General features: G+C 45.5%; 1 protein-coding gene across 4 annotated transcripts; it reads right to left on the bottom strand.

Moving 5' to 3' along the window:
• Positions 1–123,778: 123,778 nt before the first annotated feature.
• LOC143764883 (uncharacterized) lies at positions 123,779–261,852 on the bottom strand. 4 transcript variants are annotated; one of them, XM_077250953.1, is made up of 6 exons: positions 261,507–261,852; positions 238,071–238,184; positions 214,573–214,629; positions 169,010–169,123; positions 129,843–129,965; positions 123,779–124,509 (listed from the first exon to the last, which is right to left on the bottom strand). In XM_077250953.1, the coding sequence occupies exons 1-6, from the start codon at positions 261,633–261,635 to the stop codon at positions 124,309–124,311; spliced, it is 738 nt and encodes a 245-aa protein (XP_077107068.1). In that variant the 5' UTR covers positions 261,636–261,852; the 3' UTR covers positions 123,779–124,308. The 4 variants fall into 4 exon arrangements, with proteins under 4 accessions (XP_077107068.1, XP_077107070.1, XP_077107071.1 ...); XM_077250955.1 differs by having other exon boundaries at positions 129,916–129,965; positions 261,507–261,840; XM_077250956.1 differs by lacking the exon at positions 169,010–169,123 and having other exon boundaries at positions 261,507–261,840.
• Positions 261,853–288,358: the final 26,506 nt, after the last annotated feature.

Here is a 288,358-nt window from a genome sequence, read left to right as displayed (position 1 = left end):
GAAACAGATACAAGAGTTGTGAGGATTATCCCGTGGTGCTCAGCAGGGAGGTACTACAACACACAGGTGCTGGTAGGAAGGCTACTGATTTCCACCTGAGAAGGGAACTCTGGATGTGTCTTTGGACCGGCCGGTCTCAGCCAGACCTGTTAGCAGTGCTCTGGATTGTGGATGCTGAAGTCTACAGTAAAAGGTAAAGAGACTGCAACCCTGTGTCTTCGTTATTCATCGCGCCTTGCACCACTCACCATCACCTTTAATTGGATGCCCCTTAGCAGGGCCACGGACCGGGTCTAGCCACTGTGACATCCCCAGGACCGAGACAGAGAGACCCGGCACCGGGTACCCCATTGCCCTGCATCTGGGGGCGCCCCAAATTTGGCGTCACGAACAGGATCTACTTAAGCCTGAGAATCAGGTCATGTGTGCCTTGGAACTGTGTCTGAATTGTGCTTGAACTGTGTATTGCCATTGCCGCCAAAATCCGCCATTGCCGCGCTGTGCAGAGCGTGAGGGGAGGAGTCATAGCTTCGTGGGTGGAGCCGGCCGAAAAGAGCGCGAAGCGGGAAGGCGGGTGCTGTCCTGCTGCCTGGGAAGCCGGAAGTGGAGACGCGGTGAAGTGCTGACCCCGAGGGGACCCCCGACTTCCACCAGGTTAGCGGAAGGAAGTTGCGACCATGTCTGACCTGGGAGGGGAGGTAGCGGTGGTCACAGCCGCGGATGCAGAAGCCCCTCTGGGCCCCGCAGGCGGTGCCGCCGCGGGCCTGCTACCGCTACCGGATCCTGCGGAGCTTGTCGCTCAGCCAGCCGGACACTGCCGCAGCTACGGCGGCCATAATGCCCTTTTCCATGCCGTACATACCTGGAGCAGCCTGGCTCCTGCGATACTCTGGAGAATCGCATACATTAACTGACTTTAGAGAGGGGATCTGCAGCCTGCTTGAGTTCTATCCCCTGACAGAGCCTCAGAAAGTTCATATGGTAACAGGCCAACTATTTGGAGTAGGTTTCTGCAAAGCTTAAAACAACTTTTGAAACCCGCACCGCCACCGAGATTAAATTGACGTTCTATGGGTGCAAACAGAGGCCACAGGATAGCTTGCAGAACTATGCCCTTAACCTCCAGGAGGCATTACGGGCCATTACGCAGAATGACCCAAACAGCATGCAAGAAGAGGATAGACTCTTAAAGGAGCGGTTCATCGAGGGGCTCCTGTGCAGTCACCAAAGGGCCCAATTGCACCTCATGGCCATGCAGAATCCTGACCTGACCTTCGCGCAATTTAAAGACAAGGCCATCCAGATGCTCCAGGAGCGACAGCCCAGCCGTGCAGTACTTCCCAGGCATCAGGCTCTCACGTACCACCAGGAGGTGGTGCCAGACGCTCCAGTTTCTGCCGAGGCCGATGCCCAGATCCTAGAAGACGATTCCCCTGCAGGACTACGCCTCCAGATGCAGGAGCTGACCAAGAACGTGGCTGCCTTAGCCCAGACTGTCCAGTCCCTACAGGAGGCCCCCAAGGAGAAGATCCAGCTGGCTTCCGGACCGGGAGATGTTCCCTGGCGACGACAGAGGAAGATTCCGCCGACCAGAGGAGATCGCTTTCACCAGGACGGACGACCCATCTGCCGCTGCTGCAATCAGGTGGGCCATGTTGCAAGGTACTGTCATTTAAACGAGCAACCCCTGGAGCAGAGGGCCGACCCCCAGGAGTAGGACGACCTGGCCTGCAAAATTGGAGAGCAAAATACATTGGAGGGCGACCGGTCCTCCCCATTGTGATCAACGGTATCCCCATGAACGCTTTGTTGGACACCGGTTCTCAGGTGACAAATATGCCTTACATCCTTTATAAATGTTATTGGGAGGACACCGACATCACTCGTGGCCCCGATGATGATTTCACCATAATAGCCAGCAATGGTCAGCCGTTGCCACAAGTGGGGTACAAAGAGGTCACTGTCATGATCTCTGCAGGCAGAGATCATAGCAAGCCTATAGAGGGACAAGCTCTCGGAAGATGGAACTATACTGACCATGAACTAAGCCTGCCGCGCAACTAGAAATAGCCAGGTAGCATTTCCTATTTATCGCTAGATGCCCAGCTCTGGCCTAAGACCTAAATAGCTAGCAGAGGGAAATATAAGACCTGGCTCACCTCTAGAGAAATATTCCAAAGAAGACAGTAGCCCCCCACATATAATGACGGTGAGTTCAGATGAAACAACAAACGCAGCAGGAAAATAGTCTTAGCAAATTTGAGGTCCGCTTACTAGATAGCAGAAGACAGATAGTATACTTTCATGGTCAGCAGAAAAACACTAACAAAAACACCATCCAGAGATTACCTTAAACTCTGGCATTAACTCATAACGCCAGAGTAGCAATCCCTGATCAACGAGAGCTTTCCAGACACAGTAACAAAACTTCAGCTGTGAACTGGAACAGATAGGCAAAACAAAACATGGACAAAAGTCCAACTTATCTAGTAGTTGTCTAGAAGCAGGAACAAGCACTGAGAGGCATCAGATAACATTGTTGACCGGCAAGAAACCACCAGAGAAATGAGCTTAAATAGCGACACCCACTACTGATGGAAACAGGTGAAACAGGAAAGAGGATGACAAGTCCAATTCCACAAGCGGCCACCGGGGGAGCCCAGAATCCAAATTCACAACAGTACCCCCCCCTCAAGGAGGGGGCACCGAACCCTCACCAGATCCACCAGGGCGACCAGGATGAGCCCTATGGAAAGCACGAACAAGATCAGAAGCATGAACATCAGATGCATTGACCCAAGAATTATCCTCCTGGCCGTAACCCTTCCAGTTGACCAGATACTGGAGTCTCCGTCTGGAAACACGAGAGTCCAAAATTCTCTCCACAACGTACTCCAACTCACCCTCAACCAACACCGGAGCAGGAGGCTCAACTGAAGGTACAACAGGTACCTCATACCTGCGCAATAACGACCGATGAAAAACGTTATGAATGGAAAAGGACGCAGGGAGGTCCAAACGGAAAGAAACAGGATTAAGAATCTCCAATATTCTATAAGGGCCGATGAACCGAGGTTTAAACTTAGGAGAAGAGACCCTCATAGGGACAAAACGAGAAGACAACCACACCAAATCTCCAACACAAAGCCGAGAACCAACACGACGATGACGGTTGGCAAAACGCTGAGTCTTCTCCTGGGACAACTTCAAATTGTCCATAACCTGCCCCCAGATGTGATGCAATCTCTCCACCACCGCATCCACTCCAGGACAATCCGAGGATTCCACCTGACCGGAGGAAAATCGAGGGTGAAACCCCGAATTACAGAAAAACGGGGACACCAAGGTGGAAGAGCTGGCCCGATTATTGAGGGCGAACTCTGCCAATGGCAAAAAAGCAACCCAATCATCCTGGTCGGCAGAGACAAAACACCTCAGATATGTCTCCAGGGTCTGATTAGTCCGCTCGGTCTGGCCATTAGTCTGAGGGTGAAAAGCAGATGAAAAAGACAAATCTATGCCCATCCTAGCACAGAATGCCCGCCAAAATCTAGACACAAATTGGGTACCTCTGTCAGAAACGATATTCTCAGGAATACCGTGCAATCGGACAACATTCTGAAAAAACAGAGGAACCAACTCAGAAGAAGAAGGCAACTTGGGCAGAGGAACCAAATGGACCATTTTAGAGAAACGGTCACAGACCACCCAGATGACAGACATCTTCTGGGAAACAGGCAGATCTGAAATAAAATCCATCGAGATGTGTGTCCAAGGCCTCTTAGGAATAGGCAAGGGCAACAGCAGTCCGCTAGCCCGAGAACTACAAGACTTGGCCCGAGCACAAATGTCACATGACTGCACAAAGACTCGCACATCTCGTGACAGGGAAGGCCACCAGAAGGATCTTGCCACCAAATCCCTGGTACCAAAAATTCCGGGATGACCTGCCAATGCAGAAGAATGTACCTCAGAGATGACTCTACTGGTCCAATCATCCGGAACAAACAGTCTATCAGGCGGACAACGATCCGGTCTATCCACCTGAAACTCTTGCAAGGACCGCCGCAGATCAGGAGAAACGGCCGACAAAATTACTCCCTCCCTAAGGATACCTGTGGGTTCAGAATTACCAGGAGAGTCCGGGTCAAAACTCCTAGAAAGGGCATCTGCCTTAACATTCTTAGAACCCGGTAGGTATGACACCACAAAATTAAAGCGAGAAAAAAATAAAGACCAGCGCGCCTGTCTAGGATTCAGGCGCCTGGCAGTCTCAAGATAAATCAAATTTTTGTGGTCAGTCAATACCACCACCTGATGCCTAGCCCCCTCGAGCCAATGGCGCCACTCCTCAAACGCCCACTTCATGGCCAAAAGCTCCCGATTCCCAACATCATAATTCCGCTCTGCGGGCGAAAATTTGCGAGAAAAGAAGGCACAAGGCCTAATGACGGAGCAGTCGGAACCTTTCTGCGACAACACTGCCCCAGCTCCGATCTCCGAAGCGTCAACCTCAACCTGAAAAGGCAGATTCACATCAGGCTGACGCAACACAGGGGCAGAGGCAAAACGGTGCTTAAGCTCCTGAAAGGCCTCTACAGCATGAGGGGACCAATTAGCAACATCAGCGCCTTGTCTGGTCAAATCAGTCAGTGGTTTAACGACATCCGAAAAACCAGCAATAAATCGGCGGTAAAAGTTGGCAAAGCCCAAAAATCTCTGAAGACCCTTAAGAGAGGAGGGCTGAGTCCAGTCACAAATAGCTTGCACCTTGACGGGGTCCATCTCAATGGAAGAGGGGGAAAAAATATACCCCAAAAAGGAAATTTTCTGGACCCCAAAAACGCACTTAGACCCCTTCACACATAAAGAATTAGACCGCAGAACCTGAAAAACTCTCCTGACCTGCTGGACATGAGAGTCCCAGTCATCAGAAAAAATCAGAATATCATCCAGATATATTATCATAAATTTATCCAGAAAATCGCGGAAAATATCATGCATAAAAGACTGGAAAACTGAAGGGGCATTAGAAAGACCAAAAGGCATGACCAAATACTCAAAGTGGCCCTCGGGCGTATTAAATGCGGTCTTCCACTCATCCCCCTGCCTGATCCGCACCAAATTATACGCCCCACGAAGATCAATTTTAGAGAACCACTTAGCCCCCTCTATACGAGCAAACAAATCAGTAAGCAATGGCAATGGGTATTGATACTTAACAGTGATCTTATTCAGAAGCCGATAATCAATACATGGTCTCAAAGAGCCGTCTTTTTTTGAGACAAAGAAAAACCCAGCTCCCAAGGGAGAAGAAGATGGACGAATATGTCCCTTTTCCAAAGACTCCTTTATATATTCCCGCATAGCAGCATGTTCCGGCACAGACAGATTAAACAAACGACCCTTTGGATATTTACAACCCGGTATCAAGTCTATGGCACAATCGCACTCACGGTGCGGAGGTAACGACCCAAGCTTGGGTTCGTCAAAGACGTCTTGATAATCAGAGAGGAACTCAGGGACTTCAGAGGGAATGGACGAAGAAATAGAAACCAAAGGTAAGTCCCCATGAATACCCTTACATCCCCAGCTCAACACAGACATTGCTCTCCAGTCCAAGACTGGATTGTGAGACTGCAACCATGGCAATCCCAGTACCAAATCGTCATGTAAATTATACAGCACCAGGAAACGAATAATCTCCTGGTGATCCGGATTGATACGCATGGTTACTTGTGTCCAGTATTGTGGTTTATTATTAGCCAATGGGGTGGAGTCAATCCCCTTCAGAGGAATAAGAGTCTCCAAAGGCTCTAAATCAAAACCACAACGATTGGCAAAGGACCAATCCATAAGACTCAGAGCGGCGCCAGAGTCAACATAGGCGTCCGTGGCAATGGATGACAAAGAGCAAATCAGGGTTACAGACAAAATAAACTTAGACTGAATGGTGCCAATGGAAACAGACTTATCAAGCTTCTTTGTACGCCTAGAGCATGCTGATATAACATGAGTAGAATCCCCACAATAGAAACACAATCCATTCTTCCGTCTAAAATTCTGTCGCTCGCTCCTGGACAGAATTCTATCACACTGCATACTTTCTGGCGTCTTTTCCATAGACACCGCCAGATGGTGCACCGGTTTGCGCTCCCGCAGACGCCTATCAATCTGAATAGCCATTGTCATGGACTCATTCAGACCTGCAGGCACAGGGAACCCCACCATAACATCCTTAACGGCATCAGAGAGACCTTCTCTGAAAGTTGCCGCCAAGGCGCACTCATTCCACTGAGTAAGCACAGACCATTTACGGAATTTTTGGCAGTAAACTTCAGCTTCGTCTTGCCCCTGAGATAGTGCCATCAAAGTTTTTTCTGCCTGAAGTTCCAAATGAGGTTCCTCATAAAGCAAGCCCAAGGCCAGAAAAAACGCATCCACATCGCGCAACGCAGGATCCCCTGCTGGCAATGAGAAGGCCCAATCTTGAGGGTCACCCCTGAGCAAGGAAATCACAATCCTAACCTGCAGAGCAGGGTCTCCAGCTGAACGAGACTTCAGGGACAAATAAAGCTTACAATTATTTCGGAAATTCTGGAAGCTAGCTCTATTCCCTGTGAAGAACTCCGGCAAAGGAATTCTCGGCTCAGATACCGGAGCATGTACCACAAAATCTTGTAAATTTTGTACTTTCGTGATGAGATTATTCAAACCCGCAGTTACACTCTGAAGATCCATTATTGTCAGGTGCACACAGAGCCATACAGAGATTAGGAGGAGAGAGAGAAAAAAGACTGCAGCAAGGCAGACTGGAGGAAAAAAAAAAAAAAAAAATTCCAGCAGACTTCTTATAACTCTCCTCTCTCAACCTGGGTCTTAACACTTTAATGGCCGGTCAAACTGTCATGATCTCTGCAGGCAGAGATCATAGCAAGCCTATAGAGGGACAAGCTCTCGGAAGATGGAACTATACTGACCATGAACTAAGCCTGCCGCGCAACTAGAAATAGCCAGGTAGCATTTCCTATTTATCGCTAGATGCCCAGCTCTGGCCTAAGACCTAAATAGCTAGCAGAGGGAAATATAAGACCTGGCTCACCTCTAGAGAAATATTCCAAAGAAGACAGTAGCCCCCCACATATAATGACGGTGAGTTCAGATGAAACAACAAACGCAGCAGGAAAATAGTCTTAGCAAATTTGAGGTCCGCTTACTAGATAGCAGAAGACAGATAGTATACTTTCATGGTCAGCAGAAAAACACTAACAAAAACACCATCCAGAGATTACCTTAAACTCTGGCATTAACTCATAACGCCAGAGTAGCAATCCCTGATCAACGAGAGCTTTCCAGACACAGTAACAAAACTTCGGCTGTGAACTGGAACAGATAGGCAAAACAAAACATGGACAAAAGTCCAACTTATCTAGTAGTTGTCTAGAAGCAGGAACAAGCACTGAGAGGCATCAGATAACATTGTTGACCGGCAAGAAACCACCAGAGAAATGAGCTTAAATAGCGACACCCACTACTGATGGAAACAGGTGAAACAGGAAAGAGGATGACAAGTCCAATTCCACAAGCGGCCACCGGGGGAGCCCAGAATCCAAATTCACAACAGGTCACCATTAAAGTGGGGCGGGTAGAATTGGAGGCCCAAGGAATTGTAATTGTTGATATTGACCGGCGTGAATGTAACCCCATGATGACCATTGGTACTAATGTCATAGAAAATTGTCTTGCAGAGGTTATTGTCTTGTTACAGCAGGTAGCAGAAACGGCTGGTTACAGTGAGCAACGTGCCCTCCAGAAGGAGATCCGGGCTCTGATGCAGAGACAACAGGTAGAGCTGACTGGTGGCAGAATTGGTCGTGTCACTGTGAGTGATTCCACCCCTATCGCGATACCCCCCAGGAGCGAAATGTTAATATGGTGTCGAGCAGCAATAGGCCTCCGGGGTAAAGACTACCAGGCTCTGGTAGAACCTGTGTATTCAGATAGTAGGCCTACCTGTTATGATCCTTAGTGGCTGAGGATCACAGAACGAACGAGCTAAGTTACTGAACATAGAACAAGCTCTAGGGAGGTGGTAACTCCTGATCCTAACCAAACACACTGAAGAGCTACCAGCAAGCTAGGAAATCACATATTAGCAAGCTGGACAAGGACAAATAAATAACCAAGGAACATATTAAACACTGATGAGCAAAAAATAACAAAACAGAAAACTTAGCTTCTCTTGAAGAGACTGATAGTGAAGGAATTCAGGAGATATCAAAATAGCACTGAATACATCGACAGCAGGCAACAACTGATAGCCCAGGTGAGCTAAATAGGAAACCAGCTAACAGATAACGAGACAGCTGATCCGGCCTCAGACCTGCAGAAAGACACAAAGAGCCACCAGAGGGAGCCCAAAGACAGCACTCACACAGTACCACTTGTGACCACAAGAGTGAGCCCAAAAACAGAGTTCACAACAGTACCCCCCCCTTGAGGAGGGGTCACCGAACCCTCATCAAAACCCCCAGGGCAATCAGGGTGAGCAACATGGAAGGCATGAACCAAATCGGCCGCATGAACATCAGAGGCGACAACCCAGGAATTATCCTCCTGACCATAGCCCTTCCACTTAACCAAATACTGAAGCCTCCGTCTAGAAATACGAGAATCCAAGATCTTCTCCACCACGTACTCCAATTCGCCCTCAACCAGCACCGGGGCAGGGGGCTCAACAGAAGGAACCACAGGCACCACATACCTCCGCAACAAAGACCTATGGAACACGTTATGAATGGCAAACGACACTGGGAGGTCCAGACGAAATGACACCGGGTTAAGGATTTCCAAAATCTTATAAGGACCGATAAAGCGAGGCTTGAATTTAGGAGAGGAGACCTTCATAGGAACATACCGAGAAGACAGCCATACCAAATCCCCAACATGAAGTCGGGGACCCACACCGCGACGGCGGTTGGCAAAGCGCTGAGCCTTCTCCTGTGACAACTTCAAATTGTCCACCCCATGGTTCCAAATCTGCTGCAACCTATCCACCACAGAATCCACCCCAGGACAGTCAGAAGGCTCAACCTGACCCGAGGAAAAACGAGGATGAAAACCAGAATTGCAGAAAAAAGGCGAAACCAAAGAAGCAGAACTAGCCCGATTATTAAGGGCAAACTCGGCCAATGGCAAAAAAGTCACCCAATCATCCTGATCAGCAGAAACAAAACATCTATCTCCAGAAAACATCTCAGGAATAGGTACTTTTGTCTCAGACATAGGACTGTGAACAACAAAATCCTGAATGCTTTGCACCCTTGCAGCAAGTTGATCCACACTAGAAGTCAGACTCTGAACATCCATGTCTGCAGCTGAACTCAAAGCCACCCAGAGATTAAGGGGATGAGAGAAGCTGGACAGACTGCAGCAAAGGGAGAGGAAAAAAAAAATTGTACTCAGGGCTTCTCTTATCCCACTTCTGCGATGCATTAAACACTTTTTGGCCTGCTGTACTGTTATGATCCTTAGTGGCTGAGGATCACAGAACGAATGAGCTAAGTTACTGAACATAGAACAAGCTCTAGGGAGGTGGTAACTGGACTGACCGCAAAACCTGATCCTAACCAAACACACTGAAGGTAGCCGGTGAACGTGCCTAAATTCCTGGACATCTCGATGCAGCCTGAGAAACTTGCTACCCCTATAGAGAAAGTAAGACCTCACTTGCCTCAGAGAAATGACCCCAAAGATATAGGAAGCCCCCAACAAATAATAACGGTGAGGTAAGGGGAAAATACAAAACGTAGAAATGAAAACAGATTCAGCAAATGAGGCCCACTAATACTAGATAGCAGAAGACAGGCAGGGAACTGTGCGGTCAGTAAAAAACCCTATTCAAAATATCCACGCTGAGAATTCAAGAACCCCCACACCAACTAATGGTGTGAGGGGAGAAACTCAGCCCCCTAGAGCTACCAGCAAGCTAGGAAATCACATATTAGCAAGCTGGACAAGGACAAATAAATAACCAAGGAACATATTAAACACTGATGAGCAAAAAATAACAAAACAGAAAACTTAGCTTCTCTTGAAGAGACTGATAGCGAAGGATTTCAGGAGATATCAAAATAGCACTGAATACATCGACAGCAGGCAACAACTGATAGTCCAGGTGAGCTAAATAGGAAACCAGCTAACAGATAACGAGACAGCTGATCCGGCCTCAGACCTGCAGAAAGACACAAAGAGCCACCAGAGGGAGCCCAAAGACAGCACTCACACAGTACCACTTGTGACCACAAGAGGGAGCCCAAAAACAGAGTTCACAACACCTACCCTCCTGACCGCCAGGGGAATGGTTGAAGTCCGCAAGGGGAGGGTGCCAGTACGTGTCCTTAACTGTGGAGACGAAGAGGTCCACCTAACTAAGTATGACACACTTGCCAAACTGTTTACTGTCGGTAATAATGCGGTGCAGGCACCAGAACCCTTGGTCCCGTCCAACCAGGCAGATAACAATGGCTCTGCAGGGCAAACGGTAGATTGGTGTCGGGAGTTGCACGTGGGCACTGACTCTACCCCATCACACCAGAAACAGGGGGCCTACAGGGTGGTTCATGAGTACGAGCCGGTATTCAGCAAGCACCCCCTAGATTTTGGGTAGGTAAAGGGGATTCAACATCATATCCCCACAGGAGATCATCCACCCATAAAAGAGAGGTACCATCCTGTACCCCCAGCTCATTATCAGTGTGCTAAAGACATGTTGTGAGGGATGAAGGAGGCTGGGGTAGTGAGAGACAGTTGTAGCCCCTGGGCAGCTCCGTTAGTCCTCGTCAGGAAGAAGGATGACACAATGAGGATGTGTGTTGATTATAGTCAGCTAAATCGCGTTACACATAAAGATGCATACCCACTGCCCAGGATAGAAGAGTCCTTGGCCGCATTAAAATCTGCTAACTACTTCTCTACCTTGGATCTCACCAGTGGGTACTGGCAGGTTCCCGTGGCAGAGGCAGACAAGGAGAAGACGGCCTTCACGACGCCGATGGGTCTCTGCGAATTCAACTACATGCCCTTCGGACTGTGCAACGCCCCGGGAAAGTTCCAGAGGATGATGGAGTGCTGTCTGGGACACAAGAACTTTGAAACTGTGTATCTGGACGACGTCATTGTCTTCTCCAAGACTTATGAAGACCATTTGAAGCACCTGGCTGAGGTGTTTGAAGCCCTGTCCAACTTTGGCTTGAAGGTAAAACCGTCCAAATGCCATCTGCTAAAACCCAAAGTGCAGTACCTGGGCCATGTGGTGAGTGCTGAAGGAGTGGCCCCAGACCCCGACAAGGTCACTGTGGTCAAGGACTGGCCGAAGCCCAGCAACCTCCATGAAGTCCGGCAGTTCCTCGGGCTGGTAGGCTACTACCGGAGGTTTATCAAGGATTTCACCAAGAAAGCCGTGCCAATGCAAGACCTGTTGGTGGGCCAGTTCAAGAAAACCATGTAAGAAGACCCCATTTGACTGGAACGACGGACTGGAGGAATCCTTCACTTGTTTAAAATCGGCGCTAACGGGAGAGGAGGTACTGGCCTACCCTGAATATGACCAACCGTTTGTGCTGTATACGGATGCCAGCAATGTGGGATTGGGAGCTGTGTTGTCCCAGGTCCAGAAGGGCAAGGAGAGGGTAATTGCTTATGCCAGCAGGAAACTTCGTCCCACTGAAAGGAACCCTGACAACTATAGTTCCTTTAAGCTGGAGTTCCTTGCCATCGTATGGGCAGTGACGGAGAGGTTCAAGCACTACCTGGCCTCAGCAAAATTCACCATCTTCACGGACAATAATCCACTGACCCACCTGAACACCGCATAACTTGGCGCCTTGGATCAGCGGTGGATGGCCCGGTTGTCCAACTTTGACTTTACCATCAAGTACCGGGCAGGGCACAAGAATGCGAATGCCGATGCACTATCCAGAATGCCCAACTTGCCGGAGACGGGAGAAGACCCGGCAGCCCTCGAGGAGATAGAGTTGCCTGCTTTCCATCACCCCAAGGCCACCCAGTGTTCCTATCATGTGGAGAAAAGGCGCAGGGGCAAGCAGGACGCCACGCTGAACCCCCTGCCCCACCACGGATGGGAAGAGACCCAGGACGGTGACCCTGCGGTCTGTTGGGTGAAAGAGCTCCTGACGCAGGCAGGTTCGCATCCCAGCCCAGATGATCCACAAGAGACACAACAACTATGGAAGGGGAGAGGCAAGCTGTTTATTCACGAGGGGAAGTTGTGCCAAAGAAGCATCGACCCCCGCACTCATGAGCTGGTGTGGCAGATAGTAGTTCCCCGGGAAGATGCACCCATGGTTCTGGGAGCATACCACGATGGGGCAGGACACTTCGGATGGAGGAAGCTGGAGAGTCTACTTCGTGGGAGGTTCTACTGGATTGGCATGAAGAAAACCATCAAGAAGTGGTGTTGAGAGTGTGGCCCATGTAGCCTGTGCAGGAAGGACCGTGACAGCCAAAGGACTCCCCTGCAGCCTATCATCACCAAACGGCCGCTTGAGCTGGTCGCGCTAGATCACGTGAAGCTAACACCCAGCCGGTCAGGCTATGTCTACGCTCTTACCATCGTAGACCACTACTCTAGATTTCTGGTAGTTGTGCCGGTCAAAGGTCTGACGGCCCGAACAGCCGCCAAAGCCTTCCAGCAGTACTTCTATAGACCGCATGGGTACCCGGAGAAGGTGCTGACCAATCAAGGACCAGCATTCGAAGCAGAGGTGTTCCAGGAATTCTGCAGTTTATACGGGTGTAAGAACATCAGGATGACACAGTATCACCCACAAACTAACGGGATGTGCAAAAAGATGAACCAAGTGGTAAACGACCTACTGAAAACCTTGCCTTGCTTGGAAGAACGGAACTTGTGGCCAACCAAATTGCCTGACTTGGTAGATATGTACAATCACATCCTGGTGAATTCCACCAACTGCACTCCAGCATATCTGATGCGAGGAAGATCTAGCAAATTACCTGTTGACCTAGATATGGGGGTCCTGACCCCCGAGGACACCTCGCCAAATGCAGATTGGGACACAGAGAGGCAGCAAAGATACCGCCAAATACAGGAATGCGTGGAAAGGAGTTTAACCCAAGCCCGACAAAAACAAGAAAGGGACTACAACCAGCATGCTCCTGCAATTCCCTTGTCGCCCAGTGAGCAAGTACTCAAACGGAGGAGAAGATTACACAAGCTTGACGACCAATGGGAGGCGGAACCATATACCATCCTGCCATCTGATTTTGACAATACCAAGGTTTGTCTTATTAGCAAAGATGGGGGAGAGACTTCAACGGCGATATCCAGAGACCACCTTAAAATATGCCCTGATAAGTTGAGAGATAGGGAAACAGACCCAGGGACCTCTCCGCCCGTGGAAGAGGAGAAGATGATACACACTGTTCTTGGCGAGTTTCCCCAGTCTTGGACTCAAATAAATCAGGCCATTGTGGTGAAAGTTGTAACGTTTCGTCAGCTGAAGCCGCTGGAACCAAGTGTGATGCCAGGTCATCCGGAGCCTCGACCACAGCAGAGTCCACCAGAAGATACCACGCCAACAGTTGAACCGGTTGGTTCCCCCTCTGCTATCGGTGAACCTGCCATGCCCACACTTGGTAGCAGCAGTCATGAGAGCTCCAGCATGTCAGTGCTACCCAGACTCACTAGAAGTGTAGCTAGAAGGCAGTGCACTACACCAGCGATAGTAAGCACAGCGGGTCCTGTTAGGTCACTAGCAACCCCTGCACTGCGGAGGTCTACACGTAGCACCAAGAATCAGACCCCAATTTGCTACAAAACTTGGGAATATTAATGGGTGCTGCAAAAATGTTGTATATATGTCTTCGTTACAGATTTAAAATGGACAATGGAGTAATGGACAGTGAATTGCTCCACCCCGTTCAAAAAAGAAAGGGATCCCTTTGTTGACCCGGGATCCCTATTGTTTCAAGTTTTCTACTTTTTGTTATCAAGAGACTGCCGAATCATGGATGGTGAATGATTCATAAACTGGAGCTGTATATAGTTTGCACCCTCTTAAAGGTGCCCTTTACTGGTTGTACAAAAAGAAGAGCTTTCGCTTTAAAGTTTGATGATCAGCCTTTAGTGGGTTTAGTATATGCCCTTAAAGGAAAAGTTAAATAGAATACCTGGCTGGGTAATGAAAGTTATTTATAGTCAGTTAATTATAAATGTTATTTAAAACCTTAAGCGTGATATAAATATGTTTCTGTTTGTAACGTTCAAGTGTCCTCACCTCCCATAAAGGGAAGTACTGTTATATTTAATTGTTTACAGCATTTCCAAAGTTTTGTATGTCTTTTGCTAACATGTATTGTTGTTCTTCTTTTCCCAGTCCGGGAGTACTGGATTTAACCGGGGGGAGTGCAGCGCCCCAGAGTCCTGATTGTTGCAGTAATGTCGCTCTGCCACTAAGGGGAGTGATGTTACGTCTCATTGCATTAAAGGAGTTCACCTGACCAGGTATCACAGTCACACACTACACTTCACACTCCAGCCACCAGGGGGAGCGGTTCTATCTATTAGGCCACTCCTCACACTCTGGTAAAACTGGGGGTTGGATAGGAAGTGAGTCAGAAAGCAGCCTGGAAGAGTTCCAGGAAGGACCTGTCAGGTGTGGGATCCTGACAGTGGCCTAGCAAGAGACAGATCGTTACGGAGCTGCGCCTGCACTGCATAGCGGCAGTCTCCTAAGAAAGGACAAGAAGCGAAGTATATTGTGGAGAAGTGAGAAACGATATCACAGCACTAGGAGATAACACCAGGAGGAGTCGTGCCCTAAGATCGTGGCAACATCCTTCTGAGGCACGTAGCCGGTGGCCGGAACACCAAGGGAGTACTGACTACACGCATTGCTCCCAATCACGGCAGGGGCAGCTAATTCCAGGTTGGCTGTCCACCCTTTACACCTACGAAGACAATGGAGGCAAGTTGTGGGAGAGGGGCGTCTCTAGGGTCCCTATAAAATAGCTCCAGGCCTACCCCGTCATACGGGTGCGTCCTGTCCATATCATCTGGGGGACGGAGAGAGAGAACATCAGAAACAGATACAAGAGTTGTGAGGACTATCCCGTGGTGCTCAGCAGGGAGGTACTACAACACACAGGCGCTGGTAGGAAGGTTACTGATTTCCACCTGAGAAGGGAACTCTGGATGTGCCTTTGGACTGGCCGGTCTCAGCCAGCCCTGTTAGCAGTGCTCTTTATTGTGGATGCTGAAGTCTACAGTAAAAGGTAAAGAGACTGCAACCCTGTGTCTTCGTTATTCATCGCGGCTTGCACCACTCACCATCACCGTTAATTGGATGCCCCTTAGCAGGGCCACGGACCGGGTCTAGCCACCGTGACATCCCCAGGACCAAGACAGAGAGAACCGGCACCGGGTACCCCATTGCCCTGCATCTGGGGGCGCCCCATATTACTTGACTGTGATGCAAGTGAAGTGTTGGAAGAGCTTTGGGACATAGTTCAGTCTGATTGATTGGTACGTCCCTGCCATTGATAGACTTTATTAGATTCATAGTCTTCGATATCTCTCTGATATTTTTTCATTTTCAAAGAACTAATATCTTGCTCCCACTTTGCTATGTATTTATCAATTTTTTCTAGGTCATCAGCCAAAAAATCATGTTTCATTTGTGTATGCAAAGCATCAATTTGTAAGTCAATTTCTTGAAATGATTGAATATTTTTCTCATTAATAATCTCTATAAAATTAAGTGAACACTTAGTCGAAGCTAGGGTTGAGCGACTTTCATTTTTTTAAGATCGAGTAGGGTTTTGGGAAACCCGATTTTGTCCAGAGTCGAGTCGAGTGCAGTCGGCCGATTATCGCTAAAAGTCGGGGATCGACCGAAACACGAAACCCAATGCAAGTCAATGGGGAAGCATAGTCGGCAGTGAGTGGAGGCCAGGAAAACACCTACAGTGCCCATTTTAATGCCAAAAACATCCATTCTTGTTTCTGAAGCTTGCCAATCTTAATTAACTGTATAATAATAGTTGGGCATAGGGAATTGGGGGAAAGTTGTGGGGGGAGTAGGGCTGGCTCAAGTTTTTCGTGGGCCCAGGAAATGCGGACTACGTCACGGCGGTGTTGCAGGGAAAGGTAAGTATTTAAAAGTTGCAAGTGCTGTGATCCTGAGCAAGCAGGGGGGGGCCCACTCGTTCGCATTGCCACTGGCACAGGGCCCCTCAAAGTACGGCGGTGTGTTTGCATGGCGGGGGCGCCTCCCACCAGCAGCGACACTTTTGCGTACTCTGAGGGGCCCTGTGCCAGTGACGTCGCCAACGAGTATGCCCCCCCACCTGATGAAGGAACCTGCACTTTCATCTGCACCTTCCTCTTTGTCCCTGTGTAAGGTGGTATAACATGCGGGAAGGGGAAACTTACTTTCAGCAGGGTCAGATTCTGGCTGTGTAGAGTACAAGGGGAATGTAGTGGTCTAGGTCAATGTACCAGCAGACTCATTTAGCAGTGGCTGGGCAATGGGCAGGATGAGGAGGAAACAGATATAGGGCCAAAGAATAAAGTAGGCTACATGCAGTTCAAAATTGGTAACAGGACTAAACAGGCGGCATTGCTTTGTTCAGTGGAGTAGCAAACCCAAGAGCAGCAGACACTGTTTCAAGGGCCTAACCACACTAGTAGGCCAAATGCAGTTTAATATCTGATAGTATAGGGCGAAAGCCAGAATGTGGAAGCTCAGCTTTGTTCAGTTGAGGACAACACCAGGGAGGGGCAGACACCTTTAGTAGGCCGGAAAAGCCTACTGCATTTTTTAAAATGGTAATTTGGAGCAGAAGGTTGAAGCTCAGCTTTATTTAGTTGAGGGCAACACCAGGGAGGGGCAGAAGCCGTTAGTAGGCCCTAACCACCATTTTTTTTTTTTAAAACCACTTAATGAGAGCCGGAAGGTTGAAGCTCAGCTTTATTTAGTTGAGGACAACACCAGGCAGGGGCACACAGACAGACACCTTTAGTAGGCCGGAAAAGCCTATTGCATTTTTTAAAATGGTAATTTGGAGCAGAAGGTTGAAGCTCAGCTTTATTTAGTTGAGGACAACACCAGGCAGGGGCACACAGACAGACACCTTTAGTAGGCCGGAAAAGCCTATTGCATTTTTTAAAATGGTAATTTGGAGCAGAAGGTTGAAGCTCAGCTTTATTTAGTTGAGGACAACACCAGGCAGGGGCACACAGACAGACACCTTTAGTAGGCCGGAAAAGCCTATTGCATTTTTTAAAATGGTAATTTGGAGCAGAAGGTTGAAGCTCAGCTTTATTTAGTTGAGGACAACACCAGGCAGGGGCACACAGACAGACACCTTTAGTAGGCCGGAAAAGCCTATTGCATTTTTTAAAATGGTAATTTGGAGCAGAAGGTTGAAGCTCAGCTTTATTTAGTTGAGGGCAACACCAGGGAGGGGCAGAAGCCGTTAGTAGGCCCTAACCACCCTTTTTTTTTTTTAAAACCACTTAATGAGAGCCGGAAGGTTGAAGCTCAGCTTTATTTAGTTGAGGACAACACCAGGCAGGGGCACACAGACAGACACCTTTAGTAGGCCGGAAAAGCCTATTGCATTTTTTAAAATGGTAATTTGGAGCAGAAGGTTGAAGCTCAGCTTTATTTAGTTGAGGGCAACACCAGGGAGGGGCAGAAGCCGTTAGTAGGCCCTAACCACCCTTTTTTTTTTTTAAAACCACTTAATGAGAGCCGGAAGGTTGAAGCTCAGCTTTATTTAGTTGAGGACAACACCAGGCAGGGGCACACAGACAGACACCTTTAGTAGGCCGGAAAAGCCTATTGCATTTTTTAAAATGGTAATTTGGAGCAGAAGGTTGAAGCTCAGCTTTATTTAGTTGAGGGCAACACCAGGGAGGGGCAGAAGCCGTTAGTAGGCCCTAACCACCCTTTTTTTTTTTTAAAACCACTTAATGAGAGCCGGAAGGTTGAAGCTCAGCTTTATTTAGTTGAGGACAACACCAGGCAGGGGCACACAGACAGACACCTTTAGTAGGCCGGAAAAGCCTATTGCATTTTTTAAAATGGTAATTTGAAGCAGAAGGTTGAAGCTCAGCTTTATTTAGTTGAGGGCAACACCAGGGAGGGGCAGAAGCCGTTAGTAGGCCCTAACCACCCTTTTTTTTTTTTAAAACCACTTAATGAGAGCCGGAAGGTTGAAGCTCAGCTTTATTTAGTTGAGGACAACACCAGGCAGGGGCACACAGACAGACACCTTTAGTAGGCCGGAAAAGCCTATTGCATTTTTTAAAATGGTAATTTGGAGCAGAAGGTTGAAGCTCAGCTTTATTTAGTTGAGGACAACACCAGGCAGGGGCACACAGACAGACACCTTTAGTAGGCCGGAAAAGCCTATTGCATTTTTTAAAATGGTAATTTGGAGCAGAAGGTTGAAGCTCAGCTTTATTTAGTTGAGGACAACACCAGGCAGGGGCACACAGACAGACACCTTTAGTAGGCCGGAAAAGCCTATTGCATTTTTTAAAATGGTAATTTGGAGCAGAAGGTTGAAGCTCAGCTTTATTTAGTTGAGGACAACACCAGGCAGGGGCACACAGACAGACACCTTTAGTAGGCCGGAAAAGCCTATTGCATTTTTTAAAATGGTAATTTGGAGCAGAAGGTTGAAGCTCAGCTTTATTTAGTTGAGGGCAACACCAGGGAGGGGCAGAAGCCGTTAGTAGGCCCTAACCACCATTTTTTTTTTTAAAACCACTTAATGAGAGCCGGAAGGTTGAAGCTCAGCTTTATTTAGTTGAGGACAACACCAGGCAGGGGCACACAGACAGACACCTTTAGTAGGCCGGAAAAGCCTATTGCATTTTTTAAAATGGTAATTTGGAGCAGAAGGTTGAAGCTCAGCTTTATTTAGTTGAGGGCAACACCAGGGAGGGGCAGAAGCCGTTAGTAGGCCCTAACCACCATTTTTTTTTTTTAAAACCACTTAATGAGAGCCGGAAGGTTGAAGCTCAGCTTTATTTAGTTGAGGACAACACCAGGCAGGGGCACACAGACAGACACCTTTAGTAGGCCGGAAAAGCCTATTGCATTTTTTAAAATGGTAATTTGGAGCAGAAGGTTGAAGCTCAGCTTTATTTAGTTGAGGACAACACCAGGCAGGGGCACACAGACAGACACCTTTAGTAGGCCGGAAAAGCCTATTGCATTTTTTAAAATGGTAATTTGGAGCAGAAGGTTGAAGCTCAGCTTTATTTAGTTGAGGGCAACACCAGGGAGGGGCAGAAGCCGTTAGTAGGCCCTAACCACCCTTTTTTTTTTTAAAACCACTTAATGAGAGCCGGAAGGTTGAAGCTCAGCTTTATTTAGTTGAGGACAACACCAGGCAGGGGCACACAGACAGACACCTTTAGTAGGCCGGAAAAGCCTATTGCATTTTTTAAAATGGTAATTTGGAGCAGAAGGTTGAAGCTCAGCTTTATTTAGTTGAGGGCAACACCAGGGAGGGGCAGAAGCCGTTAGTAGGCCCTAACCACCCTTTTTTTTTTTAAAACCACTTAATGAGAGCCGGAAGGTTGAAGTTCAGCTTTATTTAGTTGAGGACAACACCAGGCAGGGGCACACAGACAGACAGCTTTAGTAGGCCGGAAAAGCCTATTGCATTTTTTAAAATGGTAATTTGGAGCAGAAGGTTGAAGCTCAGCTTTATTTAGTTGAGGACAACACCAGGCAGGGGCACACAGACAGACACCTTTAGTAGGCCGGAAAAGCCTATTGCATTTTTTAAAATGGTAATTTGGAGCAGAAGGTTGAAGCTCAGCTTTATTTAGTTGAGGGCAACACCAGGGAGGGGCAGAAGCCGTTAGTAGGCCCTAACCACCATTTTTTTTTTTTAAAACCACTTAATGAGAGCCGGAAGGTTGAAGCTCAGCTTTATTTAGTTGAGGACAACACCAGGCAGGGGCACACAGACAGACACCTTTAGTAGGCCGGAAAAGCCTATTGCATTTTTTAAAATGGTAATTTGGAGCAGAAGGTTGAAGCTCAGCTTTATTTAGTTGAGGGCAACACCAGGGAGGGGCAGAAGCCGTTAGTAGGCCCTAACCACCATTTTTTTTTTTAAAAACCACTTAATGAGAGCTGGAAGGTTGAAGCTCAGCTTTATTTAGTTGAGGACAACACCAGGCAGGGGCACACAGACAGACACCTTTAGTAGGCCGGAAAAGCCTATTGCATTTTTTAAAATGGTAATTTGGAGCAGAAGGTTGAAGCTCAGCTTTATTTAGTTGAGGGCAACACCAGGGAGGGGCAGAGGCCGTTAGTAGGCCCTAACCACCATTTTTTTTTTTTAAAACCACTTAATGAGAGCCGGAAGGTTGAAGCTCAGCTTTATTTAGTTGAGGACAACACCAGGCAGGGGCACACAGACAGACACCTTTAGTAGGCCGGAAAAGCCTATTGCATTTTTTAAAATGGTAATTTGGAGCAGAAGGTTGAAGCTCAGCTTTATTTAGTTGAGGACAACACCAGGCAGGGGCACACAGACAGACACCTTTAGTAGGCCGGAAAAGCCTATTGCATTTTTTAAAATGGTAATTTGGAGCAGAAGGTTGAAGCTCAGCTTTATTTAGTTGAGGGCAACACCAGGGAGGGGCAGAAGCCGTTAGTAGGCCCTAACCACCCTTTTTTTTTTTTAAAACCACTTAATGAGAGCCGGAAGGTTGAAGCTCAGCTTTATTTAGTTGAGGACAACACCAGGCAGGGGCACACAGACAGACACCTTTAGTAGGCCGGAAAAGCCTATTGCATTTTTTAAAATGGTAATTTGGAGCAGAAGGTTGAAGCTCAGCTTTATTTAGTTGAGGGCAACACCAGGGAGGGGCAGAAGCCGTTAGTAGGCCCTAACCACCCTTTTTTTTTTTAAAACCACTTAATGAGAGCCGGAAGGTTGAAGTTCAGCTTTATTTAGTTGAGGACAACACCAGGCAGGGGCACACAGACAGACACCTTTAGTAGGCCGGAAAAGCCTATTGCATTTTTTAAAATGGTAATTTGGAGCAGAAGGTTGAAGCTCAGCTTTATTTAGTTGAGGGCAACACCAGGGAGGGGCAGAAGCCGTTAGTAGGCCCTAACCACCATTTTTTTTTTTTAAAACCACTTAATGAGAGCCGGAAGGTTGAAGCTCAGCTTTATTTAGTTGAGGACAACACCAGGCAGGGGCACACAGACAGACACCTTTAGTAGGCCGGAAAAGCCTATTGCATTTTTTAAAATGGTAATTTGGAGCAGAAGGTTGAAGCTCAGCTTTATTTAGTTGAGGACAACACCAGGCAGGGGCACACAGACAGACACCTTTAGTAGGCCGGAAAAGCCTATTGCATTTTTTAAAATGGTAATTTGGAGCAGAAGGTTGAAGCTCAGCTTTATTTAGTTGAGGGCAACACCAGGGAGGGGCAGAAGCCGTTAGTAGGCCCTAACCACCCTTTTTTTTTTTTAAAACCACTTAATGAGAGCCGGAAGGTTGAAGCTCAGCTTTATTTAGTTGAGGACAACACCAGGCAGGGGCACACAGACAGACACCTTTAGTAGGCCGGAAAAGCCTATTGCATTTTTTAAAATGGTAATTTGGAGCAGAAGGTTGAAGCTCAGCTTTATTTAGTTGAGGGCAACACCAGGTAGGGGCAGAAGCCGTTAGTAGGCCCTAACCACCCTTTTTTTTTTTAAAACCACTTAATGAGAGCCGGAAGGTTGAAGTTCAGCTTTATTTAGTTGAGGACAACACCAGGCAGGGGCACACAGACAGACACCTTTAGTAGGCCGGAAAAGCCTATTGCATTTTTTAAAATGGTAATTTGGAGCAGAAGGTTGAAGCTCAGCTTTATTTAGTTGAGGGCAACACCAGGGAGGGGCAGAAGCCGTTAGTAGGCCCTAACCACCATTTTTTTTTTTTAAAACCACTTAATGAGAGCCGGAAGGTTGAAGCTCAGCTTTATTTAGTTGAGGACAACACCAGGCAGGGGCACACAGACAGACACCTTTAGTAGGCCGGAAAAGCCTATTGCATTTTTTAAAATGTTAATTTGGAGCAGAAGGTTGAAGCTCAGCTTTATTTAGTTGAGGACAACACCAGGCAGGGGCACACAGACAGACACCTTTAGTAGGCCGGAAAAGCCTATTGCATTTTTTAAAATGGTAATTTGGAGCAGAAGGTTGAAGCTCAGCTTTATTTAGTTGAGGACAACACCAGGCAGGGGCACACAGACAGACACCTTTAGTAGGCCGGAAAAGCCTATTGCATTTTTTAAAATGGTAATTTGGAGCAGAAGGTTGAAGCTCAGCTTTATTTAGTTGAGGACAACACCAGGCAGGGGCACACAGACAGACACCTTTAGTAGGCCGGAAAAGCCTATTGCATTTTTTAAAATGGTAATTTGGAGCAGAAGGTTGAAGCTCAGCTTTATTTAGTTGAGGGCAACACCAGGGAGGGGCAGAAGCCGTTAGTAGGCCCTAACCACCATTTTTTTTTTTTAAAACCACTTAATGAGAGCCGGAAGGTTGAAGCTCAGCTTTATTTAGTTGAGGACAACACCAGGCAGGGGCACACAGACAGACACCTTTAGTAGGCCGGAAAAGCCTATTGCATTTTTTAAAATGGTAATTTGGAGCAGAAGGTTGAAGCTCAGCTTTATTTAGTTGAGGACAACACCAGGCAGGGGCACACAGACAGACACCTTTAGTAGGCCGGAAAAGCCTATTGCATTTTTTAAAATGGTAATTTGGAGCAGAAGGTTGAAGCTCAGCTTTATTTAGTTGAGGGCAACACCAGGGAGGGGCAGAAGCCGTTAGTAGGCCCTAACCACCATTTTTTTTTTTTTAAACCACTTAATGAGAGCCGGAAGGTTGAAGCTCAGCTTTATTTAGTTGAGGACAACACCAGGCAGGGGCACACAGACAGACACCTTTAGTAGGCCGGAAAAGCCTATTGCATTTTTTAAAATGGTAATTTGGAGCAGAAGGTTGAAGCTCAGCTTTATTTAGTTGAGGGCAACACCAGGGAGGGGCAGAAGCCGTTAGTAGGCCCTAACCACCCTTTTTTTTTTTTAAAACCACTTAATGAGAGCCGGAAGGTTGAAGCTCAGCTTTATTTAGTTGAGGACAACACCAGGCAGGGGCACACAGACAGACACCTTTAGTAGGCCGGAAAAGCCTATTGCATTTTTTAAAATGGTAATTTGGAGCAGAAGGTTGAAGCTCAGCTTTATTTAGTTGAGGACAACACCAGGCAGGGGCACACAGACAGACACCTTTAGTAGGCCGGAAAAGCCTATTGCATTTTTTAAAATGGTAATTTGGAGCAGAAGGTTGAAGCTCAGCTTTATTTAGTTGAGGACAACACCAGGCAGGGGCACACAGACAGACACCTTTAGTAGGCCGGAAAAGCCTATTGCATTTTTTAAAATGGTAATTTGGAGCAGAAGGTTGAAGCTCAGCTTTATTTAGTTGAGGGCAACACCAGGGAGGGGCAGAAGCCGTTAGTAGGCCCTAACCACCCTTTTTTTGTTTTAAAACCACTTAATGAGAGCCGGAAGGTTGAAGCTCAGCTTTATTTAGTTGAGGACAACACCAGGCAGGGGCACACAGACAGACACCTTTAGTAGGCCGGAAAAGCCTATTGCATTTTTTAAAATGGTAATTTGGAGCAGAAGGTTGAAGCTCAGCTTTATTTAGTTGAGGGCAACACCAGGGAGGGGCAGAAGCCGTTAGTAGGCCCTAACCACCCTTTTTTTTTTTTTAAACCACTTAATGAGAGCCGGAAGGTTGAAGCTCAGCTTTATTTAGTTGAGGACAACACCAGGCAGGGGCACACAGACAGACACCTTTAGTAGGCCGGAAAAGCCTATTGCATTTTTTAAAATGGTAATTTGGAGCAGAAGGTTGAAGCTCAGCTTTATTTAGTTTAGGACAACACCAGGCAGGGGCACACAGACAGACACCTTTAGTAGGCCGGAAAAGCCTATTGCATTTTTTAAAATGGTAATTTGGAGCAGAAGGTTGAAGCTCAGCTTTATTTAGTTGAGGACAACACCAGGCAGGGGCACACAGACAGACACCTTTAGTAGGCCGGAAAAGCCTATTGCATTTTTTAAAATGGTAATTTGGAGCAGAAGGTTGAAGCTCAGCTTTATTTAGTTGAGGACAACACCAGGCAGGGGCACACAGACAGACACCTTTAGTAGGCCGGAAAAGCCTATTGCATTTTTTAAAATGGTAATTTGGAGCAGAAGGTTGAAGCTCAGCTTTATTTAGTTGAGGGCAACACCAGGGAGGGGCAGAAGCCGTTAGTAGGCCCTAACCACCATTTTTTTTTTTTAAAACCACTTAATGAGAGACGGAAGGTTGAAGCTCAGCTTTATTTAGTTGAGGACAACACCAGGCAGGGGCACACAGACAGACACCTTTAGTAGGCCGGAAAAGCCTATTGCATTTTTTAAAATGGTAATTTGGAGCAGAAGGTTGAAGCTCAGCTTTATTTAGTTTAGGACAACACCAGGCAGGGGCACACAGACAGACACCTTTAGTAGGCCGGAAAAGCCTATTGCATTTTTTAAAATGGTAATTTGGAGCAGAAGGTTGAAGCTCAGCTTTATTTAGTTGAGGACAACACCAGGCAGGGGCACACAGACAGACACCTTTAGTAGGCCGGAAAAGCCTATTGCATTTTTTAAAATGGTAATTTGGAGCAGAAGGTTGAAGCTCAGCTTTATTTAGTTGAGGACAACACCAGGCAGGGGCACACAGACAGACACCTTTAGTAGGCCGGAAAAGCCTATTGCATTTTTTAAAATGGTAATTTGGAGCAGAAGGTTGAAGCTCAGCTTTATTTAGTTGAGGGCAACACCAGGGAGGGGCAGAAGCCGTTACTAGGCCCTAACCACCCTTTTTTTTTTTTAAAACCACTTAATGAGAGCCGGAAGGTTGAAGCTCAGCTTTATTTAGTTGAGGACAACACCAGGCAGGGGCACACAGACAGACACCTTTAGTAGGCTGGAAAAGCCTATTGCATTTTTTAAAATGGTAATTTGGAGCAGAAGGTTGAAGCTCAGCTTTATTTAGTTGAGGGCAACACCAGGGAGGGGCAGAAGCCGTTAGTAGGCCCTAACCACCCTTTTTTTTTTTTAAAACCACTTAATGAGAGCCGGAAGGTTGAAGCTCAGCTTTATTTAGTTGAGGACAACACCAGGCAGGGGCACACAGACAGACACCTTTAGTAGGCCGGAAAAGCCTATTGCATTTTTTAAAATGGTAATTTGGAGCAGAAGGTTGAAGCTCAGCTTTATTTAGTTGAGGGCAACACCAGGGAGGGGCAGAAGCCGTTAGTAGGCCCTAACCACCATTTTTTTTTTAAAACCACTTAATGAGAGCCGGAAGGTTGAAGCTCAGCTTTATTTAGTTGAGGGCAACACCAGGGAGGGGCAGAAGCCATTAGTAGGCCCTAACCAAAGTTGAAGGCCAAATGCAGTTTAATTTCTGATACTATAGGCCGAAAGCCAGAAGGTGGAAGCTCCGATTTAGACAGTGGAGGACAATTTGAATTAGGGACTGCAGACAGACTTAGTAGGCTGTCCCCTGTGGACCATGCATCCACCACATTAACCCATTGCGCCGTAATGGACACGTAATCTTCCGTGGCCATGCCTACAGGTCCATGCATCTGTTGTCAGGTGCACCTTTGTACTCACAGATTGCCAGAGTGCATGGACAATGCGGTCTTCTACATGCTGGTGGAGGGTTGGGATGGCTTTTCTCGCAAAAGAAGTGTCGACTGGTTAGCTTGTAGCGTGGTACAGCGTAGTCCATCATGGCCTTATTAATAGTAAATAAAATATATAACTAGGCTCTATGAACTTTTAAATAGGTTCCAGGGGTACACGGGCAGCATTGGTGTGGTCAGTGGAGGAGTATTGCAAGTAGGGGCTGCAGACAGGCTATCAAAGGCCTAAAATAACAAACAGTAGGCAGTCATGGCAGTTTTACATCGGTTACATGGATACACAGGCAGGCACTCCAGGCAGCATTGTGGTCAGTGGAGGAGTATTGCAAGTAGGGGCCGCAGACAGGCTATCAAAGGCCTAAAATAACAAACAATAGGCTCATTGCAGTTTTACAGCGGTTACATGGATAGACGGGCAGGCAGCTTGGTGGTGAGTGGAGGAGTATTTAAAGTAGGGACCGCAGACAGGCTATCAAAGGCCTAACATAACAAACAATAGGCTCATGGCAGTTTTACAGCGGTTACATGGATACACGGGCAGGCAGCTTGGTGGTCAGTGGAGGAGTATTTAAAGTAGGGACCGCAGACAGGCTTCAAAGGCCTAACATAAGAAAATGGGCTGGCTGTAGGCACTTTATAATTGGTTCCAGGGGTACACGGGCAGCAGTGGTCTGGCCAGTGGAGGACTAGTGGAAGGAGGGACCGCAGACAGGCTTCAAAGGCCTAACATAAGAAAATGGGCTGGCTGTAGGCACTTTATAATTGGTTCCAGGGGTACACGGGCAGCAGTGGTCTGGTCAGTGGAGGACTAGTGGAAGGAGGGACCGCAGACAGGCTTCAAAGGCCTAACATAAAAAAATGGGCTGGCTGTAGGCACTTTATAATTGGTTCCAGGGGTACACGGGCAGCAGTGGTCTGGCCAGTGGAGGACTAGTGGAAGGAGGGACCGCAGACAGGCTTCAAAGGCCTAAAATAACAAACAATAGGCTCATGGCAGTTTTACAGCGGTTACATGGATACACGGGCAGGCAGCTTGGTGGTCAGTGGAGGAGTATTTAAAGTAGGGACCGCAGACAGGCTTCAAAGGCCTAACATAAGAAAATGGGCTGGCTGTAGGCACTTTATAATTGGTTCCAGGGGTACACGGGCAGCAGTGGTCTGGTCAGTGGAGGACTAGTGGAAGGAGGGACCGCAGACAGGCTTCAAAGGCCTAACATAAAAAAATGGGCTGGCTGTAGGCACTTTATAATTGGTTCCAGGGGTACACGGGCAGCAGTGGTCTGGTCAGTGGAGGACTAGTGGAAGGAGGGACCGCAGACAGGCTTCAAAGGCCTAAAATAACAAACAATAGGCTCATGGCAGTTTTACAGCGGTTACATGGATACACGGGCAGGCAGCTTGGTGGTCAGTGGAGGAGTATTTAAAGTAGGGACCGCAGACAGGCTTCAAAGGCCTAACATAAGAAAATGGGCTGGCTGTAGGCACTTTACAATTGGTTCCAGGGGTACACGGGCAGCAGTGGTCTGGCCAGTGGAGGACTAGTGGAAGGAGGGACCGCAGACAGGCTTCAAAGGCCTAACATAAAAAAATGGGCTGGCTGTAGGCACTTTATAATTGGTTCCAGGGGTACACGGGCAGCAGTGGTCTGGTCAGTGGAGGACTAGTGGAAGGAGGGACCGCAGACAGGCTTCAAAGGCCTAAAATAACAAACAATAGGCTCATGGCAGTTTTACAGCGGTTACATGGATACACGGGCAGGCAGCTTGGTGGTCAGTGGAGGAGTATTTAAAGTAGGGACCGCAGACAGGCTTCAAAGGCCTAACATAACAAACAATAGGCTCATGGCAGTTTTACAGCGGTTACATGGATACACGGGCAGGCAGCTTGGTGGTCAGTGGAGGAGTATTTAAAGTAGGGACCGCAGACAGGCTTCAAAGGCCTAACATAAGAAAATGGGCTGGCTGTAGGCACTTTATAATTGGTTCCAGGGGTACACGGGCAGCAGTGGTCTGGCCAGTGGAGGACTAGTGGAAGGAGGGACCGCAGACAGGCTTCAAAGGCCTAACATAAAAAAATGGGCTGGCTGTAGGCACTTTATAATTGGTTCCAGGGGTACACGGGCAGCAGTGGTCTGGTCAGTGGAGGACTAGTGGAAGGAGGGACCGCAGACAGGCTTCAAAGGCCTAAAATAACAAACAATAGGCTCATGGCAGTTTTACAGCGGTTACATGGATACACGGGCAGGCAGCTTGGTGGTCAGTGGAGGAGTATTTAAAGTAGGGACCGCAGACAGGCTTCAAAGGCCTAACATAAGAAAATGGGCTGGCTGTAGGCACTTTATAATTGGTTCCAGGGGTACACGGGCAGCAGTGGTCTGGTCAGTGGAGGACTAGTGGAAGGAGGGACCGCAGACAGGCTTCAAAGGCCTAACATAAAAAAATGGGCTGGCTGTAGGCACTTTATAATTGGTTCCAGGGGTACACGGGCAGCAGTGGTCTGGTCAGTGGAGGACTAGTGGAAGGAGGGACCGCAGACAGGCTTCAAAGGCCTAAAATAACAAACAATAGGCTCATGGCAGTTTTACAGCGGTTACATGGATACACGGGCAGGCAGCTTGGTGGTCAGTGGAGGAGTATTTAAAGTAGGGACCGCAGACAGGCTTCAAAGGCCTAACATAAGAAAATGGGCTGGCTGTAGGCACTTTATAATTGGTTCCAGGGGTACACGGGCAGCAGTGGTCTGGTCAGTGGAGGACTAGTGGAAGGAGGGACCGCAGACAGGCTTCAAAGGCCTAACATAAAAAAATGGGCTGGCTGTAGGCACTTTATAATTGGTTCCAGGGGTACACGGGCAGCAGTGGTCTGGCCAGTGGAGGACTAGTGGAAGGAGGGACCGCAGACAGGCTTCAAAGGCCTAACATAAAAAAATGGGCTGGCTGTAGGCACTTTATAATTGGTTCCAGGGGTACACGGGCAGCAGTGGTCTGGTCAGTGGAGGACTAGTGGAAGGAGGGACCGCAGACAGGCTTCAAAGGCCTAAAATAACAAACAATAGGCTCATGGCAGTTTTACAGCGGTTACATGGATACACGGGCAGCTTGGTGGTGAGTGGAGGAGTAGTGCAAGGAGTGTCTGTCCCAGTACTCCCAAAATATAAATAGATGTTAATGTCTCGCAAAACAACCAAAACAAAAAAAAAGGTGGCATACTTAGGTACAGGGGTGGGCTCATCTGCTGAGTTTCTGACATAGTAATTTGGCAGTAACTATTTAATGGTGCCAATATAGGACACAGACACAGACTACTTTAAGTTGCATCGGTGATGTCTACAAATTTGTATTGTCAGTGCCAGACATTGAATGATGTCAGCGAATAGACTAAAGATTGGTGGAGCTGTGCGACATAATTTTGCATGTGGTAGAGCACATTTTGAGCTGGGGTAGGGGGGAACTCTCTAGAGGCCGGCGGGACCGCCCCAGGGCCCCTCATGTTACAACGGTGTGTCTGACGTTGGGTGTGCACCACCACCGCCAGAGACACTACATTGTACTATGAGGGACCCAGTAGCAATGCCGTCAACCAAAAGCGAGCACACCCACCTCTTCAGACAAACAGCAGTCTCACGGGTGCTTGCGCCAAGTCGCGATACTACGGCCCCGTGTGGGGAGTTTGGCCATTTAGGGAGGTGTAAACATGTCGTATGCTGTACAATCAGCTGCAGCAAATTAGACATTAGAAAAGTAATTCACAGGCAAGAGCCTTTCATAGGAAAGCTAGGTGTCGGCCGGGCAAGGTGGGGCAAAAGATTTCGAAATGCAGTTGTGGTTCATTTTAATGAATGTTAGATCGTCAACATTTTGGGTAGCCAGACGAGTCCTTTTTTCGGTTAATATTGAACCTGCAGCACTGAATACTCTTTCTGATAGGACACTTGCTGCCGGGCAAGCAAGCTCCTGCAATGCATATTCTGCCAATTCTGGCCAGGTGTCTAATTTGGAGGCCCAGTAATCAAATGGGAATGACGGTTGAGGGAGAACATCGATAAGGGATGAAAAATAGTTAGTAACCATACTGGACAAATGTTGTCTCCTGTCACTTTCAATTGATGCAGCAGTACCTGTCCTGTCTGCGGTCATAGCAAAATCACTCCACAACCTGGTCAGAAAACCCCTCTGTCCAACGCCACTTCTGATGTGTGCACCCCTAACACTCCTAGTCTGCTGCCCCCTGGAGCTCGTGTGAGAACGATCACGTGCGCTGTGTGCTGGGAATGCCTGAAGCAAACGGTCAACAAGAGTTGATTGTTTGGTTGCTAATATTAGTTCCAAGTTCTCATGTGGCATAATATTTTGCAATTTGCCTTTATAGCGTGGATCAAGGAGGCAGGCCAACCAGTAATCGTCATCGTTCATCATTTTCGTAATGCGTGTGTCCCTTTTTAGGATACGTAAGGCATAATCCGCCATGTGGGCCAAAGTTCCAGTTGTAAAATCTCCGGTTGTGATTGGTTGAGGGGCAGTTGCAGGCAAATCTACGTCACTTGTGTCCCTCAAAAAACCAGAACCCGGCCGTGACACGCAACCAATTTCCTGTGCCCCCGGGAAAGGTTCGGCATTAAAAATATACTCATCCCCATCATCCTCCTCGTCCTCCACCTCCTCTTCGCCCGCTACCTCGTCCTGTACACTGCCCTGACCAGACAATGGCTGACTGTCATCAAGGCTTTCCTCTTCCTCTGGTGCAGACGCCTGCTCCTTTATGTGCGTCAAACTTTGCATCAGCAGACGCATTAGGGGGATGCTCATGCTTATTACGGCGTTGTCTGCACTAACCAGCCGTATGCATTCCTCAAAACACTGAAGGACTTGACACATGTCTTGTATCTTAGACCACTGCACACCTGACAACTCCATGTCTGCCATCCTACTGCCTGCCCGTGTATCCTCCCACAAATAAATAACAGCACGCCTCTGTTCGCACAGTCTCTGAAGCATGTGCAGTGTTGAGTTCCACCTTGTTGCAACGTCTATGATTAGGCGATGCTGGGGAAGGTTCAAAGACCGCTGATAGGTCTGCATACGGCTGGCGTGTACAGGCGAACGTCGGATATGTGAGCAAAGTGCACGCACTTTGAGGAGCAGGTCGGAGAACCCAGGATAAGTTTTCAATAAGCACTGCACCACCAGGTTTAAGGTGTGAGCCAGGCAAGGAATGTGTTTCAGTTGGGAAAGGGAGATGGCAGCCATGAAATTCCTTCCGTTATCACTCACTACCTTGCCTGCCTCAAGATCTACTGTGCCCAGCCACGACTGTGTTTCTTGTTGCAAGAACTCGGACAGAACTTCCGCGGTGTGTCTGTTGTCGCCCAAGCACTTCATAGCCAATACAGCCTGCTGACGCTTGGCAGTAGCTGGCCCATAATGGGACAACTGGTGTGCAACAGTGTCATCTGCCGATGGAGTGGTTGGCAGACTGCGTTCTGTGGAAGAGCTGTAGCTTCTGCAGGAGGACGAGGAGGAGGAGGAGGAGGGGGTGCGAACGCCTACAGCCAACTGTTTCCTAGACCGTGGGCTAGGCACAACTGTCCCTAAATTGATGTCGCCTGTGGACCCTGCATCCACCACATTCACCCAGTGTGCCGTGATGGACACATAACGTCCCTGGCCATGCCTACTGGTCCATGCATCTGTAGTCAGGTGCACCTTTGTACTCACAGATTGCCTGAGTGCATGGACGATGCGCTGTTTAACATGCTGGTGCAGGGCTGGGATGGCTTTTCTGGAAAAAAAGTGTCGACTGGGTAGCTCGTATCATGGTTCAGCGTACTCCATCAGGGCTTTGAAAGCTTCGCTTTCAACTAACCGGTAGGGCATCATCTCTAACGAGATTAGTCTAGCTATGTGGGCGTTAAAACACTGTGTACGCGGATGCGAGGATAAGTACTTCCTTTTTCTAACCAGAGTCTCATGTAGGGTGAGCTGGACTGGAGAGCTGGAGATCGTGGAACTTTCGGGTGTGCCGGTGTACATGGCAGACTGAGAGACGGTTGGAGACGGTATTGTTTCCGCCGGTGCCCTAGATGCAATATTTCCTCCTACAAAACTGGTGATTCCCTGACCCTGACTGCTTTTGGCTGGCAAAGAAACCTGCACAGATACTGCCGGTGGTGCGGAAAATGGTGGCCTTACAGTGACGGAAGGGATGTTGCGTTGCTGACTAGCTTCATTGGCCGAGGGTGCTACAACTTTGAGGGACGTTTGGTAGTTAGTCCAGGCTTGAAAATGCATGGTGGTTAAGTGTCTATGCATGCAACTAGTATTTAGACTTTTCAGATTCTGACCTCTGCTTAAGCTAGTTGAACATTTTTGACAGATGACTTTGCGCTGATCAGTTGGATGTTGTTTAAAAAAATGCCAGACTGCACTCTTCCTAGACTCGGATCCCTTTTCAGGGATTGCAGACTGAGCTTTAACCGGATGGCAACGCTGTGCTCCAACAGGTTTTGGCTTTGACACGCGTTTTGGGCCAGATACGGGCCCGGCAGATGGAACCTGTTGCGATGTTGATGCCTGCTGCGGCCCCTCCTCCACCTCCGCTTCTGAACTACTGCCGCCTGCACCCTGTTCCCCCAATGGCTGCCAATCGGGGTCAATAACTGGGTCATCTATTACCTCCTCTTCGAGCTCGTGTGCAACTTCGTCTGTGTCACTGTGTCGGTCGGTGGTATAGCGTTCGTGGCGGGGCAACATAGTCTCATCAGGGTCTGATTGTGGATCTGTACCCTGAGAGGGCAATGTGGTGGTCTGAGTCAAAGGAGCAGCATAGTACTCTGGCTGTGGCTGTGCATCAGTGCACTCCATGTCAGAATATACTTGTAATGGGCATGGCCTGTTAAATGTTTCACTTTCTAAGCCAGGGACGGTATGTGTAAAGAGCTCCATGGAGTGACCCGTTGTGTCGCCTGCTGCATCCTTCTCTCTTGTTGTAGTTTTTGCTGAGGAGGACAAGGAAGCGACTTGTCCCTGACCGTGAACATCCACAAGCGACGCGCTGCTTTTACATTTACCAGTTTCGGAAGAGGAGGCAAAAGAGCTAGAGGCTGAGTCTGCAATGTAAGCCAAAACTTGCTGTTGCTGCTCCGCCTTTAAAAGCGGTTTTCCTACTCCCAGAAAAGAGAGCGTTCGAGGCCTTGTGTAGCCTGACGACGAAACTGGCTCCACAGCTCCAGACTTAGGTGGAATATTTTTATCCCCACGACCACCTGATGCTCCACTACCACTACCATCATTACCAGCTGACAATGAACGCCCACGACGACCTCTTGCACCAGACTTCCTCATTGTTTTAAAATCTTAACCAAAGTAACTTTATTTGTTGCTGTCAAACAACTTACACGGTGAGCTATAACTTCAGTATGATTTCAATATCCCTTAACAGGTTGGTGAGACCACAAGGAAAATCAGGCACAATGTTACACACTCTGTTTTCTGTGGCACAAAATCACAGAGATGACACACACGCAGGACTGTCACTCAAGCACTAATGTCAATATTAATCTCCCACCTAATTTATTTATTTTTTTTTCTCAGGGAGACTTTAGAAACCAAATAATATTTAAAAAAATAAATAAATAGGCTTTCTATGGCCCACTGAATGAGAGGGAGAGAGGTGGCACACCCAGGAGTCAAGCCTGGCACACAAGCTGAAAGGGCAATATTACTCTCCCACTGTTTTTTTATGTATTTTTTGTTTTTTAAGGGAGACTTTAGAAACCCAATAATATTTAAAAAAATAAATAAATAGGCTTTCTATGGCCCACTGAATGAGAGGGAGAGAGGTGGCACACCCAGGAGTCAAGACTGGCACACAAGCTGAAAGGGCAATATTACTCTCCCACTGTTTTTTTAAGTATTTTTTGTTTTTTAAGGGAGACTTTAGAAACCCAATAATATTTAAAAAAAAAAATAAATAGGCTTTCTATGGCCCACTGAATGAGAGGGAGAGAGGTGGCACACCCAGGAGTCAAGACTGGCACACAAGCTGAAAGGGCAATATTACTCTCCCACTGTTTTTTTATGTATTTTTTTTTTTTCAGGGAGACTTTAGAAACCCAATAATATTTAAAAAAAAAAATAAATAGGCTTTCTATGGCCCACTGAATGAGAGGGAGAGAGGTGGCACACCCAGGAGTCAAGCCTGGCACACAAGCTGAAAGGGCAATATTACTCTCCCACTGTTTTTTTATGTATTTTTTGTTTTTTAAGGGAGACTTTAGAAACCCAATAATATTTTAAAAAAAAAATAAATAGGCTTTCTATGGCCCACTGAATGAGAGGGAGAGAGGTGGCACACCCAGGAGTCAAGACTGGCACACAAGCTGAAAGGGCAATATTACTCTCCCACTGTTTTTTTAGGTATTTTTTTTTTTTCAGGGAGACTTTAGAAACCAAATAATATTAAAAAAAAAAAAAAAAAAAAATAGGCTTGCTATAGCCCACTGAATGAGAGATAGGACACACAGCAGTGGCACACAAGCCCTGACTGAGGCCAATATTTTTCTCCCACTGATTGATGTAGTGTTTTTGTGTTGAGGTAGAATTTAGAACACAAATCACGGAAAAAATAAATAGGCTTTCTATGGCCCACTCAGTGAGAGATGGCACACACAGGGATGGCACTGTAGCAGAAATGCCAATCTTAATCTCCCACAAAAAAAACAAAAAAAAAACAGGGACTGTCCTACAATTACTATCTCCCTGCAGTAATGTAAGCCAGGTATGGCAGGCAGCAATAGGAGTGGACTGATGCACAAATTAAATAAAAAGTGTGGACAAACAAAAAAGATAGCTGTGCAGAAAGGAAGGAACAAGAGGATATGTGCTTTGAAAAAAGCAGTTGGTTTCCACAGTGGCGTACACACAGCAATACAGCTATCACGGAGCCTTCTAGGGCAGCCCAATGAGCTACAGCGCTGAGGGGAAAAAAAAAAAAAAATAGCTTCCACAGTCCCTGCACACCGAAGGTGGTGTTGGACAGTGGAAATCGCTGCAGCACAAGCGGTTTGGTGGTTAGTGGACCCTGCCTAACGCTCTCCCTGCTTCTGACGAAGCGGCAGCAACCTGTCCCTAAGCTCAGATCAGCAGCAGTAAGATGGCGGTCGGCGGGAACGCCCCTTTATAGCCCCTGTGACGCCGCAGACAGCAAGCCAATCACTGCAATGCCCTTCTCTAAGATGGTGGGGACCAGGATCTATGTCATCACGCTGCCCACACTCTGCGTTCACCTTCATTGGCTGAGAAATGGCGCTTTTCTCGTCATTGAAACGCGACTTTGGCGCGAAAGTCGCGTACCGCATGGCCGACAAGCACAGGGGTCGGATCGGGTTTCATGAGACGCCGACTTAGCCAAAAGTCGGCGACTTTTGAAAATGATCGACCCGTTTCGCTCAACCCTAGTCGAAGCTTCTTCCCATTTTTTAATTAATATGTCATTTTCCAGACCAAATGATGGAAATAACTGGATTCTCAGCCCCCTAGGGATAATTTGTTGTTTGTAGTAGTTATCAAGTGAGGTTTTTGTCCACCATAAATGTGTCTTCATATGGGTCAAATTAGGAAATTGTTTTGTGGTCTCTTTAAAATCATTAGGGGTATCATTAGTATTGCCAACAGCTCCGTGTTTAAAAATGTCTGAAGCTTTATTAAGCCAGGTTTGATCCCTGGTCTTAAAATCCATAGTAGAAAAACTGGAATTTGATCTGCTAACAAACAGAGATAAACAATTAATTCACAGGCTACCCATATTTATCAAAAACTAGGCAAATTCTTTAACCCCTTCACCCCGAAGCCTGTTTCACCTAAGTGACAGGGCCAATTTTTACAATTCTGACCACTGTCACTTTATGAGGTAATAACTCTGAAATGCTTCAACAGATCCTGGTGATTCTGACACTGTTTTCTCATGAAATATTGTACTTCATGATAGTGGCAAAATTTCTTTGATATTACTTGCGTTTATTTGTGAAAAAAACAGAAATTTGGTGAAAATTTTGAAAATTTAGCAATTTTCAAACTTTGAATTTTTATACCCTTGCATTAGAGACTCATATCGAACAAATTAGGTAATAAATAACATTTCCCACATGTCTACTTTACATCAGCAAAATTTTGGAACCAAATTTTTTTTTGTTAGGGAGTTATAAGGGTTAAAAGTTAAACAGCGATTTCTCATTTTTTCAACAACCTTTACAAAACCATTTTTTTTAGGGACCACATCACATTTGAAGTCACTTTGAGGAGCTTATAAGATTTGAAATACCCCAAAGTGACACCATTCTAAAAACTACACCCCTCGAGGTACTCAAAACCACATTCAAGAAGTTTATTAACCCTTCAGGTGCTTCACAGGAATTAACGTAATGTGGAAGGAAAAAATTAACAGTTAACTTTTTTTTCCACATAATGATCTTTTAGCAACAATTTTTTCATCTTCACAAGAATAAAAGGAGAAAATGGACCACTAAAGTTGTTGTGCAATTTCTCCTGAATACACCGATACCCCATATGTGGGGGAACACCACTGTTTGGGCACACGGCAGGGCTCGGAAGGAAAGGAGCGCCATTTGACTTTTTCAAACCAAAATTGGCTGGAATTGAGATCGGACACCATGTTGCGTTTGGAGAGCCCCTGATGTACCTAAACAGTGGAAAACCGCCACAAGTGACCCCATTTTGGAAACTAGACCCTTCAAGGAACTTATCTAGCTATGTGGTGAGCACTTTGAACCCCCAGGTGCTTCACAGAAGTTTAGAACATAGAGGCGTGAAAATAAAAAAATCACATTTTTTCCCCCAAAATGATCTTTTAGCAACAATTTTTTCATCTTCACAAGCATAAAAGGAGAAATTGGACCACTTCAGTTGTTGTGCAATTTATCCTGAATACACTGATACCCCATATGTGGGGGAAAACCACTGTTTGGGCGCATGGCAGGGCTCGGAAGGAAAGGAGCGCCATTTGACTTTTTGAAACCAAAATTGGCTGAAATTGAGATCGGACACCATGTTGCGTTTGGAGAGCCCCTGATGTACCTAAACAGTGGAAAACCGCCACAAGTGACCCCATTTTGGAAACTAGACCCTTCAAGGAACTTATCTAGCTATGTTGTGAGCACTTTGAACCCCCAGGTGCTTCACAGAAGTTTCGAACATAGAGGCGTGAAAATAAAAAATAATATTTTTTCCCCAAAAATGATCTTTTAGCAACAATTTTTTTATCTTCACAAGTGTAAAAGGAGAAAATGGACCACTAAAGTTGTTGTGCAATTTCTCCTGAATACATAGTTACATAGTTACATAGTTATTAAGGTTGAAGGAAGACTGTAAGTCCATCTAGTTCAACCCATAGCCTAACCTAACATGCCCTAACATGTTGATCCAGGGGAAGGCAAAAAAAACCCATGTGGCAAAGAGTAACTCCACCATGGGGAAAAAAAAAAATTCCTTCCCGACTCCACATACGGCAATCAGACTAGTTCCCTGGATCAACGCCTTATCAAGGAATCTAGTGTATATACCCTGTAACATTATACTTTTCCAGAAAGGCATCCAGTCCCCTCTTAAATTTAAGTAATGAATCACTCATTACAACATCATACGGCAGAGAGTTCCATAGTCTCACTGCTCTTACAGTAAAGAATCCGCGTCTGTTATTATGCTTAAACCTTCTTTCCTCCAGACGTAGAGGATGCCCCCTTGTCCCTGTCTCAGGTCTATGATTAAAAAGATCACCAGAAAGGTCTTTGTACTGTCCCCTCATATATTTATACATTAAAATAAGATCACCCCTTAGTCTTCGTTTTTCCAAACTAAATAGCCCCAAGTGTAATAACCTATCTTGGTATTGCAGACCCCCCAGTCCTCTAATAACCTTGGTCGCTCTTCTCTGCACCCGCTCCAGTTCAGCTATGTCTTTCTTATACACCGGAGACCAGAACTGTGCACAGTATTCTAAGTGTGGTCGAACTAGTGACTTGTATAGAGGTAAAATTATGTTCTCCTCATGAGCATCTATGCCTCTTTTAATACATCCCATTATTTTATTTGCCTTTGTAGCAGCTGCCTGACACTGGCCACTGAATATGAGTTTGTCATCCACCCATACACCCAGGTCTTTTTCATTGACGGTTTTGCCCAGAGTTTTAGAATTAAGCACATAGTTATACATCTTATTACTTCTACCCAAGTGCATGACCTTACATTTTTCCCCATTAAAGCTCATTTGCCATTTATCAGCCCAAGCTTCTAGTTTACATAAATCATCCTGTAATATAAAATTGTCCTCCCCTGTATTGATTACCCTGCAGAGTTTAGTGTCATCTGCAAATATTGAAATTCTACTCTGAATGCCCCCTACAAGGTCATTAATAAATATGTTAAAAAGAAGAGGGCCCAATACTGACCCCTGTGGTACCCCACTGCTAACCGTGACCCAGTCCGATACCCCATATGTGGGGGGAACACCACTGTTTGGGCACACGGCAGGGCTCGGAAGGAAAGGAGCGCCATTTGACTTTTTCAAACCAAAATTGGCTGGAATTGAGATCAGACACCATGTTGCGTTTGGAGAGCCCCTGATGTACCTAAACAGTGGAAAACCACCACAAGTGACCCCATTTTGGAAACTAGATCCTTCAAGGAACTTATCTAGCTATGTGGGGAGCACTTTGAACCCTCAGGTGCTTCACAGAAGTTTAGAACATAGAGGCGTGAAAATAAAAAAATCACATTTTTTCCCCCAAAATGATCTTTTAGCAACAATTTTTTCATCTTAACAAGTATAAAAGGAGAAATTGGACCACTTCAGTTGTTGTGCAATTTATCCTGAATACACTGATACCCCATATGTGGGGGAAAACCACTGTTTGGGCGCATGGCAGGGCTCGGAAGGAAAGGAGCGCCATTTGACTTTTTGAAACCAAAATTGGCTGAAATTGAGATAGGACACCATGTTGCGTTTGGAGAGCCCCTGATGTACCTAAACAGTGGAAAACCGCCACAAGTGACCCCATTTTGGAAACTAGACCCTTCAGGGAACTTATCTAGCTATGTTGTGAGCACTTTGAACCCCCAGGTGCTTCACAGAAGTTTCGAACATAGAGGCGTGAAAATAAAAAATCACATTTTTTCCCCAAAAATGATCTTTTAGCAACAATTTTTTTATCTTCACAAGTGTAAAAGGAGAAAGTGGACCACTTCAGTTGTTGTGCAATTTATCCTGAATACACTGATACCCCATATGTGGGGGAAAACCACTGTTTGGGCGCATGGCAGGGCTCGGAAGGAAAGGAGCGCCATTTGACTTATTGAAACCAAAATTGGCTGGAATTGAGATCGGACACCATGTCGCGTTTGGAGAGCCCCTGATGTACCTAAACAGTGGAAAACCGCCACAAGTGACCCCATTTTGGAAACTAGACCCTTCAAGGAACTTATCTAGCTATGTTGTGAGCACTTTGAACCCCCAGGTGCTTCACAGAAGTTTCGAACATAGAGGCGTGAAAATAAAAAATCACATTTTTTCCCCAAAAATGATCTTTTAGAACCTCCAAGTGCCTCACCAAGAATTATAACGATGAGTCGTAAAAAAAAATTAAACACATTTTTTCCACAAAAATGATCTTTTAGCTACGATTTTTTTTATTTTCCCAAAGGTTATAGGACAAAATAGACAGAAAAAGATGTTGTGCAATTTTTCATGACTACGACGATACCCCATATGTGGGGATAAACCACTGTTTGGGCACACGTCGGGGCTCGGAATGGAATAAGTGACGTTTTGGATTGCAGACTTTGATGAAATGGTCTGCGGGCGTCATGCTGTGTTTGCAGAGCCCCTAATGTGCCTCAACAGTGGAAATCTCCCACAAGTGACCCCATTTTGGAAACTGGACCTCCCAAGGAATTTATTTAGATATGTGGTGAGCACCGTAAACCTCCAAGTGCCTCACCAAAAATTATAACAATGAGTCGTGAAAAAAAAAAACAACACAATTTTTCCACAAAAATGATCTTTTAGCTACGATTTTTTTATTTTCCCAAAGGTTATAGGACAAAATAGACAGAAAAAGATGTTGTGCAATTTTTCATGAGTACGACGATACCCCATATGTGGGGAAAAACCACTGTTTGGGCACACGTCGGGGCTCGGAATGGAATAAGTGACGTTTTGGATTGCAGACTTTGATGGAATGGTCTGCGGGCGTCATGTTGTGTTTGCAGAGCCCCTGATGTGCCTAAACAGTGGAAATCCTCCACAAGTGACCCCATTTTGGAAACTACACCCCTGAAGGAATATATCTAGAGGCATAGTTTTATAGTATTGATTATAATTCTTTTGCTTTTACTGGTGTATGAATTTATAATGTGGTGTTATGTGTAAGATGTGCTCGGTACATCAGATAATAAAAGTGTGTTGTGTTAACAGGGTATAAACTAATTTTATTAATTTGTGGACATGTGGTATGCTTTGAAGCAATCCTTAATGCAAAGGCCAGGTTTCTCAGGGCAGGATTCACAATGGTAAATTGTATCCTTTTGGATTCCCCTCTTGGAACATACTCTGCACCGTTTTTGTGATCGTCCTGTCCTCGCTGTTTGGGGAACCTCTCCTGGGAAATGTTGACCTGGGACAATACGGGCACTATCAGATTCAGAAGTACTGGGACCCTCACCTCCCTGTGTGCCAAACATTAGGGCCTTGATGACTACCTCCTGAAACTGAAGGAAGGTCCCCCCCGTATTGCTTGTAGATCGGAACAGCACAAAAGCATTGTACAGTGCCATCTGTACAATGTGCACGGCCAATTTTTTGTACCATACATAAGCTTTTCGCATGGCATTGTATGGTTGGAGGACCTGATCTGAGAGATCCACACCCCCCATGAACCGATTGTAATCCAGGATACAATCTGGCTTTGGGACTTGTGTTGTGGTCCCACGAACAGTGACAAGGGTGCTGTTGTCACGGTGTATGATGGTCAGGATAAGGACATCCCTTTTGTCCTTATACTTGACCACCAGCATGTTGTCGATGCATTTGGCTCTGCTTTCCCCTTTTCTCAGCATTTGTCCAATTAGCGGCTTAGGGAGGCCTCGCTGATTTTTTCGCACGGTGCCACATGCAGCTGTACCTCTGGCAGAGAAGGCCTTGAAGAGTGGGACGCTGGTGTAAAAGTTATCAATGTAGAGGTGATAACCCTTATCCAGCAGTGGGTGCAGCAATTCCCACACAATTTTCCCACTCACCCCCAGGATGGGGGGGCATTCAGGAGGGTTAATCTGGGTGTCCTTACCCTCGTAGACCCTAAATCTGTGGGTGTACCCTGAGGTACTCTCGCACAGTTTGTACAGCTTTATTCCGTACCTGGACCTCTTACTGGGCAGGTACTGTCGGAATTTTAGCCTCCCTTTGAAATGAACCAGAGATTCATCAATAGCGATGTCCCTCTGGGGTGTGTACGCCTCAGCAAATTTTCTGCTGAAGTGTTCAATCACTGGCCGAATTTTATATAGACGATCTAAGTTTGGATCGTCTCGGGGAGGACACTGCGCATTATCACTAAAATGCAAAAATTTTTGGATCCCTTCAAATCGTGTCCTTTTCATGGCCATGCGGAATACCGGTGTACTGTAGAGAATTTCAGTACTCCAGTATTGCCGAAGCTTTGGCTTTTTGATTATGCCCATATGCAGCACAATTCCCCAAAATGTCATCATCTCTGCTGCATTTACAGGGGTCCATCTGGTGTAAGATGACGTAGGATTTTGGGTGAAAAATTGCTGGGCATAAAGGTTCGTCTGGGCCACCATAAGATTTATTTTTTCATCACTGAAAAAGAATTTGAAGAAGCCTTGTAGATTGTGAGCCTTCGCGGGCAGGGTCCTCTCCCCTACTGTACCAGTTATGACTTGTATTGATCAAGATTATTGTACTTGTTTTTATTATGTATACCCCTCCTCACTTGTAAAGCGCCATGGAATAAATGGCGCTATAACAATAAATAATAATAATAATAATAATAATAAAAAGTCAATTTCAGTGAGGCCAGTCGTGTCAAACTGGATTCCTGACCTGCTGCTGAAATCCGGAATGACGGGCTGAAAATTTTCAGGGGGTGCAATCCATACGGGATCGATTGCTGCAGGAGTTGCCTGGGTCCTTCGGCGCCTTGTTGGGGGTCCTTCCCCACCAGATGAGGAGGATGATGATGATGATGATGAGGAGGAGGAGGAATAGAGGAATGTGGGATCTTCCTCACTGGCTGTATCCGTGTCGGACGCAAGGATGGCGTAAGCCTCCTCTGGTGAATAGCGCCTTGTTGACGAATGGGCCATTTTTTTTCCCCAAACCCTGGGGATGTGTGTGTAAGTGGTGCTTTTACACGTGTAATGTGTGGGGCTTTTGTATAGGGTACTCTTTATTATATGAAGACAAAAGAAAAAATCCAGCTCACCATAGTTGTAGTCCCTGGAGGCTTGGAGCACGGAAACACTGTGTCAAGGCGTGAGGAATGCAGGAAATAGAAAAAAATCCAGCTGAACGAGGTGGTGAAAAAGCAAAGTCTTGGTACTTTATTCACTTCATATCAAAAAATAGAGGATAAAACAACAGCACAATATAATTAAAAACACTATCTACGCGTTTCTGGTGACATAGCACCATTAGTCATGATAACTTTAGTGCAGCCTGTTCTATGCTTTTATGCTAGCAACCAGTAGGCACACCGGTGCTATAACTAATTACAAAAGGTAATCTAGTCAAAATGAAAAACACATGATAGTGTGTGCAAGCTGCAATTAGTTGCACAAGACAGATAGAAAAAAAGCACAGAAAAAAACACAACAAGCAGACTACATGTATACTTTGGCTATATAAAAGAAAATACAGAATACATATATGTCATTCCATAATAATTCGTTGTTTACAAATGAAGCATGTGGAGTTATGTGACATATAATAATAAATATCCAAAAAGTTTTTGATATATCAAATTCTTTATGAAGTAGCTGGAAGAAAATGATTATGTCATAATGAAAGACCTGTTGGGTGTTTCATTTATATGTTCCAAGATAATCATTCGAAGAGAATTTTTATTCAAAGAAGATTTATACACAGGATCTTGAGCAATCTCTAAATCGGAGACCTATGAAGATATATAAATAAATAAAGAATTCTAATTATTGGCATGATGAAGGTTATAAGGATACAAAAAATGATTAAGGAGGCGGGTATTAATTTACTGGATAAGAAACCTATGGACTGCATTGGAGACATTCGGGGGCAAAAGTAAACGTGAAACAGTGGAGCAGTGGTCAGCTACACAGAGAGGGGGGGAGAACATCGCAAATCTGTAGATCTGACAGGTGAGTTTGAGCACCATAGAGGTGCTGAAGCCTGTCATTAAAAAAAAATTATATATATTTTTTGTTAGTATACATACTTAATGAAATACCTCGATTGTGTCTAAAGAATTCTAATTATTAGCATGGTGATGGTTATGAGGATACAAAAAATGATTAAAGAGGCAGGTATTAATTTACTGAATAAGAAACCTATGGACTGCATTGAAGACATTCGGGGGCAAAAGTAAACGTGAAACAATGGAGCAGCGGTCAGCTACACAGAGAGGAGGAGAACATCGCAAATCTGTAAATCTGACAGGTGAGTTCGAGCACCATAAAGGTGCTGATACCTGTCATTAAAAAAAAAATATATATATATTTTGTTAGTATACATACTTAATGAAACACCTCGATTGTATATGAAGACCTGTATCCGACAAAAGCTGCAGAAGAGAAAAATTTCATAAATAATAATATTACACACCAATAGGGAGTGATGTTGATAAGAGCATTAGCTCGAACGCCCAAACCAGGGCCGGACTGGGACTAAAATTCAGCCCTGGCATTTGAAGTTACACAGGCCCACTTGTCACATGGTGACTGTATAATATCTTTGTACACTTGTAGGCAGGGCCGGTTTTAGGCAAAGTGGGGCCCTAGGCAAAGTTTAAAATGGGTCCCCAAATGCTAACATATTGCACATCACACAGAAGCCTTTCTGTTGTATTTACGTGCGCTGAGTTCAGGCCGCTAAACGAGTTTGATCGACAATACTGAAGTTGTTCAACGCTTGTTTCCCGGCCTCTTTCCACCAGCTGAGGAATAATGATGAGACAGAACGATCACTAATAGATCACCATACAGTATCATGTTTTCAGCAGCACATCTACAGTTTACACTGGCAATGTGCTGCTGACAACAAGGCTTTTTGTTCCAGCAAAAACATTCCGAATATGCAGCATTTTACTTGTTTAGTAAAATACACCCCATAGTCCTCCATATATTATAATGTGCTCCATAGTCCTCCATATAGTATAATACACTCCCTATAGTCCTCCATATATTAAAATACACTGCTCAGTCCTCCACATAGTATAATACACTCCTCATAGTCCTCCATATAGCATAATACAATCCTCATAGTCCTCCATATAGCATAATACAATCCTCATAGTGCTCCATATAGTATAATGCACCGCCACAGTCATCCATGTAGTACAATTCACTTCCCATAGTATAATGCACCCCATAGTTCTTCATATAGTATAACGTATTCCCCATAGTCCTCGATACAGTATAATGCAGCCCACATATAGTATAATGCAGCCACCCCAGAGTATAATGCAGCCACCCCAGAGTATAATGCAGCCACCCCACAGAGTATAATGCAGCCACCCCAGAGTATGTAACCCCCATAGAATATAATACAGCCCACCTCCCCATAATATATAATGTAGCCCCCCATAGAATATAATGCAGCCCTCCATAGTATATAACGCAGCCTCCCCCATAGAATATAATATACCCCCACAATAGTATATAACACAGCCACATAGTACATAACATGGCCTCCCCCATAGAATATAATATACTCCCCATAGTATATAGCAAAGCCCGCATATTATATAGCACAAACCGCATAGTATACAGCACAGCCTGCATACTATAGCACAGCTCGCGTAGTAGATAACACAGCCCACACAGCAGTATTCAGCACAGACCACACAGTAGTATACAGCACAGACCACACATTAGTATACAGCACAGCCCACGTAGAAGTATACAGCACAGTCCACACAGTAGTATACAGCACAGCCCACAGAGTAATATATACTGCACAGCCCACAAAGTAATATATACAGCACAGCCCACAAAGTAATATATACAGCACAGCCCACAGAGAACTATATACAGCACAGCCCACAGAGAACTATATACAGCACAGCCCACAGAGAACTATATAAAGCACAGCCCAGAGTACTATATACAGCACAGCCCAGAGTACTATATAAAGCACAGCCCAGAGAGTACTATATACAGCACAGCCCAGAGTACTATATACAGCACAGCCCACAGAGTACTATATACAGCACAGCCCACAGAGTACTATACACAGCACAGCCCACAGAGTACTATATACAGCACAGCCCACAGAGTACTATATACAGCACAGCCCACAGAGTACTATATACAGCACAGCCCACAGAGTACTATATACAGCACAGCCCACAGAGAACTATATACAGCACACAGTAGTATACAGCACAGAGCACAGCCCACAGAGAACTATATACAGCCCACAGTAGTATACAGCACAGAGCACAGCCCACAGAGAACTATATACAGCACAGAGCACAGCCCACAGAGAACTATATACAGCCCACAGCATACAGCACAGAGCACAGCCCACAGATAACTATATACAGCCCACAGTAGTATACAGCACAGAGCACAGCCCACAGAGAACTATATACAGCACAGAGCACAGCCCACAGAGAACTATATACAGCCCACAGTAGCATACAGCACAGAGCACAGCCCACAGATAACTATATACAGCCCACAGTAGTATACAGCAGAGCACAGCCCACAGAGAACTATATACAGCACAGAGCACAGCCCACAGAGAACTATATACAGCCCACAGTAGCATACAGCACAGAGCACAGCCCACAGATAACTATATACAGCCCACAGTAGTATACAGCACAGAGCACAGCCCACAGAGAGCTATATACAGCCCACAGCAGTATACAGCACAGAGCACAGCCCACAGAGAACTATATACAGCCCACAGCAGTATACAGCACAGAGCACAGCCCACAGAGAACTATATACAGCCCACAGCAGTATACAGCACAGAGCACAGCCCACAGAGAACTATATACAGCCCACAGCAGTATACAGCACAGAGCACAGCCCACAGAGAACTATATACAGCCCACAGCAGTATACAGCACAGAGCACAGCCCACAGAGAACTATATACAGCCCACAGCAGTATACAGCACAGAGCACAGCCCACAGAGAACTATATACAGCCCACAGCAGTATACAGCACAGAGCACAGCCCACAGAGAGCTATATACAGCCCACAGCAGTATACAGCACAGAGCACAGCCCACAGAGAGCTATATACAGCCCACAGCAGTATACAGCACAGAGCACAGCCCACAGAGAACTATATACAGCCCACAGCAGTATACAGCACAGATCACAGCCCACAGAGAACTATATACAGCCCACAGCAGTATACAGCACAGAGCACAGCCCACAGAGAACTATATACAGCCCACAGCAGTATACAGCACAGAGCACAGCCCACAGAGAGCTATATACAGCCCACAGCAGTATACAGCACAGAGCACAGCCCACAGAGTACTATATACAGCCCACAGTAGTATACAGCACAGAGCACAGCCCACAGAGAGCTATATACAGCCCACAGCAGTATACAGCACAGAGCACAGCCCACAGAGAGCTATATACAGCCCACATCTCTTCTCTTCCTCCCCTCACCTCCTCCGAGAATGGCCCCAGTCCAGAAAAAAAAAAAACTCTCCTCACCTCTCCTCGTGCCCAGCGTTGCTTCCTGGTTCCTGCTCCTGTCTCAGCAGCTGCAGTCTGCCCGGGACACAGCAGGTGCGCGATGATATGACGTCATCGCGCACCCGCAGTGTCAGAGGCAGAGCGGGGAATGATGGGAGAGGAGCGTCTGTAGACGCTCTCTCCTCCATCATTGCATTCAACTGTACCGGCGTCTATACGCCGGTATAGTTGAATGCGACGGCGGGGGCGGCGGATTGAGCGGCCCACCACTGGCACCGGCCCTTCTGGCATTTGCCAGAAGTGCCCTATGGCCAGTCCGGCCCTGGCCCAAACCATGTCTGGAAACCGATGTCTGGCGAAAGCAGAAAAATGGAGATGGCACTACATATTGCAATTTTCCCGAACTAATCCATTATGGATGTTTGTTATATTTGCTTTACTGTTATTATGATAGGATATAAATCCCAAAGGGGAAAAAAAAAAAAAAAATTATTAAAATTAAGTTATATACGTTTTAAGGAAAATGACACTAATAGAAAAGCATGATGTCCTTTCTCTTATTGAGACCATGAGGTATTCTGGTCCCCAATTTAAAGATCCACCAAGTCTCCCTGTTTCTAAGGGTAATCTCAGTATCTCCTCCTCTAAAGGGTCTATGTGTCCTCTCAATTGCGTAAACTTTTAATGAGTTGAGGTTCGATTGATGTTGGTTAATAAAATGTTGTGACACTTGTGACATATTTCTATGGGTGTTACCATTTTCCACATCATAAATATGCTCACGGATTCTTGTTTTAAGTGGACGTATCGTGCTCCCCACATACTTAAGATGGCAAATTGTACATTCCATAATGTAAACCACGTTGGTGGTATTACAATTAAGGAATGTTTTGATTTGGTACGTTTTTTGGTTGTTTGCATCCGTGAAGTCGGAGCATTTCTGTGTAAATTTACAGATTTTACAGATTGAGGCACCACATTTGTGGAAGCCCTTAATGTTAAGCCAGTTGGAAGGCTGAGCATGGGATGTGTTTAAAGAGCTGGGTGATAAACTAAAGCCCAATGATGGTGCTTTTCTTGACACAATTCTGCATCCGTGTTTTAATATGGACGCAATATCAGGATCTTCCCGTAAGATGGTTAGGTTATTTCTCATCAGTTTACTGATAGAAGCAAATTGGTTGCTATATTGAAAGACAACGGTAATAGGGTTAGTGGAACCTGTTTTTTTATTCTGTTTTGATTTAAACCGTGGTTTTTTCTCCACTATTTTTTCCGCCCTTTGTAAATACCCTTTGCTGTAACCTCTCTGTGTGAGTCTTGCTTTGATTTCCTCAACCTCTCTAGAATAATCTTCCTGTGTGCTGCAATTTCGTTTTGCCCTAACCATTTCCCCCACAGGTATGCTTTTGATTGTATTCTTAGGATGATGACTGTTTGCCCTCAATATTGTATTCCCCGCTGTATTTTTTCTAAAAGTTGATGTCACTACAGGAATGTTGTTTACACCTTTGAGTTTTAGGTCCAGGAACTCTATGCTTGTGTGTTCCTGGCGAGCGGTGAAACTTAAATTAAACAGATTACTATTGAAGTAGTCAATTAAGTTATGTACGGTAGATACATCGGAATTCCACACCATAATGATGTCATCGATGTATCTACTGTACCAAAATATGCAGTCCTTGAATGGATTCTCTACATTGTAAATATATGACTCCTCCCACCAGCTCTGTTATGACCCCAATGGCGAGGGTCTCAGAGGAACGTGGAAGTCTGCAGAATACAAAAATCCAGCTCATAGGGCAGTGGTAACTGGGTTGACCATATATCTACTCCTAACGCCAACACTAGAAGTAGCCGGGGATCATTCCTACGTTGATTCTAGATGACACGCGCCAGCCGGAGAATCTAGCTACCCCTAGTAGAGGAAAACAAAGACCTTTCTTGCCTCCAGAGAAGGGGACCCCAAAGCTGGATAGAAGCCCCCCACAAATAATGACGGTGAGGTAAGAGGAAATGACAAACACAGAAATGAACCAGGTTTAGCACAGAGAGGCCCGCTTACTGATAGCAGAATAAAGAAAGGTAACTTATATGGTCAACAAAAACCCTATCAAAATCCACACTGGAAATTCAAGAACCCCCGAACCGTCTAACGGTCCGGGGGGAGAACACCAGTCCCCTAGAGCTTCCAGCAAAGGTCAGGATATAGATTTGCAACAAGCTGGACAAAAATACAAAACCAAAACAAATAGCAAAAAGCAAAAGGCAGACTTAGCTGATATAACTGGAACCAGGATCAGTAGACAAGAGCACAGCAGACTAGCTCTGATAACTACGTTGCCAGGCATAGAACTGAAGGTCCAGGGAGCTTATATAGCAACACCCCTAACTAACGACCCAGGTGCGGATAAAAGGAATGACAGAAAAACCAGAGTCAAAAAACTAGTAACCACTAGAGGGAGCAAAAAGCAAATTCACAACAGTACCCCCCCCCTTAGTGAGGGGTCACCGAACCCTCACCACGACCACCAGGGCGATCAGGATGAGCGGCATGAAAGGCACGAACTAAATCGGCCGCATGAACATCAGAGGCGACCACCCAGGAATTATCCTCCTGACCATAGCCCTTCCACTTGACCAGGTACTGAAGCCTCCGCCTGGAGAGGCGAGAATCCAAGATCTTCTCCACCACGTACTCCAACTCGCCCTCAACCAACACCGGAGCAGGAGGCTCAGCAGAAGGAACTACAGGCACAATGTACCGCCGCAACAAGGACCTATGAAATACATTGTGAATAGCAAACGACACAGGAAGATCCAGACGAAAAGATACAGGATTAAGGATTTCCAATATCTTGTAAGGCCCAATAAAACGAGGTTTAAATTTGGGAGAGGAGACCTTCATAGGAACAAAGCGGGAAGAAAGCCACACCAAATCCCCAACGCGTAGTCGGGGACCCACACCACGGCGGCGGTTGGCAAAGCGCTGAGCCTTCTCCTGTGACAACTTCAAGTTGTCCACCACATGATTCCAGATGTTCTGCAACCTATCCACCGCAGAATCCACCCCAGGACAGTCAGAAGGCTCCACATGACCCGAAGAAAAGCGAGGATGGAAACCAGAGTTGCAAATTACCAACGGTGACAGGACTAACAACCTTAGCTATACGTTTAGAGCATGCTGAGATAACATGTGTAGAATCACCACAGTAGTAGCACAAACCATTCCGGCGTCTATGAATTTTCCGCTCATTTCTAGTCAGGATTCTATCACATTGCATTAAATCAGGTGTCTGTTCAGACAACACCATGAGGGAATTTGCGGTTTTTCTATCACATTGCACCGAATTAGGTGTCTGTTCAGACAACACCATGAGGGAATTTGCGGTTTTGCGCTCCCGCAACCGCCGGTCAATTTGAATAGCCAGTGCCATAGTATCATTCAGACCTGTGGGAATGGGAAAACCCACCATAACATTCTTAATGGCTTCAGAAAGGCCATTTCTAAAATTAGCGGCCAGTGCACACTCGTTCCAATGTGTCAGCACGGACCATTTCCGAAATTTTTGGCAATACACTTCAGCCTCGTCCTGCCCCTGAGACATAGACAGCAAGGCCTTTTCTGCCTGAATCTCAAGATTGGGTTCCTCATAAAGTAAACCGAGCGCCAGAAAAAACGCATCAAGATCAGCCAATGCCGGATCTCCTGGCGCCAGCGAAAAAGCCCAATCCTGAGGGTCGCCCCGTAAGAACGAAATAACAATTTTTACTTGCTGAGCAGAATCTCCTGATGAACAGGGTCTCAGGGACAAAAACAATTTACAATTATTCACGAAATTCCTAAACTTAAACCTGTCTCCGGAAAACAGTTCAGGAATCGGTATTTTAGGTTCTGACCTAGGATTTCTGATAACATAGTCTTGTATGCCCTGCACACGAGTAGCCAGCTGGTCCACACTTGTAATCAAGGTCTGGACATTCATGTCTGCAGCAAGCATAGCCACTCTGAGGTAAAGGGGAAGAAGAAAAAAAAAAAAAAAACTCAGAATCTTCTTTCTTATAATCCCTCTTCTGCAATGCATTAAACATTTAATACGGGCCTGGCAAACTGTTATGACCCCAATGGCGAGGGTCTCAGAGGAACGTGGAAGTCTGCAGAATACAAAAATCCAGCTCATAGGGCAGTGGTAACTGGGTTGACCATATATCTACTCCTAACGCCAACACTAGAAGTAGCCGGGGATCATTCCTACGTTGATTCTAGATGACACGCGCCAGCCGGAGAATCTAGCTACCCCTAGTAGAGGAAAACAAAGACCTTTCTTGCCTCCAGAGAAGGGGACCCCAAAGCTGGATAGAAGCCCCCCACAAATAATGACGGTGAGGTAAGAGGAAATGACAAACACAGAAATGAACCAGGTTTAGCACAGAGAGGCCCGCTTACTGATAGCAGAATAAAGAAAGGTAACTTATATGGTCAACAAAAACCCTATCAAAATCCACACTGGAAATTCAAGAACCCCCGAACCGTCTAACGGTCCGGGGGGAGAACACCAGTCCCCTAGAGCTTCCAGCAAAGGTCAGGATATAGATTTGCAACAAGCTGGACAAAAATACAAAACCAAAACAAATAGCAAAAAGCAAAAGGCAGACTTAGCTGATATAACTGGAACCAGGATCAGTAGACAAGAGCACAGCAGACTAGCTCTGATAACTACGTTGCCAGGCATAGAACTGAAGGTCCAGGGAGCTTATATAGCAACACCCCTAACTAACGACCCAGGTGCGGATAAAAGGAATGACAGAAAAACCAGAGTCAAAAAACTAGTAACCACTAGAGGGAGCAAAAAGCAAATTCACAACACAGCTCATCACCAAATTGGCGAGAGATGGTGAGTACTTGGCCCCCATTGAGACACCGCTGATTTGCATATAATAAATTTGATTAAAGCAGAAAAAATTGGTGGTCATGAGAAAATGGGTAACCTCTATTATGTAAAATTGGAGATCCGGGGGGAAATCACTATATTTTTCCATATGAAATTTTAATGCATACAATGCTATCTCGTGTGGTATGGACGTGTACAATGAAACGACGTCCGAAGTGATCCATGAATAGTTAGGTTGCCATGTCAAGTCTTTCATGATATTAAGGACATCTGTACTGTCCCTAAGATAACCAGGTGTCCTCTGGACGAGAGGCTGGAGGAGCAGATCTAACCACTCCCCCAGTCTCTCACCCAGGGACCCAATGCCTGAGACAATTGGTCTCATAGGTGGTGGATATAAATTTTTATGAGTTTTAGGCAAGGCATACATCACAGGGGTGACAGGATTCAAGACTTTGAGATGGTCGCTTTCTTTTTTGTTAAAGAAGCCCAAGCTAAGACCCTCTTCAATGAGCCCAAAAATCTGATCTTTTATCACTGAGGTGGGATTAGTGTGTAAACGTTTGTACACAGCAGAGTCTGATAGCATTTTGTCAACCCAGGCAATATAATCATTTCTACTCATCACTACGACAGAGCCACCTTTGTCAGAATTTTTAATGACAAGGTCATCATTATCTCGTAGTTCTCGTAGTGCCTGTTGTAATTTGGGTTTGAGATTATTGTTATACAGACGTGCATCATGGACACCTTCAGAAAGGAGTCTTAGCTGCGTTTCCATGACATTTTGAAACCTATCCATCACAGGTTTACGTGCTTGTACAGGGTAAAATTGAGGATTAGGTACCTTAATGTGGCTCATGGAAGAATTTGAATTCATATCCGAACTAGATCCCTCTTCCTGCAATTCCAATAAGCATATGAGTGACAGTTGGTCAGCAAAATTAAACGATTTAAAGACATTATTATGCTCATGTATGTTACCTTCAACCTCATTCAGATCGTCCTTAAAGTGCAATTTTAGCGCAATATTTCTGATAAACCTGTTTACATCACATATAGTAGAAAAAAGATCAAAGTTACAACTGGGTACAAAATTAAGGCCATGAGATAGAAGTTCTTTTTGATCATTAGTAAGGAGAGAGGAGGAAAAATTAATTACATCAAAATGCCCTAACGTTGATGTCTGAGATGATATCTGGGAGGATTTCTGTTGGCATCGGTGTTTCCTTCCCTTTCTACGGTAAACTTTTTTTTGTTGTTGTTGAATGGAGGCTTGCTTTTCTTGAAGTAGGAGTTTTTTGATGCCTGTAAGGGTTCTGAGTCTGAATCTTCAGTAACTCCAGTGGACGTGTCCAATTCTGATGAACTAAAAGTAACCTGTCTTTGCATGCGATTTTTAGAAATGCGGCATTTCTGGGGTTTAAGGATTGACTTTTGGGATTGAGTCATTTTATCCCACCTTCCCCATTCATAAACTTGTTCATGTGCATAGTCATATAAATCGCGGTCCAATTTGCGTTTTTTCATATCCATAATGTTTTCTTCTATTTTAACAATTTTGGAGTTGCTGGTATTCATGAACTCATCAAATTGAGCAGATGTCATCCTGTCTTTAGCGTCCTTGGTTGTATCCTTATAACCATCATCATGCCAATAATTAGAATTCTTTATTTATTTATATATCTTCATAGGTCTCCGATTTAGAGATCGCTCAAGATCCTGTGTATAAATCTTCTTTGAATAAAAATTCTCTTTGAATGATTATCTTGGAACATATAAATGAAACACCCAACAGGTCTTTCATTATGACATTGCTCTAATCATTTTCTTCCAGCTACTTCATAAAGAATTTGATATATCAAAAACTTTTTGGATATTTATTATTATATGTCACATAACTCCACATGCTTCATTTGTAAACAACGAATTATTATGGAATGACATATATGTATTCTATATTTTCTTTTATATAGCCAAAGTATACATGTAGTCTGCTTGTTGTGTTTTTTTTCTGTGCTTTTTTTCTATCTGTCTTGTGCAACTAATTGCAGCTTGCACACACTATCATGTGTTTTTCATTTTGACTAGATTACCTTTTGTAATTAGTTATAGCACCGGTGTGCCTACTGGTTGCTAGCATAAAAGCAGTGAGAAAAAATGTAGAAGAAACAAGAAAAAAAAGATGAAAAGAAAAATCAGATGTAAAAAAATAAGTTTGTATAAAAAAAGTATAAATTTACCGTATGCAACTAAATCTTTTTTTTGCAAAAGAAAAAACGAACGCCACTAATAGTGTGACGTACGCTCCCCTAATGAACGCGCTAAAAATTAGACGACGCAACTAATTATTCTTTTTACAAAAGAAGAGCGAACGCCACTAACAGTGTGACGTACGCTCCCCTAATGAACGCGCTAAAAATTAGACGACGAAACTAATTATTCTTTTTACAAAAGAAAAGCGAACGCCACTAATAGTGTGACGTACGCTCCCCTAATGAACGCGCTAAAAATTAGACGACTAAACTAATTATTCTTTTTACAAAAGAAAAGCAAACACCACTAACAGTGTGACGTACGCTCCCCTAATGAACGTGCTAAAAATTAGACGACGCAACTAATTATTCTTTTTACAAAAAAATGTGAACGCCACTAACAGTGTGACGTACGCTCCCCTAATGCACTAGAGATTATCCGGCGATAGCAGATTTTTTATGCAAAAAAGACGCTACCTCCCCACCTATAAAACTACTCTGTACGATTTATTTTTCTAAAAGATGATCGGTCGTCACTAACGCTGTGACGCTGGCTACACTAACACGTTACCACTAAACTACTCTGTACAATTTTTTTTTCTAGAAGATGATCGGTCGTCACTAACGCTGTGACGCTGGCTACACTAACACGCTACCACTAAACTACTCTGTACAATTTTTTTTTTCTCTAAAAAAAAAGACCGGTCGTCACTAACTCTGTGACACCAGCTAATCTACATCTAAAACTACACTGTACTAACTACTATTATTATATTTTTGTAAAAAAAATCGGACGTCGCTTAGACTGCAACGTCCGCTACGCTAACTAGCTAAAAAAAAAAAAGTCCTGTAGCGCAGTCTCTGATCAGCAGCGATACTGATCAAAGAGCTGCGGACACAGGAAGAGCACGAAATGCTCTGCGCGGGACGCCGTGCACAGGAAAAAAAGCGCAAAAAAGTGCGCTAAAAATTGAATTGGAGGTGGGGAGGGGGGTACTGGAACAGGGATGAAGGACGTCAACAAACAGTGACGCCGGCTACGCTACCTTGTCACGTCTAAAACTACACTGTACTAACTACTATTTTTTTTCTAAAAAAAAAAAACGGACGTCGCTTAGACTGCAACGTCCGCTACGCTAACTGGCTAAAAAAGAAAAAAGTCCTGTGGCGCAGTCTCTGATCAGCAGCGATACTGATCAGAGCGCTGCGGACACAGGAAGAGCACGAATGCTCTGCGCGGGACGCCGCGCACAGGAAAAAAAGCGCAAAAAAGTGCGCAAAAAATTTAAATTGGAGGGTGGGGGAGGGAGGGGGTACTGGAACAGGGATGGGGGGATGGGAAAGGGGTGGGGGAGGTGCTGCTGCTGCTGCTGTGATCACAGGCCTCACACAGCAGCAGATGGCAGCCGAGAGCACACAGCACAGGAGCACAAGCTGGAGCAGGACGCTGAAGCAGGAGGCAGGAGATCGCCGGGATGATCGCACTGGCCACCAATGGAATCTTTTCTCAGGTACTCAGAGGGGCTTAGACCACCGCTCTGCACGCCAAATCTGAGAGAAAGATGGCGTGCAGGGCGGTGATCGGTATTTTAAATTAACCCCTTTGGTGCTGATTGGCTAGAAGCTATTGTTCAGCCAATCAGCGCCATAGGGGTTAATCAGGTGAGGTGACGTGGCGATCACCCCATCTACTGTGACGGCTGTGATTGGTGCGATGTCACACAGCATCAATCACAGCCTGTCACATGCTTTTTTTTTTTTTTAACTTTATTGTCATTTCGCTGTGATTGGCTGGTCAGAATTGACCAGCCAATCACAGGGATCGCTGATGCGGGGGGGGGGGGCGCGGTGCAACCCCCCGGAGCTACGTGCAGAGATGGCTGCTGTCAGGGACAGCAGCCATCGGAGCCCGATCACCGCGCGGTGCCACGCGGTGACCGGAAAATGGCGGCGCCGTACTAGTACTGCGGTTGGCACTAATGCAGTGCCGGCAGCGCCGTACTAGTACGGCGCATTGCACGAAGGGGTTAAATCTTCATACCAAAAAACAAAGGGTTCCACACCCAACGAGTATATTAGCCATAATTAATCTTTATTTTCAAACAAAATTTAAACAAGTTTTAATACAAAATACAGAGACTGTCTGGCAAAGGTAAAATTTCTAGAGTCTAATATCAGCAATATTGCCTTGCACAGGCATGTACTCCGGAGGACAGAGAATGAACTTCAATCCAATATTGCGGCCAGCATGCAGCCAGTGGGTAAGGAAAGGGTGAATCAAACACCCGAAAACCCCGCCCATATGACCCAAAATTGGTCCCGCCAAATTCAGGTGACAGGTTCCCTTTAAAGAGTTGATTGTGACTTGTAGAATCGCTACTTCCAACAGGTGGCGCTATAGAGTTCCAGTCCTCTTTTTCTCTGAAGAGGCAATTTGAACAAAAAAAGATAAAATTTTTCATCTGATATGCAGACCAAACTTGGCTATTCAAGTGTAACCATGAAAAAATGGATAGCACCTTTGATACCATTTTTAACTATTTAACCCCTTCACCCCCAAGGGTGGTTTGCACGTTAATGACCAGGCCAATTTTTACAATTCTGACCACTGTCACTTTATGAGGTTATAACTCTGGAACGCTTCAACGGATCTTGGCGATTCTGACATTGTTTTCTCATGACATATTGTACTTCATGATAGTGGTAAAATTTCTTCGATATAACTTGCGTTTATTTGTTAAAAAAACGGATATTTGGTGAAAATTTAGAAAATTTCGCAATTTTCCAACTTTGAATTTTTATGCCCTTCAATCACAGACATATGTCACGCAAAATACTTAATAAGTAACATTTCCCATATGTCTACTTTACATCAGCACAATTTTGGAACCAAATTTTTTTTTTTTTTATTGAGTTATAAGGGTTAAAAATTGACCAGCAATTTCTCATTTTTACAGCACCATTTTTTTTCAGGGACCACATCTCATTTGAAGTCATTTTGAGGGGTCTATATGACAGAAAATACCCAAGTGTGACACCATTCTAAAAACTGCACCCCTCAAGGTGCTCAAAACCACATTCAAGAAATTTATTAACCCTTCAGGTGTTTCACAGGAATTTTTGGAATGTTTGAAAAAAAGTTAAATATTCATTTTTATTTACACAAAATTTATTTCAGCTCCAATTTGTTTTATTTTACCAAGGGCAACAGGAGAAAATAGACCCCAAAAGTTGTTGTACAATTTGTCCTGAGTACGCTAATACCCCATATGTGGGGGTAAACCACTGTTTGGGCGCATGGCAGAGCTCGGAAGGAAAGGAGTGCCATTTGACTTTTCAATGCTTCAAATGCTTCACAGAAGTTTATAATGCAGAGCCGTAAAAATAAAAAATCACATTTTTTCACAAAAATGATCTTTTCGCCACCATTTTTTTATTTTCCCAAGGGTAAGAAAAGAAATTAGACCACAAAAGTTGTTGTGCAATTTGTCCTGAGTACGACGATACCCCATATGTGGGGGTAAACCACTGTTTGGGCGCATAGCAGAGCTCGGAAGGGAAGGAGCGCTATTTTACTTTTCAATGCAAAATGTTGCGTTTGGAGAGCCCCTGATGTGCCGAAACATTGAAACCCCCCACAAGTGACACCATTTTGGAAAGTAGACCCCTTAAGGAACTTATCTAGATGTGTGTTGAGCACTTTGACCCAACAAGTGCTTCACAGAAGTTTATAATGCAGAGCCGTAAAAATAAAAAATCATATTTGTTCACAAAAATGATCTTTTCGCCCCATTTTTTTATTTTCCCAAGGGTAAGAAAAGAAATTAGACCACAAAAGTTGTTGTGCAATTTGTCCTGAGTACAACGATACCCCATATGTGGGGGTAAACCACTGTTTGGGCGCATAGCAGAGCTCGGAAGGGAAGGAGCGCTATTTTACTTTTCAATGCAAAATTGACTGGAATTGAGATGGGACGCCATGTTGCGTTTGGAGAGCCCCTGATGTGCCTAAACATTAAAACCCCCCACAAGTGACACCATTTTGGAAAGTAGACCCCCTAAGGAACTTATCTGTGATTTGAGAGCTTTGAACCCCCAAGTGTTTCACTACAGTTTATATTGCAGAGCCGTGAAAATAAAAATTATTTTTTTTTTCACAAAAATGATTTTTTAGCCCACAGTTTTGTATTTTCACAAGGGTAACAGGATAAATTGGACCCCAAAAGTTGTCCAATTTGTCCTGTGTACGCTGATACCCCATATGTGGGGGTAAACCACTGTTTGGGCGTATGGCAGAGCTCGGAAGGGAAGGAGCGCCGTTTGGAATGCAGACTTAGATGGATTGGTCTGCAGGCGTCACGTTGCATTTGCAGAGCCCCTGATGTACCTAAACAGTAGAAACCCCCCACAAGTGACCCCATATTGGAAATTAGACCCCCCAAGAAACTTATCTAGATGTGTTGTGAAAACTTTGAACCCCCAAGTGTTTCACTACAGTTTACAACGCAGAGCCGTGAAAATAAAAAATCTTTTTTTTCCCACAAAACTTATTTTTTAGCCCCCACTTTTGTATTTTCCCAATGGTAACAGGAGAAATTGGACCCCAAAAGATGTTGTCCAATTTGTCCTGAGTACGCCGATAAACCATATGTTGGGGTAAACCCCTGTGTTGTGAATTCTGTTTGTGGGCTCCCCCGGTGGTGTTTTATGGTAGTGCCACTTATTTGCCTTCTTCTATCCTTGATCACCTGTTGACACCCATTAGGGGAGTTTCCTATTTAAGGCTGCTTGGCTGCTGGTCCGATGCCGGCCAACAATGTATCAGTAGCATTCTGTTGCATTCTCCTGCCTCAAGATCCTGTTCAGCTATGTTGAATTTTGTTTCTAGTTAATGCTATTTTTGTCCAGCTATTTGCAATGTGACTCTCTGTAGCTGGAAGCTCTCGTGGACTGAAATTGCCACTCCAGTGGCATGAGTTGTCACTGGAGTTTTAAAGTAATTTCAGGATGGTGTTTTTGAGTAGTGTTTTGAAGTTGACCGTGAAGTGACTCTTTCCTGTACTTCTGCTATCTAGTAAGCGGACCTCACTGTGCTAAATCTGCTGTTCATCCTACGTATGTCTTTTCCTCTTGACTCACCGTCAATATCTGTGGGGGGCTGCTATCTCCTTTTGGGGTTCATCTCTGGAGGTAAGGCAGGCCTGTATATTCCTCTGATAGGGGTAGTTAGATCTCCGGCTGGCGCGTGGTGTCTAGGGCATCGTAGGAAACACTCCCCGGCTACTTCCAGTGTCGTGTCAGGTTCAGGTCACGGTCACTTTAGTTCCCATCACCCGAGAGCTAGTCCGTTGTTATTTTGATTTCCCTGCCATTGGGAAAATCATAACAGTTTGGCCGGCCCTCATGTGTTAAAACTATGCACTAAAGCAGGAAAGGATATGAAAAGGTTTTTTTTTTTCCTTCTGTGTTTGGAAAGTGCACCTTAGTGCTTATTTGTACTCCTTGCTTAAACTGCAGTCTTCAGCCTTTTTTTTTTTCCTCGCCTCTTAATCTCTGAATGGCTTTGGTTACACCTGTTTGAATCATGGATCCACAGAGTTTGGTTGCAGGTTTGAATAACCTGGCTACAAAGGTCCAGAACTTACAAGATTTTGTTATACGTGCTCCAATGTCTGAACCTAAGATCCCTATGCCTGAATTTTTTACCGGAGACAGATCCCGTTTTTTGAATTTCAGAGAGAATTGTAAATTGTTTTTGTCTCTGAAATCTCACTCTGCTGGTGATCCTGCGCAACAGGTTAAAATTGTTATTTCTCTATTGCGGGGTGACCCACAAAGTTGGGCATTTGCATTGTCGCCAGGGGATCCTGCGTTATTAAATGTAGATGCGTTTTTTCTGGCTTTGGGGTTGCTTTATGAAGAACCTAATTTAGAGATTTTGGCTGAGAAAGCCTTGATAGCTCTTTCCCAAGGGCAAGATGAAGCTGAGATATACTGCCAAAAATTTCGTAAATGGTCGGTGCTTACTAAATGGAATGAGTGCGCTCTAGCAGCTAATTTCAGAGAAGGTCTCTCTGATGCCGTGAAGGATGTCATGGTGGGGTTCCCTGTGCCTACAGGTCTGAATGATGCCATGAAATTGGCTATCCAGATTGATCGGCGTTTACGGGAGCGCAAATCTGTGCACCATATGGCGGTATCTTCTGAGCAAAAATCTGTGCACCATATGGCGGTATCTTTTGAGCAAAGACCTGTGCACCATATGGCGGTATCTTCTGAGCAAAAACCTGTGCACCATATGGCGGTATCTTCTGAGCAAAAACCTGTGCATCATTTGGCGGTGACCTCTGAAAAGGCACCAGAGCATATGCAATGCGATAGTGTATTGTCTAGAGGCGAACGACAGAATTACATGCGCAAAAATGGGTTGTGCTTCTATTGTGGAGATCCAGCTCATGTTATATCAGCATGCTCTAAACGCATAAAGAAGGTTGATAAAAAGGTTGATAAATCTTTTTCTATGGGTACCTTGCAGTCTAAATTTCTTTTGTCCGTGCCATTGATTTGTACTTTATCATCTGTTACTGTGGATGCTTATGTGGATTCTGGCGCCGCTCTGAGTCTCATGGATTGGTCCTTTGCCAAGCGTTGTGGGTTTGATTTAGAGCCTCTGGAGGTTTCTATTCCCTTAAAGGGTATTGATTCTACACCTTTGGCTAGCAATAAACCACAATACTGGACACAAGTGACTATGCATCTTTCCCCAGACCATCAGGAGATTATTCGTTTCCTAGTGTTATATAATCTACATGACGTATTAGTACTTGGATTACCATGGTTACAAATTCATAATCCAGTCTTGGACTGGAGATCAATGTCTGTGCTGAGCTGGGGATGTCGGGGGATTCATGGGGATGCACCTTTGGTTCCCATTTCTTCATCTACTCCCTCTGAGATCCCAGCATTTCTGTCAGATTTTTATGATGTCTTTCAGGAGCCTAAAACTGATTCTCTCCCCCCTCACAGAGAGTGTGACTGCGCTATTGAGTTGATTCCCGGTAGTAAATTTCCTAAGGGTCGCTTGTTTAATTTGTCTGTACCTGAACATACTGCTATGCGGGAGTATATCAGAGAATCTTTGGAAAAGGGTCATATTCGCCCCTCTTTGTCTCCACTGGGGGCAGGGTTTTTCTTTGTGGGTAAAAAGGATGGTTCATTGAGACCTTGTATCGACTATCGACTTCTGAATAAGATTACAGTTAAATACCAGTACCCGTTACCTTTACTGACTGATCTTTTTGCTCGCATAAAGGGGGCGAAGTGGTTCACTAAGATCGATCTACGTGGTGCGTATAATTTGGTGCGGATTAAGCAGGGGGATGAGTGGAAGACCGCATTTAATACGCCTGAAGGCCATTTTGAGTATTTGGTAATGCCTTTCGGTCTCGCGAATGCCCCTTCCGTTTTTCAGTCCTTTATGCACGATATTTTCCGTGAATATCTGGATAAATTTATGATTGTGTATTTGGATGATATTTTTATTTTTTCGGAGGACTGGGAATCTCATGTTCAACAGGTCAGGAGAGTTTTTCAGGTTTTACGAGCTAATTCTCTATTTGTGAAGGGCTCAAAGTGTATTTTTGGGGTTCAGAGAATTTCCTTTTTGGGATATATTTTTTCCCCTTCATCTATGGAGATGGACCCTGTTAAGGTTCAGGCTATTTGTGATTGGATACAACCTACTTCTCTAAAGAGTCTTCAGAAATTCTTGGGATTTGCTAATTTCTATCGCCGATTCATAGCGGGTTTTTCTGCCATTGCTAGACCTTTGACTGATTTGACCAAGAAGGGTGCTGATGTTGCTAATTGGTCCTCTGCGGCTGTGGAGGCCTTTCGGGAGCTTAAGCGCCGCTTTTCTTCTGCTCCTGTGTTGCGCCAGCCTGATGTTTCGCTCCCGTTCCAGGTTGAAGTAGATGCTTCCGAGATCGGAGCAGGTGCAGTTTTGTCGCAGAAAGGTCCTGACTGCTCAGTGATGAGACCATGTGCGTTTTTCTCTCGAAAGTTTTCGCCCGCTGAGCGAAATTATGATGTTGGAAATCGGGAGCTCTTGGCCATGAAGTGGGCATTTGAGGAGTGGCGTCATTGGCTTGAGGGTGCTAGACACCAGGTGGTGGTCTTGACTGACCACAAAAATCTAATTTATCTTGAGTCAGCCAGGCGTCTGAATCCTAGACAGGCGCGCTGGTCGTTGTTTTTCTCTCGATTTAACTTTGTGGTTTCATATCTGCCTGGGTCTAAGAATGTGAGGGCGGATGCCCTCTCTAGGAGTTTTGAGCCTGACTCGCCTGGTGATTCCGAACCTACTGGCATCCTGAAGGATGGGGTGATATTGTCAGCTGTCTCCCCAGACCTGCGGCGCTCTTTGCAGGAGTTTCAGGTGGATAGGCCTGATCGCTGTCCGCCTGGTAGACTGTTTGTCCCTGATGACTGGACCAGTAGAGTTATTTCGGAGGTTCACTCTTCCGCGTTGGCAGGTCATCCTGGAATTTTTGGCACCAGGGATCTGGTGTCTAGGTCCTTCTGGTGGCCTTCCTTGTCTCGAGATGTACGTATTTTTGTGCAGTCTTGTGATGTTTGTGCTCGGGCTAAGCCCTGCTGTTCCCGGGCCAGCGGGTTGTTGTTGCCCTTGCCTATTCCTAAGAGGCCTTGGACGCACATCTCTATGGACTTTATTTCTGACCTTCCTGTTTCTCGTAGGATGTCCGTCATCTGGGTGGTGTGTGACCGTTTTTCCAAGATGGTTCACTTGGTACCTTTGCCCAAATTGCCCTCCTCCTCTGAGCTGGTCCCTCTATTTTTTCAGAATGTTGTGCGTTTGCATGGTATTCCTGAGAATATAGTGTCTGACAGGGGTACTCAGTTTGTGTCTAGATTTTGGCGGGCGTTCTGTGCCAGGATGGGCATCGACTTGTCTTTTTCGTCTGCATTCCATCCTCAGACTAATGGCCAGACTGAGCGTACTAATCAGACCTTGGAGACTTACTTGAGGTGTTTTGTGTCCGCTGATCAGGACGATTGGCTTGATTTTTTGCCATTGGCAGAGTTTGCCCTTAACAATCGGGCCAGTTCTGCCACTTTGGTTTCTCCATTTTTTTGTAATTCAGGGTTTCACCCTCGCTTTTCGTCCGGTCAATTGGAGTCTTCGGATTCTCCTGGAGTAGATGCTGTGGTTGATAGAATGCATCAGATTTGGGGACAGGTTGTGGACAATCTGAAGTTGTCCCAGGAGAAGACTCAACAGTTCACTAATCGTCATCGGCGTCTCGGTCCTCGTCTTTGTGTTGGGGACCTGGTTTGGTTGTCTTCTCGATTTGTTCCTATGAAGGTCTCGTCTCCTAAGTTTAAGCCTCGGTTTATCGGCCCTTATAGGATTCTGGAGGTTCTCAATCCTGTGTCCTTTCGTTTGGACCTCCCAGCATCTTTTACTATTCATAATGTTTTTCATCGGTCATTGTTGCGGAGGTATGAGGTGCCGGTTGTTCCGTCTGCTGATCCTCCTGCTCCTGTGCTGGTTGAGGGTGAGTTGGAGTATGTGGTGGAAAAGATCTTGGACTCCCGTGTTTCCAGACGGAAACTTCAGTATCTGGTTAAGTGGAAAGGCTATGGTCAGGAGGATAATTCTTGGGTGACAGCATCTGATGTTCATGCTCCTGATTTGGTTCGTGCATTTCATAGTGCTCATCCAGATCGCCCTGGTGGTTCTGGTGAGGGTTCGGTGCCCCCTCCTTAAGGGGGGGGTACTGTTGTGAATTCTGTTTGTGGGCTCCCCCGGTGGTGTTTTATGGTAGTGCCACTTATTTGCCTTCTTCTATCCTTGATCACCTGTTGACACCCATTAGGGGAGTTTCCTATTTAAGGCTGCTTGGCTGCTGGTCCGATGCCGGCCAACAATGTATCAGTAGCATTCTGTTGCATTCTCCTGCCTCAAGATCCTGTTCAGCTATGTTGAATTTTGTTTCTAGTTAATGCTATTTTTGTCCAGCTATTTGCAATGTGACTCTCTGTAGCTGGAAGCTCTCGTGGACTGAAATTGCCACTCCAGTGGCATGAGTTGTCACTGGAGTTTTAAAGTAATTTCAGGATGGTGTTTTTGAGTAGTGTTTTGAAGTTGACCGTGAAGTGACTCTTTCCTGTACTTCTGCTATCTAGTAAGCGGACCTCACTGTGCTAAATCTGCTGTTCATCCTACGTATGTCTTTTCCTCTTGACTCACCGTCAATATCTGTGGGGGGCTGCTATCTCCTTTTGGGGTTCATCTCTGGAGGTAAGGCAGGCCTGTATATTCCTCTGATAGGGGTAGTTAGATCTCCGGCTGGCGCGTGGTGTCTAGGGCATCGTAGGAAACACTCCCCGGCTACTTCCAGTGTCGTGTCAGGTTCAGGTCACGGTCACTTTAGTTCCCATCACCCGAGAGCTAGTCCGTTGTTATTTTGATTTCCCTGCCATTGGGAAAATCATAACACCCCTGTTTGGGTACACGGGAGAGCTCTGAAGGGAAGGAGCACTGTTTTACTTTTTCAACGCAGAATTGTCTGGAATTGAGATCGGATGCCATGTCCCGTTTGGAGAGCCCCTGATGTGCCTAAACAGTGGAAACCCCCCAATTATAACTGAAACCCTAATCCAAACACACCCCTTACCCTAATCAAAACGGTAACCCTAACCACACCCCTAACCCTGACACACCCCTAACCCTAATCCCAACCCTATTCCCAACCGTAAATGTAATCCAAACCCTAACCCTAACTTTAGCCCCAACCCTAACTGTAGCCTTAACCCTAGCCCTAACCCTAGCCCTAACCCTAGCACTAACCCTAGCCCTAACCCTAGCCCTAACCCTAGCAATAACCCTAGCCCTAACCCTAGCCCTAACCCTATCCCTAACCCTAGCCCTAACCCTAACCCTAACCCTAACCCTAGCCCTAACCCTAGCCCTAACCCTAGCCCTAGCCCTAACCCTAACCCTAACCCTAATGGGAAAATGGAAATAAATACATTTTTTTTATTTTTTTATTTTTCCCTAACTAAGGGGGTGATGAAGGGGGGTTTGATTTACTTTTATAGCTGGTTATTTAGCGGATTTTTATGATTGGCAGCCGTCACACACTGAAAGACGCTTTTTATTGCAAAAAATATTTTTTGCGTTACCACATTTTGAAAGCTATAATTTTTCCATATTTGAGTCCACAGAGTCATGTGAGGTCTTGTTTTTTGTGGGACGAGTTGACGTTTTTATTGGTAACATTTTCGGGCACATGACATTTTTTGATCGCTTTTTATTCCGATTTTTGTGAGGCAGAATGATCAAAAACCAGCTATTCATGAATTTCTTTTGGGGGAGGCGTTTATACCGTTCTGCGTTTGGTAAAATTGATAAAGCAGTTTTATTCTTTGGGTCAGTACGATTACAGCGATACCTCATTTATATCATTTTTTTATGTTTTGGCACTTTTATACGATAAAAGCTATTTTATAGAAAAAATAATTATTTTGGGATCGCTTTATTCTCAGGACTATAACTTTTTTATTTTTTTGCTGATGATGCTGTATGGCAGCTCGTTTTTTGCGTGACAAGATGACATTTTCAGCAGTACCATGTTTATTTATATCTGTCTTTTTGATCGCGTGTTATTCCACTTTTTGTTCGGCGGTATGGTAATAAAGCGTTGTTTTTTGCCTCGTTTTTTTTTTTTTTTTTCTCACAGTGTTTACTGAAGGGGTTAACTAGTGGGACAGTTTTATAGGTTGGGTCGTTACGGACGCGGCGATACTAAATATGTGTACTTTTATTGTTTGTTTTTTTTATTTAGATAAAGAAATGTATTTATGGGAATATTTTTTTTTTTCTTTATTTAGGAATTTAGTTTTTATTTATTTTTTTACACATGTGGAAAAATTTTTTTTTTACTTTTTTACTTTGTCCCAGGGGGGGACATTACAGATCGGTGATCTGACAGTGTGCACAGCACTCTGTCAGATCGGCGATCTGCTGTGCAGGGCTGCAGGCTTACCAGCGCCTGCTCTGAGCAGGCACTCGGTAAGCCACCTCCCTCCCTGCAGGACCCGGATGCCGCGGCCATCTTGGATCCAGAACCTGCGGCGAGGAGGGAGGTAGGAGACCCTCGGAGCAACGCGATCACATCGCGTTGCTGCGGGGGTCTCAGGGAAGCCCGCAGGGAGCCCCCTCCCTGCACGATGCTTCCCTATACTAATAATAATATTAATGTGTCGGGGGCGGTCCGTGACCGCTCCTGGCACAAGAAAAAAGCACCAAAAACGCAGTCAACACCGTCCAATTATTACAAATATAGAAAACACCTTTATTACGGGTAAAAACACAGGTATACAGCATGGCAGGAAAACATCCCCCGTACAAACCCGCACACACATGTCACAAAAGGGCCGGATTAAAGTGCAATATAAGCCACAGAAGTAGCAAAAATCCTAGTGGAAGATCTTAATCAGGGGAGGCTGCGGTTGCTGTGCGTGGGTACTGTGACTTACCACTGTGGTATGTAATTGATCGTTTGATCCCAATTTATATGGTCACAGGTCCACAGATAGATGTCTTTATATATTTAATATGATTAAGATCTTCCACTAGGATTTTTGCTACTTTTGTGGCTTATATTGCACTTTAATCCGGCCCTTTTGTGACATGTGTGTGCGGGTTTGTACGGGGGATGTTTTCCTGCCATGCTGTATACCTGTGTTTTTACCCGTAATAAAGGTGTTTTCTATATTTGTAATAATTGGACGGTGTTGACTGCGTTTTTGGTGCTTTTTTCTTGTGGTATATATATATATGCAGTTGTCCATCTATGGTTCGGGTCTGCCCTGGTCACTACACCGTGTATATTTAAATGGATATAAGAACTAGGACAGACCATGTATTCTACTGATTTGTATCCTGGCACATAGTGCCGGATGTCAGCTGCGATATGCAGCTGACACCCGGCCGCGATCGGCCGCGCTCCCCCCGTGAGCGCGGCCGATCGCGTATGATGTACTATCCCGTCGGTGGTCATACGGGCCCACCCCACCTCGACGGGATAGTACGTCAGATGTCAGAAAGGGGTTAATGGATATGAAAAGTTATGAATTTTATTTTTCTTGCAAGTGAGAAAAAATGATGCCAAATTCCGTAAAAGCCTGCCAATGATGTCCCAGATGTGCTCAATCATAAATCTGGAGACTCGGCAGGCCATGGTAATACCTTTAGGCCTCACAGGCTGCTCACAGAAGCACAAGCAACATGTGGTTATGATACAGATAATGTGGTGGGCCACTGGGGAGGCATCAGATGTTACAGAAGGGCCAGCTGGGGCATGTAGTCCCACTGGAAGCAGATAATGATGTCACGGTAGCTGAGGTGGGTCGTTGGATCCATCAAGACTTCCATCGTGTCCTCAACAATTGTCACTAGCACTTGTGGATGGTATAGGACCCCCTGGGGACACTCCTGTAGCGGTGGTGTCTGGGTGCAGGTTTTGGAGCGCCCGTGGTGTTTGTGCAATCTCAAGCAGCCAGACATGCTGGTGAACTTGTAAACATAACAATTTTACTGAAAGAGGTAACGGAGTACAGTCTCTCTCTTAAAGGCAAAGTTCACAGTTTATTGTGCATATGAATGTAATGGTTCTCTCCTCATGAGACAAGCAAGGTTATGGCCTCTCAGGGCGGCTGGAGCAGAGTTCTCTTCACTTGCTTTTAGTGGAAGTGCTATTCCCAGTCCAAGAAATATTACACTGATGGAGGGACCTTCACAGATTAGCTCTCTGTGAAAACACACTAAAGTGTGGAAGTATTCAGTTTTGAGAATACCGTTCCCTTTTGCAGGGGGTAGGATAAACAAAGTCGGTGGCGTGGCAGCCAAGTGGATCTGGTCCTGGCTAGAATCAAACAGGATAACCAGCATGCAGGAGAGCACATGTGCAGAGTTATCTCTCATATCTGGATGAGGCTTCACTACTTTGTGGAGGAGATTGTGGAGAAAGATGGCCATACCTCCCAACCATCCCTGATCCAATCGGGACAGTCCCGATTTTGAGAGTGTCCCACTGTCCCAGCTGGGATCTTACTTTTCCCGCACTGCACTGAGAATCAGCTGTCATGCCCCCCTCTCATGTACACATTTCAGAAGGGGGTGTGTACAGATCACTATACAATTCCCTCTATACAGCACAGCACACTCCTGAACAGACTGCATGACCCCTCCCCTCAAGTGACCGGTCACATGACCGTGACATTATCACAGGTCCTGTAGTCGCTCCTCTCCTGCATCTGCTTGGGTTATAGCAAAGTTTGTGCAGCCAAACAAGAGCCTTGTGCCTGGGACTCCGGTACGTACCGCCCTTCCCGTGCTGGGCACCCCATCACATGATGTGCGCCCACGGCTATGTGGATAGCCCCCTCAGTGTCAGAGATCCTGCTCTGCCCCATCCATTCCCGCTGTCACACATGGCTCCCGCTCCTTGACACATCGGTGTGAGCTGGGAACAGTGCAGTGTCATGTCTGCAGTGCAGATGTGGAGTCATCGTCCTGGAACTCCTGCCTATAAGCAGCTGCAGTGCTCGCCATACAACTCCTGAGTAATGGAGTACTGCTGCTGTACTATCCAGTCTGTGGGACCTGTACCCAGAGGTTGTCCTGCTGATCAGGACTACAACTTCCAGCATGTGGAACGCTGGGAGTAGTAGTTTTGTGGCTGATGCCCACTGCCTGTTCTATTAGGTATCACCCTGTATCTGACTGGGCACCTGTCCAGTATGGCAGGCACGGTACTAACTAAGGAATGCGCCTCTGACTGCAGAGCCGATACAAGAAAGTTAGAAGGAAACTCTGTTTAGTGTCCAATTCCCCCTCCCACTGCTCCCCAGGTGATGCAGTAATTTGGGACGCCCAGCTGACCAACGGGAAGAAAATGGAAGGGGCGTCCGGCCACACCCACAAGGGTTAAATTCAGATGCCCGGGGTCAGTGCTTTCCTCTTTCTCCCTGGCTGACCCCTGGAAGATGTTTTCCCACCCTCTCTCCCCTATACATCCATCAATGCTCCGTGCTACTATTGCTTATGTTAAAAAAAAAGGTTCGTAACTAGTGTTGAGCATTCCGATACCGCAAGTATCGGGTATCGGCCGATACTTGCGGGTATCGGAATTCCGATTCCGAGATCCGATACTTTTGTGGTATCGGGTATCGGTATCGAAACAACATTAATGTGTAAAACAAAGAATTAAAATAAAAAAATATTGCTATACTCACCTCTCCGACGCAGCCTGGACCTTACCGAGGGAACCGGGAGCGTTCTTTGATTAAAATGCGCGCTTTTACTTCCTTCCGCGACGTCACGGCTTCTGATTGGTCGCGTGCCGCCCATGTGGCCGCGACGCGACCAATCACAGCAAGCCGTGATGTAATTTTCAGGTCCTCAATGCCTAATTCTAGGCATTCAGGATTTTAAAATTACGATCCGGCTTGTGATTGGTCGCGTCGCGGTCACATGGACGACGCGACCAATCACAAGCCGTGACGTCACGGGAGGCAGGAAACGCGCGCATTTTTAAAATTACATCACGGCTTGTGATTGGTTGCGTGCCGCCCATGTGACCGCGACGCGACCAATCACAGCAAGCCGTGACGTAATTTCAGGTCCTGATGCCTATTTCTGCATTCAGGACCTGAAATTACGTCACGGCTTGCTGTGATTGGTCGCGTCGCGGTCACATGGGCGGCACGCAACCAATCACAAGCCGTGACGTAATTTTAAAAATGCGCGCGTTTCCTGCCTCCCGTGACGTCACGGCTTGTGATTGGTCGCATCGCCCATGTGACCGCGACGCGACCAATCACAAGCCGGAACGTAATTTTAAAATCCTGAATGCCTAGAATTAGGCATTGAGGACCTGAAAATTACGTCACGGCTTGCTGTGATTGGTCGCGTCGTGGCCACATGGGCGGCACGCGACCAATCAGAAGCCGTGACGTCGCGGAAGGAAGTAAAAGCGCGCATTTTAAGTAAAGAAGGCTCCCGGTTCCCTCGGTAAGGTCCAGGCTGCGTCGGAGAGGTGAGTATAGCAATATTTTTTATTTTAATTCTTTATTTTACACATTAATATGGATCCTAGGGCCTGAAGGATAGTTTCCTCTCCTTCAGACCCTGGGAACCATCAGGAATACCGTCCGATACTTGAGTCCCATTGACTTGTATTGGTATCGGGTATCGGTATCGGATTAGATCCGATACTTTGCCGGTATCGGCCGATACTTTCCGATACCGATACTTTCAAGTATCGGACGGTATCGCTCAACACTATTCGTAACTGCTCATTGGCTGCTCGCCTGTTAGTCGCAGACAGGGCCTTCGGCAGTGAGCCCGACCGACCTGTTCAACTCATCTAAGCTTGACTGTGTTGTCTTTACGGGATTGGCAGGAGGGGGAAGGCACTGTTTACACACAGGTCTCCACAATCTGCCGGCCTGGATGTTGCCCCACTCTCCAACATCCACAATACAGCTGCCAGTTGTCTGCTAGTGGCTTCCAGGGCTGTGTGCCCGCTGGTGTGCCATGGAAATAGAGTGGGTTGTATGAATGCTGAACGACATGGTGAGAGATTGTTAGGGCTAGCGGAACACACCGAGTAAATATAAATATTTTATTGAAATAGATGAGTTCCCAGCCCGGGGTCCACCGTGCAGGAGAACCTGCTGCTAGCAAACGGCGGCACTATATGGCGGTATGAACTAGCTCTGTTAGTTTCACAGAGTAGCCGTGAAAGCAAAGCTCTGTGCCCTGTTAGACTTCACAGAGGCACAGGCTAACTACCCAAATGAGAGCAGTCAGTGGTCATGCATGCACACAAAACTCCTCGCCGCAGGTGCCAGCATTCTAGGGGCTTATTTCAGCCAGGTCCCTGAATACATACAAACACAATCTCCTCGCCGGAGGTGCCAGCATTCTAGGGGCTTATTTCAGCCAGGTCCCTGAACACAAACTCACATGACCACACTGGCACAAAGCACATAACTTAGAAAGATACTAGCACATGGCCGTGCGGCCATGCGAGCCTTAAATAGTTGCAGCACATACAGGACCTTCCTAGAAGGACCAATGAGAGGCTGCTACAGAGCCTGTGCACTTACAGGACCTTCCTAGAAGGACCAATAGATTTGACTGCAGTATCTGAACATGTGACCCTCGATCTCCACTGAGAGATCTTACTCTGGGCATGCTCAGAACGAGAAAAGCAGGACTTAGTCCTACAAGCGTCTGCTCGCCTCTGCCCAACACTGACTTCAATGGCAGAAGCAGGAAAAGCAGCAGTAACTCTTTGTACAGAGTCAGCCTGAGCAAGACGCTGGGACCGATGTCTCCGCTGAGCAGGCTCCACTGCGGCAGGAGAAGAATGGGAGACCGCAGCAGAGATGGCCCAAGGTTCCCCCTGTGCAGAGGCGGAAACTTGACCCCTAACATTACCCCCCTCCTAGGGCCCCCCCTCCTTGGACCTCACTACGCTCGAAGGCAGCAATGAGCTATGGAGCCCGAATGTGCTCAGCAGGCTCCCAGGACCTGTCCTCAGGGCCATAACCCTTCCAGTCCACCAAATAAAATTTTTTGCCACGTACCACCTTGCATCCCAAAATAGCGTTCACCTCGTAATCGTCCGTACACGAACCTGATGTCCCAGCAGATGACTCGGGAAACCGGGACATGTATACGGGTTTCAAGAGGGACACATGAAAGGTGTCGGTGATATCCAGGCGTGGCGGAATAGCTAAATGATAGACCACAGGGTTAACCTGCTCGAGGACCTTGAAAGGACCCAAGTAGTGAGGTGCAAGCTTAGTGGACTCAACTCGCAGCCTGATGTTACGAGCGGAGAGCCACACCAAGTCGCCAGGAGCAAAGGTCGGAGCGGGGCGCCGATGTGCATTGGCGGAGGACCTCATTCTCTCCTTGGAAGCCCGAATGGCATCCTGAGAGCAGTCCCAAATATCCCGTGCCTCCACAGCCCAGTCTGCCACCCTGGAGTCGGCGGAAGACACGGGCGTAGGCACAGGTACCCGCGGATGCTGACCATAGTTGAGGAGGAATGGGGTTTGTCCAGTGGAGTCGGCTATGGCATTGTTCAGTGCAAACTCCGCCCACGATAGCAAGGATGCCCAGTCATCCTGCCTGACTGAGACAAAATGTCGCAAATATGTGACCAAGGTCTGGTTGGCCCTCTCTACCAACCCATTCATCTCGGCATGATATGCGGAGGAGAGATTTAACTCAATGCTGAGAAGACGACAAAGCTCTCTCCAGAACCGAGACGCAAACTGGGGACCCCGGTCACTGACAATTTTGTCCGGCATACCGTGTAGGTGGAAGATGTGTTTTATGAACAACGCTGCCAAGGCCCGTGCAGAAGGTAACCGTGGTAGTGGCACCAAATGCACCATTTTCGAGAAATGATCGATGATGACCCAAATGATGGTACAGCTGCGAGACTTGGGCAAACCCACTACAAAGTCCATCCCGACCATCTCCCAGGGCCTGTCTGCCACCGGCAAGGGATAGAGTAACCCAGCTGGCCGTTGTCGAGGAGACTTATTTTTGGCGCAGGAGACACACGCCTGAATATAGTCTCTGACATCTCGGACCATATGTGGCCACCAGTACATCCTCGCCAGCAGCTCAGATGTCCTCTTTGTCCTAAAGTGTCCACCCACCCTGGACGAATGAGCCCAAGAGAGAACCCCTGGTCGCAAATTAATGGGCACAAAAGTCTTGCCCGGAGGCACAGACTCTAGCGAATCCGGAGCTACGTTTCTCAGGCTCTACGAAGGGACAATAAGCCGAGGCTCTCCTTCCTCCTCCTCAGATGACACAACAGAGCGAGAGAGGGCGTCAGCACGAATGTTCTTCTCCCCAGCGAGATAATGGAGGGTGAAGTGGAACCGGGAGAAGAACAAGGACCATCTGGCCTGGCGAGAATTTAGCCGCTGGGCTGTTTGCAAATATAACAAGTTTTTGTGGTCCGTGAAGACTTGAAAGGGAAAATGAGCCCCCTCCAAGAGATGTCTCCACTCCGAGAAAGCCAACTTCATCGCCAGCAACTCCCTGTCCCCGATGGAATAATTCCTCTCCGCTGGTGTGAAGGTCTTGGATAAGAAGAAGCACGGATGCTTCTGACCTTGAGCATCCTTTTGGAAGAGGACTGCTCCTGCACCAACGGAAGAGGCATCCACCTCCATTATGAACGACTTATCAACATCGGGACGATGTAGGATGGGAGCGCTAGCAAAATGAGACTTAATAGAAGAAAAGGCCCTGGAGACCTCTTCAGACCACAATTTGGGATTTGCTCCCTTCTTGGTGAGGGCTACCAAGGGAGCTACCAAAGTTGAGAAGTAGTGAATGAACTGGCGATAATAATTAATGAACCGCATAAAGCGCTGCACCGCTTTAAGAGAATGGGGTTCTTGCCAGTCCATCACAGCCTGTAGTTTGGCAGGATCCATAGCCAATCCCTGAGCTGAGATGATATAGCCCAGGAAAGGTAAAGTCTCATGCTCAAACATACACTTCTCCAACTTTGCATAAAGAGAATTTGCCCGTAAGAGGTCGAATACTCTGCCAACATCTCTCTGGTGGGAGTCAATATCTGGAGAGAAGATGAGAATATCATCCAGATAGACTACTACCGAGGTGGAGAGCATATCCCGGAAGATGTTGTTGACAAAGTCTTGGAAGACGGCTGGGGCATTACAGAGCCCGAAGGGCATCACCAGATACTCATAGTGCCCATCTCTGGTGTTAAACGCCGTCTTCCATTTGTCCCCCTCACGGATGCGAATCAGGTTATAAGCACCCCGCAGATCTAATTTGGCAAACACCCTTGCTCCCCGAAGCCTATCAAAAAGCTCAGAAATCAGGGGCAGCGGGTACTTATTCTTAATGGTGATGGCGTTAAGACCCCTATAATCTATGCAAGGACGTAACTCTCCATTCTTCTTCTGTACGAAGAAGAACCCCGCCCCTGCTGGTTACACTGACTTCCTAATGAACCCTCTTGCCAAATTCTCCTGGATGTATTGGGACATAACCTCCATTTCCAGGAGAGAGAGGGGATAGACACATCCCCGAGGAGGTTCTGCTCCAGGCAAGAGATCTATAGGACAGTCATAGGGACGGTGAGGCGGAAGGGTCTCCGCAGCCTTTTTGGAGAAGACGTCTGCATAGGACCAATAGCATTTGGGAAGAGAAGAGAGATCTGGGGGTATTTCAGTGGTGGAAACCTGAACGCACTCTTTCACACATCTGCCCTTACAAGCTTCACTCCAACCCAATATCCTCCCAGAGGTCCACTCAATATGTGGGGAGTGGAAACGGAGCCAGGGTATCCCCAACAGAATCTCATCCATTCCCTCGGGAAGGACAAGAAGGGAAATAATCTCCTGGTTGGATGGGGACATGGCTAACGTGAAAGGGACAGTCTGATGTGTGATTTGTAATGGAAGTGTTGACCCATTCACCACTCTAACAGATACTGGTTTGGCAAGCATCACCAGAGGTATTGTGTGGCGCAAAGCAAAAGCAGAGGACATGAAATTTCCCTCTGCTCCTGAATCCACACAAAGCTCAACTGTATGAGTGGATGAGCCTAAGTGGATTGTCCCTTTAAAGGACAACTTGGAGGAAAATGCCGCTGAGTCTAGTGAACCCCCTCCTATGGTCACTAGACGTGATCGTTTCCCGACCGCCGTGGACATTGATTAGCGTAATGTCCCGGTTGTTGGCAATTTTTACACACCACCGGTACTCGAGCAGTCTGAGACCTAGGTCCCGCTCGAGAAACCTCCATGGCCTCATGGGAGTCGGACGCCAGAACAGGAGATTCTAGAGGTTTGGCAAAGGTGGGAGCCAGCCGAAACCTCTGCCTACACTGGGTCCGCTCCAACCTCCGCTCGATAAAACGGAGATCGATGCGGGTAGAAATGGAAATGAGCTCCTCCAGTGTGGCGGGAATCTCCCTGGTGGCTAAGGCGTCCTTTACATGATCTGCCAGTCCTTTCCAGAACACCGGAATAAGGACTTTATCTGGCCATTCTAGCTCAGAGGCTAGAGTCCGGAATTGGATGGCAAACTGGCTGACCATGGACGAACCCTGCGTAATTGCCAAAAATTGGAGCGCGGTATCGTGGGTGACATGTGGTCCCAAAAAGACCAGCCTCAGAGCATCCAAGAAGAGAGGAGCACTCTGTACCACACGATCATCACGCTCCCAAAGCGGCGTTGCCCACTCCAACGCCCTGCCCGACAAACTAGATATTATGAGTCCCACTTTCGCCCGTTCAGTAGGAAACGTGCAGCCAGGAGCTCAAGGTGTATGGAGCACTGGCTCACGAATCCCCAACATAGCTTACTACCACCAGCAAACTTGTCTGGAAGCGGGAGACGGGATATAGTCGGAGCAGGGTTGGCAGCGGACAAACTGGCTGCAGCTACACTTGCAGCCTGAACAGCGACAGCAGTGACGTCCACAGCTGAGGTTTTACGCTCTAGAGCCGCCAACCTACCCTCCAGCTGCTGGATGTACCGCTGTAGACGCTGATCATCCGCCATTTACTAGCCAGACCCTGATGCTAGTATACTGTTAGGGCTAGCGGAACGCGCCGAGTAAATATAAATGTTTTATTTAAATAGATGCGTTCGCAGCCCGGGGTCCACTGTGCAGGAGAACCTGCTGCTAGCAAACGGCGGCACTATATGGCGGTATGAACTAGCTCTGTTAGTTTCACAGAGTAGCCGTGAAAGCAAAGCTCTGTGCCCTGTTAGACTTCACAGAGGCACAGGCTAACTACCCAAATGAGAGCAGTCAGTGGTCATGCATGCACACAAAACTCCTCGCCGCAGGTGCCAGCATTCTAGGGGCTTATTTCAGCCAGGTCCCTGAATACATACAAACACAATCTCCTCGCCGGAGGTGCCAGCATTCTAGGGGCTTATTTCAGCCAGGTCCCTGAACACAAACTCACATGACCACACTGGCGCAAAGCACATAACTTAGAAAGATACTAGCGCATGGCCGTGCGGCCATGCGAGCCTTAAATAGTTGCAGCACATACAGGACCTTCCTAGAAGGACCAATGAGAGGCTGCTACAGAGCCTGCGCACCTACAGGCTCTTCCTAGAAGGACCAATAGATTTGACTGCGGTATCTGAACATGTGACCATCGATCTCCACTGAGAGATCTTACTATGGGCATGCTCAAAACGAGAAAAGCAGGACATAGTCCTAGAAGCGTCTGCTCGCCGCTGCCCAACACTGACTTCAATGGCAGAAGCAGGAAAAGCAGCAGTAACTCTTTGTACAGAGTCAGCCTGAGCGAGACGCTGGGACCGACGTCTCCGCTGAGCAGGCTCCACTGCGGCAGGAGAAGAATAGGAGACCGCAGCGGAGATGGCCCGAGGTTCCCCCTGTGCAGAGGTGGGAACTCAACCCCTAACAGGGATGACCCTTGCTTCACCTCCATGCAGTCTAATACACTTCCCATAGTCTTCAATATAGTATAATGCACCCTATAGTCCTCCATATTGTATAATGTCCCCCATATAGTCAGGGGCACACTTCTTATAATGAGGCCAGTTGAGCATTTGGCCTCAGACGGCAGGGAAACAGCAGGCGGCAGCCGCCCTGCAGTCAGATAACGTGGATCCAGCTGCGGGAGGCTCTGTGCTACAAAATGGGCCACCGGCCCTATAAATCTTCTGCACAGGCCCTGGTGCGCGCGCTTTCTTGGTGTAGGCGCTGACCCTGGTCAGTGCAGGAAAGCAGGAGAGCGAGTGTACCATGGCTTGTGCAGAAGTTTGAAAAGGCCGTGGTGCGCACAGGACACCTGAGCCTCACTCTGTCTGATGCTGGCCAGTACCAGCATCAGAGAAAAGTGCTCTCCTCACCAAACCCCGATTGGCATCCACTCCAAATCTTCAGCACCTCCGACGCTGGCTGGACAGTGGACCCACCTCATCCTTCGCCCCATCTCAGTTGAGAAACAAGATGAAAGCTTTTTTATGTACAGTATATACAGCATTTGTAGTTTGACCTGTCTAATGTGTATAGACTGCTGTATGTACAATATACAGTATATGTAATACTGCTGTATATAATCACTGTAACACCTATATAATGTATGTACAGCAGTCTATATACACTGTGTGTATATATATATATATATATATATATATATATATATACTGCTGTGTATATATACTGCGACTATAAACTGCAATCACAGTATCACCTATATATTGTATATACAGCATTTGCAGTTTGACCTGTCTCACTTATATATTGTTGTATATACAATATATAAGTAATACTGCGATTATATACAGCAGTATCACCTATATAATGTATGTACAGCAGTCTATATACATTATATAGGTGAAACTGTGACTGCTGTGTGTGTACGTAATATAGGTTATACCACTGTGTGTAATATACTGCGACTGCTGTGTATAGCCCATATAGGCCAGGCGCAGTGTGTTTGTGTATATACAGTGGGGCAAAAAAGTATTTAGTCAGTCAGCAATAGTGCAAGTTCCACCACTTAAAAAGATGAGAGGCGTCTGTAATTTACATCATAGGTAGACCTCAACTATGGGAGACAAACTGAGAAAAAAAAATCCAGAAAATCACATTGTCTGTTTTTTAATCATTTTATTTGCATATTATGGTGGAAAATAAGTATTTGGTCAGAAACAAAATTTCATCTCAATACTTTGTAATATATCCTTTGTTGGCAATGACAGAGGTCAAACGTTTTCTGTAAGTCTTCACAAGGTTGCCACACACTGTTGTTGGTATGTTGGCCCATTCCTCCATGCAGATCTCCTCTAGAGCAGTGATGTTTTTGGCTTTTCGCTTGGCAACACGGACTTTCAACTCCCTCCAAAGGTTTTCTATAGGGTTGAGATCTGGAGACTGGCTAGGCCACTCCAGGACCTTGAAATGCTTCTTACGAAGCCACTCCTTCGTTGCCCTGGCGGTGTGCTTTGGATCATTGTCATGTTGAAAGACCCAGCCACGTTTCATCTTCAATGCCCTTGCTGATGGAAGGAGGTTTGCACTCAAAATCTCACGATACATGGCCCCATTCATTCTTTCATGTACCCGGATCAGTCGTCCTGGCCCCTTTGCAGAGAAACAGCCCCAAAGCATGATGTTTCCACCACCATGCTTTACAGTAGGTATGGTGTTTGATGGATGCAACTCAGTATTCTTTTTCCTCCAAACACGACAAGTTGTGTTTCTACCAAACAGTTCCAGTTTGGTTTCATCAGACCATAGGACATTCTCCCAAAACTCCTCTGGATCATCCAAATGCTCTCTAGCAAACTTCAGACGGGCCCGGACATGTACTGGCTTAAGCAGTGGGACACGTCTGGCACTGCAGGATCTGAGTCCATGGTGGCGTAGTGTGTTATGTCATGATTCTCAATGGCGAGAGAACATAGCCCAGCATATATGAGAACTAGCTCTTGGAAGATGGAAACTATACTGACCATGAACTAAACCTGCCGCACAACTAGAAGTGGCCGGGTAGCATGCCTACGTTTTTTAACCCTAGATGCCCAGCGCCAGCCGGAGAACTACCTAATCCTAGCAGAGGAAAAGACAGTCCTGGCTCACCTCTAGAGAAATTTTCCCAAAAGGCAGACAGAGGCCCCCCACATATATTGGCGGTGATATTAGATGAAATGACAAACGTAGTATGAAAATAGGTTTAGCAAAATCGAGGTCCGCTTTCTAGATAGCAGGAAGACAGAAAGGACACTTTCATGGTCAGCAGAAAACCCTATCAAAACACCATCCAGAAATTCCTTTAAGACTCTAGCATTAACTCATAACACCAGAGTGGCAATTTCCGATCACAAGAGCTTTCCAGACACAGTAACGAAACAGCAGCTGTGAACAGGAACAAAATGCAAAAACACACAAGGACAAAAGTCCAACTTAGCTGGGAGTTGTCTAGTAGCAGGAACAAGCACAGAAGGCTTCTGATTACATTGTTGACCGGCAAGAAACTGACAGAGGAGCAAGGTTATATAGCGACTCCCACATCCTGATAGGAGCAGGTGAACAGAGGGGATGATGCACACAAGTTCAATTCCACAAGTGGCCACCGGGGGAGCCCAGAATCCAATTTCACAACAGTACCCCCCCCTCAAGGAGGGGGCACCGAACCCTCACCAGAACCACCAGGGCGATCAGGATGAGCCCTATGAAAGGCACGGACAAGATCGGAGGCATGAACATCAGAGGCAGTGACCCAAGAATTATCCTCCTGACCGTATCCCTTCCATTTGACCAGATACTGGAGTCTCCGTCTGGAAACACGAGAGTCTAAGATCTTTTCCACAACGTACTCCAACTCACCCTCAACCAACACCGGAGCAGGAGGCTCAACGGAAGGCACAACCGGTACCTCATACCTGCGCAACAATGACCGATGAAAAACATTATGAATCGAAAAGGATGCAGGGAGGTCCAAACGGAAGGACACAGGGTTAAGAATCTCCAATATCTTGTACGGGCCGATGAACCGAGGCTTAAACTTAGGAGAAGAAACCCTCATAGGGACAAAACGAGAAGACAACCACACCAAGTCCCCAACACAAAGCCGAGGACCAACACGACGACGGCGGTTGGCAAAAAGCTGAGTCTTCTCCTGGGACAACTTCAAATTGTCCACCACCTGCCCCCAAATCTGATGCAACCTCTCCACCACAGCATCCACTCCAGGACAATCCGAAGATTCCACTTGACCGGAGGAAAAGGATGAAACCCCAAATTACAGAAAAACGGGGACACCAAGGTGGCAGAGCTGGCCCGATTATTGAGGGCGAACTCCGCCAAAGGCAAAAAAGCAACCCAATCATCCTGATCCGCAGACACAAAACACCTCAAATATGTCTCCAAGGTCTGATTAGTCCACTCGGTCTGGCCATTAGTCTGAGGATGGAAAGCAGACGAAAAAGACAAATCTATGCCCATCCTAGCACAGAATGCCCGCCAAAATCTAGACACGAATTGGGTCCCTCTGTCAGAAACGATATTCTCAGGAATACCATGCAAACGAACAACATTTTGAAAAAACAGAGGAACCAACTCGGAAGAAGAAGGCAACTTAGGCAAGGGAACCAGATGGACCATCTTAGAGAAACGGTCACACACCACCCAGATGACAGACATCTTCTGAGAAACAGGCAGATCCGAAATAAAATCCATCGAGATGTGCGTCCATGGCCTCTTCGGGATAGGCAAGGGCAACAACAATCCACTAGCCCGAGAACAACAAGGCTTGGCCCGAGCACAAACGTCACAAGACTGCACAAAGCCTCGCACATCTCGTGACAGGGAAGGCCACCAGAAGGACCTTGCCACCAAATCCCTGGTACCAAAGATTCCAGGATGACCTGCCAATGCAGAAGAATGAACCTCAGAGATGACTCTACTGGTCCAATCATCAGGAACAAACAGTCTACCAGGTGGGCAACGATCAGGTCTATCCGCCTGAAACTCCTGCAAGGCCCGCCGCAGGTCTGGAGAAACGGCAGACAATATCACTCCATCTTTAAGGATACCTGTGGGCTCAGAATTACCAGGGGAGTCAGGCTCAAAACTCCTAGAAAGGGCATCCGCCTTAACATTCTTAGAACCCGGTAGGTACGACACCACAAAATTAAACCGAGAGAAAAACAACGACCAGCGCGCCTGTCTAGGATTCAGGCGCCTGGCAGACTCAAGGTAAATTAAATTTTTGTGGTCAGTCAATACCAACACCTGATGTCTGGCCCCCTCAAGCCAGTGACGCCACTCCTCAAAAGCCCACTTCATGGCCAAAAGCTCCCGATTCCCAATATCATAATTCCGCTCGGCGGGCGAAAATTTACGGGAAAAAAAAGCACAAGGTCTCATCACGGAGCAGTCGGAACTTCTCTGCGACAACACCGCCCCAGCTCCGATTTCAGAAGCGTCGACCTCAACCTGAAAAGGAAGAGCAACATCAGGCTGACGCAACACTGGGGTGGAAGAAAAGCGGCGCTTGAGCTCCCGAAAGGCCTCCACAGCATCAGGGGACCAATCAGCAACATCAGCACCCTTCTTAGTCAAATCAGTCAATGGTTTTACAACATCAGAAAAACCAGCAATAAATCGACGATAAAAGTTAGCAAAGCCCAAAAATTTCTGAAGACTCTTAAGAGAAGAGGGTTGCGTCCAATCACCAATAGCCTGAACCTTGACAGGATCCATCTCGATGGAAGAGGGGGAAAAAATGTATCCCAAGAAAGAAATCTTTTGAACCCCAAAAACACACTTAGAACCCTTCACACACAAGGAATTAGACCGCAAAACCTGAAAAACCCTCCTGACCTGCTGGACATGAGAGTCCCAGTCATCCGAAAAAATCAGAATATCATCCAGATACACAATCATAAATTTATCCAAATAATCGCGGAAAATGTCATGCATAAAGGACTGGAAGACTGAAGGGGCATTTGAAAGACCAAAAGGCATCACCAAATACTCAAAATGGCCTTCGGGCGTATTAAATGCGGTTTTCCACTCATCCCCCTGCTTGATTCGCACCAAATTATACGCCCCACGGAGATCAATCTTAGAGAACCACTTGGCCCCCTTTATACGAGCAAACAAATCAGTAAGCAGTGGTAACGGATATTGATATTTAACCGTGATTTTATTCAAAAGTCGATAATCAATACACGGCCTCAAAGAGCCGTCTTTCTTAGACACAAAGAAAAAACCGGCTCCTAAGGGAGATGACGAAGGACGAATATGTCCCTTTTCCAAGGACTCCTTTATATATTCTCGCATAGCAGCGTGTTCAGGCACAGACAGATTAAATAAACGACCCTTAGGGTATTTACTACCCGGAATCAAGTCTATGGCACAATCGCACTCCCGGTGCGGAGGTAGTGAACCAACCTTGGGTTCTTCAAAAACGTCACGAAAGTCAGACAAGAATTCAGGAATCTCAGAGGGAATAGATGATGAAATGGAAACCAAAGGTACGTCCCCATGAGTTCCTTTACATCCCCAGCTTAACACAGACATAGCTCTCCAGTCGAGGACTGGGTTATGAGATTGCAGCCATGGCAATCCCAGCACCAAAACATCATGTAGATTATACAGCACCAGAAAGCGAATAACCTCCTGGTGATCCGGATTAACACGCATAGTCACTTGTGTCCAGTATTGTGGTTTATTACTAGCCAATGGGGTGGAGTCAATCCCTTTCAGAGGTATCGGAGCCTCCAGTGGCTCCAAATCATACCCACAGCGTTTGGCAAAGGACCAATCCATAAGACTCAAAGCAGCGCCAGAGTCGACATAGGCGTCCGCGGTAATAGATGACAAAGAACAAATCAGGGTCACAGATAGAATAAACTTAGACTGTAAAGTGCTAATTGAAACAGACTTGTCAGGCTTCTTAGTACGCTTAAAGCATGCTGATATAACATGAGTTGAATCACCACAATAGAAGCACAACCCATTTTTTCGTCTAAAATTCTGCCGCTCGCTTCTGGACAGAATTCTATCACATTGCATATTTTCTGGCATTTTCTCAGTAGACACCGCCAAATGGTGCACAGGTTTGCGCTCCCGCAGACGCCTATCGATCTGAATAGCCATCGTCATGGACTCATTCAGACTCGCAGGCACAGGGAACCCCACCATAACATCCTTAATGGCATCAGAGAGACCTTCTCTGAAAATCGCCGCCAGGGCGTACTCATTCCACTGAGTAAGCACAGACCATTTGCGGAATTTTTGGCAGTATATTTCAGCTTCATCTTGCCCCTGAGACAAGGACATCAAGGCCTTTTCCGCCTGAAGCTCTAAATGAGGTTCCTCATAAAGCAACCCCAAGGCCAGAAAAAACGCATCCACATTGAGCAACGCAGGATCCCCTGGTGCCAATGCAAAAGCCCAGTCTTGAGGGTCGCCCCGGAGCAAGGAAATTACAATCCTGACCTGCTGTGCAGGGTCTCCGGCAGAGCGAGACTTCAGGGACAAAAACAATTTGCAATTATTTTTAAAATTTTGAAAGTGAGATCTATTCCCCGAGAAGAATTCAGGCAAAGGAATTCTAGGCTCAGACATAGGTGCATGAACAACAAAATCTTGCAAATTTTGTACCTTTGTGGCGAGATTATTCAAACCTGTAGCTACACTCTGAAGATCCATTTGAAACAGGTGAACACAGAGCCATTCAAGGATTAGAAGGAGAGAAAGAGAGGAAGGCTGCAGTATAGGCAGACTAGCAAGTGATTCAATTAAGAGCACACTCAGAACTAGAGGAAAAAAAAAAATAAAAAAATTGTAGCAGACTTCTTTTTTCTCTCCTTTCTCAGCCAGTAATTTAACCCTTTTTTAGGCCGGTCAAACTGTCATGATTCTCAATGGCGAGAGAACATAGCCCAGCATATATGAGAACTAGCTCTTGGAAGATGGAAACTATACTGACCATGAACTAAACCTGCCGCACAACTAGAAGTGGCCGGGTAGCATGCCTACGTTTTTTAACCCTAGATGCCCAGCGCCAGCCGGAGAACTACCTAATCCTAGCAGAGGAAAAGACAGTCCTGGCTCACCTCTAGAGAAATTTTCCCAAAAGGCAGACAGAGGCCCCCCACATATATTGGCGGTGATATTAGATGAAATGACAAACGTAGTATGAAAATAGGTTTAGCAAAATCGAGGTCCGCTTTCTAGATAGCAGGAAGACAGAAAGGACACTTTCATGGTCAGCAGAAAACCCTATCAAAACACCATCCAGAAATTCCTTTAAGACTCTAGCATTAACTCATAACACCAGAGTGGCAATTTCCGATCACAAGAGCTTTCCAGACACAGTAACGAAACAGCAGCTGTGAACAGGAACAAAATGCAAAAACACACAAGGACAAAAGTCCAACTTAGCTGGGAGTTGTCTAGTAGCAGGAACAAGCACAGAAGGCTTCTGATTACATTGTTGACCGGCAAGAAACTGACAGAGGAGCAAGGTTATATAGCGACTCCCACATCCTGATAGGAGCAGGTGAACAGAGGGGATGATGCACACAAGTTCAATTCCACAAGTGGCCACCGGGGGAGCCCAGAATCCAATTTCACAACAGTGTTACTTATGGTAGGCCTTGTTACATTGGTCCCAGCTCTCTGCAGTTCATTCACTAGGTCCCCCCGCGTGGTTCTGGGATTTTTGCTCACCGTTCTTGTGATCTTTCTGACCCCACGGGGTGGGATTTTGCGTGGAGCCCCAGATCGAGGGAGATTATCAGTGGTCTTGAATGTCTTCCATTTTCTAATTATTGCTCCCACTGTTGATTTCTTCACTCCAAGCTGGTTGGCTATTGCAGATTCAGTCTTCCCAGCCTGGTGCAGGGCTACAATTTTGTTTCTGGTGTCCTTTGACAGCTCTTTGGTCTTCACCATAGTGGAGTTTGGAGTCAGACTGTTTGAGGGTGTGCACAGGTGTCTTTTTATACTGATAACAAGTTTAAACAGGTGCCATTACTACAGGTAATGAGTGGAGGAAAGAGGAGACTCTTAAAGAAGAAGTTACAGGTCTGTGAGAGCCAGAAATCTTGATTGTTTGTTTCTGACCAAATACTTATTTTCCACCATAATATGCAAATAAAATGATAAAAAAACAGACAATGTGATTTTCTGGATTTTTTTTTCTCAGTTTGTCTCCCATAGTTGAGGTCTACCTATGATGTAAATTACAGACGCCTCTCATCTTTTTAAGTGGTGGAACTTGCACTATTGCTGACTGACTAAATACTTTTTTGCCCCACTGTATATGTATGTGTGAGTATATGTGTGTGAATGTGTATGTATATGTGTCTATGTACAGGCCCGGATTGGCAATCTGGTGGGCCGGTGGCACTGAGTTGGAAAGTGGCCGCGGGCCCTTTAAAACTGTTGAAGAAGCCACTGTTTCCCTGCGCTGTCTCGCGTGCACATGCTGACAAGGCAGTCGCGGAAGCCCTTACCATCACGCGTGAAATCGCACACCGCTGCGGCCCTTGTGATGTCGTGTGCACAGCGCCCCTTGTGATGACGCGCACACAGCAGCAGCGGCAGCTCCTGTCATGACACGTGCATGGCGGCCGCAATGGCCCTCAGCGCAGGCAATTGAGATACAGCGTGCGCACACACAGGGGCTTCATTGAAAAAAAAAACTCTGCACACCATCACAGGTAAAATTTGGGATCTGCTCCTCTGCATGTTCAACGCTGCAGCTCTTTTTTAATTTCCCCCTCATCTCAAGGATTTGGGTAAATCCCAAGATAAATGTTTCTATGTACCTGTATATACAACATATGTGATACTGCTAGTGCTGTATACTGTATATGTTATGTAGGTGATACTGTGATTATTCACAGCAGTCTATGTATATTACTGTAATTACTGTGTATAACTGCAGTATCACCTATATATTCTATATATAACAGTTGCAGTATCACCTTTATGATGTATACAGACCGCTCTATATACATTATGTTGATGATACTGCTACTGCTGTATATACAATTTATAGGTGATATTGCAATTATGCACATCAGTTGCTGTAATATAGATAGACTGCTGTATATAATTGCAGTGGCATCTACAATATATATATATACCGCAGTCACAGTATTACCTATATAATGTATATACACCAATCTATATATATTATATAGGTATACTGCTATATATACATAATATAAGTGATACTGCGACTATACACAGCAATTACAGTATCACCTATATAATGTATATACAGTAGTCTCAATTTGATATATTTATTCAGCAGTTGTGGTATCTCCTATATTACACACTGCTCAAAAAAATAAAGGGAACACTTAAACAACAGAATATAACTCCAAGTACTGTAAATCAAACTTCTGTGAAATCAAACTGTCCACTTAGGAAGCAACACTGATTGATAATCAATTTCACATGCTGTTGTGCAAATGGAATAGACAACAGATGGAAATTATTGGCAATTATCAAGACACACTCAATAAAGGAGTGTTTCTGCAGGTGGGGGCCACAGAGCACATCTCAGTGCCAATGCTTTCTGGCTGATCGTTTGGTCACTTTTGAATGTTGGTTGTGGTTTCACACTCGTGGTAACATGAAAAGGACTCTACAACCCACACAAGTGGCTCAGGTAGTGCAGCTCATCCAGGATGGCACATCAATGCGAGCTGTGGCAGGAAGGTTTGCTGTATCTGTCAGCGTAGTGTTCAGAGACTGGAGGCGCTACCAGGAGACAGGCCAGTACACCAGGAGACGTGGAGGGGACCGTAGAAGGGCAAAAACCCAGCAGCAGGACTTCAGCCTTTGTGCAAGAGGGAACAGGAGGAGCACTATCAGAGCCCTGCAAAATAACCTCCAGCAGGCCACAAATGTGCATGTGTCCCACAAACGGTTAGAAACTGACTCCACGAGGACATCCACAGATGGGCGTTGTGCTCACAGCTCAACATCGTGCAGGACACTTGCCATTTGCCACAGAACATAAGGATTGGCAAATTCGCAACTGGTGCCCTGTGCTCTTCACAGACGAAAGCAGGTTCACACTGAGCACATGTGACAGACGTGACAGAGTCCGGAGACGCCATGGAGAGTGATCTGCTGCCTGCAACATCCTTCATCATGACTAGTTTGGCAGTGGGTCAGTAATGGTGTGGGGTGGCACTTCTTTGGAGGGCCGCACAGCCCTCCACGTGCTCGCCAGAGGTAGCCTGACTGCCATTAGGTACCAAGATGATATCCTCAGAACTTTTGTGAGGCCATATGCTGATGCGGTTGGCCCTGGGTTCTTCCTAATGCAGGACAATGCCAGACCTCATGGGGCTGAAGCGTGTCAGCAGTTCCTGTAAGATGAAGGCATTAAAGCTATGGACTGGCCAGCCCGTTCCCCAGACCTGAATCCGATTGAACACATCTGGGACATCATGTCTCGCTCCATCCACCATCCACCACAGACTGTCAAGGAGTTGGCGAAAGCTTTAATCCAGGTCTGGGAGGAGATCCCTCATGAGACCATTGTAGCGAGGTCATGCAGGCCCGTGGAGGCCACACACACTACTGAGCATCATTTCCTTGTCTTGAGGCATTTCAACTGAAGTTGGATCAACCTGCAATTTGATTTTCCACTTTGATTTTGAGCATCATTCCAACTCCAGACCTCCATGGGATATTAGTTGTGATATACATTGGTCATTTTTAGGTTTTACTGTTCTAAACACATTCCACTATACAGTCATGGACAAAAATGTTGAGAATGAGACAAATATACATTTTTCCAAAGTCTACTGCTTCATTTTTTCTAATGGCAATTTGCATATACTCAGAGTGATCAGATTAACAGCAATTACTGTACTTGCAAAGTCAATATTTGCCCAGAAAATGAACTTTAACCCCCAAAACACATTTCAACATCATTGCAGTCCTGCCTTAAAAGGAGCAGCTAACATCGTTTTAGTGATTGATCCATTAACACAGGTGTGGGTGTTGATGAGGACAGGGCTGGCGATCAATCAGTCATGATTAAGTAAGAATGACATCACTGGACACTTTAAAAGGAGGCTGGTGCTTGGTATCATTGTTTCTCTTCAGTTAACCATGGTTAGCTCTAAAGAAACACGTGCAGCCATCATTGCACTGCACAAACATGGCCTAACAGGGAAGAGTATCGCAGCTACAAAGATTGCACCTCAGTCAACAATCTATCGCATCATCAAGAACTTCAAGGAGAGAGCTTCCATTGTTGTCAAAAAGGCTCCAGGGCACCCAAGAAAGACCAGCAAGTGCCAGGACCGTATCTTAAAACTGTTTCAGCTGCGGGATCGGACTCCCAGCAGTGCCGAGCTTGCTCAGGAATGGCAGCAGGCTGGTGTGAGTGCTTCTGCACGCACTGTGAGGCGGAGACACTTTGAGCAAGGCCTGGTTTCAAGGAGGGCAGCAAAGAAGCCACTTCTCTCCAGAAAAAACATCAGGGACCGACTGATATTCTGCAAAAGGTACAGGGAGTGGACTGCTGAGGCCTGGGGCAAAGTCATTTTCTCTGATGAATCCCCTTTTCGATTGTTTGGGACATCTGGAAAACAGCTTATTCGGAGAAGAAGAGGTGAGCGCTACCACCAGTCTTGTCTCATGCCAACTGTAAAGCATCCTGAAACCATTCATGTGTGGGGTTGCTTCTCAGCCAAGGGAATCGGCTCACTCACAGTCTTGCCTAAAAACACAGCCATGAATAAAGAATGGTACCAGAATGTCCTCCAAGAGCAACTTCTCCCAACCGTCCAAGAGCAGTTTGGCACCCAACAATGCCTTTTCCAGCATGATGGAGCACCTTGCCATAAAGCAAAGGTGATAACTAAATGGCTTATGGAACAAAACATAGAGATTTTGGGTCCATGGCCTGGAAACTCCCCAGATCTTAATCCCATTGAGCACTTGTGGTCAATCATCAAGAGACGGGTGGACAAACAAAAACCAACAAATTCTGGCAAAATGCAAGCATTGATTATGCAAGAATGGACTGCTATCAGTCAGGATTTGGTCCAGAAGTTGATTGAGAGCATGCCAGGGAGAATAGCAGAGGTCTTGAAGAAGAAGGGTCAACACTGCAAATATTGACTTGCTGCATTAACTAATTCTAACTGTCAATATAACCTATTGGTACTCATAATATGATTGCAATTATATTTATGTATGTAATATAAGCATCAGACAAACACTAATAAAAACCAGAGGGCAGCAGATCACGTGAAAATATAATTTGGTGTCATTCTCAAAACTTTTGGCCGTGACTGTATAATGAATAAAGAGTTTTAAAATTGGAATATTTCATACAGTGATATCTAGGATGTGGGATTTTAGTGTTCCCTTTATTTTTTGAGCAGTGTATATATATATATATGTGTCTCCTATGTGATGTATGCATCATAATATAGTATAATACTGTCTTAATTATAATGTAGAGTTGTGTGTGTATATAGTGTAGAGCTGTTCATATAGAAAATTTCTGTGTTTATAGTATAGAATCCACACTATATACCCTGGCATTTCTCTACACTATATAGTATATACACAGCTTCACTCTATATTCCTTACTACAATATATAATGTGGAGCTGTGCACATTGTGTATACCCCTCCTGTCCTGTATACATAGTGTAAATATAAGTATCTGCTGTAAGTGAGTGTGTGTATATATATGAAAATAAGAAGTATTCCGATTAATTGTGGAGAGTCGAGGACTCTTTATTAGCCCATGTGGCAACGTATCAGATCCATAACAGAACATTTCTCTGCTATGGAATTGAAATGTTGCCACATGGGCTAATAAAGAGTCCTCCACTTTACTCTTATTTAATTGGTGTGCTACTGATTATTTTCTTTTTATAAATCCCTTTGATTTATGGGTGTGTGTCCTAAAAGCATTTCACCCACTGCTTAATATTTGGTGGTGCTCAGTTATGACACATATATCAGGGCTGACATCACCACTTGGCACAACTTGGCAAGTGCCAGGATCCACAAGCCATCGGGGACATGGCATGGCATGTAAATCTTGGGGCCCCAGTGCCATCGCTGACACGGTTCAAAACAATGATGAGTGAGGGAGCCATCCACTGCTGCTCCCACTCCCATCATTCCCCCTCTGTGTCTGAGTTCTGTGACGTCTTAGCGCAGAGGGGGCAATGACATCACTACAGCACATCCTTTGTGCCAAGCAGCGCAAAGGGTCAGAATATGCTGAGGAGACCAGAGCAGCGGGCTACAGGGAGAAGTGAGTATTTGATGATTTTTTATGTATGGAGTATTATATAGGGCACATTATACTGTATGAAGTAATATTTGGGGCCCATGATACTGTATGGAGTAATATACGGGTCCATTATACTGTATTGAGCAATATATGGGACCCTTAATACTGTATGGAGCATTATGTGGGCCCATTATACTGTATGAAGGACTACGTGGTACCCATAATACTGTATGGAGCATTATGTGGGCCCATTATACTGTATGGAGGAATATGTGCTGCCCATAATACTGTATGGAGGACTATGGTGCCCATAATACTGTATGGAGGACTATGTGGTGCCTATAATACTGTATGGAGGGTTATTGGTGCCGATAACACTGTTTGGAAGACTATGCAGTGTCCATAATACTGTATGGAGGGTTATGTGGTGCCCATAATACTGTATGGAGGAATATGTGGTGCCCATAATACTGTATGGAGGACTATGTGGTCCCCATAATTCTGTATGGAGGAATATGTGGTGTCTATAATTCTGTTTAAAGGACTATGTAGTGCATACTACATACAATACTGTATGGAGGAAAATACAGTGCCTATAATTATGTATGGAGGAATATGCAGTGCCCATAATTCTGTATGGGGGAATGTGTGGTGCCCATAATACTGTATGGAGGACTACGTGGTGCCCATATTGTGTGTGGAGGAATACGTGGTGCCCATATTACTGTATGTAGGACTGTACTGTCTGCACTCACTCTGTATGTCAATCTGTGTGACTGCAGACTTTTGAATCCCCCCAGACCATGCACTGTGCGCTGCGAGGATTCGCCGGTTTCTGAGCTATTGTAGAATTTACAATAGATATCATTAATGTAATGTAAGAAGTGAAATCTTTGGCATTGTACTATACCTGATATTTCCTCGTACATCAAACATAAGCATCTGTTTTCATCCAGGAGAATGCAACAATTTTCTTCTCACTTGTTGTCCATTTGCAGCCAGTTTTTTTTCCCTCAGCAGTTATTAATCATTTAGGCAGGTTTCACATTTGCGTATATGTGCGTAGCGGATGATTGCAGATGGAGTGCGTCAAAATTACTGTCTATGGGAACACATTGGTATGCAAGGACATGTGTACGCATGCGTTTGATATGCATGTGTACTTCACACTAATCATGTCCAGGAAACTATGTTACCACCCCCAAAACCAATGATGTATAAAAGTGGGTCTGGAGACAGATAGTCCATTACTCTCAAGACACGGAAGCTGACCGCAACACTGGCTATGTAAGTATAGAACCTTTTTTAATGTTTGTCTCTCTCACTGCCGTCTGTACTTTATACAAATTTTTTTTTCTGTTCCTTGTGTGACGCCCCAGGGTCCTGGTCGTCACAGTGGCATCGCTTTTCCCACGGGGAGAGTGATGTTATGCTTGGAGGCAAGGAAGGATAGCTTTCACCAGGTAAACAGAAACATGCAACATGTTCATACTCCAGGCCACAAGGGGGAGCTTTTGATCCCATTCCCCTATATATATTGTGGGTTGAAGGGAAAGTGAGTTAGTTCCTGTCAGAGAGAGACACAGGGGAAGGAAGCAGAAGGGCCGTGCAGCCACAAGAAAGTGCTGCAGCTCCTGGACAGAGATAATACCGAAAGCAGAACAGATTGCAGCGAGCGTGTAGGAGAGTGAAGCACAGGAGAGTGACATCAGGGGAGGACAGCTGTGAATGAGGAAACCCCTTCTGAAGCACAGATAACCGGTAGCCAGAACACCGATGTTATAAGGGACTTTAAGACTTACAGCAGAAACCGGCAGGACAGCTGAACTGCAAGTTACCTGTTCGCCTCAATACCCAGGAGACACAGTGACACATAGAGCCCGAGTTGTGATAGAGACCCTGTAAAAAGGCTTGAGTCACCTGTCATACGGATTTGTGTCCTATCCTATATGGGGCACAGAGAGAAGAACTGTGAGGACCTTATCAGAAGCCATAGGCAGTAAGGGACTACAACACCAACGCGCTAGAGGAAGGCTTTTAACTCCACCTGGAAAAGGGGACTCCCAACTTGCCTCCAAGCCGGCCGGACTTTGCTTATCGTGTGATCTAGTACCCTGGACTGTGGCTGCCTGAAGTCTTCAGTAAACCAGGTAAAGAGACTGCAAACCTGTGTCCTCATTCTTCACTGCGCCATTCACCATCTTCCATCTACACACCGGGAGCCCTGGGGAAATACTTCACCTGTGGGAAGTTGTACCATCTAGCTGCCATAACATCACCCCAGAGGACCCCCTAAAGCAGCATCGGTCCCCACTGACGGAATACCACAGGTGGCGTCATGAACATAAACTTTATTCAATTTTCCTTCTACATGGGCGCCCAGGGCCACAGACCGGGGCGCCACCGTGACATCCCCCTGTGAATACTGGACTCGGTACCGGGCACCTCACGGCCCTGGCGGGCAACTCACTTGTAGACTGGTGGAATCTCCTTGTGCTGCGGTGTATTTCTCCTTGTGCTCCTGGGTCTCCTGGTGCTGCCGTCTTTCCTGGTGAGTACAACACTGTCTATGTAAGTATAGACTTTTTGAAAATGTCTGTCTGTTTCTCTAATGCTTTTTTGTTGCTTGTAGACTGGTGGAATCTCCTGATGCTGCGCTGTGTCTCCTTGTGGTGCGGGGTTGCCAGGTGCTGCCGTCTGTCCCTGGCCTGTGCTGACTGCTGTGCTATTGTACTACTGCCTGTAAGGTAAGTATTGATGTCCATAGATTTTTTTTTTTGGCTACATAGTATTTTGCTCATAACAAGTTTAATTTTTCTTCTCTGTTCTTTTCTGTAGTGCTCGGGTGCTCGTTGCTCGGGTTGAGCAGATTGGTATACTTGGCCAGAACAATGAGCCCAATGTAAGTCTATGGGAGACCCGAGTATTTTTAAATACGTCGGGTCCTAAAAACGTCTGAAAATGATGGAAACACTGCTCAAATGACACAGGGATATCATGGGATCACCCCTTGAAGCATTCTTGACTCCTAGTTCATAGCTGTAAACATTTTTTTTCGAGATTCATGCCATTTTTCCCAGTGCAACAAAAAACACACTAAAACAAAACCAAAACAGATTTTGCTGGGAAATATGTTAGTAAGTTACATCATTTGCAGGTTAATGACTTGCCTGTAAGGCCAAATAATTAACCCCAGACCGAAAATTTCCTCCCCACTTAGGCTTAGTTCAGACGCATCATTTTTTAAGCATTTTTCAACTTTAACATTGCTTTCAACAACTACAAATGCATTCACTGGGAAATGTCATTGTAACATTTAACAACCCTAGCTGGCCATGTGGTGTGTGACACATAAGCAGACCCATCTTGTTTCATTTATGAAGGAGGGGCTCTTAAAGTCACAGAGCACATTTTTACTGGTGCATCAGGCGGCATTAATCTTCTTAAAGGGCCATTATTAAACTGTGGGTCTCCTAAACTGTTGTAGCCTATGCTGTGAGTGGATGGGCTGCCAAGAATTATGACGCACCACAATACCCCTTTCATAAGATGTCCAGGAGGGCCTCCTTAAAAATGTTGCATTGAATGCAAGGCCTGCCCTGCTACCAATTCATATGCACCCCAATAAGCCTTTGAACCCACATACTGGATGGGCCCATGAAAATCCACTTCACAATATGCATTTTGTACTCCCATACTCCTTTGTTTTACACATTACCTGCTGAAACACTATTTTTCTAAACCAGATACAACAGAACTCAGCCTGACATAGCAGACTGTAATAACTTTTTTTAGGGTTTAGTATAATTTAAAAAAAAAAGAACAAGGCTAGCAGGCAGAACTATGAAACTTATCAAGCTTATAGCTGTCAAGCTATGATTTTTCAACCACAGATACAACAGGCCTCAGTCTGACATAACAGACTGTCTAAATTTTGAGGGGGGGGGGGTTGTAGAACTCTTTTAAATGCAAAATAGTGCTGTATATAAGTAGAGGAGTCACAGACAGGAAAAAAATGGACTAATGGCCTAAAATGCCCAAACTTGGAGCATGCAGATATATGAGGCCTGTCACGGAAATACCACACTGCCAAATATCTGGCCTGTATTTTTTTTAAATGCAAAATAGTGCTGTATATAAGTAGAGTCACAGACAGCAAAAACAGTGGAAAATCAGCCTAAAATGCCCAAACTTGGAGCACGCAGATTTATGAGGCCTTTTTTGGTGAATTTAAAACAAAAAAAAAAGAGTGGCACAACACTATCACACAGAGCTATGCTACTGTGGAAATTTGATTTTCAAAAACAGATACACCAGGACTCAGTCTGACTTAACAGACTGTATTAATGTATTTTTTTCTTTTTGGTGAATGTAAGCAAAAAAAAAATTACCAAGACTAGCAGACAGAACTATGCTAGGTATGCCTGCTGAAACACGATTTTTCTAAACCAGATACAACAGAAATCAGCCTGACATAACAGACTGTATTAACTTTTTTTAGGGTTTTGTATAATTAAAAAAAAAAGAAGAACAAGGCTAGCAGACAGAACTATGAAACTTATGCCTGTTAAGCTACGATTTTTCCTCCACAAATACCACAGGCCTCAATCTGACCTAACAGAATGTCTTAATTTTTTGGTGGGGTTTGTAGAATTTTTTTAAATGCAAAATAGTGCTGTATATAAGTAGAGTCACAGACAGCAAAAACAGTGGAAAACCGGCCTAAAATGCCCAAACTTGGAGCACGCAGATTTGTGAGGCCTGTCACAGAAATATCACACTGCCAAATATGTGGCCTGTATTTTTTTGGGGGTCTGCAAAATAGTGCTGTATATAAGTAGGGTCACAGACAGCAAAATCAATGGAAAACCAGCCTAAAATGCCCAAACTTGGAGCACGACGATATATGAGGCCTATTTTGTTTTTTGGCACAAGGCTACCACACAGAACTATGCTACTGAAGCGATGTCCGGGGGACCACTACGTTGCAGGAAGACTACTGTACACAAGATGAGGTGAAAGCAACAAAGGGTAGATTTATTGGAAGGCAAGGAATGAAGTGGATGAGGAAGATGCAAACAGGGGTATGCAATGGCAAAAGATAATTTGCAAGAGTAATATTCTTTAGCTTGTCCGTAAAATAGCATGGTGCTCTAACTATTACAGACTCAATATATTTCGCACAAGTAAATGCAAACAATAAACAAAGAATGATGCTACTCTACGTATAACCTCCCTGGTCTTTACTAAGCAGGCCTCACGGCTGCTGTGTTCTGACTATTGAAGCCTACACTAGGCCCTGACATGTGCACAAAACAGGAACAAACTCAAGGTGATGTTGGGGACTCAGATCCAGTCCCGGGGGCCCCCAACAGTCTAGTATGGTGGTGCGCACGGCTTTCTGTCAGCTCCATGAAATGTGGTCTTCTCCTTGCTTCTTGGTCCTGGAGGTGCTCCTGGAAACTGTAAATCCCTTTCTCAGTTTCTTCATGGCTCCTCGAACTAACACAGGACAGCCACCCTCGCTGCACCCGGAAAAGTCTGTCAAATCTCACAAGTCCACTCTGTTACAGGCTGGGGGTCCTCCCTTGCAGCTATATCAGGACACAGTTCTCCTCTCTTGCAGCTATCAGCACAAAGTTCTCTCTGCAGCAGCCTCAGCTCACACACGCTGTTCAGGCTCCACCCCTACCTGTTATGATCTGGTGACCTTGGAGCCGCATGAAACTTTCTCTGTAGTCGGTGGAACCTGTACTGACCGCAATCCTGAACTAACACCGCAACTAGAAGTAGCCGTGGGGTGTTTCTAACACTCCCTAGACACCTCGACACAGCCGGAGGACTAAATACCCCATAGATGGAAATGGAAAAGCTATCTTGCCTCAGAGCAGACCCCCAAAGGATAGGCAGCCCCCCACGAATAATAACTGTGAGTAGGAGAAGATAGACACACGCAGGTAGAAAACAGGATTTAGCAAAAGAGGCCACTCTAGCTAAATAGGAAAGGATAGGACAGATAACTAGGCGGTCTGTATTAAAACCCTTCCAAAAATATCCACAGCAGATAATACAGAAAGTTCCACAATCTAACTAAAGACATGGAATGTATATCTGCCACTCCAGAGAATCCATCAAGACTTGAGAAAATGCTGACACAATCTAAGCTGGACAAGAAAACACAAAGAATAGCACTGAATTGTGAAGCACACAACATGTGTGCCACAGGGAAAAAGAACCAGACACTTATCTTTGCTGATTTGGCAGAAAGGCAGGCGGAACCAGGCAGAGGTCCTACACCTCCCAACAACAATTGACAACTGGCAAGGACTAATGAATACTACATGCCTAAATACCCCAGTCAGATCTGCAATCAGCAGATACACCTGACCAGGACAGCAACTCAGGGGCAACTGCATTACCACCTACAACCACCAGAGGGAGCCCAAAAGCAGAGTTCACAACACCTACCATCTGCACAGTCCAGTTCATTCACACAGTCTATTGCAGGGAAGAAGCAGAACATTCTATCCTGCCAGACAAGGGGGTGCAGTCTCTTAAAGTAACAGCGTGTTCCTTACTGTCCATAACAGCACCACCCTCCTACATGCCTCCCTTCTTAATGATGGTTGTCGGGGTGACTACTGTGAACTTAGAGAAATGATCGGTCATCACCAAACAGTACTGCAGCCCCCGGGCCGAGTGTCCCACAAGGAGATAGTCGATCATCAAGACTTCTAGTGGTTCCATAGTTTGTATGGTCTGGATGGATGCCCTCTGTTCGGTACTCTTAATGAGGTCACATACTCGACATTGCCGGCAAACCTCTTCCACCACAGACTACAAGCGGGGGCAATACACATACCGCCCTAACCATTGGTAGGTCTTTGTGGGGCCAAAGTGAGCTCTAAATTTGTGGGCTTCTTTAGCTACTTCTTGAGCCATTCTTCCTGGGATGACCACCTGCCACCTTACTTCCATATCTTTTGGCTGTTGTCTCTTACGATATAGCACTGACTCTCGCACTTCCAGTCTATCCCACTGGTGTAACACACTCTTCATTTTAGAGTCCAGATAATCTCTCGCTTGTTTGCCAGGCTTCTGCTTCTGAGTTACCCACCATTTCATCTGTCTCAGCCCTTCGTCTTCATCCTGAACATGTCCCCATTCCTCATTGGTTCTCCCCAGGGACCGGGGTAATGCGCAGGCCATCCTTCTTGACTGGGCCGCAACCACTGGGGGCTTAAACTTATGAAAGTCTGGAGTTTCCTCCTCTTCAAGTTTCTCATCAAGATCCCCACTGGAGTCTCCACAGTCACTCTTGACAGCCCATCAGCATTTGCGTTTTCGGTAGCAGAGTGATAACGGATCGTAAAGTTGTTATGTTGTTAAGTTGTTACCGTTGTTCTAAGGCCCCCAATTTAGCATTCTCAAGGTGGGCCAGGGGATTATTGTCTTTTCGAACTTGAATCTTAGTACCTGCCAGGAAGCATGCAAACTTCTCTTTCATGGCCCAAACCAGGGCCAGGAGCTCTAACCGGAAGGAGCTGTAATTGTGAGGGTTTCTTTTGCTGTCTCGCAGGGGCCTGCTGGCATACCCGATGACTCTCTCATGTCCATCCTGTATCTGAGAAAGTACTGCACCGAGTCCATGAAGACTACCATCTGTGTACAACAGGAACAGTTGATCAAAATCTGCGTAGACCAAAATCGGGGCTGAGGTAAGGGCATTCTTTATAGCCTGGAAGGCCTCGTCTTGTCTCTGGGCCAAGGGATGTACTGGGTCTTCGGCACTCCAGCGGTTCCCCTCAGCAGCTCATTGAGAGGACCTGCCACCTTCGCGAAGTCTTTAACAAACCGGCGGTAGTACCCGGCGAGCCCCAGAAAGGCCTGGAGTTCTTTCACTGTTCGAACTTTGAGAAAGAACAAGCTATTGTTCGAAACACGTAACCTGTTGCTCATTATCATGTGAATTCATCCTACTGGACTTCATGTTTTATTCACAATAAATTTGGAATTTTTTTGGAAGCTGGATTATCCTTTTCTTGCTACAGTCTTCTGAGTAACTGTCCCAGCCGGGCAAGGTGTTTTTTGAATGAGGCCGAAAACACAATGATGTCATCCAGATGGATCAGGGTAGCCTCAAAATTTAAGTCTCCCAAACACTTTTCTATCAGCCATTGAAATGTGCCTGGACCATTGGAGAGCCCGAAGGGCATCCGGTTAAACTCGAACAGCCCCATAGGGAGGATGAAGGCAGTTTTCTCTTTGTCTTTCTCTGCCATGGCTACTTGCCAGTATCCACTTGCTAGGTCCAGGGTGGAGAAGTACATAAGCTTTCCCCAATGCTGTCAAGGATTCCTTGATGCGGGGCAACGGATACGAGTCTCGAGCAGTGCAGGCATTGAGTTTCCTGTAATCTACACAGAACCGGATGGTCCCATCCTTTTTCTTGATGAGCACCACCGGGGCTGCCCAAGGGCTCTGACTATTCTGCACCACTCCTGAATCCAGCATGAGCCTCAGTAATGTTTTCACCTCTTGATACATCTTGGGCGGGATCTGCCGGTATCGTTCTCAAATTGGATGAGCTTCCCCGGTCGGTATCTCATGCATGATGGCTTCAGTACAGCCGAAATCCTCGGAGTGATGGGCGAATGCGGCCTGATTTTCCCACAGCATAGTTTTTATTGCTTGCACATGCTCAGGGTCCAGAGCCTTCACATCCACATCCATTTGATCAAGAATGACCCGTCCACTCCACTCCTGTGGATGGCATCTCCTTGGCCCCTGCAGCAACTGCTAGGTTCCACCCCGCACCTTATTTCGGATATAAAGACATCTCCTTCTGACTCACTACTTCACCCTTATGTAGTTACACCAGGGCCAGATCTGCCCCTCGCGGCAAGGTGACCTCCCCAGGGCCCACATTCAAAGCTCTTATGGGGACATGTCCTCACTGGACCACAGCTATCGTACGAGCTATCATGACTTCCTGGTCCACTACTCCGCCTACCACAGGCTGAACAATCACTTCCAACCCGTCAAGGTTGAGATGAGTCCCCACTGGAAGGTATACTATAGTTTCTCGCTCGGGAGGCAGGATCACAGGTTCTTTACCAGGAGCCTTGATGACCCCTACCATCTGATAAGATGGCACACTCTTCTGCATCCCACAGATGCGGATCAGTCATTGAAGGGCTTCTTGAGTAGGCTTATGTGTAGTAGCCTTCTTCCAATATCCAGGTCCCCGTTTGGTAAACATAATCTGATCGAGTTCACGTAGGATATTCATTCCCAGTACTACAGGCACATCTTCCTTGGTAGGCTCAGGGACTAGCAGGATCCCTTTCCCCCCCACTTCTTGCCCACAGATTTGAATATTCATCCACACAACCCCTGTGACCGGGATCAGTTGTTGGTTGGCAGCAAACTGGATCAATGTCTCTTTTTCTGGCTTGGCCAGGACCTGGAAATGCTGCCTGAAATACGTTTCTAGCATTGTCGTCACTTATGACCAGGTATCTATCAGGCAATCCACTAGAACTTCCTCGAATTCAGCACGTAGGATGGGGCACCCAGCAATCAAGTGTTTGTTGTGATATGGAGTGACCTCTCTCCTCGCCTCCCCCGCAGAGTGCCGCACTACAGCGGGGGTTGGTAGTTTAACGGTGGCTTCCGCTGGCCTTGAGTGTAGTTCCGACAGTCACTGGCAAGGTGCCCCCGTCCTCCACATTCCCAGCATTGGATGCCTCCTCGAGCCTGTCCTCGTGCCTCCGATGCCTGATGGAAGGGGGCTCGCTCCCACTGATCCCATATCGGTCGGGCTGAAGAATGGTTGCATGAGTACGGTGAGTCAGACTGTTGTAGTTCCCTCACTCTTCGCTCCATCTAGGTCAGTTTCTCTTGCATGTTGACAAGGGACCGCTGCAAGTCTTGCACCACCTGGACCAGCACCTCCTGATGGTTTGGGTCCCCTCTGGTATTGGTGCCCTGGACACGCATCACTGCTATGTCAGGCTGAGGCCTGGTGTATCTGTGGTGGAAAAATCTTTTATTGGCAGGCATGTGTTGCATAGTTCTGTCTGCTAGCCTTGTTCTACTCATTTTTTATTGCTTTAAAGAAAAAACATCAAACAAAAAAATTGTACAGTCTGTTATCTTCCTTGTCCCAGCCCAGCCTTCAGTTGTCTATACCCAAGTCATTGGAATGCAAGTGGAAATACCCTGCCAATGCCCCACAGTACTTAATTCAAACATTTCTCATCTGCTTGTGCTTGAAATGTTGCTTTTTAGGCTCTTTGAGACGGAAGCTTTCTGCAACCAGATGGCGGCGGCCGTCACAAGGTACTTGGTACCCAGTTGCCACTATTTCTCCTGGTGTGCCATACCGCCATTACACCAGCATGTGTCCCACAACATTACCCATGCCCTCAACAATGCTGTTACTGGGAAAGTCCACCTAACCACGGACACGTGGACAAGTGCTTGTGGCCAGGGACGGTACATCTCACTGACAGAACACTGGGTTAACATAGTGGAAGCCGGGACCCAGTTGGACCTTGGGATGGAACACATCCTCCATCAGGGTTGCCCCCATAGTCTACAGCTCCTGCTCCTCCTCCTCCTCTTCATCCTCCATCTCTGAAATGAACACATCATTCAGAAGCTGGAAGCATTGAAGCACTGCCTCAGACAAGCGGCAACAGGCTGTGCTGAAGCTAATCTGCCTAGGTGACAAACTACACAATGCAGAAGCGTTGTGGACAGCGCTGAAAGAGCAGTCAGATATTTGGATGTCACCGCTGAACCTACACCCATGGTTGTGTGTGACAATGGGCAGAACCTGGTGGCGGCTTTGAGGCAAGGTGAGCTCACATACGTACCTTGCCTAGCCCATGTGCTTAACCTCGTGGTTCAACGTTTTCTGAAAAGCTACCCAGAGCTGCCGGATCTGCTAGTGAAAGTACGCCATCTGTCTGCCCATTTTAGGAAGTCAGCTAGAGCTTCAGCCGCCCTTGCCTTGCTTCAGCAGCGTTTGCAGCTTCTGGCTCACTGACTGGTGTGTGTGATGTCCCCACGCATTGGAACTCTACACTGCATATGTTTTAAAGGATTTGTGAGCAGAAGATGGCAGTTCTTGACTACCAGCAACAACATGGTCATTGATATTCAGTTCAGACTCCACACATAAGACCTCAGGAGTGGACATGGATGTCAGACATATGTACCATACTCCAGAACTTTGAGGACTGCACCAAGATGGTGAGCGGTGATGATTTAATAATTAGCGTCACCATCCATCTTCTCAGCATTCTGAAAACCTCTCTGCTCACAATTAAAGAGGATGCATTGCAGGCAGAGCACGAGGACATGCAGCAAGGAACCATACAGGGTGATTAAACTCAGCCCAACCTCATGTCATTGCAATGTGGATTGGTAGACAATGAGAAGGAGGAGGAAGAACAGGAGCTACTTTCATGCTCTATAGATGGTACTACAAGCACAGCTGTCATACCGTCTGTTCAGTGGGGATGGCCTGAGGACAGAGAGGAGGAGGAGGACAGCGTGGTCAGTCATCCTGATGGTGAGGACACGGAAGTCTTGCCTGTTAGCAGTCTGGCACGCACGGCTGACTTTATGTTGCGCTGCGTTTCCCGTGACCCTCGCATGACTAAAATTTTTGGGGACATTCATTACTGGTTGGTGACACTTCTAGACCCATGCTACAAGGAGAACTTTCAATCTCTTCTTATAGAGGCAGACAGTTGTAAAAAAATGTTGCTGTACCAGAGGGCCCTTGTAGCAGAATTACTGTAAAAATTCCCATGTGAGAATGCTGGCAGCAGACGTCAGAGTTTGTTGTACAACCAAGGAGTCCAAGCGAGAGAGACAGAAGTACAATCCAGCTCAGGCAGGGGAACAATGGCAAAGTTCTGGGACAATTTTCTCAGACCCTCCCATCATGACGGCACAGAGGCAAGGGGTGCTGTCACAAGAAGTGAAATGTTTGGGAAGATGCTGAGGGAGTACCTTGCAGATCGAACAAATGTCCTCCAGGATACCTCTGTGCCTTTTTGTTATTGGGTATCCAAACTAGACACGTGGCATGAACTGGCTCTCTACGCCTTGGAGGTCCTGGCCTGCCCTGCTGCTAGCGTTCTGTCAGAGCGGGTTTTTATTGCCACTGGTGGAATTATAACAGATAAGCTCATTAATCATCCCCTCCTTTGTGCATGACTGCTCGCGTAAGGTGGATGTTTGCTATCTAGCGCCCGACAGAGCCATCAGTACTAAACACATGATACAGCGTCTATTGCTGTGACTGCCAGTGCGTCGCCGTGCGCTATTAGAGCGCTTCTCTGACCCAAGTCTGGGTGGTTAGTGGCGTCTGCCAGTGGAGCACTGCTCGCACTCTTGTGCATAAAATTACTATTTTAATTATACTCTGACACCCAGTAGCGGTGTCGAGCGCAAGTGGTCTAGACGATCTCTAATTCCGAGACTTGAGATTGAGTTCTGTGACTCCTTGCTTGCGCTCTTTGTGCGGCACCGCGGCCCTGTGATGCAAAAGGGTTCGCTTCTTTCATACAGGGTGAAGCTAACCCGTGTGTGTGTGTGTCTGTGTAGGTTCCTTCTCTGCACGGTGGACCCCGGGCTGCGAACGCACCTTATACCATATCTCTAATTATTTGGTGCATTCCGCTAGCCCTAACAGGGTGTTTTTTTGATGCCCTTTACTAATTAGAAACCAAAACAAATGTTACTCCCCCAGGTGTCATCAAAATGAGATGTATGTATATTCTTCCCATTTATTCTTATATTTTCCAGTTTTACTGTCTCTGGACCGTCCTTTTATGATCTAGTGTATACCTCTACAATAGAAAAATATTTAAATACTATTATATTAAATTTTTATTTATATCCCTGTCTCTGAGCTGTTGCTAGGGACAAACATATCTTGTTGGACACATTCTGGCTTCATATCTATGTACCTGTGTTCGCCCCTCCCTTTTGTTATTTACTTTCAAAGGTTGGATTCACATCCTTTATTTATTTCTTTGATTTCAGTATGATTTATCTTTATGTCTCCTCATTCTCCGACACTATGACGTGGGTGTCTATGACGGCCATAGTATATTTTAAAAAAATGTTTGTCAGCCCATGCACTGCGTGTATAGGCATTACAAGTCTAGGAGATACACTCCTTTACATTGGGCCTAGTTTTTAATGAGGCCTTCAGCAATGTCTCCTCATTCTCTGCCCCTAGATCACCAGGGTTAAAGTGTTCTGTGCTGCTACAGTCAGTCCGATTTTTGACAAGGGTGTCTATGATGCCCCTTGGGGAAATGTTTGTCAGCTTAAGCACTGCGTAGATTGGGGATTACAAGTCTAGGAGACCCGCTCCTTTACATTGGGCCTAGTTTTTAATTGTGCTATTTGGGCAGGGGAGTCTATGTGCACATATCCACATCACTGCAAGGCTTTCAGGCACTGTATGTGAGTGTATAGATCTCCCTGCATACATCAAAAGTCTCCCTTACTATCTGCTGCTGTGTATTATGTATATACCTAGCAGCAGTTATCCGTGGCAATTTTTATTTTTTTTAATGTAATACCTGCTCATTTTATTAGAAAGCAATCCATAGCCCCCTTTTTTCTACATTTATTTGCTTGGTGACTACAGACTACAGCCAGGTCTTTGCAATACAAGAGCGTGAAAATATAATTTTGTAACTATTTTTTGGGGGGCCTAGGCATCAGATGTGAGTGCACCAAAAAATCTGGACTTTTTTTGGGCACTATCTATTATTTTGTTGTGTATTACAACATTTTTGGACACCATTTTGCTTCCCCAAAAATCTGTAGCTCGCCAAAAAATATTTAGCTACAGTTGTTATATTTATCACTGTGAGTTGTACGCCACACGCATTGGACATCATTAAGCTAAATATCTTACAATTTTAGTACTCAAATTTTTTTGGGGGTGTAATTGCCAAATTTTGGACACAATTGTGGTGTGCCCAAAAAAATCATGGCCACATTTTGATCATTCTGTTATCTCTGGCTGACGCCTGTTGTATCAGTGGTGTCAAAATCCATGCTTTGCAGGCATGCATTGCATTGTTCTCTCTGCTAGCCTTGGTCTACTCAGTATTTATTGTTTTCAAAAAAATTTTTTTGAAAATATACACAGTCTGTTATCTCCATCACACGCCTGATGTATCTGTGGTGTCAAAATCTTCAGTTTGCAAGCATACATTGCATTGTTCTGTCTGCTAGCCTTGGTCTACTTAGTATTTATTGTTTTCAAAAAAAAATTTTTTTTAAATTATACAGTCTGTTATCTCCGTCAGTCGCCTGGTGTATCTGTGGTGTCCAAAACTTCGCTTTGCAGGCATATGTTGTATTTTTGGGTCTGCTAGCCTTGGTTCACTCATTATTTTTTCTTTATAAAATATTTAAAAAAATAAAAACCAAAAATGTGAACTGTCTGTTATCTTCGTCAGACGCCCAGTGTATCTGTGGTGTCCAAATATTTCAGTTGTCCATTTAAAATGAGCAAGGCAAGGGATGGGGAAGTGGACGTGATGCTGATGGTGTACGCAGAGGATGAGGCCATGGCAAAGCTGAAAGTGGGCCACAACAAAGACCCACATCTTTGCGCTTGACCTTCCTTTCCCATTTTCTAGGGGACCGCAGCACACCATTATTTAAGCCAGAGCAGTGTGAAACGGTTGTTAATTGGATAGCAGATAATGCTTCCAGTCACTTAGCCACCACCACCACAACCATGTATTCCACACAGTATTTCCATTTTTCCAATCTCTGGACCATCCTCTTATAACCTTGTGTATACCTCTCCTATCTAAAAATATTGAAATACTATTATATTATAATTTTATTTATATCCCTGTGTCTGAGCTGTTGCTAGGGACCAACGTATCTCGTTGGACACATTCTGGCTTCATATGTATGAACCTGTGTTCGCCCCTCCCTTATTTTCTTTTATAGGTGGATTCACATCCTTTATTCATTTTTTGGATTTCAGTATGATTGATAATTCATTATGTGTCCTCATTCTCCGCTACTAGATCACCAGGGTTAACCGCTTCTGTGCTGCTACAGCCATTTAATTCATTTACATGGGGAAATGTTTGTCAGCCCATGGGTCATTACAAGTCTAGGAGACCTGCTCCTTAACATTGGGCCTAATTTTTCATAATGCCTTCCTCCACATCTCATCATTCTCTGCCACTAGAACAGCGTGATGAACATGTTGTATGCTGCTACAGCCATTCAATTTTTGGGCAAGGGTGCCTATGATCCCCATAAATATTTTTTTTTAAATGTACCACCCATGGGGAAATGTTTGTCAGCCCATGCACTTAGTGTATGGGCATTACAAGTCTAGGAGACCCGCTCCTTTGTAATGGGAAATTTTTTTTATGAAGCCCTCCTCCATGATTCTTCCAAGGGAGGATTGTGTTGTGTGCAAATTTGGGTCAAGGCGGCCCTTGCATTCAACGCATAAGGAAACAGTATGGCAGGACCAATTGAAGAATGTGAAGTGTATTTTCCTGTGTCCATCCAGTACCTGGGTTCAAAGGCTTATTGGGGTGCATATGACTTGATAGCAGGGCAGGCCTTGCATTCAATGCAACTTTTTTTCAGGAGGCACTGCTGTACCTCTCATGAAAGGCATATTGGGGTGCTTTGTAATTCTTGGCAGCCCAGCTACTGACTGCATAGGCAATAACAGCATAGGAGACCCAATGTTTAATAATATCCCTTTAAGAATATTAATGCCACCTGATGCCCCTCTAAAAAATAGGCTTTGTGACTTTAAGAGTCCCTCCTTCAGAAATGAAACAAGATGTGTCTCCTTATGTGTCACACACCACATGGCCAGCTAGGGTTGTTAAATGTTACAATGACATTTCCCATTGAATGCATTTGTATTGGTTGAAAGCAATGTTAAGGTTGAAAAACGCATCAAAACGCTGCGTGTGAACATAGCAAAAGTGGTGGAGGAACATTTCGGTCTGGGGTAAATTATTTAACCTTATATACAAGTCATAACCCTGGAAAGGATGTACCTTAATGTATTTCCCAGCAAAATCCATTTTGGTTTTGTTTTTCTAGTTTTTTTGGTGCACCTGTAAAAATGGTGTGAAACTCTGACAACATTGCTTACAGTTGTGACCTAGGAGTCAGAAATGCTTCCAGGGGTGATCCCCATGATGTTTCCGTGTCATTTGATCAGTGTTTCCATCATTTTCTGACATTTTTAGGCCTTAAAAGGATCCCGGGGGGTCGCGGTAAAAATACTCGGGTTTCCCTTTAACTTACATTGGGCTCGTTGCTTGGGTCGAGTACACGAGTATTCCAATTTGCTCGACCTGAGCAACAAGCACCAAAGCATTTTAGTGCTCACTCATCACTAGTGACTTCAGCAACCTGACACAAGCCCTTGTGTCTGGATATTGTGGATGGTTTCTGCGCTATGATTGGTTGCCAGAAATTGCACACATTAAGTTAATTTAAAAAAATCCTGTCCGCCGCTACTCTGACCTCTCACCAACCCCTCCCCTTATCAAAAACACGTCCCCCCTGCTCATCATATAGACCACTATCCTAGACAAAGTCCTAACAAAAGCATTAGTGGAAACTCAATGATTTTCAAAGCTTTGGCCAAATTTTGCCAATTTCCAGGAAAAATGCTCGGTAATCCGAACATGAATCTGAATGTGCAATGTTCATGCCGAATATAAGATTAGCGAATGTTTTCTGAACAAGTTCACTTATCTCTAATTGGCGGTCTGGCACAGATGGCTGAGTTTATGTTCCACTGCCTGTCCCGTGACCCTCGCATTGTACACATTTTGGCCAACACAAATTGCTGGTTGGTCACCCTTCTAGGCCCACGCTACAAGGAGAACTTTACATCTCTCCTTCCCGTGGCGGAGAGGTCTAATAAAATATTGCAGTACCAGAAGGATCTAGTTGAATAATTATTTAAAAAATTCCCATCTGACAATGCTGGCGACAGAGGTCACACATCCATGGACAATCAAGAATTGGAGATTAGGGAGACATACACCAGATGCAGCAGAGACAGGGGAACACTCTCAAAGGTGTGGGACAGTTTTATCAGACCCTCCCAGCGCCCAAGCCCTGATGCTTCTGATGATGGGGTACTCTGACACTGGGGGAAACATTTTGGAAGATGCTGAAGGAGTACTTTGCTGACCGTACCAGCGTCCTCCGTGATTCCTCTGTTCCTTACACCTATTGGGTATCCAAGCTAGACACATGGCATGAACTGTCTCATTATGCCATGGAGGTCCTGGTCTGCCCTGCCTCTAGCATTTTGTCAGAGCGGGTTTTCAGTACTGCCGCAGGTATTATAAATGACAGGCTGACTCTTATTAAAATGAACAAAGGCTGGGTGGGCCAGACTTCTGTACACTGTTAAATGACAGCAGTGGTACATAAACGCAAATACTGTGGGTTTTTTTCTAATCTATTTGCAGGCACCTATTCCCACCCAAACATGGGTATACACTTTAGGATTTCATCTTTTTTGTGTTGTCCTGCTCCTCATCCTCCACCACCATATTAACTTGGTGATCACACTACCCTCACTATAATTTTTTTAAGGGAGTTTATAACGCCCACATTAACAATTTTTTGTTTTTTTTGTTTACTCCATGCACTCAGTGACCGATTCATATGTTTTACGTTTATCTGTACTCATTTAATTAAAGCTGGCAGTGTAACTTGCTTTACTCCACAGTTTGTTACTGCGATATACAAGAAAAAAAAATGTTGCATGCCGATTCAAATCCCTTCTATATTCTACAATAATACTGCTCTCATCTGCAATTTGTCAACAGTGAGATGTAGCAGTAGGAATAGCGTGTGACAGACATCTAGTCAGTGATTATTGCCTTATAAATTCTTAGCTTTGCTGCTGTTTCATGCTTTTAATGGTGTTCTGAACTCATAAATTCATCAAAGCAGGAAAAATGAAATTATTTAATGTATCCAGTCATAGTTTCTCTGTAGCATCTGTATTACTCTTGGTAGTGGTGGGAGACTTTACGGTACTGGAGCTGGAATTACCACTTCTCAACTTTCCAGTGCTTTGTTTCCATCTATTTCTGGGTGATTCTTTAACTATGTTTTGGGGTAATTGTTCGGCTGGAAGACCTATGACCTACTACAATGCAAAGACAGCTTTCTGACCCCAAGCACTACATTGCGACCCAAAATCCTTTGGTAATCCTCACATTTCAATGCCCTCTACAAATAGTGGTGGCTGGCTGATGGCCCTGCAAAAAAAAGATTACTTTCAATATGTGTGATCATGTCTCACACCACATGACCAGATAAGGTATTAAAATGATAACATTTCTTGTTGAATGTTGTTTTCATCAATGAAAGCAATGCAAATGTGCAAAAATGCATCAAAAACACTGCATGTGAACTTAGCCCAAGGTGTGGAAATTTTTTTTCCTCTTATTTATTTTGCCTTATATCAAAGTCATTATCCTGATTTCCCATTGACTTCCATTATACTCGTTACTCGGGTCGAGCACCCGAGCACTACGATTTGCTTGACTCGAGTAATAAGTACCCGATTATTTTAGTGCTCACTCATCACTAATAGACTTCTATTGCTGTTATCAATGGGTGGCGTATTCGGTTTTCTGCACCTCTTTCTGAGGTAATCTTGTCCATGCCAGACTTCCCACTCTCTCAGCTTTCTCACTTTTATTCTTGTCATTTTCTACCTTTACTTAGATACGTCCAACGGTGGGCTGGGCTAGAGGCAGATGCTTACCCTGGTGGCCAATCCTCTTCTAACTGTTTAGAGCACCTCGGTAGTGCTGCATCTTTCATTAAATCAATGTCAGTTGCATCACAATAGCATCTTACAGACTGTGATGTTATAGCAAGTGATTTAATGAAAGGTATAGAGGCTCGAAGGCTCTCATCAGCCCTGAAGATTTACTAAATTATCAATTGCTTATGTCCACCCAGAAGCCGAATGTCTCTGCAGCACAGTACTTTTAACTTTGTTGCCACATGAGAAAGAATAGCATGTGTGCATGTTTCATATGTCTGAAGACATGCCTCTTTCTATCCACCATGAGAGACATGCGAGGGCTAAGGAGTGATGTACAGATGGAGCTGTAGGAACATGGATTGAGGAGCAAATACTGCAGATGTAGACTGTGTATAGAGAGGCTGTAAAGCGATGTACTGCAGATGGATGCTGCTTCTAGAGGGGCTGAGGAGCGATGTACTGCAGGTGGAGACTGTCTAGAGGCTGAGGAGCAATGTACTGCACATGTAAACTGTGTATATGAGGGCTGAGGAGTAATGTACTGCAGCTAAATGCTGTGAATAGTGGCTGAAGAGTGATGAACTGCATGTGGAGGCTTTTTACAGAGTGGCTGTGTACAGGGGCTGGGGAGTGATGTACTCCATATGGAAATCTCGAGTAACGAGTATATTCGCTCATCACTAATTACTATATAGTATATTGAGCTATCGTTATGTGTATGAGATCTTATCTTTTTATCACACAATTGTGTTTGTATTTGATGTATTTCATATGAGGGGCTGACCTGCATGGTGATGGGTGCTTTGTTGTAAACCACACTATATAAGGTCAGCACTATATTTTGTCACGATGTGACTGTCCTGGTGTGACACGACCTGGCGGGTCGGTCACAAAACGGCGAAACACACAAGGGTACACCGGGGACACTTTAACAACGGTGGGCCTTGTCGGTAGGGAACGGGGAATGGGCACCTCCTGCACTCACCTAAGGATGTGCCCTGATCTTGCTACTGTCCCTATATGGGTTCTTTCAACCCGTCGCCGACCAGTATACCTTGTTCCTCACTTGCCCTGCTCTAATCCCTATGTAGGAAACTGGCAGGTGAGAGCACTGGTCCCACTACTGCACTAATACAACACAGGGGAAGTGACAAACAGCAAAGGGACAAAGAAACAATAACACCACACTTGGCTTTCTTTGCTGCAATGCACCGCACAACAGAGTAAGGCACCAGGAATGAGTATTCAGCTGTAGAACCACAGCACTCAGCAAACTCCTATTCCAGCAAGGTTGGTATCCAATGGACCTGTATAACCTACAGTCAGCTGATGCACCAGGTGACCATTTAAAGGAAGGTGGGAGTGGTCACCAACATCAGCTGACCCAGCAGCAATGCAATTACACCAGTGGCCACCGGGGGAAAAACTGCATTAACCCCCGATGACCTGAAAGGAAAAAAGGTTTTAATCTAAGGGAAACCAGATCTGCCACAGATCCAAACAAGGATTGTCACATATTTGTTCACATATACTTGATAAAGATCTATATTGGGTCAAAACGTTGTTCCATTGATGGCAAAATAAACCACGCTTTGATATTGAACACCCTGGAGTGGAAACTATTTTTTCTCTATTTACATATGTACCTCCAAGCAGGGTTCCTTGGGGATTCAAACATGCATCCTTATCAGTAAGAGCTGGAAACCAGCTCTTTTTTTTAATGTAATTATAGGGAATCTTCTGCTAGAGACTTACATGGAAACCCCGATATAAGTGCTCAGCACAGAGCGCAGGATAAATGTGAGCCAAGCCATACTGCGTTCTTTGGGAGTCAGAATGAAAAACTTAACAGCATGTGAAGAATTGGTTTTATTTATTTTAAAAAGACATGTGGTGCCATGCTCGGCACAGTGAAACAACAGAAACAGGCAGAGATGCTGAACTGCTGAGTTAGGGACAGAGTTTTAGATGCATATAGGAAGGGATTAGACATTAAGATTTCTTTCAATTGCAACTTTAGCCCTAATTAATTATAATCAATATTCATGCTGCTGTTAGCAGCATTTAGGGAGAAATTGTACCGAAGGGATAGTGTGGGATAAGATAGGCTTACGGTAATTCTTTTCTCCTGCAACTCATATCAAAAGCCCTATTCAGGGCTATTAATATTCTTTTTGCTTTTAATTCTGCAAATTGTTCTGAGGAAAGAAATATTATACTGCATTTATACTGCACCAGTTGTGCATCAAAAGCATACAGCCAGACTTGGTTGGTTAGCAATAGTATGGCTATAATGTTCCTGAAGGTAAAAAGTATATATCTGGCTGACATCAGAACTGGCCATTGACTAAGGATTGTGACCACCCTGCTCAGCAATGAACCAGTTGTTAGCATTAACTAAGCAATATTAGCATTAACTAAGCAATAGGAGGTATCTCATTGGCTTAGCATTGCCCCATTTATTTAAAACATGTATGTCGATTGGTTGCAACTACAAAATACATGATATGAGGCCTGTTATAGGTGACTTTTCAATCATTATGTCCTGAAGAATAATTGGCTTACATTTATTTCCTTTTCACATTTACTGTTCACTTGAACAAGTATTTCTGTTACAATTTTTGAAGTGAAATTTGTAAAAGTTACACGTCTAGAGGAATAAAAGATTGAAGGAGTCAATGAAATAGGATGTATAGCTTGGTTAAATAGCAGTTCATCACCTACTGCTGGAATATGGCAATGCAGGGCAAGTCAATATGTAGAGGAGCTGTGAATATGTAGGTAGTTGACAGTTAAATTAGGTCCCAGTTGACCAACTAATTTGTGAGGAGAGCAATGGTGGGTTGCCAACATCTCCTCTAGAGTGAAAGCTAGGTGACCTGTGTTTTCACTTCATTGTTCATCAGTGGAGAACTTGTTTTCCAGGTACAAGCAATCATTAATCTAAATAGACTATAAAAATGGCAGTGACTCACCCATCCATATTAGTAGTTCCCTGCATGGACTTGACCTCTGGCTTAGGTTTGGAGCAAATCCAATAATATAAAAAGGAAATCCAGCATCGGAGAGAAAAATGTTCTTCTTTATTAATGTATAAATATAGCGTGTTTAACAATACAACACATATCACAGCTTGCTTACATGTTTCGTGTCATGTCATAGAAAAAGGAAGTCCAGCATTGGGCTATAAAAATGTTCTTATTTATTAAAGAAGCACTTCCATCAGCATAATTCTTCTGTTTTCCATAAGGTCTATGACATCATGTGATTAAAAATTGACTAGCTGAATCCTTCTAAGCTCTAAGTAGAAACATGAGGTCAATTTTCTCTGTAGGAGTCATGAGTCACTGCAAAAGTCTCTGGCAGGGAGGAGCAGGAATTTAAGAGGTGAATGATAAATGTTAGGCAAGAGACTTCCTGTTTCTATGTAGAGCAGATAAAAGAGAAGGATTAGCTGGGTAGAAAGGCAAAATGAGCAATTGTAAGTACACAGTACTGTATAATATGAGTATTGAAATATATTAAGAGGATAAAACTGTGATGGGAGGAGGAGTGCTTCTTTATAGATCCAGCATGCTTTACAACATCATACTCAGTGATCAAGGGAGGTTCATGCCTGAAACGTGTCTGAGCTACCACCATGAATTTTAATCCTATGTTAATAAAGCTTTGAAGATTTTATTTAGTTGATGACACTTGGAATTTTTCTTCACACAACACATCACAGTTTTCTTATGTTACAATTTTTTTTATCATTTCTCTACTATTGAATCAGTAATCTAGAAGCAAAAATAACATTAGATCAAATTGCTGTTCAAAATATATAAACAAATGTTCAATCCCACCATATATTTGTGTAGGTAACTAGGTACCTATTAAGCCCTCCATGAAAGTGCAGGATATGTTGGACTGAATTTTCATAGATGGTGGGTGTCATTGTGTCATCATTAGGGTTGAGCGAAACGGGTCGATCATTTTCAAAAGTCGCCGACTTTTGGCTAAGTCGGCGTCTCATGAAACCCGATCCGACCCCTGTGCTTGTCGGCCATGCGGTACGCGACTTTCGCGCCAAAGTCGCGTTTCAATGACGCGAAAAGCGCCATTTCTCAGCCAATGAAGGTGAACGCAGAGTGTGGGCAGCGTGATGACATAGGTCCTGGTCCCCACCATCTTAGAGAAGGGCATTGCAGTGATTGGCTTGCTGTCTGCGGCGTCACAGGGGCTATAAAGGGGCGTTCCCGCCGACCGCCATCTTACTGCTGCTGATCTGAGCTTAGGGAGAGGTTGCTGCCGCTTCGTCAGAATCAGGGAGAGCGTTAGGCAGGGTCCACTAACCACCAAACCGCTTGTGCTGCAGCGATTTCCACTGTCCAACACCACCTTCGGTGTGCAGGGACAGTGGAAGCTATTTTTTTTTTTTTTTCCCCTCAGCGCTGTAGCTCATTGGGCTGCCCTAGAAGGCTCCCTGATAGCTGTATTCCTGTGTGTACGCCACTGTGGAAACCAACTGCTTTTATCAAAGCACATATCCTCTTGTTCCTTCCTTTCTGCACAGCTATCTTTTTTGTTTGTCCACACTTTTTATTTAATTTGTGCATCAGTCCACTCCTATTGCTGCCTGCCATACCTGGCTGAGATTACTGCAGGGGAGATAGTAATTGTAGGACAGTCCCTGTTTTTTTTTTTTTTTTTTTTTTTTGTGGGAGATTAAGATTGGCATTTCTGCTACAGTGCCATCCCTGTGTGTGCCATCTCTCACTGAGTGGGCCATAGAAAGCCTATTTATTTTTTCCTTCATTTGTGTTCTAAAATCTACCTCAACACAAAAACACTACATCAATCAGTGGGAGAAAAATATTGGCCTCAGTCAGGGCTTGTGTGCCACTGCTGTGTGTGCTATCTCTCATTCAGTGGGCTATAGAAAGCCTATTTATTTATTTTTTTTTTTTAAATATTATTTGGTTTCTAAAGTCTCCCTGAAACAAAAAAAATACCTAAAAAAACAGTGGGAGAGTAATATTGCCCTTTCAGCTTGTGTGCCAGTCTTGACTCCTGGGTGTGCCACCTCTGTCCCTCTCATTCAGTGGGCCATAGAAAGCCTTTTTTTTTTTTTTTTTTTAATATTATTTGGTTTCTAAAGTCTCCCTGAAAATAAAAAAAAAAATACATAAAAAAACAGTGGGAGAGTAATATTGCCATTTCAGCTTGTGTGCCAGTCTTGACTCCTGGGTGTGCCACCTCTGTCCCTCTCATTCAGTGGGCCATAGAAAGCCTTGTTTTTTTTTTTTTTTTTTAATATTATTTGGTTTCTAAAGTCTCCCTGAAAATAAAAAAAAAAAAAACATAAAAAAACAGTGGGAGAGTAATATTGCCCTTTCAGCTTGTGTGCCAGTCTTGACTCCTGGGTGTGCCACCTCTCTCTCTAATTGTGGGCCATAGAAAGCCTTTTTATTTTTTTCCTTCATTTGTGTTTTAAAATCAACCTCAACACAAAAACACTACATCAATCAGTGGGAGAAAAATATTGGCCTCAGTCAGGGCTTGTGTGCCACTCCTGTGCGTGCCATCTCTCATTCAGTGGGCCATAGAAAGCCTTGTTTTTTTTTTTTTTTTTTAATATTATTTGGTTTCTAAAGTCTCCCTGAAAATAAAAAAAAAAATACATAAAAAAACAGTGGGAGAGTAATATTGCCCTTTCAGCTTGTGTGCCAGTCTTCACTCCTGGGTGTGCCACCTCTGTCCCTCTCATTCAGTGGGCCATAGAAAGCCTTGTTTTTTTTTTTTTTTAATATTATTTGGTTTCTAAAGTCTCCCTGAAAATAAAAAAAAAAATACATAAAAAAACAGTGGGAGAGTAATATTGCCATTTCAGCTTGTGTGCCAGTCTTGACTCCTGGGTGTGCCACCTCTGTCCCTCTCATTCAGTGGGCCATAGAAAGCCTTGTTTTTTTTTTTTTTTTTAATATTATTTGGTTTCTAAAGTCTCCCTGAAAATAAAAAAAAAATACATAAAAAAACAGTGGGAGAGTAATATTGCCATTTCAGCTTGTGTGCCAGTCTTGACTCCTGGGTGTGCCACCTCTGTCCCTCTCATTCAGTGGGCCATAGAAAGCCTTGTTTTTTTGTTTTTTTTTTAATATTATTTGGTTTCTAAAGTCTCCCTGAAAATAAAAAAAAAATACATAAAAAAACAGTGGGAGAGTAATATTGCCATTTCAGCTTGTGTGCCAGTCTTGACTCCTGGGTGTGCCACCTCTGTCCCTCTCATTCAGTGGGCCATAGAAAGCCTATTTATTTTTTCCTTCATTTGTGTTCTAAAATCTACCTCAACACAAAAACACTACATCAATCAGTGGGAGAAAAATATTGGCCTCAGTCAGGGCTTGTGTGCCACTGCTGTGTGTGCTATCTCTCATTCAGTGGGCTATAGAAAGCCTATTTATTTATTTATTTTTTTTAAATATTATTTGGTTTCTAAAGTCTCCCTGAAACAAAAAAAATACCTAAAAAAACAGTGGGAGAGTAATATTGCCCTTTCAGCTTGTGTGCCAGTCTTGACTCCTGGGTGTGCCACCTCTGTCCCTCTCATTCAGTGGGCCATAGAAAGCCTTTTTTTTTTTTTTTTTTAATATTATTTGGTTTCTAAAGTCTCCCTGAAAATAAAAAAAAAAATACATAAAAAAACAGTGGGAGAGTAATATTGCCATTTCAGCTTGTGTGCCAGTCTTGACTCCTGGGTGTGCCACCTCTGTCCCTCTCATTCAGTGGGCCTTAGAAAGCCTTGTTTTTTTTGTTTTTTTTTAATATTATTTGGTTTCTAAAGTCTCCCTGAAAATAAAAAAAAAATACATAAAAAAACAGTGGGAGAGTAATATTGCCATTTCAGCTTGTGTGCCAGTCTTGACTCCTGGGTGTGCCACCTCTGTCCCTCTCATTCAGTGGGCCATAGAAAGCCTTGTTTTTTTGTTTTTTTTTTAATATTATTTGGTTTCTAAAGTCTCCCTGAAAATAAAAAAAAAATACATAAAAAAACAGTGGGAGAGTAATATTGCCATTTCAGCTTGTGTGCCAGTCTTGACTCCTGGGTGTGCCACCTCTCTCTCTAATTGTGGGCCATAGAAAGCCTTTTTATTTTTTTCCTTCATTTGTGTTTTAAAATCAACCTCAACACAAAAACACTACATCAATCAGTGGGAGAAAAATATTGGCCTCAGTCAGGGCTTGTGTGCCACTCCTGTGCGTGCCATCTCTCATTCAGTGGGCCATAGAAAGCCTTGTTTTTTTGTTTTTTTTTAAATATTATTTGGTTTCTAAAGTCTCACAGAGAAAAAAAAAAAAATAAATTAGGTGGGAGATTAATATTGACATTAGTGCTTGAGTGACAGTCCTGCGTGTGTGTCATCTCTGTGATTTGGTGTCACAGAAAACAGAGTGTGTAACATTGTGCCTGATTTTCCTTGTGGTCTCACCAACCTGTTAAGGGATATTGAAATCATACTGAAGTTATAGCTCACCGTGTAAGTTGTTTGACAGCAACAAATAAAGTTAGTTTGGTTACGATTTTTAAACAATGAGGAAGTCTGGTGCAAGAGGTCGTCGTGGGCGTTCATTGTCAGCTGGTAATGATGGTAGTGGTAGTGGAGCATCAGGTGGTCGTGGGGATAAAAATATTCCACCTAAGTCTGGAGCTGTGGAGCCAGTTTCGTCGTCAGGCTACACAAGGCCTCGAACGCTCTCTTTTCTGGGAGTAGGAAAACCGCTTTTAAAGGCGGAGCAGCAACAGCAAGTTTTGGCTTACATTGCAGACTCAGCCTCTAGCTCTTTTGCCTCCTCTTCCGAAACTGGTAAATGTAAAAGCAGCGCGTCGCTTGTGGATGTTCACGGTCAGGGACAAGTCGCTTCCTTGTCCTCCTCAGCAAAAACTACAACAAGAGAGAAGGATGCAGCAGGCGACACAACGGGTCACTCCATGGAGCTCTTTACACATACCGTCCCTGGCTTAGAAAGTGAAACATTTAACAGGCCATGCCCATTACAAGTAGATTCTGACATGGAGTGCACTGATGCACAGCCACAGCCAGAGTACTATGCTGCTCCTTTGACTCAGACCACCACATTGCCCTCTCAGGGTACAGATCCACAATCAGACCCTGATGAGACTATGTTGCCCCGCCACGAACGCTATACCACCGACCGACACAGTGACACAGACGAAGTTGCACACGAGCTCGAAGAGGAGGTAATAGATGACCCAGTTATTGACCCCGATTGGCAGCCATTGGGGGAACAGGGTGCAGGCGGCAGTAGTTCAGAAGCGGAGGTGGAGGAGGGGCCGCAGCAGGCATCAACATCGCAACAGGTTCCATCTGCCGGGCCCGTATCTGGCCCAAAACGCGTGTCAAAGCCAAAACCTGTTGGAGGACAGCGTGGCCATCCGGTTAAAGCTCAGTCTGCAATCCCTGAAAAGGGATCCGAGTCTAGGAAGAGTGCAGTCTGGCATTTTTTTAAACAACATCCAACTGATCAGCGCAAAGTCATCTGTCAAAAATGTTCAACTAGCTTAAGCAGAGGTCAGAATCTGAAAAGTCTAAATACTAGTTGCATGCATAGACACTTAACCACCATGCATTTTCAAGCCTGGACTAACTACCAAACGTCCCTTAAGGTTGTAGCACCCTCGGCCAATGAAGCTAGTCAGCAACGCAACATCCCTTCCGTCACTGTAAGGCCACCATTTTCCGCACCACCGGCAGTATCTGTGCAGGTTTCTTTGCCAGCCAAAAGCAGTCAGGGTCAGGGAATCACCAGTTTAGTAGGAGGAAATATTGCATCTAGGGCACCGGCGGAAACAATACCGTCTCCAACCGTCTCTCAGTCTGCCATGTACACCGGCACACCCGAAAGTTCCACGATCTCCTGCTCTCCAGTCCAGCTCACCCTACATGAGACTCTGGTTAGAAAAAGGAAGTACTTATCCTCGCATCCGCGTACACAGGGTTTTAACGCCCACATAGCTAGACTAATCTCGTTAGAGATGATGCCCTACCGTTTAGTTGAAAGCGAAGCTTTTAAAGCCCTGATGGAGTACGCTGAACCACGATACGAGCTACCTAGTCGACACTTTTTTTCCAGAAAAGCCATCCCAGCCCTGCACCAGCATGTTAAACAGCGCATCGTCCATGCACTTAGGCAATCTGTGAGTACAAAGGTGCACCTGACTACAGATGCATGGACCAGTAGGCATGGCCAGGGACGTTATGTGTCCATCACGGCACACTGGGTGAATGTGGTGGATGCAGGGTCCACAGGCGACATCAATTTAGGGACAGTTGTGCCTAGCCCACGGTCTAGGAAACAGTTGGCTGTAGGCGTTCGCACCCCCTCCTCCTCCTCCTCGTCCTCCTGCAGAAGCTACAGCTTTTCCACAGAACGCAGTCGGCCAACCACTCCATCGGCAGATGACACTGTTGCACACCAGTTGTCCCATTATGGGCCAGCTACTGCCAAGCGTCAGCAGGCTGTATTGGCTATGAAGTGTTTGGGCGACAACAGACACACCGCGGAAGTTCTGTCCGAGTTCTTGCAACAAGAAACGCAGTCGTGGCTGGGCACAGTAGATCTTGAGGCAGGCAAGGTAGTGAGTGATAACGGAAGGAATTTCATGGCTGCCATCTCCCTTTCCCAACTGAAACACATTCCTTGCCTGGCTCACACCTTAAACCTGGTGGTGCAGTGCTTATTGAAAACTTATCCTGGGTTCTCCGACCTGCTCCTCAAAGTGCGTGCACTTTGCTCACATATCCGACGTTCGCCTGTACACGCCAGCCGTATGCAGACCTATCAGCGGTCTTTGAACCTTCCCCAGCATCGCCTAATCATAGACGTTGCAACAAGGTGGAACTCAACACTGCACATGCTTCAGAGACTGTGCGAACAGAGGCGTGCTGTTATTTATTTGTGGGAGGATACACGGGCAGGCAGTAGGATGGCAGACATGGAGTTGTCAGGTGTGCAGTGGTCGAAGATACAAGACATGTGTCAAGTCCTTCAGTGTTTTGAGGAATGCACACGGCTGGTTAGTGCAGACAACGCCGTAATAAGCATGAGCATCCCCCTAATGCGTCTGCTGATGCAAAGTTTGACGCACATAAAGGAGCAGGCGTCTGCACCAGAGGAAGAGGGAAGCCTTGATGACAGTCAGCCATTGTCTGGTCAGGGCAGTGTACAGGACGAGGTAGCGGGCGAAGAGGAGGTGGAGGACGAGGAGGATGATGGGGATGAGTATATTTTTAATGCGGAAACTTTCACGGGGGCACAGGAAATTGGTTGCGTGTCACGGCCGGGTTCTGGTTTTTTGAGGGACACAAGTGACGTAGATTTGCCTGCAACTGCCCCTCAACCAATCACAACCGGAGATTTGACAACTGGAACTTTGGCCCACATGGCGGATTATGCCTTACGTATCCTAAAAAGGGACACACGCATTACGAAAATGATGAACGATGACGATTACTGGTTGGCCTGCCTCCTTGATCCACGCTATAAAGGCAAATTGCAAAATATTATGCCACATGAGAACTTGGAACTAATATTAGCAACCAAACAATCAACTCTTGTTGACCGTTTGCTTCAGGCATTCCCAGCACACAGCGCACGTGATCGTTCTCACACGAGCTCCAGGGGGCAGCAGACTAGGAGTGTTAGGGGTGCACACATCAGAAGTGGCGTTGGACAGAGGGGTTTTCTGACCAGGTTGTGGAGTGATTTTGCTATGACCGCAGACAGGACAGGTACTGCTGCATCAATTGAAAGTGACAGGAGACAACATTTGTCCAGTATGGTTACTATTTTTCATCCCTTATCGATGTTCTCCCTCAACCGTCATTCCCATTTGATTACTGGGCCTCCAAATTAGACACCTGGCCAGAATTGGCAGAATATGCATTGCAGGAGCTTGCTTGCCCGGCAGCAAGTGTCCTATCAGAAAGAGTATTCAGTGCTGCAGGGTCAATATTAACCGAAAAAAGGACTCGTCTGGCTACCCAAAATGTTGACGATCTAACATTCATTAAAATGAACCACAACTGGATTTCAAAATCTTTTGCCCCACCTTGCCCGGCCGACACCTAGCTTTCCTATGAAAAGCTCTTGCCTGTGAATTACTTTTCTAATGTCTAATTTGCTGCTGCAGATTGTACAGCATACGACATGTTTACACCTCCCTAAATGGCCAAACTCCCCACACGGGGCCGTGGTATCGCGACTTGGCGCAAGCACCCGTGAGACTGCTGTTTGTCTGAAGAGGTGGGTGTGCTCGCTTTTGGTTGACGGCATTGCTACTGGGTCCCTCATAGTACAATGTAGTGTCTCTGGCGGTGGTGGTGCGCACCCAACGTCAGACACACCGTTGTAACATGAGTGGCCCTGGGGCGGTCCCGCCGGCCTCAAGAGAGTTCCCCCCTACCCCAGCTCAAACTGGGCTCTACCACGTGCAAAATTATGTCGCACAGCTCCACCAATCTTTAGTCTATTCGCTGACATCATTCAATGTCTGGCACTGACAATACAAATTTGTAGACATCTATGATGCAACTTAAAGTAGTCTGTGTCTGTGTCCTATATTGGCACCATTAAATAGTTACTGCCAAATTACTATGTCAGAAACACAGCAGATGAGCCCACCCCTGTACCTAAGTATGCCACCTTTTTTTTTGTTTTGGTTGTTTTGCGAGACATTAACATCTATTTATATTTTGGGAGTACTGGGACAGACACTCCTTGCACTACTCCTCCACTCAGCACCAAGCTGCCTGCCCGTGTATCCATGTAACCGCTGTAAAACTGCCATGAGCCTATTGTTTGTTATTTTAGGCCTTTGAAGCCTTTCTGCGCTCCCTCCTTCCACTAGTCCTCCACTGACCAGACCACTGCTGCCCGTGTACCCCTGGAACCAATTTTAAAGTGCCTACAGCCAGCCCATTTTATTGTGTTAGGCCTTCGAAGCCTGTCTGCGGTCCCTCCTTCCACTAGGCCTCCACTGACCAGACCACTGCTGCCCGTGTACCCCTGGAACCAATTTTAAAGTGCCTACAGCCAGCCCATTTTATTGTGTTAGGCCTTCGAAGCCTGTCTGCGGTCCATACTTCCACTAGGCCTCCACTGACCAGACCACTGCTGCCCGTGTACCCCTGGAACCAATTTTAAAGTGCCTACAGCCAGCCCATTTTATTGTGTTAGGCCTTCGAAGCCTGTCTGCGGTCCATACTTTAAATACTCCTCCACTCACCACCAAGCTGCCTGCCCGTGTATCCATGTAACCGCTGTAAAACTGCCATGAGCCTATTGTTTGTTATTTTAGGCCTTTGATAGCCTGTCTGCGGTCCCTACTCCTCCACTGACCACCAAGCTGCCTGCCCGTGTATCCATGTAACCGCTGTAAAACTGCCATGAGCCTATTGTTTGTTATTTTAGGCCTTTGAAGCCTTTCTGCGCTCCCTCCTTCCACTAGTCCTCCACTGACCAGACCACTGCTGCCCGTGTACCCCTGGAACCAATTATAAAGTGCCTACAGCCAGCCCATTTTATTATGTTAGGCCTTTGAAGCCTGTCTGCGGTCCCTACTTTAAATACTCCTCCACTCACCACCAAGCTGCCTGCCCGTGTATCCATGTAACCGATTTCAAACTGCCATGACTGCCTACTGTTTGTTATTTTAGGCCTTTGTGAGCCTGTCTGCGGCCCCTACTTGCAATACTCCTCCACTGACCACAATGCTGCCTGGAGTGCCTGCCTGTGTATCCATGTAACCGATTTCAAACTGCCATGACTGCCTACTGTTTGTTATTTTAGGCCTTTGTGAGCCTGTCTGCGGCCCCTACTTGCAATACTCCTCCACTGACCACAATGCTGCCTGGAGTGCCTGCCTGTGTATCCATGTAACAGATTTCAAACTGCCATGACTGCCTACTGTTTGTTATTTTAGGCCTTTGTGAGCCTGTCTGCGGCCCCTACTTGCAATACTCCTCCACTGACCACACCAATGCTGCCCGTGTACCCCTGGAACCTATTTAAAAGTTCATAGAGCCTAGTTATATATTTTATTTACTATTAATAAGGCCATGATGGACTACGCTGTACCACGCTACAAGCTAACCAGTCGACACTTCTTTTGCGAGAAAAGCCATCCCAACCCTCCACCAGCTTGTAGAAGACCGCATTGTCCATGCACTCTGGCAATCTGTGAGTACAAAGGTGCACCTGACAACAGACGCATGGACCTGTAGGCATGGCCACGGAAGATTACGTGTCCATTACGGCACAATGGGTTAATGTGTTGGATGCATGGTCCACAGAGGACAGCCTACTAAGTATGTCTGCAGTCCATAATTCAAATTGTCCTCCACTGTCTAAATCGGAGCTTCCACCTTCTGGCTTTCGGCCTATAGTATCAGAAATTAAACTGCATTTGGCCTTCAACTTTGGTTACGGCCTACTAACGGCTTCTGCCCCTCCCTGGTGTTGCCCACAACTAAATAAAGCTGAGCTTCAACCTTCCGGCTATCATTAAGTGGTTTTGAAAAAACAAAATGGTGGATAGGGCCTACTAACGGCTTCTTCCCCTCCCTGGTGTTGCCCTCAACTAAATAAAGCTGAGCTTCAACCTTCCGGCTCTCATTAAGTGGTTTTGAAAAAACAAAATGGTGGATAGGGCCTACTAACGGCTTCTGCCCCTCCCTGGTGTTGCCCTCAACTAAATAAAGCTGAGCTTCAACCTTCCGGCTCTCATTAAGTGGTTTTGAAAAAACAAAATGGTGGATAGGGCCTACTAACGGCTTCTGCCCCTCCCTGGTGTTGCCCACAACTAAATAAAGCTGAGCTTCAACCTTCCGGCTCTCATTAAGTGGTTTTGAAAAAACAAAATGGTGGATAGGGCCTACTAACGGCTTCTGCCCCTCCCTGGTGTTGCCCACAACTAAATAAAGCTGAGCTTCAACCTTCCGGCTCTCATTAAGTGGTTTTGAAAAAACAAAATGGTGGTTAGGGCCTACTAACGGCTTCTGCCCCTCCCTGGTGTTGTCCTCAACTGAACAAAGCTGAGCTTCCACATTCTGCCTTTCGCCCTATACTATCAGATATTAAACTGCATTTGGCCTACTAGTGTGGTTAGGCCCTTGAAACAGTGTCTGCTGCTCTTGGGTTTGCTACTCCACTGAACAAAGCAATGCCGCCTGTTTAGTCCTGTTACCAATTTTGAACTGCATTTAGCCTACTTTATTCTTTGGCCCTATATCTGTTTCCTCCTCATCCTGCCCATTGCCCAGCCACTGCTAAATGAGTCTGCTGGTACATTGACCTAGACCACTACATTCCCCTTGTACTCTACACAGCCAGAATCTGACCCTGCTGAAAGTAAGGTTCCCCTTCTCGCATGTTATACCACCTTACACAGGGACAAAGAGGAAGGTGCAGATGAAAGTGCAGGTTCCTTCATCAGGTGGGGGGGGCATACTCGTTGGCGACGTCACTGGCACAGGGCCCCTCAGAGTACGCAAAAGTGTCGCTGCTGGTGGGAGGCGCCCCCGCCATGCAAACACACCGCCGTACTTTGAGGGGCCCTGTGCCAGTGCCAATGCGAACGAGTGGCCCCCCCCCCGCTTGCTCAGGATCACAGCACTTGCAACGTTTAAATACTTACCTTTCCCTGCAACACTGCCGTGACGTAGTCCGCATTTCCTGGGCCCACGAAAAAATTGAGCCAGCCCTACTCCCCCCACAACTTTTGCCAAATGACCCCCAATTCCCTATGCCCAACTATTATTATAAAGTTAATTACGATTGGCAAGCTTCAGAAACAAGAATGGATGTTTTTGGCATTAAAATGGGCACTGTAGGTGTTTTCCTGGCCTCCACTCACTGCCGACTATGCTTCCCCATTGACTTGCATTGGGTTTCGTGTTTCGGTCGATCCCCGACTTTTAGCGATAATCGGCCGAATGCACTCGACTCGACTCTGGACAAAATCGGGTTTCCCAAAACCCTACTCGATCTGAAAAAAATGAAAGTCGCTCAACCCTAGTCATCATGACTAAAGTGCATGTGACCACTGCAGCAAATTACTGGGTTCAGGAGTAAAGCTTAGGTGGTCAACAAGAGCCTGGTGACAGCGGCGGAGAGCCGGCCTTGAAGCAGCATTAGGCATGTAATTCATTTTACCATTGGTAAGCAGTATAAAAAAGAATTTTTGGAGAACCCCTTTAAATTGACATTGCTACACATCGATATATACAGTATAGCCTCTTTGTTTCATCTGGATAAAAAATATGTTGCTGCTTTAGGTTGGTAGCATTAGAATTAGCAATTCTTGTCAGGATTGTTTTGTACTTGCCGATTGGTGACGAGGAACAACTACTACATTCAAAATTTCAGGTATGAAGAAGTTATGGGCAAAACAACATGAAAGGACCCAGGTTCTCCACAGCAGACAGAATCTCAATTAGTAACTAATTATTTATTTTGGCAATATCCCATCATCTGCTTAGTAGGGAATATTCTTCAACCAGTCCATTTTTTGACTTCCCAAAGTCAATCCTGCTGATCAGTTTGGAAGTTCCTCATTCGGAGTATGGTGGTGGCTGTAAATGATCTGCCACTTCACAAAATGCTGGTGGTGCTGAAGTTGTTGAAAATTGAGGATATGGAGGAGGTTGCAGAAATGGCGAAGGTTGGAGAAATGGTGGTGGTTCATGGAAAGTTGCTTCAAAATATGCAGGAGGGTCTGGGAGAACAAATCCAAGATTTTCATTGGCAGGAGGCTAGAATGAGAAAATTAAGTTTTGATGATTATTATTAAATTAGAGGACTTCCTCAAGTTGGTAGACATTGTAGCAGTAGTTACAGTAAATAAATACCAGCACTAATCAGTCAATCAGCATACTCCTTTAGTTCAGTAGCACCTGCTGATTGAATGTCCTGGCCACTATTTGCATATAAGTAATAAATATGCATTTAATTCAATAGTGTGTGCGTGTTATCAAAAATGTGCAAATTAATATTGTAATCAAATGCAATGGATCCCATTCCTGGTAACATTATAAGCTTAATATATTATTATGTTGCAGTTACCCAGAAAATGCTATAGTTAGTTAAAATATTCTGTGTTATGGACAAGATATGGTTATTTTAAAAAGTGTAAACTTTGAGATCCAGCAATAAGAGTCACAAAATGGTGTGTAACAGAGTAAGTGCAGACAAATTTGAGGTGTTAAGCGCACAACTACAATGCTTCTAGACCTCTTAGATGCTCATAGATTTCCTCCAACAATGTCAACATAGCTTCTTATATTGGCATTTTACAGGTGTCAAGCTAGGGAGGTCCTTTATAGGGCGTTTCAAAACTAGGAGCGACTACTTGAGGACTGTGGCTTATATAAGCACATTGTTTCTTATATTCATACTCTACAGTATATTGATGTCAGATCCCAGACCAGAACCTTAAATTAATTTTAGACCCCAGACTAGAGACTAGTGGATCAGTCCGTGGAGGTTCGACTTCAAGTCGAATTTCCTTAAATTCTCAATACCCTGTAAATTTTAACAGTGTGCAAATTGTTTGCGAGGATCACCCCCCAAAAAAAGTCTGGTGCCATTTTACTCACTTCTGAAGACTCAGTGGGCTAATGACATCAAAGCGTGTCTGCGCAGATTTGCTCATAATGCCTTTCAGCTGTCACACCAAATTTCCTGTCCCACCAATCAGGTTGGACTATTAAAGGTAATATTTGAGATGAGGGGCAGCCCAGTAGCACCACTTTAGGATTTTACAAGATAGGCATAGGAGGTTAAAGTGCACAGCTCAGTCCATACAGGGATAGAAAAGGGTTCAGTTTATGAATAATTCAAATATCCAAGTGTTATATGGAGGTGCTGTACTTGCACAATCAGTGTGACCAGGGCCGGTTTTAGGCAAAGTGGGGCCCTAGGCAAAGTTTAAAATGGGGCTCCAAATGCTAACATATTACACATCACACAAAAGCATTTCGGTTGTATTTACATGCGCTGAGTTCAGGCCGCTAAATGACTGTGATCGACAATATTGAAATCGGTCAACGATTGTTTCCCGGCCTCTTTCCACCGTCTGAGAAAGAATGATGGGGAACATAATGATCACTAATAGATCACTAACAGATCACCATATAGTATATTGTGCACCACAGTTCTCCATATTGTAAAATGCACATTCCATAGTCCTCCATATAGTATAATACACTCCTCAGTCCTCCATATAGTATTATACATGTCCCATAGTCCTCCATATAGTATAATACACTCCCTATAGTACTCATATATTAAAATACACTGCTCAGTCCTCCACATAGTATAATACACTCCTCATAGTGCTCCATATAGTATAATGCACCGCCATAGTCATCCATGTAGTACAATTCACACCCTATAGTATAATGCACCCCATAGTTCTTCATATAGTATAATGTGTTCCCCATAGTCCTCAATACAGTATAATGCAGCCCACATATAGTATAATGCAGCCACTACATAGAATATAATGCAGCCACCCCACAGAGTATAATACAACCACCCCACAGAGTATAATGTAACCCCCCATAGAATATAGTGCAGCTCCTCATATAGTATAATGTAGCCCCTTCAAAAGTATGATGAAATCACCCCTCATAGAATATAAATATAATACAGCCCCCCATAGAATGTAATGTAGCCCCAAATAGAATAGAATACAGCCCACCTCCCCATAGAATATAATGTAGCCCCATGAAAGAGTATGATGCAATCCTCCCTCATAAAATCTAATACAGCCCCCATAGAATATAATGTAGCCCCCAGAGAATATAATACTGCCCACCTCCCCATAGTATATAATGTAGCCCCCATAGAACATAATGCAGCCCCCCATAGTATATAACACAGCCTCCCCCATAGAACATAATGTACCCCCCATAGTGTATAACACAGCCTCCCCCATAGAATATAATGTACCCTCATAGTATATAACACAGCCACATAGTATATAACACAGCCTCGCCCATAGAATATAATACACCCCCATAGTATTTAAAACAGCCTCATCTATAGAATATAATATACCCCACAATAGTATATAACACAGCCTCCCCCATAGAATATAATATACCCCCAATAGTATATAACACAGCCTCCCCCATAGAATATAATATACCCCCCATTAGTATATAACACAGCCTCCCCATATAATATAATATACCCCCCATAGTATATAACATAGCCCGCATAGTATATACCACAGCACGCATAGTATATAGCACAGCCCGCATAGTATATAACACAGCCCATATAGTATTTTGCACAGCCCACATAGTATATATCACAGCCCGCATAGTATATAACACAGCCCGCATAGTATATATAATTATAATACAGCGTAAGTGGAAATATAAAACATAACTTTTAATAATTATTTAAACAAGTAAAAACCAAACAAAGTCACCCAAAGTGAAAATAAAACCTGGGGTAAAGTCTCCACCATAGAGACTTGAAAGCCCCCGTTAGGATTCAGAAATTCCGCCTGCAGTAGCACTTGCGAAATAAATACAAACCAAGGTATGATGTATAAGATAACTGCGAAAAAAATACTCATATAATCAGCAGCACAAATTTCCACACACTTGGTTGCATGTAAAAACAAGCAGTTGTAGCACGTAATATAAACAGTGCCACTGGTGATTATTAAATCACCAATTCCACGGTACAGGCACAGGAGCACCGGATATTCTCTGGTCAGGGGATGATCCGGAAATTGATAGAGATGACAATACCCTGTCAATCCCTATGGGGCTAATGGTAAGCTATCCCCAAAGCTCCTGCCCTTACAAGGGCAGTCCACATCTACCCCTGTACACACATGCCCTGCACTCTCCCTGTTAGTTAGTCCCGACGTGTTTCTTCCAAGCTAAATCATCAGGGGACTTGCTTGTATGAGGAGATAAAGTGCCTACGTGCTAGAAAAAGGGGACAATAAGTCCTGCCACCCTCTATGCTGTTTTGCAGAGAGTGGAAGAGGCGTAGGGCCGGTCTTTAAATAGGAAATGGTTTGCTGAAAAAAAAAGTAGCCACTTCCTATGGGGCAATCAAATAAAGTATGTGGCAGCTGTGGGTCAATAAAAAACATTTGCCGATTGGGCAGTGAATGATGGTACGCCCACTATCAAGTAACCGGCTCTCTGTATAGTCAATGATGCATAGCGTGTACGGCGCTGTAAACGCACTACGATACAGACAACAGGTGAAAGACTCACAGTTTGAATGATGTGACATGCCGAAAATCAAACAGCATGCAGTGCTCATGCGTAGATAGGGAATACAGGCACTTTCCGTCATGCGCAATGGTCACCGGAAGTTGCCGTTGCTAGGTAACCAGGATGCAAAGCTGTCCGCCCGTAGTGCTATATCCAATAACAGGAGATCGGCAATTATTACAGTACGAAGGCAATATGGCATGCGGCGTATGTAGGATATTACATGTACGCATGACAGTCAGAAAGCTTACGATAACGCCGATGTCAAAGGACACAAAGCGGTGCTCGTATGATGATTAGGTGACAAAGACTTCCTGTATGGGAAGGCACTGACCGGAAATAGCCATAGCTAGGCAACCCTGACACCGCAGTATTTACGAAAAGAACACTCAATGTGACAGCGCGTGCGCAGAACCTGTAAGTATACGTAATGAAGGAAGTGACCCTATTAAACATACGGCCGGCCGGCGCTGACACATTCAGTGCAGGGAAGCCATCAGAAGGTGAGTATGTAGTGGTTTTTTTTACTTTTACAATGGTAACCAGGGTAAATATCGGGTTACTAAGCGCGGCCCTGCGCTTAGTAACCCGATATTTACCTTGGTTACAAGTGAACACATCGCTGGATCGGTGTCACACACACCGATCCAGCGATGACAGCGGGTGATCAGCGACAAAATAAAGTTCTGGACTTCTAGCTCCGACCAGCGATATCACAGCGAGATCCAGATGGCTGCTGCATGTCAGACAAAATGAGATCGCTATCCAGGACGCTGCAACATCACGGATCGTCGTCGTTCTCGCTGCAAAGTCGCTTAGTGTGAAGGTACCTTTAGAACTAGCCTGCTGACGTTGGCAGTTTGGTAAAGTCTGTAAAATATGACTTCAAAAAAATGTGCTACATGGCCCAAATAATGTAAACAGTACTTTTAAAAAGTAAATTTAGTCATTTTGGGAATACTCTTTGCAAAGAAAAGTCTGATGTACAAGAACAAATTATATTGTGGTACCGTGTTAGCCAGAAACAGAAAAGTCTAAAATCTAGCAAATTGGAATGTTATTTCCATCAACATCTATTAGCAGTAGTATGAGTTGTGATAAGAGTTCAGTGACTTCTAACATCTCATAGTCAACTATTGGTTGAAGTAAATGGTTTACTAGACCCGACTTATTAGTACTGCCTACTAGTGATGAGCGAGTATACTCGTTGCTCGGGTTTTCCCGAGCACGCTCGTGTGGTCTCAGAGTATTTGTTAGTGTTCGGAGAGTTCGTTTTCGTCACCGCAGCTGCATGATTTACGACTGCTAAACAGGCTGAGAACATGTGAGGGATGCCTGTTTGTTAGGGAATTCCCACATGTATTCAGGCTGTCCAGCAGCCATAAATCATGCAGCTGAGGCGTCGTAAACTAAATCTCCGAACACTAACAAATACTCAGAGATCACTCGAGCATGCTCGAGAAAACCCGAGCAACGAGTATACTCGTTCATCACTAATGCCTATGCTTTATATAATTATCTAATATTGTAGCTCATCTTCATTTACTGAAATGAGGTTGACTTGTAGTCCAGAGCTGATGGTCCCCTTTAGTTAGTGGGAGACATCTAGCTTGATGTCCCAGGTTGAAGAAGCTGTATAATCTGTTAGCCTGTTATAGCAGTAATATCAATACTAATATGCATTATAGATTTATCTAAAATAATATATACCACCCATAGCCGGAATAGCAATGTTTCTCATATAAGCCATTATATTATGTTGTATTGTCATGGAGTTTGTTATATAGATTACAGTTTACAATTATTTTTATAATTTTCCTTCCAAATCCATACTGTACCTGTGGAGGATGTTCCAGTATGTATTTCAGGGAATTGAACCCATAATAAACGATATAGACAGAAATACTTAACTGAAGCATGCTTGCCATTGCTCCAAAACCAGTAACAGTCATAGCTGGCAGCTGTAAAGGAAATGAAACAATATTAGACATTTTATGATATTTCATTTTATAACCACACTCAGATTGTTCTTCTTTCTCTACTGTTAAGTGCCTTGAAAAAGTATTCATACAATATAACATGTATACCATGTAGACCATGTAACTGTTATTTGGACACTGTATTGTATGTGAAGTATATCTTATATGAGCGACGTAGCATTCATACCCTGTGAACTTTTCCACATTTTTTTCACGTTACACCCAGAACTTCACTGTATTTTACTTTTTATGTGATATACAAACACAAAGTAGCAAGTATTTGTGAAGTGTATTGAAAAAAATACATGATTTTGTAAATATTTTAAAAACATTTAACTGAAAATTATCACATGTACTGTATTTATATTAGCCCCCCTGAGTCAAAACTTTGTTGGATCACCTTTTGCTGTATGTGTATATGTAATCAGATCCAGAGGCTGAAATTTTCACCAGTAGTCTTTGCTCCACCTCAGTGAGATTTGTATGGAAAGCGTTTGTGAACAGCAATTTTCAAATCTAGTGTCATGAACTGGGGGTGTTTTATAATTTATTTATATCCCACTACCCAGTTCTGGTTTGGAACTTACAGCTCTCTGGCATCCCACCTTACCCTCAGGTCAGTCAGGGAACTGCACCTAGGATAATTAGTTGCCAGAAAGGCTGCCTGATCATGTACTGGCTACAGGCACGCTGCAGTGAGGGCGATATACTATTCCCAGCCACAGCCAGGCAATACACTTATAAAACCCTTTCCATCACTGCCAGCTTTGCCCCACAAGCTCAGCATGCTGCGCTGCCACCAGATCTTATTTCTATGATTAATAGCGGGTCAGGAGCCAACCTAATCAGTAGTGTCATTTACTTCAGAGGACTTTAGGGGTACGTTTTAGAGCAAGGAAAATGAAGCTAGTAAATATTATAACTTTTACTCCAAAAAGAAATAGGAAGTGTTTACAAAAGGCATAAAAAACAATATTACAAGATGAGACAATTATAGTATGTACAGAATGATTACAAAATAAAAGGGATTAAAGATGAAAATAAACTTACATTTCTCTCATATCATATCTGTTGTGAATTTGCGTTTTGCTCCCTCTAGTGGTCATTAGTGATTTGACACTGGAGCTTCTGTCTTCTCCTATATGCTCACCTGGGCCGTTAGTTCAGGGGCGTTGCTATATAAGCTCTCTGGACCTTCAGTTCTATGCCTGGCATCGTTGAAATCAGAGCTAATCTGTTGTGCTCTTGTGTACTGATCCTGGTTCCTGCTTGTTAAAGCTAAGTCTCTTCCTTGCTTTTTGCTTTTGTTTTGTTTTGTATTTTTGTCCAGCTTGTTCCAATCTGTATCCTGACCTTTGCTGGAAGCTCTAGGGGGCTGGTGTTCTCCCCCCGGACCGTTAGACGGTTCGGGGGTTCTTGAATCTCCAGCGTGGATTTTTATAGGGTTTTTGTTGACCAAATAAGTTATCTTGCTTTATTCTGCTATTAGTAAGCTGGCCTCTCTTTGCTGAACCTGGTTCATTTCTGTGTTTGTCATTTCCTCTTTCCTCACCGTTATTATTTGTGGGGGGCTTGTATCTTGCTTTGGGGTCCCTTTCTCTGGAGGCAAGAGAGGTCTTTGTTTTCTTCTCCTAGGGGTAGTTAGATTCTCCAGCTGGCGCGAGTCATCTAGCGATCACCGTAGGCATGATCCCCGGCTACTTCTAGTGTTGGTGTTAGGAGTAGATATTTGGTCGACCCAGTTACCACTGCCCTATGAGCTGGATTTTTGTATCTCGCGGACTTACACGTACCTCTGAGACCCTGTCCACTGGGGTCATAACAGTATGCCAGGCCAGTATTGAATGTTTGATGCATTGCAGAAGTGGGATTATAAGAAAGAAAATTTTGAGTTTTTTTTTTCTCTCTCATTTTTTTTTTTTTCTTTTCCCCTTTACCTCAGAGTGGCTTAAGCTTGCTGCAGACATGAATGTCCAGACCTTGATTACAAGTGTGGACCAGCTTGCTGCTCGTGTGCAGGGTATACAAGATTATGTTATCAGAAATCCTAGGTCTGAACCCAAGATACCGATTCCTGAACCGTTTTCAGGAGACCGATTTAAGTTTAGGAATTTCAGGGATAATTGTAAATTGTTTTTGTCCCTGAGACCCTGTTCGTCTGGAGACTCTGCTCAACAAGTAAAAATTGTTATTTCATTCTTACGGGGTGACCCTCAAGATTGGGCTTTTTCGTTGGCGCCAGGAGATCCGGCATTGGCTGATATTGATGCGTTTTTTCTGGCGCTCGGTTTACTTTATGAGGAACCCAATCTTGAGATTCAGGCTGAAAAAGCCTTGCTGGCTATGTCAGGGCCAGGACGAGGCTGAAGTGTATTGCCAAAAATTTCGGAAATGGTCAGTGCTGACACATTGGAACGAGTGTGCACTGGCTGCTAATTTTAGAAATGGCCTTTCTGAAGCCATTAAGAATGTTATGGTGGGTTTTCCTATTCCCACAGGTCTGAATGATACCATGGCCCTGGCTATTCAAATTGACCGGCGGTTGCGGGAGCGCAAAACCGCAAATTCCCTCATGGTGTTGTCTGAACGGACACCTGATTTGATGCAATGTGATAGAAAAACCGCAAATTCCCTCATGGTGTTGTCTGAACGGACACCTGATTTGATGCAATGTGATAGAATCCTGACTAGAAATGAGAGGAAAATTCATAGACGCCGGAATGGCTTGTGCTACTACTGTGGTGATTCTACACATGTTATCTCAGCATGCTCTAAACGTATAACTAAGGTTGTTAGTCCTGTCACCGTTGGTAATTTGCATCCTAAGTTTATTCTGTCTGTAACTTTGATTTGCTCACTGTCATCTTATCCTGTCATGGCGTTTGTAGATTCAGGTGCTGCCCTGAGTCTTATGGATCTCTCATTTGCTAAGCGCTGTGGTTTTATTCTTGAACCATTAGAAAATCCTATACCTCTTAGGGGTATTGATTAGGGTTGAGCGAAACGGGTCGATCATTTTCAAAAGTCGCCGACTTTTGGCTAAGTCGGCGTCTCATGAAACCCGATCCGACCCCTGTGCTTGTCGGCCATGCGGTACGCGACTTTCGCGCCAAAGTCGCGTTTCAATGACGCGAAAAGCGCCATTTCTCAGCCAATGAAGGTGAACGCAGAGTGTGGGCAGCGTGATGACATAGATCCTGGTCCCCACCATCTTAGAGAAGGGCATTGCAGTGATTGGCTTGCTGTCTGCGGCGTCACAGGGGCTATAAAGGGGCGTTCCCGCCGACCGCCATCTTACTGCTGCTGATCTGAGCTTAGGGACAGGTTGCTGCCGCTTCATCAGAAGCAGGGAGAGCGTTAGGCAGGGTCCACTAACCACCAAACCGCTTGTGCTGCAGCGATTTCCACTGTCCAACACCACCTTCGGTGTGCAGGGACTGTGGAAGCTATTTATTTATTTTTTTCCCCTCAGCGCTGTAGCTCATTGGGCTGCCCTAGAAGGCTCCGTGATAGCTGTATTGCTGTGTGTACGCCACTGTGGAAACCAACTGCTTTTTTCAAAGCACATATCCTCTTGTTCCTTCCTTTCTGCACAGCTATCTTTTTTGTTTGTCCACACTTTTTATTTAATTTGTGCATCAGTCCACTCCTATTGCTGCCTGCCATACCTGGCTTACATTACTGCAGGGAGATAGTAATTGTAGGACAGTTTTTTTTTTTTTTTTGTTTTTTTTTTGTGGGAGATTAAGATTGGCATTTCTGCTACAGTGCCATCCCTGTGTGTGCCATCTCTCACTGAGTGGGCCATAGAAAGCCTATTTATTTTTTCCGTGATTTGTGTTCTAAAATCTACCTCAACACAGAAACACTACATCAATCAGTGGGAGAAAAATATTGGCCTCAGTCAGGGCTTGTGTGCCACTGCTGTGTGTGCGCTATCTCTCATTCAGTGGGCTATAGCAAGCCTATATTTTTTTTTTTTTTTTAATATTATTTGGTTTCAAAAGTCTCCCTGAAAAAAAAAAAAAACCTAAAAAAACAGTGGGAGAGTAATATTGCCCTTTCAGCTTGTGTGCCAGTCTTGACTCCTGGGTGTGCCACCTCTCTCCCTTTCATTCAGTGGGCCATAGAAAGCCTATTTTTTTTTTTTTTAATATTATTTGGTTTCTAATTCTCCCTGAAAAAAAAAAAAAAACCTAAAAAAACAGTGGGAGAGTAATATTGCCCTTTCAGCTTGTGTGCCAGTCTTGACTCCTGGGTGTGCCACCTCTCTCCCTCTCATTCAGTGGGCCATAGAAAGCCTATTTATTTTTTTTTTTAAATATTATTGGGTTTCTAAAGTCTCCCTGAAAAAACAAAAAATACATAAAAAAACAGTGGGAGAGTAATATTGCCCTTTCAGCTTGTGTGCCAGTCTTGACTCCTGGGTGTGCCACCTCTCTCCCTTTCATTCAGTGGGCCATAGAAAGCCTATTTTTTTTTTTTTTTTAATATTATTTGGTTTCTAATTCTCCCTGAAAAAAAAAAAAAAACCTAAAAAAACAGTGGGAGAGTAATATTGCCCTTTCAGCTTGTGTGCCAGTCTTGACTCCTGGGTGTGCCACCTCTCTCCCTCTCATTCAGTGGGCCATAGAAAGCCTATTTATTTTTTTTTTAAAATATTATTGGGTTTCTAAAGTCTCCCTGAAAAAACAAAAAATACATAAAAAAACAGTGGGAGAGTAATATTGCCCTTTCAGCTTGTGTGCCAGTCTTGACTCCTGGGTGTGCCACCTCTCTCCCTTTCATTCAGTGGGCCATAGAAAGCCTATTTTTTTTTTTTTTTTAATATTATTTGGTTTCTAATTCTCCCTGAAAAAAAAAAAAATACATAAAAAAACAGTGGGAGAGTAATATTGCCCTTTCAGCTTGTGTGCCAGTCTTGACTCCTGGGTGTGCCACCTCTCTCCCTTTCATTCAGTGGGCCATAGAAAGCCTATTTATTTTTTCCGTGATTTGTGTTCTAAATTCTACCTCAACACAAAAACACTACATCAATCAGTGGGAGAAAAATATTGGCCTCAGTCAGGGCTTGTGTGCCACTGCTGTGTGTGCTATCTCTCATTCAGTGGGCTATAGCAAGCCTATTTTTTTTTTTTTTTTTTTTTTTTTAATATTATTTGGTTTCTAAAGTCTCCCTGAAAAAAAAAAAAAGCCTAAAAAAACAGTGGGAGAGTAATATTGCCCTTTCAGCTTGTGTGCCAGTCTTGACTCCTGGGTGTGCCACCTCTCTCCCTCTCATTCAGTGGGCCATAGAAAGCCTATTTATTTTATTTTTTAAATATTATTGGGTTTCTAAAGTCTCCCTGAAAAAACAAAAAATACATAAAAAAACAGTGGGAGAGTAATATTGCCCTTTCAGCTTGTGTGCCAGTCTTGACTCCTGGGTGTGCCACCTCTCTCCCTTTCATTCAGTGGGCCATAGAAAGCCTATTTTTTTTTTTTTTAATATTATTTGGTTTCTAATTCTCCCTGAAAAAAAAAAAAAAACCTAAAAAAACAGTGGGAGAGTAATATTGCCCTTTCAGCTTGTGTGCCAGTCTTGACTCCTGGGTGTGCCACCTCTCTCCCTCTCATTCAGTGGGCCATAGAAAGCCTATTTATTTTATTTTTTAAATATTATTGGGTTTCTAAAGTCTCCCTGAAAAAACAAAAAATACATAAAAAAACAGTGGGAGAGTAATATTGCCCTTTCAGCTTGTGTGCCAGTCTTGACTCCTGGGTGTGCCACCTCTCTCCCTCTCATTCAGTGGGCCATAGAAAGCCTTTTTTTTTTTTGGTTTTTTTAATATTATTTGGTTTCTAAAGTCTCCCTGAAAAAAACAAAAAAAACATAAAAAACAGTGGGAGAGTAATATTGCCCTTTCAGCTTGTGCGCCAGTCTTGACTCCTGGTTGTGCCACCTCTCTCTCTCTAATTGTGGGCCATAGAAAGCCTTTTTTTTTTTTTTTTTTAATATTATTTGGTTTCTAAAGTCTCCCTGAGAAAAAAAAATAAATAAATTAGGTGGGAGATTAATATTGACATTAGTGCTTGAGTGACAGTCCTGCGTGTGTGTCATCTCTGTGATTTTGTGCCACAGAAAACAGAGTGTGTAACATTGTGCCTGATTTTCCTTGTGGTCTCACCAACCTGTTAAGGGATATTGAAATCATACTGAAGTTATAGCTCACCGTGTAAGTTGTTTGATAGCAACAAATAAAGTTACTTTGGTTAAGATTTTAAAACAATGAGGAAGTCTGGTGCAAGAGGTCGTCGTGGGCGTTCATTGTCAGCTGGTAATGATGGTAGTGGTAGTGGAGCATCAGGTGGTCGTGGGGATAAAAATATTCCACCTAAGTCTGGAGCTGTGGAGCCAGTTTCGTCGTCAGGCTACACAAGGCCTCGAACGCTCTCTTTTCTGGGAGTAGGAAAACCGCTTTTAAAGGCGGAGCAGCAACAGCAAGTTTTGGCTTACATTGCAGACTCAGCCTCTAGCTCTTTTGCCTCCTCTTCCGAAACTGGTAAATGTAAAAGCAGCGCGTCGCTTGTGGATGTTCACGGTCAGGGACAAGTCGCTTCCTTGTCCTCCTCAGCAAAAACTACAACAAGAGAGAAGGATGCAGCAGGCGACACAACGGGTCACTCCATGGAGCTCTTTACACATACCGTCCCTGGCTTAGAAAGTGAAACATTTAACAGGCCATGCCCATTACAAGTATATTCTGACATGGAGTGCACTGATGCACAGCCACAGCCAGAGTACTATGCTGCTCCTTTGACTCAGACCACCACATTGCCCTCTCAGGGTACAGATCCACAATCAGACCCTGATGAGACTATGTTGCCCCGCCACGAACGCTATACCACCGACCGACACAGTGACACAGACGAAGTTGCACACGAGCTCGAAGAGGAGGTAATAGATGACCCAGTTATTGACCCCGATTGGCAGCCATTGGGGGAACAGGGTGCAGGCGGCAGTAGTTCAGAAGCGGAGGTGGAGGAGGGGCCGCAGCAGGCATCAACATCGCAACAGGTTCCATCTGCCGGGCCCGTATCTGGACCAAAACGCGTGTCAAAGCCAAAACCTGTTGGAGCACAGCGTTGCCATCCGGTTAAAGCTCAGTCTGCAATCCCTGAAAAGGGATCAGAGTCTAGGAAGAGTGCAGTCTGGCATTTTTTTAAACAACATCCAACTGATCAGCGCAAAGTCATCTGTCAAAAATGTTCAACTAGCTTAAGCAGAGGTCAGAATCTGAAAAGTCTAAATACTAGTTGCATGCATAGACACTTAACCACCATGCATTCTCAAGCCTGGACTAACTACCAAACGTCCCTCAAGGTTGTAGCACCCTCGGCCAATGAAGCTAGTCAGCAACGCAACATCCCTTCCGTCACTGTAAGGCCACCATTTTCCGCACCACCGGCAGTATCTGTGCAGGTTTCTTTGCCAGCCAAAAGCAGTCAGGGTCAGGGAATCACCAGTTTTGTAGGAGGAAATATTGCATGTAGGGCACCGGCGGAAACAATACCGTCTCCAACCGTCTCTCAGTCTGCCATGTCCACCGGCACACCCGAAAGTTCCACGATCTACAGCTCTCCAGTCCAGCTCACCCTACATGAGACTCTGGTTAGAAAAAGGAAGTACTTATCCTCGCATCCGCGTACACAGGGTTTTAACGCCCACATAGCTAGACTAATCTCGTTAGAGATGATGCCCTACCGGTTAGTTGAAAGCGAAGCTTTCAAAGCCCTGATGGAGTACGCTGAACCACGATACGAGCTACCCAGTCGACACTTTTTTTCCAGAAAAGCCATCCCAGCCCTGCACCAGCATGTTAAACAGCGCATCGTCCATGCACTCAGGCAATCTGTGAGTACAAAGGTGCACCTGACTACAGATGCATGGACCAGTAGGCATGGCCAGGGACGTTATGTGTCCATCACGGCACACTGGGTGAATGTGGTGGATGCAGGGTCCACAGGCGACATCAATTTAGGGACAGTTGTGCCTAGCCCACGGTCTAGGAAACAGTTGGCTGTAGGCGTTCGCACCCCCTCCTCCTCCTCCTCGTCCTCCTGCAGAAGCTACAGCTCTTCCACAGAACGCAGTCGGCCAACCACTCCATCGGCAGATGACACTGTTGCACACCAGTTGTCCCATTATGGGCCAGCTACTGCCAAGCGTCAGCAGGCTGTATTGGCTATGAAGTGTTTGGGCGACAACAGACACACCGCGGAAGTTCTGTCCGAGTTCTTGCAACAAGAAACGCAGTCGTGGCTGGGCACAGTAGATCTTGAGGCAGGCAAGGTAGTGAGTGATAACGGAAGGAATTTCATGGCTGCCATCTCCCTTTCCCAACTGAAACACATTCCTTGCCTGGCTCACACCTTAAACCTGGTGGTGCAGTGCTTATTGAAAACTTATCCTGGGTTCTCCGACCTGCTCCTCAAAGTGCGTGCACTTTGCTCACATATCCGACGTTCGCCTGTACACGCCAGCCGTATGCAGACCTATCAGCGGTCTTTGAACCTTCCCCAGCATCGCCTAATCATAGACGTTGCAACAAGGTGGAACTCAACACTGCACATGCTTCAGAGACTGTGCGAACAGAGGCGTGCTGTTATTTATTTGTGGGAGGATACACGGGCAGGCAGTAGGATGGCAGACATGGAGTTGTCAGGTGTGCAGTGGTCGAAGATACAAGACATGTGTCAAGTCCTTCAGTGTTTTGAGGAATGCACACGGCTGGTTAGTGCAGACAACGCCGTAATAAGCATGAGCATCCCCCTAATGCGTCTGCTGATGCAAAGTTTGACGCACATAAAGGAGCAGGCGTCTGCACCAGAGGAAGAGGGAAGCCTTGATGACAGTCAGCCATTGTCTGGTCAGGGCAGTGTACAGGACGAGGTAGCGGGCGAAGAGGAGGTGGAGGACGAGGAGGATGATGGGGATGAGTATATTTTTAATGCGGAAACTTTCACGGGGGCACAGGAAATTGGTTGCGTGTCACGGCCGGGTTCTGGTTTTTTGAGGGACACAAGTGACGTAGATTTGCCTGCAACTGCCCCTCAACCAATCACAACCGGAGATTTGACAAGTGGAACTTTGGCCCACATGGCGGATTATGCCTTACGTATCCTACAAAGGGACACACGCATTACGAAAATGATGAACGATGACGATTACTGGTTGGCCTGCCTCCTTGATCCACGCTATAAAGGCAAATTGCAAAATATTATGCCACATGAGAACTTGGAACTAATATTAGCAACCAAACAATCAACTCTTGTTGACCGTTTGCTTCAGGCATTCCCAGCACACAGCGCACGTGATCGTTCTCACACGAGCTCCAGGGGGCAGCAGACTAGGAGTGTTAGGGGTGCACACATCAGAAGTTGCGTTGGACAGAGGGGTTTTCTGACCAGGTTGTGGAGTGATTTTGCTATGACCGCAGACAGGACAGGTACTGCTGCATCAATTGAAAGTGACAGGAGACAACATTTGTCCAGTATGGTTACTAACTATTTTTCATCCCTTATCGATGTTCTCCCTCAACCGTCATTCCCATTTGATTACTGGGCCTCCAAATTAGACACCTGGCCAGAATTGGCAGAATATGCATTGCAGGAGCTTGCTTGCCCGGCAGCAAGTGTCCTATCAGAAAGAGTATTCAGTGCTGCAGGTTCAATATTAACCGAAAAAAGGACTCGTCTGGCTACCCAAAATGTTGACGATCTAACATTCATTAAAATGAACCACAACTGGATTTCGAAATCTTTTGCCCCACCTTGCCCGGCCGACACCTAGCTTTCCTATGAAAAGCTCTTGCCTGTGAATTACTTTTCTAATGTCTAATTTGCTGCAGCTGATTGTACAGCATACGACATGTTTACACCTCCCTAAATGGCAAAACTCCCCACACGGGGCCGTGGTATCGCGACTTGGCGCAAGCACCCGTGAGACTGCTGTTTGTCTGAAGAGGTGGGTGTGCTCGCTTTTGGTTGACGGCATTGCTACTGGGTCCCTCATAGTACAATGTAGTGTCTCTGGCGGTGGTGGTGCGCACCCAACGTCAGACACACCGTTGTAACATGAGGGGCCCTGGGGCGGTCCCGCCGGCCTCAAGAGAGTTCCCCCCTACCCCAGCTCAAAATGTGCTCTACCACGTGCAAAATTATGTCGCACAGCTCCACCAATCTTTAGTCTATTCGCTGACATCATTCAATGTCTGGCACTGACAATACAAATTTGTAGACATCTATGATGCAACTTAAAGTAGTCTGTGTCTGTGTCCTATATTGGCACCATTAAATAGTTACTGCCAAATTACTATGTCAGAAACTCAGTAGATGAGCCCACCCCTGTACCTAAGTATGCCACCTTTTTTTTTTGTTTTGGTTGTTTTGCGAGACATTAACATCTATTTATATTTTGGGAGTACTGGGACAGACACTCCTTGCACTACTCCTCCACTCACCACCAAGCTGCCTGTGTATCCATGTAACCGCTGTAAAACTGCCATGAGCCTATTGTTTGTTATTTTAGGCCTTTGATAGCCTGTCTGCGGTCCCTACTTTAAATACTCCTCCACTGACCACCAAGCTGCCTGCCCGTGTATCCATGTAACCGCTGTGAAACTGCCATGAGCCTATTGTTTGTTATGTTAGGCCTTTGATAGCCTGTCTGCGGTCCCTACTTTAAATACTCCTCCACTGACCAGACCACTGCTGCCCGTGTACCCCTGGAACCAATTATAAAGTGCCTACAGCCAGCCCATTTTCTTATGTTAGGCCTTTGAAGCCTGTCTGCGGTCCCTACTTTAAATACTCCTCCACTGACCAGACCACTGCTGCCCGTGTACCCCTGGAACCAATTATAAAGTGCCTACAGCCAGCCCATTTTCTTATGTTAGGCCTTTGAAGCCTGTCTGCGGTCCCTACTTTAAATACTCCTCCACTGACCAGACCACTGCTGCCCGTGTACCCCTGGAACCAATTATAAAGTGCCTACAGCCAGCCCATTTTCTTATGTTAGGCCTTTGAAGCCTGTCTGCGGTCCCTACTTTAAATACTCCTCCACTCACCACCAAGCTGCCTTTGTATCCATGTAACCGCTGTAAAACTGCCATGAGCCTATTGTTTGTTATTTTAGGCCTTTGATAGCCTGTCTGCGGTCCCTACTTTAAATACTCCTCCACTCACCACCAAGCTGCCTGTGTATCCATGTAACCGCTGTAAAACTGCCATGAGCCTATTGTTTGTTATTTTAGGCCTTTGAAGCCTGTCTGCGGTCCCTACTTTAAATACTCCTCCACTCACCACCACCAAGCTGCCTGCCCGTGTATCCATGTAACCGCTGTGAAACTGCCATGAGCCTATTGTTTGTTATGTTAGGCCTTTGATAGCCTGTCTGCGGTCCCTACTTTAAATACTCCTCCACTGACCAGACCACTGCTGCCCGTGTACCCCTGGAACCAATTATAAAGTGCCTACAGCCAGCCCATTTTCTTATGTTAGGCCTTTGAAGCCTGTCTGCGGTCCCTACTTTAAATACTCCTCCACTGACCAGACCACTGCTGCCCGTGTACCCCTGGAACCAATTATAAAGTGCCTACAGCCAGCCCATTTTCTTATGTTAGGCCTTTGAAGCCTGTCTGCGGTCCCTACTTTAAATACTCCTCCACTCACCACCAAGCTGCCTTTGTATCCATGTAACCGCTGTAAAACTGCCATGAGCCTATTGTTTGTTATTTTAGGCCTTTGATAGCCTGTCTGCGGTCCCTACTTTAAATACTCCTCCACTCACCACCAAGCTGCCTGTGTATCCATGTAACCGCTGTAAAACTGCCATGAGCCTATTGTTTGTTATTTTAGGCCTTTGAAGCCTGTCTGCGGTCCCTACTTTAAATACTCCTCCACTCACCACCAAGCTGCCTTTGTATCCATGTAACCGCTGTAAAACTGCCATGAGCCTATTGTTTGTTATGTTAGGCCTTTGATAGCCTGTCTGCGGTCCCTACTTTAAATACTCCTCCACTGACCAGACCACTGCTGCCCGTGTACCCCTGGAACCAATTATAAAGTGCCTACAGCCAGCCCATTTTCTTATGTTAGGCCTTTGAAGCCTGTCTGCGGTCCCTACTTTAAATACTCCTCCACTGACCAGACCACTGCTGCCCGTGTACCCCTGGAACCAATTATAAAGTGCCTACAGCCAGCCCATTTTCTTATGTTAGGCCTTTGAAGCCTGTCTGCGGTCCCTACTTTAAATACTCCTCCACTCACCACCAAGCTGCCTTTGTATCCATGTAACCGCTGTAAAACTGCCATGAGCCTATTGTTTGTTATTTTAGGCCTTTGATAGCCTGTCTGCGGTCCCTACTTTAAATACTCCTCCACTCACCACCACCAAGCTGCCTGCCCGTGTATCCATGTAACCGCTGTGAAACTGCCATGAGCCTATTGTTTGTTATGTTAGGCCTTTGATAGCCTGTCTGCGGTCCCTACTTTAAATACTCCTCCACTGACCAGACCACTGCTGCCCGTGTACCCCTGGAACCAATTATAAAGTGCCTACAGCCAGCCCATTTTCTTATGTTAGGCCTTTGAAGCCTGTCTGCGGTCCCTACTTTAAATACTCCTCCACTCACCACCAAGCTGCCTGCCCGTGTATCCATGTAACCGCTGTAAAACTGCCATGAGCCTATTGTTTGTTATTTTAGGCCTTTGATAGCCTGTCTGCGGCCCCTACTTGCAATACTCCTCCACTGACCACAATGCTGCCTGGAGTGCCTGCCTGTGTATCCATGTAACCGATGTAAAACTGCCATGACTGCCTACTGTTTGTTATTTTAGGCCTTTGATAGCCTGTCTGCAGCCCCTACTTGCAATACTCCTCCACTGACCACACCAATGCTGCCCGTGTACCCCTGGAACCTATTTAAAAGTTCATAGAGCCTAGTTATATATTTTATTTACTATTAATAAGGCCATGATGGACTACGCTGTACCACGCTACAAGCTAACCAGTCGACACTTCTTTTGCGAGAAAAGCCATCCCAACCCTCCACCAGCATGTAGAAGACCGCATTGTCCATGCACTCTGGCAATCTGTGAGTACAAAGGTGCACCTGACAACAGACGCATGGACCTGTAGGCATGGCCACGGAAGATTACGTGTCCATTACGGCGCAATGGGTTAATGTGGTGGATGCATGGTCCACAGGGGACAGCCTACTAAGTCTGTCTGCAGTCCCTAATTCAAATTGTCCTCCACTGTCTAAATCGGAACTTCCACCTTCTGGCTTTCGGCCTATAGTATCAGAAATTAAACTGCATTTGGCCTTCAACTTTGGTTAGGGCCTACTAACGGCTTCTGCCCCTCCCTGGTGTTGCCCTCAACTAAATAAAGCTGAGCTTCAACCTTCTGCTCCAAATTACCATTTTGAAAAATGCAATAGGCTTTTCAGGCCTACTAAAGGTGTCTGTCTGTGTGCCCCTCCCTGGTGTTGTCCTCAACTAAATAAAGCTGAGCTTCAACCTTCCGGCTCTCATTATGTGGTTTTAAAAAAAAAAATGGTGGTTAGGGCCTACTAACGGCTTCTGCCCCTCCCTGGTGTTGTCCTCAACTAAATAAAGCTGAGCTTCAACCTTCCGGCTCTCATTATGTGGTTTTAAAAAAAAAAATGGTGGTTAGGGCCTACTAACGGCTTCTGCCCCTCCCTGGTGTTGCCCTCAACTAAATAAAGCTGAGCTTCAACCTTCTGCTCCAAATTACCATTTTGAAAAATGCAATAGGCTTTTCCGGCCTACTAAAGGTGTCTGTCTGTGTGCCCCTCCCTGGTGTTGTCCTCAACTAAATAAAGCTGAGCTTCAACCTTCCGGCTCTCATTATGTGGTTTTAAAAAAAAAAATGGTGGTTAGGGCCTACTAACGGCTTCTGCCCCTCCCTGGTGTTGTCCTCAACTAAATAAAGCTGAGCTTCAACCTTCCGGCTCTCATTATGTGGTTTTAAAAAAAAAAATGGTGGTTAGGGCCTACTAACAGCTTCTGCCCCTCCCTGGTGTTGCCCTCAACTAAATAAAGCTGAGCTTCAACCTTCCGGCTCTCATTATGTGGTTTTAAAAAAAAAATGGTGGTTAGGGCCTACTAACGGCTTCTGCCCCTCCCTGGTGTTGTCCTCAACTAAATAAAGCTGAGCTTCAACCTTCCGGCTCTCATTATGTGGTTTTAAAAAAAAAAATGGTGGTTAGGGCCTACTAACAGCTTCTGCCCCTCCCTGGTGTTGCCCTCAACTAAATAAAGCTGAGCTTCAACCTTCCGGCTCTCATTATGTGGTTTTAAAAAAAAAAATGGTGGTTAGGGCCTACTAACGGCTTCTGCCCCTCCCTGGTGTTGTCCTCAACTAAATAAAGCTGAGCTTCAACCTTCCGGCTCTCATTATGTGGTTTAAAAAAAAAAAATGGTGGTTAGGGCCTACTAACGGCTTCTGCCCCTCCCTGGTGTTGTCCTCAACTAAATAAAGCTGAGCTTCAACCTTCCGGCTCTCATTATGTGGTTTTAAAAAAAAAATGGTGGTTAGGGCCTACTAACGGCTTCTGCCCCTCCCTGGTGTTGTCCTCAACTAAATAAAGCTGAGCTTCAACCTTCTGCTCCAAATTACCATTTTGAAAAATGCAATAGGCTTTTCAGGCCTACAAAAGGTGTCTGTCTGTGTGCCCCTCCCTGGTGTTGTCCTCAACTAAATAAAGCTGAGCTTCAACCTTCTGCTCCAAATTACCATTTTGAAAAATGCAATAGGCTTTTCAGGCCTACAAAAGGTGTCTGTCTGTGTGCCCCTCCCTGGTGTTGTCCTCAACTAAATAAAGCTGAGCTTCAACCTTCTGCTCCAAATTACCATTTTGAAAAATGCAATAGGCTTTTCAGGCCTACAAAAGGTGTCTGTCTGTGTGCCCCTCCCTGGTGTTGTCCTCAACTAAATAAAGCTGAGCTTCAACCTTCCGGCTCTCATTATGTGGTTTTAAAAAAAAAAATGGTGGTTAGGGCCTACTAACGGCTTCTGCCCCTCCCTGGTGTTGTCCTCAACTAAATAAAGCTGAGCTTCAACCTTCCGGCTCTCATTATGTGGTTTTAAAAAAAAAAATGGTGGTTAGGGCCTACTAACAGCTTCTGCCCCTCCCTGGTGTTGCCCTCAACTAAATAAAGCTGAGCTTCAACCTTCCGGCTCTCATTATGTGGTTTTAAAAAAAAAAATGGTGGTTAGGGCCTACTAACGGCTTCTGCCCCTCCCTGGTGTTGTCCTCAACTAAATAAAGCTGAGCTTCAACCTTCCGGCTCTCATTATGTGGTTTAAAAAAAAAAAATGGTGGTTAGGGCCTACTAACGGCTTCTGCCCCTCCCTGGTGTTGTCCTCAACTAAATAAAGCTGAGCTTCAACCTTCCGGCTCTCATTATGTGGTTTTAAAAAAAAAATGGTGGTTAGGGCCTACTAACGGCTTCTGCCCCTCCCTGGTGTTGTCCTCAACTAAATAAAGCTGAGCTTCAACCTTCTGCTCCAAATTACCATTTTGAAAAATGCAATAGGCTTTTCAGGCCTACAAAAGGTGTCTGTCTGTGTGCCCCTCCCTGGTGTTGTCCTCAACTAAATAAAGCTGAGCTTCAACCTTCTGCTCCAAATTACCATTTTGAAAAATGCAATAGGCTTTTCAGGCCTACAAAAGGTGTCTGTCTGTGTGCCCCTCCCTGGTGTTGTCCTCAACTAAATAAAGCTGAGCTTCAACCTTCCGGCTCTCATTATGTGGTTTTAAAAAAAAAAATGGTGGTTAGGGCCTACTAACGGCTTCTGCCCCTCCCTGGTGTTGTCCTCAACTAAATAAAGCTGAGCTTCAACCTTCCGGCTCTCATTATGTGGTTTTAAAAAAACAAATGGTGGTTAGGGCCTACTAACGGCTTCTGCCCCTCCCTGGTGTTGCCCTCAACTAAATAAAGCTGAGCTTCAACCTTCTGCTCCAAATTACCATTTTGAAAAATGCAATAGGCTTTTCAGGCCTACAAAAGGTGTCTGTCTGTGTGCCCCTCCCTGGTGTTGTCCTCAACTAAATAAAGCTGAGCTTCAACCTTCTGCTCCAAATTACCATTTTGAAAAATGCAATAGGCTTTTCAGGCCTACAAAAGGTGTCTGTCTGTGTGCCCCTCCCTGGTGTTGTCCTCAACTAAATAAAGCTGAGCTTCAACCTTCCGGCTCTCATTATGTGGTTTTAAAAAAAAAAATGGTGGTTAGGGCCTACTAACGGCTTCTGCCCCTCCCTGGTGTTGTCCTCAACTAAATAAAGCTGAGCTTCAACCTTCCGGCTCTCATTATGTGGTTTTAAAAAAAAAAATGGTGGTTAGGGCCTACTAACAGCTTCTGCCCCTCCCTGGTGTTGCCCTCAACTAAATAAAGCTGAGCTTCAACCTTCCGGCTCTCATTATGTGGTTTTAAAAAAAAAAATGGTGGTTAGGGCCTACTAACGGCTTCTGCCCCTCCCTGGTGTTGTCCTCAACTAAATAAAGCTGAGCTTCAACCTTCCGGCTCTCATTATGTGGTTTAAAAAAAAAAAATGGTGGTTAGGGCCTACTAACGGCTTCTGCCCCTCCCTGGTGTTGTCCTCAACTAAATAAAGCTGAGCTTCAACCTTCCGGCTCTCATTATGTGGTTTTAAAAAAAAAATGGTGGTTAGGGCCTACTAACGGCTTCTGCCCCTCCCTGGTGTTGTCCTCAACTAAATAAAGCTGAGCTTCAACCTTCTGCTCCAAATTACCATTTTGAAAAATGCAATAGGCTTTTCAGGCCTACAAAAGGTGTCTGTCTGTGTGCCCCTCCCTGGTGTTGTCCTCAACTAAATAAAGCTGAGCTTCAACCTTCTGCTCCAAATTACCATTTTGAAAAATGCAATAGGCTTTTCAGGCCTACAAAAGGTGTCTGTCTGTGTGCCCCTCCCTGGTGTTGTCCTCAACTAAATAAAGCTGAGCTTCAACCTTCCGGCTCTCATTATGTGGTTTTAAAAAAAAAAATGGTGGTTAGGGCCTACTAACGGCTTCTGCCCCTCCCTGGTGTTGTCCTCAACTAAATAAAGCTGAGCTTCAACCTTCCGGCTCTCATTATGTGGTTTTAAAAAAACAAATGGTGGTTAGGGCCTACTAACGGCTTCTGCCCCTCCCTGGTGTTGCCCTCAACTAAATAAAGCTGAGCTTCAACCTTCTGCTCCAAATTACCATTTTGAAAAATGCAATAGGCTTTTCAGGCCTACAAAAGGTGTCTGTCTGTGTGCCCCTCCCTGGTGTTGTCCTCAACTAAATAAAGCTGAGCTTCAACCTTCCGGCTCTCATTATGTGGTTTTAAAAAAAAAAATGGTGGTTAGGGCCTACTAACGGCTTCTGCCCCTCCCTGGTGTTGTCCTCAACTAAATAAAGCTGAGCTTCAACCTTCCGGCTCTCATTATGTGGTTTTAAAAAAACAAATGGTGGTTAGGGCCTACTAACGGCTTCTGCCCCTCCCTGGTGTTGCCCTCAACTAAATAAAGCTGAGCTTCAACCTTCTGCTCCAAATTACCATTTTGAAAAATGCAATAGGCTTTTCAGGCCTACAAAAGGTGTCTGTCTGTGTGCCCCTCCCTGGTGTTGTCCTCAACTAAATAAAGCTGAGCTTCAACCTTCTGCTCCAAATTACCATTTTGAAAAATGCAATAGGCTTTTCAGGCCTACAAAAGGTGTCTGTCTGTGTGCCCCTCCCTGGTGTTGTCCTCAACTAAATAAAGCTGAGCTTCAACCTTCCGGCTCTCATTATGTGGTTTTAAAAAAAAAAATGGTGGTTAGGGCCTACTAACGGCTTCTGCCCCTCCCTGGTGTTGTCCTCAACTAAATAAAGCTGAGCTTCAACCTTCCGGCTCTCATTATGTGGTTTTAAAAAAAAAAATGGTGGTTAGGGCCTACTAACAGCTTCTGCCCCTCCCTGGTGTTGCCCTCAACTAAATAAAGCTGAGCTTCAACCTTCCGGCTCTCATTATGTGGTTTTAAAAAAAAAAATGGTGGTTAGGGCCTACTAACGGCTTCTGCCCCTCCCTGGTGTTGTCCTCAACTAAATAAAGCTGAGCTTCAACCTTCCGGCTCTCATTATGTGGTTTAAAAAAAAAAAATGGTGGTTAGGGCCTACTAACGGCTTCTGCCCCTCCCTGGTGTTGTCCTCAACTAAATAAAGCTGAGCTTCAACCTTCCGGCTCTCATTATGTGGTTTTAAAAAAAAAATGGTGGTTAGGGCCTACTAACGGCTTCTGCCCCTCCCTGGTGTTGTCCTCAACTAAATAAAGCTGAGCTTCAACCTTCCGGCTCTCATTAAGTGGTTTTAAAAAAAAAAAAAATGGTGGTTAGGGCCTACTAACGGCTTCTGCCCCTCCCTGGTGTTGCCCTCAACTAAATAAAGCTGAGCTTCAACCTTCTGCTCCAAATTACCATTTTAAAAAATGCAATAGGCTTTTCCGGCCTACTAAAGGTGTCTGCCCCTCCCTGGTGTTGTCCTCAACTGAACAAAGCTGAGCTTCCACATTCTGGCTTTCGCCCTATACTATCAGATATTAAACTGCATTTGGCCTACTAGTGTGGTTAGGCCCTTGAAACAGTGTCTGCTGCTCTTGGGTTTGCTACTCCACTGAACAAAGCAATGCCGCCTGTTTAGTCCTGTTACCAATTTTGAACTGCATGTAGCCTACTTTATTCTTTGGCCCTATATCTGTTTCCTCCTCATCCTGCCCATTGCCCAGCCACTGCTAAATGAGTCTGCTGGTACATTGACCTAGACCACTACATTCCCCTTGTACTCTACACAGCCAGAATCTGTCCCTGCTGAAAGTAAGGTTCCCCTTCCCGCATGTTATACCACCTTACACAGGGACAAAGAGGAAGGTGCAGATGAAAGTGCAGGTTCCTTCATCAGGTGGGGGGGCATACTCGTTGGCGACGTCACTGGCACAGGGCCCCTCAGAGTACGCAAAAGTGTCGCTGCTGGTGGGAGGCGCCCCCGCCATGCAAACACACCGCCGTACTTTGAGGGGCCCTGTGCCAGTGGCAATGCGAACGAGTGGGCCCCCCCCCTGCTTGCTCAGGATCACAGCACTTGCAACTTTTAAATACTTACCTTTCCCTGCAACACCGCCGTGACGTAGTCCGCATTTCCTGGGCCCACGAAAAACTTGAGCCAGCCCTACTCCCCCCACAACTTTCCCCCAATTCCCTATGCCCAACTATTATTATACAGTTAATTAAGATTGGCAAGCTTCAGAAACAAGAATGGATGTTTTTGGCATTAAAATGGGCACTGTAGGTGTTTTCCTGGCCTCCACTCACTGCCGACTATGCTTCCCCATTGACTTGCATTGGGTTTCGTGTTTCGGTCGATCCCCGACTTTTAGCGATAATCGGCCGACTGCACTCGACTCGACTCTGGACAAAATCGGGTTTCCCAAAACCCTACTCGATCTTAAAAAAATGAAAGTCGCTCAACCCTAGTATTGATGCTACGCCATTAGCAGAAAATAAACCGCAGTATTGGACACAGGTTACCATGTGCATGACTCCTGAACACCGCGAGGTGATACGTTTTCTTGTTTTGCATAAAATGCATGATGTGGTTGTTTTGGGGCTGCCATGGTTACAGACCCATAATCCAGTCCTGGACTGGAAGGCTATGTCAGTGTCAAGTTGGGGCTGTCGTGGTATTCATGAGGATTCCCTGCCTGTGTCTATTGCTTCATCTACGCCTTCGGAAGTTCCGGAGTATTTGTCTGATTATCAGGATGTCTTTAGCGAGTCCAGGTCCAGTGCATTGCCTCCTCATAGGGAATGTGACTGTGCAATAGATTTGATTCCAGGCAGTAAATTTCCTAAGGGAAGACTGTTTAATCTGTCGGTACCTGAACATACCGCTATGCGTTCATATATCAAGGAGTCTCTGGAGAAAGGACACATCCGTCCGTCTTCTTCCCCTCTTGGTGCGGGATTCTTTTTTGTGGCTAAAAAGGACGGATCTTTGAGGCCTTGTATTGACTATCGGCTTTTAAATAAGATCACTGTCAAATTTCAGTATCCTTTGCCGCTGTTGTCTGACTTGTTTGCCCGGATTAAAGGTGCCAAGTGGTTCACCAAGATAGACCTTCGTGGTGCGTACAACCTTGTGCGCATTAAGCAAGGTGATGAATGGAAAACCGCATTCAATACGCCCGAAGGTCATTTTGAGTACTTGGTAATGCCTTTTGGGCTCTCTAATGCCCCTTCAGTTTTTCAGTCCTTTATGCATGACATTTTTTGGAACTATCTGGATAAATTTTTGATCATTTATCTGGATGATATTCTGGTTTTTTCTGATAATTGGGACTCGCATGTGGAGCAGGTCAGGATGGTCTTTAAAATTTTGCGTGAAAATTCTTTGTTTGTCAAGGGCTCAAAGTGTCTTTTTGGTGTACAGAAGGTTCCCTTTTTGGGGTTCATTTTTTCCCCTTCTGCTGTGGAGATGGACCCAGTCAAGGTCCGAGCTATTCTTGATTGGACTCAGCCCTCGTCAGTTAAGAGTCTTCAGAAGTTCTTAGGTTTCGCTAACTTCTACCGTCGTTTTATCGCTAATTTTTCTAGCATTGTGAAACCTTTGACGGATATGACCAAGAAGGGCTCCGATGTGGCTAATTGGGCTCCTGCTGCCGTGGAGGCTTTCCAGGAGTTGAAACGTCGGTTTACTTCGGCGCCTGTTTTGTGCCAGCCTGATGTCTCGCTTCCCTTTCAGGTTGAGGTGGATGCTTCAGAGATTGGAGCAGGGGCCGTTTTGTCGCAGAGAGGCCCTGGTTGCTCTGTTATGAGACCTTGCGCCTTTTTCTCTAGGAAGTTTTCGCCTGCTGAGCGAAATTATGATGTGGGCAATCGGGAGTTGTTGGCCATGAAATGGGCATTTGAGGAGTGGCGTCATTGGCTCGAGGGTGCTAAGCATCGTGTGGTGGTCTTGACTGATCACAAAAATCTGATGTATCTCGAGTCTGCTAAACGCCTGAATCCTAGACAGGCCCGCTGGTCATTGTTTTTCTCCCGTTTTGACTTCGTTGTCTCGTATTTACCAGGTTCAAAGAATGTGAAGGCCGATGCTCTTTCCAGGAGCTTTGTGCCTGATGCTCCTGGAGTCGCTGAACCTGTTGGTATTCTTAAGGATGGAGTTATCTTGTCAGCTATTTCTCCAGATCTGCGACGTGTGTTGCAGAGATTTCAGGCTGATAGGCCTGATTCTTGTCCACCTGACCGACTGTTTGTGCCTGATAAGTGGACCAGCAGAGTCATTTCCGAGGTTCATTCCTCGGTGTTGGCAGGTCACCCAGGAATTTTTGGCACCAGAGATCTGGTGGCCAGATCCTTTTGGTGGCCTTCCTTGTCAAGGGATGTGCGGTCATTTGTACAGTCCTGTGGGACTTGTGCTCGAGCTAAGCCTTGCTGTTCTCGTGCCAGCGGGTTGCTCTTGCCCTTGCCTGTCCCTAAGAGACCTTGGACACATATCTCCATGGATTTCATTTCTGATCTTCCGGTGTCTCAAGGCATGTCTGTTATCTGGGTGATATGTGATCGCTTCTCCAAGATGGTCCATTTGGTTCCTTTGCCTAAGCTGCCTTCCTCTTCCGATCTGGTTCCTGTGTTTTTCCAGAACGTGGTTCGTTTGCACGGCATCCCTGAGAATATTGTGTCAGACAGAGGATCCCAGTTCGTTTCCAGATTCTGGCGATCCTTTTGTAGTAGGATGGGCATTGATTTGTCGTTTTCGTCTGCTTTCCATCCTCAGACTAATGGACAGACGGAGCGAACTAATCAGACTTTGGAGGCTTATTTGAGGTGTTTTGTCTCTGCTGATCAGGACGATTGGGTGACCTTCTTGCCGTTGGCTGAGTTTGCCCTTAATAATCGGGCTAGTTCCGCCACTTTGGTTTCGCCGTTTTTCTGCAACTCTGGTTTCCACCCTCGTTTTTCTTCGGGTCATGTGGAACCTTCTGACTGTCCTGGGGTGGATTCTGTGGTGGATAGGTTGCAGCGGATCTGGAATCTTGTGGTGGACAACTTGAAGTTGTCACAGGAGAGGGCTCAGCGCTTTGCCAACCGCCGCCGCGGTGTGGGTCCCCGACTACGTGTTGGGGATTTGGTGTGGCTTTCTTCCCGCTTTGTTCCTATGAAGGTTTCCTCTCCCAAATTTAAACCTCGTTTTATTGGTCCTTACAAGATATTGGAAATCCTTAATCCTGTATCCTTTCGTCTGGATCTTCCTGTGTCGTTTGCTATCCACAACGTGTTTCATAGGTCCTTGTTGCGGCGGTACGTTGTGCCTGTAGTTCCTTCTGCTGAGCCTCCTGCTCCGGTGTTGGTTGAGGGCGAGTTGGAGTACGTGGCGGAGAAGATCTTGGATTCTCGTCTCTCCAGGCGGAGGCTTCAGTACCTGGTCAAGTGGAAGGGCTATGGTCAGGAAGATAATTCCTGGGTGGTCGCCTCTGATGTTCATGCGGCCGATTTAGTTCGTGCCTTTCACGCCGCTCATCCTGATCGCCCTGGTGGTCGTGGTGAGGGTTCGGTGACCCCTCACTAAGGGGGGGGTACTGTTGTGAATTTGCGTTTTGCTCCCTCTAGTGGTCATTAGTGATTTGACACTGGAGCTTCTGTCTTCTCCTATATGCTCACCTGGGCCGTTAGTTCAGGGGCGTTGCTATATAAGCTCTCTGGACCTTCAGTTCTATGCCTGGCATCGTTGAAATCAGAGCTAATCTGTTGTGCTCTTGTGTACTGATCCTGGTTCCTGCTTGTTAAAGCTAAGTCTCTTCCTTGCTTTTTGCTTTTGTTTTGTTTTGTATTTTTGTCCAGCTTGTTCCAATCTGTATCCTGACCTTTGCTGGAAGCTCTAGGGGGCTGGTGTTCTCCCCCCGGACCGTTAGACGGTTCGGGGGTTCTTGAATCTCCAGCGTGGATTTTTATAGGGTTTTTGTTGACCAAATAAGTTATCTTGCTTTATTCTGCTATTAGTAAGCTGGCCTCTCTTTGCTGAACCTGGTTCATTTCTGTGTTTGTCATTTCCTCTTTCCTCACCGTTATTATTTGTGGGGGGCTTGTATCTTGCTTTGGGGTCCCTTTCTCTGGAGGCAAGAGAGGTCTTTGTTTTCTTCTCCTAGGGGTAGTTAGATTCTCCGGCTGGCGCGAGTCATCTAGCGATCACCGTAGGCATGATCCCCGGCTACTTCTAGTGTTGGTGTTAGGAGTAGATATTTGGTCGACCCAGTTACCACTGCCCTATGAGCTGGATTTTTGTATCTCGCGGACTTACACGTACCTCTGAGACCCTGTCCACTGGGGTCATAACACATATCCATATTTTATACTCTCTGCTAGTGACATCACTGAGGGGCTGGATACACCCCCCTTGGAAAGGTATGGAAAACCTAATAACGCATAGCCATCCTAACTCGGTCTGTGAGGCTCGTAGACGGACAACAAAATTATAATTTTTCTCAGCATGACCTTGGCTTTCATTTGAGTCCAAACATGACTTGGCTATGTGACTCAGATAAGCAGTAAAGCATTGCTCAGATTCTGCCAGGTGTTGAGCTTAGAAAAAGCACTGGTGTGTAGAGCTATCGTCGCGCATCCCAAACATGTAATTTTCACACCTATATCGCTACTTGGGGTCGAGTTATTTCATCATAAGTAACTTTCTTGTACACACATGGAGCACATGGCTGCAGACAAAAAGCTGGGTTTCTGCTCACTCATGCATTCCTGAGTGAGGGGGGAATCAGTGGTTTAGAATTACACCGGCAGACTGAGAAGAAAAGCTATTTAGTGCAGGGAGAAGAAAGAGGGGCTGTGGGGGGGGGGGGGGCGTTCAAAAAGCCCACAGCGTGTGACTGTAAAGCCATAGAACCTTCTAGAAGTATACTCAGAATATGGCATATTCATATTATCTTGACATCTAGCTACATCTTTTATATGAGATTTACATCTGGTGTGTGACTGGGCCATTCAAACACATAAATATACTTTGATCTAAACCATTCCACTGCAGCCAGAGGCGTAGCTAAGGTTTTGGTTCAGGGGGGAACAAAACTTCTGAGTGGGCCCCTAACCAGGTAACCTTGATTATAACTGGGTGACCCACCCTAATAGTTGAAGAGAACCTCATCAGTTGACCACGCTGTTGCTGAAAATAATCTATATATAAAGACCATATGGTCAGTGGTAGATACCAGTCTTACAGAACATATAAGAGATCACAGCACAGTTATAGATGGCGACTTACAGCTGACGTTCTTTCTGATGGAATCATTCACTTTTCACACCTTTTCCATCTGGCCCAGACCGATATGACAACTCCTCCATCCAGGATCACAGCCACAACCACACATATTTGCCAAAAAGGCAGCTACGGAGGACCAAGGGGACCAGGACCTGAGGCTTCTGGATTGGGACACTGTGTGTGAGGCACAGGGCAGGAGAGGCTGGAGCCAGCGCAGTGAGATGGCCAGGGAAGGCACATCAGAAAGGGGGTCTCGGGAAAGCGAACCCCCAAATTACCTGAGAGCTGGCTGGACCATAGACCCGGAGGACATAGCACCCAGCTGGGGACTGCATTTAAGAACTGTGAGTAAAGTGTGGAAACTGCACCCTGCTGTGTCCTCAAAATTATTTACTGCATCACCTGCCCTGCACTGCAACATTTACCATCAGTGACTTTAACACTTTAACTGCCCTGGGGACTAGCTCTACCCGTGGAGAGCTGAAACATCTCTGCTGTGTTACCATCTGCCCCAGAGGACCTGAACCGCAGCGTTGGCCATTTCCCTCATTGCCGAACACAATGGGTGGCGTCATGAACACACCCCTTATAAACTTCATTTTCCCCTTTAATTCACTTTTATTGGATGCCCAGGGCCACGGACGGGTTACTGCTGCCATGATAACCCCCCAAAGAACCGTTGGACCCGGCCTGAATACCCCATGGCCCTGCCGGGTGCGCCACACTCCCCATAGGCCTCCTTATAGTATAATGCACTGCCCATAGGCCTCCATACTATATAATGCACTCCCCATACTGTAGGTCTCCATATAGTATAATACACTCCACATAGGCAGACTCTATACTGTATATTGCACTCCCAATAGTCAGACTCTAAAGTATACTGAATTCTCCATAGGCAGACTCTATAGCGTAATGCACCACTATAGGCAGCCTCTGTAGTGTAATGCATCCCTATAGGCAGCCTCTATAGTGTAATGCTGCCCCATAAGCAGCCTCTATAATGTAATGCACCCCCATAGGAAGCCTCTGTAGTATTATGCACCACATAGGTATCCTCTATATTGTAATGCACCCCCATAGGCAGCCTTTATACTGTAATGCACCCCCATAGGCATCCTCTATAATGTAATGCACCCCTATAGGCAGCCTCTGTAGTGTAATGCACCCCCATAGCCACACTCTGTAGTATAATGCACCCCCATAGCCACACTCTGTAGTATAATGCAACCCCATAGGCAGCCTCTGTAGTATAATGCACCCCAATAGCCACCCTCTGTAGTGTAATGCAGCCCCATAAACTAAATACTCACTTCTCTTCCTCCTGGTTCCTGCGCTGCTCCCTGCTCCCACTCATCTCTGACTGCAGGCGCCGAGTACTGATGTCATGGTGCCCGCTGTCAGTGTCGGCGTCGGTGACATCAGACGCTGACAGTGGGATGATGGGAGAGGGAGCATAGCTCTCCCTCTCTCATCACTTCGGTCAGCTGTATCGGCATCTAGCCCCATTCATTCTTTCATGTACACGATTTTTCATCCTGGTCCCTTTGCAGAGAAACAGGTCCAAAGTATGATGTTGCCACCCCCATGCTTCACAGTAGGTATGATGTTCTTTGGATGCAACTCAGCATTCTGTCTTCTACCAAACAGTTCTACTTTTGTTTCATCAGACCATATGACAGTCTCTCAATACTCTTCTGGATAATCCAAATGCTCTCTAGCAAACTTAAGATGGGCCTGGACATGTACTGGCTTAAGAAGGGGGACACATCTGGCACTGCAGGATCCGAGTCCCTGGTGGCATAGTGTGAAACTGATGGTAGCCTTTGTTAGGGTGGTCCCAGCTCTATGCAGGTTATTCACTAGGTCCCGCTGTGTGGTTCTGGGATTTTTGCTCACTGTTCATGTGATAATTTTGACCCCACGGTGACGTCACCGCTGTGCTCTGCTTTACGGCCGGCGCTCACAGTCAGTGCGGGAAGCTGACGGCGGGGGACGTGACAGACATCGGAATGTGAGTATGTAGTGTTTTTTTTTTTTACTTTTACAATGGTAACCAGGGTAAATAACGGGTTACTAAGCGCGGCCCTGTGCTTAGTAACCCAATGTTTACCCTGGTTACAAGTGAACACATCGCTGGATCGGTGTCACACAGGCCGATCCAGCGATGACAGCGGGTGATCAGCGACCAAATAAAGGTCCTGATCATTCCCTACGACCAACGATCTCCCAGCAGGGGCCTGATCGTTGGTCGCTGTCACACTATAACGAGATCGTTAGCGGGATCGTTGTTACGTCACAAAAAGCGTGACGTTGCAACGATATCGTTAACGAAATCGTTATGTGTGAAGGTACCTTAAGGCTGGAGTCACACATGGCGTAAGACAATACGCCACGTATTATACGTCCGTACTACGGCCGTAATACGGAGAAATGTTCCCAAAATATTGATCCGTAGTCAGGGTGTGTCAGCGTATTTTGCGCATGGCATCCTCCGTATGTAATCCGTATGGCATCCGTACTACGAGATTTTCGCGCAGGCTTGCAAAACCGACATCTAATGGATTTATGTGCTCAAATGTTAGGGAAAACATACTGTATATACAGTATATATATATATATATATATATATATATATATGTCATTGAGACACATATATAGTCTGTATTTATATTTCATTCAGCGCGATATCTGTGAACAGCCGGTAATTCAATTGCCGGCTTTTCATTTCTCCTGCACAAACCCGACAGGATATGAGACATGGTTTACATATAGTAAACCATCTCATATCCCCTTTTTTTTTGCATATTCCACACTACTAATGTTAGTAGTGTGTATGTGCAAAATTTCAGCGCTGTAGCTGCTGAAATAAAGGGTTAAATGGCGGAAAAAATTGGCGTGGGCTCCCGCGCAATTTTCTCCGCCAGAATGGTAAAGCCAGTGACTGAGGGCAGATATTAATAGCCAGGAGAGGGTCCATGGTTATTGGCCCCCCCGTGGCTACAAACATCTGCCCCCAGCCACCCCAGAAAAGGCACATCTGGAAGATGCGCCTATTCTGGCACTTGGCCACTCTCTTCCCACTCCCTGTAGCGGTGGGATATGGGGTAATGAAGGGTTAATGCCACCTTGCTATTGTAAGGTGACATTAAGCCAGATTAATAATGGAGAGGCGTCAATTATGTCACCTATCCATTATTAATCCAATTGTAGGAAAGGGTTAAAAAACACACACACACATGATTAAATGTAGTTTAATGAAATAAACACAGCGGTTGTTGTAATAATTTATTGTTCTCGCAATCCATTTCCAGGCCCTCGCTTGGCAAAATAATAAACGCACAAGATACATACCTTCTGATGTCAGATCACGTCCCACGAAGTAATCCATCTGAAGGGGTTAACTAATATTACAGGCACGAGCTGCGATAAACCACTCGCTCGTGCCTGTAATCCCCGGGTGCTGAAAGGAAAGCTGGATCTGTACTTACATTGAGTCGCGGTGAGGCGCCCTCTGGTGGATGTTCTCATGAACTGCAGCCTGGGAACTTTTTCCCATGCTCCAGGTCATATGAGGATATCCACCAGGGGGCGCATCACCGCGACTGAAGGAAATGTAGGTCAATGACCTACATTTCATTCATTCGCCGGGGATTACAGACACGAGCACCGCTGCATTTAGCAGGGCTCCTGCCTGTAATATTAGTTAACCCCTTCAGATGGATTACATCGTGGGACGTGATCTGACATCAGAAGGTATGTATATTGTGCGTTTATTATTTTGCCAAGCGAGGGTTTGCAAATGGATTGCGAGAACAATAAATTATTACAACAACCGCTGTGTTTATTTCATTAAAATCCTTTTTAATCATGTGTGTGTGTGTTTTTTAACCCTTTCCTACAATTGGATTAATAATGGATAGGTGTCATAATTGACGCCTCTCCATTATTAATCTGGCTTAATGTCACCTTACAATAGCAAGGTGGCATTAACCCTTCATTACCCCATATCCCACCGCTACAGGGAGTGGGAAGAGAGTGGCCAAGTGCCAGAATAGGCGCATCTTCCAGATGTGCCTTTTCTGGGGTGGCTGGGGGCAGATGTTTGTAGCCACGGGGGGGCCAATAACCATGGACCCTCTCCTGGCTATTAATATCTGCCCTCAGTCACTGGCTTTACCATTCTGGCGGAGAAAATTGCGCGGGAGCCCACGCCAATTTTTTCCGCCATTTAACCCTTTATTTTAGCAGCTACAGTGCACAAATTTTGCACATACACACTACTAACATTAGTAGTGTGGAATATGCAAAAAAAATGGGGATATGAGATGGTTTACTGTATGTAACCATGTCTCATATCCTGTCGGGTTTGTGAAGGAGAAGGAAAAAGCCGGCAATTGAATTACCGACTTTTCAATAACACCGCTGCGTATTTCTCGCAAGTCACACTGCAGGTCCGTGTGGAATCCGTATTTTTCTCGCCCCCATAGACTTTCATTGGCGTATTATTTGCGCAATACGCTGACAAACGCAGCATGCTGCGATTTTGTACGGCCGTAGAAAGCCGTATAATACTGAACCGTAATATACGGCTAATAGGAGCAGCCCCATTGAGAAGCATTGTGCCGTATGTAATGCGAGTTTTACGTACGTAGTTTTTGCGCTCTTACATACGTAAAACACGCATGTGTGACCCCGGCCTAACTCCTTCTGATGTACAGCTACTACTACTACTACTAATAATAATAAGGGTTAGAAGTTCATAAGCAATTTCTCATTTGTACAACAAAATTTTCTAAATAACTTTTTTTTACAGACCACATCATAATTGTAGTGACTTTGAGGGGTCTATATGACAGAAAATAGCCAAAAGTGACACCATTCCAAATACTGCACCCCTCAATATGCTCAAAACCACATTCAAAAAGTTTTTTAACCCTTCAGGTACTTCACAGGAATTAATGAAATGTGAAAAGAAAAAATGAACATTTTACTTTTCCCACAAAAATGATATTTTAGCCCGAAATGTTTCATTTTCACAAGGGAAAATGCACCATAAAATTTGTTCTGCAATTTCTACTGAGTATGCCAATACCTCTTATATAGTGGAAAGCTACTGTCTGAGAGCACGACAGGGCTCAGAAGAGAAGGAGCATGATTGGACTTTTGTAATGCAAAACTGGCTGGAATCAATAGTGGACCCCATGTCGGGTTTGGAGAGCTCCTGAGGTGCCAAAACAGTGGAAACCCCCAACAAGTGACCCCATTTCTAAGCTAGCCCCCTCAAAGAACTTATCTGGATGTGTGGTGAGCACTATGAACCCTCGGAGGCTTCACAGAACTTTATATTATTGAGCCGGGAAAATGAAATATTGCTTTTTTTCATGAAAAAGTAGATTTAGCCTCAAATTTCTTAGATTCATAAGGGGAAAAGAAGAAAATGGACCCCACAGTCAGTTGTACAATTCCTCCTGAGTACACCAATACCACATATGTGGTTGTAAATTACATTTCAGCCACAGTGCAAAGCTTAGAAGGGAAAGAGCGCCAAATTGGAGAGCAGATTTTACTGGAATTGTTTGTGGGTGACATGTCACATTGTCAGAGTCCCTGTGGTGCCACAGCAGTAGCCCCCAAAAGTGAATGCATTTTACAAAAAACGTCCCTGAATTCATCTAGTGGTGCAGTGAGCCATCCCAGCTGTTCCATAGAAATGTATATATTAGGGTGGTGAAGAAAAAATAATTACATTTTTAGCACTAAATGTTGTTTTATTCTCAGATTTTACATTGGTAAATAGATAAGATAGGTAAAAGGTCACTACACCCATAAATGAATTCCCATCTCACTTAATTTCATCTCATGTCATTTCCAAAATGGAGTCACTTCAGGGAGCATTCTGCTGTACTGGCACTTTGCAGAGCCGCTAAGTGCCAGAATAGCAAAATTTCCCCTGAAGTGACACCAATTTGGAAATGACACCCCTCTGGGAATTCATCTATGGGTATAGTGACCATTTCCAATACATAGATGATTTCCAGAAGCACGTAGTGGAAGTTTTACAGCAAAAATTGCAAAAGCAACATTGTAGTGCCCAATATATTTTACCCAGCTTGTGTCTCTGGAGACATCGCCCTACCTCTCCCCGGAAATTGTAAATTGAGCTCTATTTGAAAGTGTCATTCACTAAATACACAAAATGCTTGAATAACAAAATGGGATAAATTAATACAGCTTAAAAACATGGTTCTGTGCTGAAAAAACTAAAGCAGTCAGTGAGGCATAAGGCTGGTAATGATGGGCATTGTGGGTAATATTAGCTGGTATCATGCCTCATTCCTCTCTTGGAACATACAAAAAATTTCAAGGGGTTCTTTCTTGTTTCTGTTGCTGGGATGAGTGCAATAAATTGTCGCTCAGTGAGTCTTTTGACTTCTTCAGATTCTAAAGGATGAGCAGGGACAACATTTTCAAAAACAAGATTTTCAATGACCTTTTCCTGATAATTAAGGAAAGTATCTGCATTTCCTGCTTTTTTATATAACACAAAATAATTATAAGTGGCCACCTGAAACAAATAAATGACTAACTTTTTATATCAGGTATGTGATTTTCTTTATACGTGGTATGGCTGTAGAACCTGGTCTGCAAGGTCCACACCCCCATGTATTTGTTGTAGTCTATGACTGACAAAGGTTTTTGCTTTGGAGTAGTGGATCCTAGTTCTACAGTGGCCCTTGTGGCATCTGTGTGGATCAAGCTGAGGATAAAAATATGTTTCTCATCCTTATACTCGAGGAAGAAGCTCTGCATTGCGTGCAGGCCCTGACTACCCCTTTTGGAACTTTTTGTTGACCAATAATTGTGGAAACCTCTGATGTTTTTACTAATGGTCCCACAAGTCCCTATGTTACCATAATTTTAAATAGGGGTATGTTGGTGTAGTAATTGTCAACATACAGATTGTAGCCTTTTTGTAAAAATGGAATTATTAGCTCCCAAACAATTTTTCCAGATGTCCCCAGATAAGTAAGGCTTCCTGGTAGGTTTTGTTGGCTATCTTTCCCCTTATAAATTCGAAAAGCTTATGTGTATCTGGTTGATCTCTCACACATTTTATACAGCTTTATTCCAAACTTTGCCTTTTAAGATGGAATAAATTGATTGAGGTGCAGTCTTCCTTTGAATTTAACAAGGGACTCATCAATAGAAATGTTTTCTGTTGGCGTGTACAGCCTTAAGAACTTTGCTATCAAGTCTTCGATGATCGGTCTGATTTTGTATAGTATATCATGTTCTAGGGCATTTCTGGGATTGAGTATTGTTGTTAAAATGCCAAAATCTCATGAGCATTTCATAACGGGTCAAAGGAAAAATGACAGGAAACAAATGGGTGGCTTGAACAAGGCGGTAGGACCAGTAGGACCAAATGCTTGTTTTTTTAACAAGCCCCATGACGAATGTACGTCCTAAAAATTTTTCATCTCCGGGACTTTAGTAGGCATCCGTAAATTTGACCTAGCATAATAGGATCCTGGATTCTGGCTGATAAATTGAGTGTATACATTTGTTTGTAGGACAATATGCTCTACTAAGCTATCTGTCATGAACAAATAAAAAAATTAATTGGTCCAAAATCTTCCACCTCCACATTTATACCAGGAATGGCATTAAAATCAGGGATAAATGGAGTGGCCAAATCTGAAACCTCCTATCTGGGAAATGCTACATCAAGGGGCAAAGCCAGTTGTACCTTGGCATGCGGCAATTTACGCGTACTAGGAACAGCGCTTGTACTCGGCAGTTTTCCCGAATTTGGAGACATTTCTCCAGTAGTGCTATTTTCCCCTCTAGTTGTACTGGTCCTTGTGTGTGAGGATGGACCAGACTCACTGCTCATTTCTGAGCTATCACTGTCACCGCTACTAAAGCCCTCAAAATCCACATCGCCGTCTGACAGATCACTTTCTTCACTGTCAGAATATAAAAGACCATATGCTACTTCTGCAGTATAAGACTGACAGGATATTTTATTAGTTCCTTTTTCCAAAACTAATAGAAAACTTAGCAGTATTTGTTATAGTACAAACTAAGTTCATATCAAATTATGTATAATTACCCATACTAGATAATTAAGAAACCAATTGATGTGACTAATTGACAAGACTGGCATGACTAATTGACGTCCCTAGCTAACTGACAATTCTAACTGATGTAACTAACTGATCTGACTACTATCAAATTATTGGTAAAACAATTTAAAACAAGCCTAACTCTAACTTTTAGCCTAACCCTAACCCTAACTTTAACCTAGCACTAACCTTAACTTCAGCCTATCCCTAACCTTAACTTTACCCTAACCCTAACTTTAACCCTAACTTTAGCATAACCTTAACATTAACTTTAAAAACCAAAGACAGAAACATAATGATTGAATACCCCGCAGTAAATAAATAGCATAAGTGCATGAAAATAGGGTACGTTACGTAGTTAATAATAATCTTTATTTTTATATAGCGCTAACATATTCCGCAGCACTTTACAGTTTGCACACATTATCGTCACTGTCCCCGATGGGGCTCACAATCTATCTTCCCTATCAGTATGTCTTTGGAATGTGGGAGGAAACAAGAAAACCCGGAGGAACCCACGCAAACACGGAGAGAACATACAAACTCTTTGCAGATGTTGTCCTTAGTGGGGCTTGAACCCAGGACTCCAGCGCTGCAAGGCTGCTGTGCTATCCACTGCGCCACCGTGCTGCCCTTACATGCCTAATGTTTTTTGAGCAACAAATGCAAAAACCATGCATGTGGAAATGGGCTGAATAGGCCTGGGCCCAGCTAGTAGACACACAGCCATGGAGAACCACATCAATATATAATGTGCAGCTCAAAGTAAAGGTGGGCCACACCTTTATATGCACATGGTACGAACAGACGGAAAAAACCTAAGGATATGAACTGGGATATAAACAGGTACAGTGCCTACAAGTAGTATTCAACCCCCTGCAGATTTAGCAGGTTTACACATTTGGAATTAACTTGGCATTGTGACATTTGGACTGTAGATCAGCCTGGAAGTGTGAAATGCACCGCAGCAAAAAAGAACGTTATTTCTTTGCTTATTTTTTTAAAAAATTGTGAAAAGTTGTTTCAGAGGGTCATTTATTATTCAACCCCTCAACCCACCAGAATTCTGTTTGGTTCCCCTAAAGTATTAAGAAGTAGTTCAGGCACAAAGAACAATGAGCTTCACATGTTTGGATTAATTATCTCTTTTTCCAGCCTTTTCTGACTATTTAAGACCCTCCCCAAACTTGTGAACAGCACTCATACATGGTCAACATGAGAAAGACAAAGTAGCATTCAAAGGCCATCAGAGACAAGATCGTGGAGGGTCACAAGGCTGGCAAGGGGTACAAAACCCTTTCCAAGGAGTTGGGCCTACCTGTCTCCACTGTTGGGAGCATCATCCGGAAGTGGAAGGCTTATGGAACTACTGTTAGCCTTCCACGGCCTGGACAGCCTTTGAAAGTTTCCTCTTGTGCCGAGGCCAGGCTTGTCCGAAAAGGCAAGGTTAACCCAAGGACAAAAAGGAAGGAGCTCCGGGAAGATCTCATGGCAGTGGGGACATTGGTTTCAGTCAATACCATAAGTAACGTACTCCACCGCAATGGTCTCCGTTCCAGACGAGCCCGTAAGGTACCTTTACTTTCAAAGCGTCATGTCAAGGCTCGTCTACAGTTTGCTCATGATCACTTGGAGGACTCTGAGACTGACTGGTTCAAAGTTCTCTGGTCTGATGAGACCAAGATCGAGATCTTTGGTGCCAACCACACACGTGACGTTTGGAGACTGGATGGCACTGCATACGACCCCACGAATACCATCCCTACAGTCAAGCATGGTGGTGGCAGCATCATGCTGTGGGGCTGTTTCTCAGCCAAGGGGCCTGGCCATCTGGTCCGCATCCATGGGAAGATGGATAGCATGGCCTACCTGGAGATTTTGGCCAAGGACCTCCGCTCCTCCATCAAGGATCTTAAGATGGGTCGTCATTTCATCTTCCAACAAGACAATGACCCAAAGCACACAGCCAAGAAAACCAAGGCCTGGTTCAAGAGGCAAAAAATCAAGGTGTTGCAGTGGCCTAGTCAGTCTCCTGACCTTAACCCAATTGAAAACTTGTGGAAGGAGCTCAAGATTAAAGTCCACATGAGACACCCAAAGAACCTAGATAACTTGGAGAAGATCTGCATGGAGGAGTGGGCCAAGATAACTCCAGAGACCTGTGCCGGCCTGATCAGGTCTTATAAAAGACGATTATTAGCTGTAATTGCAAACAAAGGTTATTCCACAAAATATTAAACCTAGGGGTTGAATAATAATTGACCCACACTTTTATGTTTCAAATTTATAAAAATTTAACTGAGCAACAAAACGTTTTGGTTTGTAAGATTTATGCATCTGTTATTAAATCCTGCTCTTGTTTGAAGTTTGAAGGCTCTAACTTATTTGCATCTTATTAAACCTGCTAAATCTGCAGGGTGTTGAATACTACTTGTAGGCACTGTATGTATGCAACATGTAAGCGCATATTCACACTGGCTACTGAACAGAAAAAAAATGAAAACAGAAACACATTTTTTTTTCTTTTCAGTGGTCTCTAAAAAAATTGATTTTGTAAATTTTGTTGGAAAAACAAAAAATTGCTGACAAACTTTTAATCTTTCTAACTTCCTAACAAAAACAAATGATGTTTCAAAAATGATGCACATGTAAAGTTGACATGTTGGAAATGTTTGTGAACTATTTTGTGTGACATAACTCTCTGGTTTAAGCGCATACAAATTAAAAATTTGAAAATTGTGAGAATTTTCAATTTTTTCCCCAAAATTCCGTTATATTCACAAATAAATGCAAATCATATCAATCTAATTTTACCAATACTACAAAGAACAATGTGTCATGAAAAAAAGAATCCTAGAATCACTGAAATACGTTGAAGCTTTCCAGAGTTACCACCAAATAAAGTGACACTGGTCAGTAATGTAAAATTTGGCCTGGTCAGGAACGTGAAAACAGGTTGGGTGGTAAAAGGGTTAAAATAATTAGTAAACCATGTATCATTTTATATAAATCTCACAAATACTTGTTACTTTGTGCTTGTATGCCACTTAAAATACCAATAAAATGAATTTAAATTTGTGAGTTTAAAGTGAAAAAACTATGGAAAAGTTCATGGAGTATGAATACTTTTTCAAGACACTGTATGTGAATAATATGTTATACTAGCTGTTTCCAGCCAGCTAACGCTCGGCACGTTCATTGCTATCTAATTAACGCTGCTGGTGATTAAACTAAAGTAAATAATGACGACATTCAATAGCGCTTACGCAGGTGGTAAATTAACTTAAAATGAAGTTAATAACAATAATAATCATTAAAAATCTGAATAATACTAATAACCAATCCTACGATTTAGTCGATATTGTTGTTGTCCATCAGCTACTGCATCGTTGTCCGGATTTTCCTGTGGCCTGTGAGATGGACCTGGCGACTCTTCTTGGCTCATTTTGTTTGGGAGAATGCGGATGCAATTAAATGTACGTTTACCTTGGCTGAAGTGGTTGAATTACATAGAAAGGAAGTGCTGCGTGTGGTAATGTGGGGGGGCGGAGCCTCGTGTGGTAATGTGTGGGGACGGAGCCTCATGTGGTAATGTGTGAGGACGAAGCCTCGTGTGGTAATGTGGGGGGACGGAGCATCGTGTGGTAATGTGGGGGAATGGAGCCTCGTGTGGTAATGTGTGGGGACAGAGCCTTGTGTGGTAATGTGTGGGGACGGAGCCTCATGTGGTAATGTGTGGGGACGAAGCTTCGTGTGGTAATGTGGAGGGACGGAGTCTCGTGTGTTAATGTGTGGGGAAGGAGTCTCGTGTGGTAATGTGTAGGGACGGAGCCTCGTGTGGTAATGTGGGAGGGCGGGATTATGTGTGGTAATGTGGTGGGGTGGCGGGATTATGTGTGGTAATGTGATGGGGGAGAAATTATGTGTGGTGATGTGGTGGGGGCAGTATTATGTGTGGTAATGTGGTGGGGGGGCGGGATTATGTGTGGTAATGTGGTGGGGGGCGGGATAATGTGTAGTAATGTGGTGGTGGCGGGATTATCTGTGGTAATGTGGTGGCGGACGGGATTATGTGTGGTAATGTGATGGGGGGCGGGAATATGTGTAGTAATGTGGTGGGGGCGGGATTATCTGTGGTAATGTGGTGGAGGGCGGGATTATGTGTGGTAATGTGGTGGGGGGATTATCTGTGGTAATGTGGTGGGGGGCGGGATTATGTGTGGTAATTGGGTGGGGGGCAGTATTATGTGTGGTGATGTGATTGGGGGGTGGGATTATGTGTGGTAATGGGGTGGGGGGGTGGTATTATGTGTGGTGCTGTGTTGGGGGGTGGGATTATGTGTGGTGATGTGTTGGGGTGCGGGATTATGTGTGGTGATGTGGTGGGGGGTGGGATTGAGTGTGGTAATGTGGTGGGGGAGCCGGATTATGTGTGGTATTGTAGTGGGGGGGTAGGATTGTGTGTGGTAATGTGGGGGGGCAGGATCATGTATGGTAATGGAGTGGGGGGGTGGGATTATGTGTGGTAATGTGGTGGGGGACGGGATTGAGTGTGGTAATGTGGTGGGGGGCGGGATTATGTGTGGTATTGTGGTGGGGGGTGGGATTGTGTGTGGTAATGTGTGGGGTGGGATTGTGTGTGGTAATGGGGTGGGGGTCGGGATTATGTGTGGTGAAGTGGTAGGGGGTGGAGCTACTGTGCAGGGGCGGGATTTGCGAGTGTAATGTGGTGGGGGTGGGATTGTGTGTGGTAATGTGGTGGGGGGCGGGATTATGTGTGGCAATGTGGTGTGGGGGTGGGATTATGTGTGGTAATGTGGTGGGGGGCAGGATTGTGTGTGGTGATGCCGTGGGGGGGCGGGATCATGTGTGGTAATGTGGTGGGGGGGGGATAATGTGTAGTAATGTGGTGGTGGCGGGATTATCTGTGGTAATGTGGTGGCGGACGGGATTATGTGTGGTAATGTGATGGGGGGCGGGAATATGTGTAGTAATGTGGTGGGGGCGGGATTATCTGTGGTAATGTGGTGGAGGGCGGGATTATGTGTGGTAATGTGGTGGGGGGATTATCTGTGGTAATGTGGTGGGGGGTGGGATTATGTGTAGTGACGTGGAGGGGGTGGGATTATGTGTGGTGATGTGGTGGGGGGGTGGGATTATGTGTGGTGATGTGGTGGGGGCGGGATTATGTGTGGTGATGTGGTGGGGGGGCGGGATTATGTGTAGTGATGTGGTAGGGGTGGGATTATGTGTGGTGATGTGGTGGGGGGAGGGATTATGTGTGGTAATTGGGTGGGGGGCAGTATTATGTGTGGTGATGTGATTGGGGGGTGGGATTATGTGTGGTAATGGGGTGGGGGGGTGGTATTATGTGTGGTGCTGTGTTGGGGGGTGGGATTATGTGTGGTGATGTGTTGGGGTGCGGGATTATGTGTGGTGATGTGGTGGGGGGTGGGATTGAGTGTGGTAATGTGGTGGGGGAGCCGGATTATGTGTGGTATTGTAGTGGGGGGGTAGGATTGTGTGTGGTAATGTGGGGGGGCAGGATCATGTATGGTAATGGAGTGGGGGGGTGGGATTATGTGTGGTAATGTGGTGGGGGACGGGATTGAGTGTGGTAATGTGGTGGGGGGCGGGATTATGTGTGGTATTGTGGTGGGGGGTGGGATTGTGTGTGGTAATGTGTGGGGTGGGATTGTGTGTGGTAATGGGGTGGGGGTCGGGATTATGTGTGGTGAAGTGGTAGGGGGTGGAGCTACTGTGCAGGGGCGGGATTTGCGAGTGTAATGTGGTGGGGGTGGGATTGTGTGTGGTAATGTGGTGGGGGGCGGGATTATGTGTGGCAATGTGGTGTGGGGGTGGGATTATGTGTGGTAATGTGGTGGGGGGCAGGATTGTGTGTGGTGATGCCGTGGGGGGGCGGGATTATGTGTGGTAATGTGGTGGGGGGGTGGGATTATGTGTGGTAATGTGGTGGGGCGGGATTGTGTGTGGTAATAGGGTGGGGGCGGGATCATGTGTGGTAATGTGGTGGGGGGCAGGATTATCTGTGGTGATGTGGTGGGCGGGCGGGATTGTGTGTGGTGATGTGGTGCAGATTGTGTGTGGTGATGTGGTGGGGGCGGGATTGTGTGTGGTAATGTGGTGGGGGTGGGATTATGTGTGGTGATGTGGTGGGGGCGGAGCTACTGTGCAGAGGGCGGGATTAGCGAGTAATCACGATGCCTCTTATATACAGTATATAGATGCATGACATAAATTACAATGCCCAAATAACAATTACATTGTCTTTAAAAATGTTACAAATGTTCAAAAGCTACCACTACCGCACATACAAATAACATACTTTATAGTAGCAAAAGTAAATTCCTTTCCATAAAAAAGAAACAAATATCAGAAATAAAGTGACAAAATAATAGTTCTAATCTCAGTGTTACACAATGTCTAATTAGTAGTCATTTCTATTAAAAATGAAGCTAGATGAGAGCTTGGATCCCAGCCATTTGTCTTCAAAATGTTTACAGTCAACTAGTACTCACATTTCCACATGTTGCTCCACATGGATAAATATTAAATGCATCAATGCAGGCTAACACTAGCCCAGTAAGAGAGATGAGAATACTGATGGTGTGGAAAATGTAGCATACTCTGACCTGTGTTGAAAAAAGAAAAAAGTTCTGAGTACTGGAGGGTTAGAGATTATTTATCACGAGTGGCCTTTTGCAATCATAAGCCCGGAAGCAGCGCATGGGACGTACTTGGACATTCCAACATGACAACGATCCAAAATACAAGGCCAAGTCGACCTGTCATTAGCTACAGCAAAACAAAGTGAAGGTTCTGGAGAGGCCATCTCAGACTCCTGACCTCAATATTATTGAGCCACTCTGGGGATATCTCAAGTGTGCAGTTCATGCTAGACAGCCCAGGAATTTACAGGAACTGGAGGCGTTTTGCCAAGAAGAGTTGGCAGCTTTATCATCTGAGAAAATAAAGAACCTCATCCACAACTACCACAAAAGACTTCAAGCTGTCATTGATGTTAGATGGGGCAATACACGGTATTAAGAAATGGGGTATGTAAACTTCTGATCAGGGTCATTTGGATGTTTTGGGTTTTCATTATGATTTAAAAAGGGAAAACACAGTAGTTTGAGATAAAATGGCTTCACCCAACCACTAACCATGAGTGGAGGAAAAGTTTTGGTGTAATCATTCACATTCTCTGAAAAAAGGCAAGAAAGCAAAAATTCTGCCAGGGTATGTAAACTTTTGACCACAACTGTATGTGTGAATATCCTACCAAACGAGTTATTTTGTACACTAGAGTACTATGGGTATGAAAAGCATACATCAAGATTGGCAACAAAATGGTTCAATGACAATGAAGTAGAAGTGCTGGATAGAGATGTACAGGTCCATCGGGTTCAGTCAAACAGTTAAATAAAGTTCAAATTGGGGTACCAGAACAGTATACCATAGGGTATGACTAAGGTCCCTGCGTGCTAGGATTGGAGATGGTACCTGCTGCTGAGTAATCACGGATGGTCACTTGCTCACACGTGGGTTAAACTTCACCCAGTGTGTATGGAAGCAAACTCTTTTGTTTCACAGAGTCGCCAAAATACGCTGCGCTCTGTTAGCAGTCACAGGGTGCAGCTGCAAGACACTAGTGGGATCCCTATGAATCACCCACACTAAACTAGTGATTGGACTCGCTCTGACCCTCGGTGGCTTTTGAGCCTGCGCCTGAGGATGCCCCGAGTCAGATGCAGAGTCCAAGCGGGAATTCCCACCCTACACTGACAGGCTGTCAGGAAAGCGCACCGATTGAGCACCGTGCCGTACAGACGGGCACTGCAAAAAGACACTGTAACATGTGCTACGTGTGCAGGTAGCACTGTCCGGCGCTAGATAGCTTCCACCATTTGCGAGCAGTCAACAACACAAGGAATGGGAATGATTAAGGAGCTTTCATCCATCGACAGTCATTCATCTACACACACACATTATCAAGTTTATACTAGCCATGCAGCCATGCAAACCTTTTATAGCGGAAGCTCTCCAGGACCTTCCTAGTGATCCAATAGGAGCTGCTACAGGACCTGAGCATGTGTCCCCCGACTTCCAATGAGAGGTCGTCCCTTGGGCATGCTCAGTAGAGGAAAAGCAGGACTTAGTCCCAGGACCGCCTGCTCACCGCTGATCAGTGCTGGTTACAATGGCTGGACCTGGAAGGGCAGCAGTAACCAAGCACAGAGTATATGCCTGAGCCAGATGCTGGGACCGATGTCTCTGCTGAGAAGGCTCCACTGCGGCTGGAGAAGAATGGGAGACCACAGCGGACATGGTTCGAGATTCCCCCTGTGCAGCGGTGGGAACTCAACACCTAACACTGTGTGGTCTGAAATGGCGTAAGCAAGATGTTTTTATGGAATTACAATAAAGGACAAAGGTTTTTTTTTTAAATCAAAGCCTAATTTTCCTCTACCTACTATGTCATTTTTCTGGTGATTGGACTTCCTCCTCCTTTTTGTGTATTTGTACCAGAACAGTACCCAGACCCGAACCCGGACCCCATTCACTTGAATTGGGGGCCTGACCTGAACATCCAATGTTTGCCACGCTGTTATGTGGCAAATATACTCTCACATATAACAGAGGTATGCGCTGGGGAATGGAGGATGGTGTTAAACCAAAGTAGGAGAATAAAGAGAATTATCACACTCACATAACCAAGCAACAGTCACAAATAAATCAAACACCTACTCAAAAAACAATGATCCTCCAAGCCATGCAGCATTAGCTAGCTCTGACAATGTGTGTTTGTCAGGACCCAGATTATATAGGGAATGGGAGTGGCTACTAGTGCACAGCTGAGAACCTTAGCTCCAAGAGCTCTCAATGGAGCATATTAACCGCTGCACTGTCTAAAAAAATTTACACCGCTAATAAGAAGGTGAGGTGCTTCTATTCAGCTTAGGAGTAGGAGAATTCAGACGCTGCTGTCTTTTGGCTCCTTTCTGTCGTGGTAATAATGTGACATCCACTTAGTGACATCCACTTAACATAATCGCAAAACAAGACTTAACAACTACTCATACTGATTAGTGTTAATTGTGACCTTTTTATACACATGGAAAATCCCATAGTTATATGCAGTATTCAATATATAAGGCCTTCTTTACACATCCTGATGATTCCTGTACAGGAAAAACCAGTACTAGTGAGATCCGTGGTCGGTTTCCATGTGTAGGGCAACTGAAAAGAGGAAGGCTAAGTGCCATATTTGGTGCATCTTATGGTTTCGCCATTTCTGGGGTGGCTGAGGGCTGATGTTGGTAGCCTGAGGAGGGCAATATCCAAGACCCCTTCCTAGGCTATTAACATCAATCCATAGCTGTCTGTTTAGCCTTTCCTCTTTTGAATTTATAGGGGGACACTAGGGGGATCCCCAGTAAATTCACCAGAAAAGGCTAAGCATACAGCTGTGATCTGTTAGTAATCCATCTGTCATCATGTTATCCATCTGTCATCAGTGTGCACATGTGCAACACGCATTTTGTCTTAGCTGCGCAAAAGAAACGGACCTGTCTGATGGTTTTTCACCTGGACGTGTGAAAAACCTGACATGTGTGCACCACCATTGAATACAGAAATTATATTGGCGATTCTCGACCAATATATGGTGCAAATCACAGCATGCTGCGATTTCTCTCGCACGTATAATACAGCCGAGAAAACAATGGATGATGGGAGCTGCCCCATAGATTAACATTGGTCCCAGTGCTATGCGATTTATTATCGCATAGCACTCGTCCGTATTAAGGTCTAGTGTGACTCTGGCCTTATGGTCATGTGACTGTAAGTGTGCAAATCACATCAGTGCTTCAGGGGGCGCCAAAAAGAATTCTTGCCCCAGGTGCCAGAAAACCTAGATACACCTCTGCATATAGTCACAGTGTGGGGAGCAGTGAGTATTCTGACAGCTGTTCTCTACCTGTAGGCAGTGCATGACGTCACTGTCATGCGCTGCTTGCAAGCATAAATCAGCAGATGGCATCAGAACAAACACTGCGAGGGAGCACAGGGAAGGTAAGAAGGTTGGTTTATGTTTTTTAATGTTTTTCAGATGGGGGCCATACATACAAGGGTCATGCATTCCAGAATAGGGATGAGGAACCATGCATAACAGTATGGGGATGAGGAGGCCATGCATACCAGGAAAGGGATGGGGACCATGTATACCAGGATGAGGGGGCCATGCATTCCTGGATAAGGATGAAGGGGTCATGCATATCAGGATAGGAAAGAGGGGGCCATGCATACCAAAATGGGGATGAAGGGGTCATGCATACCAGGATGGGGATGGGAATGCCATGCATGCCACCATAGAGATGATGAGGCCATGCATACCAGTGTAGGGAAGAGGAGGCCATACATACCGTGATAGAGATGAGGAGGCCATGCATACCAGGATGGGAATGAGGGGACCATGCATACCAATATGAGGATGAGGGGACCATGCATACCAGGATGGGAATGAGGGGACCATGCATACCAATATGAGGATGAGGGGACCATGCATACCAGGATGGGAATGAGGGGGCCATGCATACCAGGATGGGGATGAAGGGGCCATGCATACCTGGATGGGGATGAGGTGGCTATGCACACTAGGATGGGGATGAGGGGACCAGGCATACCAGTATAGGGAGGAGGAGGCCATGCATACCAGGATAGAGATGAGGATGCCATGCATGCCACGATAGAGAAGAGAAGGCCATGCTTACCAGTATAGGGATAAGGGGGTTATGCATACCAGGATAGGGATGAGGAGGCCATGCATACCAGTATAGAGATGAGGGGGCCATGCATACCAGGATAGGGATGAGGGGGCCATGCATAGCAGAATCGGGATGAGGCAACCATGCACATCAGGATGGGGATTAGGGGATCATGCATACCAGGAAGGGGATGAGGGGATCACGCTTACTAGTATGGGCATGAGGGGACCATACATACCAGGATGAGGATGGGCGCCATGCATACTAGGAAAGGGATTGGCATGGGTGCCATGCATACCAGGAGAGGGATGAGGGGGCCGAGCATACAAGGATAGGGATGAGGGGCCCATGCATACCAGGATAGGGATGTTTGGGCCATGCATACCAGGATAGGGATGAGGGGGCCATGCATACCAGGGTAGGGATGAGGGGACCATGCATACCAATATGAGGATGAGGGGACCATGCATACCAGGATGGGAATGAGGGGGCCATGCATACCAGGATGGGGATGAAGGGGCCATGCATACCTGGATGGGGATGAGGTGGCTATGCACACTAGGATGGGGATGAGGGGACCAGGCATACCAGTATAGGGAGGAGGAGGCCATGCATACCAGGATAGAGATGAGGATGCCATGCATGCCACGATAGAGAAGAGAAGGCCATGCTTACCAGTATAGGGATAAGGGGGTTATGCATACCAGGATAGGGATGAGGAGGCCATGCATACCAGTATAGAGATGAGGGGGCCATGCATACCAGGATAGGGATGAGGGGGCCATGCATAGCAGAATCGGGATGAGGCAACCATGCACATCAGGATGGGGATTAGGGGATCATGCATACCAGGAAGGGGATGAGGGGATCACGCTTACTAGTATGGGCATGAGGGGACCATACATACCAGGATGAGGATGGGCGCCATGCATACTAGGAAAGGGATTGGCATGGGTGCCATGCATACCAGGAGAGGGATGAGGGGGCCGAGCATACAAGGATAGGGATGAGGGGCCCATGCATACCAGGATAGGGATGTTTGGGCCATGCATACCAGGATAGGGATGAGGGGGCCATGCATACCAGGGTAGGGATGAGTGGGCCATGCATACCAGGATGGGAATGATGGGGCCATGCATACCAGGATGGAGATGAGGGGATCATGTATACCAGAGTAAGGTTGGGGATAGGCACCATACATACCTAAATATGGATGGGGATGGGTGCCATGCATACAAGGATGGAGATGAGGATGTCATGCATGCCACGATAGAGATGAGAAGGCCATGTATACCAGGATGAGGATGAGGATGCCATGCATACCACGATAGAGATGATAAATAACAAAAACCACAACAAAAAACAACATTCTATAAAGGACCAAAAGGTAAATATAAGAACAGGTCGCTAAAGAACATGAAAGGATTGTGGGTCACAAGGGCCCAGAAGAAACGACAACTGCGTCCGTTTTAGAACAATGTATAAATATATAATCTTTATTCACATGTAAACATTACAGATCCAATAAAAAAGGGTACCCCTTCAGCCTTGGATGTCTTTTTTAATGTGTTGAATAACAATGATCAAAACATACGTCTTACCGTTAAATACCATCCAGATGAAATTTAATTCCTGGATGTGACCCTTCGGAGGGATTGTAGGGGGGGCCTTAGCACTAATATATATCGTAAACCTACGTCTACTAATATGCTGTTGCACGCCTCCTCCTCACATCCAAGTCACATGATTCGTGCAGTGCCTGTGGGACAATTTTTACGTCTTCGACGTATTTGTTCGACACAGGCACTGTTTGAGGAGGAGGCTGAGAAACTTAAGGTGCGCTTTGCTGAAAGAGGGTACAGTCGTAGGGCAATAAAAAGGGCGTACCACAGGGCCAAATGGTCGGAAAGAGACTCATTGCTCTATCATACCAATATGAATATTAAAGATCCCAGGGTAGTGAGATTTATTACAAACTTTAATACTCAATCCGAACCTGTGCGTGCTGCCCTTACTAGAGCATGGCCTATTCTTATGACCGACGCGACTATTGCCAAGATCCTCCCAAGTCAACCTGCTATCACGTTCCGCCGTGCAAGGAATTTGCGGGACCATTTGATACGCAGCCACTACAATGATGCCTCCCCCAGAACGTTTCTGAGTGACATTCCAGTCAGGAGTGGTTGCAGACCTTGTGGTCGCTGCATAGCATGTAGTAATATCGACCATAGTGACTCATTCACTGATTCCTCTGGTCGGAAGAACTTCAAAATTACAAAGCCTATTACATGTATGTCTAATAGGGTTGAGCGACTTTCATTTTTTTAAGATCGAGTAGGGTTTTGGGAAACCCGATTTTGTCCAGAGTCGAGTCGAGTGCAGTCGGCCGATTATCGCTAAAAGTCGGGGATCGACCGAAACACGAAACCCAATGCAAGTCAATGGGGAAGCATAGTCGGCAGTGAGTGGAGGCCAGGAAAACACCTACAGTGCCCATTTTAATGCCAAAAACATCCATTCTTGTTTCTGAAGCTTGCCAATCTTAATTAACTGTATAATAATAGTTGGGCATAGGGAATTGGGGGAAAGTTGTGGGGGGAGTAGGGCTGGCTCAAGTTTTTCGTGGGCCCAGGAAATGCGGACTACGTCACGGCGGTGTTGCAGGGAAAGGTAAGTATTTAAAAGTTGCAAGTGCTGTGATCCTGAGCAAGCAGGGGGGGCCCACTCGTTCGCATTGCCACTGGCACAGGGCCCCTCAAAGTACGGCGGTGTGTTTGCATGGCGGGGGCGCCTCCCACCAGCAGCGACACTTTTGCGTACTCTGAGGGGCCCTGTGCCAGTGACGTCGCCAACGAGTATGCCCCCCCACCTGATGAAGGAACCTGCACTTTCATCTGCACCTTCCTCTTTGTCCCTGTGTAAGGTGGTATAACATGCGGGAAGGGGAACCTTACTTTCAGCAGGGACAGATTCTGGCTGTGTAGAGTACAAGGGGAATGTAGTGGTCTAGGTCAATGTACCAGCAGACTCATTTAGCAGTGGCTGGGCAATGGGCAGGATGAGGAGGAAACAGATATAGGGCCAAAGAATAAAGTAGGCTACATGCAGTTCAAAATTGGTAACAGGACTAAACAGGCGGCATTGCTTTGTTCAGTGGAGTAGCAAACCCAAGAGCAGCAGACACTGTTTCAAGGGCCTAACCACACTAGTAGGCCAAATGCAGTTTAATATCTGATAGTATAGGGCGAAAGCCAGAATGTGGAAGCTCAGCTTTGTTCAGTTGAGGACAACACCAGGGAGGGGCAGACACCTTTAGTAGGCCGGAAAAGCCTATTGCATTTTTTAAAATGGTAATTTGGAGCAGAAGGTTGAAGCTCAGCTTTATTTAGTTGAGGGCAACACCAGGGAGGGGCAGAAGCCGTTAGTAGGCCCTAACCACCATTTTTTTTTTTTTTAAAACCACTTAATGAGAGCCGGAAGGTTGAAGCTCAGCTTTATTTAGTTGAGGACAACACCAGGGAGGGGCAGAAGCCGTTAGTAGGCCCTAACCACCATTTTTTTTTTAAAACCACATAATGAGAGCCGGAAGGTTGAAGCTCAGCTTTATTTAGTTGAGGACAACACCAGGGAGGGGCAGAAGCCGTTAGTAGGCCCTAACCACCATTTTTTTTTTAAAACCACTTAATGAGAGCCGGAAGGTTGAAGCTCAGCTTTATTTAGTTGAGGACAACACCAGGGAGGGGCAGAAGCCGTTAGTAGGCCCTAACCACCATTTTTTTTTTTTAAACCACATAATGAGAGCCGGAAGGTTGAAGCTCAGCTTTATTTAGTTGAGGACAACACCAGGGAGGGGCAGAAGCCGTTAGTAGGCCCTAACCACCATTTTTTTTTTTTTTAAAACCACTTAATGAGAGCCGGAAGGTTGAAGCTCAGCTTTATTTAGTTGAGGACAACACCAGGGAGGGGCAGAAGCCGTTAGTAGGCCCTAACCACCATTTTTTTTTTAAAACCACTTAATGAGAGCCGGAAGGTTGAAGCTCAGCTTTATTTAGTTGAGGACAACACCAGGGAGGGGCAGAAGCCGTTAGTAGGCCCTAACCACCATTTTTTTTTTTTTTAAAACCACTTAATGAGAGCCGGAAGGTTGAAGCTCAGCTTTATTTAGTTGAGGACAACACCAGGGAGGGGCAGAAGCCGTTAGTAGGCCCTAACCACCATTTTTTTTTTAAAACCACTTAATGAGAGCCGGAAGGTTGAAGCTCAGCTTTATTTAGTTGAGGACAACACCAGGGAGGGGCAGAAGCCGTTAGTAGGCCCTAACCACCATTTTTTTTTTTTTTAAAACCACTTAATGAGAGCCGGAAGGTTGAAGCTCAGCTTTATTTAGTTGAGGACAACACCAGGGAGGGGCAGAAGCCGTTAGTAGGCCCTAACCACCATTTTTTTTTTAAAACCACTTAATGAGAGCCGGAAGGTTGAAGCTCAGCTTTATTTAGTTGAGGACAACACCAGGGAGGGGCAGAAGCCGTTAGTAGGCCCTAACCACCATTTTTTTTTTAAAACCACTTAACGAGAGCCGGAAGGTTGAAGCTCAGCTTTATTTAGTTGAGGACAACACCAGGGAGGGGCAGAAGCCGTTAGTAGGCCCTAACCACCATTTTTTTTTTAAAACCACTTAATGAGAGCCGGAAGGTTGAAGCTCAGCTTTATTTAGTTGAGGACAACACCAGGGAGGGGCAGAAGCCGTTAGTAGGCCCTAACCACCATTTTTTTTTTTTAAACCACATAATGAGAGCCGGAAGGTTGAAGCTCAGCTTTATTTAGTTGAGGACAACACCAGGGAGGGGCAGAAGCCGTTAGTAGGCCCTAACCACCATTTTTTTTTTAAAACCACTTAATGAGAGCCGGAAGGTTGAAGCTCAGCTTTATTTAGTTGAGGGCAACACCAGGGAGGGGCAGAAGCCGTTAGTAGGCCCTAACCACCATTTTTTTTTTTTTTAAAACCACTTAATGAGAGCCGGAAGGTTGAAGCTCAGCTTTATTTAGTTGAGGACAACACCAGGGAGGGGCAGAAGCCGTTAGTAGGCCCTAACCACCATTTTTTTTTTAAAACCACTTAATGAGAGCCGGAAGGTTGAAGCTCAGCTTTATTTAGTTGAGGACAACACCAGGGAGGGGCAGAAGCCGTTAGTAGGCCCTAACCACCATTTTTTTTTTAAAACCACTTAATGAGAGCCGGAAGGTTGAAGCTCAGCTTTATTTAGTTGAGGACAACACCAGGGAGGGGCAGAAGCCGTTAGTAGGCCCTAACCACCATTTTTTTTTTAAAACCACTTAATGAGAGCCGGAAGGTTGAAGCTCAGCTTTATTTAGTTGAGGGCAACACCAGGGAGGGGCAGAAGCCGTTAGTAGGCCCTAACCACCATTTTTTTTTTTTAAAACCACTTAATGAGAGCCGGAAGGTTGAAGCTCAGCTTTATTTAGTTGAGGACAACACCAGGGAGGGGCACACAGACAGACACCTTTAGTAGGCCTGAAAAGCCTATTGCATTTTTCAAAATGGTAATTTGGAGCAGAAGGTTGAAGCTCAGCTTTATTTAGTTGAGGGCAACACCAGGGAGGGGCAGAAGCCGTTAGTAGGCCCTAACCACCATTTTTTTTTTAAAACCACTTAATGAGAGCCGGAAGGTTGAAGCTCAGCTTTATTTAGTTGAGGACAACACCAGGCAGGGGCACACAGACATACTCCTTTAGTAGGCCTGAAAAGCCTATTGCATTTTTCAAAATGGTAATTTGGAGCAGAAGGTTGAAGCTCAGCTTTATTTAGTTGAGGGCAACACCAGGGAGGGGCAGAAGCCGTTAGTAGGCCCTAACCAAAGTTGAAGGCCAAATGCAGTTTAATTTCTGATACTATAGGCCGAAAGCCAGAAGGTGGAAGTTCCGATTTAGACAGTGGAGGACAATTTGAATTAGGGACTGCAGACAGACTTAGTAGGCTGTCCCCTGTGGACCATGCATCCACCACATTAACCCATTGCGCCGTAATGGACACGTAATCTTCCGTGGCCATGCCTACAGGTCCATGCGTCTGTTGTCAGGTGCACCTTTGTACTCACAGATTGCCAGAGTGCATGGACAATGCGGTCTTCTACATGCTGGTGGAGGGTTGGGATGGCTTTTCTCGCAAAAGAAGTGTCGACTGGTTAGCTTGTAGCGTGGTACAGCGTAGTCCATCATGGCCTTATTAATAGTAAATAAAATATATAACTAGGCTCTATGAACTTTTAAATAGGTTCCAGGGGTACACGGGCAGCATTGGTGTGGTCAGTGGAGGAGTATTGCAAGTAGGGGCTGCAGACAGGCTATCAAAGGCCTAAAATAACAAACAGTAGGCAGTCATGGCAGTTTTACATCGGTTACATGGATACACAGGCAGCTAGGTGGTGAGTGGAGGAGTATTTAAAGTAAGGACCGCAGACAGGCTATCAAAGGCCTAACATAACAAACAATAGGCTCATGGCAGTTTTACAGCGGTTACATGGATAGACGGGCAGGCAGCTTGGTGGTGAGTGGAGGAGTATTTAAAGTAGGGACCGCAGACAGGCTGTCAAAGGCCTAACATAACAAACAATAGGCTCATGGCAGTTTTACAGCGGTTACATGGATACACGGGCAGGCAGCTTGGTGGTGAGTGGAGGAGTATTTAAAGTATGGACCGCAGACAGGCTTCGAAGGCCTAACACAATAAAATGGGCTGGCTGTAGGCACTTTAAAATTGGTTCCAGGGGTACACGGGCAGCAGTGGTCTGGTCAGTGGAGGCCTAGTGGAAGTATGGACCGCAGACAGGCTTCGAAGGCCTAACACAATAAAATGGGCTGGCTGTAGGCACTTTAAAATTGGTTCCAGGGGTACACGGGCAGCAGTGGTCTGGTCAGTGGAGGACTAGTGGAAGGAGGGAGCGCAGAAAGGCTTCAAAGGCCTAAAATAACAAACAATAGGCTCATGGCAGTTTTACAGCGGTTACATGGATACACGGGCAGGCAGCTTGGTGCTGAGTGGAGGAGTAGTGCAAGGAGTGTCTGTCCCAGTACTCCCAAAATATAAATAGATGTTAATGTCTCGCAAAACAACCAAAACAAAAAAAAAGGTGGCATACTTAGGTACAGGGGTGGGCTCATCTGCTGTGTTTCTGACATAGTAATTTGGCAGTAACTATTTAATGGTGCCAATATAGGACACAGACACAGACTACTTTAAGTTGCATCATAGATGTCTACAAATTTGTATTGTCAGTGCCAGACATTGAATGATGTCAGCGAATAGACTAAAGATTGGTGGAGCTGTGCGACATAATTTTGCACGTGGTAGAGCCCAGTTTGAGCTGGGGTAGGGGGGAACTCTCTTGAGGCCGGCGGGACCGCCCCAGGGCCACTCATGTTACAACGGTGTGTCTGACGTTGGGTGCGCACCACCACCGCCAGAGACACTACATTGTACTATGAGGGACCCAGTAGCAATGCCGTCAACCAAAAGCGAGCACACCCACCTCTTCAGACAAACAGCAGTCTCACGGGTGCTTGCGCCAAGTCGCGATACCACGGCCCCGTGTGGGGAGTTTGGCCATTTAGGGAGGTGTAAACATGTCGTATGCTGTACAATCTGCAGCAGCAAATTAGACATTAGAAAAGTAATTCACAGGCAAGAGCTTTTCATAGGAAAGCTAGGTGTCGGCCGGGCAAGGTGGGGCAAAAGATTTTGAAATCCAGTTGTGGTTCATTTTAATGAATGTTAGATCGTCAACATTTTGGGTAGCCAGACGAGTCCTTTTTTCGGTTAATATTGACCCTGCAGCACTGAATACTCTTTCTGATAGGACACTTGCTGCCGGGCAAGCAAGCTCCTGCAATGCATATTCTGCCAATTCTGGCCAGGTGTCTAATTTGGAGGCCCAGTAATCAAATGGGAATGACGGTTGAGGGAGAACATCGATAAGGGATGAAAAATAGTTAGTAACCATACTGGACAAATGTTGTCTCCTGTCACTTTCAATTGATGCAGCAGTACCTGTCCTGTCTGCGGTCATAGCAAAATCACTCCACAACCTGGTCAGAAAACCCCTCTGTCCAACGCCACTTCTGATGTGTGCACCCCTAACACTCCTAGTCTGCTGCCCCCTGGAGCTCGTGTGAGAACGATCACGTGCGCTGTGTGCTGGGAATGCCTGAAGCAAACGGTCAACAAGAGTTGATTGTTTGGTTGCTAATATTAGTTCCAAGTTCTCATGTGGCATAATATTTTGCAATTTGCCTTTATAGCGTGGATCAAGGAGGCAGGCCAACCAGTAATCGTCATCGTTCATCATTTTCGTAATGCGTGTGTCCCTTTTTAGGATACGTAAGGCATAATCCGCCATGTGGGCCAAAGTTCCAGTTGTCAAATCTCCGGTTGTGATTGGTTGAGGGGCAGTTGCAGGCAAATCTACGTCACTTGTGTCCCTCAAAAAACCAGAACCCGGCCGTGACACGCAACCAATTTCCTGTGCCCCCGTGAAAGTTTCCGCATTAAAAATATACTCATCCCCATCATCCTCCTCGTCCTCCACCTCCTCTTCGCCCGCTACCTCGTCCTGTACACTGCCCTGACCAGACAATGGCTGACTGTCATCAAGGCTTCCCTCTTCCTCTGGTGCAGACGCCTGCTCCTTTATGTGCGTCAAACTTTGCATCAGCAGACGCATTAGGGGGATGCTCATGCTTATTACGGCGTTGTCTGCACTAACCAGCCGTGTGCATTCCTCAAAACACTGAAGGACTTGACACATGTCTTGTATCTTCGACCACTGCACACCTGACAACTCCATGTCTGCCATCCTACTGCCTGCCCGTGTATCCTCCCACAAATAAATAACAGCACGCCTCTGTTCGCACAGTCTCTGAAGCATGTGCAGTGTTGAGTTCCACCTTGTTGCAACGTCTATGATTAGGCGATGCTGGGGAAGGTTCAAAGACCGCTGATAGGTCTGCATACGGCTGGCGTGTACAGGCGAACGTCGGATATGTGAGCAAAGTGCACGCACTTTGAGGAGCAGGTCGGAGAACCCAGGATAAGTTTTCAATAAGCACTGCACCACCAGGTTTAAGGTGTGAGCCAGGCAAGGAATGTGTTTCAGTTGGGAAAGGGAGATGGCAGCCATGAAATTCCTTCCGTTATCACTCACTACCTTGCCTGCCTCAAGATCTACTGTGCCCAGCCACGACTGCGTTTCTTGTTGCAAGAACTCGGACAGAACTTCCGCGGTGTGTCTGTTGTCGCCCAAACACTTCATAGCCAATACAGCCTGCTGACGCTTGGCAGTAGCTGGCCCATAATGGGACAACTGGTGTGCAACAGTGTCATCTGCCGATGGAGTGGTTGGCCGACTGCGTTCTGTGGAAGAGCTGTAGCTTCTGCAGGAGGACGAGGAGGAGGAGGAGGGGGTGCGAACGCCTACAGCCAACTGTTTCCTAGACCGTGGGCTAGGCACAACTGTCCCTAAATTGATGTCGCCTGTGGACCCTGCATCCACCACATTCACCCAGTGTGCCGTGATGGACACATAACGTCCCTGGCCATGCCTACTGGTCCATGCATCTGTAGTCAGGTGCACCTTTGTACTCACAGATTGCCTGAGTGCATGGACGATGCGCTGTTTAACATGCTGGTGCAGGGCTGGGATGGCTTTTCTGGAAAAAAAGTGTCGACTGGGTAGCTCGTATCGTGGTTCAGCGTACTCCATCAGGGCTTTGAAAGCTTCGCTTTCAACTAACCGGTAGGGCATCATCTCTAACGAGATTAGTCTAGCTATGTGGGCGTTAAAACCCTGTGTACGCGGATGCGAGGATAAGTACTTCCTTTTTCTAACCAGAGTCTCATGTAGGGTGAGCTGGACTGGAGAGCTGTAGATCGTGGAACTTTCGGGTGTGCCGGTGGACATGGCAGACTGAGAGACGGTTGGAGACGGTATTGTTTCCGCCGGTGCCCTACATGCAATATTTCCTCCTACAAAACTGGTGATTCCCTGACCCTGACTGCTTTTGGCTGGCAAAGAAACCTGCACAGATACTGCCGGTGGTGCGGAAAATGGTGGCCTTACAGTGACGGAAGGGATGTTGCGTTGCTGACTAGCTTCATTGGCCGAGGGTGCTACAACCTTGAGGGACGTTTGGTAGTTAGTCCAGGCTTGAGAATGCATGGTGGTTAAGTGTCTATGCATGCAACTAGTATTTAGACTTTTCAGATTCTGACCTCTGCTTAAGCTAGTTGAACATTTTTGACAGATGACTTTGCGCTGATCAGTTGGATGTTGTTTAAAAAAATGCCAGACTGCACTCTTCCTAGACTCTGATCCCTTTTCAGGGATTGCAGACTGAGCTTTAACCGGATGGCAACGCTGTGCTCCAACAGGTTTTGGCTTTGACACGCATTTTGGTCCAGATACGGGCCCGGCAGATGGAACCTGTTGCGATGTTGATGCCTGCTGCGGCCCCTCCTCCACCTCCGCTTCTGAACTACTGCCGCCTGCACCCTGTTCCCCCAATGGCTGCCAATCGGGGTCAATAACTGGGTCATCTATTACCTCCTCTTCGAGCTCGTGTGCAACTTCGTCTGTGTCACTGTGTCGGTCGGTGGTATAGCGTTCGTGGCGGGGCAACATAGTCTCATCAGGGTCTGATTGTGGATCTGTACCCTGAGAGGGCAATGTGGTGGTCTGAGTCAAAGGAGCAGCATAGTACTCTGGCTGTGGCTGTGCATCAGTGCACTCCATGTCAGAATATACTTGTAATGGGCATGGCCTGTTAAATGTTTCACTTTCTAAGCCAGGGACGGTATGTGTAAAGAGCTCCATGGAGTGACCCGTTGTGTCGCCTGCTGCATCCTTCTCTCTTGTTGTAGTTTTTGCTGAGGAGGACAAGGAAGCGACTTGTCCCTGACCGTGAACATCCACAAGCGACGCGCTGCTTTTACATTTACCAGTTTCGGAAGAGGAGGCAAAAGAGCTAGAGGCTGAGTCTGCAATGTAAGCCAAAACTTGCTGTTGCTGCTCCGCCTTTAAAAGCGGTTTTCCTACTCCCAGAAAAGAGAGCGTTCGAGGCCTTGTGTAGCCTGACGACGAAACTGGCTCCACAGCTCCAGACTTAGGTGGAATATTTTTATCCCCACGACCACCTGATGCTCCACTACCACTACCATCATTACCAGCTGACAATGAACGCCCACGACGACCTCTTGCACCAGACTTCCTCATTGTTTTAAAATCTTAACCAAAGTAACTTTATTTGTTGCTATCAAACAACTTACACGGTGAGCTATAACTTCAGTATGATTTCAATATCCCTTAACAGGTTGGTGAGACCACAAGGAAAATCAGGCACAATGTTACACACTCTGTTTTCTGTGGCACAAAATCACAGAGATGACACACACGCAGGACTGTCACTCAAGCACTAATGTCAATATTAATCTCCCACCTAATTTATTTATTTTTTTTTCTCAGGGAGACTTTAGAAACCAAATAATATTAAAAAAAAAAAAAAAAAAGGCTTTCTATGGCCCACAATTAGAGAGAGAGAGGTGGCACAACCAGGAGTCAAGACTGGCGCACAAGCTGAAAGGGCAATATTACTCTCCCACTGTTTTTTTAGGTTTTTTTTTTTTTTTCAGGGAGAATTAGAAACCAAATAATATTAAAAAAAAAAAAAATAGGCTTTCTATGGCCCACTGAATGAAAGGGAGAGAGGTGGCACACCCAGGAGTCAAGACTGGCACACAAGCTGAAAGGGCAATATTACTCTCCCACTGTTTTTTTATGTATTTTTTGTTTTTTCAGGGAGACTTTAGAAACCCAATAATATTTAAAAAAAAAAATAAATAGGCTTTCTATGGCCCACTGAATGAGAGGGAGAGAGGTGGCACACCCAGGAGTCAAGACTGGCACACAAGCTGAAAGGGCAATATTACTCTCCCACTGTTTTTTTAGGTTTTTTTTTTTTTTCAGGGAGACTTTAGAAACCAAATAATATTAAAAAAAAAAAAAAAAAAAAAAATAGGCTTGCTATAGCCCACTGAATGAGAGATAGCACACACAGCAGTGGCACACAAGCCCTGACTGAGGCCAATATTTTTCTCCCACTGATTGATGTAGTGTTTTTGTGTTGAGGTAGAATTTAGAACACAAATCACGGAAAAAATAAATAGGCTTTCTATGGCCCACTGAATGAAAGGGAGAGAGGTGGCACACCCAGGAGTCAAGACTGGCACACAAGCTGAAAGGGCAATATTACTCTCCCACTGTTTTTTTATGTATTTTTTGTTTTTTCAGGGAGACTTTAGAAACCCAATAATATTTAAAAAAAAAAATAAATAGGCTTTCTATGGCCCACTGAATGAGAGGGAGAGAGGTGGCACACCCAGGAGTCAAGACTGGCACACAAGCTGAAAGGGCAATATTACTCTCCCACTGTTTTTTTAGGTTTTTTTTTTTTTTTCAGGGAGAATTAGAAACCAAATAATATTAAAAAAAAAAAAAAAATAGGCTTTCTATGGCCCACTGAATGAAAGGGAGAGAGGTGGCACACCCAGGAGTCAAGACTGGCACACAAGCTGAAAGGGCAATATTACTCTCCCACTGTTTTTTTATGTATTTTTTGTTTTTTCAGGGAGACTTTAGAAACCCAATAATATTTAAAAAAAAAAATAAATAGGCTTTCTATGGCCCACTGAATGAGAGGGAGAGAGGTGGCACACCCAGGAGTCAAGACTGGCACACAAGCTGAAAGGGCAATATTACTCTCCCACTGTTTTTTTATGTATTTTTTGTTTTTTTCAGGGAGACTTTAGAAACCCAATAATATTTAAAAAAAAAAATAAATAGGCTTTCTATGGCCCACTGAATGAGAGGGAGAGAGGTGGCACACCCAGGAGTCAAGACTGGCACACAAGCTGAAAGGGCAATATTACTCTCCCACTGTTTTTTTAGGTTTTTTTTTTTTTTCAGGGAGACTTTTGAAACCAAATAATATTAAAAAAAAAAAAAAAAAAAAAATATAGGCTTGCTATAGCCCACTGAATGAGAGATAGCGCACACACAGCAGTGGCACACAAGCCCTGACTGAGGCCAATATTTTTCTCCCACTGATTGATGTAGTGTTTCTGTGTTGAGGTAGATTTTAGAACACAAATCACGGAAAAAATAAATAGGCTTTCTATGGCCCACTCAGTGAGAGATGGCACACACAGGGATGGCACTGTAGCAGAAATGCCAATCTTAATCTCCCACAAAAAAAAAACAAAAAAAAAAAAAAAACTGTCCTACAATTACTATCTCCCTGCAGTAATGTAAGCCAGGTATGGCAGGCAGCAATAGGAGTGGACTGATGCACAAATTAAATAAAAAGTGTGGACAAACAAAAAAGATAGCTGTGCAGAAAGGAAGGAACAAGAGGATATGTGCTTTGAAAAAAGCAGTTGGTTTCCACAGTGGCGTACACACAGCAATACAGCTATCACGGAGCCTTCTAGGGCAGCCCAATGAGCTACAGCGCTGAGGGGAAAAAAATAAATAAATAGCTTCCACAGTCCCTGCACACCGAAGGTGGTGTTGGACAGTGGAAATCGCTGCAGCACAAGCGGTTTGGTGGTTAGTGGACCCTGCCTAACGCTCTCCCTGCTTCTGATGAAGCGGCAGCAACCTGTCCCTAAGCTCAGATCAGCAGCAGTAAGATGGCGGTCGGCGGGAACGCCCCTTTATAGCCCCTGTGACGCCGCAGACAGCAAGCCAATCACTGCAATGCCCTTCTCTAAGATGGTGGGGACCAGGATCTATGTCATCACGCTGCCCACACTCTGCGTTCACCTTCATTGGCTGAGAAATGGCGCTTTTCGCGTCATTGAAACGCGACTTTGGCGCGAAAGTCGCGTACCGCATGGCCGACAAGCACAGGGGTCGGATCGGGTTTCATGAGACGCCGACTTAGCCAAAAGTCGGCGACTTTTGAAAATGATCGACCCGTTTCGCTCAACCCTAATGTCTAAGAACGTTATCTATTATGCCACGTGTCCGTGCTCCCTGATCTATGTAGGCCTAACCACGCGCCAGCTTAAAGTACGGGTCAGGGAGCACGTCCGTGGCATACAGGCAGCTAGCGAGCAGAAGGATGCAACCCTCCTGAAGACAATACCCAGGCACTTTAAGACACATCATATGTGCAACAGTAAGGAATTACGTGTTAGGGGTATTGACATCATCGATCTGGGAATCCGGGGGGGGAACATTTCTCAACGTTTGGCACAACTTGAGTCCCGTTGGATATGGACTTTGGATACAGTCCATCCACGGGGCCTCAATGAACATCTTAGCTTCTCACCCTTCCTGTGATCTCCGCTTATTTCTATGTACTAGGGTTGGACACCGCTATGTTTTTATTATTTATTATGTATTTTATGTATTATATTAATTGTTGTATTACGTTTTAGGTTAAGTTCAGCTGTTTGTCCTATTTTGGCACGTGAGTGGACTGGTGGATGTTCTTTGGCCTTTATGTTACTAAATATCTGCTGGCTACTTGCCGTGGCCATGAAGAAGCACTGTACGCGATCTACTAACTGCATTGAAGCTTGTTTGGAGGACACATCTAGTGGGACGCTTAAAACTATGGGATCCGTGGAACTTGTAGCAAGAATATATTGTTCTGCAGGGCAATTTTAAATAATTACATACGCATCCTCTTCCTACCTGGTTTCCGTACTGATCTATGGGAGCAATGGTGGTGATGAGTGTCCTCATGTATAGTTTATGCTGGTTGGAGCAGTGGTAACTTATATGCCTTAGTACAACCATCTGTTAGTGTGTGCTCTTATGTCCCTTAGAGTGTCGAGTAGGGTTGAGCGACCTTAGCTTTTTTAGGATCGAGGTGGGTTTTGTGAAACCCGACCTTCTCGGATGTCGGATCGTATGGAATCGGCCGATTCTACTGTAAAGTCGGGTTCCGGACCCGGAACACGAAACCCAATGTATGTCAATGAAATTATTTTTTTTATTCTCTCTCTCTCTCTCTCTCTCTCTCTCTCTCTCTCTCTCTCTCTCTCTCTCTCTCTCTCTCTCTCTCTCTCTCTCTCTCTCTCTCTCTCTCTCTCTCTCTCTCTCTCTCTCTCTCTCTCTCCCCTCCGTGCAAGGCATATGTTATTTTTTGACTCCGGAAATTACTACGTCCGAAAACGTAACATAGCACTATGATGCCGCAGGAGCCGGAACCTATGTCATCACGCTGCCCACAATTAATTGGCTCAAAAAAATGGCGGGGAAGGCGTCATTCGAAACGCGACTTTGGCGCCAAGTTCGCGTTCCACGTGGCCGACCCACACTGGGATCGGATCGGGTTTCATGAGACGCCGACTTTGCCAAAAGTCGGCGACTTATGAAAATGAACGACCCGTTTCGCTCAACCCTAGTGTCGAGTGTTATCATTGATATTTTTTTTCTCTATGCATATGTGCGCTTCCTGTCTCCCTTAGTTAAATGGCCGTATCTGAGCCTTTATGTACACTGCGCATGCGCGCAGCTCGTTTTGTAATAGTGGCCGGCGCTGCTACATGTCCGACGCTGGACTTCACAGGGCCCTGTGTTTGTCCAGCGGTCGGCGCTGTGCAATGTGCCGCCGCTTAATTTTCAGGTAGTGTAGTGCACAGAACTGTTGCATGGCGATTGCCATGGCAACAATGCAGACAAGTCATTTCCGGGTTATTCCCGGTCACTTCCGGTTAGGTGGAGGATAAAATAGCGCTCTTTTCCTTTCCTCACATGCCCCCTGAGGAAGGCGTTTTTAGCCGAAACGTGCGTTGGGGAGGACGCACGGAGCCTGTGACTACTTTGCCCGCCCTGCAATGAGAGGTAATTACCATTTATATAAGATCGGTACTTTGTAATGGTCCTAGTGTGGGGGTGATATTTATGCCAATATAGATTATACGGGTGTGTACTTGTGATTGGGATATCCTTTTGTGGATCAGACTCTATTATACATTTACCCCTTATTGGCTATGACATGTATGGGTAGATGTGTTTCAGGCTCCGGGCGCCCCTATTGTGTTTTTATGTTTATGCGGTGTCTTTGTACACCATGTGGGACCGCACCTCATCTGTTCCTGTTATAGTGTATTTTTTATTGGATCTGTAATGTTTACATGTGAATAAAGATTATATATTTATACATTGTTCTAAAACGGACGCAGTTGTCGTTTCTTCTGGGCCCTTGTGACCCACAATCCTTTCATGTTCTTTAGCGACCTGTTCGTATATTTACCTTTTGGTCCTTTATAGAATGTTGTTTTTTGTTGTGGTTTTTGTTATTTATCAATTGTTTGCTGTGTTCTGCACAGGTTTGTTACACGACAATATGGACTACAGAGCCAGGGAACGCGTTTGGCTCGGACAATTGGATCAGGTGTTTGGGGAAGGTGCCGCTGGTGTTCAGCGGGCGGATGATCGCTTGTGGGATGAGAAGTGCACCTCTGTTCAGACCCTTTTGGTCAAACGCACCAAACTCTGGTGGAATCGTGCATTTCTGGAAAAATACTTGTCACGTTCCATGATCCCTAGAGGTCTGAGGGTGAGAGTGACCCCCGCGTTTCCAGTCGATGATGGAGTATTTATTAGCGAGTGGGAGGAGGCATGTAATGGCTGCTCAAAAACCTTGATGCAACTCCTCATTAAATTGAACACAAGATCAATAGAGGACCTTGATAAGCAGGTTGACTTGGCACAGGCAGTACTTCGGGAGAACAGTATAGAGGATAAAATTAGGACTTTTGAAATTCATTTGGAGAAAATATTAGATCAAACAGTAAAGAGGATCCAGAAAAATCATAACCATAAGTTCAGCAGAGACACCAAGGATTACCAGCTTAAAACAGTTTATCGCTGGGCCAAAACTACTACACAATCTTATTCAAAGAATCGTGTTGGCTCGTTTTCATCAGTTTCTTCAGCGGGAGATGCCTCAGATGCCTCTTCATCGTCTATGGTGACCCGTTCTGGTATGGGATACAAGAGACCTCGCAAACATAATTATCACCCTTATAGACGTCAGGGCAGTCGTTCACCAGATAACGGACAGCCAGGGAACAAGGTGATTAATTTGAGTGAGCACAAATTGACCCTGTCCGATTTATCCCTACTTAATAGAGGCCTGACTTTTTCACCTTCAGCTGGCCTAGATACATTTACCATTATAAAAGATTTGCATCTTTTTGCCCGATCATTGTTGTTCAAAAGACATTTTTTTGATGACAATTTACATGTACTTTTTCCTACAGATGAAGAGCAAACAGCCCTGAGAATATTGGAGGAGTTGTCGGATGAACATAAGGCCACGGAGGGAGGTAGGATACCCCCATCTATTAGACCTCGCTCCAGAAAGTTCCCCCCCCTTTCCAATTGTAGTGCAATCGATCTTTTTGTGCAAGTGGTCACGAATGACTTTTTGAAAATTCCTCAGCACATCCAGGGGGATAATTTGACGGGGGAGGAGAGGCGGCGTCTTCGTCATCTGCAGCAGCTTCCAGGTGTGGTGTTCAAGCCGGCGGACAAGGGGGGTAATATTGTCATCTGGCCCACTTCAATGTATGAACGTGAGGCCTTCCATCAGTTAAAAAATTCAGTATGTTATAAGAAACTTACATTTAACCCCTTGTCCGCCTACTGTACACAGTTGTCCACCATTCTCGCGGCTGCTGTTGATGGCGAAATTATTACGAAAGAACTGGCTGCAGCCTTGGTGGTAAAGGAACCAACAGTCCCGACGCTGTATCTCCTCCCCAAAATACATAAAAACATCAAAGTTCCCCCTGGACGCCCAATTGTGTCAGGGCGGGGGAACTTTCTGGAGAATATCAATAAATGGATTGATTCCATCTTACAACCATTGGTGGTGGGTCTCCCCTCCTTCCTGAAGGACACGACACAGCTGCTCAAGATGGTTGATGGTCTTAACCTCGACCCAGATACCCTCCTGGTTGCAGCTGATGTCGAGTCCTTATACACGAGTATCCGCCATTGCGATGGATTATGGGCTGTTAGATACTTTTTGGGTGCATCCGACTACTCTTCGGATTTCAGGGCATTGGTGTTGGATCTATTGGAATTCACTCTTACCCATAACTTTTTTACCTTTAAGGGGTCCCTCTACCTACAGCTCCAGGGCACGGCTATGGGGGCGGCCTTTGCCCCCTCGTATGCAAACCTGTTCCTGGGGCTGTGGGAGAGGGACCTCTTCCTGTCGGATGGGCGGCCGTCGTCGGTGGACTGCGTCCTCTCCTGGACGCGGTACATCGACGACGTCTTTCTCATCTGGCAGGGTACCCCTTCAGCCTTGGATGTCTTTTTTAATGTGTTGAATAACAATGATCAAAACATACGTCTTACCGTTAAATACCATCCAGATGAAATTGAATTCCTGGATGTGACCCTTCGGAGGGATTGTAGGGGGGGCCTTAGCACTAATATATATCGTAAACCTACGTCTACTAATATGCTGTTGCACGCCTCCTCCTCACATCCAAGTCACATGATTCGTGCAGTGCCTGTGGGACAATTTTTACGTCTTCGACGTATTTGTTCGACACAGGCACTGTTTGAGGAGGAGGCTGAGAAACTTAAGGTGCGCTTTGCTGAAAGAGGGTACAGTCGTAGGGCAATAAAAAGGGCGTACAACAGGGCCAAATGGTCGGAAAGAGACTCATTGCTCTATCATACCAATATGAATATTAAAGATCCCAGGGTAGTGAGATTTATTACAAACTTTAATACTCAATCCGAACCTGTGCGTGCTGCCCTTACTAGAGCATGGCCTATTCTTATGACCGACGCGACTATTGCCAAGATCCTCCCAAGTCAACCTGCTATCACGTTCCGCCGTGCAAGGAATTTGCGGGACCATTTGATACGCAGCCACTACAATGATGCCTCCCCCAGAACGTTTCTGAGTGACATTCCAGTCAGGAGTGGTTGCAGACCTTGTGGTCGCTGCATAGCATGTAGTAATGTCGACCATAGTGACTCATTCACTGATTCCTCTGGTCGGAAGAACTTCAAAATTACAAAGCCTATTACATGTATGTCTAAGAACGTTATCTATTATGCCACGTGACCGTGCTCCCTGATCTATGTAGGCCTAACCACGCGCCAGCTTAAAGTACGGGTCAGGGAGCACGTCCGTGGCATACAGGCAGCTAGCGAGCAGAAGGATGCAACCCTCCTGAAGACAATACCCAGGCACTTTAAGACACATCATATGTGCAACAGTAAGGAATTACGTGTTAGGGGTATTGACATCATCGATCTGGGAATCCGGGGGGGGAACATTTCTCAACGTTTGGCACAACTTGAGTCCCGTTGGATATGGACTTTGGATACAGTCCATCCACGGGGCCTCAATGAACATCTTAGCTTCTCACCCTTCCTGTGATCTCCGCTTATTTCTATGTACTAGGGTTGGACACCGCTATGTTTTTATTATTTATTATGTATTTTATGTATTATATTAATTGTTGTATTACGTTTTAGGTTAAGTTCAGCTGTTTATCCTATTTTGGCACGTGAGTGGACTGGTGGATGTTCTTTGGCCTTTATGTTACTAAATATCTGCTGGCTACTTGCCGTGGCCATGAAGAAGCACTGTACGCGATCTACTAACTGCATTGAAGCTTGTTTGGAGGACACATCTAGTGGGACGCTTAAAACTATGGGATCCGTGGAACTTGTAGCAAGAATATATTGTTCTGCAGGGCAATTTTAAATAATTACATACGCATCCTCTTCCTACCTGGTTTCCGTACTGATCTATGGGAGCAATGGTGGTGATGAGTGTCCTCATGTATAGTTTATGCTGGTTGGAGCAGTGGTAACTTATATGCCTTAGTACAACCATCTGTTAGTGTGTGCTCTTATGTCCCTTAGAGTGTCGAGTGTTATCATTGATATTTTTTTTCTCTATGCATATGTGCGCTTCCTGTCTCCCTTAGTTAAATGGCCGTATCTGAGCCTTTATGTACACTGCGCATGCGCGCAGCTCGTTTTGTGATAGTGGCCGGTGCTGCTACATGTCCGACGCTGGACTTCACAGGGCCCTGTGTTTGTCCAGCGGTCGGCGCTGTGCAATGTGCCGCCGCTTAATTTTCAGGTAGTGTAGTGCACAGAACTGTTGCATGGCGATTGCCATGGCAACAATGCAGACAAGTCATTTCCGGGTTATTCCTGGTCACTTCCGGTTAGGTGGAGGATAAAATAGCGCTCTTTTCCTTTCCTCACATGCCCCCTGAGGAAGGCGTTTTTAGCCGAAACGTGCGTTGGGGAGGACGCACGGAGCCTGTGACTACTTTGCCCGCCCTGCACTGAGAGGTAATTACCATTTATATAAGATCGGTACTTTGTAATGGTCCTAGTGTGGGGGTGATATTTATGCCAATATAGATTATACGGGTGTGTACTTGTGATTGGGATATCCTTTTGTGGATCAGACTCTATTATACATTTACCCCTTATTGGCTATGACATGTATGGGTAGATGTGTTTCAGGCTCCGGGCGCCCCTATTGTGTTTTTATGTTTATGCGGTGTCTTTGTACACCATGTGGGACCGCACCTCATCTGTTCCTGTTATAGTGTATTTTTTATTGGATCTGTAATGTTTACATGTGAATAAAGATTATATATTTATACATTGTTCTAAAACGGACGCAGTTGTCGTTTCTTCTGGGCCCTTGTGACCCACAATCCTTTCACGATAGAGATGAGAAGGCCATGCATACCAGGATGGGGATGAGGGGATCATGCATACCAATATGGGGATGAGGGGACCATGTATACCAGGATGAGGATGGGTTACATACCAGGATAGGGATTAGGGGGCCATGCATACCAGGGTAGGGATGAGTGGGCCATGCATAGGATGGGAATGATGGGGCCATGCATACCAGGATGGAGATGAGGGGACCATGTATACCAGGGTAAGGTTGGGGATAGGCACCATACATACCTAAATATGGATGGGGATGGGTGCCATGCATACCAGGAAGGAGATGAGGATGTCATGCATGCCACGATAGAGATGAGAAGGCCATGTATACCAGGATGAGGATGCCATGCATACCACGATAGAGATGAGAAGGCCAAGCATACCAGGATGGGAATGAGGGGATCATGCATACCAATATTGGGATGAGGGGACCATGCATACCAGGATGAGGATGGGTTACATACCAGGATAGGGATTAGGGGGCCATGCATACCAGGATAGGGATGAGTGGGCAATGCATACCAGGATGGGGATGACAGGTCCATGCATACCAGGATGGAGATGAGGGGAACATGCATACAAAGATGGGGATCGGCGCCATGCACACCAGGATAGGGATGGGGTTGTGCACCATGCATACCAAGATAGGGATGAGGGAGCCATGCATACCAGGGTGGAGATGAGGGGACAATGCATACCGGGATGGGGATGGGCGCCTTGCACACCAGGATAGGGATGGGGTTGTGCACCATGCATACCAGGATAAGGATGAGGGGGCCATGCATATCAAGATAGGGATGAGAGGGCCATGTATACCAGGATAGATATTTACAATATGGGGACCTTGATGGGGACATGGATATGGGGACATGACTACAACATGAGAACCTGGATTGGGACATAACTACAATATGAGAACCTGGATATGGGGACATGACTACAATATGAGAACCTGGATGGTGATATAACTACAATATGGGGACCTGGATGAAGACATATCTACAATATGAGGACCTTCATGGGGACATAACTACAATATGAGAATCTGGATGGGGACATAACTACAATATGGAGACATAACTACAATGTGAGTGCACATTTGTTATCACCACATCCATAATGACCCAAGCTCTAAAAATTAAAAAGAAAAACACAGAAAAAGTGTTCAAAAGGTGTATAGAAAAAAAATGTTGTCACTTTATCCTTCAAAGAATGCAGCCCACCAAATTCAATTTTTTTTATATGCGGCCCATATACCCAGCTGAGTTTGAAACCCCTGGTCTACAGTGTCTTCTTGGACCTCTAAGCTTTTTCGAGACTTTCTTACAGTCTTTTGCTCATTAGTGTATTTTACATTGATCTTTTGTGGCTAAGGAAAATAAATGAGGCTGTTAGTTAACACTCCGATCATATTGTATGAAGCCCACTTCTGCAGTGGGACCCTAACCTTACATGCTTAGCAATCCATGCGGAGATCACTGTCACCACCACCACCCCACAGGCATAGTACCACAGCAACAATGGCAACGATACAGCACCAACACCAAGTGAATAGCTCTAAGAACCTACTGTTCAGTTTAGTAAATTTTGCCTATTCACAAAATATCAATGTGTAAGATTCGGTGTTGTGGTCCATATCTCTCTTATTGTACACCTGTAGACTATAAGTAGGTAGATTATAAACTTACAATCCCAGCTTTTATTTATTTAGTATATTTAGTACACCCCTAATCAGGCATCAGTAATGTATGTACAGTGTGTGCATAAAAATCCTTACATCCTCTGCCATTTCTAGTGCTGCTCCATTCCTAACCAGCATCATCTGGCCACAGCTTTGCCATGCAAGCTCACATAACCGACGACTATTTCAATTCGTAATGTAAGCCTATGAGTGCACCGTTCTCAGTTTTGTAGCCTTACATTGAAACAGTGACTTCCCCTTCATAAAACAACACTATTTGAGCTGGCTGGACACAGTTGCCATGACTAGTGTTGAGCGATACCTTCCGATATCGGAAAGTATCGGTATCAGATTGGATCGGCCGATATTCAAAAAATATCGGATATCGCCGATACCGATACCCAATACCAATGCAAGTCAATGGGACCAAAATATCGGAATTAAAATAAACCCTTTCTTTCCTTGCAGATTCATTCTACATGAAGGAAAACAACTAAGAATAATGTAAGATGTATTGGGGGAGGTGGCGGAGACATTAAAAGCATAGAGGTTTAGCCCAATCAAATAGAATAGCAGGAATTTTTTTTTTTTTTTTTTTTTATAATACGTTCGGAGATACAAAGATATTGACTATGTTAAGATTTTTTTTATTTTGTCAGATATTCATGTTTCACTACTTCCATGCCCTTCACCTTCTTTTTTACTTCTCCCACACTTTCTCCTTCATCATCCTCAGCAGCAGCATCTTTGACATCAACTTCTTCTTCACCTTATTCATCTTCTTCTTCATCTTCTACCTATTATTTTTTTTTGTTACATTCTTCATATTATTTTTATTAAACTATTATTCTTCTTCATATTCTACTTCTTCATCATATTCTTATTTGTGACAGGCATTCCTGTAGTTGTTATCTATAACAGTTTGAAGATTACACCTTACGTTCTGCCTGTCACAAAAGAGTTACAACAGGATTTGTCCGCGTTCAGTTAGGCCTGCAGCAGCAGGCTTTTTCCAGGGGCACCACGAGGAGGAACGGACTCACCCCCATACACTGCTTAGTCTTCTTCTGCTTATAATTTAGATAATATATTTTGCTCTGATGTTTAGTCTTATGCTTAATGTTCTTCTGCTCTTTGTTCTGCAGCCTCTTGTTCTTCTGCTTCTCGGTCTTCCGGGTCGTCGTCTTTAGGGTCTTGAACTTGCAAATGTAGCAGAAGGTACAAGAAGGCTGAGAAAATGCCGAGAACCAGCTGATGGAACTGGAACTCGGATGGCTACCCGAAGGTCCAAGAGCCAATGGAACTACCGAGGACCAGCTGACGTTACTGGAACCCGGTTACTAAGCAGGAGGTACCCGTGCCAGAAAGCACTACCAAGGACCACCTGACGTTGGTGGAACTCGGATACCCAGAAGGAGGCACCTAAGCCAAAGGCTCTGCCCGGAACCAGCTGACGGTACTGGAACCAGGATGGGGAGCAGAAGGTACAAGAGCAAAGGACACTGCCGAGAACCAGCTGATGGTACTGGAACCCGGATGGGTAGCCGAAGGTCCAAGAGCCAATGGAACTACCGAGGACCAGCTGACGTTACTGGAACCCGGTTACTAAGCAGGAGGTACCCGTGCCAGAAAGCACTACCAAGTACCACCTGACATTGGTGGAACTCGGATACCCAGAAGGGAGCACCTAAGCCAAAGGCTCTGCCCAGAACCAGCTGAAGGTACTGGAACCAGGGGGACCTATTCAAGATTGTCTTCCTAGAGTCCCAACTAGCGGTGTTGGAGCCAAGGGTCAGCAGGGGGAGCAGAGTGTAGGCTGAAGCCTGCACTGGAGGGAGGCAGCTTATTGTCTGTTGTGTCTGCGTGGCATTTGCAGGACACATTGCCGGCTACACAGCAGGGGAACAGCTGACGTTACTGAACCCCACTGACACAGTGGCAAGTGTTTTTCTCTGTGCAGCCAGCACTTCCGAGCACCAACTGGCGGTGTTAGAGCCCAGGGAATCAAGGAGGAGCAGAGTGTAGGCCGAAGCCTGCACTGGAGGCAGCTTATTGTCTGTTGTGTCTGCATGGTGTTTGCAGGACACGTTGCCAGCTACACAGCAGGGGAACAGCTGGCGTTACTGAACCCCACTGACAGTGGTGAGTGTTTTTCTCTGTGCAGCCAGCACTTCCGAGCACCAACTGGCAGTGTTAGAGCCCAGGGGATCAAGGAGGAGCAGAGGAGCAGAGTGTAGGCCGAAGCCTGCACTGGAGGGAGGCAGCTTATTGTCTGTTGTGCCTGCGTGGCGTTTGCAGGACACATTGCTGGCTACACAGCAGGGGAACAGCTGGTGTTGCTGAACCCCACTGACACAGTGGCGAGTGTTTTTCTCTGTACAGCCAGCACTTCCGAGCACCAACTGGCGGTGTTAGAGCCCAGGGATAGCAGGAGGAGCAGAGTGTAGACTGAGTTCTAATTGGAGCAAGTGGAAAGGTAACCTTTAACCCCCACCAGGCGTTTGTAGCTGAAAGAGCCAACTTGTGCAGCACTAATGCTGCAAAAGGAAAAGGTGTCTCTTTTAATTATGCTCCTTGCAAACGCAGAACTAAACACTTATAAAATGTGTCCCCTGATACAGTGAAACTGTCCCGGAGGTGGGACTTTCCTTCGTAATGGGACGCAGCACAGCCGTTATTCCTACCCCTTTGGCGCCATGCGCCACCTCCTCAGCGTTGTTTGAATCTGTCCTGGAGCCTGCGCTGTTATGTTCAGCCTTGGCCATGCGCAGTTAGCGCTGCCCGTCTTCTGACATCATTTGGTGTCAGGCTGACTGCGCCTGTGTGTCCGCGCTGCCAGAGATCCCGCCTCGCAGTGTCGTCTAATGTAATCACACTGCGGGTGTGGGATCCATGGGCATGCGCAGTGCATATCTTCGCCTCTCACTCATCTCCTTTCGGCTTCTTCAGACTGTGTGGCATCACGGCCGTGGCATACTAGTAGGCATCAGCTGACGGCGCACAGTCTGAAGAAGGCGGAGGGAGATGAGTGAGAGCCTGAGGTAAAGATATGCACTGCGCATGCCCATGGATCCCAGGCCCGCAGTGTGATTAAATCAGAAGAGTCTGCGAGGCGGGATCTCGGGCAGTACAGCCGCACAGGCCCAGTCCGCCTGACATCAAATGATGTCAGAAGACGGGCAGCGCAAACTGCGCAAGGCCAAGGTTGAACAAAACAGCGCAGGCTACGGGACAGATTCAAACAATGCTAAGGAGGCGGTGTACGGCACCAAGGGGGTAGGGATGACGGCTGTGCTGCGTCTCATTATGAAGGAAAGTCCCACCTCCGGGACGGTTTTACGGTATCAGTGGACACATTTTATAAGTGTTTAGTTCAGCGTGTGCAAGGAGCAAAACTAAAAGAGCTACCTTTTCCTTGTGCAGCATTACTGTTGCACAAGGTGGCTCTTTCAGTAACAAACGCCCGGGGGGGACAGGTTCCCTCACATTTCAGTTGTTGTGTCAGCGTGGCGGTCGCAGGACACATTGCCGGATACACAGCTGGGGATCAGCTGACGCTACTGAACCCCAATAACACAGCAAGTGTTGACTGTGCAGACGGCACTTCTGAGCATCAACTGGCGGTGTTGGAGCCCAGGGATTACAGTTCAGGTGGTAGAAACATGAACACAACAGGAGACCTGGATACTGTAGCCAACCAATTATTTAATCTGGAAGAGGAGTGGCAAATTCCTGCGAGATCCAGGCCTTGTTCATTTTCAGAAAAGTAAGCCGGTCAACGTTATCGGAGGATAGTCGCATGCGACGGTCTGTTAGTACACCACCTGCGGCACTAAAGACGCATTCCAATAATACAGTAGCAGCAGGGCAAGCCAGCACCTCCAATGCATACTGGCTTAGCTCTGGCCATGTATCCAGCTTAGAGACCCAAAATTTGAAGGGGGAAGAGCCATCTGGGAGTACAGTAAGAGGGCAAGACATGTAGTCTGTCACCATCTGACGGAAACGTTGCCTCCTGCTGACTGGAGCCATCTGTGATGGTGTAGACATGTGTGGTGGGCACACAAAACTGTGCCACAGTTGGGCCATACTGGTCTTGCCGTGTGCTGAGACACTGCTTCTGCTCCCTCTTTGTGCAGAGCTTCCTCCACTGCCTCGACGCACTGAGCTGCTTTGTAAAGCACTAGCAGCACTGCTCTCAGTTGGACTGGAGAAGATGATGGAATTCACCAGCGTGTCTTGGTACTCCCGCATTTTACGCTCCCGGTTCAACGGTGTTATGAGGCTTTGTAAGTTGTCCCGGTAGCGAGGATCTAGGACGGTGTACACCCAATAATCAGCCGTGTTGAGAATGTGAGCGATGTGGCGGTCGTTTCTCAGGCACTGCAGCAAGTAATCAGCCATGTGCTGCAGACTGCCAACTGGCCAAGAAACGCTGTCCCCTGCTTGAGGCATGATCTCTGCCTGCTCTGCATCACCCCACCCTCGCACTACACACTGACTACTGGAGAATTGTGTAACTCCCTCCTCTGGACCAATGTCTTTCTCCTCCATTTACTCCTCCTTATCCTCCTCACAAAGTGTCCCCTGCCTACGCCTTTGTGAGGAACCACATAGCGCTGACTGTCCAGAAGCTGATGGAATTGGTGACTCCTCATCCTCCACCTCTTCCACAACATCATCCCTTAGCGCTTGCAGTGTTTGTTGAAGCAGGCAGATAAGGGGGACAGTCATGCTGACTAGTGCATCATCTGCACTCGCCATCCGCGTGGAATCATCGAAGGAACGTAAAACCTGGAAGACGTCCTTCATAGTGGCCCACTCAGTGGTTGTGAAGTCTGAACAGCGCGGAGTGCGATTTCTTTGCGCCTGATGCAGCTGGTACTCCATTACTGCTAGCTGCTGCTCACACAACCGCTCCAACATATGTAACGTGGAATTCCACCTGGTGGGTAGGTCACATATGATGCGATGTTCCGGAAGGCGGAATCGGCGCAGCAGAGCTGCAATGCGCGATCTTGCTATGCTGGAACGCCGCAAGTGAGCACACTCTAGGCGGACCTTGTGCAGCAGTGCATCAAGATCCGGATAGTCCCTCAAAAAACTCTGCACGACCAAGTTGAGCACATGTGCCAGACATGGGACGTGAGTGAGGTTGCCTAGGGCAAGAGCTGCCACCAGATTTTGGCCATTGTCACACACTACCATGCCAGGCTGGAGATTCGCTGGCACAAACCACACGTCGCTCTCCTGCTTGATGGCATTCCAGAGCTCCTGCACTGTGTGGCTTCGATTCCCCAAAGAAATTAATTTCAAGACAGCCTGTTGATGTTTGGCCGCAGCTGTGCTCATGTCGGTCGTAACAGGTAAACGTTCACGGGTTCATGTGGAGGTGGACTGTGACGGCTCCTGCAGCGATGATTCTGAGGAACTTGTGTATGAGGAGGAGTCAATGTGTACAGACTGGATTCCTGCAATCCTTGGAGTTGGCAGAACACGTCCTGCGCTACTCGCACGATATGTACCCGGCTAAACAACATTAACATAATGGGCAGTGAGGGAAAGGTATCGCCCCTGTCCATGGTGACTGGTCCACGCATCGGTGGTGAGGTGGACCTTGCTACTGACGGCGTTCAGTAGCGCGTGTTTTATGTGTCCCTCCAAATGCTTGTGCAGGGCAGGGACGGCTTGCCTGCTGAAATAAAAGCGGCTGGGCACATTGTATTGTAGGACTGCCAATGCCATCAAGTTACGGAAGCTGTCAGTCTCCACCAGCCTGAATGACAGCATTTCAAGGGACAGTAGTTTTGCAATGCCAGCATTCAGAGCCTGTGCTCGGGGGTGGTATGCCGAGAATGGCCACCTTTTCTCCCGTGCCTGTGCTACTGATGGCTGTAGACTGGGCTGGGAGTGTGAGGATGACTGGGAACGTGGTGCTGTGGGTGGAATTACAGTGGGTCTCTGGACAACAGTGCCAGAGGTTCTTCTATGGCGATCCTGTGAGGAAGCCGAACCAGCTGTGTGTGAGCTGGAGGAAGAGGCAACAACACGAGCTGAAGAGGTGGTAGGTGCTGCTGTTGGTTGGCCTAGGTCTTCAGTGTGTTTTTGTAACTCCACCGCGTGCTTGGTCCGCACATGTTTCCACATATTTGTGGTATTGAGGTTGCTGAAACTTTTCCCTCTTTTGACTTTCTGATGACACACCTTGCATTTGACAAAGCAAATGTCATCTGCAACTGTGTCAAAAAAGGACCAGGCACTGCAAGTCTTGGGAGCGCCCGTTTTGGCTTTTGGAAGAGTCGTGCTCCTAACGGGTGCCGAAGTGGAGGCTACAGGAACCGCAGTCTTCCCCCTCCCTCTCCCTCTTTGGCCCGTTCGGGGAATCTCTTCCTCAGAGCTGCTCCCACCACCTTCCTGTACCTCACGCCACGATGGGTCAAGGACCTCATCATCTACACTACCCTCTTCCACCAACTGCTTCTCCTGGGTAGTCTCAGCAGCACAGTACGCACCAGAAAGTGGCACCTGAGTCTCATCATCAGATGCGCACTGTGGTGTGGTGACCGGAGGCACTGGCCCACCCGTCTCTTCAGAGTCAGAGAGACAAAGCTGTTGGGCATCACTGCATACTGCCTCTTCTTCCATTTCTCCAATGCTGCTTGGCTGGCCCCCTGTTTCCAAGCCAAGAGATTCAGAGAACAGAAGTAGAGATGGCTCCTGTCATGGGCTCTCTGACTGCCTGGGCAATTTGGCAGGTGGTGAAGAGACAGATGGGTGCTCTCCAGTGCTCTGTGCCTGAGAGGATGTGGCACTAATTGAAGTTGATGCATTAGCTGCCATCCATCCGACAACGGCTTCAATTTGCTCTTCACGCAGCAGCGGTGTACGGCGATCTCCTACAAAGCATGAAGGACTGTTCCCTGCTGAAACTGGGTGATGATGAGTCACCGGTGCCCGCGGCAGGCACAGAATCCCCACGTCCTCTCCCTGCTCCGTGCCCACACCCACGTGCCTTACTCCCTGCCTTCTTCATCTTGGTGGACTGATAAAGATAAGGAGAAAAGTACTAAGGGCTTAGTGTGCTTATTCCTGAACAGCTCCTAACAGGTATAAGACACACTAATTTTCTAAAGTGTGGACTACTTTAATATGAGCTAATGTGGCCTACACAACTGTAAAGTGGTGTGTTTGGTGAACTTTATTAATCTTTTTTTTTTTTTTTTGCAGAACTGACTACAGAGTGAGCTGCACTCACACACAGACCATGCAGACAGCCGTAAACGGTGCTGCAAGGCCAAAAAAAGCTGCTCTATTTAATCCTATGTAGTGTTTTTCCACAATTTAGCTAGATACGGATGGAAAGCCACTAATAGGAAATATTTGAAAGAATATGCAGCAGGCTGCACTAATTGCAAAAAGGACAATGGATTGAACGGTACGAGGCAGTCACACACCCTGCGCTGACTGCAACGGCTGTGGCTGGGGACAGGCTACAGAGCGATGTGCACTCACACAGAGACTGTGCAGACAGCCGTAAATGGCACTGCAAGGCCAAAAAAAGCTGCTCTATGTAATCCTATGTAGTGTTTTTCCACAATTTAGCTGGATACGGATGGAAAGCCACTAATAGGAAATATTTGAATAAATGTGCAGCAGGCTGCACTAATTGCAAAAACGGACAATGGATAGAACGGTATGAGGCAGTGACGCACCCTGAGCTGAATACAACCGGCTGTGGCTGCACACAGACTACAGAGCGATGTGCACTCACACAGAGACCGTGCAGACAGCCGTAAGCGTCGCTGCAAGGCCAAAAAAAGCTGCTCTATGTAATCCTATATAGTGTTTTTCCACAATTTAGCTGGATACGGATGGAAAGCCACTAATAGGAAATATTTGAAAAAATGTGCAGCAGGCTGCACTAATTGCAAAAAAGCACAATGGATTGAACGGTATGAGGCTGTCACGCACCCTGAGCTGACTGCAACTGGCTGTGGCTGCGGACAGACTACAGAGTGATGTGCTCTCACACAGAGACCGTGCAGACAGCCGTAAATGGCGCTGCAAGGCCAAAAAAAGCTGTTCTATGTAATCCTATGTAGTGTTTTTCCACAATTTAGCTAGATACGGATAGAAAGCCACTAATAGGAAATATTTGAAAAAATGTGCAGCAGGCTGCACTAATTGCAAAAAAGGACAATGGATAGAACGGTATGAGGCAGTGATGCACTCTGAGCTGACTGCAACCGGCTGTGGCTGCAGACAGACTACAGAGCGATGTGCACTCACACACACAGAGACCTTGCAGACAGCTGTGAACAGCGTTGCAAGGCAAAAGCAAGGATCTCACACAGCGGTTGCTGAATTAGCCTTGGTAAAGCACAATGAAGCAAATCCCTATCTTTAAACTGGCCCTCAGTCAGAACACAGCGTCCTGTCCCTAACTGAATTCACAGCAGTGTGAGCCCTAAAAGGCGGCAGTGACTTTTATGGTGCATCATGACATCATTTCAGCAGCCAATCACAGCCATGCCAGTACTTCCATGCCCATCATAGAGAACAGGATATGCCCACACTTCTAATCATTCATCATTGGCTGAATTCGGGCACTTTGAATTGTGGGAACTTCCGATTCCGGTATCCGATATACTGAAAATATCGGAACTCGGTATCGGAATTCCGATACCGCAAATATCGTCCGATACCCGATACTTGCGGTATCGGAATGCTCAACACTAGCCATGACATGATACAGGAGAGGACTGGAGCAGCCATGGAAATGGGAGAAGAAAGTTAGAACATGGTTAACCCCTTTCTGCCAGCTGACGGAATAGTACGTCAGCTGGCAGATCCCCTGCTTTAAAGCGGGCTCCGGCGGTGAGCCCACCTTAAAGCCGCGACATGTCAGCTGTTTTGCACAGCTGACATGTGCGCGCAATGAGCGCGAGTGGAATCGCAATCCGCCCGCGCCCATTAACTAGTTAAATGCCGCCATCAAGCGCTGACAGCGGCATTTAACTAGCGCTCCCGGCCGCACGGCCGAAAGTGCTCACACCGCTGACCCCGTCACATGATCGGGGGTCATCGGTGCATTGCCATAACAACCAGAGGTCTCCTTGAGACCTCTATGGTTGTTGATGGCCGATTGCTTTGAGCGCCACCCTGTGGTCGGCGCTCAAAGTACACCTGCCTTTCTGCTACATAGAGGTGATGTGTATTTCACCTCTATGTAGCAGAGGCGATCGAGTTGTGCATGCTTTTAGCCTCCTATGGAGGCTATTGAAGCATGCCAAAATTAAGAAAAAAAAGTGTTTAAAAATATAAAAAAAATAAAAAATATATAAAAGTTCAAATCACCCCCCTTTCGCCCCAATCAAAATAAAACAATAAAAAAAAAATTAAACATACACATATTTGGTATCGCCGCGTTCAGAATCGCCCGATCTATCAATAAAAACAAAGGATTAACCTGACCGCTAAATGGCGTAGCGAGAAAAAAAATCAAAATGACAAAATTACGTTTTTTTGGTCGCCGCGACATTGCATTAAAATGCAATAACGGGCGATCAAAAGAATGTATCTACACCAAAATTGTATCATTAAAAACGCCAGCTCTGCATGCAAAAAATAAGCCCTCACCCGACCCCAGATCATGAAAATTGGAGACGCTACGGGTATCGGAAAATCGCGCAATTTTTTTCTTTTAGCAAACTTTGGAATTTTTTTTCACCACTTAGATAAAAAATAACCTAGACATGTTAGGTGTCTATGAACTCGTAATGATCTGGAGAATCATAATGGCAGGTTAGTTTTAGCATTTGGCAAATCTAGCAAAAAAGCCAAACAAAAAACAAGTGTGAGATTGCACTTTTTTTGCAATTTCATCACACTTGGAATTTTTTTCCTGTTTTCTGTTACACGGCATGGTAAAACCAATGGTATAATTCAAAAGTACATCTCGTCCCACAAAAAATAAGCTCTCACATGGCCATATTGACAGAAAAATAAAAAAGTTATGGCTCTGGGAAAGAGGGGAGCGAAAAACGAAAACGAAAAAACGGAAAAAGCTCCGGGGGTGAAGGGGTTAAATATCTTAATGCATACACTGTACAAGCATTACTGAAGACTAAGAGAGGACGCAAGAGAAAAATTACTGAAGTGGTCCTTTAAACCATATCAATCTGCAATACGCCAAGCTAATTATCTTAGGCCGCTTTCACATTTGCGGTTGTGTCCGCAGCGTTTCTTCCACAAATATCCGCATGCGTTGTGTATTCCTATATTTAACATTAGGAACACATGCGTTTTTGTTTGTTCGCATTTTGCCGCGTTTGACTACGCATGCATCGTCTAGTCGTCTGCATCTTGGCGCGGAAATGCAACATGTAGTAATTTTTAGAGGCGCCAATTTGCCGCCTGGAAACGTATGCAGCTGATTGCGCAAGGTTTGCGCCAAAAAAACGCATTGTAGTCTATGTAAATGCATGCATTTTTCAGCACATGCGTTTGGTTGCGTTTGTCAACGCATGCATCTCAATTGAGAAAAACATGTCTAGACACTGATAAGCCACCCCCCACATACAAGGTGATAAGGGGAGGTAGTGGACATTTGCAGTTCACTACTCATCAGACTGTCTTGCAGACTAGACGCCCCACAACCCCTTGGAGCAGCAAACAAGCCACAGAACTATGTGAGTATATCCTATCCAATGCATTTCTTTTCTATTTTCTGTCTCTATATGCCCTAATTTCTGCCATTTCTTTCTTTCTGCACACATCAGAATGCCTTCTTCTTCTGATGAGCAAACGCCTGGGCCTGCACAAGGGGAACATGTCAGCGAAGTGAGTATTCACCTCCTCAGATTGGTAAGTATTCACTGTCACATCTACACATACTGTATGACAATGTATATTTACCTTTTTTCAGACCACTTCTACAGCGGAAGAGACTGGGCAGGAGCAGTGGCACGGCGGCAGCGTGTAAGTATACCTGGCTGACTGTTTATTGTATCCTCATTTTACAATTCTTGAATCTTCATTTCTTTCTACTTCTCTCTTTCTTTCCCTTCAGCACCAGTGTTTTTTTTTTTATTTCAATATTCATGCCATTTCTCTGATTCTGTTTTCTGTCTTCCTTATGTTAATGTCTCCAATATTAATGTCCTTTTTGTTTTTAGGTTCCAGAAGGGGATGAGGACCTCATTGAGAATGAACACCTCATCTCCCTGGTCCATGAGCGAGTCCCGTTGTGGGACACCCGGGATCCGCTGCACGCCAACAACGTGACGATCCGGCGGCTTTGGAATGAGGTGGCCACAGCGTTGTGGGATGGCTGGGCCAATGCCCCGACTCGGGTCCGTTCTGCATTTGGTAAGTATAGCAATGCAGTGTGATGCAGTCAAGACCTTGGCCATGCTCACACAACTGTGTATGGTGAGAGAAAGTCATTACTTTTTCACAGCACACACAGTTGTGTGACCACGGTCAAAAGACCATTGTCCTAACTATTATGTTTTGTTTTGTCAACAGTGTCAAAAGTCAAAACACGTTGGCGATCGATGAAGGACCGCTTCAACAAGGACCTGCGCCAAGAAAGCCGGCTTCCAAGTGGTTCTGGAGCAAGGATCCGAAAATACAAGTACCACCGCATCCTTGCGTTTTTGAGACCGGTCCTTGCACAAAGAACGTAAGTATATTGGTTAAAAAAAAAAAAGTTTTGTAATGCTAGCATTTTTGGGTCACTATTTTGAATCAGTATTTGGAATCCAAAACCATGAGAGATTGATACATGCAGAAGTGGGGTACGTGTTCTTTGAATACTTTTCCTCACATAGTTTCTCTCCAGGTTTTGGCTTACCAATACTGATTTGAAATACAGAGCAAATACTGACAGTGTGACGGCAGCCTACACAACAGATCTATAGTCATCAAGTCAGGTGTCAGAAATAATGAATTCATGATGCAAATGGCTCCTGAATTCATTTTTCCTGGCACTTGTCCTGGTTAGTATAGATGTGCCTTGTATGACCTCCATCGTCCATTTGTATTTTCCATCAGTATTTGGAATCCAAAACCATGAGTGATTGATACATGCAGAAGTGGGGTACGTGTTCTTTGAATACTTTTCCTCACATAGTTCCTCTCCAGGTTTTGGCTTACCAATACTACAGCTCTATAGTCATCAATAGGGTTGAGCGACTTTTATTTTTATAGGATCGGGTCGGGTTTCACGAAACCCGACTTTCTCAAAAGTCGGGTCGAGTGAAATCGGCCAATCCTATAAAAAAGTCGGGGTCGGGGTCGGCCGAAACACGAAACCCAATGCAGTGCAATGGGATACTATGGTTCCCAGGGTCTGAAGGAGAGGAAACTCTCCTTCAGTCCCTGGGATCCATATTAATGTGTAAAATAAAGAATTAAAATAAAAAATATTGATATACTCACCTCTCCGACGCAGCCTGGACCTTACCGCTGGTAAACGGCAGCCTTCTTTGCTTAAAATGAGCGCGTTCAGGGCCTTCCATGACGTCACGGCTTCTGATTGGTCGCGTGCCGCTCATGTGACTGCCACGCGACCAATCACAAGCCGTGACGTAATTCTCAGGTCCTAAATTCCTAATTCTAGGAATTTAGGACCTGAGAATTACGTCACTGCTTGTGATTGGTCGCGTGGCGGTCACATGGGCGGCCGCGACCAATCACAAGCCGTGACGTCATCTAAGGCCCTGAATGCGCTCATTCTTAGGAAGGAAGGCTGCCGGAAAGAAGCCGAGGGTGAGTATATTCCTATTAGGTATATACTCACCCTCGGACGCGCCCTGCTTCTTTCCGGCAGCCTTCCTTCTTAAGAATGAGCACGTGAAGGGCCTTAGATGACGTCACAGCTTGTGATTGGTCGCGGCCGCCCATGTGACCGCTCACGCGACCAATCACAAGCCGTGACATAATTCTCAGGTCCTAAATTCCTAGAATGAGGAATTTAGGACCTGAGAATTACATCACGGCTTGTGATTGGTCGCGTGGCGGTCACATGATTGGCACACGACCAATCAGAAGCCGTGACGTCATGGAAGGCCATAAACGTGCTCATTTTAAGCAAAGAAGGCTGCCGGTTACCAGCGGTGATGTCCAGGGGCCTCCGGAGAGGTGAGTATATCAATATTTTTTATTTTAATTCTTTATTTTACACTTAAATGTGGATTCCGATACCGATTTCCGATATCGCAAACATATCGGAACTCGGTATCGGAAATCCGATACCAGATTCAGAAGATCGCCGACCTCATGGCCGATCCCACACAGGGGTCGGGTCAGGTTTCATGAAACCCGACTTTGCCAAAAGTCGGCGACTTCTGAAAATGGCCGACCCGTTTTGCTCAACCCTAGTCATCAAGTCAGGTGTCAGAAATAATGAATTCAGGATGCAAATGGCTCCTGAATTCATTTTTCCTGGCACTTGTCCTGGTGAGTATAGATATGGCTTGTATAGAGATATGGCTTGTATCGCCTCCATTGTCTCTTCATATTTTACATCAGTATTTTGAATCCAAAACAAGGAGTGGTTGTTGCATGCAGAAGTTGAGCATATGGTTTTATGAAACTTTTCTTCATACTGTTGTACTCCTGGCTTGCAAACTCTGATGTAAAATTCACTCCAAATAGTGCTAGTGTGACCTCTCCCTATCTGAATGTTTATATAACTCTGGAGTTATCTTTTTGTAAATGTTTTGTATTAATTTTTTTTTTTCACAGCACTTGGAGCTCCACTGTTGGCCCAGGTTCTGGAGCGGTTCTTTATCAGTCAGCCACGGACCCGTCCCAGCCATCCTCCAGTGCTGCAGCAAGTGGGCCTGCCTCACAACCTGGAGACCAGGAAGCTGGTCCATCAGGTGTTCCCCTTCCCCAGTCCTCTGCCTCTAGCCAATTTTTTATGGGCTCCTCCCGGCAGCGGCAGAGGGCCGCGGACAGGTCACTCATGCCCGAGTTTTTGCACTTGAGCTCGGTCTTCCACGAGGGACTCGAGGCGATGGGTGACCGACTGGATACTGCCATTAGTCATATGAGTACACGTATCCAGGAGGTTACCACAGCCCTTGCCCAAGTGAAAGCCGACCTCCAGAGGCCAGCACATCATTTTTTTAATCAAATAGAACAGGGCATGTCGGAACACCTTAGTCCCGATCTCCAGATTACTGTTATGCAGGCCTGCAATGCTGCTTACGTGCAGGCTATGCAGCAGAGTCGGTATTTTCAGCAGGCAGTGGGGGCATTTCCACCTGTGCCCACACTATCACGCTTTACGTCAATGCCGACCTCTGCTGCATACCACTGCATGGCCACCTCCATTCCAAGCACTGCCGGACACCACTATAGCACCACCACCATGGCGAGTGCAGTCGGACAGCCCACCGCCACCACCATGACAACCGCTGCTCCTGCTTGGACCTCCTCCACTGCCACCACCATGCTGCAGCTGCAGGACCCTGCCCTGGCGTTCCCTGCCACCACAAGAGTGCCGCTGCTGGACCCTGCCCTGGCGTTCCCCGCCACCACAAGAGTGCCGCTGCCGGACCCTGCCCTGGCGTACCCCGCCACCACAAGAGTGCCGCTGCCAGACCCTGCCCTGGCGTTCCCCGCCACCACAAGAGTGCCGCTGCCGGACCCTGCCCTGGCGTTCCCCGCCACCACAAGAGTGCCGCTGCCGGACCCTGCCCTGGCGTTCCCCGCCACCACAACAACAATGCCACTACAAAGGCACACAGACCGCAACAGGTCAGCCACCATGGCCAGGCCAATACCAATTAGCCCAACAAGGCTCCCAGGACACCCGCGCCAACCCAAGAAAGGGAAAGGCAAAACAAAACAAAAAAAAAACATAGCTATCCCTCCCCCCTTACCTCCCAATGTGTCTGTAATGTCTGGTTTGTCTCACCCTTCCAGTGTGTCTCAGCCCTCTCATGTGTCTAGCCCAATCCCTGAATTTCCTGACCCCAGCAGTTTTATAGCGCCTTCTCCTGCCACCCCTACTGTATGTCGGCTACAGTAAGCCAGACCTCACAGCTCGACACCCCACAATATCGTCACTCAACCCCAAGCAGGCGCAGTTAAATTTTTTTTTTTGTTTGTGTTTACTAAAATAAACCTGTGTTTTGCCCCAATAAGGTTTGGTTAATTGTGTATTTCGCCGCCGTCAACACACACCGTGCGCCAATAACAAAAAATGCGTCGAACACTTTTTTGGGGGCCACCTCCAACCTCCAGTACTTACTTAGCAGAACACTGAAGCTTGGTGTGTGTTTGGTTGAGAGATATGAGGTTGACCCCAAAAATAACACTTGTATTTTCTCCAAAAACACTTCTTTCTGTTTACTCCGTGACTTTTTGTCGCACACAGAAGACAAAATGGTGGTAATACACAGCACAACTATACTCAACAGGTCGTGTCTTATCAGAAACATTATTTATGACCCCTGACCTGCTGATTTGAGAAATGCATTGTATTACCTCCATTTTATCTTCTTGGTACATTACATATATTTCACACAAAGTGAAGGGACAATGTACGTCATACATGGCATATCTATACTCACCCGGACAAGTGTCAGGAAAAATGAATTCAAGAGCCATTTGCATCATGAATTCATTATTTCTGACACCTGACTTGATGACTATAGATCTGTGGTGTAGGCTGCCGTCACACTGTCAGTATTTGCTCAGTATTTTACAGCACTATTTGTAAGCCAAAACCTGGAGTGGAACTGTGTGAGGAAAAGTTCAATAAACACATATGCACCACTAAGCATTTAACTACCACTCCTGGTTTTGGCTTACAAATACTGATGTTAAGTACTGGACAAATACTGCGACACCTAACAGCCATCGTCTATACAGTCTGCGGCAAATAGCTACTGGTGAACCAAGACAGGATGCAATGACGTCCACAACTTAAGACCAAAAACACAAAGTGGTTTGTTAAGGAAATAGATAGGAGACATGGTGAAGAAAGTAAAACACAACTATTTTATTAGAAAAAACATTATTAACATTTAAAATATAACTTTACAGACCCGAAGCCAGCAGGACATTTTACACCATATTGTCCTGCCATGGCACACGTCCAATGTCAGAATCAAAAAAGGCAGCAAATTGGTCACGCATGTGGCCTACTTCAACTGTTGACCGCAGCGGGTGATGACGGTAATCAGGCAAAGGGTTTGCAACAGGTTCATCAAGTTCTATGGTGGGTCGCTCCTTAGCCATAATGAAATTGTGGAGAACCACACAGGCTTTAACCACCTCATCCAATGTCTCCATTTTTAGGTTTATGGCAGTTGCTAGAATGCGCCATTTGGACACCATAATCCCAAAGGCACACTCTACTGTTCTGCGGGCCCTGGTTAGTCTGTAGTTATAGATCCGTTTTGTGCGCTTCAAGTCCCGACTTGAATAGGGCTTCATGAGATTTTCACTCATCTGAAAGGCCTCATCCCCAACCATTACAAATGGCAGCGGTGGGCCTTGAGTGTTGGGGAGTGGTTGTGGCTGTGGGAAATTAAAATTTTTGCCATAAACACGTCGGCCCATATCAGAGTTTTTAAAAGTCTGTGAATCATTGCCACAGCCAAAAGCACCAATGTCCACAAGTGAAAAATATTTCTTATAGTTGAAGAACTGTGATCCAGTTCTGGCTGGTTTGATAATCCGGATGTGCTTCCCATCCACCGCACCCAAACAGTTGGGAAAATCACAAACAGTCCAAAATTTTTCAGCAATTTCCTTCCACATGTCCTCCGTGGGTATGGGTATAAATTCTTCACGGAGAATGGTCCATAAAGCCCGGCAGGTGTCAAAAACAATTCCGGACAGGGTGGAAATTCCAAGGCGGTACTGGAAATGAAGGGATGACAAGCTCTCTCCAGTTGCTAGAAATCTGTAGAAAGAAAAAATAATTTACAAAAATGCCAAAAATACATGTCACACCAGCAAAAATTATGACTAGCATTTGTTTAGAATTATTACGTACCTTAAGGTAACCAGGAGACGTTCCTCTGGTGGAATCGCTCTACCGAGCTGTGTGTCCTGTCTCCGGATGGCTCCTTGGACGCGATCAAGCAAATCCCGGAAAGAGTCTTGTGACATCCTTGTATATTCCGGGAATTTTTCTGGGTTCTCATTGAGCTCGCCATACAGGGTGTGATATGCACCACGGCTCTCCCGCAGTTCTACAATGGGGTGTTGCCAAAAACGCCTACGCCGTGTCCTTCTCTGTCTTTCTCGGTTTCGGTGTTGCTCCCAAGCAAACGCACACGCCAGAAAAATCTTGATGCTTAGATCCAGTTTGAAGTAAAAGCTATCCATGTGAAGATCCATCTTGTCACAGGATGCAGGAGCAAAATCTGATAATATCCCGTAATACACGCCCTCTGTAGTCCCATTGGCTGTTTCTTGTGATCTAGATTTTTCTCCTGTAAATTTTTTCAACATGCGCACAAAAAACGCAAACGCATGAAAAACGCATAAAAAAGCATGTAAACGCAGCATTTTAATGACGCATGCGTTAACCGCATGCGGTTTTAAAATGCTGCGTTTACACGCATTTTCTTGCGTTTTTCGTGTCCTTGCGTTTGCGGATTAAACGCTGCAGATTAAAACGCAAATGTGAAAGTAGCCTTAGTTGCTGCTGTAGATGTGATAGTTATTGGCAAAAATAATGGGTAATTCCCATTCATTCTAATTTTCTAGCTATAATTGCTATTCATTCTGATTTACTAGCTATACTTTCTAAATAAAACTCGCAGTGCATATCTCGTATAGCTATGTGGGAAAAGAATGGAGGTTCAATGATTTAAGAGATGATACAATGCCCACTCATCCACACCATGTTTCACCGCCACAATGGCTTTGTCAAGGGCTATGGTGCCCTGACAATGGTAGTGCACTAGCTTGGTTAGGATCACACATAGCAGTCGTCATACTGATAATGATTGGGTATATCCTCACAGTTGTAGTACACCATAATGAAGTCCATATAAATTGATTACCTTTTGTTAATAGTTGTTGCATATCCATAAGGCCATTAATGACAAGTAATCAATTTACACACATTTCCCTATAATATATTTGACAACCAGTGGTGAATTTACCTTGGCCCTGTGCCAGCTGCTCCATTAAGATTGCTAGGGTATGCAATCCTTAGGCCAGTGTCACACTTGCGAGTGCAATGCGAGAAAACTAGTGGAGTCGCACCTGCCTTAGGCTGTGTGAATATGTTGCGAAGTTTTCGCGTTTTTTTCACCTTTTTTTGCTATAAAAATGCATAAAAACGCATACATTATGCATCCCATCATTTAGAATGCATTCTGCAATTTTTGTGCACATGATGCATTTTTTTCAGCAAAAAAAATGTATCGCGGTAAAAAACGCAGCATGTTCATTAATTTTGCGGATTTTTTGTGTTTTTCCCGCTATTTAATGCATTGGGAAGCTCCGGAAAAAAAAGCGTCAAAAACGCGAAAAAAACGCATGCGGATTTCTTGCAGAAAATGTCCGGTTTTGCTCAGGAAATTTCTGCAAGAAATCTTGAACATTTGCACATAGCCTAAGAGTTGAATCTAGACTGGACATCTCCTAACCTTTACTAGATGGGCTTCACAGACCTATTGTTATCCCTACTATTGTACACTGAGCATCATGTGGTCCATTTTTATTAGGTTCAACACTATAGTTTTGCATACAAAAATCACTGTGGCATTATTGTTTTGATTGTAAAGTGGTTGAGCTGTAGAGATTTTCCAGGTTATACTTACTAATTTAGAGGATGCAACTCTGTGAGCAACAACAGCCAGAACTCCTGAGATGATCAACTATTCAAAATAAAACCAATTAATAGATTCACATTAGGCCTCATTCATTTATATCTCATATGTGAAAAAGCAGGCAATTTCTATCACGTGTTCTGGATCAGATTTTCATGTGTTTGGTAGCTATGTCAGTTTCTCCTGTCAGTGTCATCAGTTTTTTAGACAGCTTTAGGATGCCACTATGATGTGATGTTTGAGTTTTTCCATAGACCCAATGTCACGATTCCACTCCTTAGTGTATCCTGGACACATTGATTGACAGCTCAGTCATCCAATCTGGTGCAGGGCCATACTGAGCTGTTGGTATTTTGAGTGACAGCTCGGCCATCCATTCTTAGTCTGGGAGGTGCAGAGCTCCCCTCTGGTGTTCTCTGTTCCAGCGATTACTTAGCTGCTTTACTGAGCTATCAGACCCAGATAGCTTCCAGATGTGATTTTCAGCTCTATCTGGATTGTTCCTCGGTGCCTTGTGCTCAGCATTCTGACTTTCTGATACTTTGTTACTGAACCGTAGATTTTCCTATTGACTACCCAATTGTATTACCCCTTCTTCCTGGTATTTTGATAATCGTTACCTGACTATTAGGGTTGAGCGACTTTTACTTTTTCAGGATCGAGTCGGGTTTCGCGAAACCCGACTTTGTCAAAAGTCGAGTCGAGTGAAGTCGGCCGATTATCGCGCAAAGTCGGGGATCGACCGAAACACGAAACCCAATGTAAGTCAATGGGGGAGCAAAGTCGGCAGTGAGTGGAGGACAGGAAAACACCTACAGTGCCCATTTTAATGTCAAAAACATCAATTCGTGTCACTTAAGCTTGTGAATCTTAATTTACCTTATAATAATAGTTAGGCATTGAAAATTGGGGGTCATTTGGCTAATTTGGTTGTGGGGGGTTTAGGGCTGGCTCAAGGTTTTTCGTGGGCCCAGGAAACGCGGACTATGTCACGACGGTGGAGCAGGGAGAGGTCAGTATTTCAACTTTGCAAGTGCTGTGATCCTGAGCAAGCAGGGGGGCCCACTCCTTCGCATTGGCACTGGCACAGGGCCCCTCAAAGTACGGCATTGCGTTTGATGGTGGGGGCGCCTCCCACCGGCAGAGACACTTTTGCATACTATGAGGGGCCCTGTGACAGTGACGTCGCCAACGAGTATGCCCTCCCCACCTGATGAAGGAACCTGCACTTTCATCTGCGCCTTCCTCTTTGTCCCCGTGTAAGGTGGTATAGTATGAGGGAAGGGGAACCTGAATTTCAGCAGGGTCAGATTCTGGCTGTGTGGAGTGCAAGGGGAATGTAGTGGTCTGGGTCAATGTACCAGCAGACTCATGTAGCACTGGCTGGGCAATGGGCAGGATGAGGAGGAAACACAGGTATAGGCCCAAATAATAAAGTGGGCTAAATGCAGTTCAAAATTGGTAACAGGACTAACCAGGCGGCATTGCTTTGTTCAATGGAGGACAACTGTAATGAGAGGCAGACACAGTTAGTAGTCCCAAATAATAAAGTGGGCCAAATGAAGTTCAAAATTGGTAACAGGAGTAAACAGGCGGCACTGCTTTGTTCAGTGGAGGAGAACACCAAGGAGCGGCAGACACCATTAGTAGGCCCCAACCAAACTAGTAGCCCCAATGCAGTTAAATATCTGATATAGGCCAAAAGCCTGAAGATTGAAGCTCAGCTTTGTTCAGTAGAGGAGAACACCAAGGAGCAGCAGACACCGTTACTATGGCCCAACCAAACTAGTAGGCCAAATGCATTTTAAAAATTCCTTTAGGCCGAAAGCCTGAAGATTGAAGCTCAGCTTTGTTCAGTGGAGGAGAAAAGCAAGGAGCGGCAGACACCATTAGTAGGCCCAACCAAACTAGTATCCCAAATGCAGTTTCATGTTAAAAATATAGGCCGAAAGCCAGAAGATTGAAGCTCAGGAAAAAAAACCTGGAGAACACCAAGGAGCGTCAGACACCATTAGTAGGCCCCAACCAAACTAGTAGGCCAAATGCAGTTTAAAATTCTAAATACAGGCCGAAAGCCTGAAGATTGAAGCTCAGGAGAAAAGCACAGGAGAACACCAAGGAGCGGTTTTTAAGTGTTCATGACGCCACCTGTGGTGTTCGGTCAGGGTGACCGACGCTGCTTAGGTGTCATGGTTCTCAACACACATACATAGAACATAGTTGAGCATACAAAAAGGACTAGCTCTTGGAAGATGGGAACTCGAGCTGACCGTGAGCTAAACCTATCACAACAACTGAAAGTGGCCGGGTAGCGTGCCTACGTTTTATCCCTAGACGCCCAGCGCCAGCCGGAGAACTGACTGACCCTAGCAGAGGAAAATACAGACCTGGCTCACCTCTAGAGAAATTTTCCCCAAAAGGCGGACAGTAGCCCCCACAAATATTGTCGGTGATATTAGAGGAAATTGACATACGAAGTATGAAAATAGGTTTAGCAAAATTGAGGTCCGCTTACTAGATAGAAGGAAGACAGAAAAGGGGACTTCACGGCCAGCTGAAAACCCTATTCAAAATTCCATCCTGAAATTACTTTAGAACTCTAATATCAACTCATGACACCAGAGTGGCAATTTCAGTTCACAAGAGCTTCCAGTCTCAGAAATATTCAAACACAGAGAACTGGAACAAAAATGCAAACAAACTTAGGACAAAAATCCAACTTAGCTGAAAGTAGTCTAGGAGCAGGAACATGCAACAGAAATGCTTCTGGTAACATTGTTGGCCGGCATAGAAATGACTGAGGAGCAAGGCTAAATAGAAACTCCCACATCCTGATGGAAACAGGTGAACAGAGGAGATGACAAACCCACGTTCAGTACCACCAGTGACCACCGGTGGAGCCCAGAAACCAAATTCACAACAGTACCCCCCCCTCAAGGAGGGGGCACCGAACCCTCACCAGAACCACCAGGGCGATCAGGATGAGCCCTATGAAAGGCACGGACCAAATCGGAGGCATGAACATCAGAGGCCGTCACCCAAGAATTATCCTCCTGACCGTAGCCCTTCCACTTGACCAAATACTGAAGTCTCCGTCTGGAAACACGGGAGTCCAAGATCTTCTCCACAACGTACTCCAACTCACCCTCAACCAACACCGGAGCAGGAGGCTCAACGGAAGGCACAACAGGTACCTCATACCTGCGCAACAATGACCGATGGAAGACATTATGAATAGAAAAAGATGCAGGGAGGTCCAAACGAAAGGACACAGGGTTAAGAATCTCCAATATCTTGTACGGGCCGATGAACCGAGGCTTAAACTTAGGAGAAGAAACCTTCATAGGGACAAACCGAGAAGATAACCACACCAAATCCCCAACACAAAGACGAGGACCAACACGACGACGGCGGTTGGCAAAATGCCGAGTCTTCTCCTGGGACAACTTCAAATTGTCCACCACCTGCCCCCAAATCTGATGCAACCTCTCCACCACAGCATCCACTCCAGGACAATCCGAAGGTTCCACCTGACCGGAAGAGAAACGAGGATGAAACCCCGAATTACAGAAGAAAGGAGAAACCAAAGTGGCAGAACTAGCCCGATTATTGAGGGCAAACTCCGCCAAGGGGAAGAAGGCAACCCAATCATCCTGATCCGCAGAGACAAAACACCTCAAATAAGTCTCCAAGGTCTGATTAGTTCGCTCGGTCTGGCCATTAGTCTGAGGATGGAAAGCAGACGAAAAAGACAAATCAATGCCCATCCTAGCACAGAACGCTCGCCAAAATCTAGACACGAATTGGGTCCCCCTGTCAGAAACGATATTCTCCGGAATACCATGCAAGCGAACCACATTTTGAAAAAACAGAGGAACCAACTCGGATGAGGAAGGCAACTTAGGCAAGGGAACCAAATGGACCATCTTAGAGAAACGGTCACACACCACCCAGATGACAGACATCTTCTGAGAAACAGGGAGATCAGAAATAAAATCCATCGAGATGTGAGTCCAAGGCCTCTTCGGAATAGGCAAGGGCAACAACAATCCACTAGCCCGAGAACAACAAGGCTTGGCCCGAGCACAAACATCACAAGACTGCACAAAACCTCGCACATCTCGTGACAGGGAAGGCCACCAGAAGGACCTAGCCACCAACTCCCTGGTACCAAAGATTCCAGGATGCCCTGCCAATGCAGAAGAATGGACCTCCGAGATGACTCTACTGGTCCAATCATCAGGAACAAACATTCTACCAGGCGGGCAACGATCAGGTCTATCCGCCTGAAACTCCTGCAAGGCCCGTCGCAGGTCTGGGGAAACAGCAGATAAAATCACTCCCTCCTTAAGGATACCCGTAGGTTCAGAATTACCAGGAGAATCAGGCTCAAAACTCCTAGAAAGGGCATCCGCCTTCACATTTTTAGAACCTGGTAGGTATGAAACCACAAAATTAAACCGAGAGAAAAATAACGACCAGCGCACCTGTCTAGGATTCAGGCGCCTGGCAGACTCAAGATAAATCAAATTCTTGTGGTCGGTCAATACCACCACCTGATGTCTAGCCCCCTCAAGCCAATGACGCCATTCCTCAAAAGCCCACTTCATAGCTAAGAGTTCACGATTACCAATATCATAATTTTGCTCCGCGGGCGAAAATTTACGAGAAAAGAACGCGCAAGGTCTCATCACGGAGCAGTCGGAACTTTTCTGCGACAAAACCGCCCCAGCTCCAATTTCTGAAGCGTCGACCTCAACCTGAAAAGGAAGAGTAACATCAGGCTGACGCAATACAGGGGCGGAAGAAAAGCGGCGCTTAAGCTCCCGAAAGGCCTCCACAGCAGCAGGGGACCAATCAGCAACATCAGCACCCTTCTTAGTCAAATCAGTCAGTGGTTTAGCAACATCAGAAAACCCAGTTATAAATCGACGGTAGAAATTAGCAAAGCCCAAGAATTTCTGAAGGCTCTTAAGAGAAGAGGGTTGCGTCCAATCACAAATAGCCTGAACCTTGACAGGATCCATCTCAATGGAAGAGGGGGAAAAAATATACCCCAAAAAAGAAATCTTTTGAACCCCAAAAATGCACTTAGAACCCTTTACACACAAGGAATTAGAGCGCAAAACCTGAAAAACCTTCCTGACCTGCTGGACATGAGAGTCCCAGTCATCCGAAAAAATCAAAATATCATCCAAATACACAATCATAAATTTATCCAAATATTCACGGAAAATGTCATGCATAAAGGACTGAAAGACTGAAGGGGCATTTGAAAGACCAAAAGGCATTACTAAATACTCAAAATGACCCTCAGGCGTATTAAATGCGGTTTTCCACTCGTCCCCCTGCTTAATTCGCACTAAATTATACGCCCCACGAAGATCAATCTTAGAGAACCACTTGGCCCCCTTTATTCGAGCAAACAAATCAGTAAGCAATGGCAAAGGGTACTGATATTTAATCGTGATTTTATTCAAAAGCCGATAATCAATACACGGCCTCAAAGAGCCATCCTTTTTAGATACAAAGAAAAAGCCGGCTCCTAAAGGAGATGACGAAGGACGAATATGTCCCTTTTCCAAGGACTCCTTAATATATTCACGCATAGCAGCATGTTCAGGCACAGACAGATTAAATAAACGACCTTTTGGAAACTTACTGCCCGGAATCAGATCTATTGTACAATCGCAATCTCTGTGCGGAGGCAGTGAACCAAGTTTAGGTTCCTCAAAAACGTCACGATAATCAGATAAGAATTCCGGAATCTCAGAGGGAACAGATGACGAAATGGCAACCAAAGGTACGTCCCCATGAGTCCCCTGACATCCCCAGCTTAACACAGACATTGCTTTCCAGTCGAGGACTGGGTTATGAGATTGCAGCCATGGCAATCCAAGCACCAAAACATCATGTAGATTATACAATACAAGAAAGCGAATAATCTCCTGGTGATCCGGATTAATACGCATAGTCACTTGTGTCCAGTATTGTGGTTTATTACTAGCCAATGGCGTGGAGTCAATACCCTTCAGAGGTATAGGAACTTCCAAAGGCTCTAAATCATAACCACAGCATTTGGCAAAGGACCAATCCATAAGACTCAAAGCGGCGCCAGAGTCGACATAAGCGTCCGCGGTAATTGACGATAAAGAGCAAATCAGGGTCACAGATAGAATAAACTTAGACTGTAAAGTGCTGATTGAAACAGACTTATCAACCTTCTTTGTACGTTTAGAGCATGCTGATATAACATGAGTTGCATCACCACAATAGAAGCATAACCCATTTTTTCGCCTAAAGTTCTGCCGTTCGCTTCTAGACAGAATTCTATCACATTGCATATTCTCTGGCGCCTTCTCAGTAGACACCGCCAAATGGTGCACAGGTTTGCGCTCCCGCAAACGCCGACCAATCTGAATAGCCATTGTCATGGACTCATTCAGACCTGCAGGCACAGGGAACCCCACCATAACATCCTTAATGGCATCAGAGAGACCCTCTCTGAAAATCGCCGCCAGGGCGCACTCATTCCACTGAGTAAGCACAGACCACTTACGAAATTTTTGGCAGTATATTTCCGCCTCATCTGTACCCTGGGACAGGGCCATCAAGGCTTTTTCAGCCTGAATCTCTAAATGGGGTTCCTCATAAAGCAACCCCAAAGCTAGAAAAAACGCATCCACATTGAGCAACGCAGGATCCCCTGGTGCCAAAGCAAATGCCCAATCCTGAGGGTCGCCCCGGAGTAAGGAAATTACAATCCTGACCTGCTGTGCAGGATCTCCAGCGGAGCGAGATCTCAGAGACAAAAACAATTTACAATTATGTTTGAAATTCTGAAAGCGAGATCTATCCCCGGAGAAAAATTCAGGTAAAGGGATTCTAGGTTCAGATATTGGAGCATGAATAACAAAATCCTGTAAACTTTGAACCTTATTAGCGAGATTACTCAAACCAGTAGCTAAACTCTGAGGATCCATTTTAATCAGGTGAGATCAGAGCCATTCAAGGATTAGAAGGAGAGAGAGACGAAGGCTGCAGTATAAGCAGAGAAGCAAACTCAGGGGAAAAAAAAAATAAAATTATCTGCAGACTTCTAATTCTCTCCTTTCTTCAGCCAATTATATTAACCCTTGGCCGGCCAAACTGTCATGGTTCTCAACACACAGAGAACATAGTTGAGCATACAAAAAGGACTAGCTCTTGGAAGATGGGAACTCGAGCTGACCGTGAGCTAAACCTATCACAACAACTGAAAGTGGCCGGGTAGCGTGCCTACGTTTTATCCCTAGACGCCCAGCGCCAGCCGGAGAACTGACTGACCCTAGCAGAGGAAAATACAGACCTGGCTCACCTCTAGAGAAATTTTCCCCAAAAGGCGGACAGTAGCCCCCACAAATATTGTCGGTGATATTAGAGGAAATTGACATACGAAGTATGAAAATAGGTTTAGCAAAATTGAGGTCCGCTTACTAGATAGAAGGAAGACAGAAAAGGGGACTTCACGGCCAGCTGAAAACCCTATTCAAAATTCCATCCTGAAATTACTTTAGAACTCTAATATCAACTCATGACACCAGAGTGGCAATTTCAGTTCACAAGAGCTTCCAGTCTCAGAAATATTCAAACACAGAGAACTGGAACAAAAATGCAAACAAACTTAGGACAAAAATCCAACTTAGCTGAAAGTAGTCTAGGAGCAGGAACATGCAACAGAAATGCTTCTGGTAACATTGCTGGCCGGCATAGAAATGACTGAGGAGCAAGGCTAAATAGAAACTCCCACATCCTGATGGAAACAGGTGAACAGAGAAGATGACAAACCCACGTTCAGTACCACCAGTGACCACCGGGGGAGCCCAGAAACCAAATTCACAACATTAGGGGTCCGCTGGGGTGATGTTATGGCAGCTAGATGGAATACCTTCCCACAGGTGAAGTTTGTCCCCAGGGCTTCCCAGTAAGGTAGATGATGATGGTGTAGGTCACGGTAAATAACGAGGACACAGGTTTGCAGTCTCTTTACCTTTTACTGTAGACTTCAGCGTCCACTCTAGAGCACTGCTAACAGGGCTGGCTGAATCTGGCGGTCCGAAGGCACATCCAGAGTTCCCTTTGCAGGTGGAAATCAGTAGCCTTCTAACTAGCGCCTGTGTGTTGTAGCACCTCCCTGCTGAGCACAACGGGATAGTCCTCACAACTCTTGTATATGTTTCTGGTGTTCTCTCTCCGTCCCCCAGATGATATGGATAGGACGCACCCGTATGACGGGGTAGGCCTGGATTTAATTTATAGGGACCCTAGTGATGCCCCTCTCCCACAATTGCCTCCGTTGTCTTCATAGGTGTAAAGGTGAGACAGCCAACCTAGAGTTAACTGCCCTGCCGTGGTCTGAAGTAATGCGTAGAGCCTATTACTCCCTTGGTTTTGCAGCCACCGGCTACGCACCTCAGAAGGATGTTGCCACGATCATAAGGCAGGACTCCTCCTGGTATTATCTCCTTGTGCTGTGATCTCATTTCTCACTCTCCACAATATACTTTGCTTCTCGTCCTTTCTTAGGATGCTGCCGCAAAGAGGTGCAGGCGCAGCTCCGTAACGTTCTATCTCGTGCTAGGCCGCTGTCAGGATCCCACCCCTGACAGGTCCTCCCTGGGTCTCCCCAGTCAGCTTTCTCTCTCTGACTCGATGTTACCGGGGCCGAGCACAGTCAGCTTCTCTCTCACTTCCTATCCAACCCCCAGTTTTACCAAAGTGTGAGGAGTGGCCTAATAGATAGGATCTTTTGCTCCCCCTGATGGCCGGAGTGTGAAGTGTAGTGTGTGACTGTGATACCTGGTCAGGTGAACTCCTTTAGTGCCATCAGACGTACCATCACTCCCCCTGGTGGAAGAGCGACAATACTGCAACGACCAGGACTCTGGGGCGCTGCATAGGCCTACAATTAAAAAAGGTGGCTAATTGCAGTTCAAAATTTGGCAGACACCGTTAGTAGGCCCAACCAAACAAGTAGGCCAAATGCCGTTTAAAATTTCCTATAGGCTGAAAGCCTGAAGATTGAAGCTTAGCTTTGTTCAGTGGAGGAGACAAGCAAGGAGCGGCAGACACCGTTACTAGGGCCCAACCAAACTAGTAGGCCAAATGCAGTTTAATATCTGATATAGGCCGAAAGCCTGAAGATTGAGGCTCAGCTTTGTTCAGTGGAGGAGAACACCAAGCAGCGGCAGACACCGTTAGTAGGCCCAACCAAACAAGTAGGCCAAATGCAGTTTAATATCTGACATCGTATGACAACTGAGGCTCAGCTTTGTTGAGTGGAGGACAGCTGTAATGGGAGGCAGACACAGTTAGTAGGCATAAATAAGAAAGTAGGCAAAATGCAGTTCAAAATTGGTTAGTGGAGTATACAGGGGTCATAGCTTTGTTCAGCAGAGGACAACTGTAATAAGTGGCTCAGACAGACAGAGTAGGCCTACAATTAAAAAAGGTGGCTAATTGCAGTTCAAAATTTGTAATAGGAGTACACAGTCGGCATAGCGTGGTTCAGCGGAGGAGGACAAGTGTAATAAGTGGCTCTGACACACTGAGTAGGCGTAAAATAAAAAAGAACAATATATGCAGTTCACAATTGGTAAGAGGAGTACACAGGCGGCCTTGCTGGGTTCAGCGGTGGAGGACAACTGTTGTGAGAGTCTGATACAGTTACTAGGACAAAATAAATAAGTAGGCTAAATGCTGTTCTAGATTGGTAAGAGGAGTACACAGGCGGCCTACCTTGTTTCGGGGGGGGGACAGTTGTAATGTGTGGTGAAGACAGACAGACAGACAGAGGCCTAACCTACAAAAAAAGGTGTCTAAATGCAGTCCAAAAACTGCTAGCAGGACTAACCTGGCGGCCTAGCTTGTTTCAGGGGGGGACTGTTGTAATGTGTGGCGCCGACAGACAGACAGACAGAGGCCTAAAATACAAAATGGTGGCTTCATGCAGTTCTAAACTGCAAGCAGGACTAACCTGGCGGCCTAGCTTGTTTCAGTGGGGGGGACAGTTGTGATGTGTGGCGCCGACAGACAGACAGACAGACAGAGGCCTAACCTAAAAAAAGGTGTCTAAATGCAGTTCAAAAACTGGTAGCAGGACTAACCTGGCGGCCTAGCTTGTTTCGGGGGGGGGGGACAGTTGTGATGTGTGGCGCAGACAGACAGACAGACAGACAGAGGCCTAACCTAAAAAAAGTGTCTAAATGCAGTTCAAAAACTGCTAGCAGGACTAACCTGGCGGTCTAGCTTGTTTCCGGGGGCTGACTGTTGTAATGTGTGGCGCCGACAGACAGACAGACAGACAGAGGCCTAAACTAAAAAACGGTGGCTTCATGCAGTTCTAAACTGCTAGCAGGACTAACCTGGCGGCCTAGCTTGTTTCAGTGTGGGAGGACAACTGTTATGAGAGGCTGACACAGTTACTAGGCACAAATAAGTAAGTTGGCTACATGCAGTTCACAATTGGTAACAGGAGTACAGAGGTGGCATAGCTTTGTTCAGCGGAGGTCAACTGTTAGAAGTGGCTGACACAGTTAGTAGGCCAAAATACTAAAGTGGGCTAAATGTCAGCCAAGGAATTGGTCATAAATAAACTGGTGGCATAGCGAGGTACAGGGGTGGGCTCCTCTGCAGAGTTGCAGATAGGGGTAGTTGGCGCAAAGTATTAAGGGGTCAAAATGGAGGCCAGGGCTCCTGTATATTTTTACTATCATCTATCATTGCAACAAATTTGTTATGGCAGTGCCATTTAAGGATTTAACAGCACTGACTACACAGTGGTGGGGCAGGGAGAGGAAAGTTTTGCAAGTGGTAGAGCACAGTTCGAGCTGGGGGGGAACACTCTCTCGTGGGCGGCGGTACTGGCCCAGGGCCCCTCATATTACGACGGTGTGTCTGACGTTGGTTGTGCACCACCGTCAGAGACACTTCATTGTACTATGAGAGACCCTGTGCCAGTGCCGTGGCCCAAGAGTGGGCACACCCTCCTGTCCAGGCAAACGGCACTCGCACGGGTGCTTGTGCCACGTTGTGACCATGGCCCTGTGGGGGGAGTCAGCCCATTTAGGGAGGTATACAAATGGGCTATGGTGGACATTCGGCACCTGCAAATGGCGGAATTGGAGCAGTCAGTAAGAGGAGGCCAAAAACAAGAATTTTTTTTCTGGCAAGCTACGTGTTAGCAGCGGAAGGTGGGGCAAAATAATTCGAAATCCATGATTGGTTCATTTTAATGAAGGTTAGATCATCAACATTTCGGGGAGCCAGAAGTGTCCTTTTTTGGTCAGTATTGAAACAGCAGCACTGAAGACTCTCTCTGAGAGCACACTAGCAGCTGGGCAAGTGAGCTCCTGTAATGCATATTCTGCCAATTCAGGCCAGGTGTCTAGTTTAGATGCCAAGTAATCAAAGGGGAATGACCTGTGAGGGAGAACATCGATAATGGCGGAAAAATAGTTGGTAACCATACTGGACAAATGCTGTCTCCTGTCACTTTGAATCGATGCAGCAGTACCTGGAGACTTCCCGGAGACTTCCCTGACCAGACAATGGCTGAATGTCATCAAGGCTTCCCTCCTCCTCGGCCGCAGACGCCTGCTCCTTGATGTGCGTCAAACTTTGCATCAGCAGACGCATTAGTGGGATGCTCATGCTTATGATGGCGTCGTCCGCACTGACCAGCCGTGTGCATTCCTCAAAACACTGAAGGACTTGACAGAGGTCTTGGAGCTTCGACCACTGCACACCAGACAACTCCATGTCTGCCATCCAACTGCCTGCCCGTGTATGTGTATCCTCCCACAAATACATGACAGCACACCTCTGCACGCACAGCCTCTGAAGCATGTGCAGTGTAGAGTTCCACCTTGTTGCAACGTCTATTATTAGGCGGTGCTGGGGAAGAATCAGTGATCGCTGATGGTTAAGCATACGGCTGGAGTGTACGGACGACCGGCGGATGTGCGAGCAAAGTCTGCACACCTTCAGGAGCAGGGCTGGTAAATCAGGGTAATTCTTGAGGAAGCACTGCACCACAAGGTTCAAGGTGTGAGCCAGGCAAGGTATGTGTTTCATTTCGGAAAGGGCTATGGCAGCCATAAAATTCCTTCCGTTATCACTGACTACCTTACCTGCCTCAAGATGTACACTGCCCAGCCATGACTGAGTTTCTTGCTGCAAGTACTCGGCCAGTACTTCCGCGGTGTGTCTGTTGTCGCCCAAACACTTCATTTGCAGCACAGCCTGCTGACGCTTACCACTAGCTGTTCCATAATGGGACACTACGGGTGCAACACTGGCAGCTGCAGATGGAGTGTTCATGCGACTGAGCTCTGTGGACGAGCTTTCGCTTCTGGAGGAGGAGGAGGAGGTGCAAACGCCTACAGCCAACTGTTTCCTAGACCGTGGGCTAGGCAGAACTGTGCCACTATGGCTGTCCCTTGTGGACCCTGCATCCACCACATTAACCCAGTGTGCCGTGATGGACACATAACGTCCGTGGCCATGCCTACTAGTCCATGCATCAGTTGTTAGGTGCGCCTTTCTACTGACCGATTGCCTCAGTGCATGGACAATGCGTTCTTTGACATGTTGGTGGAGTGCTGGGATGGCTTTTCTCGCAAAGAAGTGTCGACTGGGTAGGTCATAGCGTGGTACTGCGTAGGCCATCAGGGCTTTGAAAGATTCGCTTTCAACCAACCGGTAAGGCATCATCTCTAACGAGATTAGTCGAGCAATGTAGCCATTCAAACCCTGTGTACACGGATGAGAGGAAGAGTACTTTCTTTTTCTATCTAGAGTCTCTTGTAGGCTGAGCTGGACTTTAGAGCTGCATATGGTGGAACTAGCGGGGGGGTGGACATGGCAGATTGAGAGAGGCTTGGTGATGGTATTCTTGATGTGGGCCTACCTACAGTGTTTCCAACCAAGAACCTTGTGATTCCCGGACCCTGACTGCTTTGGCCTTGCGACAATACCTCCACATTTGTTACTGGTGGTGCCATAACCGGTGGGCTTCCAGTGAGGGAAGTCTTTTCTTCCCTCTTTACCTCTGGGTGGCTCAGGAGTTTGGCGATGGCATGGATGTTCAGGAATTGGCTTCTCGTGTGGATCAACTTGCTGCTAGAGTACAGGGTATTTCTGATTATATCGTCCAGACTCCGGTTTTAGAGCCTAGAATTCCAACTCCTGATTTGTTTTTTGGGGACAGGTCCAAATTTTTGAGCTTTAAGAATAACTGTAAACTGTTTTTTGCTCTTAAACCCTGTTCCTCTGGTGATCCCATCCAGCAGGTTAAAATAGTCATCTCTCTGCTGCGTGGTGATCCTCAGGATTGGGCATTTTCCCTGGAACCTGGGAATCCGGCTTTGCTTAATGTAGACACCTTTTTCCAGGCGCTAGGGTTATTGTATGATGAACCTAATTCAGTGGATCATGCTGAGAAGACCTTGTTGGCCCTGTGTCAGGGTCAAGAAGCGGCAGAATCGTATTGCCAGAAATTTAGAAAATGGTCTGTGCTGACTAAATGGAATGAGGATGCCTTGGCGGCAATTTTCAGAGAGGGTCTTTCTGAATCCGTTAAAGATATTATGGTGGGGTTCCCCACGCCTGCTGGTCTGAGTGATTCTATGTCTCTGGCTATTCAGATTGATCGGCGCTTGCACGAGCGCAGAGTTGTGCACACTATGGCGTTGTCTTCCGAGCGAAGTCCTGAGCCTATGCAGTGTGATAGGATTGTGTCTAGAGCTGAACGACAAGGATTCAGACGTCAGAATAGGTTGTGTTTTCACTGCGGCGATTCTGCTCATGTTATTTCTGATTGCCCTAAGCGTACCAAGAGAATCGCTAGTTCCGTTACCATCAGTACTGTACAACCTAAATTTCTGTTATCTGAGACCCTGATCTGCTCATTATCGTCATTTTCTGTCATGGCATTTGTGGATTCAGGCGCCGCTTTAATCTTAATGGACTTAGAATTTGCCAGACGTTGTGGTTTCCCCTTGCAGCCTTTGCAGAGTCCTATTCCTTTGAGGGGCATTGATGCTACACCGTTGGCTAAAAATAAACCTTAGTTTTGGACACAGCTGACCATGTGCATGGCGCCAGCCCATCAGGAAGATTGTCGTTTTCTGGTGTTGCATAATTTGCATGATGCTATTGTGCTGGGTTTCCCATGGTTACAGGTGCATAATCCGGTATTAGATTGGAAATCTATGTCTGTGATTAGTTGGGGTTGTCAGGGGGTTCATGGTGACGTTCCTTTGATGTCAATTGCCTCCTCCCCCTCTTCTGAAATTCCTGAGTTTTTGTCAGATTTCCAGGATGTATTCGATGAGCCCAAGTCCAGTTCCCTTCCACCACATAGGGACTGTGATTGTGCTGTTGACTTGATTCCAGGCTGTAAGTTCCCTAAGGGCTGACTTTTCAACCTGTCTGTGCCTGAACATGCCGCCATGCGAAGCTATGTTAAGGAGTCTTTGGAGAAGGGGCATATTCGGCCATCTTCTTCACCATTGGGAGCAGTTTTTTTTTTTGTTGCCAAGAAGGATGGTTCCTTGAGACCCTGTATTGATTATCACCTCTTGAATAAGATCACAGTCAAATTCCAATACCCTTTGCCTTTGCTTTCTGATTTGTTTGCTAGGATTAAGGGGGCTAGTTGGTTTACTAAGATTGACCTTCGAGGGGCATATAATCTTGTTCGTATTAAGCAGGGTGATGAATGGAAAACTGCGTTTAATACGCCCGAAGGCCATTTTGAATACCTTGTGATGCCATTCGGGCTCTCTAATGCTCCATCTGTGTTTCAGTCCTTCATGCATGATATCTTTCGGAATTATCTTGATAAATTCATGATTGCATATTTGGATGATATTTTGATTTTTTCAGATGATTGGGAGGCTCATGTGAAACAAGTCAGGATGGTATTTCAGATCCTTCGTGATAATGCTTTGTTTGTGAAGGGGTCTAAGTGCCTCTTTGGAGTACAGAAGGTTTCTTTTTTGGGCTTCATTTTTTCTCCCTCATCTATAGAAATGGATCCGGTTAAGGTTCAGGCCATTCATGATTGGATCCAGCCCACATCCGTGAAGAGCCTTCAGAAATTTTTGGGCTTTGCTAATTTTTATCGCCGTTTCATTGCCAACTTCTCCAGTGTGGTTAAACCCCTGACCGATTTGACAAAGAAAGGCGCTGATGTGACGAATTGGTCCTCTGCGGCTGTTTCTGCCTTTCAGGAGCTTAAACGCCAATTTACTTCTGCCCCTGTGTTGCGTCAGCCGGATGTTTCTCTTCCTTTTCAGGTTGAGGTTGACGCTTCTGAGATTGGGGCAGGGGCCGTTTTGTCTCAGAGGAATTCTGATGGTTCTGTGATGAAACCGTGTGCCTTCTTTTCTCGAAAGTTTTCGCTTAAGGAACGCAATTATGATGTCGGCAATCGTGAGATGTTGGCTATGAAGTGGGCATTTGAGGAGTGGCGACATTGGCTTGAGGGGGCCAAGCACCGTATTGTGGTCTTGACCGATCATAAGAATCTGATTTATCTCGAGTCTGCCAAACGGCTGAATCCTAGACAGGCCCGATGGTCCCTGTTTTTCTCCCGTTTTGATTTTGTGGTCTCGTATCTTCCGGGTTCTAAGAATGTTAAGGTGGATGCCCTCTCTAGGAGCTTTTTGCCTGATTCTCCTGGGGTCCTTGAGCCGGTCGGCATTCTGAAGGAAGGGGTGATTCTTTCTGCCATCTCCCCTGATTTACGACGGGTTCTTCAGGAATTTCAGGCTGATAAACCTGACCGCTGTCCAGTGGTGAAACTGTTTGTTCCTGACAGATGGACTAGTAAAGTGATTTCTGAGGTTCATTGTTCTGTGTTGGCTGGCCATCCTGGGATTTTCGGTACCAGAGATTTGGTTGGTAGGTCCTTTTGGTGGCCTTCTTTGTCACGGGATGTGCGTTCCTTTGTGCAGTCCTGTGGGACTTGTGCGCGGGCCAAGCCTTGCTGTTCCCGCGCTAGTGGGTTGCTTTTGCCTTTGCCGGTCCCTGAGAGGCCTTGGATGCATATTTCTATGGATTTTATTTCAGATCTTCCGGTTTCTCAGAGGATGTCGGTTATCTCGGTGGTTTGTGACCGGTTTTCTAAGATGGTTCATTTGGTACCTTTGTCTAAATTGCCTTCCTCTTCTGATTTGGTTCCGTTGTTTTTTCAGCATGTGGTTCGTTTGCATGGCATTCCGGAGAATATTGTGTCCGATAGAGGTTCCCAGTTTGTTTCTAGGTTTTGGCGGGCCTTTTGTGCTAGGCTGGGCATTGATTTGTCTTTTTCTTCTGCATTTCATCCTCAGACAAATGGCTAAACCAAGCGAACTAATCAGACTTTGAAAACTTATTTGAGATGCTTTGTGTCTGCTGATCAGGATGATTGGGTGGCTTTCTTGCCATTGGCCGAGTTTGCCCTTAATAATCGGGCTAGTTCTGGTACCTTGGTTTCACCCTTCTTTTGTAATTCTGGTTTTCATCCTCGTTTTTCTTCAGGGCAGGTTGAGCCTTCTGATTGTCCTGGGGTGGACTCTGTGGTTGATAGGTTGCAGCAAATTTGGGCTCATGTTGTGGACAATTTGGTGTTGTCTCAGGAGGAGGCTCAGCGTTTTGCTAACCGTCGCCGGTGTGTTGGTTCCCGGCTTCGGGTTGGGGATTTGGTCTGGTTGTCTTCCCGTCATGTTCCTATGAAGGTTTCTTCTCCTAAGTTCAAGCCTCGGTTTATTGGTCCTTATAGGATTTCTGAGATTATCAATCCAGTGTCTTTTCGTTTGGCTCTTCCAGCCTCGTTTTCCATCCATAATGTTTTTCATAGATCTTTGTTGCGGAAATATGTGGTGCCCGTTGTTCCCTCTGCTGATCCTCCTGCCCTGGTGTTGATTGATGGGGAGCTGGAGTATGTGGTTGAGAAGATTTTGGATTCTCATTTTTCGAGGTGGAAGCTTCAGTATCTTATCAAATGGAAGGGTTATGGCCTGGAGGATAATTCTTGGGTTGTTGCCTCCGATGTTCATGCTGACGATTTGGTTCGTGCCTTTCATTTGGCTCGTCCTGATCGGCCTGGGGGCTCTGGTGAGGGTTCGGTGACCCCTCCTCAAGGGGGGGGGTACTGTTGTGAATTCTGCTCTTGGGCTCCCTCCTGTGGTTATAAATGGTAGCGCTGCTGTCTTTGGATCGCAGCATTCATCAGGTGTGTCCACTTATTGCAATTCTGACTGGGCTATTTAGTCTTGCTTGACCCTTTAGTCAGTGCCAGGTGTCCATTGTTCCTAGAGGATTCACATCCCTGCCTGGTCTCTCCTGCTTTGCTGTTTATTTCAACAAAGATAAGTTCTGGCTTTGATTTTTGCAGTCCACATGCTGTGAGCCTTATTGTTCAGTTCTTTTCCATGTTTTGTCTTGTCCAGCTTGGTCTGTATAAGGATTTGTTTAGCCAAGCTGGTATCTCTGGAGATGCAGATATACCCTCCATATCTTTAGTTAGATGTGGAGATTTTGTATTTTCTGTGGTGGATATTTTCTAGTGGTTTAATACTGACCGCATAGTACTATGTCCTATCCTTTCTATTTAGCTAGAGTGGCCTCCTTTGCTAAATCCTGATTTCTGTCTGCGTATGTTATTTCCCTCTCCTCTCACAGTCAATATTTGTGGGGGGCTGTCTATCCTTTGGGGATTTTCTCTGAGGCAAGATAGTTTTCCCTTTTCTATCTCTAGGGGTATTTAGTCCTCCGGCTGTGTCGAGATGTCTAGGGAGTGTTAGGTACTTTCCACGGCTACTTCTAGATGCGGTGTTAAGTTCAGGGTCTGCGGTCAGTACAGGTACCACCTTCTCCAGAGTACGTCTCATGCTGCTCCTAGGCCACCAGATCATAACAGCTATGGAATACCTTTTCAGGCTTTGCACGCTGTGCTACTATCACCGGATTGCAACTCTGTCCTACACCTGTTGTAGTTTTTGACACACGTTTTGGGCATGATGCGGGCCTGCCAGATGACAGCTTTTGCGATGTAAATGGATGCAGCAGATCATCCTCCTCCGCTTCTGAGCTACAGGCAGCAGCACCCTCTTCCCCCAATGGCTGCCAATCAGGGTCAACAACTGGGTCATCTATCACCTCCTCTTCTATGTCCAGTGCACCTTCCTCTGTGTCACCGTGTAAGCCGGTGCTATAGCGTTCGGGACGGGGCACCATAGTCTCATCAGGGTCAGATTCTGGCTCAGTACACTGTGAGGGCAATGTTGTGATCTGAGTCAATGGAACAGCATAATGATCTAGCTGTGGCTGTGCATCTGTGCACTCCATGTCCGATTCATCTTGTAATAGGCATGGCCTGTTAACAATTTCCCTTTCTAACCCAGGCACGGTATGTGTAAAGAGCTCCATGGAGTAACCTGTTGTGTCGTCTGATGCATCCTTCACTGTTGTTCTGGGTGAAGGACACAAGGAAGCGACTTGTACCTGACCGGGAGCATCCACGACGCGCTGCTTTTAAATTTTGCACTTTCCGAAGAGGAGGCGAAAGAGCTAGAGGCAGAGTCAGCAAGGAAAGCCAAAACTTTTTCCTGCTGCTCCGGCTTTAAAAGCGGTTTTCCTACTCCCAGAAAAGGGAGCGTTCGAGGCCTTGTGTAGCCAGACGATGACGCTGGCTCAACAACTCGAGACTTGGGTGCTATATTGCTTTTCCCACGACCACCTGATGCTCCACGACCACCACCACTACCATCATTACCAGCTGGCAATGACCGCCCACGGCCACGACCTCTTCCACCAGACTTCCTCATTCTTGGAAAACTGTAACCAAACTAACAACCGTTATATGGTACTGTAAAACCAGGTAGAAGGTGTACATAAACTTGTTGTGAATTAAAATTTCCCTTTATAGGTGTGGGAGACTGCTGGGAAAATCAGGCTCACTGTATTACATTACACAGTTTCAGTGTCAGAAAGTGGCTGGCAGATATGCCACAAACAGGACTGACGCAGATGCAGTCAGTGGCAATAGAAATCTCCCTTTTTATGTGTGGGAGACAGCAGAAAAATCAGGCCCACTGTATTACACTACACAGTTTGAGTGGCAGAAAGTGGCTGGCAGATATGCCACAAACAGGACTGACGCAGATGCACTCAGTGGCAATATAAATCTCCCTTTTTATGTGTGGGAGAATGCAGGAAAAAATCAGGCCCACTGTATTACACTACACAGTTTGCTTGGCAGAAAGTGGCTGGCAGATATATAAAAAAATACAAGGGCCGTAGTAGAATTTCAATCTCCCTACAATGATCAAAGGACAAATATGGCAGCAATAAAAAGGACTGCTGCACACAAGAGTGTGGACAAAGAAACAAGAGAACTGCAGAAAGAAGCAACAGGATTTTTGCTTTGAAAAAAGCAGTTGGTTTGCACAGCGGCGTACATACAGCAATGCAGCTATCAAGGAGCCTTATAAGCTACAGAGCTGATGCACAGAAATCTAGCCTCCACTGTCCCTGCAAAGTAAAGGTGGTGTTAGACAGTGTAAATCGCTACAGCACAAGCGGTTTGGGGGTTAATATTTCCTCCCTAACAATATCCCTGCTTCTGACGAAGCTACAGCAACCTCTCCCTATGCTCAGATCGGCAGCAGTAAGATGGCGGTCGGCGTGCATGCCCCTTTATAGCCCCTGTGACGCCGCTGAAAGCAAGCCAATCACTGTAATGCCCTTCTCTAAGATGGTGGGGACTGAGACCTATGTCATCACGCTGCCCACACTCTGCGTGCACCTTCATTGGCTGAGAAATGGCGCTTAAAGCGTCATACGAAACGCGACTTTGGGGCGAAAATCGCCGACCGCATGGCCTATCCCACACTGGGATCGGGTCGGGTTTCACGAAACCCGACTTTCCCGAAAGTCGGCGATTTATGAAATTGACCGATCTGTTTCGCTCAACCCTACTGACTACGCCTTTGTTTCTTCCCTCTGTTTATGATGTACCATCCTGGCTCTTGACCTTGGACTTCTTGACTACCCTGACTCACAACTTGTCTGTGAGAAGTGACTCTGCATTACACCCTTACACTTTAGTATGCAATTTTCTTCGTTTTTTTGCAGACTTTTGATGGGCAAAAAACACGGACAGCCAAATAAACTATAATGTGTACATTTTCCTTCAGTGAAAACAATGTAAAGAATATGAAATATGATACATATACTTCAAAAAGAAGCCTTAAGGTCAACATTGCAGGATAATGTGCTCAAGTGGTTGAACTGGATATTTCAGACTTTCAAAATATGTTGTTATTTTGTTTCTATTTAAGGAGTAGCATCTCTCTTTGTGTAGAGTATCAAGCTGGTAAAAGGAAACTTATAGGCTATGCAATGCGCCTGTGGGAAATTAAGTACCGTATGCAAAATGTCTTTTCAGAGAAAAAGAGGATTCGATATCGACAGTTTAAGGAGGGTATCCGGCACTTTACAAAAAAACAAAAAATGTATCTAAGCACTAAAAGGCAGGTAATTGCAGCTTACCTGCCTGTTGTGTCTGGTGTCATTCTTCCCTGGCACAGAGTGATCACAGACCGCTCCTGCCGAGGATTCAGAAGCCTCTGCTGACGTCACTTCTACAGAGTGGACACTTCATTTCCAGGCCTCTTGGTTGATGAGCCGGGACTTCCGAGGTCATTCTGACGTGACAGCCGGATCCCCGCTGCCTAAATAGTGGAGCCAGCTGTCAATCAAAGTGTCCTCGGAAGTCTCACCCTGTCGCATCAGCAGACGCAGCTGAATCCCCGGCAGGAGCGTACTGTGACCGCTCTGTGCTGGGAAGAACAGCGCCATACACAACAGGCAGGGAAGTTTCAAATTATCTGCCTGTTAGTGCTTAGTTACATTTTTAGTATTTTGTAAAGGATTTATATCCTTTAATGAGCTACATGAATTAGGATAAAAGCCAAACCAGATACTTTATTTGCAGACGTGTTTTGGGATGTTTTCCCCTCATCAGTGGAAAAGTAATAGTTTGGATTGGTTGGATGAGAGATCTCTGACAGGATTTTATGGGGGTAGCATCTCTTCTTGTGAAGAGTACCAAGGTGGTTTAAGGCGACTTCTAGGCCAAGAGTACACACATAAGCAAAGCGGGCACCACCCAAAATACGGGATCAGCCTGCAGCATGTTGAGATCAAACATGTAGAAATACAAAAAAAACATGCTATATACACAGGGATCACCAAACATAAATAAAAAAATTTGGGCTGTTTGTTTCAATAAAATCTCTATTTATTTCTGATGATCGCTGTGTATATAGCATTTTTCTTTTTGTCTTTCTATGTGACTTCTAGGCCATACAATGTTCCTCTGGGAAATTAAATATGCAAACTATTTTCAGACAGGAAGAGGAACAGAACTTTAGGAGAGGTGGGGTGTTTGAGACTCACACTGGCTCATAGACTTTCTATTGACATTATATTCAGTTTCGAAGGTAAGCAGAGCTCAGCTGAGCACCTCTGCCCCTTTATTTCTGTAACCACAGCTTTTCTCCATATATTGGAGATATACAGGCAGTGCCACAGTAAACAACAGTGCCAGATTAAAAGTGTCTCCCAAAATAATAATAATAAACAAAAAATGCCATTTATTGTGCCCCAGACATTTGTTGTGTCCCAAATAGTGATAGTGTACCATACTTTTAAAGTGCCACATTTTGTAGTCAACACATTATTAGACTACAGAATGAAAATGTGCAACTTTTGTCCTTCCTCTTAGAGACCCACACAAAATTAATAGCCCCTCAGTGCCATCACATACTAACAATATCCACTGGTATGCATCCTAAAAAATAATAAGAAAAAGCTTATAGTACTATAACTGATGTGTAAAACAAAAAAGAAAAGTATGTTACTGTAATGTTCTAGAACAGTGAAGGAGTTAATGTTTGCAATCATGGTCTAAGGCTATAGGTGGATTAATGATGGTATCATTGTTGGCATAAAAAAACACCATAAGAGGAAAGACCTCCACTATTCTAAACAAAAAAACACCAGTATACAGGCAGAGATGCTTACCTGTTCAAGGCCTCCAACAATTGCACTAACCAAGGTGCAGCGGACCCAAGTTAAGATGGCAAATACACAGGTGCAAATAATACCGATAATGCAGTCACCCTACGATCAGGAATTGGCCGCTTGGTACACCTGTGCAAACAAATTGTCTGTATGTGGCATGTTCACACAGGAATGCAAAGTATATGGCTCAAAGACCTCTTTCCTTTTATGGTGTTTTTTTAGAGTAGGACTGCCAATATGTAATCGTGATCGTAGGGTGGCTGCATTATCGGTATTATTTGCACCATTATTTATTAGTGGAGGTCTTTCCTCTTATGGTGTTTTTTTAGATTAGGACTGCCAATATGTAAGGACCCTTGACGCAGGTTGGCAGCTTAAATATTGTGGCCATAATATCGACCAATACCTTGCATACATTGTTATGTTTTTGGTGCACTGTATATTTTTTCAGGGTGCGGCTGGGCCCTAGATGGCTCTGTACATTGTGGCCTCTGTTCACACAGGATGCATCATGGTGAGCCCGCTACATGGCGTCATTAATAGGCTTTGAGCCATACACTTTGCATTCCTGTGTGAACATGCCACATACAGACTATTTGTTTGCACAGGTGCACCAAGGGGCCAATTCCTGATTGTAGGGTGGCTGCATTATCGGTATTATTGCACCTTTGTATTTGCCATCTTAACTTGGGTCCGCTGCACCTTGGTTAGTGCAATTGTTGGAGGCCTTGAACAGGTAAGCATCTCTGCCTGTATACTGGTGTTGTTTTGTTTATCACTGTTGGCATAGGCTGAACAAGGGTTAATTGTAGTATCTTTAGTGGTCTACAAGAAAGAGATAATGTTTATGTCATGTGGGTCACCATCCAGATGCCAGGTTTGCCCCTGAAGCAAGAAGGCTGAGACTAGAATGGACAGGGACACCCCTCACACAAACAATTCCCTACGCTTCACTCTCTGTCTATTGATTGCTCTCATAACTCCTTTATCCTCATCCCTGTCACAGAATGCTCCCCATAGCACCCTGTGTTACAATGACTGGGAGCACAGACCAGTGGCAAATCTAGGGAAGGAAAGGCAGGACATTTGTTGCTGGCGCAGGGGACACCATTGGGCTGCCTGATGCAACGATCTGAGGAGTCTCCCAGGTGGTTGCATTATGCCGTCTCCAAGAATGGTATTCGACTGTACTCTGAGCCAACTGTAAAACTGACCAATTAATGCACTAATTATCTTCATTTTTATAGTTACATTCTATATAGTACTAATGCAGTCTAAAATTTATAGATTAAATGTTTGCATACATCTTAGTGCTTACAGTGTGCTGCTGTATTCTTTTTTGTAGATGGATAGATTAGGAAATTGATACTTACAAATGGTGGTCCCCAGAAGATGATGTAACTGTACAATGTATAAATTTTGCCACCAAAAAAATTTAGGACAATTCCAAATGCAAGCTGAAAGATCGCCAAAACAATCTGAGCAATCTGTAAAATACAACAAATGTATCTATTTACTAATTAGCACAGATGAAATATTGTATCCTCTCCTCTCTTCACACAGGTATAACACTGCCTGCTGTCTATCATATGCTGCTTTTTCATTCTGCAACATTTTTTTAATGGTATATAAAAGTGCCTGCTGAATTTTTGCTATAATTCATTTGTTGCATTGTACCCAATACTCACTGCTGTGTATCCATGGTTGGGGTCACTATAGATGTCATCTGGTGAAAGGTGTTACAGCATATAGATGTAGCCAGGCCCAACTGCTATGTCAAGCTACCACCCAATATCGCTGCTCCCATTCACTTTCAAACTCCTGGAGCAGCACGTCCATGCTGAACTTTCCTCCCACCTCACACCTAACTTGCTCTTTGACAATCTACAATCTGGCTTCTGTCCCCATCATTCCACTGAGACACCCCTGACCAAAATTACTAATGACCTACTTACAGCCAAAGCTAATGGACAATACTCTATACTCCTCCTTCTAGACCTGTCCTCTGCTTTCGACACAGTTGACCACTGCCTCCTACTACAGATCCCATCTTCCTTTGGCATCAAAGACCTCACTCTATCCTGGATCTCCTCATACCTTTCCAACCGCACATTCAGCATCTCCCACTCCCACACTACTTCCTCATCCCACCCTCTCTGTTGGCGTCCCTCAAGGCTCTGTTCTAGGACCCCAGCTCTTCTCAATCTGTACACTTGCCCTGGGACAACTCATAAAGTCCCATGGATTCCTGTACCACCTTTATGCTGATGACACTCAGATCTACCTCTCTGGCTCAGGCGTCACCTCTCTGCTGTCCACAATCCCAGAGTGTCTATCTGCTGTCGGGACCACACTCAGTCGGAGCAGCCTTTGGAAGTGGGGAATCACCAGAAATAATACACAAGACACGTCTCGTATAGTATATCACTGGGAAGCCTCTGAAGCACGCCTGCCTTCAAGGTGCTATCCCCTCTTTATATAGTTGTACAGGTAGTTTCAGTGGTTATACAAGTTTTGCTTGTTTAAACAAAGAGAGAAAAGAGAAGACAAAAAAAAACAGTTTCGGCTATGTGATAGTTTCACAACAAACAAAACAGTACAGTTTCGCCTAAGTGGCAGTTTCACAAACAAAAAATAGGATTTCACACTATAGCTAAAATGTCCTTGAATGGACAGGTCAATATTGATCACAAATTCCTTTTTGGTTCATTGAGGTAACCATTTTTGTTCCGCTCTTCACAATCCCCCCTTTGACATATTCCATTCAAAACCTTGTCATATAGACGATTATTTTAGTCATTCTTTTTGTGATATTACAAAAAAAAAAAACTTTATATTCTCGCATCCATTACACAAAATTTATTTGTGCATACCGAGATACCCTTGAGTACAACCTTGAATAATACATATATAATTACAATAACTATAACTGTATGTATTAGGCTTTGCATAATCCCGGTAACCCACCCACCGATCCCCCTGAACCAATTGGCCGGGTTAAGAAAAGAAAAGGTATCTGACCACCAGCTATCCTTATTTTGGTCATTGTCTTTGTCATACTGATCCCTGAGTCGTTGTACGTCTTCTAATTTAAATCTCATACTCATAGTACTATTCGGGTCTATATAATGACAGCAGGTGGGTCCGATGATTTGACACATACCCCCTTGTGAGGCAGTTAGGTAATCCAATACCAGGGTATGTTGGTTAGTGACTATTATAAGCTGATTCTGTACAGCTATACTAGTATTTAATATGTCCAATATATCCCAAATCTGGTCATCTAGATAATCCGTGGCTCTAACTAATTTATCCCACATCTGTGTTAACATAGGATAAATAAAAATGGTACTAGCAATTTTGTTGGGAATTCCCATTTGTACTATATGTGGCCTCCCCGAGGGACGTGGTGAGTTATCTGCAGCTCTTTTATACAGTGTGTGCTTGGGCACGGCTTGCATATTCACTTGTTTGTTCGAAATTATGAAAGTAGCCGGGGTTAGGCGTCCTAATGTACAAGTACCCTTTATACCTACGGGAAGCCATTTATATGCTCCTTCTCCGCATATCCAAAATGTACCCTCAGGCAGATCCCACAAAGGTGAGTGCTGCAATACCAATCTGTGAGCCAAATCCACAAAACTAGATACATTCTGAAGCATACACCAAGAGGGTTTTTGTCCCAAGGGGCTACAGTACCCGGCTGCGGGATTCCCACATACATGCATTCCGTTGACATACTCATCGGATTCATTACAAACCAGGTTCCCCGGCTTACTTGTACAACTGTTTGCATCACCTTGGGGGAACAACTCGGAATGTTCCCATTTTCTATTATGTATGTACCTTTCCAATACTGTAGGTTTGAAAGCAACAGAGGAAGGGGTGGTTGTACTGAAACTGAGCTGTAGATTTTCAGTGGGGACCTGTCCTAAATCAGTTAATCCAGTCTTATTCCTAGGTACCCATGCTCCTCCTCTGAGTGCTAAATATTGTAAGTTGCCTATTTTTCCTGTAAGATTGCCCTGCCACCAAGGAAATTCTACCCATCCCACAACTGGTATGGCGATTGTAGTATTCCATAGTCTAGTATTGCCAGGTTGGTTGTTGGCCAGGTTGTCTGAACAATTAGGCCAAGCGAATATTTCTTCAGCTGACACGGGAACTGCTAGAAAAGGTATACTTGTGGCTGATACTGGTGAATGGGTACAGATCCAACAATCTGCCAGGGGTTGCGTATTATTTAACAAATCATGCACTAATTTTCTATGATGTTGTACGAATCTATTGTTCAAAGGGGCTAGAGAATTCAATCTTTCCCATGCCTCCGTTGAGGTTAACATTATTAACATCAATATCATGAGTCTTATACTGCTTTTTTGCAATGGCTTGCATGTATCCATGATGCCTTTCCTTCAAGCTTGACTGCTGTTGGAGTTGTTAACAGGACTTGGAAAGGTCCGTCAAATCTCGGTTCCAGAGTCTTTCTGGTGTGTCTTTTCACGTAGATTTGATCACCAGGTTCCAACTTGTGGCCTCCTTCGAGATTTTCTTGATCTGGAAGGGAAGCAAAAACTTGCGAATGCACTTTAGTTAAACGTTTTTGTAATTCTTGTACATAAGCAGTTAAAGTCTCAGTATTCAACATCAGTTGTTGTGGAAAATAACAACCCAAATTTGCTGCTCTACCAAAAAGAATCTCATGTGGTGACAGCTTAGCCTTCCCCCTTGGGGCGTTTCGGATGGAATACAGGGCAAGTGGTAGACACTCGGTCCAAGGCTTTCCTGTTTCTGCCATGGCCTTCTGGATTTTTAATTTTATTGTTCCATTTAATCTTTCCACTTTACCTGAACTCTGTGGGTGATACGGAGTGTGAAACTTGTTTTCTACTCCCAACATTTTCATAACATTCTGGAATATTTCTCCAGTAAAATGGGTACCCCTATCTGACTCGATCACCTCAGGCATGCCATAACGGGGTATCAGTTCATGTGCTATTTTAATGGCAGTAGTTTTTGCTGAGGCTTTACGAACTGGATAAGCCTCTGGCCACCCTGAGAACATGTCCACACACACAAGCACATATTCGTATCCATTGTACCTAGGAAGCTGGATGTAGTCGATCTGGAGTCTTTGAAAGGGATACAGTGGTCTTACATGATGCTTGGTTGGGGTTTTAATGGTCTGACCTGGATTGTGTGCCAAGCATATAGCGCATGCAGCACACATGTTCCGAGAGAAATTACCAAAGCCTGGAGCCAACCACCTTTCTTTTACCTTGAGCGTCATACCGTTTGCCGATACATGCGTAGGTAGGTGGAGGTCACTCGCCACTGCGGGGTACCAGGCTCTGGGTAAACACAACAAAGTTCCTTTTTTCCATAATCCTTGCTGATCTTCTGCCCCTTTTTTCTGCCACTGCCCTCGTTCTTCGTCGTCTACCTGTTTCTGAGCTTCCTTCAATCTCTCCTCATCATCTTCAGAGCTATCTAGTGTGTGGGCATGATGTAAGGGTTTACGTGCTGCCTGTTTTGCTGCTTTGTCGGCTTTATCGTTACCCCTGGCTTCCTCGGTGTCGAGTCTCACATGTGCAGCTACCTTTATCACCGCTATTTCTTTAGTTTCTTGTGCTGCCTCCAGAATCTGTCTAATGAGGGAGGCATGTTTAACAGGTTGGCCTGAAGCAGTCATATAACCTCTGGCTCTCCATATTACGCCAAAATCGAAAATAATGCCATGTGCATATCTAGAATCAGTGTATATGTTTGCTGTCTGATCTTTGGCTATTTTTAGAGCTTCAACTAATGCCGTAAGTTCTGCTTCTTGTGCAGACTGATTAGCAGGGAGAGGTTCTGCTTTCAGCACTTCATGCTGAGTTACTACCGCATAACCTGTATGAAATTGTCCATTCATATCTGCATATCTACTGCCATCTATGAAAAGTTCAAATGTAGCATTACAGAGTGGCTTGTCACGTACATTACGTAAGCCCTGAGTCTCTTGTTCCATTAATTGTACACAATCATGCATTGACTCTGATGGGTCAAAGGAGTTGGAGAGTGCAGTTTCCTCAGGTATGGTACCCCCCTCAGACTCTAAAGGGAGCAAAGACGCGAGATTAAGAGTCTGAACCCTGGCAAAGGAAATGTTGGGCGGCAGTAGTAGGGAACATTGGAGACGGAGGTGTCTGGCCATTGAAATATGTTTAGGTTGGACCTGGTTAAGAATGCCATGTACATCATGAGTGGTCTGAACTAGAAGTGGGTGATCAAGAACAATCTCAGAAGCTTTATCTAATAACAGTGAAATTGCGGCTACTACTCTTACACAAGAAGGTGCGGCTCTAGCTACAGGGTCCAGATGAGCTGATATGTATGCCACAGGTCTCTGTTTGTTTCCATGTTTTTGTGTGAGCACCCCTGTAGCATGTGAGGATATCTCAGCTGCCATCAATTGAAAAGGTTTAGTGTAGTCTGGGAGTCCCAAAGCCGGAGCTGATACCAGTGCTGTTTTTAAAGAGGAAAATGACTGTTTAGCCTCTTCACTGAGTGAATATGGCGTGTTGGCAATACAGTCATATAAAGACTGCATGAGTTGACTTGCATGTATGATCCACTGTCTACAGTGTGAAACAATACCCAGGAAAGCACGCAGCTGTTTGTGATTCCTGGGTTCAAGCATGTTACGTATGGCTTCCGTACGTTGAGGCGTGAGGTGTCTGATGCCCTGTGATATGCAGTGACCTAAAGGTACCGTCACATTAAGCGACGCTGCAGCGATAGCGACAACGATGCCGATCGCTGCAGCGTCGCTGTTGATCGCTGGAGAGCTGTCACACAGACCGCTCTCCAGCGACCAACGATGCCGAGGTCCCCGGGTAACCAGGGTAAACATCGGGTTGCTAAGCGCAGGGCCGCGCTTAGTAACCCGATGTTTACACTGGTTACCAGCGTAAAAGTAAAAAAAACAAACAGTACATGCTCACCTGCGCATCCCCCAGCGTCTGCTTCCTGACACTGACTGAGCTCCGGCCCTAACAGCACAGCGGTGACGTCAGCGCTGTGCTTTCACTTTCACTTTAGGGCCGGATCTCAGTCAGAGCAGGAAGCAGACGCTGGGGGACGCGCAGGTGAGCATGTTCTGTTTGGTTTTTTTACTTTTACGCTGGTAACCAGGGTAAACATCGGGTTACTAAGCGCGGCCCTGCGCTTAGTAACCCGATGTTTACCCTGGTTACCAGTGTAAAACATCGCTGGTATCGTTGCTTTTGGTGTCAAACACAACGATACACGGCGATCGGACGACCAAATAAAGTTCTGGACTTTATTCAGCGACCAGCGACATCACAGCAGGATCCTGATCGCTGCTGCGTGTCAAACTAAACGATATCGCTAGCGAGGACGCTGCAACGTCACGGATCGCTAGCGATATCGTTTAGTGTGACGGTACCTTAAGAACACGACTGTTTGTTGACAAGCCTGGAGTTTCTGTCTATTTACTTTACAGCCTTCTTGCGCTAGGAAAATTAAGAAATTAACAGTTGAGGTAACTGCCGTCTGCTCATCAGGGCAACAAATAAGTAAGTCATCTACATACTGTAGAATGACTACTCCTGGTTCTGGGGTGAAATTTTTCAGCACGGTCTGCATTGCTTCAGAGTACAAAGTTGGTGAGTGTACCATACCTTGTGGCAATCTTGTCCATGCTAATTGTTTACCCTTGAATGTAAAGGCAAACAAATGCCAACAGTTCTTATGTAGTGGCACAGAAAAAAATGCGTTTGATAAGTCAATTACCGTAAAATATGCAGCAGTGCTGGGAATTTGAGACAGTAAGGTATGAGGATTCGGTACCACAGGGGTGGCCGGTGCCAAAACCTTATTGATTTCCCGTAGGTCGTGTGCAGCGCCCCAGAGTCCTGGTCGTTGCAGTACTGTGGCTCCGCCACTATGGGGAGCTATGGTGCGTCCGATGGCACTGAAGGAGTTCATCTGATCAGGTATCACAGACACCAATACATTTCACAGCCGGGCCTCCGGGGGGAGCTAAGGGTGCTATTCATTAGGCCACTCCCCACCATAGTGGGTAAACTGGGGGTCAGGCAGGAAGTTAGATGAGAAAGCTGACTGGGTTGGAACCAGGCAACACCTTGTGGCAGAGGGTGTTGTAGGGGAAGATACAGTAGGGTCTCTGTCAGGGGTGTGATCCTGACAGAGGCTTGGCAACGAGAACGAACGTAACGGGACCGTGCCTGCTCCGGGTAGCGGCGGTGCCCAAGAAAGGATTAGAAGAGAGATAGATTGTGCTGAGTGAGAAACGGGATCACGCAAAGGAGAAATACCAGTAGGAGTTGTGCTGTAAGACCGGAGCAACATCCTACTGAGGCGCAATACCGGTGGCCGGAACGCCGAGGGAGTAGAACAACATTCAGCTTCAAGCAATACTCCAAACAGCGGCAGGACAGTCAGTCTCAGGCGGGCTGTCTAACTCAAATCACCTATGAAGTCTTGGGAGGCAATTGTGGGAGAGGGGCGTCTCTAGGGTCCCAGAAGAACTCCAGGCCTACCCGTCAAACGGGTGCCGTTCCTACCCGAACCTCAGGGAGGGACGGAGGATTAGCAGAACATCATCTAGTCGAGTTGTGAGGGAACATCAGAAACAGACACAACAGTTGTGGGGTACTTTCCGTAAGCACAGCAGGGAAGGACTACAACACATAGCGCTAGGGGGAAGGCACAGATTTCCTCCTGTGAAGAGAACTCTGGAAGTGTCATTGGATTGGCCGGACTTGCGCAGCCTGGTGAGCCGTATTCTGGATTGAGGACCCAGAGATCTTCAGTAAAGAGGTAAAGAGACTACAACCTGGTGTCCTCATTATTTATCGCGACCTGCACCCCACAACTGCACCGTTACAACACCACTTATTGCACCGGACGTCCCCCACTGACAGACAGGGCCACGGACCGGGTCTAGCCACCGTGACAACCCCAGGACTGAGATCCCAGAGGCCCGGCTCCGGGTACCCCTCGGCCCTGCGGCGGTGTGGGGGCGCTCTAAGTGCACCATGCGATATTTCACCATAGTTTCTTTGGAGGAAACTTTCTTTTTAACAGGATATAAGGGTGTATTGGCGGGTGACCTGATTTCTACCAAAACACCTTGTAACACATAATCCTGAATTTGTTGAGAAATCGCCAGTTCTTGCTGGGCGCTGATGGGGTATTGCCTAAGCTGAGGTAAAATGGTTCCCGGGGCAGTTTCTAACAGTATAGGAGCTACTGATAAGAATCCTACATCAGTGTCTCCTTTTGCCCATAGGCTGTCAGGAACCCGAGACAAGTCAATTTTTGCTTGTTGAGTGTAAATTTCGGGAAAATCCTCCATTGCCTGTATTCTAACATATTGTTCCAGAGTTTCTGCATCTTCAGGGATGGTCAGCATAACTGTGCCATTTTCTCTAAAATGGATGTTTGCGTGCATTTTACTTAAGACATCAGTACCCAGCAAGCAGGTAGGTGCACCTTTAGCAAATAAAAATTTGGATACAAAGGTTTTAGGGCCAAAGCTCACATTTAAAGGTTTTGTAAAGGGCAACGCCTGAATTTTACCATCATACCCTTCTGCATATGTTACCTTTGAGGATATATTGTCAGGATATGGTAAAAAGTCTTGATTTAAAATGGAGGATGTTGCTCCCGTATCTATCAGAAAAGGTACATTTTTACCCTCAACCTCAACTTGTATTATTGGTCTTCTAGAAGGAAGAGAGACCTGCATAACCTTCAGTCATTCTGAGCTGTCTGTTTGATCAGGCGCTGGGTTATTTATCCTATTTTTGGGTACAAAGGTTCCTGAATCTATATCTGCTTTTCTCTTCCTACATTCCCTTTGGAAATGCCCTGGCTTCTTACAGTAATGACAAGTAAACTTTTGATTAGCAGAGCCAGTATTAGCCTGTGCAATTCTTACTGGCTTAGAATTTTCTCTTAAGTCCATTTCTATCCCTACAGCTTTCTGTCTAGCCAGGTGTGGGTCTTCCAAGGTTCTCCAATCAGGGGTTGCGGCCTTAAGCTTTTCCTTCACTTTTGGAGACAATCCATCTATAAAGGTTTTTGTAACTAACCTACTCATTCCTGAAGCGGTTAGATCCATGCCTTCATCTCTGAAATTATTTTCTACACTTAGATAATATTCATCTACTGATTGTCCAGATTTCTGAGCCACCACTCCCGTTGTTCCTCTCTGCCTCTGTTTTTCCCTCATGAAAACCATTAAGTGATCTACAAATTGCGTACCTGATTCTATCGTTTGTAAGGCACCATCTCCTGCCTGGGGCCTATGTACCTGTAGATTTGCTAATAGCTCCTGGAAGAGTCCAGGAGTCATTTTCATTCTACATAATTCTTCTCCATCTGCCCAAACTCCAGCATGAGTCTGCATAATTTGCTGTATATATTGTGCAAATCTAACTGGACACTGGGTGGGATCTGGTGCGTTATGCAAGAGAGACATGCCTTCAGCGGGGGGCCAAGGGAAATATTGTCGAGTTTGGTGATATCTAGTTCCCATTACTCCGTCAGCACCAGGTTCCCTAAAGGGTCTTGGTACTACCCTAACAGGGGCAAGTACAGCGCCATGTCAAGGTGTACCACAGGCTAGGCAATCATTTCTCCAGTCTGGATTTTGTTGTCCACAGTGCGGACATACCCATCCTCCTGGTCCGGCTAAACTTTGAGGTGGTGTTTGGAGAAAAGATGGGGCATGTGGGTTAAGGTATGGGGGTGGGGTGTTCTTATATTCCACATTTTGTTTTTCTCCATAGCCTGAGGGTCTAATACACCACTTTTTATTCTGTTGATTATATGTCCATCCCTCTTTTTCTGCTACCCTAGAGACATCAATCAACGCTTGGATCTGATCTATCCATTTCTTGTCTCTGATTATGCCTTTTTTTTTTTCCTGAATTCCTTCCCATTTTTTTTTACTAAAGGCTTCTGCCTTAGTAACTCCAAACTTACTAAAAATCTTTCTCAGCCCCTTAGTGGCATCTTCACCACTTCTCTCCTTTATGATAGTATAGATATCTAATTCTTCTGGTTCCGACTTTGTTTGCTTATTCCCCATTTTCTTATCCTGAGCTTTTTTTCTTTTCTTGCCCTAGGTGGCGTTTGGGTATGAGAATACCTCGTTACCTTCTTCCTAAGGAGCTAGGATGTTTAACGGCTTCTGCGTACCGTGTTGATGTAAGAAAATCCTGATTCCTACACCTATAGCAAACAACACAAATGCAACCAGACAGAGGATCAAAATACAACGTATCTTGTCCCAGGCTAATTTATCTGTCCTGGGCTCATACTATCATACACTTATCCGTCACCAGGTTTTCGTCAAAGACAGGATCAGAGATTGAACATAGGCGCGGAGGTCTCCCCGAAAGGACGCAACCACGTTGCCCAGTGGGACAGTCACTTCTTCTGTTTCAACACCCTGGGTGGCTAATAGGGCTATTCCCAACTTCCACACACCTTCTATTCACATTCACTCTCATTCAATGCCGTACTCCGTGAGGTGGTCAATTCCTAAGTAGTTCAAGAACCCGAGCTATAGGTATCCTCCTCTACTAGAACTACCCGCTAAAGGACACGACACAGAAAATCTTACGGACAGTGCAGGGCAGATATAAGAGATCTAACAGTGTCTCTTACCTGGCCAGGTTTTTATTCATCTGCCGTCCATTATCCCAGATTCTCTTTTCGTTCGTATTCTGCCGGTGTTCTTGAAGGAGTACACAGACCTCGGGTCCCTGTTCAGGCGCCAGGAAATGTCGGGACCACACTCAGTCGGAGCAGCCTTTGGAAGTGGGGAATCACCAGAAATAATACACAAGACACGTCTCGTATAGTATATCACTGGGAAGCCTCTGAAGCACGCCTGCCTTCAAGGTGCTATCCCCTCTTTATATAGTTGTACAGGTAGTTTCAGTGGTTATACAAGTTTTGCTTGTTTAAACAAAGAGAGAAAAGAGAAGACAAAAAAAAACAGTTTCGGCTATGTGATAGTTTCACAACAAACAAAACAGTACAGTTTCGCCTAAGTGGCAGTTTCACAAACAAAAAATAGGATTTCACACTATAGCTAAAATGTCCTTGAATGGACAGGTCAATATTGATCACAAATTCCTTTTTGGTTCATTGAGGTAACCATTTTTGTTCCGCTCTTCACACTGCCATATCCTGCTTCTTCTCCTCTTGCTTCCTCAAACTCAGTGTGGACAAATCTGAACTCATTAGTCTTCCTCCATCTCACAGATCTTCCTTACCTGATCTACATATCACAATAAATGACATCACACTTTCCCCTGTGCCAGAAGTCTACTGCCTCAGAGTAACCCGTGACTCTGCCCTGTCCTTCAAACCACACATCCACCTTCTGTCACCTCCAGCTCAAAAATATTTCCAGAATCCATCCTTTCCTCAACCTTCAATCTACTAAAATGCCTGTATGAGTCCTCATCATTTCCTGCCTCGACTACTGCAACATTCTTTTATGTGGCCTCCCTCCTAACACTCTCTCACCTCTCCAGTACATCCTTGAAGCTGCTGTCCAACTAATTAATCTCTCTCCTCACTACTCAGCCACTTCTCCCCTCTGAAAATCTCTTCACTGGCTACCATTCCCTCAGTGTATCCAGTTCAAATAACTAATATTGACCTACAAAGCCATCCATAACCTCCATATATCTCTGAACTAATCTCCTGATATCATCCCTCACGTAATCTCTGGTCCTCCCAAGACCTCCTTCTCTCCTCCACACTTATTCGCTCCTCACCTAATCACTTCCAAGACTTCACCCGAATATCCCCCATCTACTGGAATTGTGTGTCCCAACACGTCTGACTATCAACCACATTCAGATCCTTCAGATGGAACCTGAAAAACCACTTTTTCAAGAAAGCTTACAGCCTGCAATGACCCCGCTGCCTCCTCACCACTACCAGAGCTACTGCCTCACCAACACCAGAGTTGCAGCAACCTCTCAACCTACTGTCTCCTTCCCCACCATCCTGTAGAATGTAAGCCTGCAGGGTCCTCTCCCTTCTGTATCAATCTGTCATTGTTAGTTTGCTTACTGTAAATGATATCTGTAATTTGTATGTAACCCATCCTCATGTACAGCACCATGGAATCAATGGTGCTATATAAATAGATAATAATAATAATTTATGAGTATCAGCAAGAAAAAACAATCACAGACACTGCACATTCATGGAGCTGACTAATGGCATTTGGAGTGGCAATATGGCCTGCAGTAATCCAATAATATGGTGTATTACAGCCAATCAAAGGGGCTATCAAAGGCAGTATCAAATATAGGCAGCTGTCAATGAATGCTATTTTATGGCTGTATGCTCCTGTAATATGCAGGGCTGGAGTTAGACGGATGGCAAACTGGGCAGTTGCCCAGGACTCCATTGCTATAAGGGCCCCCAGAGATTAGAAACAGAAACTGTACTGATAATAGCATTCCTGCATGATCAGTGAAGAATCTGATGTTAGAAGTACGGCATGATCTTTGGTAACAATTATGTGACCAAAATTCATGTACCCTGTGGAATATAGAAGAACTGAATAGGAGTAAACAGGCTTACAAGTCCTCTACAGAGTATGAATGTGTTTGTTTGTTTATGCATGTATGTATGTGTTCTCCCAAAATGCGATCAAAAAGACAAATGTAAATAAAATCGCTGAAAATATCATCTTATGCCGCAAAAAACAAGCTGAAAAATGAAAAAGTTATATCTCTCAGAATAAAGCAATGCAAAAAATATTTTTTCTATAAAATAGTTATATTAAAAAAAATATATGCGGTATTGCTGTTTTCATACTGACTCAAAGAATAAAGTTGCCTTATCAATTTTACTACAACAAAAAATCCCATAAAAGGTGTAATACTCGTGAGAAAAAGAAGAGATCCCATACAAATGAAGATAAAAAATGTATACTTTATTAAATATCAATTAAAATTATCTAAAAATGCAAAATACCTTCCAAGGACACCAAGCAGTAACTAAAGGGGATATTACATCAAAGAATATGCACACAATATTTAATTTTGGACATATTGTTTGATATAATTATCAATTTTACCACACGTGCAATGCAAGACAAAAAGCCACTAAAAAACATAATTCCTGAATTGATGGATTTTGTTAATTCTGCCTCCAAAACTTGGAATAGATAGCAATCAAGAAATGTGGTACCAATAAAAACATCAACTCATCCAGCAAAAAACAAGCCCTGACATAACATGAAATATGTAAAAATTATAGATCTTAAAAATATGGCAATGCAAAAACTTTTTATGCAGAAAAAACATCTTTTAGAGTGTGACAGCAACCAAACATAAAAAAAAAATATAATTTGGTATCGCTGTAATTGCACGTAACCAAAGAACAACATCATCTATTCACTGATACTACACGAGAAACTGCATAAAAAAATAAAACCAATTCTTGCTGTTGATTTGTTCATTCTGCCTCCCATAGATCACAGTAAGGCTCGGCTCACAGTAATCCTGCGCTGAGCGCTTACACCATGTTTTCGGTGTAAATCTCTGAAATACGTGATTCAGATGGTACCTACGGCGGAACAGTCCCTATATTGAGGCAGGTGTAGACATTGTGGGTACCGTCTTGCTTTTAATCCGATGGTGTCTGCCATTTGAAGCATGCATAAAAGTGCGGTCATCCACAGTTTTGTCCACTTCTGAAAAGAAGGACAATGCTGAACAGAGGCCAGAAGGAGTCAAGAGAAACTCTGCTGTCTCACTATAGTGAATGGATGTCTCAGGGGTTAAATGAATCACATTACTCAGAGATTTAGACATAAGTGCTTGGCGTAGAGCACATGCTAACGTGATCCAATATGTTATTTTAAATGATCCCAGCAAGAGCTTAAAATGAATCCCCAAAAAGCAAGTCCCCACTCAAGTTTATCATCTGTTAATGGAAATATAGGGAGCCTCCCCATTACTAGAAGTACAAAAGGCTCTGGAACAGTGAAATTAATGCTCACCCACTAAAAGAAATTCAGCAAATTCTGTGTTCTCAAATCAAAATGCCCTGAGTGGCATGGTGGGCAGTTGGATACCTTGTTTACCTCCTCGGAGCATGCCCGTTTGCTTGCGGTAAAGACAATGGAGGTTGGAGCTGTTAGTTTTCATGCCGTGGAGAAGAAACGGAGACATGAGCTTGAATTCTGTTTCTACTGTGGTCTCGCAAGACGTTTTGTAAAGGACTGATAAACTTGCCCTCAAAAAAATTAGCCATTTGGAAAAGGTCTAAGTATAGGTGATAGCCGATGAAATCACCCAGACTTCCAGGTACCTTTTTCTCCTCAGATAAAGTACTGCTAAAAATGGTTTTGTCTTTCAAAAACCACATATTGCCAGCATTGGCTTTCATGGACTGCGGGTCTGCAGTAAGCTTTATTGATTCTGAACTAGTTTGGAAATTAGGATAAAGGACAGACCAAAAATAATAAGCAACCATATCCCTCACCTATCCGACATGAATATAATCCTCTGATGCCCATGTCACCTGTTATGTGAACAAAAGTTTACATAATGATTTTATCCATCCTTCCTCCTTCCTTCCTGCCCAACATGCATATAATCCTCCGATGCCCATGTCACCTGTTAAAGACCAAAAATAATAAAATAACCGTATTCCTCATCTGTCTGACAAGAAGACAATCTAGATGTCTCACGATGAGTCTAGTTCTGCTACATCTAGATGCTGTGCTGAACATTGGCATGATGCGAGCGTTTAGTGACATCTTGTGGTGACGTCAGTGAGGTGAATTCTTCAACTATGAACTCTGCTCTCCTTATTCACGCCACGGTGAGACACTGATGCTTCGATATGATGTGCCCAGTGTCTCTGCTGCATGACAGACTGAATGCTCGCATCATACCAACATTCAGCATGGCATCTTAATCTAGCAGAGCTAGACTTGTTGCTGGACAACTGAGTTATCTTCTCGTCGGACAGATTAAGAATATGGCTGTTTAATATTTTTTTGTATTTTACAGAGACCCAGGCTTCAGTGGATTATTTTCACATCAGACAGGTGAGGAATATGGCTGTGTATTATTTTCTGTATTTTACAGAGGACATTGACTTCAGTGGATTAGGTGTAGAGGTCAAAATAACTTTGCTTTTTTATTTTAAATAAAGGAGTCAGTGTCTTTATTTCAATTAAAGGACTTTATTCCTGGCTGAGCTTTTTTTTTCAATTTTACAATGAGGTTAGTAATGGGGCGTCTTATAGACGCCTCTCCATTACTAACCACTGGGCTTGGTGTCAGCGACCATAAAACAGCTGACATCAAACCTATTAGCCCACTTGCCATCACACCAGGAAAAGTGGGAAGAGCCAGGCAAAGCACCAGAATTAGCACGTGTAATAGGTGAACCTTTTCTTGGGCAACAGTGGGCTGCTTTTTTTAGGCTGGGAAGGGCCAATATCCTTAGCTCCTTCCCAGTCTGAGAATACAAGCCACCATCTGTCTGCTTTAGCTTTGTTGTTATACATGGGGTGACCCCATGCAGTTTTTTTAAATTATATATTTAAATAATTTGAAAAGAAAGCATGGGACAACTCTATTCTTGATAATCTGCCATGATAGCGATGACAGCTAAGGGCTGCAACCCGCAGCTGTCGATTTTGCCTGTGCTGGTTACTAAGAATAGAAGACACACCATGTCATATTTTAAATTAATTTTTTATAGCACAGGCACCAGCTGATGAATACTTTCATCAGCTTTGCCTGATCTCGCTGTTATCAGTCACAACAGATGTACGCTAATGAGAGTACTACTCCCTCATCAGCCAATACCTCTGACCAGAGGTAACCTTTTTACCATTGGTCACAGCTGCTGGCTCACATGCTGTCATCTGACAGCATGGAAATCACAGCTGTCTGACCGGCATTTATTTTACCACCGATCAGAGCCTGTGTTTGCCAAAGTGTCAAACAGATGACAGTATCCAAACAACAGATGTTCGGGCCCCCCATTCATCTGAAATGAGTCTGGGTTCAGATTCGGGTTCGAGTACAGGTACTATTCTGGTACCCAAACCAAACCATTTTTAAATGATCGGCTGAACCCTACCGGAGCCAAACATCCGCGGGTTTGCCCATCACTAGCAATTATATTATAGATCTTGTATCCACCTGTGAAGTTCATAATCGGTCAGCCGAGCAATTGGTTCCATTGCCAATTTTGGAAAGACCGTGGACTCATCTGTCCATGGATTTCAGACTTCATAACAAATTTGCCTCTATCTGATGGGAAAACTGCTATTTGGGTGGTGATTGACCTATAAACAAAGCTCATTTTGTTTCTTTGTCAGGGTTACCTAAGGCAGAAATACTTTGTTTCTTCGTCATGTGGTGAGGCTGCATGGAATTCCTGTTAATAATGTGTGTGATAGGGGAGTGAAATTTGCCTGCAAGTTCTGGAGAGCTTTTTGTAAGAAACTGGGGAGTGACTTGTCTTTTTCCTCTACCTACCACCCTGAAATCAACAGTCAAGCAGAAAGGACAAATCAATCTTTGAAGTATATTTTGATCTGTTTTGTTGAGGCTTAGTCATTTTTCTGTAATTATGTTTTTCATCCTCATTTTGGTGAGTTTTCTAGGATAAGTAGCCATAAATATGATGAAGTTGAGTCCGGAATTTATCGGCCCTTATGAGATTCTGGAAGATTTAGGTGACAGTTAGGTTGAAGCTTCCTCCATCTCTCCGCATCTGTAATATCTTTCATAGAACCCTATTGAAAGAATTTGTCCCCTCAGTAGTGTTGCCCTTGTCCATGCCTCCTCCTGTTGCTGTCGATGACAGGCTAGAGTATGAGGTGCAGAGGGTTGTGGATTACTGGAGGGTCTGTAATTCCCTCCAGTACCTCATACATTGGAAGTGGTATGGACAGGAGGAGAGATCTTGGGTTCAGTTCGATCTGTGATGGCTGATCGATTAGTCCGGACCTTTTATGCTAGGTTTCCTGGGTAGCCTGGGGTTCCGGAGGCCCTCTAAAAGAGGGGGTACTGTCAAGGTTTCAACATTGACTGTGTCCGAGGAATGCTGTTCGTGACAGTTCAGTCGCCTGTATGGGATCTGGAGTGTGCTGGACTGTCAGTTTTGTGAGTGACAGTTCAGTCATCCAATCTGATCCTGGGGTGTGCTGGGTTGTCCACATCTTGATTGACAGCCCTGCTGCTCAATCTGGACTAGTCTGCGAGCATTTTTCCCAGGTGTCTTCCAGCCTTAATCATTTGCAAGGTATTTAGGTGGCTAACAATAATCAGTGTCAGTTATAGCTTTGCTTAAGAAGGGTATGTTTGCTTAGCCCTATGTCTCTTACTCTTACCTTGTTGCCAGACCAAGGATTTGTAGTGACTATTCTTGTGAATTATCCTTCCTGCTCTTGATGCGCTCTGACTTCAGGTATCTGACGCCAGACTTGGCCTATGACTATTCATTTGTTTTACTCTCTTGTCTTGATGTAACCTTCTGGCTTTTGACCCCAGAGTGTTACCTGACCATGCCTTTGCCTTAATCCTCTTGTACTACGAGCCCTCCTGGAATCTGACCTTGTACCTTCTGACTACACTGTCTCTCGGTTTGCCCATGAAAAGTGACTCTGCGTCACATTCACTACACCTTTAGATAAATTCTCATAGGGATATAATTTCCAAAATGGGGTCACTTGAGGTGGGTATTCTGCTCTTCTAGTACTTATGTGCTCTGTATATGGAGTCCGCAAACTATTCTAGGAATACCTGTGCTCCAGGAGGCAAATCAATTTTGGTGCAATTTTTACCCATTTGTAAAAATAACAGAAGAAAAGTGGAGGTCATACAGATGGGGATCACCACACAATGGATTCAGCAAAAATAGACACAATTTTATTAATATACTACAATACACATGAAACAAGCAATAAAGAAAACACACAATTAAAAACAATTAAAAAAGGCAACATACTTGTTCCTTAAGAACACACATTGTGTGGTGATCCCCATCTGTATGACCTCCACTTTTCTTCTGTTGTTTTTGGTTATGCATATGCGGTAGGTCAGGGTGATCCCACTTTTTAGATCGTGGTGCCCCCTCAACATATATTCTCAGATATTTTTACCCATTTGCCCATGTCAAAATGTAAAACCTGGGGATAAAACAAGATTTTTGTGGTAAAAATGTAATTATTTTTTCTTCACTTCCAACTTATACAAAATTATGTCACACAACCGTGGTGTCAATATGATCACTGCACCCCTAGATGAATTCATTGAGATGTGTATTTTTTTTTTAATGGGGTCACTTATTGGGGGTTCTGCTGATTTTGCACCTCAAGGGCTCTTCCAGTGGGGCATGGCACTCGCTAACAGTAAAATCTGCACTATAATATTATGCTCCTTCACTTCTGAGCTTTGTTCTGTTTCTGAAGAGTAGTTCAAGATTACATGTAGGGTATTTGCGCACACAGAAGAAATTGGACAACAAAATATGAGTTCCTTTTTTTTCTTTTAGCCCTCATAAAAATTACAAACATGGGGATAAAACAATTTAGTGGTGAAAATGTAATTATTCTTTCTTCACTTTCCAATGGTATAAAATTCTGTGATGCACATGTGGTGTCAACATGCTCACTGCTCCCCTAGATAAATTCACTGGGGGTGTAGTTTTGTAAAATGAAGTCACTTATTGGGGGTTTCTGCTGTCCTGGCATCTCAGTGGATATTCCAATGTCACACTGCACCCTCAAACCATTCAAGCAAAATCTTAACTCACATATGGATCTTCTTCCCTTCTGGGCTTTGCACTGGGCCTCAAAAATTGTTTTTGACTACATATGAGGTATCGGTGTACTCAGAAGAAATTGCTCAACACATTTTGTGTGCAGGTCTTCAACAAAATGGTGCTCATTTTCTAGAGCAGTAATGCAATTTAATTTCATATAATTCATGTTTGCATGCTATAGCGCTACAGGTTCCCAGCAGTGAGAATCGCCTTATCGTGGCTACCGGGTACACATGAATTGGCCAATTTGGCCAAATTGGCCTTTTTTACATTCATTTTTTTCAGGCTGCCACAGTCTCAGTTTGTGACCCATTGGATCTTATTCGTACCTCTGGTCATTACACTATCACTATTGAGAGGGGAGCTTCACTACTGCAGAAGATGAGTCTAATTACAAACACTTCTAGTAGATCTCCTCTCAATTTCAAAGGAAGTTTATTGGCAGGTAGCATTGCCAAAGCAAGTGTAGCATTGCCAAAGCAGGTAGCATTGCCAAATCAAGTGCTGTCAGCTCTGCAGTAATGCACCACCATCCACACTGACTGCTAGAGATGACACACACTCATGTCTTGCCCGTGTAGATATTATTATATTGGAAAACCGATACGTCCATTATATGTCCATTTTCGTGAACACTATAAATCGATTATTTCGGGCAAAAGGGTTCCCAGGTTGATCACTCACTTCAAAGATGTACATGGAGGCGATCCCACCGCCCTAACATTTGCAGGAATTGAGAGGGTTAGTTTACCAGTGCAGGGCGATAATTGGGATAACCTTCTCCTGAGGCATGAAGCAAAATGGATCATGCGCACTAATGCGATGGGTCCTTTGGCTTTTAATGACAGGGTCGACATGTCGATCTTCTTATGACCTGGTATGATAAATTCTCCCCTTTATGGGGCTCTGAGGTAGGCATAGTCGGATTCATTTAGTAGGAATTCGTTTGTGTATTTTTTGGTGGGTATACCAGAATATTATGCATTCAGTAAACAACCCTTTTTTTTCCACGTGCAATATGAAATAAGATGTTTGGGATTGAAGGTTGCAATGTAATTTTGTTTTTATTTGTATTATGATTTTAAAAGTTTTGTTATCTTGTTATTTCGTGGGAGGAGTTTTGAGGAGGAGGAGGAGTATGCTGTGGCTGGGGTATTTCTCCTTTCGTCATGTCCTCCCAGGTGTTGACCCGTAGAAGCGCTGGCATAGCACGAAACGGCCGTCGTTCTTTCCTGCTCGCACTAGCTCCTTTCCTCACTCTCCCGGCCATGAATTCTTTTTAATGATGATTCAATAAAGCTATTGATTTTTCAGATCGGTGAGTGCTTTCCTTTTTCCATTATGCACACACTCATGCCTCCTATTCTCCAGCACATGTATTCACTCTGAAGTTAGAACAGAATGTGTCATTATTATGTCAAACACAGAGGTGAGCAGCTGATGTCAGCATGCCAGTGACGCATAGAGTATGGCAGTGTCGTCATGCACTGCCCTTGTCAGCATGCCTAAGTCAGCTGACTGCTCCTGTGCCAGCCATAGAAGATGATTAGTGGGAGTGGAGATTAAGTAAAAGTAAAGTAAAAGTAAGATTAATCATTTGTTTCTTTTCAAAATTATACCACAATGGCAACATTATATCAGAATGTCAGCATATTGTACTGAATACACAACCAGAGTCAGGGTACAAAGTACCCAGAAAAACAACACTGAAAAGAGTGATTTTTGCAAATTTATTAAAAAAGAAAAACGGAAATATCACATGGTCATAAGTATTCAGGCCCTTTACTCAGTATTGAATAGAAGCACCCTTTTGAGCTAGTACAGCCATGAGTCTTCTTGGGAATGATGCATCAAGTTTTTCACACCTGGGTTTGGGGATTCTCTGCCATTTTTCCTTGCAGATCCTCTAAAGTTCTGTCAGGTTGGATGGTGAACGTTGGTGGACAACCATTTTCAGGTCTCTTCAGAGATGCTCAACTGGGTTTAGGTCAGGGCTCTGGCTGGGCCAGTCAAGAATGATCACAGAGTTGTTCTGAAGCCACTCCTTTGTTATATTAGCTGTGTGCTTAGGGTCATTGTCTTGTTGGAAGGTGAACCTTCGGTCAATTCTGAGGTCCAGAGCACTCTGGAAGAGGTTTTCATCCAAGACATCTCTGTACTTGGCCGCATTCATGTTTCCTTCAATGACAACCAGTTGCCCTGTCCCTGCAGCTGAAAAACACCTCCATAGCATGATGCTGCCACCACCATGTTTCACTGTTGGGATTGTATTGGGCAGGTGATGAGCTGTGCCTGGTTTTCTCCACACATGCCGCTTAGAGTTATCACCAAAAAGGTCTATCTTCATCTCATCAGACCAGAGAATCGTATTTCTCATAGTCTGGGAGTTCTTCATGTGTTTTTTGGCAAACTCTCTGCAGGCTTTCATATGTCTTGCACTGGGGAGAGGCTTCTGTCAGGCCACTCTGCCATAAAGACTCGACATTGGAGTGCTGCAGTGATAGATGACTTTGTGGACTTTCTCCCTTCTCCCTACTGCATCTCTGGAGCTCAGCCACAGTGATCTTGGGCTTCTTCTTTACTTTTTACCAAGGTTCTTCTCCCACGATTGCTCAGTTTGGCTGGACAACCAGATCTAGGAAGACTTCTGGTGGTCCCAAACTTCTTCCATTTAAGGATTATGGAGGCTACTGTGCTCTTAGGAACCTTGAGTACTGCAGAAATTCTGCTGTAACCTTGGCCAGATCTGTGCCTTGCCACAATTCTGTCTCTGATCTCCTTGGCCAGTTACTTTGACCTCATGATTCTCATTTGGTCTGACATGCACTGTCAGCTGTGAGGTCTTATATAGACAGGTGTGTGCCTTTACAAATCAAGTCCTATCAGTTTAATTAAACACAGACTGACTCCAATGAAGGAGTAGAACCATCTCAAGGAGGATCACAAGGAAATGGACAGCATGTGACTTAAATATGAGTGTCTGAGCCAAAGGGTCTGAATACTTATAACCATGTGATATTTCAGTTTGCAACAATTTCTACATTTCTGTTTTCTTCAGTCAAGATGAGGTGCAGAGTGTACATTAATGTGAAAAAATGAACTTTTTTGAATTTAACAAATGGCTGCAATGAAACAAAGAGTGAAAAATTTAAAGGGGTCTGAATACTTTCCGTACCCATTGTACTACCTTTATATTAGATATGAATTGATTGAAACTTTTTTTATATACTTGTCTTGCAATATTATACTGCATGATATACACATAGACGGACTGATTATTTTTGTCACTATACTGTTTTAATAATCTGTACTATCATTTACAGTATCATGCCTTACATGCAAATTCTTATGTGAATCATGGAAGTACATTATTATTCCCTGCTTTGTCTGATATAGACTACCTTGCTACCCTTTACTGTTTGTGAAAATCCCCTCCCACCTTTATCTACTTGATATTATTCCCTTTTGAACCCTCTTATGTCCCACTTACTCTCTGGTTAATGTATTATTTTACATTTTTACATAAAACAATTTTTACATTTTATACTCTTTTGAGTGGTGGTTTTCTGGGTACTTTATACTCTGACTTTGGTTGTATATGTCAGTTGAATCCATCGGTTATTGATCTGTGTATGATGGGAAAATCCCTACAACCATGTTTATATGTCTTTTGGATATTTTTATGGTAATATTTTACAATATACCAAAATGTGGGACATTATACCAGAATCGGGGAAATTATATCAGAATGGGGATATTATAACAGGGTGGGGGACATTATACCATGATGGGGAACATTATATCCAGGATGGGTGAAAATGTTATAGCATGGGACCCAGGATGGGAGGCATTATTACAAAAAGGTGCCACAGCAGGAGACATTGCTACAGGAAGGAGCCAGGACAGGGAGAAATTATTACATGAGTGGTGAATAAGAATATTTTATAGGATCTAGAACACTACAAGGGCCCATACATCTGACCAACATGCAAGTGGGTGCCCAGGTCTTAATTTTGCACCTGGGTTCATGGACTATAGTTATGTCACTGGGAAGAAGTACATTTTCCCAGTGAAGGCTCTCTGGCAATGTCCATGTTTTAGTCTTTAGAAAATGTAACTATTTATGTGCCATATACTTTCATTGCTAATATCTCCGCAACAGAGAGGCAAAATAAAAACAGACAAACAAATATTTGGTGAAAGGTTATCTTTAATGATGGCCCTGCCTTGTGGTTGACAATGCTGATCTCATGTGGCCAGAATGTAAAAGCAGCTGGATGATAAAGGCACTAATGCCATTTATTAGCCCTCATGTTCCCCATGTCTAAATCCAATTGAAAACCTCTGGAACATTATATATTGGTGCATCCAGTGCCACCAAGTAGAACCACAGACAGTCATGGATCACACTGTTGTTCTCTGATTCAGGTCTGAGAGATCTCCCTGGACACCATTCAAAGTCTTGTTAGGAGAATGACCAGACTAGTGCAGACAGGCATTTCTAAATTATATTATGAGTTACCATGATGAAATTCAAGCAAATTAGATCCAACTCTGATTTTAATTTTATCTTCAGAATGATTTAAAATCCAGATCTTATGTTTTATGAATTTCATTCACGCTGACTAATACATTTTATTGCAAACAAATTACATACTTTTATATCAGTAAAGATTTTTAGCTGGAATCTTTTGTTTATCATGATCCAATGTGTGATTTAAGTATTCCCTTTTTAGGAGCAGTAACAATGGTTATCGCTTGGTTTCTGTTTAGGTCGGCTGTTGTCCAGGCTACGATTCTACCCACCACGGCACACAATTATAGACTCTACTTATCAGTTTCAACTACTAAATCATTGCTACAGTTTCTTCAGGTAAGATTCTATATACAATCTTATTATGCATAGATATTATTATTATTATTGTAAGATTGGCACTTACCCCACGAAATCTAGGTTTTGACCTCAGAAAGACTTGGTGAAAGGCAGGTGTGTTTTCTGGTACACCAGACACATTTTGGTTGGGGCACCAAAGTGAAAAGTTGCGTGTAAGGTTCAGGCAGAGGCTCATCACAGCTTCGGTCTATATTTTGCTGTAACGGAGGTAATATATTGATGTTTACAGTGTCGTGAAAGTGTACCCTTAGAAAATTTGCCTGTGAAGCAGTACAAAATTGTGCTGAGAGAACAGAATGAAGTTATTAGCACTAGAGGAAGTGAAAAAACACTAAGCATCAAGAAATTGTAGAAATATTGTACTACAGCCTCAGAAGCTACCTAAGAAAGATAAACTTTGCTCTGAAACAAGAGATTTCCTCCAGCTGTTTTATGGCCCTGGAGCATGATTAGTACTGGTCGAATCCTGCAGCAAGGCCTATAAAACTGATATAGAGTCAAAGTTCAAATGTGCAATCAACCATTATTCATTGTTCCCTTCCCTGAAAAAGGAACATTGCTTTATTATTATGGTACTGAGTGTTGTCAAATCCATATCTTAGCTGACAGGTCAAGTTCACAGAAGAACTGAAATGAAAACCACAACTTTTCTTCACTGCTAGAAAATTTTAATAATTGAAATATTTGGGCATTTATGGATAAAATTGAACAAAGACAATTGCATACCTAAATATTTAATGTTCCCCTTGTCTGAATGACTAGTTATTAGTGAGGAGCGAGGGTGCTGGGATAAGGTGTTATCCAAATATCTCAGGTGTGCTCGAGTAATATGTTGAAGTCCCAATATCTGTATGTTTCATGGTTGTTAGACAGACACAACACATGCGGTGATTGTCTAACAAAGAGTCTAACAGCTGCAAAACAGGCTGTAGCGGGGACTTGGACATATTACTCGAGCACACCCGAGATACTCGGTTAACACCCGAGCATGCTCGGATAACAAGATATCCGAGCATGCTTACTCAGCCCTATTAGTTATTGAAGAATGGTAATAAGAATGTATTTGCGGTTCATTGGCTACTATATCTACTTAGTCAGTGAAAGCCGTAGGACAACCCTGGAATTTGAGAGCCGACCACTTATTTCTTGGATTCCATTGGATGGCAGCATTCACTTGGGAGGGCACATTACAGAGATAATCAGAAGAATATATTTGTATTATATCTTAAACAGGGGTACCATATATGGCACATGGAGTGGCGATGACTCTGTACTAGCTACAGTCACAGAGGGTGCAACAGTGACTGGATGGAAAAAAAAGGGAGAAAATTCCAGCAAGGCAGCAAGTATGGGGTGCACATTTTCATGATAAAGATGCAGTTAAAAACTCTGGTCACAGGCAGCTTAAATCACACCAGAGCTTGGGAGTACAAGAGGACATCAGACTGCATTGTGTGTGGCAGTGACAGGTGTTATATGAGAGAGTCGCTATGTGTCCCCAGGATGGGGGGCCCTCGAGGCCGGGTCTTACAAGTGGCCTTTGGCCACAGATTCGATCTTAAAAACCCTGCAGCAAAGGGTTGGGTATGTCAGTTTGGAATTTATAAGTTGCAGAGCTAGTGGCTCTGTGCAACCCAAGTCTGTGTGGAGCTAACACAGAGCCAGGGAACTCAAGGCTGCTGACGCACCCAAAAGACAATGCGGTGTAATTGTCCACGGCAACAGGTTCTGAGTTCAGGACTATGTTTATGGAAACTCAGCTGCAATCCGGAGGAAATTATTCCTATGTGTGAGTTTTTTGGACCATAAATGTTAGAATCTGTTTAGTTTGTGACTATCCGCCATTTTCTTGTGGAGTTCAGGCTGCTGGTCTTTTTCCTCTGGTGCTGGGTTTGTCTTGGGTCAGGTGTTTGTTTAACTCTTTATTGGTCATAGTGCAGGGTCAGTTTTGTCCCCTCTACCTTATTGCTGTGTTTTATTTAGATCCATAACAATAAAGACATTTGATTTGAACTCTCCTGTGGTCCCTGCCTATCTGTCACACTGCACGAACCTCGCGGCACTAAATTTACATCACATTATTGGCTCACTACTAGTGTTGAGCATTCCGATACCGCAAGTATCGGGTATCGGCCGATACTTGCGGGTATCGGAATTCCGATACCGAGATCCGATACTTTTGTGGTATCGGGTATCGGTATCGAAACAACATTAATGTAAAAATGTGTAAAAGAGAGAATTAAAATAAAAAATATTGCTATACTCACCTCTCCGACGCAGCCTGGACCTCACCGAGGGAACCGGCAGCGTTGTTTGCTTAAAATTCGCGCGTTTACTTCCTTACGTGAAGTCCCGGCTTGTGATTGGTCGCGTGCCGCCCATGTGGCCGCGACGCGACCAATCACAGCAAGCCGTGACGTAATTTCAGGTCCTTCAGGATTTTAAAATTACGTTCTGGCTTATGATTGGTCGCGTCGCGGTCACATGGGCGACGCGACCAATCACAAGCCGTGACGTCACGGGAGGCTGGACACGCGCGCATTTTAAAATGCGCGCGTGTCCTGCCTCCCGTGACGTCCCGGCTTGTGATTGGTCGCGTCGCCCATGTGGCCGCGACGCGACCAATCACAGCAAGCCATGACGTAATTTTAGGTCCTTCAGGATTTTAAAATTACGTTCTGGCTTATGATTGGTCGCGACGCGACGCGACCAATCACAAGCCGTGACGTCACGGGAGGCTGGACACGCGCGCATTTTAAAATGCGCGCGTGTCCAGCCTCCCGTGACGTCACGGCTTGTGATTGGTCGCGTCGCCCATGTGACCGCGACACGACCAATCACAAGCCAGAACGTAATTTTAAAATCCTGAAGGACCTAAAATTACGTCACGGCTTGCTGTGATTGGTCGCGTCGCGGCCACATGGGCGGCACGCGACCAATCACAAGCCGGGACTTCACATAAGGAAGTAAACGCGCGAATTTTAAGCAAACAACGCTGCCGGTTCCCTCGGTGAGGTCCAGGCTGCGTCGGAGAGGTGAGTATAGCAATATTTTTTATTTTAATTCTTTCTTTTACACATTAATATGGATCCCAGGGTCTGAAGGAGAGTTTCCTCTCCTTCAGACCCTGGGAACCATCAGGGATACCGTCCGATACTTGAGTCCCATTGACTTGTATTGGTATCGGGTATCGGTATCGGATTGGATCCGATACTTTGCCGGTATCGGCCGATACTTTCCGATACCGATACTTTCAAGTATCGGACGGTATCGCTCAACACTACTCACTACTCATCATGGGAGCTTGATAAAATGAGTTTGATGTTTGTTGTATAATTTAAAATCAGGGCATTGAAGGGCACAAAGTGGGACATCATAAACATACCGTAGCATGCTAGTGTATGCCAAATGGGAAATTACTTTTGCATGGGGTAAAGAAGGCATTATTGTTGGCTCGGTGCAAAGTGGGTGTTATCTTTATAGGGAGGCACAAAGGGGGCATTATTTTTGTATGGGGGCACAAAGGAGGCACTATAACTGTGTAGAGGTAGAATGGATGGAGTGTTAATTGTAGAGGGCACAAAGCTATTTTATGGCAATGGGAGTCTGAGGTAGGTTGTGGGTAAAAGTAATGAATCTGTCATGGCCGTAACTCTTGTGCCTCTTCAGCGCCACCCTACTCACCTAAGTCACCTCTCAGAGTTTCTTCTCATAAAGTCGGTTCGGTGATGTTTGTTTCCTGCTGCACTCTTTTGCACTGTTACTAAAGCATGGTGGTTTCATCTGCCCTTGGGCAGGGGGGCACGGATTGTCACTGCAGGAATTTAACCATGCTGTGTCCTACAGAAATGTGGCACCCCTGCCTCTTTCATGAAAGCAGGCCCTATATAAGGCAACTCTGCCCTGCACCCCTTGCTCAAACATGGTTTCTGCTCTGTTAGTATTTGTGCATGCAACCTCCTGTATTCAGCTTCTGGCCTGTTGAAGTTCTGCGGACTGTCCTGAAGTGGCACTTGGCAACTACAAAGCCTAACCTCCCTACCAGAGGCTTTAAGGAACTCCAGGTAGATGCTTAGTCAAGCCCCTCAAGGGTAAGCCTGACCCAAGGTGCTGTGGGTCCACACCCACCAGCATTACAGCATGTTCGAGTCATGGATCCTGCTGCGACATCTGGACCCAGGGACCTCAAGAACACAGGACAAGTGTTGATCGATGAGTGCAGAGCAAGTGCCAGGACTAGTTGATGCAGGCCATCAGTGTGGTGGCAACCCAACTGCAGGGTCTGCCCACTGCTAAGACTTGCCCAACCAGTCCCCTTTGGGACCTTCAACCTCTATGAGGAAATCTACTGTTGCTCTAGTTTCTGGTGGAATGACTGAGCTCCAGCTTCTATTCCCATCCCACTTTGATGGAGACCCTAAAGAGAGCCGCGGTTTCATTAACCAGTGTAAGATCCACTTTATGCTCCACTCTCACCTCGGTCCTCTTTCCAGTGCACCAGACTAAGATAGCATTCATGGTTTCTTTGCTATTTGACCAAGCCCTGGCCTGGGCAAATCCAATTTGGGAGCATGGTGGTCCAGAGACCCACAATCTTGAAAGGTTTCTGAAGATGTTTCCTGCAGTTTCTTGAGGTTCTCAGCCATACTTCCTCTGCTGACTCGTCTCTGCTGAGCTCGGATTCTGTATCCCAGTGTGCCTTGTGCTTCCATACCGTGGTGGCGGAGCCGACTTGGAACGAAGATGCTCTGGTGGCAAATTTCTGGCAGGGTCTCTCTGATAGAATTTAGCATGACCTGACTGGCAAAGACTTAACTTGCTAATAACACTCCTGGTCACCAGGATTGAGATCCACTTCCATGGCAGAGCTCTGGAACAAACTTCAGTGTCTCCTCGTGCCAGAGATCCTCCCAGGTTTCAAATTTCCAGTCCTCCTTGGCACCGCAAGTGTCACCACTGCATTTTAAACCAATGCAGTTTGAGCATGCTACGCTTTCTGTATTGGAACAGCAGAGGTACAGGAAAAACACTTGTATGTATTGTGGAGACAAGGGTCACTTTGTTCACTAGGGCTATATGAGAACAGGGAAACTCCAGCACCTAGGGTTGGCAGGAGAGATGACCTTAGGTGAGCGTGATTGCTCTCCAAGGCAAATGGCCGAAGTTACCTTGACTTGGCAGGAGAGGTCATTCTCCATCTCTGACCTTCTGTATTCTAACTCCACAGACAACATAATGACAGCTTAAATCATCTGGATGTGGTCGGTTGACTTCAGCTCCCTACATAACAGCTGGATCATCCCGTCTGTTGGTTCCATAGATGGACAAATCCTGCCAGAATGTGTTTGTTTCATTTTGCTGCCTGCCTGCAAGAATTAGTGCACTGCATACCGAGAGGATCACCTTATACGTGCTATCCAGATCAGTGAATTCTGTTCTACTGGGCATTCCTTGGCTGCATCTAAATTCACTGGTAATTAGATGGTTCTCCGGTCACATACTTTACTGGAGTTTAAACTGTGCTTCCAACTGCCTGGCCAAGGTTACGCCCAAGACTCCGCTTCCAATCCCTTCGGACCTTGCTTCTTTCAATATTGTGCCATTGCGAATGTCTTCTGCAAAAAGAAGGCTGAGGTTCTCTCATCTGACAGACCTTATGACTGTCCTATCGACCTTCTTCCTGGCACGTCATCATGCCACAAGCAGGTGCATCCCCCTGAGACTCGAGCCATATTGCCATGTACATCCAGCAAGCATCTACTATATAATTGTCTAAGGGTCACTTCCATCTTTCTGTCTGTCCTGTCTGTCTGTCTGTCTTTCTGTCTGTCTGTCACTGATATTCATTGGTTGCGGCCTCTGTCTGTCATTGAAATCCAAGTCGCTGATTGGTCGTGGCAAGATGGCCATGACCAATCAGCGAAGGGCACAGTCCGGCGGCAAATGGCCGCTCCATACTCCCCACAGTCAGCGCTCACACAGGGTTAATGGCAGCGGTAACTGACCGCGTTATGCCGCGGTGTAACGCACTCCGTTAACGCTGCTATTAACCCTGTGTGACCAACTTTTTACTATTGATACTTCCTATGCGGCATCAATAGATAAAAGATCTAATGTTAAAAATAATAAAAAAAATAATAAATCGTTATATACTCATGGTCCGTCGGCCCCTCGGATCCAGAACCGGCCTTTCCCGCTTCTCGCGAAGCTCCGGTGACCGCTCCATGCATTGCGGTCTCGCGAGATGATGATGTAGCGGTCTCGTAATGCACTCTTGGGACCGGAGTGTGCGAGGAGCATCGGTAACCGCTTTGCCTGGATCCGGGGCCAACGGAAGGTGAGTATATAACTATTTTTTATTTTAATTATTTTTCTTAACAGGGATATGATGCCCACATTGCTATATACTACGTGGGCTGGGCAATATACTGTGTGGGCTGTGCTATATACTACGTGGGCTGTGCAATATAATACATGGGCTGTGCAATATAATACGTGGGCTGTGCAATATAATACGTGGGCTGTGCAATATAATATGTGGGCTGTGCAATATAATACGTGGGCTGTGCAATATAATATTCGGGCTTTGCAATATAATACGTGGGCTGCTATATACTACCTGAGCTGTGCAATGTAGTACGTGGGCTGTGCAATGTACTGCGTGGGCTGTGCAATATACTACGTGGGCTGTGCTATACACTATGTGGCCTGTGTTATACACTACGTGGCCTGTGTTATACACTACGTGGGCTGTGTTATACACTACGTGGGCTATGTTATATACTGTGTGCTTGGGCTGTTATATACTACTTGAGCTGTGTTATATGCTACGTGGGCTGTTATAAACTACGTGGCTGTGTAATATGCTATGTGGGCTGTTATACACTCCGTGGGCTGTGCTATATACTACATGGCTGTGCTATATACTACGTGGCTGTGCTATATACTACGTGGCTGTGCAATATACTACGTGGCTGTGCAATATACTACATGGCCTGTTCTATACTACATGGTTGGCCGTGAACAATCAGTGACAGGCGCAGTCTGGCTGCGAATTGGCGCGGGATTTGAACCACACTTCGCTAATTGGTCACGACCGGCCGAATCCTGTGTATTCAATGTATTATTCTAAAATCTTCATAAATAAACTACATAGATATTCTAGAATATCCGATGCGTTAGAATCGGGCTACCATCTAGTCTAGTATATTCATAAACAGTAACACAAGGATTACGTATCCACTGGTTTAGCATGCAACCTAGAAATATGATACACAACTGAGGTGATAAAGAATGTTTGTATTTAATTATAAAACATGACAAGAAAAATAAAAAAAATAAAAAGGGAAAGTCCAACAGGTGGAAAAAATGTACAGGGGAGTGTGTGGTAAATACATGCACAAGTAAATTACTAGTAAGTTACAATGACAAAAATACATACATGATCAAACTATCAAACAGTAAATAATGCTGAATAAATATGCCAGTCTAACCCCTTAACGACTGCCGATACGCCTTTTAACGGCCGCAGTTAAGGGTACTTATTCCTTTTTAGCTGTGTTAGGGTTGGAATTAGAATTGGGGGTTTCCACTGTTTAGGTACATCAGGGGGTCTCCAAATGCGACATTGCGCCCGCCATTGATTCCAGCCAATTTTGCGTTCAGAAAGTCAAATGGTGCTCCCTCCTTTCTGAGCCCTGCCATTCGCTCAAACAGTGGCTTTCCCCCACAAACATGTTATCGGCGTACTCAGGAGAAATTGCACAACAAATTTAGTGGTCCACTTTCTCCTGATACCCTAGAGAAAATAAAAAAGTTTGGTTCCAAAGTAAATTTTTTATGAAAAAAGTAAAATGTTCATTTTTTCCTTCCACATTGCTTTAGTTCTCGTGAAGCACCTGAAGGGCTAATAAACTTTTTGAATGAGCTTTTGTGCACCTAGAGGGGTGCAGTTTTTAGAATGGTGTCACTTTTGGGTATTTTCTGTTATATTGACCCTCAAACTTACTTCAAATGTGAGGTGGTCCCTAAAAAAATGATTTTGTAAATTTTGATGTAAAAACGAGAAATCGCTGGTCAACTTTTAACCCTTATAACGTCCTAACAAAAAAAAATTATGCTTCCAACATTGTGCTGATGTAAAGTTGACATGAGGTAAATGCTATTTATTAACTATTTTGTGCAATATGACTCTGATTTAAGGGCACAAAAATTAAAAGTTTAAAAATTGCTAAATTATCAAAGTTTTTGCCAAATTTCCATTTTTTTCACAAATAAATGCAAGTCATATCAAATAAATTTTACCACTAACATGAAATACAATATGTCACGAAAAAATAATCTCAGAATCACTGGGATCCGTTGAAGCATTCCAGAGCTATAATCTCAGGACAGAAACTGAGAGTATGAGGATGAGGTCTCATCGCCACACCATTACAGATAAAAAAACAAACATTTACTGGTGACCAAACATTTTTGTGGTCCAGGACAAACATAAAATTCAAATCACAAAAACATCACACGGTTTGGAAATACAAACATATTAAAGTATTTGATTCCATCCACACTAGACTAAATCTGTCATTAGGATTTATGACTGCAGAATGTGAGGAATCTGCTCCAAAGAAGTTGAGGGCACCAGGCCTCTGATCTTACTTGAACATTGGGACTATAAAACTTTCACATCACTAATCTAACCCAATTAAGGATTCATTCTTTGAGCTCAGTTTATTTATTTAAATGTTCATTTATTATACTATGCCTCTCTTTGTTTGTTTGTGCACATATTTGTGTTTCTTTAGAAACTTTGTTGTCCCATGCCTGAGGAAGGAATCTAAAGGAACCTTCACACTAAGCGACGCTGCAGCAATACAGACAACGATGCCGATTGCTGCAGCGTCGCTGTTTGGTCGCTCTCCAGCGACCAACGATGCCGAGGTCCCTGGGTAACCAGGGTAAAAATCAGGTTGCTAAGCGCAGGTCCGCGCTTAGTAACCCGATGTTTACCCTGGTTACCAGTGTAAAATGTAAAAATACAAACAGTACATACTCACCTTCGCGTCCCCCGGCGTCCGCTTCCCTGCACTGACTGTGAGTGCCGGCCCTAACAGCAGAGCGGTGACATCACCGCTGTGCTGTGCTTTCACTTTATGGCCGGCACTCAGTCAGTGCAGGAAGCGGACGCCGGGGGACGCAAAGGTGAGTATGCAGCGCCCCAGAGTCCTGGTCGTTGCAGTACTGATGCTCCGCCACTATGGGGGGCTGTGGTACGTCTGATGGCACTGAAGGAGTTCACCTGACCAGGTATCACAGACACCAATACATTTCACAGTCTGGCCTCCAGGGGGAGCTAAGGGTGCTATGTATTAGGCCACTCCTCACAATCTGGTAAAACTGGGGGTTAGATAGGAAGTTAGATCAGAAGCTGACTGGGTTGGAACCAGGCAACATCCTGTGGCAGAGGGTGTTGCAGGGGGAAGATTCAGAGGGGTCCCTGTCAGGGGTGGGATCCTGACAGAGGCCTAGTAAACAGAGAGAACGTTACGGGACCGCGCCTGCACGTCATTGCGGCGGTGCCCTAAGAAAGGACAAGAAGCGAGGTTTATTGTGCTGAGTGAGAAACGAGATCAACGCAACAAGGAGAATACCAGTAGGAGTCGTGCTGTAAGACGAGGCAACATCCTACTGAGGCGCGCAACCGGTGGCCGGAACGCCGAGGAAGTATAGAGCTCCAGGCCTTACTTCAAACCTACTTATATTTGAAAAAACTGACCGTCACATCCATACATAGACTAAGTGTGAACAGGTGCTGAACCTAGAGTAACCAACTCAAATATAGTCAAGTAAAAAAGGCAGCACACTGCAGCGCTAAGACATGCAAACATGAAACATGAAAACTGAACTGCAATACTGCACTAGAAATATGAAAAATGAGAGCGTTTAGCGCATAAAAATGGCCAATTTTATGTGTACCTGATAGCTAAACGCTCTCATTTTTCATATTTCTAGTGCAGTATTGCAGTTCAGTTTTCATGTTTCATGTTTGCATGTCTTAGCGCTGCAGTGTGCTGCCTTTTTTACTTGACTATATTTGAGTTGGTTACTCTAGGTTCAGCACCTGTTCACACTTAGTCTATGTATGGATGTGACGGTCAGTTTTTTCAAATATATTATTTAGCCTTCTGACTGAGCACTCCGCCTCCTAGCCCAGGTGTTTTAATCGCAGCAGGTCCAGTACCCCTCCACAGAGAGAGAGAATATGAGTCTAGGAAGAGGTTTTCACAGGTACCCATTCACATGGAGACGTTTATTCTCAGTGAGGTAGGCAAGCGTAGGACCTGATATACGAGAGATGCCGTAAAGGGGCTATCAGGTACACATAAAATTGGCCATTTTTATGCGCTAAACGCTCTCATTTTTCATATTTCTAGTGCAGTATTGCAGTTCAGTTTTCATGTTTCATGTTTGCATGTCTTAGCGCTGCAGTGTGCTGCCTTTTTTACTTGACTATATTTGAGTTGGTTACTCTAGGTTCAGCACCTGTTCACACTTAGTCTATGTATGGATGTGACGGTCAGTTTTTTCAAATATATTATTTAGCCTTCTGACTGAGCACTCCGCCTCCTAGCCCAGGTGTTTTAATCGCAGCAGGTCCAGTACCCCTCCACAGAGAGAGAGAATATGAGTCTAGGAAGAGGTTTTCACAGGTACCCATTCACATGGAGACGTTTATTCTCAGCGAGGTAGGCAAGCGTAGGACCTGATATACGAGAGATGCCGTAAAGGGGCTATCAGGTACACATAAAATTGGCCATTTTTATGCGCTAAACGCTCTCATTTTTCATATTTCTAGTGCAGTATTGCAGTTCAGTTTTCATGTTTCATGTTTGCATGTCTTAGCGCTGCAGTGTGCTGCCTTTTTTACTTGATTACTTCAAACCTACGGCAGGACAGTCAGTTATAGGCGGGCTGTCTCACCCAATTCACCTAAGAAGACATAGGGGGCAACAACAGGAGAGGGGCGACGCTAGGGTCCCGGAAGAGCTCCGAGCCTACCCGTCATTCGGGTGCGTCCTAGCCATATCATCTGGGGGACGAAGAAGAACATCATAATCGAGTTGTGAGGGAACACGAGAAACAGACACAACAGTTGTGGGGACTATCCCGTAAGCACAGCAGGGGAGGACCACAACACACAAGCGCTAGAAGGTAGGCACAGATTTCCACCTGCAAAGAGAACTCTGGAGGTGCCATCGGACCGGCCGGACTTGCGTAGCCCGGTTAACCGTATTTTGGACTGAGGATCCTGAAGCCTTCAGTAAAGAGGTAAAGAGACTGCAACCTGGTGTCCTCGTTATTTACTGCGACCTGCACTGCACCACAACAACAACACCATCCCCTCACCCCTTTCTACTGGACGCCCCTCGGCAGGGCCACGGACCGGGCCTAGCCACCGTGACAACCCCAGAGCAGAGACGCAGAGGCCCGGTACCGGGTACCCCTCAGCCCTGCGGCGGTGGGGGCGCCGCAAATATGTACTGTTTGTTTTTTTTACATTTTACACTGATAACCAGGATAAACATCGGGTTACTAAGCGCGGCCCTGCGCTTAGTAACCCGATATTTACCCTGGTTACCATTGTAAAACATCGCTGGTATCGTTGCTTTTGCTGTCAAACACAACGATACACAGCGATCTGACGACCAAATAAAGTTCTGAACTTTAATGAACGACCAGCGATATTACAGCAGGATCCTGATCGCTGCTGCCTGTCACACTCAACGATATCGCTAGCCAGGACGCTGCAACGTCACGGGTCGCTAGCGATATCGTTTAGTGTGAAGGTACCTTAAGAAGTCCCAAAAGCTTGCTTTGTAACATCATTTGTTTTATTTTTGTTAGCCATTAAAAGTATCATAACTACAAGGTCATCTTTTTTTTTCACACTGAGAGCATTATTATTGCTTCTGATCCCCGACACACCACAGGTTCCAGGTGGGCATGGCATATACTTGACACTATGATCTGTAGTTATTAGTGATGAGCGAGTGTACTCGTTGCTCGGGTGACCTCCGAGTATTTATGACTGCTCGGAGATTAAGTTTTCATCGCCTCAGCTGAATGATTTACAGCTACTAGCCAGCCCGAGTACATGTGGGGGTTGCCTGGCTGCTAGGGAATCCTCACATGTACTCAGCCTGGTTAATAGCTGTAAATCATTCAGCTGCCGTGATGAAAACTAAATCTCCGACCAGTCATAAATACTCGGAGGTCACCCGAGCGTAATCTGGAAAACCCGAGCAACGAGTACAGTCGCTCATCACTAGTAGTTATTTATTTGGACAATGTACTGATATCCTCTCTTGACTGTCCCTTCCACATGCAGCACATCAGTCAAGTTTTGCAGTGTCCAGGGAGAACAATTTGTCTGCCAAATTGCCAAATGTGTCTTTGAAAAACAATTTATCCCCCCCCCACTTCTAGTCACTTATGGCACCTATTTCTGCCTTAATCAAGGAGGTGATCCATTCATTACAGCGAGGAAGCTGTGAAAATACTGATGTGCCAGGGCCGTGGGGTACCCGGAATCTGACCAGACAGTTCTATGGGGGAGGTCACGGGGCCGTGATCCATTTCTGTGGCCCTGGCCGTGTCATAAAATGGAGGATAATTATATGGTGTTTGGTTGTATCGCCACCCGTGGTGTTCGGCAATGGGTGGCCGACGCTGCAGTTTAGGTCCACTGGGGCTGATGGTGATGCAGCAAAGATAGTTCAGCTCCCCGTGGGTAGAGCGGGGCCCCAGGGCAAATATATTTGATTGTTCAGTTGGTGGTGAACATTGAGGTGCAGAGAAGTGAAGGACACACATGCAGTTTTCTGTACCTTTTACTTGAAAGTAGATGCAATCTGGGGTACCATTTACAGATGATGGACTGACTCCAGCTTGCCTAGAGGCTTTCAGGGAATCCACCCTGCAAGGTGGGGTTAGGGACTTTCCTTCTGCGCTCTCTTTCATGGTCCCTGCTGCGTGATGATTTCTAACCTGTATGGCAGACAGCGTGAGCCTATTTCACGGGCATTGTCCTTTTCACTGTTCGCCCCAGGCTCTTGGTCTGCTACCATGCCTTCAGGTGTTCGGTGTGGCCAGGGAATTTGCAGTCCCCTGCCCTCTAGATTCGGCTGTCAGGGCGTACAGCACCCATCCAGCCAACGACTCTGGCATCCCTTTTTATCAGCGCTCCACTCTGGGGTCAGCTATACGCAGTTTTTATTTCCCTGAGCTCTTGTCTCTGCTCCTGTCCCTTCCCTCTCCACAGACCAACTGCCAACTCTCCTCTCTCACTGTCCTGTCCCGAGCTCCAGCTGGCTCCCGTTTCCATGACAACTCCCCTGTTTATTCTCTCAGCTGACTTCTTTCTGACTCACTAACCCCACCTGCTGGCCAGAATTTATAAGGACGTTTTTCTTCCTGGCCTGAAGCAGGAATTGACATGAACACTGTGTTACCTGGCATGGGGACCTTCCTTCTTGCCTCCAGGCATGACATCACCCCTTAGGGGGAGGCAATGTCACCGTGACAACCGGACTCTGGGGTGCCACAATACACAGTAAGACAAATGCACTAAATATAAAATTACCAGAATGATGGACATAATCAGGGACCATAGTTACAAAAATAATATGGATAACTCCCAGAACAACAGGGGGAAATCCATTATCTTGGACATCATCAAAGATTAGACAATTCAGAAACAAAACAAAAAAAATAGAGTATATTGACCAACAAGTAAATAGGGAATAGTAAAGGGGCCTATTTAGTTTAAAAAATTAAGCGTTTTTTTGAAAAAAAAATCAAACAAGTAATAGGCAACAATACAATAAGTATATGAAAAATAGTAGTAGGTCAAATGGTGAAGACACACATTATGCAACAACACAATAGGCATGGAAAATCATTAGAAACTGAGTAGCAAAATTGTTGTACATAAGTGCATTTATATATTTGAATATTGTTCATAGTCAATATATAAAAACAAAAACGAGATCTTAATGTGATTTTGGAGTATTACCACTAGATGGCACCCCCATGTAACTATACATAAAATGCATGTTATTAAAGGGGGGCCAAAAACACAGGAATAAAGGAAGTCAAATATCAGTAAAGTGCAAAAATGTAAATGAAAATGAAAGCGTAAGGCTATGTGCGCACATTTGCTTGCAGAATTATCTGCAAGGTATCTGCATCTCTTGACAGAAAAACGCAGCTGGAAATACATGTTTTTTCATGTGTTTTTGTAAATCCATAGAGCTATGTAAAGATATATTATTAAAAAAAATAATTGTGATGTAATTTCCTTGTTCAACCTCTTCAACCAGATGCCCTCATTAATATTAAATAAAGACACACCCACACACACACACACACACACACACACACACACACACACACACACACACACACACACCAGTCTATGTAGGAGCATTAACATAATTAACCTACATACAGTATGCTGTAACAAAAAAAGCAACTGTCAGAAATCTGCGTGAAATTCAATATCTGTTTTTTTTCTCCAAAAAATGTAAAAAAATATTGCGTGGGCTCCCGCATAATTTTAATAACCAGCAGAGGGAAAGCCGATGGCTGAGGGCAGATGTTAATATCCTGGGAAGGAGCCAGTAGCTTTGTTGCATTTTCTAGCTTACAGGGGAACCCCAGAACAAAAATGGGGTCCAATTATAAAATCAAACCTGCAAAGGCTTGTCAGACAGCCGCGGACTGATAATTATAGCCTGGGAAGGGACCATGGATATTGGCATCCCCCAGGCTAAAAATATCAGGTCTCAGCCACCCCAGAAATGGCACATCTTATAGATGCACCAATTCTGGCACTTAGGCCCTCTCTTCCCTTTTTCCCTGTAGCTGTGGCAAGAAGGGGTTCATATTTGTGGGGTTGATGTCCCCTTTGTATTCTCAAGTGACATCAAGCCCACAGGTTAGTAATAGAGAGGCATCTATAAGACACCTATCCTTTACTAATCTTTTAGTTGCATGGTAAATAAAGACACAGAATAAAGTCTCTTATTTGAAATAATCACAGACTCCTTTATTAAATCTAAATTTACCATACTTACTGAATGCCTAATCCCCGACACCATCATCTCATGTAAACAATCAAAAAACCAACACATAATACTATCCTGTCCGACTTAGTCCATTTGATACCGACTGTCCCACGGCGATCTCATGTGTAGAACAGTCATATCAGGAGGTGTGACGGCTCTACCTGGCCTCCGGCGATACACTGACAGGAGGTAATCGCTCCCTCAGTGTATCACTGAGCCGCCGTGAAATTTCACCTCCTGTCAGTGTATCGCTGGCGGCCAGGTGACATCGACATGGGATACTCAGTATTAAATGGACTACGGCGGAAAGGTAAGTGCAGCGTCCCAGAGTCCTGGTTGTTGCAGTAGTGTCGCTCTGCCACTAAGGGGAGTGATGTTAGGTCTGATTGCACTAAAGGAGTTCACCTGACCAGGTATCACACACACACTACACTTCACACTCCAGCCACCAGGGGGAGTGGTTCTATCTAGTAGGCCACTCCTCATGCTCTGGTAAAACTGGGGGTTGGACAGGAAGTTAGGGAGAAAGTAGCTGGGAAGAGCTAGAGAGAGGACCTGTCAGGGGTGGGATCCTGGCAGAGTCCTAGAAAGGGACAGATCGTTACGGAGTTGTGCCTGTGCCTTACAGCGGCAGACTCCTAAGAAAGGACAAGAAGCGAGGTTTATTGTGAAGAGTGAGAAACAGAAATACAGCAAAAAGGAGATAAGACCAGAAGGAGTCGTGCCTCAAGATTAGCAACATCCTTCTGAGGCGCGTAGCCGGTGGCCGGAACGCCGAGAAAGTAAGAGACTCCACGCATTACTTTAGACTACGGCCGGGCAGTTAACCATAGGTTGGCTGTCTCACCATTACACCTAAGGAAGACAACGGAGGCAAACTGTGGGAGAGGGGCGTCCCTAGGGTCCCTATAAAATAGCTCCAGGCCTACCCCGTCATACGGGTGCGCCCTAGCCATATCATCCAGGGGACGGAGAGAGAGAGAAAGAACAGAAATAGACATGACAGTTGTGAGGACTATCCCGTGGTGCTCAGCAGGGAAGTACTACAACACACAGGCGCTAGAAGGTAGACACTGATTTCCACCTGCAAAGGGAACTCTGGATGTGCCTTCGGACCGGCCAGTCTCAGCCAGCCCTGTTAACAGTACTCTGGATTGCGGACCCTGAAGCCTTCAGTAAAGAGGTAAAGAGACTGCAACCCTGTGTCCTCGTTATTCACCACGACCTACACCACGCACCATCATCACACCTTTCATTGGACGCCCCTTAGCAGGGTCACGGACCGGGTCTAGCCACCGTGACGACCCCTGTCATGATCTCAATGGCAAGAGATCATAGCATAAGCATATATAGGAACTAGCTCTTGGAAGATGGGAACTGAGCTGACCATGAACTAAACCTAACGCACAACTAGCAGTGGCCGGGTAGCATGCCTACGTTGATTCTAGATGCCCAGCACCAGCCGGAGGACTAAATAATGCTAGCAGAGGAAAATATAAGTCCTAGCTCACCTCTAGAGAAATACCCCGAAAGGAGACAGAGGCCCCCCACATGTATTGGCGGTGAATAAAGATGAAATAACAAACGTAGTATGAAAATAGGTTTAGCAAATTTGAGGTCCACTTACTACATAGCAGAAGACAGAAAGGACACTTTCATGGTCAGCTGAAAATCCTATCAAAACACCATCCAGAAATTACTTTAAAACTCTGGCATTAACTCATAACACCAGAGTGGCAATTACTGTTCACAAGAGCTTTCCAGACACAGTAACGAAACTACAGCTGTGAACTGGAACAAAAATGCAAAAACAAACATGGACAAGAGTCCAACTTATCTAGTAGTTGTCTAGGAGCAGGAACAAGCACAGAGAGGCTTCTGATAACATTGTTGACCGGCAAGCAACTAACAGAGCAGCAAGGTTATATAGCGACTCCCACATCTTGATGGGAACAGGTGAACAGAGAAGATGAAAACACCAGTTCAATTCCACCAGTAGCCACCGGGGGAGCCCAGAATCCAAATTCACAACAGTACCCCCCCCTCAAGGAGGGGGCACCGAACCCTCACCAGAACCACCAGGGCGATCAGGATGGGCCCTATGAAAGGCACGAACCAGATCAGAGGCATGAACATCAGATGCATTCACCCAAGAATTATCCTCCTGGCCGTATCCCTTCCACTTGACCAAATACTGGAGTCTCCGTCTGGAAACACGAGAGTCTAAGATTTTCTCCACAACGTACTCCAACTCACCCTCAACCAACACCGGAGCAGGAGGCTCAACGGAAGGCACAACCGGTACCTCATACCTGCGCAACAATGACCGATGAAAAACGTTATGAATAGAAAAGGATGCAGGGAGGTCCAAACGGAAGGAAACAGGGTTAAGAATCTCCAATATCTTATACGGGCCGATAAACCGAGGCTTAAACTTAGGAGAAGAGACCCTCATAGGGACAAAACGAGAAGACAACCACACCAAATCCCCAACACAAAGCCGAGGACCAACACGACGGTGGCGGTTGGCAAAAAGCTGAGTCTTCTCCTGGGACAACCTCAAATTGTCCACCACCTGCCCCCAGATCTGATGCAATCTCTCCACCACAGCATCCACTCCAGGACAATCCGAAGATTCCACCTGACCAGAGGAAAATCGAGGATGAAACCCCGAATTACAGAAAAACGGGGACACCAAAGTGGCAGAGCTGGCCCGATTATTGAGAGCGAACTCTGCCAATGGCAAAAAAGCAACCCAATCATCCTGGTCAGCAGACACAAAACACCTCAGATATGTCTCCAGGGTCTGATTAGTCCGCTCGGTCTGGCCATTCGTCTGAGGATGGAAAGCGGACGAAAAAGATAAATCTATGCCCATCCGAGCACAGAATGCCCGCCAAAATCTAGACACGAATTGGGTCCCTCTGTCAGAAATGATATTCTCAGGAATACCATGCAAACGAACAACATTTTGAAAAAACAGAGGAACCAACTCGGAAGAAGAAGGCAACTTGGGCAGAGGAACCAAATGGACCATCTTAGAGAAACGGTCACACACCACCCAGATGACAGACATCTTCTGAGAAACAGGCAGATCTGAAATAAAATCCATCGAGATGTGCGTCCAAGGCCTCTTAGGAATAGGCAAGGGCAACAATAATCCACTAGCCCGAGAGCAACAAGGCTTGGCCCGAGCACAAACGTCACAAGACTGCACAAAGCCTCGCACATCTCGTGACAGGGAAGGCCACCAGAAGGACCTTGCCACCAAATCCCTGGTACCAAAAATGCCAGGATGACCTGCCAACGCAGAAGAATGAACCTCAGAGATGACTCTACTGGTCCAATCATCCGGAACAAACAGTTTATCAGGTGGGCAACGATCCGGTCTATCCGCCTGAAACTCCTGCAAGGCCCGCCGCAGGTCTGGAGAAACGGCTGACAATACCACTCCATCCTTAAGGATACCTGTGGGCTCAGAGTTACCAGGCGAGTCAGGCTCAAAACTCCTAGAAAGGGCATCCGCCTTAACATTCTTAGAACCCGGTAGGTATGACACCACAAAATTAAACCGAGAGAAAAATAATGACCAGCGCGCCTGTCTAGGATTCAGGCGCCTGGCGGTCTCAAGATAAATCAAGTTTTTGTGGTCAGTCAATACCACCACCTGATGTCTGGCCCCCTCAAGCCAATGGCGCCACTCCTCAAAAGCCCACTTCATGGCCAAAAGCTCCCGATTCCCAACATCATAATTCCGCTCAGCGGGCGAAAATTTACGGGAAAAGAAGGCACAAGGCCTCATCACGGAGCAGTCAGAACTTTTCTGCGACAACACTGCCCCAGCTCCGATCTCAGAAGCGTCGACCTCAACCTGAAAAGGTAGAGCAACATCAGGCTGACGCAACACAGGGGCAGAGGAAAAACGGCGCTTAAGCTCCCGAAAGGCCTCCACAGCGTCAGGGGACCAATCAGCAACATCAGCACCCTTCTTAGTCAAATCGGTCAATGGCTTAGCAATATCCGAAAAACCAGCAATAAATCGACGATAAAAGTTAGCAAAGCCCAAAAATTTCTGAAGACTCTTAAGAGAAGAGGGCTGCGTCCAATCACAAATAGCTTGAACCTTGACAGGATCCATTTCAATGGAAGAGGGAGAAAAAATATATCCCAAAAAGGAAATCCTCTGTACCCCAAAAACACACTTAGAACCCTTCACACACAAAGAATTAGACCGCAAAACCTGGAAAACCCTCCTGACTTGCTGGACATGAGAGTCCCAGTCATCCGAAAAAATCAAAATATCATCCAGATACACAATCATAAATTTATCCAAATACTCGCGAAAAATATCATGCATAAAGGACTGGAAAACTGACGGAGCATTTGAAAGACCAAAAGGCATCACTAAATACTCAAAGTGGCCCTCGGGCGTATTAAATGCGGTTTTCCACTCATCCCCCTGCCTGATTCGCACCAAATTATACGCCCCACGAAGGTCAATCTTAGAGAACCACTTGGCCCCCTTTATGCGAGCAAATAAATCAGTCAGCAACGGCAATGGGTATTGATATTTTACAGTGATTTTATTCAAAAGCCGATAATCGATACATGGTCTCAAAGAGCCGTCTTTTTTTGACACAAAGAAAAAACCGGCTCCTAAGGGAGATGACGATGGACGAATATGTCCCTTTTCCAAGGACTCCTTTATATATTCTCGCATAGCAGCATGTTCAGGCACAGACAGATTAAATAAACGACCCTTTGGGTATTTACTACCCGGGATTAAATCTATGGCACAATCGCACTCTCGGTGCGGAGGTAATGAACCAAGCTTGGATTCTTCAAAGACGTCACGATAGTCAGACAGGAACTCAGGAATTTCAGAGGGAATAGATGATGAAATGGAAACCACAGGTACATCCCCATGAGCCCCCTTACATCCCCAGCTCAACACAGACATAGCTCTCCAGTCGAGGACTGGGTTGTGAGATTGCAGCCAAGGCAATCCTAGCACCAAATCATCATGTAGATTATACAGCACCAGAAAGCGAATAATCTCCTGGTGATCCGGATTAATACGCATAGTTACTTGTGTCCAGTATTGTGGTTTATTATTAGCCAATGGGGTGGAGTCAATCCCCTTCAGAGGAATAAGAGTCTCCAAAGGCTCTAAATCATACCCACAGCGTTTGGCAAAGGACCAATCCATAAGACTCAAAGCGGCGCCAGAGTCGACATAGGCGTCCGTGGTAATAGATGACAAGGAGCAAATCAGGGTCACAGATAGAATAAACTTAGACGGTAAGGTGCAAATGGAAACAGATTTATCAAGCTTTTTAGTGCGCTTAGAGCATGCTGATATTACATGAGTAGAATCACCACAATAGAAACACAACCCATTTTTCCGTCTAAAATTCTGCCGCTCGCTTCGGGACAGAATTCTATCACACTGCATACTCTCTGGCGACTTCTCAGTGGACACCGCCAGATGGTGCACTGGTTTGCGCTCCCGCAAACGCCTATCGATCTGAATAGCCATTGTCATGGACTCATTCAGACCCGCAGGCACAGGGAACCCCACCATAACATCCTTAATGGCATCAGAGAGACCCTCTCTGAAAGTCGCCGCCAGGGCGCACTCATTCCACTGAGTAAGCACAGACCATTTACGGAATCTTTGACAGTAAATTTCCGCTTCATCTTGCCCCTGAGATAGGGACATCAAAGTTTTTTCTGCCTGAAGCTCCAAATGAGGTTCGTCATAAAGCAACCCCAAGGCCAGAAAAAACGCATCCACATTGAGCAACGCAGGATCCCCTGGTGTCAATGAAAAAGCCCAGTCTTGAGGGTCGCCCCGGAGCAAGGAAATCACAATCCTGACCTGCTGTGCAGGGTCTCCAGCAGAGCGAAATTTCAGGGACAAAAATAATTTGCAATTATTTCGAAAATTCTGAAACCCAGATCTATTCCCCGAGAAAAATTCCGGCAAAGGAATTCTCGGCTCAGATACAGGTGCATGAAAAACAAAGTCTTGCAAATTTTGTACCTTCGTGGCGAGATTATTCAAACCTGCAGTTACACTCTGAAGATCCATTACAAACAGGTGGACACAGAGCCATTCAAAGATTAGGAAAAAAAAAAAAAAAAAAAAAAAAAAATTCTCAGCAGACTTCTTATTTATCTCCTTTCTCAGCCAAGGAATTTAACCCCTTAGTGGGCCGGTCAAACTGTCATGATCTCAATGGCAAGAGATCATAGCATAAGCATATATAGGAACTAGCTCTTGGAAGATGGGAACTGAGCTGACCATGAACTAAACCTAACGCACAACTAGCAGTGGCCGGGTAGCATGCCTACGTTGATTCTAGATGCCCAGCACCAGCCGGAGGACTAAATAATGCTAGCAGAGGAAAATATAAGTCCTAGCTCACCTCTAGAGAAATACCCCGAAAGGAGACAGAGGCCCCCCACATGTATTGGCGGTGAATAAAGATGAAATAACAAACGTAGTATGAAAATAGGTTTAGCAAATTTGAGGTCCACTTACTACATAGCAGAAGACAGAAAGGACACTTTCATGGTCAGCTGAAAATCCTATCAAAACACCATCCAGAAATTACTTTAAAACTCTGGCATTAACTCATAACACCAGAGTGGCAATTACTGTTCACAAGAGCTTTCCAGACACAGTAACGAAACTACAGCTGTGAACTGGAACAAAAATGCAAAAACAAACATGGACAAGAGTCCAACTTATCTAGTAGTTGTCTAGGAGCAGGAACAAGCACAGAGAGGCTTCTGATAACATTGTTGACCGGCAAGCAACTAACAGAGCAGCAAGGTTATATAGCGACTCCCACATCTTGATGGGAACAGGTGAACAGAGAAGATGAAAACACCAGTTCAATTCCACCAGTAGCCACCGGGGGAGCCCAGAATCCAAATTCACAACAGACCCCGTGACGACCCCAGAACTGAGACAGAGAGAGGCCTGGTACCGAGTACCCCACGGCCCTGCGTCTGGGGGCGCTCCAAACTTGGCGTCATGAACAGGATCTACTTAAGCCTGAAGAATCAGGTCATGTGTGCCTTGGGACTGTGTCTGAATTGTGCTTGAACTGTGATTTATTGCAAAGACTGTGTGTTGCTATTTCCCGCCAAAATCCGCCATCGTCGCGCACGAAGGGAGGAGCTATAGCTTCGTGGGCGGAGCCGGTCAAAAAGAGCGCGGAACCAGAAGACGCGGTAAAGCGACGATCCCGGAAGAGGAACACCAACTTCCAGCAGGTTAGCAGGGGGAAAGAGTGGCCATGTCTGAGTCGGGGGGAGCAGAGGCGGCGGTCGCAGCCATAGACCCAGAGGCACTTTCGGTCCCCGTGGTAGACGCAGCCGCGGGCCTTGTACCACAGCCGGCTGCCGCAGAGCTTACCGCCCCCATCCGCCAGCCGGAGGCTGCTGCGGCTACAACAGCCATAATGCCCTTCTCCATGCCGTACCTACCTGGAGCAGCCTGGCTTCCGAGATACTCTGGAGAGTCACATACATTAACTGACTTTAAAGAGGGGATCTGCAGCCTGCTCGAGTTCTATCCCTTGACGGAGCCTCAGAAAGTTCATATGATAATAGGCCAACTCTTTGGGGCGGCTCTGAGAAAAGTGAAGTCCTGGCCCGCCGCGGATAAGGGAACTGCACAGCCGGTCTTTGCAAAGCTTAAAGCCACCTTTGACACCCGCACCGCTACGGAAATTAAGTTGACTTTCTATGGGTGCAAACAGAGGCCGCAGGATAGCTTACGGGACTATGCCCTTAACCTCCAGGAGGTGCTGCGGGCCATCAAGCAGAGTGACCCCTGCAGCATGCAAGATGAAGATAAACTCCTGAAAGAGCGGTTCATTGAGGGGCTCCTGTGCAGCCACCAAAGGGGTCAACTGCACTTCCTGGCTATGCAGAATCCAGACCTGACTTTTGTGCAATTCAAGGATAAAGCCATCCAGGCGCTACAAGAGCGACAACCCAGCCGTGCAGTGCCTCCCAGGCGTCAAGCTCTCACATACCACTAGGAGGTGGCGTCGGATGCCCCAGTCGCCGCCGAGGCCGATGCCCAGATCCTAGAGGACGATTCCCCCGCAGGACTCCACCTCCAGATGCAGGAGCCGACCAAGGGCGTTGCTGCCCTAGCCCGGACCGTGCAGTCCCTACAGGAGGGCCACAAGGAGAAGATCCAGCTGGCCTCCAGACCAGAGGATGTCCCCTGGATGCGACAGAGGAGGACTCCACCGACCAGAGGCAGGGACAATGATCGCTTTTGTCGGGACGGACGACCTATCTGCCGCCGCTGTCATCAGGTGGGCCACCTTGCAAGGTACTGTCATTTAAACGAGCAACCCCTGGGGCAGAGGGCCAACCCCCAGGAGTAGGACGATCAGGCCCGCAGCATTGGAGAGCCAAATACATTGGAGGGCGACCAGTTCTTCCTATTGTGATCAACGGTATCCCCATGAACGCTTTGCTGGCCACTGGTTCCCAGGTGACGACTATGCCTTACGTGCTTTATAAACGGTATTGGGAGGACACCGATATTACTCGTGGCCCCGATGACGATTTCACCATAATAGCCAGTAATGGTCAGCCATTGCCACAAGTGGGGTATAAAGAGGTCACCATCAAAGTGGGGCGGGTGGAATTGAAGGCCTAAGGGATTGTAATTGTTGATATTGACCGCCGTGAATGTAATCCCATGATGACCATTGGTACTAATGTTATAGAAAATTGTCTTGCAGAAGTTATTGTCCTATTACAACAGGTAGCAGAAACAGCTGGCTACAGTGAACAACGTGCCCTGCAAAAAGAAATCAGGGCCCTGATGCAAAGACAGCAGGTGGAGCTGACTGGTGGTGAAATTGGTCATGTCACAGTGAGTGATTCAAACCCCATTGCGATACCCCCCAGGAGTGAAATGTTAATATGGTGTCGGGCAGCCATAGGCCTCAGGGGTAAAGACTATCAGGCCCTGGTAGAACCCGTATATTCGGATAATAGGCCTACCCTCCTGACAGCCAGAGGGGTGGTTTACGTCCAACAGGGGAGGGTGCCAGTACGTTTTCTCAATTGCGGGGAGGAAGAAGTCCAGCTAGCCAAATAAGCCACACTTGCCAAACTGTTTACTGTTAATAGTAGTGTGATACAGGCACCTGGGCCCTTGGTCCCGTCCAATCCGGCGGAGAACAACGGTTCTGCATGGCAACTGAAGGATTGGTGTTGGGAATTACACATGGGCACTGACTCTACCCCACCTCACCAGAAACGGGGTTTACAGGGTGGTTCATGAGTACGAGCGTGTCTTTAGCAAACACCCCCTAGATTTTGGACACGTAAAAGGGATCCAACATCATATCCCCACAGGGGATCACCGACCCATAAAAGAGAGGTACCATCCTGTACCCCCAGCTCATTATCAGTGTGCCAAGGACATGTTGCGAGAGATGAAGGAGGCTGGGGTAGTGAGGGACAGTTGTAGCCCCTGGGCAGCTCCATTAGTCCTTGTTAAGAAGAAAGATGGCACAATGAGAATGTGTGTGGATTATAGGCAGTTAAATCGCATTACACATAAAGATGCATACCCACTACCCAGGATAGAGGAGTCCCTGGCCGCTTTAAAATCTGCTAACTATTTTCTACCTTGGATCTCACCAGTGGGTACTGGCAGGTTCCTGTGGCGAAGGCAGACAAGGAGAAGACGGCCTTCACGACGCCGATGGGTCTCTGTGAATTCAACTACATGCCCTTCGGATTGTGCAACACTCCGGGGACGTTCCAGAGGATGATGGAGTGCTGTCTGGGGCACAAGAACTTTGAAACCGTACTGCTGTATCTGGACGATGTCATTGTCTTCTCTAAGACCTATGAAGACCATCTGAAGCACCTGGTCGAGGTGTTTGAAGCCCTGTCCAACTTTGGCTTAAAGGTGAAACCATCCAAATGCCACCTGCTGAAACCCAAAGTACAGTATCTAGGCCATGTGGTGAGTGCCGAAGGAGTGGCCCCAGACCCCAACAAGGTTATGGTAATTAAGGACTGGCCGAAACCCAGCAACCTCCATGAAGTCCGGCAGTTCCTCGGGTTGGTAGGCTATTACAGGAGGTTCATCAAGGACTTCACCAAGAAGGCCGCACCATTGCAAGATCTATTGGTGGGCCAATCCAAGAAGACCAAGGGGAAGAATACCCCATTTGATTGGAACGAAGGACTGGAGGGATCATTCACTTGCTTGAAGATGGCGCTGACGGGAGAAGAGGTACTGGCCTACCCTGAATATGATCAACCGTTTGTGCTGTATACGGATGCCAGCAATGTAGGACTGGTGTTGTGAATTTACCTTTTGGCTCCCTCTAGTGGCTACTAGTGATTTGACTCTGGGTATGTCATTCATCCCTTGTATGCTCACCTGGGTCGTTAGGTCAGGGGTGTGGCTATATAAGCTCCCTGGACCTTCAGTTCAATGCCTGGCAACGTTGTAATCAGAGCTAATCTGTTGTGCTCTTGTCTACTGATCCTGGTTCCTGCTAAATTAAGCTAAGTCTGCTTTCTTGCTTTTTGCTATTTGTTTTTGTTTGCATTTTTGTCCAGCTTGTACATAATCTGTATCCTAACCTTGCTGGAAGCTCTAGGGAGGCTGGAGTTCTCCCCCCGGGCCGTTAGACGGTTCGGGGGTTCTTGAATCTCCAGTGTGGATTTTTGTTAGGGTTTTCGTTGACCATATAAGTTATCTTACTACATTCTGCTATTAGTAAGTGGGCCTCTCTTTGCTAAACCTAGTTCATCTCTGTGTTTGTCATTTCCTCTTACCTCACCGTTATTATTTGTGGGGGGCTTGTATCCTACTTTTGGGGTCTATTCTCTGGAGGCAAGAGAGGTCTTTGTTTTCCTCTTCTAGGGGTAGTTAGTCCTCCGGCTGGCGCGAGACATCTAGCGACCAACGTAGGCATGTTCCCCGGCTACTTCTAGTGTTGGCGTTAGGAGTAGATATATGGTCAACCCAGTTACCACTGCCCTATGAGCTGGATTTTTGTACGTCGCAGACTTACTTGTTTCTCTGAGACCCTCGCCATTGGGGTCATAACAGTTTGCCAGGCCAGTATTAAATGTTAAATGCATTGCAGAAGCGGGATTATAAGAAAGAAAGTTCTGAGTTTTTTTTTCTCTCTCTCATTTTTTTTTTTTCTTTTCCCCTTTACCTCTGAGTGGCTTGTGTTTGCTGCAGACATGAATGTCCAGACCTTGATTACAAGTGTGGACCAGCTTGCTGCTCGTGTGCAGGGCATACAAGATTATGTTATCAGAAGTCCTATGTCAGAACCTAAGATACCGATTCCTGAACCGTTTTCCGGAGACCGATTTAAATTTAGAAATTTCAGGAATAATTGTAAATTGTTTTTGTCCCTGAAACCCTGTTCATCTGGAGACTCCGCTCAGCAAGTAAAAATTGTTATTTCTTTTTTACGGGGCGACCCTCAGGATTGGGCCTTCTCGCTGGCGCCAGGAGATCCGGCATTGGCTGACATTGATGCGTTTTTTCTGGCGCTCGGTTTGCTTTATGAGGAACCCAATCTTGAGATTCAGGCAGAAAAAGCCTTGCTGGCGATGTCTCAGGGCCAGGACGAGGCTGAAGTGTATTGCCAAAAATTTCGGAAATGGTCCGTGCTGACCCAGTGGAACGAGTGTGCATTGGCTGCAAATTTTAGAAATGGCCTTTCTGAAGCCATTAAGAATGTGA

This window comes from Ranitomeya variabilis, chromosome 4 (assembly GCF_051348905.1).
Source record: "Ranitomeya variabilis isolate aRanVar5 chromosome 4, aRanVar5.hap1, whole genome shotgun sequence".
Lineage (NCBI taxonomy): Eukaryota > Metazoa > Chordata > Amphibia > Anura > Dendrobatidae > Ranitomeya > Ranitomeya variabilis.
This window is presented reverse-complemented; position numbering and strand designations above follow the sequence as displayed.

Coding starts and splice junctions, on each gene's coding strand:
- LOC143764883 (XM_077250953.1), bottom strand. CDS start 261,635: ATGAGCCTCTGCCTGAACCTTACACGCAACTTTTCACTTTGGTGCCCC. Junction 169,124..214,572: donor GAGTTGCATCCTCTAAATTA/GTAAGTATAACC, acceptor TTTTCAACACAG/GTCAGAGTATGCTACATTTT. Junction 124,510..129,842: donor TACTGGAACATCCTCCACAG/GTACAGTATGGA, acceptor TTCTCATTCTAG/CCTCCTGCCAATGAAAATCT.